This window comes from Leptosomus discolor, chromosome 1 (genome assembly GCF_034619465.1).
Source record: "Leptosomus discolor isolate bLepDis1 chromosome 1, bLepDis1.hap2, whole genome shotgun sequence".
NCBI classification, from domain to species: domain Eukaryota; kingdom Metazoa; phylum Chordata; class Aves; order Leptosomiformes; family Leptosomidae; genus Leptosomus; species Leptosomus discolor.
In genome coordinates this window covers 140718255-140961926 of record NC_141391.1, presented here as the reverse complement: position 1 = coordinate 140961926, position 243672 = coordinate 140718255, and the positions used below count along the sequence as shown (strand labels likewise).

Here is a 243672-nt window from a genome sequence, read left to right as displayed (position 1 = left end):
TTCCCATCCCCACATTCTTTTCTGAAGCTTGAATAAGTCTTTTTTTTCTTATCTTTGGCTTGTGGCTGACCCCCTGAGCAATACTGTGGCAAAAGCCTTCCAGGGTCCAGAGTGCACACTGCCAGCCCTGATGGGTAAGTGGCCACGGCACAAGGACAAAATAAATCCATTCTATTACAAAATAACATTAAAATTCAGTAAGATAATATCAGTGTCTTCTGCACCAAAAGAGCTTTTACAAAATAATATAAATGAGAGGATGAAAATAATGAGAGGCTTTGTAGAGCTCTCTCACAAGCCCTGACACCCGGCATGCTCCTGCCAGGAAGGCAATAAACACCCCATTTTCTGCATGTCACAGTATCACAACTTCTCCGTATAATTACCACTTGAAAGTTAATAGGACTCTGCTCCCGGCGTGATGGCTGTATTTTCTGTAGTCGCTGCATGTCCTGCATCCATGGCCATCACTGGGGACCCAGCTGTGGCAGCACTGTCTTGGAGGACACGTTGTTTGAGACTGCCTCAGAAATCAAGCGATTTCCTTATAGGAAACCCTGTTGCACCAAGACACTGAGGACAATGGGTAGCGCAGAGATAGAGAGGGGGGAGGACACCACCAGTGAAGAGCAGGAAAGGATGGAGCAGATAAGGAAACCAAAGCTACCTGGCCAACATAGAATTGTAGAATAGTTTAGGTTGGAAAAGACCTTTAAGATCACAGAGTCCAATCATAAACCGAACACTACCAAGTCCACCACTAAACCATGCCCCTAAGTGCCACACCTATATGTCTTTTAAATACCTCCAGGGATGGTGATTCAACCACTTCCCTGGGCAGCCTGTTCCAATACTTGACAACCCTTTCAGTGAAGAAATTTTTCCTAACATCCAACCTAAACCTCCCCTGGCGCAACCCCCCACCTTGCTACAACCTCCTTTCAGATAGCTGCAGAGAGCACCTTGGCCTCCTCTTCTCCGAGCTAAACAACCCCAGTTCCCTCAGCTGCTCTTTGTAAGACTTGTGCTATAGACCCTTCACCAGCTTCGTTGCCCTTCTCTGGACATGCTCCAGCACCTCAGCGTCTGTCATGTAGTGAGGGGCCCAAAACTGCACACAGTATTCCAGGTGCGACCTCACCAGTGCCAAGTACAGGGGGACGATCACTTCCCTGCTCCTGCTGGCCACGCTATTTCTGATACAAGCCAGGGTGATAAAGAAAACCAGTGGCAAACCCTCAAGCTCCTGAAACTCAGCCCAGCACCTCTTTGCTGCTCTGTGCACTTAACCACAGGCATTGGCACCTTTTTGGTTCTTCTAAACAGCTAATGTTTTGGTCAATAGGGACAGTGAACACAGAGTAAAGCAGTACACACCGGCCAAGGCAGATTACAGTAGGCCAAATATCGGTCTCTTAATGACACTTTAATTCATCCCTCTCTCAACTGCTGGAAAAATGCATTTTGGCCTAATAATTTGTTTGAATGCCCTTGTGTGTTCAACTAAATTTAACAAAATGCAGTAAAATTGTACTTGAGAAATGCCACCCGAACAATCGTTGCAGCAGTTATCAGATTGAGGATAAGAGGCACCAACAGTCATGCAATGCGGTACCAGGGGAGTGGATTGCTTTAGTGGGGATCCCTGGGTGTCTGCTCCTGGTTAGCCTAGTAAACCAGCTGGAGCCATCAGTGGATGGCTGTCACCCACTGCTTGTTCTCCATGATAATACTGGTTTGGGTTGGGGAGGTTTTAGAGTAAACATGATCTGGACAGAAAGCATTTCAACAGTAATACACTAAATCATTCTTAACCTTTTTAAATATGAGCATTAGACTGAGTATCCAGATCGGTGTGAGTGTCCGTCTGCCACAGCAGACAGCCAAAGCTGCTCTGCTAGAATTGACTCTTGCCAAATCTGACAATTGACTATATGTCAAGTATGAGTGGGATGACGTTAGATGTAGTATGTCAAGCTCTTCATACATGCATCTTGAATCACACGTCTTTTGGTCTTTCCATTAGGGGGGGTCTCAAAGTTGAACAGCAGAAGAAAAGACACCGTTAAGATAACAATGTGTATCAGAAGACGCATCATACACTTTTATATACCCAACACTTCTGTCTTGGCCACATTCCTTTTGATGTTGCACACATGAGTATGACCAAGTGCAAATTAACCATTGATTTGGTTATCTTGAGCAAATGATCAGCTGATGGGGAGAGGATTTTTCAAAAGCATTCTGCTCATCCTACATGCCAGCGAACTTCTCCATCTACCCATAAGAGGTGTGTGGTGCCCTGCCCTGCCTCTTCCCAGCAAGAGCCCCAAACCTGGCCACAGGCCGTGCTTGCAGCCCCAGTCTGCTTCAACTTCTTTTAAAGGAGAGGAGAAGGTGAGGTGCAGAAGGGAAAGCATCCGGACAGACAAATTTCTAGTGAATACACGCTACATGCTGTGAGTAGTAAACAACCGTTTTATGGCTGGTCAGGTGTCTCCACCAGTGCTGTGCCAGATTTGGTCCCCTGCACACTAGTGCATCCTGCCTCTTGCCTTTAAGAGAAGTATCCAACCAACCTCCTCCTCATGAAGCCAGCCTTGGTCTTTAAACCCGGAGGTTTGGGCCTAATCCCAGTTCCTCCATTCTTTGTCCATGGAGACCAAGGCTGGCTGAGAAGCTAATATCAGCACATTGGGAAATTTTTCATTCCCGCATCTTCCCTTTGCCCAGGACTTTGACAATCATTTTATTTGCCAAAGACTTCCTCCTTCATGTACAGAGAGAAATTAAAAAGATGACTGAAAATACCCAGAAATCATCTAGTAAAAAGAGTCAAATTAATTATTTAAAAAAAATTGAATTCCCTTTGTGGCTGGTTTTTCTCCGGCTGCGCTATCAAAAATGAGCTATCAAAGAAAACTATCATTAGTTTTTAATTCAAGATGACTTCAGAGAGAGGCTCCGGCACAGCGGCTGATGGCTGCCTGACAGCCTTCTCATCTCCGCCGGCTGCCAACGGGCACAGCAGTGGTTGCTCAGCCTGATGGTGCGCCTGTTCGCTGGCTGCAGGCACCCAGGGCCGCAGCACCGCTTGCCCACCACAGGTACGCCTGTGCCCGCAGCCCCCGGGGACCAGGGCTCTAGAGTGCACTGGGAGCAGGGCTCAGAGCTGAGACGGCAGTGCCTTGGGGAAAGACTGCTGCAAAATGGTGAGGTATTACCTCTGCATGGTTGTTTAGGGGAGAGGCTGTGATGGGAGGGTCCACAGTACATCCATCTTCACCAGGAGCTCTGAAGCCCTCCTGGCACAAGGTCCTTACACCAGCCCAGCCTTGTGTACAGCTGCTGCTGACAGCAGGATGGTGCCGGCAGTCAAAGGGCACAACTCAAATCTCTCCTGCAACCGGGCGCATCTGAACTCAGCGCCCAGAATTTAGTATTTATTACAAAGGAGCAACTGAGCTTAAACAGCTCAGGTTAGCACCCATGAGACAAGACGTGCACCCACATGCACTAATTAAATGCTTAATTTCTCCCTGGGCCTGGGAGGAGGCAGGGGTCAAACATCAGAGCAAGGCTTTAGGGACACACCAAGCATCTGCCTGGCAAAAATTGTGGGCCAAGGCCTTGAATAGGTGTTTCTCAGACTGAAATGTTTGGTGTTAGTGGTACTTTGGTACTATGTCAAGAGTCAGTCCCTTGGAGTCAATCCTGTCTCTGCCAACTCCAGTCCCAGGGTAACCCTGGGGAGTCCTTGCAGCCCCGGTTCCTGCTGACCACATCACACTGCAGACACCAAAGGAAACTGGGGCTTAAATAGGTAAATGTCTTTTTAGCTGTGGTGTAATCATGATGGCTTGGGGGCAGTGATTTGTTTCTGTCTGGGCAGCGAAAATCAAGTTTACACCCTTTCGGTGGCTTTCCCCAGAGGTCCAAGTGTTTGCATAGAGCCGCTAAAGGAGAAGCGTAAAGCCCTTGTGACCTCCTCCAACTCATGGCTGGGCATCCCCATCTCTTGGCACGATAGCTCCTGTGCTACTCCAACTGTGCTAACAGCTGGGAAACACGTCCTCAGAGTTCAAGAAGCGTCAACTTCAGACTTGGTGCTCTAAAACCTGCCTCAATTAAAAATCCTGAGCTTCATCATGAGCTTAGTGCAGCGTGGTCCTGGGGAGACACCGCTGCTGGGAAGCACTGCTAAAGCCAGGGGGCAGCACCTCAAGCTTTTACATTAGTGCTCAATAATTTTTTGCACTATTCTCTTTGAAGATGCATATCTGTAGCACCGCTAGTATTATTATGCCCTGATAACACATGGGATATTGTTTTTTCACTCCAAGAGCATTTAGAGTGCGGTTTATTTTTCTAGGCTGTTAGCTAAGCTCAGAAACAAGGTCTGTCCAACCCGCCCCTGGCTGATACCCTTCAGGCTGGCACCGCATGGCCCTCTCATAGCATCGCTGCAGAGAAACAACCCAGCCGGACCACTGCTGGCAGACGAGGAGTTATCCCAGTGATCTGGCATTGGCCTGTGCAACCTCATCTTTCAAAATTCAGGAAGGCCTCTTGCAGCCGTGATGGTGTGGAGTCCCACCACCCTTCGGGCATGTCTTGGGCGGCTGGGGCAGCTGGGGGTTGATGAACTGGTGGACCGACTCCATCGAGGGATGGAGGCAGACCCCCCTTCTGCCTGCTAGTTAAGGAAGCACGTGGGGCAGTCTATCCATCTGTCCTCAACCCTTTCTGTTCCCAGGAAGACCTGACGAGTTACAGACAGGCCAGCGTTAGTGTCCCTGCAACAGGATATCTGCAAATTCGTGCTAATTACCGCCTCAGCAAGTTGCTGCCAAAAGCAAGCAATACCCACACATCAACGCCCTGTTACAGATTGAGAACTGCATACACTGGGTGGGGCCACAGCAGCTCCTGCTCCTCTGGGCATGTGCTGGTTTTGGGCTCTCCGATGATGCAGTTGTGTCGACATCACCTTTGCAGAGGTAGCTAGCCTGTCTGGCTGAGCCAGGATGAGTCCAGATTTCAGAGGGAAATCTCCTAAATTCAGGGTGCCCTTCTCAGGTGACCTGCCCCTGCCCTGCTCCCAGCTAGCCCTTGCAATTCCATTTCCAATAAACTAATTACTTGTGTCGCTCATTAAGCAATCTTTTGACTGAGGAAAACAATTTGATGACCAAAGAGGTGAATGAGAAAACCAGGCAAGCCACCTCACATGAAAGCCCAGCAATCCACACCTTCGTCTGGAGAAAAAGGGGACTAACGCAGGCTGAGCACTACAGGAGTGGGTGCCCAGCCCATGGCATGGTGGGGCTGAGACCACATTTTATTTATAAACCTCATGAACCCACTCCTGCCTAATATGCAGCCCAAAAAGCGAGGCTTATGCTAGTGTTTTACCATGGAAATAAGTATTTATGCTACTTGATACTACTTCATCTTACCAGTACGTGGACGCTTGATGGCATTTGTACAGGGATTTATTTGTATTTACAATTGTACAGCACTGAATTGGAGCTGGAAAGTCTTACCCAGTTCTGTGGTGCTTTTAAATTTCAGTGTGTGGTTTCACCACAGAAAACCTACTGCTGCTTTTTACACCAAAGGTCTCCAATTTTGAAGGCAAATTTGTGGAGTAAATGCAAATCAGGAACCGCCAAGTTGAGACCCCTGGAGGCTGTGACATCTGCCTGTCTTTGATAAGAATTTCTGAGAGTGAGAGTAAAGTACTTAGAGTGAAATTAAAAGCTTTGATCTGTTTTTTTGTTTCATTATTATTTCATGTCTCAGGCCTTTACATGTGCCTTTCAATGCTTATTAGCCTGTGACGTTTAGTTACTCCTCCAGCTCTACGTGTGCAGGGCAGGAGTTGGAGGCCAGCTAGCAGGTGACAGCCATTGCAGGGACTCACGTCCTGGCTCCAGGCTGAGCCCAGTTAAAAGACACAGACACACACCCAGAGCAGCACTGCCTCAAAAACAAAGGGGCCCCCCTGGCCCCAGCACATTGGGTAACCCTGGGCAAGGCAGCCCCGAATGCCTAGGTGTCAGGGCAGAGATGATGATAAAAATCACAGAATCATTTGGGTTGGAAAAGACCCTTAAGATCATCAAGTCCAATAGTTAACCTGGCACTGCCAAGCCCACCACTAAACCATGTCCTTAAGCGCCACATCTGCACATTTTTTCAATACCTCCAGGGACAGTGACTCCACCACTTCCCTGAGCAGCCTGTTCCAGTGCTTGACAATCCTTGCGGTAAAGAAATTTTTCCTAATATCCAGTCTAAACCTCCCCTGGCACAAACTGAGGCCATTTCCTCTTGTCCTATGGCTTGTTACATGTCAGACAAGAATGAAACCCACTTAACTACAATCTCCTTTCAAGCAGTTGTAGAAAACAACAAGGCCTCCCCAGAGCCTCCTTTTCTCGAGGCTAAACAACCCCAGTTCCCTCGGTCGTTCATAATAAGAGTGGCTATTTGGGTGAATGAACAAAACCAGGTGTAATGCTTGAGTATGGGAAGGAAACAAGGGGTAAGGATTCGGGTATTCCTGCCGCCTTGCCTATAGCAGTTTCAGGAAGGGAAAGGAAAGAAGCAGGCTGGGTGGATGTTGAACTGTCGGGGAGAAACGCTCTGGCAGTGGCCCCCCGGCGCCTGCCGAAGAGTCCCTGGTCGTGCTTGGGTAGGCAGGCTGGTTGTCGTGATCCCCCAGTCTCTTGCAGGGCCTTTTCCAAAGGCGTGTAGCAAGAGCCAGAAAGGTCTCTAGAAGAGACTAAGGGCTGTGATGGAGGATGGCAGCGTCGGGAAGTCTGTGTGGTAAAAGGCGGTGTGACGTTTCTGGGGAGGGGAAGGTAATGCTGCTTGACCCAATCTCTCCTCAGGTTTGTTTCCTGCGCTCGTGTGTCAGGCTTGCAGAGTCGGTGGCAGCAAGGCCGAGGTGGGGCTCGCTCGTGTGTGAGACAGAGGGGAAGGGATGCCACCTGGTGTGTCCTTGCGTTGTGTCTTGAGTGGTGAGGAGGGACTAGGTTCTGGGCAAGTGGGGCTTGTGGGTACTTTGGGTTTGCTTTTGCAGGTGGCTTCTGTGGTTTGTAAAGGTGAGTTGGAGCTTCATCCTTGCCCTGCACCGGAGGCGCTGAGCAGCGAGGTTCTGAGTTGCGCCTGTGTTTCCCTGGTGGCTCTGGGTAGACGTTGTCCATGAGACTTCCCTTCGCTGGCCGGAGGTGTTTGGAACTGGCCCAGGGCGTCAGAAGGCGCTGGGGGGTTTGTGGTGGGAGATGGGTGCTCTTGGGAGCCTGTGCGGGGGCCGTGGAATCGGAGGGCTCTGGAAGGAGAGGCCGTGGAGAAGGGGCCGGTTGGTGCCCTTGGGGTCCTGTGGCCAGGGCCCGAGGCCATGCTGGTGGCCGGTGTCACTGCGCTCATTTGCATGTGGAAGCCCGCTGGCTGCTTGCAGCGTTTCCCAGGAGCCTTTGCTCCCGGACTGTGGTGTCACAGGGGCCTGGGCCGGCAGGTGCCCTCACTCCTGAGGTGACTGCAGAGGTGGGAGGAGGCGAGAGAGGCAGCTTTCTGGTTCCTGCACCCCTGCAGCTGGAGGAGTACTTTGACGCCTTCCGGGTGTCCTGTGGCTTCGCCAGCGCAGCAGCGTCTGTGACTCCGAGTGGGCTTGGTAGCCATGCTGCGTAAGGAAGGGCAGAGAAACGGCCGTCCCAAGCAAGTGCGGTTCCAGCTCCCGACCAGGGACTGGCGGGAGGAGCGAGAGTGGGAGAGGAGAGAGGCTGCTGCTGCCACCACGCTCTCAGCCCCAGCAGGTCCGTCGAGCGGTTCGCTGTGTGTCGTGGTGGAGCGTGGGCAGATTGGCAAGGACGGCCAGCCGCCCCTCCAGCAGAGTTGGTGGAGGAGAGTGCTCGCCGGTTTGTGGGGGTGGTACAAGCGCTATAGAGAGAAGATAGTCGCTCTGGCAGAGGCAGCCCTCATGGCAAATGTAGCCCCCCTGGCGAAGACAACGCCCCTGGTGAAGACAACCCCTGCGGCAAAGGCAGCCCCCCTGGCAAAGACAACCCCCCCCGTGAAGGCAGCGCCCCTGGCGAAGGGTGCCACCGTGGCACAGGTAGCCCCCATGGTGAAGGCAGCACCGCTGGCAAAGACAACCCCAGTGGCAAAGGCTGCCCCCCCAGCGAAGGCTGCCCCCCTGGTAAAGGAGGCACCAGTGGCCAAGACAACATCCCCAGTCAAGGCAGTCCCCACGGTGAAGGCAGCCCCCCCAGTGAAGACAAGTGCCCTGGAGAAGACGGCCACCCTGGTGAAAACAACCGCCCGCACGAAGGAAGGCCCCCCGGTGAAGGCTGACTCCCCGGTGAAGGCTGACTCCCCGGTGAAGGCAGCCACCCTGGCCAAGACAACACCCCAAGTAAAGGCAGCCCCCCCGGCGAACATGACCACCCTGGTGAAGACGATCACACTGGTGAAGACGACCGGCCCAGCGAAGGCTACCCCCCTGGTGAAGGCTGCCCCCCTGGTAAAGGCAGGCCCCGCGGTGAAGGCTGACCCCCTGGCGAAGGCAGCCACCCTGGCCAAGACAACACCCCAGGTAAAGGCAGCCCCCCCGGCGAAGATGACCACCCTGGTGAAGACAATCACACTGGTGAAGACGACCGGCCCAGCGAAGGCTACCCCCCTGGTGAAGGCTGCCCCCCTGGTAAAAGGCAGGCCTCGCAGTCAAGGCTGACCCCCTGGCAAAGGCAGCCACCCTGGCCAAGACAACACCCCAGGTAAAGGCAGCCCCCCCGGTGAAGACAACCGCCGTGGTGAAGATGACCGCCCCAGCGAAGGCTGCCCCCCTGGCGAAGGCGGCCCCCGCAACAGAGGCAGCCCCCCTGGCGAAGGAAATTCCCTTTGCTGAGCCTGTTCGCTCCAGCTCCGATTCCTTTTCTTTGTGTCTGCGTTAGTAATGTATATAATTTTACCTTTTTTTTAAAAAAAATAGACGAGGGCATCTTATTTGTTAGGTGATACGAATACAGAAACCCTTCTTTGCGTACTGTGAAACCGCTGTATTCGTTGTTAAATAAATTTCTCGGCCAAAAGCGTGGTCAAATAAATGTTTAAAATCAGCACGGTCGGGGGGGAGGTGGCAGCACATCTACCGAGAGCCGAGGTTTTTCAGATGCACCGTTAGGAAGGAGCTGTCAGAACAAGGTGGTGGGAATAGGCCTAGTTTGGTTTTGAAGGGAGTTCTGGCTTCAGAACTCTGCTCTGGCAGTGGCCCCCTGGAGCGTGCCGAAGAGGCCCTGGTCGTGCTTGGGTAGGCAGGCTGGTTGTCGTGATCCCCCAGTCTCTTGCAGGGCCTTTTCCAAAGGCGTGTAGCAAGAGCCAGAAAGGTCTCTAGAAGAGACTAAGGGCTGTGATGGAGGATGGCAGCGTCGGGAAGTCTGTGTGGTAAAAGGCGGTGTGACGTTTCTGGGGAGGGGAAGGTAATGCTGCTTGACCCAATCTCTCCTCAGGTTTGTTTCCTGCGCTCGTGTGTCAGGCTTGCAGAGTCGGTGGCAGCAAGGCCGAGGTGGGGCTCGCTCATGTGTGAGACAGAGGGGAAGGGATGCCACCTGGTGTGACCTTGCGTTGTGTCTTGAGTGGTGAGGAGGGACTAGGTTCTGGGCAACTGGGGCTTGTGGGTACTTTGGGTTTGCTTTTGCAGGTGGCTTCTGTGGTTTGTAAAGGTGAGTTGGAGCTTCATCCTTGCCCTGCACCGGAGGCGCTGAGCAGCGAGGTTCTGAGTTGCGCCTGTGTTTCCCTGGTGGCTCTGGGTAGACGTTGTCCATGGGACTTCCCTTCGCTGGCCGGAGGTGTTTGGAACTGGCCCAGGGCGTCAGAAGGCGCTGGGGCGTTTGTGGTGGGAGGTGGGTGCTCTTGGGAGCCTGTGCGGGAGCCGTGGAAGCGGAGGGCTCTGGAAGGAGAGGCGGTGGAGAAGGGGCCGGTTGGTGCCCTTGGGGTCCTGTGGCCAGGGCCCGAGGCCATGCTGGTGGCCGGTGTCACTGCGCTCATTTGCATGTGGAAGCCCGCTGGCTGCTTGCAGCGTTTCCCAGGAGCCTTTGCTCCCGGACTGTGGTGTCACAGGGGCCTGGGCCGGCAGGTGCCCTCACTCCTGAGGTGACTGCAGAGGTGGGAGGAGGCGAGAGAGGCAGCTTTCTGGTTCCCGCACCCCTGCAGCTGGAGGAGTACTTTGACGCCTTCCGGGTGTCCTGTGGCTTCGCCAGCGCAGCAGCGTCTGTGACTCCGAGTGGGCTTGGTAGCCATGCTGCGTAAGGAAGGGCAGAGAAACGGCCGTCCCAAGCAAGTGCGGTTCCAGCTCCCGACCAGGGACTGGCGGGAGGAGCGAGAGTGGGAGAGGAGAGAGGCTGCTGCTGCCACCACGCTCTCAGCCCCAGCAGGTCCGTCGAGCGGTTCGCTGTGTGTCGTGGTGGAGCGTGGGCAGATTGGCAAGGACGGCCAGCCGCCCCTCCAGCAGAGTTGGTGGAGGAGAGTGCTCGCCGGTTTGTGGGGGTGGTACAAGCGCTATAGAGAGAAGATAGTCGCTCTGGCAGAGGCAGCCCTCATGGCAAATGTAGCCCCCCTGGCGAAGACAACGCCCCTGGTGAAGACAACCCCTGCGGCAAAGGCAGCCCCCCTGGCAAAGACAACCCCCCCCGTGAAGGCAGCGCCCCTGGCGAAGGGTGCCACCGTGGCACAGGTAGCCCCCATGGTGAAGGCAGCACCGCTGGCAAAGACAACCCCAGTGGCAAAGGCTGCCCCCCCAGCGAAGGCTGCCCCCCTGGTAAAGGAGGCACCAGTGGCCAAGACAACATCCCCAGTCAAGGCAGTCCCCACGGTGAAGGCAGCCCCCCCAGTGAAGACAAGTGCCCTGGAGAAGACGGCCACCCTGGTGAAAACAACCACCCCCACGAAGGAAGGCCCCCCGGTGAAGGCTGACTCCCCGGTGAAGGCAGCCACCCTGGCCAAGACAACACCCCAAGTAAAGGCAGCCCCCCCGGCGAACATGACCACCCTGGTGAAGACGATCACACTGGTGAAGATGACCGGCCCAGCGAAGGCTACCCCCCTGGTGAAGGCTGCCCCCCTGGTAAAGGCAGGCCCCGCGGTGAAGGCTGACCCCCTGGCGAAGGCAGCCACCCTGGCCAAGACAACACCCCAGGTAAAGGCAGCCCCCCCGGCGAAGATGACCACCCTGGTGAAGACAATCACACTGGTGAAGACGACCGGCCCAGCGAAGGCTACCCCCCTGGTGAAGGCTGCCCCCCTGGTAAAAGGCAGGCCTCGCAGTCAAGGCTGACCCCCTGGCGAAGGCAGCCACCCTGGCCAAGACAACACCCCAGGTAAAGGCAGCCCCCCCGGTGAAGACAACCGCCGTGGTGAAGATGACCGCCCCAGCGAAGGCTGCCCCCCTGGCGAAGGCGGCCCCCGCAACAGAGGCAGCCCCCCTGGCGAAGGAAATTCCCTTTGCTGAGCCTGTTCGCTCCAGCTCCGATTCCTTTTCTTTGTGTCTGCGTTAGTAATGTATATAATTTTACCTTTTTTTTAAAAAAAATAGACGAGGGCATCTTATTTGTTAGGTGATACGAATACAGAAACCCTTCTTTGCGTACTGTGAAACCGCTGTATTCGTTGTTAAATAAATTTCTCGGCCAAAAGCGTGGTCAAATAAATGTTTAAAATCAGCACGGTCGGGGGGGAGGTGGCAGCACATCTACCGAGAGCCGAGGTTTTTCAGATGCACCGTTAGGAAGGAGCTGTCAGAACAAGGTGGTGGGAATAGGCCTAGTTTGGTTTTGAAGGGAGTTCTGGCTTCAGAACTCTGCTCTGGCAGTGGCCCCCTGGAGCGTGCCGAAGAGTCCCTGGTCGTGCTTGGGTAGGCAGGCTGGTTGTCGTGATCCCCCAGTCTCTTGCAGGGCCTTTTCCAAAGGCGTGTAGCAAGAGCCAGAAAGGTCTCTAGAAGAGACTAAGGGCTGTGATGGAGGATGGCAGCGTCAGGAAGTCTGTGTGGTAAAAGGCGGTGTGACGTTTCTGGGGAGGGGAAGGTAATGCTGCTTGACCCAATCTCTCCTCAGGTTTGTTTCCTGCGCTCGTGTGTCAGGCTTGCAGAGTCGGTGGCAGCAAGGCCGAGGTGGGGCTCGCTCGTGTGTGAGACAGAGGGGAAGGGATGCCACCTGGTGTGACCTTGCGTTGTGTCTTGAGTGGTGAGGAGGGACTAGGTTCTGGGCAACTGGGGCTTGTGGGTACTTTGGGTTTGCTTTTGCAGGTGGCTTCTGTGGTTTGTAAAGGTGAGTTGGAGCTTCATCCTTGCCCTGCACCGGAGGCGCTGAGCAGCGAGGTTCTGAGTTGCGCCTGTGTTTCCCTGGTGGCTCTGGGTAGACGTTGTCCATGGGACTTCCCTTCGCTGGCCGGAGGTGTTTGGAACTGGCCCAGGGCGTCAGAAGGCGCTGGGGCGTTTGTGGTGGGAGGTGGGTGCTCTTGGGAGCCTGTGCGGGAGCCGTGGAAGCGGAGGGCTCTGGAAGGAGAGGCCGTGGAGAAGGGGCCGGTTGGTGCCCTTGGGGTCCTGTGGCCAGGGCCCGAGGCCATGCTGGTGGCCGGTGTCACTGCGCTCATTTGCATGTGGAAGCCCGCTGGCTGCTTGCAGCGTTTCCCAGGAGCCTTTGCTCCCGGACTGTGGTGTCACAGGGGCCTGGGCCGGCAGGTGCCCTCACTCCTGAGGTGACTGCAGAGGTGGGAGGAGGCGAGAGAGGCAGCTTTCTGGTTCCCGCACCCCTGCAGCTGGAGGAGTACTTTGACGCCTTCCGGGTGTCCTGTGGCTTCGCCAGCGCAGCAGCGTCTGTGACTCCGAGTGGGCTTGGTAGCCATGCTGCGTAAGGAAGGGCAGAGAAACGGCCGTCCCAAGCAAGTGCGGTTCCAGCTCCCGACCAGGGACTGGCGGGAGGAGCGAGAGTGGGAGAGGAGAGAGGCTGCTGCTGCCACCACGCTCTCAGCCCCAGCAGGTCCGTCGAGCGGTTCGCTGTGTGTCGTGGTGGAGCGTGGGCAGATTGGCAAGGACGGCCAGCCGCCCCTCCAGCAGAGTTGGTGGAGGAGAGTGCTCGCCGGTTTGTGGGGGTGGTACAAGCGCTATAGAGAGAAGATAGTCGCTCTGGCAGAGGCAGCCCTCATGGCAAATGTAGCCCCCCTGGCGAAGACAACGCCCCTGGTGAAGACAACCCCTGCGGCAAAGGCAGCCCCCCTGGCAAAGACAACCCCCCCCGTGAAGGCAGCGCCCCTGGCGAAGGGTGCCACCGTGGCACAGGTAGCCCCCATGGTGAAGGCAGCACCGCTGGCAAAGACAACCCCAGTGGCAAAGGCTGCCCCCCCAGCGAAGGCTGCCCCCCTGGTAAAGGAGGCACCAGTGGCCAAGACAACATCCCCAGTCAAGGCAGTCCCCACGGTGAAGGCAGCCCCCCCAGTGAAGACAAGTGCCCTGGAGAAGACGGCCACCCTGGTGAAAACAACCGCCCGCACGAAGGAAGGCCCCCCGGTGAAGGCTGACTCCCCGGTGAAGGCTGACTCCCCGGTGAAGGCAGCCACCCTGGCCAAGACAACACCCCAAGTAAAGGCAGCCCCCCCGGCGAACATGACCACCCTGGTGAAGACGATCACACTGGTGAAGACGACCGGCCCAGCGAAGGCTACCCCCCTGGTGAAGGCTGCCCCCCTGGTAAAGGCAGGCCCCGCGGTGAAGGCTGACCCCCTGGCGAAGGCAGCCACCCTGGCCAAGACAACACCCCAGGTAAAGGCAGCCCCCCCGGCGAACATGACCACCCTGGTGAAGACGATCACACTGGTGAAGACGACCGGCCCAGCGAAGGCTACCCCCCTGGTGAAGGCTGCCCCCCTGGTAAAGGCAGGCCCCGCGGTGAAGGCTGACCCCCTGGCGAAGGCAGCCACCCTGGCCAAGACAACACCCCAGGTAAAGGCAGCCCCCCCGGCGAAGATGACCACCCTGGTGAAGACAATCACACTGGTGAAGACGACCGGCCCAGCGAAGGCTACCCCCCTGGTGAAGGCTGCCCCCCTGGTAAAAGGCAGGCCTCGCAGTCAAGGCTGACCCCCTGGCGAAGGCAGCCACCCTGGCCAAGACAACACCCCAGGTAAAGGCAGCCCCCCCGGTGAAGACAACCGCCGTGGTGAAGATGACCGCCCCAGCGAAGGCTGCCCCCCTGGCGAAGGCGGCCCCCGCAACAGAGGCAGCCCCCCTGGCGAAGGAAATTCCCTTTGCTGAGCCTGTTCGCTCCAGCTCCGATTCCTTTTCTTTGTGTCTGCGTTAGTAATGTATATAATTTTACCTTTTTTTTAAAAAAAATAGACGAGGGCATCTTATTTGTTAGGTGATACGAATACAGAAACCCTTCTTTGCGTACTGTGAAACCGCTGTATTCGTTGTTAAATAAATTTCTCGGCCAAAAGCGTGGTCAAATAAATGTTTAAAATCAGCACGGTCGGGGGGGAGGTGGCAGCACATCTACCGAGAGCCGAGGTTTTTCAGATGCACCGTTAGGAAGGAGCTGTCAGAACAAGGTGGTGGGAATAGGCCTAGTTTGGTTTTGAAGGGAGTTCTGGCTTCAGAACTCTGCTCTGGCAGTGGCCCCCTGGAGCGTGCCGAAGAGTCCCTGGTCGTGCTTGGGTAGGCAGGCTGGTTGTCGTGATCCCCCAGTCTCTTGCAGGGCCTTTTCCAAAGGCGTGTAGCAAGAGCCAGAAAGGTCTCTAGAAGAGACTAAGGGCTGTGATGGAGGATGGCAGCGTCAGGAAGTCTGTGTGGTAAAAGGCGGTGTGACGTTTCTGGGGAGGGGAAGGTAATGCTGCTTGACCCAATCTCTCCTCAGGTTTGTTTCCTGCGCTCGTGTGTCAGGCTTGCAGAGTCGGTGGCAGCAAGGCCGAGGTGGGGATCACTCGTGTGTGAGACAGAGGGGAAGGGATGCCACCTGGTGTGACCTTGCGTTGTGTCTTGAGTGGTGAGGAGGGACTAGGTTCTGGGCAACTGGGGCTTGTGGGTACTTTGGGTTTGCTTTTGCAGGTGGCTTCTGTGGTTTGTAAAGGTGAGTTGGAGCTTCATCCTTGCCCTGCAACGGAGGCGCTGAGCAGCGAGGTTCTGAGTTGCGCCTGTGTTTCCCTGGTGGCTCTGGGTAGACGTTGTCCATGGGACTTCCCTTCGCTGGCCGGAGGTGTTTGGAACTGGCCCAGGGCGTCAGAAGGCGCTGGGGGGTTTGTGGTGGGAGATGGGTGCTCTTGGGAGCCTGTGCGGGAGCCGTGGAAGCGGAGGGCTCTGGAAGGAGAGGCCGTGGAGAAGGGGCCGGTTGGTGCCCTTGGGGTCCTGTGGCCAGGGCCCGAGGCCATGCTGGTGGCCGGTGTCACTGCGCTCATTTGCATGTGGAAGCCCGCTGGCTGCTTGCAGCGTTTCCCAGGAGCCTTTGCTCCCGGACTGTGGTGTCACAGGGGCCTGGGCCGGCAGGTGCCCTCACTCCTGAGGTGACTGCAGAGGTGGGAGGAGGCGAGAGAGGCAGCTTTCTGGTTCCCGCACCCCTGCAGCTGGAGGAGTACTTTGACGCCTTCCGGGTGTCCTGTGGCTTCGCCAGCGCAGCAGCGTCTGTGACTCCGAGTGGGCTTGGTAGCCATGCTGCGTAAGGAAGGGCAGAGAAACGGCCGTCCCAAGCAAGTGCGGTTCCAGCTCCCGACCAGGGACTGGCGGGAGGAGCGAGAGTGGGAGAGGAGAGAGGCTGCTGCTGCCACCACGCTCTCAGCCCCAGCAGGTCCGTCGAGCGGTTCGCTGTGTGTCGTGGTGGAGCGTGGGCAGATTGGCAAGGACGGCCAGCCGCCCCTCCAGCAGAGTTGGTGGAGGAGAGTGCTCGCCGGTTTGTGGGGGTGGTACAAGCGCTATAGAGAGAAGATAGTCGCTCTGGCAGAGGCAGCCCTCATGGCAAATGTAGCCCCCCTGGCGAAGACAACGCCCCTGGTGAAGACAACCCCTGCGGCAAAGGCAGCCCCCCTGGCAAAGACAACCCCCCCCGTGAAGGCAGCGCCCCTGGCGAAGGGTGCCACCGTGGCACAGGTAGCCCCCATGGTGAAGGCAGCACCGCTGGCAAAGACAACCCCAGTGGCAAAGGCTGCCCCCCCAGCGAAGGCTGCCCCCCTGGTAAAGGAGGCACCAGTGGCCAAGACAACATCCCCAGTCAAGGCAGTCCCCACGGTGAAGGCAGCCCCCCCAGTGAAGACAAGTGCCCTGGAGAAGACGGCCACCCTGGTGAAAACAACCGCCCGCACGAAGGAAGGCCCCCCGGTGAAGGCTGACTCCCCGGTGAAGGCTGACTCCCCGGTGAAGGCAGCCACCCTGGCCAAGACAACACCCCAAGTAAAGGCAGCCCCCCCGGCGAACATGACCACCCTGGTGAAGACGATCACACTGGTGAAGACGACCGGCCCAGCGAAGGCTACCCCCCTGGTGAAGGCTGCCCCCCTGGTAAAGGCAGGCCCCGCGGTGAAGGCTGACCCCCTGGCGAAGGCAGCCACCCTGGCCAAGACAACACCCCAGGTAAAGGCAGCCCCCCCGGCGAAGATGACCACCCTGGTGAAGACAATCACACTGGTGAAGACGACCGGCCCAGCGAAGGCTACCCCCCTGGTGAAGGCTGCCCCCCTGGTAAAAGGCAGGCCTCGCAGTCAAGGCTGACCCCCTGGCGAAGGCAGCCACCCTGGCCAAGACAACACCCCAGGTAAAGGCAGCCCCCCCGGTGAAGACAACCGCCGTGGTGAAGATGACCGCCCCAGCGAAGGCTGCCCCCCTGGCGAAGGCGGCCCCCGCAACAGAGGCAGCCCCCCTGGCGAAGGAAATTCCCTTTGCTGAGCCTGTTCGCTCCAGCTCCGATTCCTTTTCTTTGTGTCTGCGTTAGTAATGTATATAATTTTACCTTTTTTTTAAAAAAAATAGACGAGGGCATCTTATTTGTTAGGTGATACGAATACAGAAACCCTTCTTTGCGTACTGTGAAACCGCTGTATTCGTTGTTAAATAAATTTCTCGGCCAAAAGCGTGGTCAAATAAATGTTTAAAATCAGCACGGTCGGGGGGGAGGTGGCAGCACATCTACCGAGAGCCGAGGTTTTTCAGATGCACCGTTAGGAAGGAGCTGTCAGAACAAGGTGGTGGGAATAGGCCTAGTTTGGTTTTGAAGGGAGTTCTGGCTTCAGAACTCTGCTCTGGCAGTGGCCCCCTGGAGCGTGCCGAAGAGTCCCTGGTCGTGCTTGGGTAGGCAGGCTGGTTGTCGTGATCCCCCAGTCTCTTGCAGGGCCTTTTCCAAAGGCGTGTAGCAAGAGCCAGAAAGGTCTCTAGAAGAGACTAAGGGCTGTGATGGAGGATGGCAGCGTCGGGAAGTCTGTGTGGTAAAAGGCGGTGTGAGGTTTCTGGGGAGGGGAAGGTAATGCTGCTTGACCCAATCTCTCCTCAGGTTTGTTTCCTGCGCTCGTGTGTCAGGCTTGCAGAGTCGGTGGCAGCAAGGCCGAGGTGGGGCTCGCTCGTGTGTGAGACAGAGGGGAAGGGATGCCACCTGGTGTGACCTTGCGTTGTGTCTTGAGTGGTGAGGAGGGACTAGGTTCTGGGCAACTGGGGCTTGTGGGTACTTTGGGTTTGCTTTTGCAGGTGGCTTCTGTGGTTTGTAAAGGTGAGTTGGAGCTTCATCCTTGCCCTGCACCGGAGGCGCTGAGCAGCGAGGTTCTGAGTTGCGCCTGTGTTTCCCTGGTGGCTCTGGGTAGACGTTGTCCATGGGACTTCCCTTCGCTGGCCGGAGGTGTTTGGAACTGGCCCAGGGCGTCAGAAGGCGCTGGGGCGTTTGTGGTGGGAGATGGGTGCTCTTGGGAGCCTGTGCGGGAGCCGTGGAAGCGGAGGGCTCTGGAAGGAGAGGCCGTGGAGAAGGGGCCGGTTGGTGCCCTTGGGGTCCTGTGGCCAGGGCCCGAGGCCATGCTGGTGGCCGGTGTCACTGCGCTCATTTGCATGTGGAAGCCCGCTGGCTGCTTGCAGCGTTTCCCAGGAGCCTTTGCTCCCGGACTGTGGTGTCACAGGGGCCTGGGCCGGCAGGTGCCCTCACTCCTGAGGTGACTGCAGAGGTGGGAGGAGGCGAGAGAGGCAGCTTTCTGGTTCCCGCACCCCTGCAGCTGGAGGAGTACTTTGACGCCTTCCGGGTGTCCTGTGGCTTCGCCAGCGCAGCAGCGTCTGTGACTCCGAGTGGGCTTGGTAGCCATGCTGCGTAAGGAAGGGCAGAGAAACGGCCGTCCCAAGCAAGTGCGGTTCCAGCTCCCGACCAGGGACTGGCGGGAGGAGCGAGAGTGGGAGAGGAGAGAGGCTGCTGCTGCCACCACGCTCTCAGCCCCAGCAGGTCCGTCGAGCGGTTCGCTGTGTGTCGTGGTGGAGCGTGGGCAGATTGGCAAGGACGGCCAGCCGCCCCTCCAGCAGAGTTGGTGGAGGAGAGTGCTCGCCGGTTTGTGGGGGTGGTACAAGCGCTATAGAGAGAAGATAGTCGCTCTGGCAGAGGCAGCCCTCATGGCAAACGTAGCCCCCCTGGCGAAGACAACGCCCCTGGTGAAGACAACCCCTGCGGCAAAGGCAGCCCCCCTGGCAAAGACAACCCCCCCCGTGAAGGCAGCGCCCCTGGCGAAGGGTGCCACCGTGGCACAGGTAGCCCCCATGGTGAAGGCAGCACCGCTGGCAAAGACAACCCCAGTGGCAAAGGCTGCCCCCCCAGCGAAGGCTGCCCCCCTGGTAAAGGAGGCACCAGTGGCCAAGACAACATCCCCAGTCAAGGCAGTCCCCACGGTGAAGGCAGCCCCCCCAGTGAAGACAAGTGCCCTGGAGAAGACGGCCACCCTGGTGAAAACAACCGCCCGCACGAAGGAAGGCCCCCCGGTGAAGGCTGACTCCCCGGTGAAGGCTGACTCCCCGGTGAAGGCAGCCACCCTGGCCAAGACAACACCCCAAGTAAAGGCAGCCCCCCCGGCGAACATGACCACCCTGGTGAAGACGATCACACTGGTGAAGACGACCGGCCCAGCGAAGGCTACCCCCCTGGTGAAGGCTGCCCCCCTGGTAAAGGCAGGCCCCGCGGTGAAGGCTGACCCCCTGGCGAAGGCAGCCACCCTGGCCAAGACAACACCCCAGGTAAAGGCAGCCCCCCCGGTGAAGACAACCGCCGTGGTGAAGATGACCGCCCCAGCGAAGGCTGCCCCCCTGGCGAAGGCGGCCCCCGCAACAGAGGCAGCCCCCCTGGCGAAGGAAATTCCCTTTGCTGAGCCTGTTCGCTCCAGCTCCGATTCCTTTTCTTTGTGTCTGCGTTAGTAATGTATATAATTTTACCTTTTTTTTAAAAAAAATAGACGAGGGCATCTTATTTGTTAGGTGATACGAATACAGAAACCCTTCTTTGCGTACTGTGAAACCGCTGTATTCGTTGTTAAATAAATTTCTCGGCCAAAAGCGTGGTCAAATAAATGTTTAAAATCAGCACGGTCGGGGGGGAGGTGGCAGCACATCTACCGAGAGCCGAGGTTTTTCAGATGCACCGTTAGGAAGGAGCTGTCAGAACAAGGTGGTGGGAATAGGCCTAGTTTGGTTTTGAAGGGAGTTCTGGCTTCAGAACTCTGCTCTGGCAGTGGCCCCCTGGAGCGTGCCGAAGAGTCCCTGGTCGTGCTTGGGTAGGCAGGCTGGTTGTCGTGATCCCCCAGTCTCTTGCAGGGCCTTTTCCAAAGGCGTGTAGCAAGAGCCAGAAAGGTCTCTAGAAGAGACTAAGGGCTGTGATGGAGGATGGCAGCGTCGGGAAGTCTGTGTGGTAAAAGGCGGTGTGAGGTTTCTGGGGAGGGGAAGGTAATGCTGCTTGACCCAATCTCTCCTCAGGTTTGTTTCCTGCGCTCGTGTGTCAGGCTTGCAGAGTCGGTGGCAGCAAGGCCGAGGTGGGGCTCGCTCATGTGTGAGACAGAGGGGAAGGGATGCCACCTGGTGTGACCTTGCGTTGTGTCTTGAGTGGTGAGGAGGGACTAGGTTCTGGGCAACTGGGGCTTGTGGGTACTTTGGGTTTGCTTTTGCAGGTGGCTTCTGTGGTTTGTAAAGGTGAGTTGGAGCTTCATCCTTGCCCTGCACCGGAGGCGCTGAGCAGCGAGGTTCTGAGTTGCGCCTGTGTTTCCCTGGTGGCTCTGGGTAGACGTTGTCCATGGGACTTCCCTTCGCTGGCCGGAGGTGTTTGGAACTGGCCCAGGGCGTCAGAAGGCGCTGGGGCGTTTGTGGTGGGAGGTGGGTGCTCTTGGGAGCCTGTGCGGGAGCCGTGGAAGCGGAGGGCTCTGGAAGGAGAGGCCGTGGAGAAGGGGCCGGTTGGTGCCCTTGGGGTCCTGTGGCCAGGGCCCGAGGCCATGCTGGTGGCCGGTGTCACTGCGCTCATTTGCATGTGGAAGCCCGCTGGCTGCTTGCCGCGTTTCCCAGGAGCCTTTGCTCCCGGACTGTGGTGTCACAGGGGCCTGGGCCGGCAGGTGCCCTCACTCCTGAGGTGACTGCAGAGGTGGGAGGAGGCGAGAGAGGCAGCTTTCTGGTTCCCGCACCCCTGCAGCTGGAGGAGTACTTTGACGCCTTCCGGGTGTCCTGTGGCTTCGCCAGCGCAGCAGCGTCTGTGTCTCCAAGTGGGCTTGGTAGCCATGCTGCGTAAGGAAGGGCAGAGAAACGGCCGTCCCAAGCAAGTGCGGTTCCAGCTCCCGACCAGGGACTGGCGGGAGGAGCGAGAGTGGGAGAGGAGAGAGGCTGCTGCTGCCACCACGCTCTCAGCCCCAGCAGGTCCGTCGAGCGGTTCGCTGTGTGTCGTGGTGGAGCGTGGGCAGATTGGCAAGGACGGCCAGCCGCCCCTCCAGCAGAGTTGGTGGAGGAGAGTGCTCGCCGGTTTGTGGGGGTGGTACAAGCGCTATAGAGAGAAGATAGTCGCTCTGGCAGAGGCAGCCCTCATGGCAAACGTAGCCCCCCTGGCGAAGACAACGCCCCTGGTGAAGACAACCCCTGCGGCAAAGGCAGCCCCCCTGGCAAAGACAACCCCCCCCGTGAAGGCAGCGCCCCTGGCGAAGGGTGCCACCGTGGCACAGGTAGCCCCCATGGTGAAGGCAGCACCGCTGGCAAAGACAACCCCAGTGGCAAAGGCTGCCCCCCCAGCGAAGGCTGCCCCCCTGGTAAAGGAGGCACCAGTGGCCAAGACAACATCCCCAGTCAAGGCAGTCCCCACGGTGAAGGCAGCCCCCCCAGTGAAGACAAGTGCCCTGGAGAAGACGGCCACCCTGGTGAAAACAACCGCCCGCACGAAGGAAGGCCCCCCGGTGAAGGCTGACTCCCCGGTGAAGGCTGACTCCCCGGTGAAGGCAGCCACCCTGGCCAAGACAACACCCCAAGTAAAGGCAGCCCCCCCGGCGAACATGACCACCCTGGTGAAGACGATCACACTGGTGAAGACGACCGGCCCAGCGAAGGCTACCCCCCTGGTGAAGGCTGCCCCCCTGGTAAAGGCAGGCCCCGCGGTGAAGGCTGACCCCCTGGCGAAGGCAGCCACCCTGGCCAAGACAACACCCCAGGTAAAGGCAGCCCCCCCGGCGAACATGACCACCCTGGTGAAGACGATCACACTGGTGAAGACGACCGGCCCAGCGAAGGCTACCCCCCTGGTGAAGGCTGCCCCCCTGGTAAAAGGCAGGCCTCGCAGTCAAGGCTGACCCCCTGGCGAAGGCAGCCACCCTGGCCAAGACAACACCCCAGGTAAAGGCAGCCCCCCCGGTGAAGACAACCGCCGTGGTGAAGATGACCGCCCCAGCGAAGGCTGCCCCCCTGGCGAAGGCGGCCCCCGCAACAGAGGCAGCCCCCCTGGCGAAGGAAATTCCCTTTGCTGAGCCTGTTCGCTCCAGCTCCGATTCCTTTTCTTTGTGTCTGCGTTAGTAATGTATATAATTTTACCTTTTTTTTAAAAAAAATAGACGAGGGCATCTTATTTGTTAGGTGATACGAATACAGAAACCCTTCTTTGCGTACTGTGAAACCGCTGTATTCGTTGTTAAATAAATTTCTCGGCCAAAAGCGTGGTCAAATAAATGTTTAAAATCAGCACGGTCGGGGGGGAGGTGGCAGCACATCTACCGAGAGCCGAGGTTTTTCAGATGCACCGTTAGGAAGGAGCTGTCAGAACAAGGTGGTGGGAATAGGCCTAGTTTGGTTTTGAAGGGAGTTCTGGCTTCAGAACTCTGCTCTGGCAGTGGCCCCCTGGAGCGTGCCGAAGAGTCCCTGGTCGTGCTTGGGTAGGCAGGCTGGTTGTCGTGATCCCCCAGTCTCTTGCAGGGCCTTTTCCAAAGGCGTGTAGCAAGAGCCAGAAAGGTCTCTAGAAGAGACTAAGGGCTGTGATGGAGGATGGCAGCGTCGGGAAGTCTGTGTGGTAAAAGGCGGTGTGAGGTTTCTGGGGAGGGGAAGGTAATGCTGCTTGACCCAATCTCTCCTCAGGTTTGTTTCCTGCGCTCGTGTGTCAGGCTTGCAGAGTCGGTGGCAGCAAGGCCGAGGTGGGGCTCGCTCATGTGTGAGACAGAGGGGAAGGGATGCCACCTGGTGTGACCTTGCGTTGTGTCTTGAGTGGTGAGGAGGGACTAGGTTCTGGGCAACTGGGGCTTGTGGGTACTTTGGGTTTGCTTTTGCAGGTGGCTTCTGTGGTTTGTAAAGGTGAGTTGGAGCTTCATCCTTGCCCTGCACCGGAGGCGCTGAGCAGCGAGGTTCTGAGTTGCGCCTGTGTTTCCCTGGTGGCTCTGGGTAGACGTTGTCCATGGGACTTCCCTTCGCTGGCCGGAGGTGTTTGGAACTGGCCCAGGGCGTCAGAAGGCGCTGGGGCGTTTGTGGTGGGAGGTGGGTGCTCTTGGGAGCCTGTGCGGGAGCCGTGGAAGCGGAGGGCTCTGGAAGGAGAGGCCGTGGAGAAGGGGCCGGTTGGTGCCCTTGGGGTCCTGTGGCCAGGGCCCGAGGCCATGCTGGTGGCCGGTGTCACTGCGCTCATTTGCATGTGGAAGCCCGCTGGCTGCTTGCCGCGTTTCCCAGGAGCCTTTGCTCCCGGACTGTGGTGTCACAGGGGCCTGGGCCGGCAGGTGCCCTCACTCCTGAGGTGACTGCAGAGGTGGGAGGAGGCGAGAGAGGCAGCTTTCTGGTTCCCGCACCCCTGCATCTGGAGGAGTACTTTGACGCCTTCCGGGTGTCCTGTGGCTTCGCCAGCGCAGCAGCGTCTGTGTCTCCAAGTGGGCTTGGTAGCCATGCTGCGTAAGGAAGGGCAGAGAAACGGCCGTCCCAAGCAAGTGCGGTTCCAGCTCCCGACCAGGGACTGGCGGGAGGAGCGAGAGTGGGAGAGGAGAGAGGCTGCTGCTGCCACCACGCTCTCAGCCCCAGCAGGTCCGTCGAGCGGTTCGCTGTGTGTCGTGGTGGAGCGTGGGCAGATTGGCAAGGACGGCCAGCCGCCCCTCCAGCAGAGTTGGTGGAGGAGAGTGCTCGCCGGTTTGTGGGGGTGGTACAAGCGCTATAGAGAGAAGATAGTCGCTCTGGCAGAGGCAGCCCTCATGGCAAACGTAGCCCCCCTGGCGAAGACAACGCCCCTGGTGAAGACAACCCCTGCGGCAAAGGCAGCCCCCCTGGCAAAGACAACCCCCCCCGTGAAGGCAGCGCCCCTGGCGAAGGGTGCCACCGTGGCACAGGTAGCCCCCATGGTGAAGGCAGCACCGCTGGCAAAGACAACCCCAGTGGCAAAGGCTGCCCCCCCAGCGAAGGCTGCCCCCCTGGTAAAGGAGGCACCAGTGGCCAAGACAACATCCCCAGTCAAGGCAGTCCCCACGGTGAAGGCAGCCCCCCCAGTGAAGACAAGTGCCCTGGAGAAGACGGCCACCCTGGTGAAAACAACCGCCCGCACGAAGGAAGGCCCCCCGGTGAAGGCTGACTCCCCGGTGAAGGCTGACTCCCCGGTGAAGGCAGCCACCCTGGCCAAGACAACACCCCAAGTAAAGGCAGCCCCCCCGGCGAACATGACCACCCTGGTGAAGACGATCACACTGGTGAAGACGACCGGCCCAGCGAAGGCTACCCCCCTGGTGAAGGCTGCCCCCCTGGTAAAGGCAGGCCCCGCGGTGAAGGCTGACCCCCTGGCGAAGGCAGCCACCCTGGCCAAGACAACACCCCAGGTAAAGGCAGCCCCCCCGGCGAACATGACCACCCTGGTGAAGACGATCACATTGGTGAAGACGACCGGCCCAGCGAAGGCTACCCCCCTGGTGAAGGCTGCCCCCCTGGTAAAGGCAGGCCCCGCGGTGAAGGCTGACCCCCTGGCGAAGGCAGCCACCCTGGCCAAGACAACACCCCAGGTAAAGGCAGCCCCCCCGGCGAAGATGACCACCCTGGTGAAGACAATCACACTGGTGAAGACGACCGGCCCAGCGAAGGCTACCCCCCTGGTGAAGGCTGCCCCCCTGGTAAAAGGCAGGCCTCGCAGTCAAGGCTGACCCCCTGGCGAAGGCAGCCACCCTGGCCAAGACAACACCCCAGGTAAAGGCAGCCCCCCCGGTGAAGACAACCGCCGTGGTGAAGATGACCGCCCCAGCGAAGGCTGCCCCCCTGGCGAAGGCGGCCCCCGCAACAGAGGCAGCCCCCCTGGCGAAGGAAATTCCCTTTGCTGAGCCTGTTCGCTCCAGCTCCGATTCCTTTTCTTTGTGTCTGCGTTAGTAATGTATATAATTTTACCTTTTTTTTAAAAAAAATAGACGAGGGCATCTTATTTGTTAGGTGATACGAATACAGAAACCCTTCTTTGCGTACTGTGAAACCGCTGTATTCGTTGTTAAATAAATTTCTCGGCCAAAAGCGTGGTCAAATAAATGTTTAAAATCAGCACGGTCGGGGGGGAGGTGGCAGCACATCTACCGAGAGCCGAGGTTTTTCAGATGCACCGTTAGGAAGGAGCTGTCAGAACAAGGTGGTGGGAATAGGCCTAGTTTGGTTTTGAAGGGAGTTCTGGCTTCAGAACTCTGCTCTGGCAGCGGCCCCCTGGAGCGTGCCGAAGAGTCCCTGGTCGTGCTTGGGTAGGCAGGCTGGTTGTCGTGATCCCCCAGTCTCTTGCAGGGCCTTTTCCAAAGGCGTGTAGCAAGAGCCAGAAAGGTCTCTAGAAGAGACTAAGGGCTGTGATGGAGGATGGCAGCGTCGGGAAGTCTGTGTGGTAAAAGGCGGTGTGAGGTTTCTGGGGAGGGGAAGGTAATGCTGCTTGACCCAATCTCTCCTCAGGTTTGTTTCCTGCGCTCGTGTGTCAGGCTTGCAGAGTCGGTGGCAGCAAGGCCGAGGTGGGGCTCGCTCATGTGTGAGACAGAGGGGAAGGGATGCCACCTGGTGTGACCTTGCGTTGTGTCTTGAGTGGTGAGGAGGGACTAGGTTCTGGGCAACTGGGGCTTGTGGGTACTTTGGGTTTGCTTTTGCAGGTGGCTTCTGTGGTTTGTAAAGGTGAGTTGGAGCTTCATCCTTGCCCTGCACCGGAGGCGCTGAGCAGCGAGGTTCTGAGTTGCGCCTGTGTTTCCCTGGTGGCTCTGGGTAGACGTTGTCCATGGGACTTCCCTTCGCTGGCCGGAGGTGTTTGGAACTGGCCCAGGGCGTCAGAAGGCGCTGGGGCGTTTGTGGTGGGAGGTGGGTGCTCTTGGGAGCCTGTGCGGGAGCCGTGGAAGCGGAGGGCTCTGGAAGGAGAGGCCGTGGAGAAGGGGCCGGTTGGTGCCCTTGGGGTCCTGTGGCCAGGGCCCGAGGCCATGCTGGTGGCCGGTGTCACTGCGCTCATTTGCATGTGGAAGCCCGCTGGCTGCTTGCCGCGTTTCCCAGGAGCCTTTGCTCCCGGACTGTGGTGTCACAGGGGCCTGGGCCGGCAGGTGCCCTCACTCCTGAGGTGACTGCAGAGGTGGGAGGAGGCGAGAGAGGCAGCTTTCTGGTTCCCGCACCCCTGCATCTGGAGGAGTACTTTGACGCCTTCCGGGTGTCCTGTGGCTTCGCCAGCGCAGCAGCGTCTATGTCTCCAAGTGGGCTTGGTAGCCATGCTGCGTAAGGAAGGGCAGAGAAACGGCCGTCCCAAGCAAGTGCGGTTCCAGCTCCCGACCAGGGACTGGCGGGAGGAGCGAGAGTGGGAGAGGAGAGAGGCTGCTGCTGCCACCACGCTCTCAGCCCCAGCAGGTCCGTCGAGCGGTTCGCTGTGTGTCGTGGTGGAGCGTGGGCAGATTGGCAAGGACGGCCAGCCGCCCCTCCAGCAGAGTTGGTGGAGGAGAGTGCTCGCCGGTTTGTGGGGGTGGTACAAGCGCTATAGAGAGAAGATAGTCGCTCTGGCAGAGGCAGCCCTCATGGCAAACGTAGCCCCCCTGGCGAAGACAACGCCCCTGGTGAAGACAACCCCTGCGGCAAAGGCAGCCCCCCTGGCAAAGACAACCCCCCCCGTGAAGGCAGCGCCCCTGGCGAAGGGTGCCACCGTGGCACAGGTAGCCCCCATGGTGAAGGCAGCACCGCTGGCAAAGACAACCCCAGTGGCAAAGGCTGCCCCCCCAGCGAAGGCTGCCCCCCTGGTAAAGGAGGCACCAGTGGCCAAGACAACATCCCCAGTCAAGGCAGTCCCCACGGTGAAGGCAGCCCCCCCAGTGAAGACAAGTGCCCTGGAGAAGACGGCCACCCTGGTGAAAACAACCGCCCGCACGAAGGAAGGCCCCCCGGTGAAGGCTGACTCCCCGGTGAAGGCTGACTCCCCGGTGAAGGCAGCCACCCTGGCCAAGACAACACCCCAAGTAAAGGCAGCCCCCCCGGCGAACATGACCACCCTGGTGAAGACGATCACACTGGTGAAGACGACCGGCCCAGCGAAGGCTACCCCCCTGGTGAAGGCTGCCCCCCTGGTAAAGGCAGGCCCCGCGGTGAAGGCTGACCCCCTGGCGAAGGCAGCCACCCTGGCCAAGACAACACCCCAGGTAAAGGCAGCCCCCCCGGCGAAGATGACCACCCTGGTGAAGACGATCACACTGGTGAAGACGACCGGCCCAGCGAAGGCTACCCCCCTGGTGAAGGCTGCCCCCCTGGTAAAGGCAGGCCCCGCGGTGAAGGCTGACCCCCTGGCGAAGGCAGCCACCCTGGCCAAGACAACACCCCAGGTAAAGGCAGCCCCCCCGGCGAAGATGACCACCCTGGTGAAGACAATCACACTGGTGAAGACGACCGGCCCAGCGAAGGCTACCCCCCTGGTGAAGGCTGCCCCCCTGGTAAAAGGCAGGCCTCGCAGTCAAGGCTGACCCCCTGGCGAAGGCAGCCACCCTGGCCAAGACAACACCCCAGGTAAAGGCAGCCCCCCCGGTGAAGACAACCGCCGTGGTGAAGATGACCGCCCCAGCGAAGGCTGCCCCCCTGGCGAAGGCGGCCCCCGCAACAGAGGCAGCCCCCCTGGCGAAGGAAATTCCCTTTGCTGAGCCTGTTCGCTCCAGCTCCGATTCCTTTTCTTTGTGTCTGCGTTAGTAATGTATATAATTTTACCTTTTTTTTAAAAAAAATAGACGAGGGCATCTTATTTGTTAGGTGATACGAATACAGAAACCCTTCTTTGCGTACTGTGAAACCGCTGTATTCGTTGTTAAATAAATTTCTCGGCCAAAAGCGTGGTCAAATAAATGTTTAAAATCAGCACGGTCGGGGGGGAGGTGGCAGCACATCTACCGAGAGCCGAGGTTTTTCAGATGCACCGTTAGGAAGGAGCTGTCAGAACAAGGTGGTGGGAATAGGCCTAGTTTGGTTTTGAAGGGAGTTCTGGCTTCAGAACTCTGCTCTGGCAGTGGCCCCCTGGAGCGTGCCGAAGAGTCCCTGGTCGTGCTTGGGTAGGCAGGCTGGTTGTCGTGATCCCCCAGTCTCTTGCAGGGCCTTTTCCAAAGGCGTGTAGCAAGAGCCAGAAAGGTCTCTAGAAGAGACTAAGGGCTGTGATGGAGGATGGCAGCGTCGGGAAGTCTGTGTGGTAAAAGGCGGTGTGAGGTTTCTGGGGAGGGGAAGGTAATGCTGCTTGACCCAATCTCTCCTCAGGTTTGTTACCTGCGCTCGTGTGTCAGGCTTGCAGAGTCGGTGGCAGCAAGGCCGAGGTGGGGCTCGCTCATGTGTGAGACAGAGGGGAAGGGATGCCACCTGGTGTGACCTTGCGTTGTGTCTTGAGTGGTGAGGAGGGACTAGGTTCTGGGCAACTGGGGCTTGTGGGTACTTTGGGTTTGCTTTTGCAGGTGGCTTCTGTGGTTTGTAAAGGTGAGTTGGAGCTTCATCCTTGCCCTGCACCGGAGGCGCTGAGCAGCGAGGTTCTGAGTTGCGCCTGTGTTTCCCTGGTGGCTCTGGGTAGACGTTGTCCATGGGACTTCCCTTCGCTGGCCGGAGGTGTTTGGAACTGGCCCAGGGCGTCAGAAGGCGCTGGGGCGTTTGTGGTGGGAGGTGGGTGCTCTTGGGAGCCTGTGCGGGAGCCGTGGAAGCGGAGGGCTCTGGAAGGAGAGGCCGTGGAGAAGGGGCCGGTTGGTGCCCTTGGGGTCCTGTGGCCAGGGCCCGAGGCCATGCTGGTGGCCGGTGTCACTGCGCTCATTTGCATGTGGAAGCCCGCTGGCTGCTTGCAGCGTTTCCCAGGAGCCTTTGCTCCCGGACTGTGGTGTCACAGGGGCCTGGGCCGGCAGGTGCCCTCACTCCTGAGGTGACTGCAGAGGTGGGAGGAGGCGAGAGAGGCAGCTTTCTGGTTCCCGCACCCCTGCAGCTGGAGGAGTACTTTGACGCCTTCCGGGTGTCCTGTGGCTTCGCCAGCGCAGCAGCGTCTGTGTCTCCAAGTGGGCTTGGTAGCCATGCTGCGTAAGGAAGGGCAGAGAAACGGCCGTCCCAAGCAAGTGCGGTTCCAGCTCCCGACCAGGGACTGGCGGGAGGAGCGAGAGTGGGAGAGGAGAGAGGCTGCTGCTGCCACCACGCTCTCAGCCCCAGCAGGTCCGTCGAGCGGTTCGCTGTGTGTCGTGGTGGAGCGTGGGCAGATTGGCAAGGACGGCCAGCCGCCCCTCCAGCAGAGTTGGTGGAGGAGAGTGCTCGCCGGTTTGTGGGGGTGGTACAAGCGCTATAGAGAGAAGATAGTCGCTCTGGCAGAGGCAGCCCTCATGGCAAACGTAGCCCCCCTGGCGAAGACAACGCCCCTGGTGAAGACAACCCCTGCGGCAAAGGCAGCCCCCCTGGCAAAGACAACCCCCCCCGTGAAGGCAGCGCCCCTGGCGAAGGGTGCCACCGTGGCACAGGTAGCCCCCATGGTGAAGGCAGCACCGCTGGCAAAGACAACCCCAGTGGCAAAGGCTGCCCCCCCAGCGAAGGCTGCCCCCCTGGTAAAGGAGGCACCAGTGGCCAAGACAACATCCCCAGTCAAGGCAGTCCCCACGGTGAAGGCAGCCCCCCCAGTGAAGACAAGTGCCCTGGAGAAGACGGCCACCCTGGTGAAAACAACCGCCCGCACGAAGGAAGGCCCCCCGGTGAAGGCTGACTCCCCGGTGAAGGCTGACTCCCCGGTGAAGGCAGCCACCCTGGCCAAGACAACACCCCAAGTAAAGGCAGCCCCCCCGGCGAACATGACCACCCTGGTGAAGACGATCACACTGGTGAAGACGACCGGCCCAGCGAAGGCTACCCCCCTGGTGAAGGCTGCCCCCCTGGTAAAGGCAGGCCCCGCGGTGAAGGCTGACCCCCTGGCGAAGGCAGCCACCCTGGCCAAGACAACACCCCAGGTAAAGGCAGCCCCCCCGGCGAACATGACCACCCTGGTGAAGACGATCACACTAGTGAAGACGACCGGCCCAGCGAAGGCTACCCCCCTGGTGAAGGCTGCCCCCCTGGTAAAGGCAGGCCCCGCGGTGAAGGCTGACCCCCTGGCGAAGGCAGCCACCCTGGCCAAGACAACACCCCAGGTAAAGGCAGCCCCCCCGGCGAAGATGACCACCCTGGTGAAGACAATCACACTGGTGAAGACGACCGGCCCAGCGAAGGCTACCCCCCTGGTGAAGGCTGCCCCCCTGGTAAAAGGCAGGCCTCGCAGTCAAGGCTGACCCCCTGGCGAAGGCAGCCACCCTGGCCAAGACAACACCCCAGGTAAAGGCAGCCCCCCCGGTGAAGACAACCGCCGTGGTGAAGATGACCGCCCCAGCGAAGGCTGCCCCCCTGGCGAAGGCGGCCCCCGCAACAGAGGCAGCCCCCCTGGCGAAGGAAATTCCCTTTGCTGAGCCTGTTCGCTCCAGCTCCGATTCCTTTTCTTTGTGTCTGCGTTAGTAATGTATATAATTTTACCTTTTTTTTAAAAAAAATAGACGAGGGCATCTTATTTGTTAGGTGATACGAATACAGAAACCCTTCTTTGCGTACTGTGAAACCGCTGTATTCGTTGTTAAATAAATTTCTCGGCCAAAAGCGTGGTCAAATAAATGTTTAAAATCAGCACGGTCGGGGGGGAGGTGGCAGCACATCTACCGAGAGCCGAGGTTTTTCAGATGCACCGTTAGGAAGGAGCTGTCAGAACAAGGTGGTGGGAATAGGCCTAGTTTGGTTTTGAAGGGAGTTCTGGCTTCAGAACTCTGCTCTGGCAGTGGCCCCCTGGAGCGTGCCGAAGAGTCCCTGGTCGTGCTTGGGTAGGCAGGCTGGTTGTCGTGATCCCCCAGTCTCTTGCAGGGCCTTTTCCAAAGGCGTGTAGCAAGAGCCAGAAAGGTCTCTAGAAGAGACTAAGGGCTGTGATGGAGGATGGCAGCGTCGGGAAGTCTGTGTGGTAAAAGGCGGTGTGAGGTTTCTGGGGAGGGGAAGGTAATGCTGCTTGACCCAATCTCTCCTCAGGTTTGTTTCCTGCGCTCGTGTGTCAGGCTTGCAGAGTCGGTGGCAGCAAGGCCGAGGTGGGGCTCGCTCATGTGTGAGACAGAGGGGAAGGGATGCCACCTGGTGTGACCTTGCGTTGTGTCTTGAGTGGTGAGGAGGGACTAGGTTCTGGGCAACTGGGGCTTGTGGGTACTTTGGGTTTGCTTTTGCAGGTGGCTTCTGTGGTTTGTAAAGGTGAGTTGGAGCTTCATCCTTGCCCTGCACCGGAGGCGCTGAGCAGCGAGGTTCTGAGTTGCGCCTGTGTTTCCCTGGTGGCTCTGGGTAGACGTTGTCCATGGGACTTCCCTTCGCTGGCCGGAGGTGTTTGGAACTGGCCCAGGGCGTCAGAAGGCGCTGGGGCGTTTGTGGTGGGAGGTGGGTGCTCTTGGGAGCCTGTGCGGGAGCCGTGGAAGCGGAGGGCTCTGGAAGGAGAGGCCGTGGAGAAGGGGCCGGTTGGTGCCCTTGGGGTCCTGTGGCCAGGGCCCGAGGCCATGCTGGTGGCCGGTGTCACTGCGCTCATTTGCATGTGGAAGCCCGCTGGCTGCTTGCCGCGTTTCCCAGGAGCCTTTGCTCCCGGACTGTGGTGTCACAGGGGCCTGGGCCGGCAGGTGCCCTCACTCCTGAGGTGACTGCAGAGGTGGGAGGAGGCGAGAGAGGCAGCTTTCTGGTTCCCGCACCCCTGCAGCTGGAGGAGTACTTTGACGCCTTCCGGGTGTCCTGTGGCTTCGCCAGCGCAGCAGCGTCTGTGACTCCGAGTGGGCTTGGTAGCCATGCTGCGTAAGGAAGGGCAGAGAAACGGCCGTCCCAAGCAAGTGCGGTTCCAGCTCCCGACCAGGGACTGGCGGGAGGAGCGAGAGTGGGAGAGGAGAGAGGCTGCTGCTGCCACCACGCTCTCAGCCCCAGCAGGTCCGTCGAGCGGTTCGCTGTGTGTCGTGGTGGAGCGTGGGCAGATTGGCAAGGACGGCCAGCCGCCCCTCCAGCAGAGTTGGTGGAGGAGAGTGCTCGCCGGTTTGTGGGGGTGGTACAAGCGCTATAGAGAGAAGATAGTCGCTCTGGCAGAGGCAGCCCTCATGGCAAACGTAGCCCCCCTGGCGAAGACAACGCCCCTGGTGAAGACAACCCCTGCGGCAAAGGCAGCCCCCCTGGCAAAGACAACCCCCCCCGTGAAGGCAGCGCCCCTGGCGAAGGGTGCCACCGTGGCACAGGTAGCCCCCATGGTGAAGGCAGCACCGCTGGCAAAGACAACCCCAGTGGCAAAGGCTGCCCCCCCAGCGAAGGCTGCCCCCCTGGTAAAGGAGGCACCAGTGGCCAAGACAACATCCCCAGTCAAGGCAGTCCCCACGGTGAAGGCAGCCCCCCCAGTGAAGACAAGTGCCCTGGAGAAGACGGCCACCCTGGTGAAAACAACCGCCCGCACGAAGGAAGGCCCCCCGGTGAAGGCTGACTCCCCGGTGAAGGCTGACTCCCCGGTGAAGGCAGCCACCCTGGCCAAGACAACACCCCAAGTAAAGGCAGCCCCCCCGGCGAACATGACCACCCTGGTGAAGACGATCACACTGGTGAAGACGACCGGCCCAGCGAAGGCTACCCCCCTGGTGAAGGCTGCCCCCCTGGTAAAGGCAGGCCCCGCGGTGAAGGCTGACCCCCTGGCGAAGGCAGCCACCCTGGCCAAGACAACACCCCAGGTAAAGGCAGCCCCCCCGGCGAACATGACCACCCTGGTGAAGACGATCACACTGGTGAAGACGACCGGCCCAGCGAAGGCTACCCCCCTGGTGAAGGCTGCCCCCCTGGTAAAGGCAGGCCCCGCGGTGAAGGCTGACCCCCTGGCGAAGGCAGCCACCCTGGCCAAGACAACACCCCAGGTAAAGGCAGCCCCCCCGGCGAAGATGACCACCCTGGTGAAGACAATCACACTGGTGAAGACGACCGGCCCAGCGAAGGCTACCCCCCTGGTGAAGGCTGCCCCCCTGGTAAAAGGCAGGCCTCGCAGTCAAGGCTGACCCCCTGGCAAAGGCAGCCACCCTGGCCAAGACAACACCCCAGGTAAAGGCAGCCCCCCCGGTGAAGACAACCGCCGTGGTGAAGATGACCGCCCCAGCGAAGGCTGCCCCCCTGGCGAAGGCGGCCCCCGCAACAGAGGCAGCCCCCCTGGCGAAGGAAATTCCCTTTGCTGAGCCTGTTCGCTCCAGCTCCGATTCCTTTTCTTTGTGTCTGCGTTAGTAATGTATATAATTTTACCTTTTTTTTAAAAAAAATAGACGAGGGCATCTTATTTGTTAGGTGATACGAATACAGAAACCCTTCTTTGCGTACTGTGAAACCGCTGTATTCGTTGTTAAATAAATTTCTCGGCCAAAAGCGTGGTCAAATAAATGTTTAAAATCAGCACGGTCGGGGGGGAGGTGGCAGCACATCTACCGAGAGCCGAGGTTTTTCAGATGCACCGTTAGGAAGGAGCTGTCAGAACAAGGTGGTGGGAATAGGCCTAGTTTGGTTTTGAAGGGAGTTCTGGCTTCAGAACTCTGCTCTGGCAGTGGCCCCCTGGAGCGTGCCGAAGAGTCCCTGGTCGTGCTTGGGTAGGCAGGCTGGTTGTCGTGATCCCCCAGTCTCTTGCAGGGCCTTTTCCAAAGGCGTGTAGCAAGAGCCAGAAAGGTCTCTAGAAGAGACTAAGGGCTGTGATGGAGGATGGCAGCGTCGGGAAGTCTGTGTGGTAAAAGGCGGTGTGAGGTTTCTGGGGAGGGGAAGGTAATGCTGCTTGACCCAATCTCTCCTCAGGTTTGTTACCTGCGCTCGTGTGTCAGGCTTGCAGAGTCGGTGGCAGCAAGGCCGAGGTGGGGCTCGCTCATGTGTGAGACAGAGGGGAAGGGATGCCACCTGGTGTGTCCTTGCGTTGTGTCTTGAGTGGTGAGGAGGGACTAGGTTCTGGGCAACTGGGGCTTGTGGGTACTTTGGGTTTGCTTTTGCAGGTGGCTTCTGTGGTTTGTAAAGGTGAGTTGGAGCTTCATCCTTGCCCTGCACCGGAGGCGCTGAGCAGCGAGGTTCTGAGTTGCGCCTGTGTTTCCCTGGTGGCTCTGGGTAGACGTTGTCCATGGGACTTCCCTTCGCTGGCCGGAGGTGTTTGGAACTGGCCCAGGGCGTCAGAAGGCGCTGGGGGGTTTGTGGTGGGAGATGGGTGCTCTTGGGAGCCTGTGCGGGAGCCGTGGAAGCGGAGGGCTCTGGAAGGAGAGGCCGTGGAGAAGGGGCCGGTTGGTGCCCTTGGGGTCCTGTGGCCAGGGCCCGAGGCCATGCTGGTGGCCGGTGTCACTGCGCTCATTTGCATGTGGAAGCCCGCTGGCTGCTTGCCGCGTTTCCCAGGAGCCTTTGCTCCCGGACTGTGGTGTCACAGGGGCCTGGGCCGGCAGGTGCCCTCACTCCTGAGGTGACTGCAGAGGTGGGAGGAGGCGAGAGAGGCAGCTTTCTGGTTCCCGCACCCCTGCATCTGGAGGAGTACTTTGACGCCTTCCGGGTGTCCTGTGGCTTCGCCAGCGCAGCAGCGTCTGTGTCTCCAAGTGGGCTTGGTAGCCATGCTGCGTAAGGAAGGGCAGAGAAACGGCCGTCCCAAGCAAGTGCGGTTCCAGCTCCCGACCAGGGACTGGCGGGAGGAGCGAGAGTGGGAGAGGAGAGAGGCTGCTGCTGCCACCACGCTCTCAGCCCCAGCAGGTCCGTCGAGCGGTTCGCTGTGTGTCGTGGTGGAGCGTGGGCAGATTGGCAAGGACGGCCAGCCGCCCCTCCAGCAGAGTTGGTGGAGGAGAGTGCTCGCCGGTTTGTGGGGGTGGTACAAGCGCTATAGAGAGAAGATAGTCGCTCTGGCAGAGGCAGCCCTCATGGCAAACGTAGCCCCCCTGGCGAAGACAACGCCCCTGGTGAAGACAACCCCTGCGGCAAAGGCAGCCCCCCTGGCAAAGACAACCCCCCCCGTGAAGGCAGCGCCCCTGGCGAAGGGTGCCACCGTGGCACAGGTAGCCCCCATGGTGAAGGCAGCACCGCTGGCAAAGACAACCCCAGTGGCAAAGGCTGCCCCCCCAGCGAAGGCTGCCCCCCTGGTAAAGGAGGCACCAGTGGCCAAGACAACATCCCCAGTCAAGGCAGTCCCCACGGTGAAGGCAGCCCCCCCAGTGAAGACAAGTGCCCTGGAGAAGACGGCCACCCTGGTGAAAACAACCGCCCCCACGAAGGAAGGCCCCCCGGTGAAGGCTGACTCCCCGGTGAAGGCTGACTCCCCGGTGAAGGCAGCCACCCTGGCCAAGACAACACCCCAAGTAAAGGCAGCCCCCCCGGCGAACATGACCACCCTGGTGAAGACGATCACACTGGTGAAGACGACCGGCCCAGCGAAGGCTACCCCCCTGGTGAAGGCTGCCCCCCTGGTAAAGGCAGGCCCCGCGGTGAAGGCTGACCCCCTGGCGAAGGCAGCCACCCTGGCCAAGACAACACCCCAGGTAAAGGCAGCCCCCCCGGCGAACATGACCACCCTGGTGAAGACGATCACACTGGTGAAGACGACCGGCCCAGCGAAGGCTACCCCCCTGGTGAAGGCTGCCCCCCTGGTAAAAGGCAGGCCTCGCAGTCAAGGCTGACCCCCTGGCAAAGGCAGCCACCCTGGCCAAGACAACACCCCAGGTAAAGGCAGCCCCCCCGGTGAAGACAACCGCCGTGGTGAAGATGACCGCCCCAGCGAAGGCTGCCCCCCTGGCGAAGGCGGCCCCCGCAACAGAGGCAGCCCCCCTGGCGAAGGAAATTCCCTTTGCTGAGCCTGTTCGCTCCAGCTCCGATTCCTTTTCTTTGTGTCTGCGTTAGTAATGTATATAATTTTACCTTTTTTTTAAAAAAAATAGACGAGGGCATCTTATTTGTTAGGTGATACGAATACAGAAACCCTTCTTTGCGTACTGTGAAACCGCTGTATTCGTTGTTAAATAAATTTCTCGGCCAAAAGCGTGGTCAAATATATGTTTAAAATCAGCATGGTCGGGGGGGAGGTGGCAGCACATCTACCGAGAGCCGAGGTTTTTCAGATGCACCGTTAGGAAGGAGCTGTCAGAACAAGGTGGTGGGAATAGGCCTAGTTTGGTTTTGAAGGGAGTTCTGGCTTCAGAACTCTGCTCTGGCAGTGGCCCCCCGGCGCCTGCCGAAGAGTCCCTGGTCGTGCTTGGGTAGGCAGGCTGGTTGTCGTGATCCCCCAGTCTCTTGCAGGGGCTTTTCCAAAGGCGTGTAGCAAGAGCCAGAAAGGTCTCTAGAAGAGACTAAGGGCTGTGATGGAGGATGGCAGCGTCGGGAAGTCTGTGTGGTAAAAGGCGGTGTGAGGTTTCTGGGGAGGGGAAGGTAATGCTGCTTGACCCAATCTCTCCTCAGGTTTGTTTCCTGCGCTCGTGTGTCAGGCTTGCAGAGTCGGTGGCAGCAAGGCCGAGGTGGGGCTCGCTCGTGTGTGAGACAGAGGGGAAGGGATGCCACCTGGTGTGTCCTTGCGTTGTGTCTTGAGTGGTGAGGAGGGAGTAGGTTCTGGGCAACTGGGGCTTGTGGGTACTTTGGGTTTGCTTTTGCAGGTGGCTTCTGTGGTTTGTAAAGGTGAGTTGGAGCTTCATCCTTGCCCTGCACCGGAGGCGCTGAGCAGCGAGGTTCTGAGTTGCGCCTGTGTTTCCCTGGTGGCTCTGGGTAGACGTTGTCCATGGGACTTCCCTTCGCTGGCCGGAGGTGTTTGGAACTGGCCCAGGGCGTCAGAAGGCGCTGGGGCGTTTGTGGTGGGAGGTGGGTGCTCTTGGGAGCCTGTGCGGGAGCCGTGGAAGCGGAGGGCTCTGGAAGGAGAGGCCGTGGAGAAGGGGCCGGTTGGTGCCCTTGGGGTCCTGTGGCCAGGGCCCGAGGCCATGCTGGTGGCCGGTGTCACTGCGCTCATTTGCATGTGGAAGCCCGCTGGCTGCTTGCCGCGTTTCCCAGGAGCCTTTGCTCCCGGACTGTGGTGTCACAGGGGCCTGGGCCGGCAGGTGCCCTCACTCCTGAGGTGACTGCAGAGGTGGGAGGAGGCGAGAGAGGCAGCTTTCTGGTTCCCGCACCCCTGCATCTGGAGGAGTACTTTGACGCCTTCCGGGTGTCCTGTGGCTTCGCCAGCGCAGCAGCGTCTGTGTCTCCAAGTGGGCTTGGTAGCCATGCTGCGTAAGGAAGGGCAGAGAAACGGCCGTCCCAAGCAAGTGCGGTTCCAGCTCCCGACCAGGGACTGGCGGGAGGAGCGAGAGTGGGAGAGGAGAGAGGCTGCTGCTGCCACCACGCTCTCAGCCCCAGCAGGTCCGTCGAGCGGTTCGCTGTGTGTCGTGGTGGAGCGTGGGCAGATTGGCAAGGATGGCCAGCCGCCCCTCCAGCAGAGTTGGTGGAGGAGAGTGCTCGCTGGTTTGTGGGGGTGGTACAAGCGCTATAGAGAGAAGATAGTCGCTCTGGCAGAGGCAGCCCTCATGGCAAATGTAGCCCCCCTGGCGAAGACAACGCCCCTGGTGAAGACAACCCCTGCGGCAAAGGCAGCCCCCCTGGCAAAGACAACCCCCCCCGTGAAGGCAGCGCCCCTGGCGAAGGGTGCCACCGTGGCACAGGTAGCCCCCATGGTGAAGGCAGCACCGCTGGCAAAGACAACCCCAGTGGCAAAGGCTGCCCCCCCAGCGAAGGCTGCCCCCCTGGTAAAGGAGGCACCAGTGGCCAAGACAACATCCCCAGTCAAGGCAGTCCCCACGGTGAAGGCAGCCCCCCCAGTGAAGACAAGTGCCCTGGAGAAGACGGCCACCCTGGTGAAAACAACCGCCCCCACGAAGGAAGGCCCCCCGGTGAAGGCTGACTCCCCGGTGAAGGCAGCCACCCTGGCCAAGACAACACCCCAAGTAAAGGCAGCCCCCCCGGCGAACATGACCACCCTGGTGAAGACGATCACACTGGTGAAGACGACCGGCCCAGCGAAGGCTACCCCCCTGTTGAAGGCTGCCCCCCTGGTAAAGGCAGGCCCCGCGGTGAAGGCTGACCCCCTGGCGAAGGCAGCCACCCTGGCCAAGACAACACCCCAGGTAAAGGCAGCCCCCCCGGCGAAGATGACCACCCTGGTGAAGACAATCACACTGGTGAAGACGACCGGCCCAGCGAAGGCTACCCCCCTGGTGAAGGCTGCCCCCCTGGTAAAAGGCAGGCCTCGCAGTCAAGGCTGACCCCCTGGCAAAGGCAGCCACCCTGGCCAAGACAACACCCCAGGTAAAGGCAGCCCCCCCGGTGAAGACAACCGCCGTGGTGAAGATGACCGCCCCAGCGAAGGCTGCCCCCCTGGCGAAGGCGGCCCCCGCAACAGAGGCAGCCCCCCTGGCGAAGGAAATTCCCTTTGCTGAGCCTGTTCGCTCCAGCTCCGATTCCTTTTCTTTGTGTCTGCGTTAGTAATGTATATAATTTTACCTTTTTTTTAAAAAAAATAGACGAGGGCATCTTATTTGTTAGGTGATACGAATACAGAAACCCTTCTTTGCGTACTGTGAAACCGCTGTATTCGTTGTTAAATAAATTTCTCGGCCAAAAGCGTGGTCAAATAAATGTTTAAAATCAGCACGGTCGGGGGCGAGGTGGCAGCACATCTACCGAGGGCCGAGGTTTTTCAGATGCACCGTTAGGAAGGAGCTGTCAGAACAAGGTGGTGGGAATAGGCCTAGTTTGGTTTTGAAGGGAGTTCTGGCTTCAGAACTCTGCTCTGGCAGTGGCCCCCCGGCGCCTGCCGAAGAGTCCCTGGTCGTGCTTGGGTAGGCAGGCTGGTTGTCGTGATCCCCCAGTCTCTTGCAGGGCCTTTTCCAAAGGCGTGTAGCAAGAGCCAGAAAGGTCTCTAGAAGAGACTAAGGGCTGTGATGGAGGATGGCAGCGTCGGGAAGTCTGTGTGGTAAAAGGCGGTGTGAGGTTTCTGGGGAGGGGAAGGTAATGCTGCTTGACCCAATCTCTCCTCAGGTTTGTTTCCTGCGCTCGTGTGTCAGGCTTGCAGAGTCGGTGGCAGCAAGGCCGAGGTGGGGCTCGCTCGTGTGTGAGACAGAGGGGAAGGGATGCCACCTGGTGTGTCCTTGCGTTGTGTCTTGAGTGGTGAGGAGGGACTAGGTTCTGGGCAACTGGGGCTTGTGGGTACTTTGGGTTTGCTTTTGCAGGTGGCTTCTGTGGTTTGTAAAGGTGAGTTGGAGCTTCATCCTTGCCCTGCACCGGAGGCGCTGAGCAGCGAGGTTCTGAGTTGCGCCTGTGTTTCCCTGGTGGCTCTGGGTAGACGTTGTCCATGGGACTTCCCTTCGCTGGCCGGAGGTGTTTGGAACTGGCCCAGGGCGTCAGAAGGCGCTGGGGGGTTTGTGGTGGGAGATGGGTGCTCTTGGGAGCCTGTGCGGGGGCCGTGGAAGCGGAGGGCTCTGGAAGGAGAGGCCGTGGAGAAGGGGCCGGTTGGTGCCCTTGGGGTCCTGTGGCCAGGAATGTCCCAAGATCAGCATTACATTGAGGTCATGGGTAGCATTCAAAGGCATGTGCGAGCTAGAGCTGTAGAAAAAAAAAAGCAGCAAATAGCGACATAAACTTGCTGGGACCCCTTCCAAAGCGTATTCAAAGCATCAGCTGGGAAGCCATTAAATGGTCCCTTTCTAGCCATGAATTTAAGAGAAGCTAGATAAAACAGAGAAACCATCATCGTTAAAGTACAAACACAGTGATCCAAGCAAAATCTCGCTGGGATGGCTTAAAAGCGCTTAGCAGTGTCACACGGCATAGCACAGAGATTAGCTCCTGAGCTGGTAAGACTCATGCTGATGTTCCCTAATGCAGCTCTTGCTTTGGCGGCTACCGCCCAGCACAGACATGGAGTCCAGCCGTCAGCTGGCAACAGGGACGTGCTGCAGTGGCTGTCACCCATCGGTATGCAGTCCCATGACAAGGAACCTCTCAAGACACAGTGAAGCTGGGTATTTAGTTTCCATGAGCAAGTTTGCAGCTAGAAATGATGCTCTATTGACTTCCTCCACACTCGAAGAATGGGACCCTGGAATGTTGCTGTGGTGATCCAGGTGGCACGCCCAGATGAAGTGAACTACGTGGGTGGGACTTGGTTTATTTTTTTGTAGTCGTGAAGTAATCGAGGAAAATAAGAAGAAGGAAATACATAGTCAGTGGCTTAACATGTATTTCTTTTTTATGATGCAATTTCAAACCATTAGAAAATTTCTGAGTTATGCAAGTGCACTTTAGACAATAACATAATATCCACATCAGAATTTAATTTTTCTCAGTTTGCTGCTTTGTGCAGTTATTTCTAATGCTACCGCTTCTTAATTCTCCTCAGGTTTTTTAACTAAGACAAAGCAATAGTATTGCCATGGCCAAAGCAAAACTGGCTCCAAGAAGCAGATGAAGACAACTGGAAAGTGCTGCTGTGAAGGCACACGAAAGCCCGTCAGGGTGAAGCATGCTCATGTCCACGTCAGACAATGACATGAACCTTTCTCTTTCAGCAGCTACAGCTTAAACAAGAAATCTTGGTTTCAGTAATGTAGGGCACATTGGCAGTGGAACAAAGAGATGCCCTGGATGACGGGGAGATCTTTTTTAAAGGTCTCTTAACTCCTCTCGTACCTTTAGAAGTTGCCTGTGCTTGGCTACCAAGGGAGGAGGGCTCATTGCTGGTGCTGCCCAGCACCTGACGCTCACAGACTTGGAGTTTTTCTCACCCATGTGCAGGGCCACGAAGTCCCTTCCTGGGGCTGCAACCATCTCTCATTCTCCCTTGTGCTGCTGCAGCAGACCTCCCCACTTTGGAAACCGATGAGTGTGTGTAAAGGGTGGGGGAGGAGGGATGTAATTTTTTAAAAGATATTGGGCTACTCATGAAATTATTGTTTCAAGCCTCCTCAAATGGAAAATAATGAACCTAGCATGACTCTGATTTTCAGGGCAATGCCTTAGTCATGATTCTCGCTTGGCACCCTGGGATCTCCTTATATTTCCTTTTGCCTCCCTGAGAGGGAGGTAAGCACACGGGAGTTCAAGAGTGCAATGAGTGAGCCAGACCACCCGCTTGCTGGCCCGGCCCACCTTCCTGGCAGGCGATGGAGAGCCGCAATCACAGGAGCACTTCTGCTCTGCAGTCTAGCCACAACCATAGCAGGAGGCAGGAGTACACATGATCAAAATAGCACCGTTCCCACGCGGAATGGACAAAGCACAAGCACAGAGATGTTTGCAGCAAAGTTTACATCTCAGTAACTGGAAGACTGCTTGTCAACAGCAACAGGACTGCCAGTCAACTCTGTTTTCAGCATGAATATTGAGGGAAAAGGCTACTTATTGCTGCACTTCAAGCCCAAAGATGAAATGCAAAAGTCAATTAAAATTTCTGTGGTAACTGCTTAATGAGCGAGGCTGATAATCAAAGGTTGGGGTGTAACATTTCTGCTGCATTTAAACAGCAGAGAAGTCACCCGCAATCCAGCAGTACAAATGCAAATAACAACTTCAAAGAGCAATGGCATCTTTTTTTTTTTCCTTCTCCCTGGCTAGAATCTCTATTTGCCTGTGTATGCTTTGTAGTACTTTTTTCTATCATGACAATTTAATTTTTTGTTTGCTTTTTTACAGGAGGAAAAAAAAATGTTTTGCTTTAATGATATTCACCATGATGAAAAGTGGCTTACAGCAGCAGAGTCTGGCATTTTCTGTTTGCACCAGTCAGTTGCTAGTGATTGATCTCAGAAGCCAGGCTTCATTTTCTGAGCAAAATAAGCTGCAGTTGGTAAAACCTGATTAAAGTGAGTGGAGTTTTATGTGATGTGGCTGTTGCCACTCATTTCAGTGTAAAGTCTCTCTTTTCAACTACAGAGGACTGGCAGAACACTGAACAAAAAGTATGCATCAGTTTAGAATGCACTCTTCTAAAAGTTTAAGTGTTCCTAATAGGCCATCAAAATGCTAGGAAACCAGCATGTGATGGGTACGTCAGCATGTAGAGTAAACTCCTAATATAGCTGTTGCAGAGTTTGGGCCGTCATCTTACACGGACTACCACAAGAGAAGCTGCTAGTTGGTCTGATGCTACCATTAAATTCATCATGCAAAAGTTGCTGCTAGTGATTATGAACTAAATATAAAAAAGAAATTGAGCGCTCTTGACTTTGCTTCCTGATTTTTGAGCCTTTAGGGCACAGTGGATCCATTGTGGCTTCTCCCTCTAAGAGTTTGAGGCCCCAAAACATCTGAGATTCTGACACAAACAAGCCATGCCAGCGTTCCTCATGCTGCTCGCTGGGAAGGGCTGGCATCACTCTGTTACTTCCTAACAGACAGAAAAGCTCTTTTTCCACTCATTTCTGAGGAAAGAAAGACAGGGAGAGAAGGAAGAGTAGGCAAAATTATACTTGAAGAGGTGCAAATATAAAACTAACAGACTTGGAAACAACATGTTTCGTTCAAATGTCTATTTGCAGAGCAGCTCCTCTGCGAGGTAACTAATGACATGTGGAAAGGTCCTATGCACAGAAAAGTCTGTCATGGTAAAATAAGGAGCTCTGAAGCTGTGAAGTCTGGCATAGCTGTAAAAATAACTTTTGCTTGGGAGGGGAGGCTGGGAACCCCACGGCTCCCGATTAGTTTCAAAGACAATGCCCAGTGCCGCAGCAAGGAACACGGAGGCTACTGTGGCTCCTACAAATCTCCACCAAAACCTTAATTTAAATTACTATCAAAGATTAAAGTCTAGCATAAGCCTACACTCCCTTGCAACCACATTAATTATTAAGGCAACATGCAGAGCTCTGTAATTGGCTCCTGTTTGTTAGCACAGCGCTGAGTTTATAGGTTAGGGTGGTGGCAGAAAGAAGGAGGGTGATGGTGATGATTATGCATGATGTCTGGGTTTGCTGGTTTGGGGCAGAGGTGTCTTCTAAAATTGGAAGCAATGTTAGGAAAAATCAGGGTGCCATCCCTGTAGCAGAGACCAGGAGAGAGGAGGGGGCAGGCTGGCTGTAGGGGAAGCAAGGACCACAGGCTGAAATTAAATGAAGACACTGCTAGGAAGTGAAGACAACACAACCCCCCCCCCTCCCCAACCAAACAAAAAATACCCTTTCCCCCTACCCCTGGCAAAACAAACAAACAAACAAACAACCCTGCTTCTGCTTTGCAGAAGCATTAGCCACTGTGGTAGGTTTTATGCAGCTGTAATGTTGCCTTGCTTTCATTTGGCTCATTTTATTGGGAAGTTCTGTCCCTTCCACTGGCCAGAAACCAGACAACACCTGCGAGGGTCCTATCTCTTGTTCTTTACCACATTTAAAAGTCATTTATAAACAACTTTACAAAATGGGCTGACCGCAACTTTGAAGAGCACCTGAAAGCATGGGTCTGAAACCAAAGCCCACGGGTCTGCCAGCAGATTTGCTGTAACCACCTGCATGTCCTTGGTCTGCAGCAAGTGTCTCTCCCAGTAACGTGCTGTAAGCGAAGACTACTCTGCCTGCAACGTGCACAAAGTGTGTAAGGAGCATGTGCAGACAGCTTGGCTGACCTATAGCAATTTTGTTATCCCGTGTAACTTTTTTCTGTCTCGGAGTCCTAGGCTTCCTCCCCAGCTGACTCAGTTCATCTCAGTTTGGGCCAACTGCAGTGTTTAAATCCTGGTGAAAACTTCAAAAATGCAACCCACAGGAGATGTAAGAGGAAAAGGGACAGATCTGAGGTACCGCCAACATCTCTGTGTACATATCCGGGGAAAAGTGGAATGGGAAATTGTTCCAAGAGGTGGAAAGCCAGGAAAGGGAGTGGACAGGGTGCCTCTGCCTGGGAGACATGATAGTCTCAAGGAAGAGGCCATCTTTCTGGAAGAAGGAAAGCAGAAAGTATTGTAGTAATTCTGGCATCATTTAAACCTGAAAATTGAAGGTGTCCAGTGAGACCTTATAGTGGCCTTCCAGCACTTAAAGGGGACTTACAGGAAAGACGGAGAAGGACTCTTTATCAGGGAGTGTAGTGACAGGACTGGGGTAACAGTTTCAAACTGAAAGAGGGTAGCTTTAGATCAGATATTAGGGAGACATTCCTTACTGTGAGAGTGGTGAGGCACTGGCACAGCTTGCCCAGAGAAGCTGTGGCTGCCCCCTCCCTGGCAGTGTTCAAGGCCAGGCTGGGTGGGGCTTGGAGCAACCTGGTCTGGTGGAAGGTGTCCCTGTCCATGGCGGGGGGAGGGGGTTGGAAAGAGATGATCTTTAAGGTCCCTTCCAACCCAAACCATTCTGTGATCCTGTGAAGACAGTGGTGGAGAAATCGGCACCGGTCACTTACTCGCCTCAGCCAGTCTGGCAGGGGAAGGTATCACAGCAGGGGGCCTTGGGCAGGCCACGCTGCATCCCCTCAGCAGTGGATATCACAATGATGACAACGCCATTAAATTGTCAATCAAGTTTAATGCATCATAAAGAAGTAAAACTACATTGGCATATTTAAGACAAACACTTTTTTTTTTTCTATGCACACTATCCACTGGACAGTCCCCTTTTCAAAATAACTACTTTTAACAGTCCAAGACACTTCTTCAGAAATTCTTCACATAGTCAACCTTCCACACTTTTCCTTTATTTGTCTGAGAAGGAAAAAAAATCATTAAACCTGAAAACATTTACATTGCAAGCCACATTAGAATGCATAATTGGCATACAATAACCAATGTATAACAATTGTGTTTTACTTAGTTCACTTTGTTCATCAATAAAAGAATATAAAAATCTTGTTCAACCGAGTGTTGTGTATTAAAATAGATTTGTATAGTACTGCACAGTTTCTCCCGGAGTTGTGAAAATGGTTGAAGGGACCATGTGCTGCCTAGTGATGGGCGACAGAAAAAGCCAGTCCCTCGTGTGGTTTTTTTTTTATTTAAAAAAAAAAAAAGATATTCGGCACCATGTGATATGCTGATGTGAGAGACTAGCCTTGTGTCGTGCTCTGGTGGCTTCTTGCTTTCCTTAAGTACCTGTTGTGCTAATTAACGGAGAACTCATAAATGACAGAGACGATGGCATCTGGTGTGTGTGTGTGTGACGTTGAGAAAAACCGGGGTGCCCATCACTACCTTCCCGGGCAGGCCGCAGGGTGATGGGGGGGGGGCCTGTGGCCTACAGGAGGGCCAGGCGGACCCTTGCAGTATCAGGAAGACTAGCTAGTGAAACAAGCAGGCGCACTGGGATTTTCTCAGGCTAATGCTAAATGCTTCCCAAATCTGCTAAAAATCCAACAAAATATTAAAAAGGAATCAAGTTTCCAAAAAAAACCCCAATGAACCCTTTAACTTTTCCACGGCCTGTCCCTCGCCCAGAACTCTTGATATTATCCAGTATGAGAAATAACCCCTTGAGGCAGGTGGGTGTTTTTCTGAACCACTTCAGCAGATATTTCTGCAAGCCAAAAATAAAAATAATACTAATTTAAAAAATCACGTTACTTATTTTTGACAATAAAAATGCAGTACAAAAATGTAAAGTTATCTTTTTGGCATATTATCTGTACTGGCAAGAAACAAAACCCAGAATATTTATTTGCTTTCTTTCTTTAAAAAAAAATAATTCAAAATTAAAAAAAAAGAAAATGACCAAAGTAATCTCTCTAAAAAATGAAGCCCAACCTGCCAAAGATATCCACTATTATGGTTTATGCTAAATCTTGCACAAAAACTCCATGAGAAAAATACACCGATAGCAAAATAAGTAAAAAGGACCTGCAAAAAAGTAAGGAGTTTTACAGTCATACTTTTTTAAATACTTCGGAACGCATATACAGAAGCATCAGCATGAAAATACTTCAATATTTTACTAGAAACGCTAACTTCATACAGCTTCTTTATTTAAATATCTGCAATTCTCAACTCTAATAATACTGAAAAAAAGCGATCTTTTGTTTCGAAGGCTCTGTTGAGTGTCCATGACGTCATTCTGGTTAAAATGGCCCCATCTCCAGGTCACCTGAATCAACAGGGCCAACTTTGTTCCTCTGGTAAGAATCCATGTCAAGTCCTAAGTAGTTCAGTTTCTGGTTATCGCACCGATTTCCCTCCCACACATAGCTTTCAGCCCAACTACTTCTCTACTAGCTCACTAACTCTTTGCATTGAAAATTTTCCCCTTAAAGCAGAACTGGAAACCTGTCTGCCCCCCACAAAAAGATATCCTGCTTCCTATCGGCCATACTGTTCCTGTTCATCCTCAGTCATAAATACATTAAGGCCAACATAACAAAAAAAATCTCATAAGCACTGAAAGTCTCGGCAAATATAAAACCGCAGCACAATCTGCTCCATGGGAACCTGCTGCCACAGTGACCTACAAACGGGACTGATTGGTTTGCAAGTTTCTATGCGTATCAAAACTGAGATTCTTCCTTCTTTCCTTGTTTCAGTTTAATCTCTCCTCTGCGCATGTGTATAAAGTTTTTCTTCCCCCCTTCCTTCGCTCTCTCGCAGCCAGGCTCTGTCAGTTGTTACCCTGTGATTGCTGCAAGGCTTTGTGCATGGCAGCGGAGGCAGGGGAGGGTTTGATCCAGGGGACAGTTAGCAGGGAGGAGGTGGTGGTGGTCGTCATGGTAACCTGAATCATCTGCTCGTTTTGTATCAGTCTAATGAGGGTTTTGAGACGTTCCAGTGATGACTGAGTCCCTTTCTGCTGGGCCAACAGGCTGGTTTTTAGCTCTAAGCATTTCTGTCAAATAAAGAGAAAGGGAGAGAGAAGGGAACACTGTGAATACATTCAAATTGGTGTCAAACATCTCTCCAAACATCCTTTTGTGTCTTGAGTGCACGTTCTGCTCAAATGAAGTATATTCTCCTTTGGGAATAGCAGAACCACAGCTTAACGAATGGAGTAATCACCAGTGCTGCATACACTGCAGCAGCTGTCTAAGGTAACAATATTCATCCCTGCCCAAACACATTCAGAGGACATTTCCGACCTCATCCTGTAGACAGCCTGGCACTCCGCACTCCGAAGAGATTACTGGCACAGGATTGTAACAGCTGTATTACTGGAAAGTACCGAAGGTACCAGTGAGATCTCTAAATCTTACCAAAAGGCATTGATAAACACTTGAGGGATAAACCTCACCATGAAGCATTTCACACATGCCACACATTTTAGGGAGTCAGTACTGTGAAGACAAGTTGATCTCTCTGAACATGGTATCAATATCTTTCTGGCAGAAAACTTGATCTAAGACATTACTGTTATACCACCACAGTCACAAGAAAGTCTTTTTCCTAAAGGGTGGACAAAGTGCACCCCACAATCACTTGAAACTTTTCATACAAATCTACATGAAAATGAGCATGAGAGCAGGAGCCAAACAAAGGCATCCCAAATCTCCCTCCTCCAAGAACAGATAAGGAAGAATCAGCAATTCTCCTTTCCCTCCCCAACCACGTGCTCCTGCAGGTAACACCCCATCCTTTACACTGCCAACTGGCCTGCAAGGGACTACGAGACAGACCAAAACCCTCCCATTTTCTTTCCCCCAGTAGGCCCAGGGCTCTGGCAAAACTGGTTACTTGTCTGAAGACTGCTCCTCTTTGGCTATGGTCTAGACTGCCCAGGGTAGGGGGAGGATTCTCTAGTCCTGGGGGAGCAGGAAACGCTCACTTGCAAGTCAAGTTGTTTGAAAAGCAACTGTGTGGAGCTGCTCAGAGGTTGGTTTAGACAGATGAAATCTCAGGCAAAGGATAAATCATGTTCTGCTTTTACCAAATAATACCATTCCACCTGTGGTGTGCATGAGTGTTCTCTTTAATGTAAGTCTCTGTCAAGGCAAACATCAGAAACAAAACTGCTCTCTGCCATGACAACTTTAATTGCTTTTCTCCTTTCAAGTGCACGTATCTCTAATAAATATAATCATTGGCTGATATTACCACAGAATTATAGAATAGTTTGGGTTGGAAGGGACCTTTAGAGGTCATCTGGTCCAACCCCCTGGCAGTAAGGAGGGACACCTTTAGCCAAATCAGGTTGCTGAGAGCCCCGTCCAACCTGACCTTGAATGTTTCCAGGGATGGAGCATCTATTACCTCTCTGGGCAACCTCTGCCAGTGTTTCACCACCCTCATTGTAAAAAATTTCTTCCTTACATCTGGCCTAAATCTACCTTTTTTTAGTTTAAAACCATTACTCCTTGTCCTACTGCAACAGGCCTTGCTAAAACGATTGCCCTCATCTTTCTTACAGACCCCCTTTAAGTTCTGAAAGGCCACAATAAGGTCTCCCCGGAGCCTTCTCTTCTCCAGGCTGAACAGCCCCAACTCTCTCAGCCTGTCCTCACAGGGGAGGTGCTCCAGCCCTCTGACCATTTCTGTGGCCCTTCTCTGGACCCGCTCGAGCAGGTCCATGTCTTTCTTGTGCTTTCTTGTTACCATTTAAATAAGACAATGTTGCCCAATGAAAGAACCTGGATCTGTTTAGGCAGAAATCTTACTGATTTTGACAGCCCTGACATCCACCTAGTAGCTGACTGCATCCCTGGATGTTTTTCTCTTTCTGAACACCTCATCCCACTGCACTCTCCTACCTGCTAAAGATACCCCATACTGCAGAGTCACTTCTTCACATATCTGTGTTTCCATTAGTGCTGATAGTAGCTATACATGCTTATAGGGAATATTCCCCACAGTGATATCTTTAAATAAGTTCTTGGTTTTCCTTCCACTCTATTTTAAATTTTATAAATATTTTAACATGCTTCCTCTGGACAACTGCGGTGGTAAAACAAGTAGTGACCAGTTACTCCTGCAGCTGCCACTGTGATTTTTCCAGGACAAGGATGTTTCAAATATTTATTGAGACTGTCATGCAAGCTAACAGGTACCCCTTAAGACAGGGCCTCAGGTGAGGTAGCCCCAGACACGTTCCTTCAGCATGGAGGATACGAATTATGGCTTTGAACTTAGCCCATTCATTACTGCCAGAGACTGGTCACCATAGCATGGTATGTGTGGGAGACATCTCCAGTCAACACTTAACTTTGAAAGGAGTTCATGGAGAAAACGATTGTGAATCCATTTCCAGTCATGGGGAGGTTGTTACAACATTCAGCCGCTGAGACAAATAAAGATGGTTATTTCTACCTAATGTCAAGAGTTTTGAGCTAATGGACAAGCAACTACCACTGGAGGACACGCTTGCCTTAAAGTCACTGGGCAGATCAGAGCTGTGGGTGTCACTACAAGGAAGGCAGTCATGGCTATTTTGGAGTTTTGTTGTGTGTGCAACAGGAATTCAGGTGATTTCTCCTCCTCAGCCTGCCAAAGCAGCTTGCTTTTACACATAAAGGAAATCTACAGGTTTTTCCTCAGAAACACATTCACACTTGAACATCTGTAGCTTGGGAGCATAAATCATTTTCTAGCCACAAAATATCAGTTTTTCAGGCATAAATTCTTTATAAACATGTCTGCAGGAAACTCTGTGTCCCCAGTCAGGTGTCCTACCTTCACTGCATTGTTGAGAAGTCGATCTTTTTCTTCTAACTGTCTATGCTCACTCTTCAGCTCACTGCTTCTCTTTAACAACTTTCGCTTCTCTTCTTCTTTGACTGTGGAACAATAACATTAAGGATGCAGGAGTTAAGAAAAGGACATAGGGCAAAACTGAGCACTTGGCCACAGAAAGCAGAAGCATGTATTTTGAATATTTCAGGTCTCATTAGTGTTTTGTCAGCAGGTACAAATAAATCCGGAGTTTCTGCATGCATGCATGCATGCCTCTACATCAATGGCTAGCACACAGGACAACCCAAAAGCTATAGTGCACCTCTGAGATGAATTAAAATTAATTCTTGGACCACATGTGGTCCTGCAGGTCTCCAAGAAAGAGGTGAACAGTATTTAAGAATAGGTCAGCCACCTGGAATGGCAATAGTTAGCAACCCTATCTGAAAAGAACAGTCATAACAGTACTAGACCTCTGCAAAGCTCCTTACAAATATGATCTAATGCCCCAAACAGCCCACTGTAAGAGTGCAACGGGGAACTAAAAAAGGGTAACGGTCAATGCCCAAGATATCATAGAACATCTGATGCTAATGATTGTGATACCAAATAATACTGAAACAATTAGGAGCTGATAGTGCTGTAGTATGTGAGACACTAGGCTGGCATTGTGCTATATACCCAATTACATGGCTCTGTCTAGCCTGACTGTGTCTTTCTGCCTCCCAGCCTGATATGATTCTGCCTCAAAATCCCTTTCTCAGATCTGTTCTCAGGAAGGCACCACTTTGATGACAGCAGCCTCCACCGAGTAAAGTTCCTGAGAGATCAATGTCAGCTTCCTTAAAGAGAGAAGATAGCAAAGGAGCAGACTGAGGGGAAGGGGAAAGTGATCTGCTGTTCCCAGTCACAGCTCCTTATGGTCCCTTGCTTAACAATACCATCATACCTGGTAGTATTACAACTCTACTTTAGTATTAGTGCTATGAAGGACTCAAATGTCATTGCCTGTCACGAGCAGAGAATCCCTTGTTGATCCCCCCTGTTAATCCCTACCTGTTTTATGAGTAACATAGGAATGAACAATAGCCAGAGTTCCAGTCCATGGCACATTGTCGTCTTTCTTTAACACCTATAAGGCCAGGAAACAATAAAAAGTTAGGACTCCACAAAGACACATATTAATGTCTTTCTTCCTCCAGCCTCACAGGTCTGCAGGACCAGATCTAGGGTCCTTGTCTCAGAATTTGCAAGCTGAAAAGTAACGAGAGAATAATTTGAGTAGCTGTCTCTGTTGGGGCTTACTCCTTCACACATCGCTATAAACAGCACTACCAAACAGTGCTAAAAGGGGGTTATAAATCCTCTATTTTTTGTTGCTGTGGCCAGAAGACATTCTTCAGCCCCTGACAAGCAGATCTCCATGCTGTCAAGAGTGTTGTCTGCTCAACATGGAAGAAGTTGCTGGTCCATATGGAAACATGACTGTGCGGATCTAATCCTGGGCTGCTCTGATCTCTACAACTGCATAGTAGAACTTCGCCTTGATATTTTCAAAGGAACATAACAGTGATCTCAAAGCTAAACACAAAGAACTCGAAGGCACAAAATCTAAGCCTCCACTCTACAATTTAGTGACACTGTACTGTTTTAGTAATTGTTTTCCTGTTCATGCAATCAGCATTATTCACAGCGACTAGACAAATTAGCATTTCTGACATGACTATGATCAATAGCTGTGTGTAATAAACATGATTTAAAGAAAAGGAAGTGTTCTCCTCACAGCTTTCAGATCCACTGGTGAACAGTGTCTCCTTCTGACACTGCCTCCCTCATCTATAACATTTACATTACTTGTTTGGCAACTCTACATGCTGGTGGCTTTGTTGTAAAGAAGGGAAACAAAGGAAATGAAGAGACATTTTAAAAGGACAGATCTTAGCAGATGTGATTACAGAGAAGCTAAGGCACTCAGTGTATGTTCTAACCCTAGGATGATGAAAATATCAGAAACAAGTGCTGCAAACTGTACTAAAAGCCTCTCAGTATTACTTTAGCTAACGTAGTCCCCTAAGCTGTGACCATAGGTTAGATTAGTTTGGCGGTACACAAATTCAAGGTTTCTCCCATTTTCTTTTCTTGGCATGCTATGCTCCATGTAGCTTACCTTCTGTTGGCACTTTGGACAGACCCAAACCCCCTTAGGGGCAGTTTTGAGGGGTGGGTCCAAGCAGTTGAGGTGATATGCTCTGGGACATGTGCCACAGGGCTGCAAGTTAACACCACGCTTGCAAGCAGTGCAGTGTTCATCATGGTGGATCTCATTCTGCAAGAGAAGAAGGATGGCTTGGGTAAAGTCAATCCATTGAGAACTCTCTATACAGCATTCAAAGCCTCTATTGCGGCAGATAGTCTCAATCAAACACAAAATCTAATTGTCAAAAGGACCCTAGCTCCTGTAGAAGACAGAAATAACAGTGTATGATAGGAACAAATACAAGCAAACAAACAGAAGAGCCAGAAGCAAGTTCCATAAATTGAAACAGGTAGAAAAATAAAAACCAACTAAATAAACACAGGAGGGAGTCGACTAATATAGCCAGCTTGTGACCTAGGAATTGTTTCACTTGTTTTTAATAATGTGCCACTGAACACATGTATCACCATGCACAGCTCTATTCTGAAGCATGGGACAAAGTCAACATGTGGATCACTTGTCCTTCAAGTCCAAAGGAGAAGGAAGCAAACAAGAAAAAAGTTTCTGAGGAAAAAGCACAGTTCCATGTTTTCTGCCCACTGCCTCAAAGAGCAGCTAGGAAAACAGTATGCTTGAGTACAACCTTTTGCTATGTACCCTCTTTTGTGAACTCCTCTAGAGGGCTCCTCTGTCCCTCTGTTCTCCCTGGCACTAATGGTTCTCTGTTCAGACTTGCTCTGACAACCTTTCTCCAACAAGACTGATTAGTCCTTTGTCTGAAGCAATACATAAAATGAACCAAGACTCATCAACAAAGTTACAATGTCATGTAGTAAATTGCTATGCTAATCTGGTGGCAACATTAATTACTCTTTGTATAATTAAGTGCATTTTAATAAAGGAGATACTGATTTTGAAACTCTCGTGGCTTGTGAATTGTTATAAAAACGCCTAAATTTTCCTAGTGCTTTTCCAGGAAGAAGAATAATAATTTTGCACCTTTGTTCACTCCAAAAGCACGTTTTCATTTTTAGGGAAATTAATTATAACATTTCATGATAGTTTTAGTCAGGCTTATATCTTGAATTCTAACTCAGTCCTGTCAAAAAATTGCTCTCCAAAATACTAATCTTTAGAAATTACCTGCTCAAAAAGTCTTAATTTTAACCTCAATGTAAAGAGATTTAATCTATACAAACTAGAATGGTTACTCATTTTGCTCAAAATTTTCATTTAAACCACAAATCTGGACTAGCAATTTTTCAATCAGTGGATTCTACAAAGGGATTAAACTCAAGCCTTGCAGATGAAAGCCCAAGAGTTCATCTCTTTGAAATTCTAACTTAGGGGGTCAAAGATTTAGTTAAGTGGGAAATGTTTCACACAAGCAGTATGAAAGGCAAAGAGAATACTGGAATTTTGTACCTTGATAGAGACTACAATAATCAGAAGCAAGCATTGAATTACACAGTGATGACAAAGACACTGGCAATACACGAATTTTGCTACACATACCTTCCAGAATGGATCCTCATTTGCTAGCATACGAAAGAAGGGCAGAGAACAGGTTAGTGGGAAATACATCGCTGCAGTGAATGCTAGTTCTCAGCTATGGGAGTAATTTTAGTCAAGCTGTGACACAGGAGATCAGGACGTTGCCAAAATTAATGCGGGCAGGAAAGAATGCAACAGCAAGCAGTGGAATTAGCATTTGAGATTCAAAACTTTTACATTGCAGGAATCCCATGTCCAAAGGTCTGATGCTAAAATGTCATAGTATGAGAAGCACGCTCTATTTCAAATTTTCAGAAATTTTCATGCGGAGCTCATCTCCACATGCCAGTAGTCAAAATGTCTTTCTTAAGGACTTCAGCCTTCTGGGTGATGAACAGTTTGGCCCTGAACCAGCAAGGCACTTAAGCAGGCGCTTAACTTGAAGTATGAAATTGATGCCACTGATTTACCGTTAAACACATGCTTAAATGTGCAGCTGATTCATGGCCAAAAATGGTCAGCTGATTCATGGCCAAAATGGTCAGCTGCTTGTGGGAGTGAGGTTTATGCTATCATCAACTCTTTATCATCAAACTACTCCCACCCAAAACGCCAAGATTTTCTGACCTTTTGATGAACCAAGACTGTAGTGATTGCATTCACAGCCTGATAAGAACAAGAACCAACAGAGCTCACTGGAAAGCAGGCCAAGCCTTTCATAAAAATGTTTGTGAAATTCATCACGCTTTGGTCCAAAAATAAAAAGCCAGAAAATTTTAACAGCTTTATGGAAACCACACAGTGGGTTGTAATTTTTGATGCTGATTTGTAAGAGGCTGGTGCCCACTGTCCCAGTGACAAACAGCTGACGGAGAGGCCTGTCTTTGGATTAAAGTGGAGACAACCAAACTCATATTTCTGTCCTTCTGCCCTTCCTCACCTCCCTCTCTGATGACAGTGGGAATATAGCTGCCCCAGTGTGATCCCTCAGTGATAGACCAACCTGGGAATTGCTTCCTGCTGTTACACATTCATTTTATACACTGATGTATGCATGCACGTGAAGATGCAGACACATTCGGAACTCACACACATGTAGAAAGAGGAACACAAGAACGAAGGAACAGTTTCACCTAAGTCAGACCAAAGGCTGTAAAGCCCAGGGTCCTTTGCTAACAGCATTCAGTGCTGCCACTCATATGCAGAGTGCAAGAACAGGTCAAGCAGAGTAAATTTTTGTACGCCAGAAGTATCCTTCCAGATGCTAGCAGTTTATGGGCTTCCCTAACCTGGAGTTTGCATCTTCATTTTTATATTTAACAGCCTTAGATAGGTTGTTTTTTTTTTTCTTCCATAAATTTGTCTACTTTTCACAACAATTGTAGCATCCTTTGGCAATGAGTTCCATAAATAATCACAGACTTACAAAGTCTGTAGATGTCACTTCATATACATGAATACACACAGAGATCCACCACGCTATGACACCACAATTACTCAGGGGATATAAATGTTATTCAGATAAACAGAGGCTTGGTAATTGAAGAGTCTTTTCTACAAATGATACATGTCAGGGCATGTGACCTCATTTCAGGTAAGACATTTTCAGACAAATGAATCCTGATTAATTGACATTTGGCTCAAAATTTACAAGAATTGTTCTCTTCTCCATTTCTGGAAATGACAGTTGTTTCCTGTACTTTATAGGGATTTTTTAAGTTTGTTTATTTCTCTTTTCAGCTTACTTTTACTCTAAAGTTTTTAAACATTTTAGAGTATGTCCACTTCTGCCTTCTAGTTGATGAAAAATTAAACTGAATACAATTTTTTTAGAGGAGTGTTTTATAAGAGAAAGGGCAGTCAGCTCTGTACTGAAAGTGTCAACAACATCACTGCAGTGCCAAGCTGTCTGGGACAGCGTCTGTCTTGAGTTCAGAGCTTGCACAGCATCTAGCACAGTGGTGCCTGGTGCACTTAGCTAACAAAACCTCTACAGAGGTGGGGAGTTCTGCTATAAAGAAGTCCAGCTTAAAATTGTCAGAATACACAGAATCGCAGCACAGATTCTAGATGCTGGAAAAAACAAAGATAGAGGACTCGAAGAGGAATTAACAATTAAGGAGGGAGATTGCTGATTTCGAAGCGGCTCTGAGACAGCTGCATCACTGGAGTTCTGTCACTTGCCTACTTCCTTGCAAATAAAATGGGAAACATGTGGCAGAAAGAAGGTCAGAGATATCAAACCCCAACTTAAATGAAATCCACCGAGGGGCTAACAGCACAGCTTGCTAACATTGCCGTTCTCTTGTTTCCCTCATGTGTTTACATGTGGAAAACAAATGCTAGGATAAGACAAACAATAAATTATAACTTTAATTTTGAGGGTAAAACTAAGTCAGGAATAATGTTCTTTCCACTGGGGCTCACACAAGCATAGGCTCCTGCTAAGAGGCATGTCCTCATAGCTGTTTACCGTGTAATAAACTTGCTTGTCCTCTGAGACTCTATGCATTAGAGGCATATGGTAAGTAGGCCAATTGTCTGCATCTATCACATGAAGTTTTGAAAGAAGAGAGAAGCACCGCTGCATTTCAATTGACGATCCTGTGGCACAGGAATTCAAGGCAGGGCCAGAACGGTGACTCTCAAGCACTAAACATGACACTTGACAGGGATATCAAGCAAACACTGAAAAACTTTCAAAACTTCATGTCTTAATTGAAATTACCCCAGTAAATCTTACTAATACTGAAACAATATTTGGCTTAGAAAAAAGCCCATCTTCCCCTACCTCTAATGCACCACAGGAGAGCATAAATTATAAAGGCAACACAAGGACAAGGACATAATCATATTTGTTTACTGGCTTTCTGTCCTCTTCTGAAATGCAACTCAAGCTTCTTGCTTTCTCTTAAAATGGGCCTTATCTGAAGAACTGACCTGTACTCAGTGTTCTCTGTGTTTCATTTCCCACCGCCCAACTCTTTGCCTCCTCCATATGTTGCATGTCTTCCCTGGAATGGGCTTCTTCACATGTGCTAATCATCATCATCCCAAAATGGCCCCTGAGTTGTTCATTCTCAAGGCTTTTACCATGAAATTTTCAGCATCTGAAGTTTTTATAAATACAAGATTGGCAGGCACCTTCAAGGGCACCAAATCTATATCTATGGCTCCAGCTCTTGGAGTCAAAAAAATTGTGTGGTTTTCAGCCATTGTTTTTAAAGCAAAAGGTACGGTCAATTTCTAGCCCTTGAGGATGGACATCAGTTTCTTAATGCTGATGAAAAAAGGCAAATGAAAAGCCTAGAATAGTAATTATTTTTTAAATCCCAATTTTTCAATATATATTTTTAAGCACTTGGGGTTGGCAACACTGTATTTTTCAATCAGTCCTCTCTCACTGCATGGTGCTTACAATCCTAGAGACTGTGTTTTCCACTGATTGCAGTGACTTTGGATCTGTTTCTACACAGTTAGCCTTTAGCCTTATTCTTCAATTGTTTTTGCAGGAAAACCATCTATTTTCACTGCACACTAAAAAGTGCAGGGACCTTACACAAAGTAATGCCCTGTCGTACCCTAGCAGTAATTCATATGAAATCGTACTAATAAATATTTAACATGTCATTAGAATAGTAGTATGTTCATTTAAAAATATGCTTACCTCGTGTTGAAAGGAACAAGGGGTTATTCAAATAATTTGATGCAAGGCGTTTCCGCTACAAGGGAAAAGAAACCAACCACAGTGTCATTGAAAAGTGCTCTGGTTGTCTCTTGCTGTTTCGTAACACCACCAGCTATCCAGAAGCTGGTTCTGTGACTTACAATATTCATTGCTAACCCCTAAGACAGTCATACAAACAGTTGCATTATTTATCTTTCTAACAATTTCTTCATAGAGCAGTTGGATGCGCATTAGATTTTATTAAAAAGAGAGAAATGCAAATCGCAAATGTTATTGATTGGGTTGCAGGATATGTTGCAGAGGTCAGTAAGAGCAAGGCAACCGCAACAATAACTCCAAGCCTAGCAGATAAGCAATGTCCATAAGGGAAAAACTGTGTAAGAAATTGTTCCTGTGAGATGACATCTTTATTTGCATATATGGAAATAGTGATGGACTTCCCACCTGCAGAAAAACACCACTACCTTCTGTGATGCTTGCCTACAGTTTGTAGCAACATTTCATCTGCAAGAAATGTATTAGGGCCTAAGCAAAGTATTTCTCTTTCAGAAGTTAATGTATATGACCTGTAGGAGCTGGCAGCGATTTCAGTCTGCTGAGGTCACCAAAGGTTTTCAAACTTACAAACACAAACCACTGGAAACCTGACTGAGACATTTAACGAATTTAATGCAGCCCATCGCCAGCTTGTCAGATGGGAAAAGCTGTTGGTCAATAGCAAGCCAGGCTTCATTAACAGTCTATATAACCCTAATTGTTTCCCTGAGCCATCCAATACTTGTACAGCGGGACTGGAAACAGTAACATTTTCCTCCATTAGATGTTGTTAAGACTCTGCTTGGAGGAAAATTAGAGGGGTTTTGCTAATAAATGATTTATTCTGTGGTGAGTAACCTGTTCTCTTATACATGGGTGCCTTGCCAGTCTGTTAATGAATTTTGAGTAGATGTTTCTTCCTTCAAAAAATACCCAGCCTGAAACTTAACCCTTTCCTATGGGGAAAAAAAAAAAAAAGGAAAAAACCCAAGAAAAAAAACTACTGAGAGTGGGAGAAAATAGAATGATATCTGTTTTTTTTCTGTTTAAATAAAAAAAGCTTTGAAAAGAAAAAGCACAACATTCAAGTGAAGACATAAGACCATGATCACATTTTTGTAATCAAGGAAGTTAGCATCACCACTACAGATGCTGAGCCCCTGCCGTTTTGAGGGGCGTTGGCAAATAAAAAGTCTAATTTATATGCAATTTCAATTTAAACAATCATGAATTAAAGATCATTCAGTAGACTAACTGTAAATTAATGTGCACCAAAATGCCTGAAATGCCACAAAATACCTCAACTCACTGATTAGCAAATCAATCTGAGCAGCTAATTGATCAGAGAAAAGCCATCTGCCTCCATTTTACTTGAACGGCATTCCCCATGGTCAGTACTTAATGACAACTCCTAATGAGGACACAGCTGATCAGCCACAGGACTCTTTCACAGACATTTCTTTCTCCATGCCATCTTTCACTTCAGGATATGCTTTTGAGAATAGACATAATGAGAAGTATGAACTAGGGGTGCAGCAGACCTCCTCCATCCCCGCTCCAAGATAATCGAGTTTCTCACAAACACCGATCAGACTGCAGCCATAAGACTCTGTGCCAAGTACTTTAATTAACTCATCAGGACAAAAAGGTCTAAGAGAAGACACTATAAGTGTAATGCTAGCAAGGCTAAGGTTTCTACTGTGTTAAATACTGGACGTATGGCCATCAGTGTTTGTTCTGAAGAGGTCGCTATAGAAAAGTTGAGAAATTCTGAAGAATTCAAGTGCCCAGAACTGCTCTGGAGTATAAAAATCTGCCATACTTCCAAAAGAAGAAAAATCAAGGCACTGAGTAGCTTGACTACAGTGGTGGGTTTCTTCTTAGCCTCATCTGTCTGCTACCAACAAACACAGAAATCTGAAATGTTGGCATACCAAAAATTCTTCATCGCTTGTACCTAAATAAAGAAAAATCACTTTCTTTAGGCTTAAAGAACTCAGAACACAGAGAAATCTTGCTTAAATGGAGAGCTGACTGCAAAACAGTCGCATTCCTGTAGGAAGTTCAAATAGTAACCTCAAACTGTGGTGAAATTTTAATAAGCTGAATAAATGCATTTATGTCAGTTCAGAAACAAGAAAAAAAATTCAGAAAAAGTTAGGTCTATTTGTATGCCACTTTTACACCAGCTTTGCCATCCAATATGGTGTAGGACCAAATTTTGCTACGACTATAAATGTAACAGCGTAAGTGTAACAGACAACAGAGATTATCCAGAGCATTTTATTTTTAATTATGCATTATTATATTTGTTATGCAGGCTTCCACACCCCCTGCGGAGCACACTGATTCTTAAATCAACACATCCCTTTTATGAATGTCACTAATAAAAAAAGCAAAGTTCTCCATTTATTATTTGGCACATAGGAAAAGAGAAATAGCAATGCAAGTTTGAACATAATGCAGCACTTCTGTTCTTCAGTTCTGACCTAAAGGGACTGTCTGTGTGGGGAATTAATTAGGTCCCACATTAATTTAGTCCTTTTGGCCTTTATTAAAACTAAGATGAATTCTAGTTTGAAGCAAGTGATGTTGTGGGGTGAAAACCTGTTGCTTAGCTACTGAGATGAGATCTTTTCTTTTCCACATCAATATCTCTTTACAAGTAAATGTGTGGTTCTGCATTCATATATACTTTTGTAATAAGCAGCACTTAAACCTTTTATTGACATGAAATAGAACTGTGGTAAAAAAAGTGAATGATAAAGTACCTCTGTTTCCAAGAGTCCACTGTAGGCTGGATTTGCTGTGCTTCTTCTCTTTCTTTCCTGACGCTTGCTCTGGATTTCTGTAACCATGGAAAGTAACATGACTTGTGCGTTTCTCATTCATCAGGGAAAAACATAGATCTAACTTGTTAAGCAAGATGCTCTTACCCTCAACCCTTTGGGCTTTGTGTTCAGTTTCAGTTTCTAAAGTATAATTGGGTTGCATCAGCATTGATATTTGCTGCAGTTCAAGGTTTGACATTAATAAGCTTTTCCTTGCAAGATTCAGAACACAGGCTTTTTTTTTTTTCTTCCTCCAAGGTGGACTTCTGCTGCCCTACAAGATTTTTATTATGATTCCTTCAGATACATATTCAGCAAGCATCAACAGAGAGCTTTCAAAATGCTATCAATGTCTGCTATTAACAAAAACGAAGCATTTAAAGCAGTTAAGCCTTGTGATTCGTATCAGATGAAAGCATAGAGATCCTTTAAGATTTAATTTACATTATTTTTCCTCTGCAGAGGTTAGAAAAAACACAGTAGGCATGGCTAGATTCAGTTCTAACTAGGGCGTGATGATTTATCCATCCGAAAATACACAACTTCACAATCCTGAGCATGCAAAATGTTGTGATGAGCCACACATGTAGTTGTGTCACTGAAAACAGCAGCACAAAGATAGGCTCATCGAACTGCAGAACTGCTCAGAAAAGGGTGAAACACAAGAGAACTCCCTTCTGGTAAATGGTAACACCTATTCAAGACAGTACTTGCTGAGGAATGCATTTAGCAACAATTAGCCATGTGCGTACTTCTGTAAACACACACAGAAAGAGTGAGCGGATTCCTCGACCACTGAAATCTGCAGGTTTAACGCTACTTTTATCTGAGCTAGGATTTCATTTCCATCATATGGAAGTTCTTTTTCCAGCTCTTGACGTCAGTTCAGAATGGTGAGACTATTACAAGCATGTATTTTAGAGCCTACTTCTTATTTTGATAATAAAGTAAGAGCAGACATACTTTAGCAAGGAGCATCCATCCTTTAGCATCCAGCATCTGTCCCATGACATGCAGTGTGCACAGCTGGACCAATGCGCTATTCCAAAATGTTTCCTACGTGAATATTGTAAGGCAAAGTTTAGACTCTGCACTGAGATGCCACAGAGGGATTTTATTAGTCGAGATGCCCCCGCGACGGCGATGCCTCTGTTCTGTCTTGCTCTAAGTAAATCTCTCTGAATGAGAGGAACTGGCTTTTCAGCCCAAAGAACCAGGAGCATGCCCAATAGAAACTCAGGATACCATCTGGTTCTGCAGAAGGTCTGGCATCTTTCATCAATGTCTGAGCTGAAGAGGCCTATCTCAGAACACCTCAGCACCAGAAAATGGCCTTCAGGATATTGAGCACTATCTCCCACTTGCAATCCAACAGTAAGACACGGTCCAGCTTTCAGGTTGTTTACGATACATGGGGATTGGATTCATAGCACATAGTTCCAGTTTCCAGGCACCCTTTCCAAATGTTGATCACTTCCCCACAGAATAAAAGGGGCCAAGTACCACTTCAGGTGTTGTTTCAGTAAATGCTATTAGTATTGTCAGTCATGTCTTGGACACGGTATCCCTAGACATGAGGCCAACACTTTGCACGGATTTTGTACTGTCCTGAGTTCCAAGATATTGATTTGAAACTTCTCATTCACAAAAGACTATTGGCTAAGCCGCCACTCTTGGAGTGATGGATATATCAGAAGGAACCTGGATAGACAAGAAAAACTGAAGAGCAACTACTTGCATATTCTGGCTTAGTTTTCCCACTGGCACAGGAACATGCCACCTCTCACGCTCCAAAGGTGTCTTTTAGGGCAATTTAAAGAATACAGGCAGGTCTGTATCCACAGTCTGACATGAGCTAGACATATGCTGCCATGTGACTCGGGGAGCTATACAGAATCTCACTACCAAGAAATGTGTGATCCAAGGCTGCATCAAGACATGTGATAAACACCATGGCTGCAACCACTGCCAGCATCTTGTTAACATCCTCAGTGCTACACAGACTCCAAACAGGAGGATCTCGTATGGGTTACAGTTCTGTCCCACTGTGAAAGTATTTCCTACGAAACGCTCATCTAGCTATGCTGAAATCTCAGTCCTGAAGCTTCCAGACCCTTTGGCATCCTCTAAAGGGAATGGGGCCTCAGCAGCAGAGTAAGTGCTAGACAAGGATCCAGTAGCCTGCCACAGAGCCACCAGAAAAGAGAGAGTTGTTCTTGATGTCAGCATCGGTTCTTGTAAGGGGAATGCTCTCAAGGCCAAAAGGTGACAGAGAAGTAACAACAGAGGAACCATGTGGCTTAATGGTGGCAAAGAAATGGAGGAAGTGGCCCTCCACTGACTCTTTACTTTGGTCTCAACAGTGTGAGCTGGAGCCATGGATCTTGCAGCCAGGCTCAGTAACCCACGCCACGTGGTCAGTGAATCCAGGGCTTGCAGCATCTCGTCACCCTTGTGGCAGCACAGGGAAAAAGCTGGAGTTAGGGCAGCCCAGGCTTAGTCTTTCAGAAGTGGCCACAAGGATACAAGCTCGTGGCTTTTCACTGGTCCAGAAAAAGAAACAAAGAATTAGACACAGCAGAGCTTTCTGTGTCCATAACTGAGCCAAGTGCCTTCACAAGAGGACTGTGATGGATCTGTAGCTCTCTGCCCTTTTGGGTTGCACGCATAAGAGAGAATTTCTTTGATACATGCTCTCACCAAGGCAATTAGAAGTATTTGGTGGAGTGAATCACACATGTGGTAGATACCTGGAATGCAGCTTTGGAAGAGGCATCCCTATGGTACAGAGATAAAAGATGGCTGGGGGGAAAAGTAACAGCAGTGGGAATAGATGAAAATAAAGAGAGAGAGAGGGAGTAATGAACTGAAATTGCTCTAGATGTACTCCACCCTATGCAGCCATCAGGGAGGGAGAGCACAATGTCAGCACTTGACTTATGGAAACTGTGAACAAAAAATATCCGTGCCTGTGATATAAGGAGTTTATACATCTAAGAGTGTATCTGTCAATAATCACACCGTGATAGAACAAAAGCATACACTGGTATACTATTTTTTGTTACTTGTTACTTCTGCTAAAAAGTATTGTGTATGTTTCAAAACAGGGCTTAATAAAGTAAAAATAAATACTTTGTTTTAACTGATTAAAACATTCCAGTAACTTAGACAGAAATATTTCAGGGTTTTTATTTATTTTCGCTACAGTAAAACAAGATGCGCATTTTCAGAATGACCTGAACTAAAGAATTCTTTTAAAGTTTTGCTTTCTATGTACTTTCTTTTTTGGTTTGGGTTTTTTTTTGTTTTTTTTTGTTTTTTTTTTACACAATGGTAATGCTAAAAGGTGTTCTAATAGCTTAGGGAAAGAGATTTAATATGTTACAACCATGCACTGCATCGCAGAATTGGGCTATCTTATTCCTTAGTTTATTAATTTAAAATATATAACCCAAACAGAAAAAAACCCCACCTAACCTGTAATACATTTGACAGAGACAAATAAATTTGAAGACAGTATTATGTTGGAGGTAGAGCTTCAACGAACTGCTGCCTTCATCAATAAACACTCTGTATAGTCATTTATGAGGCCCGTAATGACAATTTATCTTCAGGGAAAGCCATACCTTGCAAAATGTCAGTCAGTGGAAGCAGCTTTGTTAATTTACTGGTAAAGGCCTCAAAAGATCCCTCACACTGCAGAATAGAGCTCTTTTCCCAGTAAGGGGAAAGATGCTCCTCTGGACGTTAGGTGGAAAGGCTGCTAGGCTGGTAGAGAAATCCATATAGGAGTGAATTATAAAATGAAGAAAAGCACTAACACTGTGAATTAATGATACTGAGTGAATAAGCTTTTAATGACCCAATCTTGATACAGTTTAATTCCAAAAATGTGAAATTGAGAAATACATTAGAAGTACTAAAATAAACTGAGCTGTGTAATGACCACTGCTTCCTGATAAATAGCAATGGCTGATAACCGTAAATATGACATAGCACTAAAATAACAACCTTTAGCATGTGAAAGCTATAAGGGTATTTTTGACAGTTATAATCACCAATACTCATGAAGAAATACCCTTTCTATAGTAAATAGCTCTTGGTGGGAGCCATTTATTTAAAGCTAGTAGGAATATAAAAAGTGAATTTGTCTGAAAGAATTGATTCTGCAGGATAAGTATTGTAGCAGTTAGGTTCAAAATGTGTGTCTCTGCACTTACTGTAGAACAAACAGAGCAGAGCAGTACTTGGCATTTTGAACATAAGCATTAAATCCACACAAACAATTTATTAGTTCCAATAAAATCAAAGAGTAAAGAATTATTCAAAATTAAGTTCTCTCTGTTGTAAGCATAATTTGCACTTCAGCATAATTGTAAATGTTGTCCTATTTTCCTTAGACGCAGAAAACAACATCGAGTCATCATTCGCACTTTTTGGATTATAAATCTTCTCCCAAAATTGCTGTGGCTTTTTAATTTCCATTTCAATCCATTACCATTAAGGGATTAAAAAGACTGATGGCTTAAAGTTTCTTCAAACTGCTTTCAAATTCTCAGTCACTGGGACATTAAATAATTTTCTAAAATGCAGATTTGAAGAGGAAAGACACTGAAAAAAGGCAACGAGAGCTACAGAAAACTTCTTGCATATATTGAGGAGACCTTACAATTAAGACACTATTTTCTCTCTAATTCACAATCTCTCTTAAAACCAAGGAACAGAAGCACAGGGAATCTTACTAAAAAGAAAACAAGCTGCAAAATGGTAGATACCTCTTGAGTCAGAAAGGTATCTAAGCATGTGCTTAACTCTAAAGCACATAAAACTTAAACTCAGTGCACTGGAAATTCCTAAGTATTTTGCTGATGATGGTCAATGGGAAACGTGGTAACTGTCAATTATCATTAACATTTTTTGTGATCAAGAATCATTGTCAGCTGACACAGATACCAGATTTTTCTCCTTATACCAGTGGAACCACACCAACTTGTATTAGCTGAGCACGTAACTAAAATACAACAATAGACTTTTTCTTTAAAATGGCTGTATCACCTCTGTCCATTCTGCCAAGAAACCCCCAACTCACCTCACACCACTGGCAGATTTGCTGAACAAATTTGCTCATCTCTGTTTTCAGAAAGATAAAGCTGACGTAAAGAAAGGTACAAATCTGCTAACTCTTGCAAGGTATTTTTGGAAGGTTGGAAAAGTGGAAGTTTGGAAGGTTCACACTAGGTGATACTGCATTTAGTTTATGTGCCGTATTTGTCTGAACTCATATTCAGAAGCCTAGGAAGCCATGCTAGCAACTCTCATACAAAAGCAGGATCGGACTGGAAGTTTGTTTATTTTTTTGGCTACATGGAGGGAAATGGAGGGAAGGAAATCTTTGTAGTAGTTTTCTATTTTGCTTAAAAACTTATAAAACAAATCCCAGATTTTCACCACCATTTTACGCATGATTCTGTGGAACTCTAGAGATGACAGATGGTTAACTTAAAAAATGAAAGTCCATCTCACATGGGAAAAGAGGAGGGGGCACGCTTGCTACGGGAAATCTGGGTAAACATCTTTGAACCTCGTGGATTCTTCAACCAGATCAGTGCTGGTCAGAGCCTTTTCAAGCTTTTTGCTTCACTACCATCCTTCAGTTGTTAACATCCTTTAAAGGACCACGATGACTAAATGAGCCCAAACACGAGCTTATGCCAAGCCTGCTGGTGCTGGCTGCAGAGCCAGTTCTCATGCCCCTTGACCTGTGCAATGGGATGGGAGGCAGAGCGAGGTAAGGTCACCCATTATTTTGAGGCTGAAAAGCACAATTGTGCATAGATAACATTTCACCTGACTTTTCACTGCCCTTTGGAGGACAGAGTCTCCAATTCCTCTTGGCTGCACAGCCGCCAAGATAAAAAATTTCACTCAAAAACTGAACCGTAAAACAACGTACGCCATCTTACCTTCCAAATGTTCTGTTGTAACCAGTCCTAGTGCTACCATGAAGGCAATTTTCTAAGGAAAAAAATAAACAGGGTCAGATTTTCTACTGTAACAATCACAGTAGAAGTAAGTAAATAAACAAACCCAGCACTGACAGAATTCAACCAGTTCAATTTAATATTGCTAGCTGCTTTGTTACTCCACTCTTTAGAGAAGTAATTGTGTATTATTAGTAGTATCTGGACATAGCACTGCTTTTATTGGATATGCACAAGCTGTATGAAGTAAAACAAGATATGATACACTTCCACTGAACTTTACAACACTAAACAAGACATATGAAGCACATTGAAAGTCCCCTTCCCCCCAAAAAAAATTGCAGAAATTTCTCTTTCCAAGTTACAGAAAATATATCATGGTCATGAATTATGAAGAGGTACACTGATCCAATATTTTCCCTCAATGGGAATTTGAACAAACGTCTCCCACTGACACAGGTGAACATATTTTGCAGTGAGGAATCTGATCTAAAATATTACTTAGAACTCTTGTACACTATACAGGCACAAAACACATCTTCATACTAACAAATTTTCAAAACATGCCGATGCAGTAATAGGGCAAGTACTAGATCAGATTCTAAATTTTCTGTCAGTGATTTTTCATTGGGAAATTTTTCTTTGTGGAAAAAGTTTTGCTGAAGCTTTTATTCCATCTTTTTGATGGAAAACTGAAATTCTGCTCTGTTTTTCAAAGCCTAAACTAAACTGAACTCCTTGGTTTTGGGTCACACCTGTGGCACTGTGGGGCCTCGGGGATCCATTCCTCTTTCCGCTGTGCTGAACAATCTTGTCAGATCATGTTACTCAAGTGTAATTTTCACAAGGTGCAATTCCACAGAAGAGACAATCTGACTATGAAACCCAAGCTATCAGGAAATTCAAGCAAGCAGAGCCCACAATCCAATTCTGCTAAAGCATCCAAAGACCATAGGAAGATGCAATTATCATACTCACCCAAAATAAAATGTGTAGGTTTAGGTCAAACTAAAATACAGTGTTTAAGAGGCAGCAGGTCAAAACATTCTGTTTCAATCAAAGAAGTGTCAGGAGAACACGTTTCAACACTTCCAAGTCAAAATTAGTTTGACCTTTTTGTTTTGTGAAAAGCCTTTTCATTGTGAAGTTTTGTGAAAAAAATGTTCATTGCAGTTCAGAATAAAGACAACTAGTACATCACCAGAACACCATTTCCTTTGCAATTCTCACACAGTGAAATTGTGAAAGCAAGCACATCCTCATTTTGTAGATTAAAACATCTAGCTACGGGGTGGGTGCTTCAAAACCTGAGGGTCAGGATTCGACACCTATATCCATATTACACATGCAAAAATACCTCTGTCAATCAGGTGAACTAACAACATCATAAGACAGGAATATTTTCTTTCCTCAATCTCCTAGTATGTAATTCTCCCTGTTCGTTAAAAAATGATGATGTCAAATCTCATCACTGGCAATTTAGATACATTCATGCTATATTTCTGCCTTCCATAACTGTGATAATGACAAGCACATGTGTTCATTTGCATGTCAGACCTTGATTTCAATAACATTCACTTCTTACATGTCTAAAACACCAGCTAGACACAGTGGGGGTTCCACACCTGAAGAGAAAGATGAATATTTGATATGAGATCCACTGTGCAGATCTGAGAGGAAAATTAGTCAATTGAGTAGAATTACAAGCTTCACCTCACCCCCACCAAAAAGTAACTTTGTGGCAGGATACATCTCGGCACTCTGAGCAGAATTAATAACAACAATTAGGTACAGAAACAGAAAGCTGGAACGGTTAACATACGATGGTATGTTCCCAATGGAGCGCAGCACGCCTATATGACCTGAAGATTAAACTGTAGGGGGACCATATATTTTCTGACAGCTAAACTAAAATGACTTGAGTACTGGAACGTTCGCTAAACAATTTCTTCTTTTCATACTAAAATTATTTTAATACTATCTAATTAAATGTAATAACAGCATACTTGCTTTAAGTATGAAAAGCCTTCATAAATGGACTTGATAATTATTTCACTATTAAATACAAGAAGAGTTAGCTTTCATAGGTATTTGAAAGATGGTTTCTTTTTTAAAAATCCCAGTAGAAGCTGTATTCTTTTTAATACACATATTGTATTAACAGCATATTTGTTTTTATGGGTTTTGCTATTTCACATTTATGTAGCTCATTGTATTCAACTCAAAATACTACCTCCACTGCAATGCTTTTCTTTCAAGTACCACTGAGTATATCGTTTCTTCTCTGTGCAGGAATCCACAAAACTGAGGCTTCCGTTTCTCCAGATTTTCAATCCAGGCCTAATACTAGCTTTTGATTTACAATTGCAACATGTCTCTCTTGTCCTTCTTAGATGGAAATAAAAACACTGTTAGCCAAGTAACCTGCATTTATGGCAGTAATTTTTCTTTTAAATTAAATTCTGCTAGAATATCCTAGAAAATGTTGCTATAATTGTAAAATTTTACTACTATAAAATTTTAAAAAAGCAAAAACTTTTGGGCGGAATTCTGTTTCTTTCTGTGCTGAATTCAGGGTCTTTTAAGAAAAAAAAAACCCAAAGCCAACCAACCAAAAAAACCCCAACCCCCCCAGGCACTCGCTCCCGAAAGGAGCAGCTCCCTTGTGTAATTACTTCATTTCTTTGCAGAAGTCATTCTTGTGGGAGAAGGCCCATCACTAGATGGGCAGTTATTGGCCTCCATCCCCAACAGAGCCCTGCTGATGGCAGGGAGCAAGTGACCCACTCCGCCACACCCTCCTCAGCCCCAGGGGGACTGAACCCTCATGGCTCATATCCCAGGAGAGGGCTCTGACCACTGGACTTGGGCACCCTGTGTGGCTGAGACCCTTCACCCTGCTTCTGGGAAAGCCACTCCACAGCCACGCTTCCAGGCATCCTGGCTGCAAGACAGCAGATGGAAGGAGGTTTGCTTTTGTCTAAAGACGTGCTTGGGAAAGGAGAAATCTTCAGCTTATGTAAAAGGCTTACGTATTGCAGAGGCTGTGTCCAGGATTGGCTTCATGGCTTCCCAGCAGAATGACAGAGCCAGGAACAAAAGACAGTAATTATTTTCAGTCTTTTCTGTTCGTTCAGGTACACTCAGTAACTGCAGATGGGATTCCTGGCTACTGGTAAGTCTGGTGACTTCTGGTTTGTTTGTTTTAAATTTTCAGTTTAATTAGTTAAATCCCAGTCTGCCACAACCAACACTTATGTAGAGCCATATTGGAGTTCCTGCCTCAGTTTTGTGCTTTGAAGACAAATAAAGGTGTGGAGAGAAGTGCCTAGAGTTCTTATTTTCTTTTTAAAAATATCATAATATCTTTGTTACTCTTTGCCTTAAATTTAATCATCTCTTTAAAAGCCATGAGTGCTTTTAGAAATGCGCAGTACATCTTTTCATGAAGCAAAACAAAGATTTTTACAAAACCATTTCATTTTGTAATTACATGTCCTATTTATGTCATTACATGTATTTACACTAATTATGCTGTTAGTTCTAATTACCCTAATTACATAAATACATGATAATCAACTAAAGTTTACTTTCAAAGAACAAAAGAAATTAACTCTAGACCTACATATTTACGGCCATGAAACATATCTATGAAAAGAAAAGAATTGTCATACTTAAGGACACTGCTTCAGCATCCTACCCAGAAAATTGTGCTTGCCGAGACCTCCAGTATACACGGTAGGAACAATGTTCTTGGTTACAAAAAAAGTAGTCAGCATATTCTAGTTAGCAATTCAATGAAAAGCTCATTAAATTTATGAATGCTATACCAAAAAGTGTGCCTAGTCCCACAGCCTCTTCCTGCATCTCTCTGGAAGATTTTTGCTCAATATTCTTTCCATGGGGATAAGTTATAAAGAAAAACAGACATTTTTTTCTAGTATTCTGTTTTTAAGCAGGATCTACTAGCCTCTCTGCCCTTTAGGTGCTACACAATAAATAATCTTCCAGAAATACCTCACTAGACAAAACAGGACCCTACAGTCCCACCACTCAGTGGCAATGAAGATTCACATGAGGGTCAGATTTTAAACTTGGGGGGTTTTCTAAGTGTACTGCTGCAGGGCTTCTGTATAAAGCTGTGATATTTTAGGCTAAAAGCCACTATTTATCCTTAACACTGTTTTAACCATATGAACCTCTTAAAACGGTAAAATGACCACCCACATGCCTCAAGTCACATTATAAATTTATATTGTCATAATCCTCTTAAACCTACAGCTCCAAGGATGCTTTTGTGCTACACATTTATTAGACTAGTAAGGTTAAGATTTCACATGAGCTGAGCATTTCTACAATGGAAGTAGATTCAGTTTGTATAACTTCTCAAATTGCCTCAAAAGTACACACAATCTAATGCGAATACATCTAGTGAAAAACCAAAATGCCCGTTAAAGAGATAATCCATTTCTACAAGGATTTTTGATTTATATTTTTAGTTTACATTGCAAATGTAGTTCATGAGAGAGATTTAATCTTACAACCTGCTTCCTACTCTCTTACTCAATTTAAAGGATTTTAATGTATTTCAGACCAGAAAGAATCTGTGTACATGTGGGAAGACATATACACAGCAAATGCAAGAAACTGTATTGTTAAATACAATCTAAAAATTGCAAGATTCATTGCAGAGAAGATGGAAAAGATCAGCTTACAAAAGAAATGTTAATTCAACCTCATACGCAGCCTGTAAACTCAATGTTATATGTTTGATAACATAAAAGAAAGTATCTTAAGCTTGTATACACCTTTCACAAGAAACAGAGCTATACCCATGCAAGATGCCCAGGTTATTATTAGACCTATAATTCTTATATTTTGTGACACTGGAAGGTTTTTTACCCACTACTGGTCTTCCAGGCAGGAGGAGAGGAAGCTGCATCCTGTAGTCTGAGGGGAACAAAGAGAGACTTCAGGGCCTTGGGACAATTACTGAAAGAGTCTGGTGAGCAAGTTATTTTCTCTTCCCTCCTTCCAGTTGCAGGTGATGATATGGGAAGCAACAGAAGGATCCAGTCCATAAATACCTGGCTCCGAGACTGGTGCTACAGGCGGGGGTTTAGGTTCTTTGACAATGGCTGGTTTTATAAGACACCAGGCCTGACGGTAATACGTGGGAAGGGCTTATCTTGTAGAGCGAAAAGGGGTCTAGGGCAACAACTAGCAGGGCTCATACACAGAGCTTTAAACTAGATTCGAAGGGGGATGGGGTTGTAGCTGGGTTTGCACTGGTGGGGCAGCGTTCTAGCATTATTAAAGACCAGAAGGCCTCCCATCCCCCTAGGGTGAAATCAGTGTGCTCCCTCAAATGCCTGTATATCAATACATGCAGCATGAGGAATAAACAGGAGGAGTTAGAAATCTGTGTGTGGTCAAGGGATTATGATCTGGTAGCAATTACAGAGACATGGCGGGACAGCTCACATGACTGGAATGTGGTCATGGATGACTATGTCCTTTTCAGGGAAGACAGGCCAACAAGACGAGGAGGTGGAGTTGCTCTTTACGTGAGAGAGCAACTAGAATGTATCGAGTTCTGGCCAGGGGTGGATGAGGAGCAGGTTGAGAGTTTGTGGGTGAGAACTAAGGGGCAGGCTAGCATGGGAGATACTGTTGTGGGTGTCTATTACAGGCCACCTGATCAGGATGAGGAAGCTGTTGAGGCCTTCTACAGGCAGCTCGCAATCACGGACCCTGTTAATTACCCAGATATTTCCTGGAAGGCCTACACAGCCAGCCATTCACAGTCCAGGAGGTTCCTCCAGTGCATCAATGATAACTTCTTGATGCAAATGGTGGATGAGCCAACTAGGAGAGGAGCACTGCTAGATCTTATACTCACTAACAAGCAGGGTCTGGTTGAAGCGGTGAAGGTTGAGGGCAGCCTTGGCTGCAGTGACCATGAGATGGTGGAGTTGAGGATCTTGTGCAGTAGGAACAGAATACCAAGCAGGATCACAACCCTGGACTCCAGCAGGGCCAACTTTGGCCTTTGCAAGCAACTGCTAGCAGAAATCCCATGGAACAGGGTACTAGAATGTAAAAGGGCCCAAGAGTTGGTTTATATTCAAGGACCACTTTTTCCAAGCTCAAGATCAGAGCATCCCAGCAGGTAAGAAATCAAGAAAGGGAGCCAGGAGACCTGTATGGTTAAACAGGGAAGTGATGGGCAAACTTAAGTGAAAGAAGAGAGTCTATAGATCTTGGTAGGAGGGGATGGCCACTTGGGAGGACTATAAGACTGTTGTCAGAGGATGTAGGTAGGCAACTAGGAAAGCTAAGGCTTCCTTGGAGTTAAGCCTTGCAAGGGAGGTCAAGGACAACAGAAATGGCTTCTTCAAATACACTGCAGACAAAACTAACACTAGAGGCAATGCAGGCCCACTGCTGAATGAGGCAGGTGCCCTGGTGACAGAGGATACAATGAAGGTGGAGCTACTGAATGCCTTCTTTGCCTCTGTTAATACTGCTAGACTGTCCTCAGGAGCCCCAGACCCCTGAGGCCCCAGAGGAAGTCAGGATAAAGGAGAAATTTGACTTGGTTGATGAGGACTGGGTTAGGGATCAATTAAGCAATCTGGACATACACAAATCCATGGGCCTTGATGGGATGCACCTGCAGGTGCTGAGGGAGCTGGCGGAAGTCATTGCTAAAGCAGTCTCCGTCATCTTTGGTAAGTTGTGGGGAACAGGAGAGGTGCCTGAGGACTGGAGGAAAGCAAATGTCTCTCCAGCCTTTAAAAAGGGCAAGAAGGAGGACCCAAGTAAGTACAGACTGGTCAGCCTCACCTCCATCCCTGGAAAAGTGATGGAACAACTTATCCTCGGTGCTGTCTCTAGGTGTATCAAGGATAAGAGGGTCATTAGGAGCAGTCAACACGGCTTTACCAAGGGGAAGTCATGTTTGACCAACCTGATAGCCTTTTATGAAGACATAACCAGGTGGATAGATGATGGTCATGCAGTGGATGTGGTTTATCTTGATTTCAGTAAAGCATTCGACACCATCTCCCACAGCATCCTCGCAGCTAAACTGAGGAAGTGTGGTCTGGACGATTGGGTAGTGAGGTGGATTGTGAATTGGTTGAAGGAAAGAAGCCAGAGAGTTGTGGTCAATGGGAGAGAGTCTAGTTGGAGGCCTGTATCTAGTGGAGTTGCTCAGTGGTTGGTACTGGGACCGATACTATTCAATGTATTCACTAATGACCTGGACGAGGGAACAGAGTGCACTGTCAGCGAGTTTGCTGATGACACAAAACTGGGAGGAGTGGCTGACACAGCAGAAGGCTGTGCTGCCATTCAGAGAGACCTCAACAGACTGGAGAGTTGGGCGGGGAGAAATTTAATGAACTACAACGAGGGCAAGTGTAGAGTCTTGCATCTGGGAAAGAACAACCCCATGTACCAGTATAGGTTGAGGACTGAGCTGTTGGAGAGTAGCGTAGGGGAAAGGGACCTGGGGGTCCAGGTGGACAGCAGGATCACCACGAGCCAGCAATGTGCCCTCGTGGCCAAGAAGGCCAGTGGTGTCCTGGGGTGTATCAGAAGGGGTGTGGTCAGTAGGTCGAGAGAGGTTCTCCTCCCCCTTTACTCTGCCCTGGTGAGACGACATCTGGAATCATGTGTCCAGTTCTGGGCCCCTCAGTTCAAGAAGGACAGGGAACTGCTTGAAAGAGTCCAGCGCAGAGCCACAAAGGTGATTAAGGGGGTGCAACATCTCCCTTATGAGGAAAGGCTGAGGGAGCTGGGTCTCTTTAGCTTGCGGAAGAGGAGACTGAGGGGTGACCTCACTAACGTTTATAAATACATAAAGGGCAAGTGTCGGGAGGATGGAGCCGGGCTCTTGGTGATGGCCAATGACAGGACAAGGGGCAGCGGGTGCAAGCTGGAGCACAGGAGGTTCCACACTAACATAATGAAAAACTTTTTCACTGTGAGGGTGACAGAGCACTGGAACAGGCTGCCCAGAGAGGCTGTGGAGTCTCCTTCTCTGGAGACATTCAAAACCTGCCTGGACGTGTTCCTGTATGATCTAGGTGGTCCTGCTCCGGCAAGGGGGTTGGACTAGATGATCTTTCGAGGTCCCTTCCAACCCCTAATGTTCTGTGATTCTGTGAATGACGGAAACCAAATTTGTCAGAGTACCTCACTGGAGGGGAAATCACCCCGATCGCAGTGATTGGGTAAAGGGATGAGCAGCTGGCAGAACCATAAGCACAAATGCAGTAATTACATATGCATACAGAAAAATGTTTAGAATTGCCTCCCATAACTTAACCATACCATAGCTCACTTATTAAAAAAACCAAACCAAACCATACCAAAACAAAACAAAACAAAACAAAAAAAAAAAAAAAAAGAAAAGAAAAAAAAGATCACCTCTGGATTTTCCTCCTTTTTCTTTTTGGTAGCAGGGGGTCCCTGAGCTGACTCTTCAGGAGGTTTCTTTGTTTCCACTTTACTTTCTGTCTGGGTTTGGACTTGAGGCTGAATAATGATAACCTAAAAGACAATGTACAAATAAAAGAAGAGAATTCACTATGTGAAACTGGATTTTTCTGCCTGAAACCTCTGATTCTTCTTTGAAGGGTTACTTGATACCCCTACAGACAACAAATGCAAGTCACAAGCCAAAAATATAAAAAACTGGATACCTACATTAGGCTTCTAAATCCATACTTAAGTTTCTAAAAATTAATTTTTATTGGTGCATTATAAACCTACTGCAACCTAAGGGAGTCACTTGATCAGTGCCTCTGAAAATTAGGACACTTTCTATTTAGAGGACTTCTGAAGCTGACTCAGCAGCTTAGCTTTAGCACTCATGTTGTTAGTGATTTTAAGGTCTTTCCTGTGATTTTATTCTGCATACAGGTAGAAAAGACAGAATTACTACACATTCAAAACCACAGTCTGATCTCAGTCATGCCAGTGTTATTTCAGAGCAAGTACCTGCGGATGGGATGGAAGACACTCCTCAGTACTACTCATGTAACCGAGATCAGAGTTCAGTCCTCAGCATTTATGTGTTATAAGCAGATGATGTCCAGTTTTGCATAAACAATATAAACTATGTGTTTTAAATTAAAATGAATTCTGGTTTGGAACCTATAGGAACTACTACACAGTTCTCTTATACATGCATGTATGTTAGTATATACAGCTGCTTGTATTTGAATTACCGCATGAAGATTTACACAGTACAGATAACATTATCTCAGAAATTAAAAGGAATGACAGACAATTTCTGACCACAGAACCACACATGTGACTTTATACCCATAATCAAAGCTTCACGAAGGACTATGGAAGACCTTCCTGAGCTCACCTTCTTGATGAAGGTTGTTGGATTCGAACGCTGGGCCTTTTCCATCTATTTCATTGCTAACTTTCAATCAATGTTGTTTAATTGTTAGATACTTTATCTCAACTCAGTCACTCTAGAAGATTCAAGAGCATAAAAAGGGATGGTTTTCTTAAACAGCAGACAGTTTAAGTACGAGAAAAATAAATTTTGCTACAGAAGTGGGGAAGAGATGCCTGCTTTTGTTTACCTCAAAAGCCACCCTACATCCTGTATTCTTTTTTAGCACTGTATGAAAACCTGTGCTGCTGCAGGATCCCAGTAGCAAACTTACAGTTAATGTCTGCTGAGTACATTGGCAGCCTTTATTGAATCTGTTTCTGGTAGAAGAGTGGTGAAGTTCTTGCATTTCAAAGCTGAAAAGCAGTACAAAGAGGAAACAAGTAATTCATAGCTTGATTTTTTTTCCTACTGATTCATCTGCTGATCAGTTTTGAAACCCTGAGCTCTCATTCCATTTGGTCTTTCCCTGAAAATGTAGAAGGGAATGCCTGATTACTTGATATACTCCCCTGGGGTTACTCGATAAAACTAGTATCGCTGTATAATTGAAGAGGGAGCCCACAGGATATTTGAGCCTGCACAGAATTCAGCGATATTATTAGTGAGGATTGGTTTAAGGAAATGGAAGATCATATGGTCCCATTAATGTCAAGCTACATAATGATGCATTTTGTTCACACTAAAGAATATGCTTGTACACAGATAAATGTCTACTAGTGTCCAGGTGTCCCCTTAAGAATTTTCCCATTGCTTTCTGATTATTTTCTTCAAAAGAAACCACTGACACCACTCTGCAGAGGGCTGTGCACTCCCAGGGGAACAGTCTGCTTACATCTGCAATGTAATTCCTGTGTTTGATAACCAAAAAAATAATGCCGTGAAAGGCAGAACTTACCTTGCTGTCAGCACTAATGAGGAGTGGTTGCACTTTAATGCTATCATTGACCACAGAGACAGTCGCGCTGGTGCTGATAGGAGTTGCATTGTTGGGGGAGGTGGAAATGATGGCGTACGCCACACCTGCACTGCTCAGAGGTGACGAAATAGCTGTAGACTCGGTGACACTTTGTGACTGGCTGTTAGGCGTCTGTACATGGCTGACGGTATTGTTGGCAGTTGGGAGGGCAGGGCTGGGGTTTTTGATGCTGACTACAGTTGCCTTCTGGAAGGTAGGAGGCTGCTTGGAAGGTTGGTCTCTGCACGGGGAGATAGGGAGGCTGTCTGGAATCAGAGTCTTTGGCCTAACCTACAAATAGAGAGTTAGATATTAGTAGGCACAGCCTCACACTGTAATGAACAAACACTGCATACATGCACTCTCCCAGTAGAATCTCTAATTGCATTAACCATGGAACAGAAGCATCTAGAAAAACATAATGTGGCAACTCGAAGTAGCCATCCATTCATTTACTTGTAGATATATTCCCAGCGCTCCTTAGTTGGGTCATTTTGGAATCCTTAACTCATTGCAATGCTGAACAAGAAGGGAGAAAAAAGTAATTCCTCACTTTTATTAGCCATACAAATGCTATTCAGGTCATATCCAGTTCTCTGTAGAATGTTTAAGTCAAAGCCTTTGGAAAGAATGGAAACCCCAGACACAATGATTTCCTGTGCTGAAGGACACAACATTCTTGCTATGAACTAAGGAATAGGAACCAAATCATTAAGGGAGTTGTGGGAAAGCACTTACAGGAACAGTAAGTGTATGCATTTATACTTGTGGATCAGTGAATGAAGATCCTCACATTTTTAAGATACGCCATGTCTAAAGGAGAGGAGATCAATCACATAATCAGCTCAACAAAAAAAAAAAAAAAAAAAAAAAAAAAAAAGAGAGGGAAAGAAAAGAAGCGCACAACCATTGAACTTCGTATTTTGTCGCTGTAAGTGAAAAGCTAGTTTGCAGCTGCAGTTGGATGCAGAGGGAATTTCCATGGATGGAGAGGGAAATGGTTTGCCAAGATTTGCAAAGGCTGCAGCTTTACCCAGAGCCATGAATGATAGCTGCAAACAATTGTTTTCAGCTAATGTGATGTGTTTCCAGTGGCGTAATTAACGTCACCCTGTCAACACAGCTCTGCCTTAACAACACGTTAAGTACAGTTCCAGGATTGAAAATAAATAATTTAAACTGCTTCACATGAAGTTAACTTCACTCCCAGCTTATTCGTTAACACGGCCAGATAAAACAGTCGGTTCCCTCTGTGCTTATTTAGTCCTGTCACTTCTCGCACCTTCCATACTGTGAAACAAAATGACAAGTTGTAACAGACAGACACGGGAAACAGCTGCCTGTGTCACTGCACTGTAGTCTACAGGAGCCCTTCCAATGATGCTGACTTCTATCTTGAGCCTAAGTAAGCAATTTAATGAAAACACCGGGATTTACTGATGTGCAGAAAAATCATCTCTCAAGGCTGACCTCATCCTCTATTGCATCAAGGAGGAGCCGTACCCATTTGTCCCCACACTGAATATTAAGCGCAGCAACACAAGTGTCGTGAGCTCTTTGTGTTTTGATAACTCGGCCCTCGATTGCCGATAGGATCCTAACACCTACGACCAGCGCAAATGTGTATTAGAGGCACAGTCCTGCTCGGGAGTGTCTCAACTGTCAGTAACCAAGGGAGATGGAAAGAGAGCCAAAGAAGAGCAAAGAGAAGGGTTTGCCCGAGGTCCTGCAGCAGACTCGTGACAAAGCCAGGAAGCTGCCGTGTTCAGCTCACAACTTTGGGGTAACGCTGGAAGGCCTCATAGGCCCACCGTGAAATGATGCAAAGCTATGCTAAACTGTTATTAACCATATATAAGATACAGTGACAGTAACTGAAAGGGTTTTTACTCTTTTTCATCTATTCAATCACTTTATGTAATGATTATTCTTAAATATTTAGTTAAGATACCAAATACCCTGGCCAAGTTTTTTAAGAGAGGAGTCTATAATTAGCTTCATAGCTATAATTAGTTATTGGTCCTATTTTCAAAAGCAGTGCACAGAGGATTGGTTTAAGCCTATCTTGGCCCAGGCACTCTGCAAAACTAAGGCTTCTAACATGAACAACAGCTCAATGCAATAGGAGGCACGATACTTACAGCAACGTGTTCATGTCTGTATCAGAGTCAGTTATACAAGTAGGTCTTGTAATATCTACTTTTATATTTCCCTAATAACATCCTTTCCTTCCTAACTTATATAAGTCTCTCATATGTAAGCCTTCAACAAATTGCTCATGCTTATGTTCTCAGAGACACATTCACAGAAATAGTATCATTATTCAGAAAAGAAAGTCTGAGAAGCTTGGCAAAATACAGTTAAAATGTATTACCATGGTTAAAAAAATCCAAATTTATTTCTTAGCTGTTTGGCTAACATCTAAATTTTACCACCTCTCCTTAAAACAAAATAATTTTCTTTTAAATTAATATAACATCTGTTACCAACAGAAATACTGTAAACACACAGATAAGCACATATATATATATATATATATATATACACACACAGAGAAAGAGAGAGAGAGAGAATAAGGTGTAGCTCAGATCAAAGATTCAATAGAACAGTCACTGAGATCTTTAGAAAAAATCAAGTCTGACAAAAAATCAACTCAGGAGTTTTTCTAGCCAAAAACTGTCATGTAGTCTACCAGGATCTACTGTATCTGTCACTCTTAATTGCACTTTTATATTTAATCAAAAGCCTAATTAAAACTAAATGCCTACATATATTCCAGTTACATAATTATCTTTTCTACACTATTACATATATATATTGAGTGTTAGATGTAATACCTCAATGAATCCTACACACACCCTTAATACACATTCTGTCAGTTGTGGATGAATGCATATTACTTTGCTATAAAACAAGCTCTTCCTGCACAGACAATTAAACAGACCTAATTTTCCAAAGTAACATATTCTCTATAAAGCGCTGCATACTGAAATATCTGATACGATTTACCAAATCGGTACAGCACAAGAACATATGCCAGGCGTTTTCTGCCACCGTGTGACACAAAGGAGGTATAGCGGTCTTCATAATCAGCCTCTGCAAATTCCCTGGCAAGTTCAGCTGACATTGTGAGAGCACATTTATTTGCAAGTATAGAATAATAAAAAGGGTTGACTACAGAAAAAGTTTCAGGTGCTCCTGAGTTAAAAGTAAAATAAGTTAAAGTGAAAATAATGTTTATTTCTACAGCTCACAGGCATGAACCCAAACCAGAAAGCAAGCATAGAAGCCCCTTGTGCTCTAATACCTATGAATATTGCCCTCTTGAATATAAACACTAAGCATAAGCACTTAATAAACTGCTAAATGAAAGACCTTTAGCAGAGTTTCACATTAAGACCAAACTGCTACAGTAATCTGTATGAAGAAATGGTGTCAGCTGGGAAGAAAAAAAATGAAGGAAAGAACTAGCATAAATTCCTTTTCCTCACAGCAAAACTGTAGCTTAAATTTGGGAGATGAAAGGAGGACAGTGGCACTAGCAGAAGTTTGGAAGTTGACAGTCACTGAAGAACTGGAGAAAAACTAGGGCAGGGCACTGACTGCATTTCACATGCCAGGTATCAAGAAGACATTTTCTACTGAAAGTAGCACAGGTTGGATGGCACCGGCCCCCATTGCAAGAGTCACAGAAATAAAAGGTGCAAAAGTTTAGCAAAGGAGAAGCAAAAGAATAACAGACAGCATGTATGTTACCACGTGAAAACTGTAACTGTTGGCGAGCGCTGCAAATAACGATTCTCCTGTAGCTCAACCTTCTTCTCCCCAAATATCTTTCATTTAACTTCTGACAGCTGTCAAAACAGAATGTGATACTACCAGGGCTCTAAACGCAGGAGAAGAGAAAGCTTCTCCTTGAATATAATGATTTCACAAACCAGTGGTGTTCTTGAGTTTCCTCAATATCCGCAATGACAGAAACATTTGATTTTTAGGTGGCAATATTCAGACACCCCTGGTATTTCTCGAATAGCCTGCAGGTGAGCACACTGTTCAAGAAGATACCCCCAGATGTGAGAATTCACTAGGTGGGGGCTGTCTGCTTTTCAGACATGGAAATAACAGGGAGCCCAATCCTGTGAGACGTGCAGAGTACTCTTTTGTTCAGCAACCTCTAATTTCATATATTTTAAAGAGTTTCAGATCAGGAGGGAACCAGCTCCTGTGACTAATATGGCTTCTTGCATATCCCATGTCATTAAGCTCCATCCAGATGTCTCTATATGAAGCCCAAAGGCTTCCATTACACTGAAACATCATTCCTGCTCTCAAGAGCACAAATTGTTGAATACCGCCGAGGTGAACGAACTGCTGAGCAGTGGAGGTGGGAGAGCTTGATGTGTGTCACCATTGACAAAGGCAACTGTGATCACTAGCAATCTATTTCCTGTGCTACATCCCATCAGGTGAGCCACTCGCATGCTGTAGTAAAGAAAAAGAGTATAAAACAGAAAAACTCTTACAAAATAAGTCCTCAAGATCCAATCCAAACAAGTATGGGGGAAAAGGAGGAGAAGGGAAGGAAAGCACACAATTCCTTCTATGTCTGTGCACAACCCTATGTAGTCCTAAAGGACAGGATTTAATTAGAACAGTTATCTCTGTGCTGATCTGCAGGTGCTATGGGAATTGTTAAGGGCAATTCTGGTAAATGTGTTCTCCTTACAGCCTAGCGAAGAAGGGAAGTTAACAAGAGCGCTCCGATTACAAAACCAAAAGGGATCACCATGATCCTCCAGCTCACAGACTGGCTATAGAATTTCTCCCAGAAACTGAAGACTTCTTAACGATGAATTCATCACAAGCCCAAATAAACTGCTATAATATTTTATTATGCTCATGACTGGCATTTTATTGTGATGTCGAATTTGCCTAACTTCAGCTTCCAGTCCCTGGATCTTGTTATAGCTTTGTCAGCAGCTGAAGGGCCCTCCCCCTCCCCAATATCAGATATCAGCTGGATCGTGCTCAGCATCAATCAGCCCTTCATACTGGCAGGGCCGATCTGTATGAGAGTAAATTTTTCAGCTCAACGCAATATCACATTGCCTTTGAGAGAAAGACCATTATTCACACTTTATTTTCACTTCACCCTTGTACTCAGAGCTTAAAAACAAAAACTCAAAATGGATTTGGCACAATTCATATGTCACAGAGGCAAAGTGCTGGGAGCAGCAGACAGAGCTTTCATTCTTGAAAAGCTTTAGAGGATCACACAGAAAACATTAGCAATGGCTGATAAAATGAGTGCAATATGGGGTAATTACATCCTTCACCAGAATGAACAGATGCACACTGACTTCAGTAAAGCTGTGTCTATTTATGCCAGCTGAGGACTGATTCTCTCCCTCTTCTTTTTTTAATCAATAAAAATTATGCAAAATAAAATGTTCTGTGTAACTTTACAGCAATGACACACCCTAAACCCCAGGTTGCCCAACTGACCTGAATACAAGTGTTTGCAGCTTGGCTGATTTTTGGTTCCTTTCCTTATAAGTTCCTGTTATCTTCAGCCTGGTTTAAGACCACAGTCAAAATAAATAGAGTTTATTTTCTTGCCACAGGGGAAAGATTTAAAACCACACATGACTATGGATCCACATACACTTTCTTCCTTCCCCTCAGAAGCAGTGTGAGCAAGAGGAGTAGGGAAGTGATTGTGCCCCTGTACTCAGCACTGGTGAGACCCCACCTTGAGACCTGTGTCCAGTTTTGGGCGCCACAGTATAGGAAAGATGTTGAGGTCCTGGAGCGGGTCCAGAGTAGGGCGACGAAGCTGGTGAGGGGTCTGGAAAACAGGTCTTATGAGGAGCGCCTGGGCGAACTGGGGTTGTTTAGCCTAGAGAAGAGGAGGCTGAGAGGAGACCTGATTGCCCCCTACAGCTCCCTAAAAGGAAGTTGTAGTGAGGCCGGTGTTGGTCTCTTCTCCCAAGTAACTAGTGACAGGAGAAGCGGGAATGGCCTCATGCTGCGCCAGGGGAGATTTCAATTGGCTATTAGGAACAATTCCTTTACGGAAAGAGTGGTAGACTTTGGGACAGGCTGCCCGGGGAGGTAGTGGGGTCACTGTCCTCGCAGGTTTTCAAAAGACGTATAGATGTGGTGCTTAGGGACATGGTTTAGTGGCGGGCTTGGTAGTGTTAGGATAATGGTTGGACCTGATGCTCTTAAAGGCCTTTTCCAACCAAAATGATTCTACGATTCTATGAAAAAGGCAGTTGCTCTTCAGTGTATCATGAGGAAACCCCTGGCAAAATGCCCCAGTTCACTGAATCCTGTGTTTACATACAACGTAAGCCTCTCCTTAGCATCTACCTGGAATATTAGCCTGGGAAGCCACAGAAGAGTAATACGAAATGCAGGGCAAAACCCATGCAACTTCTCCAGCCCACATTTCCAATCCTGCTGCTCTGGACAGTGAGGACCAGGGAAGAAATCTTAATCTGACTGAAACCAACAGCAAATTCGAACAGACTTCAGCAAGGCCAGAACTGCAACTAGCACCTCGAAACACACTGCAGTCCCTCCTCACTTTACATGCCATGCCACCCAAAAATCACTCTGTGGTATTTTCACACATATTCAAATCACGTGCACTATATCAGACATTTTCCACTGGACTGTATACCTATTGTGCTTTGGTATTTCAATTTGCTAGTCATGGATAGCCAACTTTAGTGTAAAGGTGACACATAGATAATATAACCCTTGTGCAATTTTTAAGAAGATAAAGCTATTTCATTTTGGTTTTCTTCTCCTTCAGTTTTGCTTGACACTACAGAAATGGAAGTTTTGCTGAGAGGGGTGTTTGTATGGGAATCCGCCAGCTCCACTTTTTGTGGATGTTGGCATAAGGCAGTCAGGTGGGAGTTCTTTATTAAAAATGTTATCAGTGTTTTGAACACAAAACTGTATTTTTCACAGGAACTTGAATGACTTTTTCTAATGAAATGTACATTTTCTCCTCAGCTCTACTGCCTGTATTTTCTGGTTTGGCATTGCTGCTATTGAGTTAGTGATTCATTAAGTGGCTCTTTTCCATTTGCAAAGGGGAAAACTACCATTAAACCAGCAAATTAAAATCAATATTATTCCAAAAAATAACAAGTAAGGGTTGAAGTTGACAAGGATTTCTTCTTTTTACCTTCTGCACAATGACTCTGTCCTTGAATATGCAGTTATCTATGTGCCTCTGAGGAAAGAATTTAATCCTTATTGTTTAGGATTACAACAGAAATATAAAAGCTAGTCTGTGATTATACACACCAGTCAATAACTTACTTCCATTTCTACTCTTTTCAGCATTACAAGTCAGCTTGCTTCTCTCACAGATACTCATCTATGATTAACTTACTTCAATTTAAATATAAAGTGTCCATGAAGCCTTTAGGCACAAACGAGTGAACATCTGTCTGCTTTCCTCCTACCCATATACTTTCATAGTTGAGCTCTGGACTAATCCATGCATCTGGGCATTCACTGGACTCAAATGCTGGTGTCACTTTAAAGACCATGAATGTCATTCCTTTGTACTGTGCATCACTTTAAGACCTTTTCCTGCTTCTAGACAACAATAATTATTTAACCTGCCTCAACTCATTTACTAGTCAAAATCAAAAAACTTGAAAGACAAAATAATAGTAAAAACAATGACCAAAATCGTTTCTGTCTGCTGACAGCCTGAGCAAGATGGAAGCACACAAAAAGCTCAGACATCAGGAGAAGAAAATGAAAGTTTTAGGGACAGGAAGTAATGCAGTGAATTCCTCCGAGCCTCTTGAGGTACTGCAGAAGGAGAAAACCTTCCTATCTGCCTATCTTTCAGTCAGAGACCAACCTACTGCAAGTTTGCACAACTGGCACAGAGGCTCAGAGACACAGTTCAGTCCAGATCCAAGACAGACACGGATCTGAAGCCACATCATTTGCATGGATGCAAATGGCACCAGTGGAGAGAGGAGACATTTCTTCTCATCTTCCTGATACTCTACAAAGCAGCATTTGACATGGAGAAACATCAGAGTTTTCACCCGGGAAAAAGGTACCATAAGAGGTGTTAAAATGGCTTGAATCTTTCCTTGGGGTTGTGTGGATATTTTAGGCTCCTATCTCTCACAGCGATCTGACTTCCATGGAGGTCCTTTTCAAAATGTTCACGACACTGATTGGATCTGAAGGGCTTATGCATCAGTAACAGCCAGTTCTGCTTCCCTACCACCCTAGATCAGTTATTAAGAATAAACAACTGACACTGAAACTCAGAAAGGCAGAAGTAACAGAGGGTGGTACTTCAGGAAATTTGCATCTGCACGTAATCCCCCTTGATACACCATACGCATTCATCTTTGCCCATACTGCAGAAGACTGGATTTTTCATCAGTGCCAACCTCTGGCATACCACCATCCACAAGGAACAGTTCTTATTGCATCACCTTAGTCATACCTTCCTCTGCCCTGGCTGCACCATAGCAGTGTAAAATATATAGCATGGAGCACTCCAGATGCTCCAACAAGCCCATGCCTCTCTCAGCAACACAGGCTACCTATCAAACCTATCTACTAGTGCGTAACTGAGATTCCCACAGACTTTTCAATGAGGTACTGTGTTTTCATCCCAATCTTCAAAGCTCTCCTTGTAAAGACTTAGTATGAAAGGCCAAGGTGGCCACATGTTTCTAGCGCAGAGAGTCTCTATAACAAGGCTGATGCTCATATAGGCAGGCGTCTCAACCTTCTTCTCTATGAATTAAGGGCACAAACCTCATCACTTATGCAATAAACATTTTCTACGTTATTCTCCTCTGACAGAAATACATAGTGCCATGCAATTAATAGTAGCATGCCTATTAAAAATAAGCAAACTGATAAAAAGGAACCCTGACCAGAAGTCTCAGCTGCACGCACTTCTTCCCAAAGGGAAAGGAGGAGAGAAGAAATAGCTTACAACAGATGTTAATCTTTGTGCTTAACACATTACCAGAAGGTGCTTCAAATACAGTGACAAGCACAGTATAAAAGCTTATATAGAATAAAAGAGATTAACAACTATATTTATTGAGGACTACATTTTCAGTCAGGCCTCTGCAAACCTTTCTTTGAAAAAGCAATTTTGTTTCGGTTTTCCACATGCATACAGTCAATGAATATTAAATACTGTTGCAAAACCCTTAGCTTGGTTATATACCACGCTGATTAAGTTACCTTGAATTAGATTATCTGTCTTCCCGTCCAGTCGCATTCCAACACACCCCCCTGGAAGCGCTCAGGGTTATATACCAGAAAGGTGCATGACATCCCTTAGGGGATTATAGTCCTTTTCTTCTCTGATACTGTAATAACAACTTTACACAATTCAATTATTCCTTACTAAAACAAACAATAAAGCGCTCTCATCTCTCCATTGCATAATTCTGTGTAACTTTTTACACACATATGTATATCTCCCAGCTGCTTTTCTAGTTTCACAAAAGGCTGACTTGCTTTTAGTAATATTTTCCACTTTCTAATGGCTATGCACAGTGTAAGCACATTACACTTAAAAATAATGTGTTTTTTTTTTCTTTAGACTTACGATGCAAACAGGGAGAGGCTTTGCCAGAGACCAATCTGTTAACACATTTCTTCTACGGTACACAGTGACATCACACAACACGGGTTCTGTCTATATGAGTTGTTTTCCTTTCAAGAAATCTTCCAGAAGTCCTATCACCAGGGAAGCCAGGAGTAGTGGTTGATTTTGGTACACATGTGAAGAAAAGCAGCACCTAACAGTGGAACTGCACTCATGAGAACTAGGACAAGAAACTAAAAATGAGAACTTGCGTTTACATTTTGGGAACATCTAGAAACCACTCTCTGGCTGGGCACCCAGTGATGAACAAGCAGATGGTAAAAAAACAGCCCCTGTCCCAAAGTAGCCCGCAGCCCAGTGACCAAATTCAGACCCTACTGAATTATGTGTATTAAAATCACTACAGAAGATAAGCAGCACTTGAGAGCAGAATTGGATAGAGTTGATTGAAAAACATGCACGTATCATCTAAAGTGGTTGTGCGGACCTGTTTCTTTTCACTAGTAACCTAGGTGGTAGCTCCACCACAGGCATCTGCTACATGACTGCTCTACTCCAATCAGCAGTCTCATGAGCAAAGCCATTCCAAGCCCTGTCTTCAGCCAGGACTGGAAAAATAGGTCAGGGAAATAGCACTATAATCTGATTTAACTGCTATTCAAATCATCACAGTCTCTCCATCAATTCAAAGAAGAAGTAGATTGGGCCCAAACTACTGACAACAAAATGGGAGGGTTATTTTAACATCTTCACTGTCTCATTTAAAATCTTCCATTCAAAGAACAGAAAATAAGATTTCCCACATGCCTTCAGGTGGCTACAGTGACTTAAATTTTTATGTAAACGAGTTCAAAACATACAGACTGTCTGCACTGCAGCTAGAAATTGGAGCCCAAACCTGACACAAGGCCACCCCCTCCTTACAGTTGATGGGTGTCATAAAGCAGAGGAACAGCTCAGTAGTAAGAGAGTGCATCAGCCATGTGTTTGAGTAGAAGACCTCCAGGATTTGGTTCTCAGAGTGCAGTGGAGAGTCTGCAGTTTCAAAACGTCTCACCCAGCTGGAAACCTCAAAGGCCAAAGTAAGAAGAGAAAGACTATCTGGAATTAACTTCCCAAACATCACAGCTCACAGCAGAAACTTTTTTTTATTTGATGAAAGCAAAAATAACTTCATATTCTGTAAAAAAGAGAGAAGAGGGAAAAGGGAAGAGGGAAGAGGGAAGAGAGGAAAGGGAAAGGAAAGGGAAAGGAAAGGGAAAGGAAAGGGAAAGGAAAGGGAAAGGGAAAGGGAAAGGGAAAGGGAAAGGGAAAGGGAAAGGGAAAGGGAAAGGGAAAGGGAAAGGGAAAGGGAAAGGGAAAGGGAAAGGGAAAGGGAAAGGGAAAGGGAAAGGGAAAGGGAAAGGGAAAGGGAAAGGGAAAGGGAAAGGGAAAGGGAAAGGGAAAGGGAAAGGGAAAGGGAAAGGGAAAGGGAAAGGAAAGGAAAGGAAAGGAAAGGAAAGGAAAGGAAAGGAAAGGAAAGGAAAGGAAAGGAAAGGAAAGGAAAGGAAAGGAAAGGAAAGGAAAGGAAAGGAAAGGAAAGGAAAGGAAAGGGAGAAAAGGTCTGCCAAAGAGGCTTGTTTTGGCAAATAATGAATGCCTAAAGAAATCGTCTTTGTATTGTGCAATGAACTTGTAATTAATGTTTGTTTGCTCACCATTTAATAGCAGTTCTGCATTAAGTGATGGGATTTTGCTGCCATTTGTGAATGTGCAGATTTTGAAACTCGATTCCCCATATGGAAGAGCTCCCAGGGGGTCATATCATAAACCCATTCAAATGAACAAAACAAATGACAAGTATCTGTATAAATGAGAAAGCTGTATGTATTATTTCACATAAGTATTGTTAAGTGCCTCAGTTTACTTGTGTGGTACTTTTTGCTTGACTTCATGAGGTAAATCAAAAGAGGCTGTCTAGATGAGGAGACTGAAGGCATGAAAAACATAAAATTCCTTTAGATGTGATGAGGGGCCCCTAAATGGAGGAGTCTCTTGTTTCTTTCCAGTCAGCCTGGCAATGTTGATGCCTCTCATGCCTACATCTAAATCTAATGGGAGTCTGAAATCCCAAAGAAATGATGAGACTGGCCAAAAGGAGAAATGTCAGGTAGCAAGTGGTGCTCTGTCGAGAATGCAGACACTGACGTGGATTAATCCCACTTATCTACACGCACCTGACACAGAAGCGCAATCTGTCTGGCTAGGAGTGAAGCCACTTCTGGAGGGCAACTCAGAGACAAGTAAGCTCCTCACATGGCAGGGATCCCAAAAAGGACCCTCCCTGGCCTTCCACCCCTCCAAAATTGAGGCAGCAGCACACACAGCCAAGATTAAGCCACCTTAGGTGATTGCCACTGCACTTGCACAAACTACACCTAGACTTAGCTGCTTGAGTAAAGAGGCAGGCATGCAGGTGGGCTTATTGAAGCCTTTGCTGGGATGGTTTCATTGCTATTTGGGCTCTACACAATCCACTGTTAAAGCTAGACTTCGAGAGATGAAAGTCGGGGAAGGTGCAATACCTTGCAGAAAAAGATTCAGCTATAGCTAACATGTACAAGTACAGACATTGTACTGCTTTTATTCTTTGTGTGAGATACTATGGGCCCCTTGGTAGAGGAGTGATGAATACTGTTTTGTTTTGAAAAAGCTGTCCCTTTAATTTGCTACTACATGGGCACCCAAAGTAAAGGTTTTAGCAGATGCCAAACTCAGTTGGACCCTGCTTGTTAGTATGCTTGGGAGATGGTGGCAAAGCTGCCTCTCAGAAAATCAGTCCTAGAGAATGGTAGGATTGTGCCACTAACTCAGAGCAAGGTACAGGAGCCATGGCTGTCACCTGGGGGGACAAAAGAAGGTTGCTCTGTAACCAAGTCTGATGTGTAATAGCTGAGAGGACGTGGACTGTGACAGGATTTCATTCAGCGCATTTTCCAGCTCCTCCTGGAAGATACTATACACCCCTTAATTTCCAAAATAATTTTTAATTTGGCACTTGTTTTCTCAGAGCTATGAGGGAGAAGAGGGAAGAGATGTTCTTTACCATAATACGTTTGTGGCATTACATGGCTCTGCTTCCTGGCATTTTTCTATTTCCATCTGAAGTTTCCTGGACCACAGATTCCTATCGACCCTCAAAATTTGCCAGAGAAGACTATGCACTCACCTACAGTTATTACAAAGGAGAGCTTTCACAGTGATACTGTGCTGCAGCTCACTTCCAGTGGCCTCCCAGATCACCTGTATCCAGCTGTACCTGGGGAATGACAGCTTGACATCTCTCTCATTTATAGCTATATGAAATATACATTGAAGGCATTTGACTATATAGTTAGAAGCCAAACTTTCCACTTGTAGATGAAAACTTCATCTCTCTTAAGATATCAAGCAGAGAGCTTTGATGAGTGGAAGGAGTCCCCCACCAGGAAATAATACGGAAATTTTAAACTTCTCCACAGCTTTGAGTGGGAGAAGAACATATAGACCGTGATGAACTGCAAAGGAGGATGCAGCCTGCAAATGGGGCAGGCTCTTGCTGAAGAAGGAGATATTGGCCTGTAAGGCCTCAGAACACAAGACATACTTCTGATAATGTGGTCTTACATATAGCTGCCTAATTCGTTTTTAGTTTCAGCAGAAATGAGATTGCTATGTGGTTATTTCCCATACTATCTGTACGAAATAGAAAATTTAGTGAAGTATAGCTTAGGGCTGCTGAGGAAGTGTTGGTGTTTCATTAGTATTAAGTATGATTGCATAAACAGGTCTGAAATTGAAAGCTGTGCTAGGAAAGGAGTGAAACAAAGTGAAATACAACTGAAAATACTGCCATGAGCTAAACAGCAAGACAGAAAGGATATGTTTTCTTTTCAAAAAGTTGAGGAAATCAGCTTCCTCCACATTTTCCAATTCTTCAAAATTGAATCTAACACTGAATGAAAATTCTTCTACTTAACAAAAGTATAGAACATTGATGCTTCCCTAAGTGCAGCATTTGCAATGCCATCATCATTGCTGAAACATAACCTTAATGATAATTTAAGCCCCTGTTACAGGTCTTTCAGCTGCTCTTGAACTTCATCTATTTTCAGGAGCAATCTGCCCATCTTTGATACCCCAAAATGGCAGAAATCAATGTGATATTATGCTATAAGAACAACTGAAAAGCAAAGTCTTGAACTTGATATGAAAACTATAACCTTCCTTTATGTTCATAACTTTGCCTTCCACAAAATGTAATTTAAAGAGAGAGTTTAAGAACTTTATCTTGGAAATACTCCTTCCTCCAGGCAGATTTATTTCACAGATCTTCTACTAGATTCTGCCACTAAGAAAATATTAGGAAAAAAAAAAGGAACAACAGGAATAGCCAACATTGACTTCAATGCTAGAAAATTGTTCACATATGAGAAATAGACCTCTAAGGGCCATCAGGGAGAAACATATTTATACTTAATTATCATGAATCCAAAAAGCAAACCACAGAACTGCAGCAAAACACTTGTTGAAAATTACATTCAAAAATTTTGAGAAAGAGGGTTGAAATAGGGAATAAAGTGTATGTTAGGGAAACAGCAATGAATAGACAGAAAAGAAAACACATTTTGAAAATATTTTTACAATCTGTGAGCATAACTCTCCTTTCACTCCTATCCAGCCAATCTGGCTTCGGTCTGCGCCTGGGTTAGTTGGGCCAAAACTTCATAATGGGATAGACAAGGATAAGGCAAGTAAGCTAGTAAAAGAATGTGTGAGGCTAAATCTTGAACAGAAAGATTAATACTTCCACTACTTTTTTTAATTACAGAATTGCAAATTTTCACTTCTGTGATTTGTGACTCACCTTACAAAGCATAAATTTACATTTCACCATATGTACTTTGTTCTTCCATAATGAATCCACAAGATTTTTTATAGGTTTTCACTGTGCTAACAGTATGCTCCCAGAAGAAAACTGATCTATCTTTTGTTGTTATTGTTGTTTCACGAGGTGAAGAAAACAACTCTGCTTTTCAATTCACTGAAGGTGAGTCTTTATTCAGCAAAATGAATGTGCTGACCTACCCAGGCCTGGGCAGCAGACAGGAACAGAGTAGAATACATATAAAATTACACAACCCCCCCTTTGGAACTGTGTTTTGTACCTGAGGTAGCACTGCTGGTCCTTGTCCTGCCAACCTCTGCAAGGAGCTGACCTGAGGAACCTTAATGGGCACTGCAGTGATAGTTCCCAAAGTCTGTTGAAAGAAAAACAGTTGAACACAGCTTAAAACACTTGCACAGCTTCCCCAGATAGAATCTGCCCGACCCAACAGTTCCTCTTCCAGCTCTTTGTCTCTTCCCAGCTCATGACAGAAGGGTATAATACACCAGTCCATTTGAAGCGCTCTCTCCTGTGTAAAGAGTCAAAGACTCTTCCTTTGCTTTACCCGTCTCTACAAAGCACTGTTAACTAAAGCCTATTGTCTCCTTAGAGCATTTGGAAATTCTGAGTACAAAGGATACATCTCACTGTTGTGAAGTTTTTTTGGTAAACAAAGGAAATATAAGTGTGCTGCCATGGCTGAAGGCTGCCTAGGCAATAGCTTGTTTTCAAAAGAGATCTGAAGAAAGGTGAAATGCACCACCGTGAAACTTCAAAATATGCATTGGTAAGATGATGCATTTCATGGTAGCCAGGGTCACAAGAGAAGTTCGCTGTATCTTAGTAAATAGTAAATATTGAATTATTAAAATGGAAAGCTACCTATAAATCTACTACAGCACACTGTAACATAACCTTCAACTAAGACGACATGCATTTGGGCCAACACCACAGCTATTACTATTGACGTTTATTTTCTCTACTCAGCCTTCTCTTAGTTGTATAACAATTCAAAGCTTATTTAAAATATTTGAGGTAGCTCCTTCTATAAGCAAATGAATTGCAGTATTCTACATAAAGTTTGCTTTGTAGATAGAGAAATGATACGTGTTAACCCAGCATTATCTTTAACCCTTATGAGTACAGTTAGATACCAAGAGTAAGCAAAATATGGTTTTGTAACACAGAGTCAAGTACATGCAAGTTTCCCCCCTCCCTAAAAATCTGTTTATCCTCAGTCCTTTTCTGATTTTTCATCTATCTGTAGTGATACAGATATCTATAGATGTGCATTTATAAGTTCTGTTATAGATGGTCTGAATGGTGCCCCATTTTCAAGCCTCACCCACAGAGGCTCCTAAAATACTGGATCTGAGATGATAACTTGTACCTTATTTTCTCCATTAAAAAATACAGATGGCTTATAGATTTAAGATTGGGTCATAGGTCTAAAGGACATGACTAACTTTTCCCCTTCACCCTCTTTCATTCCTTCACTCCTCAATACAGTTCATATTTTGGTTAATTGGCCAATATTCTTAAGAAAACGTTTTATAACTTCTGTGTAAGATTTCTTAATCACTGTTGGGATGGCATGGCAATATAGGCGAGCAGTTGACTGTCATTGTAACAGCAAGAGACACTTCGTCACTGATCACAAAAACTTACCAGGCTGCTAGAAACAGGTAATAAGGAAAGAAAAACAGATTCAGCTGAATTTTTCTAAATTTAACTCCCCTCAAAACAAAAGTATCGAATCACAGCCAGTAAGATAAAGTATGCTAATGTTACCCCAATCTGGTAATGAAATTTGTTAACAAAAAAGAAACAATCATGTAATCAACTCAAGGAAAGAAAAACTGTGTCAGGTCCATGCCAACATGTTCTACTCAGACCTCAACAGCAGAGTGGTAAAACAGTCTAACTAGTTTTATTCTAACTACAGTGTTTGTTAAGAATACCATGTATTTCCATGCAGAATATTTTTAATAAACTTGTCCTACAGAGTTTATATTTTTAACTCTGCTACTCCTGTTGGAGACATTTGGGGGTGTGATGTTATATATTCAGCAAAGATTAAAATTTGCATAAGATTTGCCTGAGTTAAATAACAAGGAGAGCTGTACAATTATAAACATGGCAGACAATTTTTCCTGGGTACTCGTGGATTACCAGTGCCCTGGATTATCCATGGAAAAACATACCCCATCAAAATTCTGCCTTGAGCCAAGGGTGGAGTGGTAGAGGGGGAGTGCAGAGAAAGCAGTGCTTCTACCCATGGATGCCAGAACAAGTAAATCACACACTCCTGGAGAAGTAAAGATACTGGCAGCAGAGCAGGAAAAAGAAGGGGGAATTTCCACCGCAGTTATCCCTATAGGGTAACACATGGAATAAAATCAACGGGAAGGATACTATAAACTATCTCAATGAATTACTTCTTCGCCCTATCTACCATATCACAGTGTCACACATTGGGAAGGATGACGTGATGAAGTCCTGCAGTCTGGAGAGAAGGAGAACTTGAGCTGCCACCTGCTATTGTTGCCACTTGTTAGACGTATCACAACTTCCTGCTTTACATTAGCATGAACTAAAATTAATTCAGGCCAGTTATTTTGCTTTTTAAGGTGAATACCAAAATGAACTTTCCACTTGCACCAGAGGAACTTAAAGTTTATCACAAGTATGATCTATATTTTCCCTCCATCCCAACACTGTTTATAAACAGAATGAGATTTCTTTCACAGTGCAGTGAAGCCTGAGTTTTCCCTGGAAACACCAGGAGCACCTCAAGTTCTCCTGGGTTGCACATATATCCTCTACAGAAAGCAAGAAGTTCTTCCTTCTGGGAGGTTATGCTGAAAGTGCAGCTGCACCTCTCATCATTTTTATATATGCTATATCTGACCTTGAGAACACACGTTCCCATATTCCTGTTCCTATAGACACACGTGGATTTGCAAGGATTTTCAAACTGGGCAACAGAATACCATGTATCAAAATACGAAGTGCTGACACTGAAATTGGGAATTGACTACAAAGATAAGAATCAAATTACTCAGAAGTTAGATAAGATACAGTTATCAATTGGTAGGACGCACAAAAACTCCATGTCTGAGCAACAGATCTTTTTTCTTGTACTACTTGAATATCAATCACAAGGAAAAAAAAAAAAAAACAAAACAAAAACAACAACAAAACAACCCTGTCTAGAATGGAATGCCTCTGTCCTGTGAGGAAGGAGCTCATCTCAGCCTCTTGGTGCACTGTTGGGCCAATTCTGCTTTATGTTTCAAAACACTGAACGATTGAGCCAAAAGGAATGGGAATGAGAGAAGAAATGCCATAAAACTACTCTGCACTGTTGTCTTAGCTTCACTTGAAGACAAAGTCAGGATGTATTGTCTGTGGGTATCAGAGAAATGAACTATCATTAGTCCTGTCACCTGCACTCTCAAAAAATTCCTCAGATTTATTTTCCTGAAGTAGTAGTTCTGCAGCAACCTCGAGAGAGCAAAAACAAATTCTTAGGTTACAAAATTTTCAGTGACAAAGATGCAGCCTCCTGTTTACAAGTGGTTTTATAGTAAGGATCTGTTATTTAATATTCAAGGAGACAATCTCAGTATAAAAATCATACGGCCAAGGGAAAATTCAAAACTTTAATCTCACATTAATAATAGCACTACAGTATGTTCAGGCAGAGAGATATCTCAGACTCTGTTTTACTTTTCACTATTTACACTGTTTTGTTATTGTTTCCCAGCTTGGTCAATAAATAGTTCAGGCTGTTGTATCAGCAGAATTCAACGACAGAAACCTCTGTACTTTTCCTGTAACACATTTCATCCTTTATCTCAGGGAACTTCACCTAGGTTGGTATTATTGTCTCCATTTTAGTGATGAAAAAAATTAAGAATTAGAAGTAAAATAATGTGGTCAGGGCTAGACTGCTGTGCAGGTGGAAATGCAAGCCAGACTTCCTACTTCCAGTCTCTCATCCACGTGATTGATCAACATCATCTCATCTGTTGATATAGAGTCACATCTGAGTTGCCTAATTTTTAGGTCAGATTTTAATGACCAGACCAGGATGTCTCCATGATGATGGGCGAAAGAGGTGAAGTATAGAACAGAGGGAATTGCAGTGCAGTCTCTGCAATGAAGGTGATGCAGGTGCTAGAACAGATGGTTGAGCAGTTTGGTTCTGGGTAGATTCTTCAATGAATTTCAGAGCACTGCTTTCTTCCAGTTTAAGTGGTAAATCGAGCAGATAAAACCACTTGCCTGGTGAATGAAAAAGTAAACAGGCTTATCCGATGTTCTAGGCCAAGCAATGAGAACCGGACAAACTCCCCATGGCTGAAGCTATAACAGAACAAATACTGCTCACACTCACCATAATAATTCAGTTCTGGCTGGGTCCTCAGCTCAAGCCCATGGGCTGCAAGAGGTGAGTAATCAAGATACTTCCCCTTCAAAAAGTGAAATAAACTTTTTTCCCTCCTGTTAACAGTGCCACCTATTTTCACTCACAAACTGTCCAGGTTTGCTACAGTGAGCCAGGTTGATCAAAGACTTGTTGCTCACTAATTCCACACTACCATTTTCATCCATGCAGGCCTTTTTTTCCCCCGCTCCTTTCTTTTTTTTCCAATTTGTCCAAAGAGCAAGCTGGTGCACATTCTTATAAACCTTTAATTAACAAGCTGAAAAGACATTTTTCTGGCAATGCCTGACCTTTAAGCACTTTGTATGAATTTATCGATACCAGCAGAAACAATAATTTAAAAGGTTATTTTATGAGTCCTGAATAGTTTATGGCAGCACTTTTGTCAAGATAAATGAGTTTCTTATTTCTACATTTACAGCTCTAAGCATTTTAATAAAAAGGGTCCATAAAAGTCAAAGATAAGTCCAAATCTCTCCTCCATCTAAGTCTACTTGGGCTTTTCTGGTGACCCCCTGAAACACCTACAATGTGGAGGGAGCACTGAAACGTGCAGTGATGAAGGAAAAGGAAGAGTCAAGTTCCAGTTTGCCTCAGAACTGTTTTGGTTTAACTGTACTTGTTTAAGCCAGATTTACTATCTTTATATGGAGAATTTTTTTTCAAATAAACTCAAATTCATCAGGTGTATTTCCTACTGTCTACATCCACCACCACTTACTATCCCAGGCAAGCACCAGGGAGCCCATGACCCCTTGCTAACTCCTACCTCAAGCCCTAGCCCCAGCCCTGGAACAGGAACCTCAGCCACTGCATCACCCACTGTAGGAGTTAATGGCTAATGGATGCATATGGCTGCAACACAAACCACTTCCAAACCCCCGTCTTCAGTGACCTATACAGAGCAGACAGGTATCTGACATGCCAGGGACAACTTTTTGTTTCAGCAATCCACAGATGCCCTCGGACAGGAACCGCAGCAAGCCCACTGTGTAGGTGACTTGCAATCTCAGTTGTTGGTTAAATGTCATCCAGTAGCATGCTCTGAAGGGTCACATTTCAAATTGCAAAAGCAGATGAAAAGATACAAATTAAATAATCTTTTTCACTGGTCAGCTTTCTCACAAAGGAAATAATAATAAGAATTTTAAAAAAAGAAAATCAACTCAAAAGCCCCAAAACAGGAGGACACGGTTGCATTAAAAGACAAAAAAAGCAGTTCCTCTCATGTAAGCAAAAGAAAATGAAGAATTTAGAAGATATTGCCAAGCGCAGTAAAAATGAAAACCACTTCTCGCCCTCAATTCTTCTATTAATACCCAATAGCATTGTAACTATTTGGTGTATTTTCTCCTCCTATGTTTCTGCATTAAATCAACACCATCCCGAGATCAAGGTCTCAAAGATAACTGAGGGATAGAAGTGTGGGGACACTGGCAAGTAGAAAACATAAAAACTGAAACAAAGAAGAACGATATGGACAGAGAATAAGATTTTGAAGGATGGAGGCTAGAGATGCTTTAGAGAATAAAAGGATGCTGAGACAGAAACAAGGATGAGATTTACATTGTTGATGATCAGACTAAGGGCCACACATTCAGTTTCCTACTATTATGTTACGACTTCTTTAGTCAATGCCTGAGTTCTTAAATCTGTGACTTATGCACTTTTGTGATTTTAGTAAACTTCTGCATTTCAGCCCTGAATGAATATCTCTCTCTTTCTTCCTCTCCAGATATGTATCTCTACTTCATTGGAAGATTTTTACATTTTACTCAGTTAAATATATTTGTCAGATCATTGCTATGTTTGCTTTGAATTACAAATTCCCCCCCCCCCCCCCATTTGGATGTACTAACAAATGCTTAAGGACCTGTTCCTACAATTCATTATCCGTACAAACTCATTGTTGAGCTTGGGTACATAAGCAGTTTAGGATTAGATCACGGACGTAAAACTGTTAGGGGACACAACTCTCCTCCCATTCCAGAATTACACCAGTACAAATAAAATCACTGAAAAGAATCAGACTCAATGAGTAACAGAAGGTTAAAAAGCCACATAGTTTCAAAAGCCTTTCACTACAGCATGTTACCAAAATAAATAGTTACCTCAGGAACATATGGGTTTGTTGTATCTTAGCAGAACAGTTCAATTATTTGAGTTCAACTGACACTGCATTGCTGTATTATTTGCAAACTATTTTATACTGACATCAATACCGCAGCACAAATATTGTGTTCCTACAATGTATTATAGAAACACTAATCTTTTTAAAGTACATATGCATCTCTCTAAGATCTAGGTCTTGTTCACATTGCAAATAAGACACCTAAGCTATTAAAAAAATGTTTTTGTCTGTTATGTGTTCAATATTGGCAACAACAGTTTTGCAGAATGGATTTTTAATGTGTTAGTGACAGGGGAACAGATTGCTATGGCAACAGCAAAGATGAAAATTCTTAACCTGAATGGATCGTCACTGAAGTAATTGCAGGGTTTTTTTACCCATTCTACATCCATTTTACAACTTGAATGCTGCATTCAACCTTGAGGTTGCTTTATATAAATGCCAAGCACTATATGCAACCTCCAAGTTCATTTGACTTAAAACTTGATGCACCTTGCCTCAATAATCCAGGATAGTTGCTGTCCTCTAGCTAACCTAAATGTCTGAATGCTATTATTTTTCCATTTAGTCCACCAATAAAAGCAGTGTGTGCTTGAATATAACTTTGAGGCTCCTGCAAGACGTGTACACATCCACATTTTTTCTTTCCTTCTAGACTTAACTTCTATAAATATCTGTGGAAATCATTCTTCATTTTCAAAATATGGTGAAATCACTGTGTATGGTATTTCTAATAATCTGGTGAAATAACGGCATATTTCAGCTGGGATTCCATCCCGAAGAGACTGCACTTCAGACACTATTTTGCGTAAACAGTAATTTAATTGGAATTTCATAGAAATGCTAAGATTTCCTTTCCAGCTTTTAAAAGTGTTTGTTTTCCTCACTTCCTTTCTCTTTACTCAGAATTCATTAATCATGCTCTTGTATGCACATTTATTATCATTATGAAGAAGACAATCAGAAGCATAACAAGTCCTGTTGTGTTTTTTAAAATATCAGTATTTTTGAAACCAACCTTTCTTTGGGCACTAAAAATACCATTTAAACCAACCCTCATCTTCGCCAACTAAAAATGACTCAAACTACGCCAGATGCTTTTGCACTGGAACAGCCTACAGCCTCTCTCACTGCCCATTACAAGGCCCAGTACCAGGGTAGCCACAAACAGCAGAAGGCAAGGTACCACCTTAAATTCCAAACCGGACTTGAAAACCATGGTGTGACCAAACTCTTAATTGCTGCCGAGGTATTCGTACTCATCCCTTTCAACACCACTCACCTGCAAGGAAACCCACAGTGGTATCAAAGCTCATGAGGGTATCAGAGGAGTATATGCAGAGACAAAGCAAACAATTTTCTGCTTTTACCATGGCTCTTAGGCTTTTCAGGGCACCATCCAACTTATCTCTGCTTTTAACATGGCTCTCAGACTTTTCAGGGCACTATCTCTACTTCTTGCCACTTGCACATTTCCATCTGGGTAAACTTAAAAATACAAACTCTGTTTGAACACACTGTGCGTATGTATTTTGGCAAAGGAAATATATGACAAATAAAGTTCATGAGTTTCCCTGGTTCTGAAATCCCACTGGTTACTTACGCAAGAGGATTGACAGCTGTGCCAAATACCCGTTCTTAAACACAGCATCCACCACATTATTTAATGGTTAGTTGTTTTTTTTTAAGGCACCGTTATTTTTATCAAAGGAAACAGTCAGGATTTTTCCACAGTCATTACATCACACCGTAAATTTCTGAAAATTAAAAAAAAAAAAAAAGGAAAAGAAAAAAAGAAGTTTGGCTATGTGAATTGCACTAGCATGCACATACCTGTTCTATGATTTGAAGTTTTATTCAGAAATCTTATTCAATTAATTAAGTCTGCACCTCCTGCACAAATGAGTATAGTCTCACTGAGTTGCAACACCACTGCTCAGCAGTTGTGATCACACCTATAGTGTCATACTCAGCTGACTCATAAAAGATTTGCTGTTTAACTACTAAACTGTTCCAGGTTGATGTTGTTTTTAACGACTAATGTCTTCAAATTACTTATTCTCTGTTCACAGTCTGCAGAAATATTTCTGAGTGAAGGGGAAAACGCTTGCATAGTGTGTCGCACAAAGCCTCTCCCTCAAGTGAGTCCAAGCATGAATGAAAATCTTCAACAGAGCCCCTGCAGCTGCCAAAGTACTGCTGCTTTACCCCAGTTGCACAACATGAGGATTAGGCTATGGAAAGAGAAGGCAGGGGGAGGAAAAACAAAGGAGGAAATTACCATCTTTCCTTAGCGATTTAGGAATGCTCACCTATCAGAATGGCCCATGCAGCCTATTAGCAGCTACTGAAAAATTAAGATTATCTTCCAAATCATTCCACTTTAGCACCCACAGGGCTCAGAGCTGCTTTCGCAGTTCTTGCTCTGAGTTTTTATTATGCATTCCTCAGTCACTATGAAGAACTGGGAAACATGAGGGAAGTGACAGCCTGAGACAATCTAATTGCTTACCACCACACAGTCCCTTTTGTCAGGCCCTGAGCTGAGCTAATTCAGCTTGCTAACCAGGATAAAGAAAGTTTTCTGCTAGTTGAATTAGCTTAGGAAAGTATCCAACAAACACTGTAATAAAGGCAAGGGGAAAAGCAATGTTCCTAGCTGGGGAGGGAGGGAAAAAACACAAAGGCAGGGGAACAGAAAAATGGGATGATGGTTCCAACCTTTTTGGAGAAAGGAAGCTATTAGATCAGTTCAGCCATAATAACTGGATGTTGTTACCAAAAGTAACTTCCTTGAGCATAGAACTTGGGGGAGGAACATGAAGACTTTGCCTTAATTCCATATAAAACGTGTATACGACTTATCTTAAAATTCTACTGTTAATATAACCAGTTAGAAAAAAGGAAGCAATAACTTTCCCAGGAAATGTTAATTTGAATATGCAGAACATTCCATAAGCTTGCTTTGTTATTTTTTAGGCAGACTACTCAGCAATATTGAGCCACTTGCCCGCCAACAAAACCCAGTGGAAAATACTGCTTTAGTACACATGGCAGAATTGCCATTGCTATTGAACTCTTAACTTTGGTATTCCACAGTTCTAGGATTGCAGCGGTGAAAAATCATTGCAGATATTGATATGTAGGTGCTGCCTTCTAATTAAAAGAAAATACTGAAATACCGCAGCACCTTAGTTTTGGAGGGTGATAAACTCTCTCCATAGTATTCACTTACAAATGTAATTGATTCTTTGATGATCCAAATAAAAAAGGTTGATCTTTTATGTTGATTTGTTCAGACAGTAACAGGATTTGGCAAATTTATGCTTATATAAATACATTCATATATACATAAGATACATACATATATATATACTGTATGTCTGTGAATACACAAACACACACTTCAGAACACATAACAATGTATTATACATAATATTTTTCCAGGGTTGTAAATATAGTGAAGTGAGCACCAGTGTTTCCCTGCAATGACAGAGCCAGGAAATTTTAGAGTTAGTAAGTAGAAAATCTCCTCTTCTTCCTGAGATGCTGCATTAATATTAGTGCTAGCAGAACTAGCCTTATAAACACTGAAGTCAGCAAAGGTTCCTTTGTTTCTGAGCCTAGAAATTTTATCTGTTTCTTGAGCGCAGAAATTATAAGAAACCGGAAAAAAAATCAAACCATGACTCTGATCTACTGTCTACCCCATGTGACTTTTTCTGGCTCCTACTTAGGATGTTTCATCGTGTTAGTCCCGGATAAACCTGGATACTGGGACATCTTCCAAGGTTCTAATAGGCTGAGTTTCAGAACAATCCCCAATGTGCCTGTGTCCAACCTAGCTCCAGCTAGAGTTCAAAATCACCTTCTCGCCCCCACCACCCATCCGGCCCCCCACCCCACTTAGCTGCTGTCAAGCCTTAAAGACAGGAAAATCCTCACGTGCTTCAGATTTAACCATTAGAAGGTTTGCTTGTCAGCAAGCCTGGAAACATCACCTTTGAGGTGTCAACAACTCAGTACCTAGAACTGAATCCACAAACACGTGAAGGTATTGAACAGGACAATGTCCAGCTCTTTGGTGCCTTACTGCAGTTCTTAATTAGGCATCCAAGTTTCCCTGTGTAGGGTATTCAAAGAGTGTGATGGGGCACCTTGGGAAGACAGTTGCAAAACAGCACCCTAGGGCAGAAGATAGACACCTAGATGTGTTCAATCAGAGTGTTTTACTGCGTTACTGAGTCTAGGCCTTGGTACTTTGCTCTGAAAGAGGAGACCTGCTTCATTCCCACCAGGATTCATCTCCTTGAGCCCTCTCCTGGAGACTCACCTGTGTTCAACCACTTTCATTCTAAGCACACTCTAAGAAAGCTGTGCTTTCCTGTCTTCCTCCTTCCCATCTTTCCCTTCAACCAGTTTCTCAGGAGTTCAATCACCTACTCCAGAGAAGGAAGAGTTTAGTTCCTATACTCACACATGGCTCTGTAAGCCATTTAACTATCAGACCATACTTGGGAGAAAGACTCTTCTTCCAAGCTTTTCTGCTAAATTAGTCAGAGAAGACTGGGCCAACTTGTTGTTCAACACTGTTAACATGATAGCAATTCTTACAATGGCCTGACGCAAACATTTTGGCCCATAGGGAATATGACTAGTAGGAATAGAGGCGTTTATGGATTTCACCCGGGTCCAGACTTGATAGCTACTGAGCAGAGTTTGAGGATCTAAGTTTTGAACTCCGGACAGCTAGGTGCACTTTAGCACTGAAGGACTTCCAAAGATCTAGTCTAAATCTCTTTTGCTAGAAATAAAAGACACAGGGAGAAAACATGTCCCAGGCTTTCAGCTCGCATACTTTGCAAATTAGACAGCACAACAATTATGTCTTCACAAAGGCAGAACCATGAACCTTTATGAATCTTAACTCAGTTCAATGAAGGTCTGTGCGCGCATCCATACACAGATCATTGCAGAGATCAGGACTTCAACCCAGTCACTGCCAGAGCTAAAAGGGGAAAAATTGTACTATTTTTTATTTTAATTGGACAATGTTATATTAAATCCAATATAATTCCCAGGGAGATAAAAAGAGAACTTTACTACCTGAAATTTCTATTAATTTTTAAGACTGACTAGCTCTTACTCAAACAGGGTTATTTATATCATGTCATTGACCCAAAAACCAAAACATTGGTAAGTGATGCTACTCAGATCTTCAGTTATCTTCTACCTTCAGACAGGAAAGTTCTGATAGTCTACACCCTGATACTGTAAATTGAAAAATCATAAAAATTCGGATGAACAGCTCACAAACATGGAGGGTGGGGTATGTGTTCAATTAAATGTTTCTTTTCAAACAAAATGTAATAATAATAATTATTAATGGCATATTAAGCCTATTGTATTGTTATTAGGAAAATGGTTAGAGCCACGTTCGTGATGTAATCTTGTCAATTAAATCTGCTGGTACAAATCTAGCTTCACTCTGCTTGACTTCAGTGGAGATATTCCAAATTCACACATTTGAAAGTGCTCATAAAACGTGTTGAGTAATAAGACTTATAAACTTAAACTTACTGAAGGACATCATGTGTATCAAGGCATAAGTTGATTCTGATTCTATGTAATAATTTCTAAACTCAGAAACAATTTCTGGACTCAGGCTAGAGGAACCAGTTTGAGCTCATATTCTCCAAGACTTGAGAACAAAGTGTGGACACTTTGGGCCATCATAGTGGTGGTTCAAAGCCGCTTACTCTGGCTTTAAACCTCACATTAAGAACACAGATATAACAGAAACCTGAAGCTTTTTATCTTCTGATACTTATTAGGGAGGTTGGGCTTTTCCAGCAATATTAACAAATGCAGCGTCTAATTTCCCATACAAGAAGAAAAGTTAAAAAGTGATACAAGTCGACAGATTACAGATTATTGGTTTGTATTTTGAAAAGACAAGTGCAGGGGAAAATGAATATAGTAATGTTTCACTCTGAAGAAAACATTGTGAAATCAGCAAATAGGGTGGTGGAATTTTATTAGAGCAAACGCTAATTAATTACCACATACAGTCTTCTAAAATCATACCCTGCAGTATCCCTGCCAAATTTCTACAATATTCTCATTACTAACATGCTAAAATAGCTGTCTTTTAAAAATATTTTAGTATACTGATTCTTTAAAGATAAATGAATATTACATTAAATTAAAAAAGGCTGAGCTGTGTTTTTATTTTACACCAGTTAGAACAGCAAACATTTAAGGTAAGACGCTTAAATCATCATTACCACTTCAGCAAACTACAGGAAACACAATGTTACTTAAATCTTATCAGAGCTGTCATGCACTTTCTGGTGTTACCAGTTCAATCACTGCTAGTTCAGTGATCTTGCATGTAAAATTAAACTTCTCTCCAATCCAGCCAGTCTCATTGTTTGATTCAGTGAGTGATGCTACAATCAAATTGTTTGTAATATCGCAATCCATCACTATACATGCAAATTTGATGACACAGTCACTGAACTGCGGTCTTAATAAAATCAAGCACGAGAAACAGGCTAAACAGAGGTGTACAATAGGGATCTCAGTGAGAAAAAAAACAGTTGTACCCATTAACTAAATGTCTTGTATAAAAGCAGTGGCGACGTGCTTGCTTTCACTGGTCAAATCTCCAGGACAATATTTTGCCAAAGAATCAGAATAATAAAAAAGATTAAGACCCCAGCACAGAAAAGCAGGTAAATACAAACTCAGTTATAAGCACATGATTAATCCTACTGAAGACATGTGAATTATATACATGTTAAACTCAGGGTTATGCTCAAGTGAAGGATAAGCTTGAACCTGTTTTCTGAAATTGATATTGAAGCCTGATTGTAAGATCAACAAAAAGAATTTTGGTTTCTCTTACCTTGCCTGGTACCTGGCTTATTTTAAAAGGGTCTATGATTCAGTTTTCATAATGATAAAAATCCAAGTCCAATGCAAATCTTTCTACTCAGAGGACAAAAACATGACTCAAGACTACAGCACACCTTCTGCACAAGAACTGTCTGCACTGAAGGAACATCAAGCCCAAGAGTGATTTAAAAGCAGGCAAAGTAGAAACAGGCTTATGATAAATAAAAGTTAGTAACTAGTCTTTTCCCACCCATACACACATATATGAGTATCAAAAACACACGATATAGCTGTTAACAGGCATCCGCCAACACTCTGTCCTTGTCATGGATGGAAATTGAAATATATCTGTCTTGCCATTCAGCTATTCTCTAAATTTAGAGATGAACAAATTTGGTTAAATTTGTATCAGATTACTTTCTGACTCACATTATCCTGCAAGTTAGCAATCCTTCACACGTCACAGAAAAAAAGGCCACTGAGTGCAATACACAATCTCTTACCTTTATGAGGCACTATACGCAAAGGATGGAATACAAAAATATATTGTTAAACAACAGGAAACCCATACAAATATTCTGATATAAACAGCAGAACAGTGCTTATGTGTTGAAATATGCATTCAGAGAGCCAAATCTTTAACTAGGGGAAACTCGCATAACTCCTATCATTTTAAGCACAAGTCTCTAGATGCCTAGGCAGTGAGGGTCGGCCCTTCCGTATAGGAATACCTCCACAGATTTTTTTTTTCTCTCTCACATACACAAACACTTTTAATTGCTTATTGTGTAGCAATTTAACTTGAATTTTTATAAAATTGCTGTGATGTGAAAAAAAGATAACTAAACCCTAACATCAATAAGTGCTAATAAATATTAATATAACATAAGCACCACTTTTATTGCAATGTGAAACCAGTTTATTATCCACAGATGAAATCAAATTGCTGCCTTTATTACTGTCAGGAATGACTTCTAAGATATTTCTATTTACTACTTGAGTATTCATCAGCACTCTGTACTTACAGCATCTAGTCTCTCTCTCTCTCTCTCTCCCCACCCCCCCCCTTTATACATAAAATAATTTAAGAGCAGTATTTTCTGATACAGTTTTCCAATTAATTTAAATACAGACACAAATGCACATTATGAGATTAGTAGCAGACCAATTGCCAAATTCTGATACACTTATAACACCAATAGGAAATCTTATCATGCCTGTATTTGCAATATGAACATTGAAAGAAGATAAATACAGAGTTTGCAGTCTGGTATCAAACACTCAAATTCCTGCAGATTACTCAACTACCCCACAAACTCCATGGTTAATGAAGAAAACCCCACCTTTTGATGATAAATAGAACTAAGACGTTTGGCGATATTCCAAAGCCTTTCATTTCCTAAAGTGGTGCCTTTTATTAAAGTAACAGTGCATGTAGAGTAAGTGGATGTTTTTATGCATCCTGTAATTCAGAAAACCTAAGAGATGATTTCCCTACCCTCAAAGTTGATCATCTTTCATTATTACAAACGGCACTGCAAGTTTGAATCACGCAGCCCTCAAATTTTCTATCCATCCCCTCTCATTCTTGCTTCCCCATTTTAAATAGAACTAACTTGAAAATTCTGACATTTTCAAGAACGCTTGCCCAGTAATTTCCATAAGGCACAGACAGCCTCCAATTACAATGAAATAGCTACAGTGTATTACCATTTTTAGCGTATTCTTTGGTTTTCTGGAGTGAATCAAAGCTCTCCATGGGAGCTACTCTGATTAGCGTCAAAACAATAATGTGCTATAAACTCTCAGCATCAGAACAAGGGACTTGGAACTTCGTTTACATGGATGGTATATAAGCATGTATAAAAATGCCACAGAAACTTCCATAAGGGGGCTGCCTATATACTCCTACATCTTAAGACCTTCCTTATTAGGAAGTTAAAATGCCAAGAAAAGGCAAGAAATTCAAGCAAATGCATTTCCCTCCTTTAACCTGGTCTCTTTTGTTTGGTTCTCTATATACAGGCCAATTAATTACTTCTGACTATAAGGACCTAGATATACAAACAGGCTGAGAGCTCTGTCAATCTTCTGCGGCATCAGGAATCATTGAGAAAATGAAAGTAGTTTTAGTTAATCTCCTTCCACTCGTGTTCCTCAGTAGAGACTCTTCCCAGCCACTTGCAGGAGGAAAATGCATTCCATAAACACTGAAGTAGCACACCCATACCTACATCCCACTTCACATGAACCCACAGAGGGGACATTCAGTGACACAAAGGTTGCAGAGGACAGAACCATAGTACAGCCTCCAAAACTGGGACATGCTATTGTTTCCCGGTCATTTAAATTCTTGCAGCGTGGTGTTTGTTCGCCAGTCCCCACAGAAACAAATTTGGAAAGGTTGCTCCTAGATCTTATAACGAAGCGTCACACAGTGTGAGTCCACGTTTGCTTATCCTTTCCTGCTGAATATTCCACTGCCAAATTTTTGGCTATGTAAAGAATACCATGTTGGGCCTAATCAGGTTTTATTCAGTTCCTGAGAGTCTTTATTCAGTCTTTGATACCAGTGGGTGTTTGACCCTATTGTAGACCAAATGAAAATGCAGATTGAGAAAAGCAGAAATCCACACACTTTAGATGTATTGACCATATACGTACGTCTGGGATATTTAAAAGGAAGCCATTTGTAATCAGGAAGCATAAGTGCTTATTCTGAATCTGACATTTAAATATCCCATCAACAGCAACCAGCATTGCAAAATGGTTTAATTAACCTGAAAGGATGTAATTTTATGCTATTTATCAAGAAATACAAATTTTAAAGTGCTTTTACATGGTATGTATCAGAGCAGTAAGGCCAAATCCTGTTCTTATCTACCCATATTTAAATTTGGAGTAAATTCATGTACCTCCCTTAATAAACCTGCAATTAAGATGGTGCAAATACAAGCAGAATCTGTCACACACACTCTACAATCCAGTTCCTAAAATTACCATGCTCTTTACAACACACTAATGGTAGAGTTAAAAGTTAGCAAAGCTGCAATGGCAGAACGGATCACTGGATGGTGTGTGGGGCTGTGAATCCTTGGGGTTCCCCCTCTCCTCGTCTTTTTCTTTATTATTGTTTTTAATTTAATTTGGCTAAGCCACCTGTCCTCTTCTACATTGACAAATATCTCCTGAAGATAAGTTGCCTTAAAGCTATCAAAGGATGATCCAGGAGACTAAATATGTAATATCAAATCCTTTGAGGTCTAAACTGAAAATAACCCAATGTCTTTGTCCTACTCATACTCACAGTGTGGCTGACGTCATTCTGAAAGCCTGAGAGGTGTGGTCCACTGGACAAGATGTAGAACTATGATGGATGAATCTGGGCTCTCTGATGCTGTGTGACCCCAGAAGTCGCTTCATCTCTTTGCACTCTGATTCCTCCACAAATTTTGTCTTGCCTGCTTGCCTTATATGCTCTTTGGCAGATGCTCCCTCTAACAGGTATGCCTTCAGTGTCTGCCATGGAGACTAAACAGGAAGGCTAATCAAGTAGTTAATATGCTAAGACTTTGCTTCAACTCTCTGCTCTGTAAGAGCACCTATGTGTCCCCAGGCAAAACACTTGGGCTCAGATACCACAAGAAGAATTTCCAGTGGGATTTAGGACAGGGAATACTTCAGAGAATCTCAGTCTCTACCTCTGCCTGTTGCAATCTCTGCAAATTTCTTGACGTAAAATTCCATATCTATGCTACTGTTCTTCACAGCAGCTCAAATGAGATTCCAGAGAAGGATTCTGGTCCTCAGGAGCTCTCTGCAGGTTCCTCTGTCTAGCAGGACCATATTTCAGAATTCCTCTGTCTACAATAACTCTGGTTTATGAACCCACAGGCCTGACAGCATGGGCAGTACGACAACCTTCTCATCCTTGGGCCTGCCTGTTCAAAATCTTCCTGACACAGGCTTTCTGTGCAGTTCCCTCCTGTATTGTTATTTCTGATAGAACACTGCTACCACACCAAGTTGCCCTCATAAACTGCCAGAAGCAGATAGCTCAGAGTGCTAATTTGGTCCCGGCAGGAGACCCAGCCCCTGTTTCACATTTGAGGAGACTGTAAAAATATGCACAATTTGGGAAAAGTCAGTAGGAACTGTCACCCACACAGAGCAATTGCTCTGTTCCTCCAGGAGAGACATCCAGAAACCAGGACAGTGACAGATAAAATTAAGCTCGAGCAAGCCCTCAACAAACATCTTGAAATTCATGAGCCATGAGAAAGATATAACTGGTGTGACAGTAAGACCAGAAGCCATGGACTCCAGAAACGCAATGATTTTTTTGGTACGTTACAGACAGCCTGGTACACTTCTGACGCCAACAAGACTGCCAGTCCTCCTGTAGATTGTCAACATGACCATAGTGGTTCTAATTCATAATGCAACGTCTTAATTTTTCCCCTCCCCTAGATCTATGCGGAGCCTCCGGATCTTTCTTTTGTCCTTCCCTGTGCCCACTAGTTATCATTTCTGCCTGCACCTTGGCACACTGAGATGAATGTAGATGCTGAAGAGCAGCAGATCAAGAAATATGAGGCAGATGGGTAAAAAGCCATGGCAAGAGCTAAAAGGGGCCATAGCATGCTCCAAGGATTTGTGGGACAGTTCTTGTTCCCAATGATGCTGTGCACATCAGAATGGACATGTCTGAGGCATTCTCAAAATGACCGAAAAGGCCAGTAGTGTGGCTGCCTAAGGCAACCCTTGGGAGCTTCCTGTGAAGATGCATAAATGGATCCTTTAACTTCTCAGTTTTCCAACAGTAAAATGTGGAATAATAGCACCTTAGTCATAATAACTCCATATTGTGAGGATAAATTAACTATCACTGTGCACTCAGACACTGTGGGAACACGAATCACAGAAAAAGCTATATATAGCCACATGACCAATACAGATAAATATATCTATAAATAAAACCTCTAAGTACTACTGCAATACAAATAATGAATAAAAGCCAAAAAGACTTAGTCATACACGCAGGTGGAGTTCCAATTATGGATGAAGCACTTTTGCAGAGTGGAGCACATCAAGTGGGATGGTGAAGAGAAAGGTAATAAATCATTCTACAAATAAATTATTCTGAAAAATGGCCATCACAGGCAGAGGTATGTTCCTAAACTTTTGGAATACAGTTTTTTCTAGTAAACTGAATGTACAGATAGCGAAGAAGTATATATGAGCATACTGCTACACATATAAAAGCTACTTTTTCCTGAAAAAAATGGATACCCATGTAGCCTGCTCAGTCTAAACAGAGATACAAGCAGTTCTTTGAGCTGTGGAGTTAATGAAGCATTTGTGGAGAACAGTTTACTATCTTGCCAAGAATTTATAGCACTATAAATCCTCTTACTGTATTTTACTTTCAAATAACCTCTCTGTATAGACAAGCCCCAAGATGCAACACCACATGTGTGTAGGGAAGCTTGCCAAACTTTTCTCCAGCTGACCCAGGGAATACTCATGTGAGAAGGAAAGTACGGAGAGGAGCAGGAGGCAGATTTTAAGCTGTTGCTTGTGGAGTCCTGATGGACAAGGAGTCAGTGCCTTGCTAAGCTCTGTTTTCTAAGAGCTGCATAGCGTAATAGGGGACAGAGCATTGCACCAGGGTCACACACAAGAAACAGCTCTTTTATTACAGCAGTATCCAAATGTTCCTGCACCTAATATCTGCTTCTCACTTCAGAAGCCTCTGGGACTTATGGTAGGTGATCAGTGCACACGCGCCACATGACAGGTATATACAAAGCATACTGTTTACGTTGACAAAGCAAGAGCCAGTTCTGGCAGCGCTCTCACTCCAGGGTCATGGGTAGTTTTAAAGCCAACAATGCCGGGCTGCACAGAGATAGCTAAGCTAGCTGCAAACAACCTCTCTCTGGAACTAGAGTAGTGGAGCTGCCTGAGAGGCAAAGGTTACCTTGAGCAGTACCCAGTGTATTGCTTCCAGGCCAACTACCTCTGCAGAGCCGCTCTGCACGGCGTTTCTGTGGAGCAACTTTGTGTGCCTGTATCATGGTGCTTTGTGGCTCAGTACAGATATGCCCTTCCAGTGCTTTTTTCTTCCACCACAGCTCCTGAAAAGCAGCCGAGTGGTCTGACAGCTGTATTCCCCCCTCTTTGCTTGTTCTCCCAATAGCTGGCTAATCTAACTGTCTTTCAAACAGCCAAAAGGCTTTCTGCTTTCCCCAAACTAGGTTCTGGGATGCCTGCTGGCCCTCGGTTTTGCTATTTAGAATGAGGAGGTAGCAGAGGGGTATCTTCTTTACTCGGTACGTTGTTCCAGCACAGCAGATGGGACTTTGTCCTTCAGCAAAGCAACCTCAGATCCTGCTTTCAGTCAGGAAATGGTGGCTAGGAAAGGAAATAGCAAATACCACATAAATACAATTACAACAAAATTATAATTTAAGAGGTTTACATTAAAACCTCTTTATACCAAGAGTACTTCGTAGGTACAGGCATGCTGATATGCTACAACTATCCAGTAGCTCTAGGGCATTCTCTGTACAGAATCGCAATAGCTGTTCTCTGAAGGCAAAGTGCTCCTAGCGTGTATACAGCATATGCCAGCAAAATTCAGCTTATGCCAGCAGAATTCTGCTTTTGCCAACATAACTTGCTCCAGATCAGCCAAACGAAGCTCTAAGCTTCATTTCTCTAAAAGGGAGAAAGAGCTATATTCACGACATCCCTGCACATAGACTTGCATCAATGCAGCTCCATCAGTCATGTCCTCATATACTGGATTGACACTGAAAGGCCGTGAAGGAATAGTGTAGACCTAGCACTAGTTTCTGGAGCTCACAATTTCCAATGCTTACAGATTTCAACCACTGTCAATATTGCAATGTTTCTTGCTTCTAACAAAAGATGTGATAAATATCTAAACAATCCCCCAGTATCTGTCACGCACGTATTTATTTAGATACTTTTTTCAATGCAGATATGGCTTCCATTATAGTCAACAACGTTTCAAAATCACTTTAAAAATCTGCTGGGTAAACAACAGCCTAAAAAGAAAGTGCTGACACACAGCTGCCCAAATGAAAATTCTGTAACAAACTTACATTTAATCTTATCTATATTTGAAAGTTCTGTATTTAGATTATAGTGTTTGATGCCCTATTTTTTCTGCTGAGTTTCATTTAGCATTTCATTCTTCCTGCTAGATACCACTTGAGATGACCATATACACATCCTGATCCCCTTAAATGCTTTCGTGCAGAATTCACTGTTCAGAAACTCATAACATTACATTTCATGCCCTTGCCCTTTCCCTCACTTTGCAGATGCAGAGGAGTAGGCTACACTACACCAGTAATCTCATTTACTACTATCATCTCGCCACCTTAACCCAGTTTGCAGAAGGCTGTCATTATCCTCCATCTCACAAACTTCATACATTTCAGCAGAAAAAACCTACTTTCCTGATCCATAACAATGCCCCCCCCCCAAAAAAAAGAAGAAAAAGTAGATGCTTATTAATAAATATCAACAATGAAATTTCCCTCTGACGCTACAGTGCTAGTAGCTAAGGTGTTACTGCTATTGATTTGTAATCACCACTCTGGGAACAATCAAGAATACTGAGCATGAAACAAGAATAGATTTTTTTTTTCATTGGACCAGAAAAAGAAACCTTGCAAAACAAATTTAATTTGGGTAGAGGAGTCATAATTAACATGCAATCCAGCACTAAGCTTCCTGACAGCTTAGGACCAAAGGTCAGCTTGCATTTTTTTACATTTACAATTCAGTATTTCTAATTGTTTTTATCCATGACTGCCTACTCTCAACAGAAGAAACCACTATAGTCCTCTGCTTTGGAAACATACCATTGCTCAGCTGCTTCTTCTGTAAGTTACCAACATAATCAGAGATACTAAATCACAAAACCACTGCTGTTGAAAACTTGCAATGCGAAGACATTTCTAAAGAAAAACACTGGACGTCTTCCTCTAGGCAAACTCAAATGCCGGACACTACTCCCTTGCTATTCTAATAGCAGCAAGCTTCTGCTTAAAATGAAGCTGTTCTTTGCAAGAAAAGTTGTAATGCCAGGGCAAATACTGTTTCAGGTTTGAAAGAACATAGACTAGAAACATGTGCATGAGCGTCAGCGCTTTGCTCCAGTGGGTTGCAAGACATCGCTGACTGCAGCATGTCTGGGGATGTGGAAAGTGGAACACTTTTGCCCTTTTGAAAAGATAAACGGGAAGCACCATGGATAACTCAAGAGCATGCCAGCTTACCCAGTTAGAAAGTCTTTTCCTCTAACAACAATTGCAGAAGCTACAAGTTTGCAGCCAACTGTTCTAAGCAGCACTGTTCTCCAGCACCTGGTAGCGTTATTTCACTATGCAGGCTAAATACATTAAATGTTATTTCAAGCTTCTTCCTTCACTGTTTTGATTCTTTTCTTCCTATGGCTCCTGAGAGTGACAGTAAAAGATAGTCCTTCACAAAATGATACATCATTGAAATATTGAAACTTTTATCTCTTGTATGATTATCATTTATACAGTTATTTTCCAGGATTCTAAGAAGTATCTCTGCGATAGCTTCAAATATCTTTTCAATGAAGCATAAACAACACCTTCAATAAAAGAAATTACCCAGCACGAATACAGAATGGAGATGCAAAATCGAATTCCCCACACAGCTACTTTAGTGTAACAACTAAAGACGATGTCACTTCCCAGAAAAAGTGACAGCACAATTTGTTTCCCAAAGTGGTCGGATGTGCTTTCTATTTGTTAGGGGATGCAGCAGGTGACCGTCATTCCCTGTCCAGTGTTTGGGAAGGGGCTTCCTTACAAACGTCTTTAGGTACTGTTTGCCTGTTGCCCATATCCATACTATGTTCTTCTTTCCTGATTATTAGGAGATTCATAACCTCAGCTTGTGAAGAGGAATTAAAGTACAAAGAACCAGACTACCACAGCCTCTATGTTCAGAAAGCAGAAAAGAAACATACATTTCCAGTGTTAGCAATAATAGTTTACATCCTCTTCTCCAAAGTTTTAGGAAGGCTTTGGCACTTTCTTCACATTTTAACTTCATCAGCATCATTTCCCTCTCTTTGACACACACCATGACTGGAGCAAAAACTTCTCTTCTGTGGCTGTTAACGGACTGCACAAAACAATGCGTCTGGCAAACAGCACCCCTTCCTCTTTTGCCCTCCTTTCACTAATTCAATCCATTTATTTCATATTTAGATTACTGTGAACATAGGCCTTAAACATACACATACATGCACCTGGAACTGGAAGCAACAACCTGCCAGCTCCCATACAGCTTCTGCTTTTGCTCCCTCTGCCCAAGCGAGGGAAGGAACCGGCACCACACCACGGATACGCGAAATGACGGCATGGCCAGCAGACCCTCCACCCCTGCAGGCAGCATCTAAGCTCACAACGTGGCAACCAACATTCCTCTGCATAGACCTTGGCGTTTTTAAGAACTGCTTCTTAATGAAGTAGCCACAAAGGGTGGGCAACGGGGGGCAAGCAAGAAGAGGCAGCCAACTCTCCTCCGCTCTGCACAGACCTCCTCGACCAGGGCCCACCCCCTGTCCACGCTGGCCGAGGTGGAGGGACCTCCCCGTCCCTCCAAACCCTCCGCACACCCGCAGCCCTGTCCTTCAGCCCAGCTCCCCGCTCCCCTCCCCGCTCCGCACCTGCTCTGCCCCCGGCAGGGCTGGGGAGTCCCTGTACCCCCACGGGGGCAAACACCCACTCCCGCTACGAGGTAGAGGGTCCCCGTAACACCGGAAGGAAGACGCCCTCCCCCTCCCAGAGCAGCGGGGCGAATCTCGTACCCCGCGGGCACTGGGTGGGAGGGGCGGGTCTCCCCCCTACCCCCCCCAGCACCTCCCCCAGCCCTGCCACCACCCGGAGCCCCCACGCCCCGCGCTCCCTCGCAGCCGCCCCCCTCACCCCCGGCAACCGCCCCGCCCCGTAGGGGCGCGGCCTCGTCCGCCGCCCGCGGCGGCGGCGGCGGAGCCCGCCCCGCCCCGCCCCGTCCCTCCCTCCCTCCCGCCTTCCCGGCGTTACCTGGGCGTTGGAGCCGAGCTCGGGCGGCCGGCGGGCGCCGACCAGCTTGGCCGTGGTCTGCAGGTTGATGGGGGCGCTCTGCGGGGGCTCCACGCCCGCGGCGCTGCAGCCCAGCCCGCCGTTGAGGTGCGCCGTCACCATCGCGATGGGAGCCTTGGCCGGCAGGACGGAGATAGCCAGGCTCTGCCCGGGGCTGCCGCTGGGGCTCCCGCCGCCGCCGCCTCCGCCGGGTGCCTTGAGGAGAGCCGGGACGCCGCCGGGCTTGGCGCTGCCGCTGGCGCCGCTGCCCACCAGCACGGCCGCGGGGCAGCTCCGCACCGCCAGCTTCTGCCGGGGGAGAGAGAAGCGGCATCGTCACCCGACGGGTTACAGCCCGACCCCGGCCCCCGCGCTCTGCCCCCCCCCCCCCCTCCCCGGCCGGCCGAGGGACGAGCTCCCGCGGCTGGAGCTCCCCTGCCGAGCTCGGCCCCCGCCAGCACGGTTTTGGGTCTGTTTCCATTTTTTTCCCCTTGGTTTTCTTCCGGGAAGGACAGGCGGACGGGCAGGGGAAAGGCTGGGCTTCCCCTACTCGCTCGGGAACTCGCGGTTTCACTCGGGGTTCTCAGTTTCGTTGTTTTTTTTTCGTTTGGTATCCGTTTATGCCCGGAACTAAAGATCCTGATACAGGTCTAGATAGTACTGCAGCTTCGACTAATAATAAAAGGCTTAAAGAATGTTATTTTCAAGTTTCCATTAGTCTGAAAGTCATAACACGTGCTCGCCTCACCCCAGCGCTCGGCTGCTTCTCGTGTTCTTTCACCCTGACTGACTCGCTGCGGAGTCGGGGTTTTTGTTTTCCCTTTAACTTGCTGTTTTCTCACAAACTTGCACTATCTTTCCAGTGTTTTGGTTTTTGGTTGGGTTTTGTTTTGATTTGTTTTCAAGCTAACTTTTCTCCGTGGTACTTATTTTAACTCGCAGGTCTCTCGTTAACAGTTGTACTTTTAAATTGCTGCAGAGCGGCTGTTCTGTCATCTGCAATAGGAATACCTTGATTTTGATCTTAGAGTATCTCTTACAAGACTGGGATTTGCGATTTCTATAGGCACCGTGAAGTTGCCATACGGTAAATGCCAATGTCTCCGTAAAATGCACATTTTTGAAAAGAAAAAAAAAAAAAACTTTTATGAAGTTGGTGCACTTTCTCTCAGAAGCTGTTCTTGTTAATGCCTTTTAGGCAGGTTAGGTATATGTGGGGAAAAAATATGCTGGTTCAACCCTCTTTTGATACTTTGACGTATTAAACATCTCATTTTTACAAGAGTTGACATCAAAGGTACTTAATCCTGCAAAGACTTCTGCTTGTGTTTAACTTTATTTGCTGACTGGTCCTATTGGCTTCAATTTAATTACATCTAATGTGTAGCCTTTCAGGAAACTTCACCACCTGTCTAGGTCTGCTGCTGTACTATTAAAGTCATTATGAGTTTTATTGTCAACTTCGCTTGTTTAAAATTCAATGTGTATATATATATGTGTGTGTGTGTATATAAAGTCACAGACATGCTTAATTCTTTCCAGAATCAAGGCTGAAAATCTTACTTCTGGGCATGAAGTAGAAGCCTTGTAGTATAAAACTAATTGACTTCTAAGAAAATTCCTTCTTTCTTAACTTTGAACCCATTATGCACTTTAAGGCTGTAAAGCCTTAATTGTCAAATATGTTTGTTCCAGGAACTGTAGTTCTTGTTTTTATATGAAATAGCAAGCATGCACTTTATCAGAGATACCCGCTTCATATTTTAATACCAAGAAACGCCTTTTTTTATGTCAGCATTATTCTAGTAACTGTGACTTCACATAAATTGTTTTAAGCATTGGTCAAGGCCTTTACCTTTCAGTCTTCATTATCCTAACAGTCATCCCAAAGAAGCGTAGGTAATATTTTCCTTAAACTCTGTTGTTGCATGTCATAGATGTTTTGAAGAGGAAAGAACTTTTCTTTCACTATGGAAATACACGTGTCTGTAGTTTAAAAGTACTCCAGTGAAAGTGAAGAAGCTCAGGTGCATTTTATGTAGGTGGAAGAAGTTCCTTATGACAAAATTCTACGAAACTACTATTTCTCTGTTTTGTAGTACAGTTTTCCACTGATGTTTCTTGCAGTGATTCAGTGCCCCAGTGGTATGGTGCTACTGACGCAAAACCAGTGCGGGTAGGGAAGCTCAACACCACCTCTCCTACTCTACTGAAAATCTCCTTGCAGAGCACCTTATTAACCTGTACAGTGATACAAATCTTTTGGATTAAGAGTTCAGCTTTGCAGTTGTATTTTTGGTTTGATTTATGTCATGTGAAAAATGCTAAAAGCTCCCAGGCTGTCAGAAAATGTTGTACTTGGTTACAGCGCTATAAATCCATTACCTAACAAGTTAGTCCAGGAGCGAAATCCTAGTTCTGCTGCAGACAACCAGAGGTTTGCTGCTGACGTCAGTAGTGCCAGGGTTTCTTTTTTTTTTTTTCTTTTTTTGTGAAACTGAGAGCATTCATTATCCCTGATATGTCACTATATTGATGAAGTGTCTTTTATTGTTTGTCCTCAGACATGGTGAACATTTGGATTACTGAATGAAAAACTTCTCACAGAAATACTGAAGTGTTACTGTACTGATTTCATCTTTTCATTTAAAAGAAATAAAATTTCTAGTATGTAATAGTCTAGTGGTATTAGTACAGCTTTACTTTTCTCTTAGGCAGTTCAACTACAGAAAACATCTAAGCAAACAAAACTCCATGATCCCAAAAGTCCTTGGTAGCTCAGTGGAAAAAGCAAGTAAATAAGGAGGAGTAGCTTATGACTTTCCTGACAAAATTCAATAGCAAGTAACTGCTTTTTGTCTTGTTCCAAAGGAAGAAATCATACCAAGTAGTGCAAAAGCAGAAATTCTGTAAACAAACAAACAAAAAAATGCACTAGTCAAACTACCATCCGATTTCCACTGTTCTCCACATAGGCATTAACATTTGTGTGTCTTTGCATGTGATGTGTGTTAGTATTTTCCTAATAAACTGACAAACCTGTCTATTCATGTGTATGTGATGACAAAAAAAAAACTACTGCTAGTTTCAGTCTAAGTTGAGATAAATATTAAATGCTTGTAAATTGAACACTCATCTCCTAGTGGGGCTTTTCTAAGTAAATACAGGGGGAAAATTGTGTCCCTGTGATAGCCTTGCCCATGCCAGCCACCTCCCCAGGGAACAATGCTATGCTAAATTTATTTAAATAACTGCACACTTTAGAAACTAAATGTGGAAGCATATACAAAGGATAGCTTCCAAAAGAGAGTTACAATAAAATTGTCTGTTTGGGGAAAAGCAGCAACAGTATCTCTCCTGTGTCTCCTTTATTAATTTTCTGAAAATATACCTACCAAAACTTAAAAAAGACCACCCTTAATCAGATTATGTTAGTTAGGAGATGAGCTATTATGTGTTTTTAGTTTGTAACAACCATTTTTACTTTATACCTCCGTGAAGACGATGATAAAGGAGTGTTGGCAGAAACAAAGATTATGATATGAGAGATTAAAAAAATCCTCAACAAAACCTACATCTGCCATATTCTATTTCTGCCAGATTAATTAAAAGAATAGTCTTGGTTTTTAAAGAGAAAGAAAATCTGCATTTTGAGAATCAGTCAGCATAACATTCTCTGACACTTTTGGAATGATAAATAAGAAACTGAGCAAGCTTTGGACACTGCAGCTGAAAACATGTGCTGATATAATGGAGGAGCCACAAGAGGGGAAAAAAAAATTGTCTTTAAACGCTGGAAAGCAGGTCGCTGCTTCTCATCCACAGCGTAACCGTCCTCACAATACACCAATTTTGAAGCAGCGCCTTTTCAATAGCAACACAACTTTCATTTTCACTGCAGGATGCCACAGGCAAACTGGAGTTTGAAATATGTATGCCAGTCACATGCAAACACACTACAATATGCTGGAAAGCTGCCGCTTGTTTATGATTTCCCATCTTGTGCGTGGCATGGTCTCAACTATTCAAAGTAGAGCTAATATTTTTTCTATATGCATCAAAATAACTCTGGCCTTTCTATTTATTTGCACATGTAAGCCCTCTCCCCACCCCGTCCTTTCTGTTGAGGTCTGTGCTGTAAAGGTTTGCAGGTGAGAAGGCAACTGTGCAACAGTTTTAGACTCCCTACTAGCGGTTACTCAAACACTACTTCTCCCATTATGTACCACGAATCATTCTGTTTAGGGAATAAAGAAATGGAAAGAGCAAAGGGAGAAAGGGTTTGAAGGCGTCTGTGTTGTTGTGATACGCACAATACCGTACACGTACACACATACACACGTACACACACAGACTCCAGCCAGCATCACTTTCAGTGTAAGGTTTTGGTTCCTTCATTTTTTACTCTGCTGCAGCTTACATCACATTTTCAAATCCTTAACAATCTGATGTCAACTTTACTTCACACATACATCTCAAGTAAGAACATGGTCATATTCTACAACGGAGGAATACTCAGCCACTGGCTGCTCTTTGCCATGACCATGATTTAAAATAGATGCATGACTCTCCACAAACCTTCACGTTTTCCCAGTAAAATACAAGACCTGTTTAAAAAGGACCTAAAATTCACTGTCCATCACATTTATATATTAACACCTACATGCTGTAGATAGAGACTTCAGTCCATTAATCTTTCTAGAACGATGCTTTCCTGACAAAGCAGTTTCGCTGTGAAAAACTGCAATTGTTTTCAGAGCAATATCAGTTCCTTTCCTTAGTGGCCCCATGGCTAAGAAGAAACATTTGGCATAACCCTGAGAGTTTATTTAGCTTGCAGAAGACTGCCAATCCACTTTCAAACCAAAATGATATCTTGTCAATTAATAATTTAACATTCGGCACTAATCTAAGGCCCTGCATGCAAAACAGCTGAACAGACTTCTCCAGCAATGAGGGCCATGACCTCTGTTCATTTACTCAATTGTCACAATAAAATTCTCTCAAACAATGGAATATTTCATATTCAAAGAGTGACAACACACAAATGCATTGCGGACAGGACACCAGCTATGGCACTTTAGTGTAGCGTCTTGGGATTTTGGTACAATCCTATGAATTTCCATGTATTTCTGAGTTGCTACTTACATACACAGCTGATCCTGCCTGACCTGTGCCTTAAGTCATGAACCAACCACCTGCATAACTTTACACATGGAAAGAGAATTGAGCAGGGCTTCGGCTGAGTATGCACATGTACACATACAGGGGCACCCACAGGAGGCTGGTGGATGTTTATGGAGGTGAAGGGCTCCATAGTCTGTATTTTATCCCTGGGCTCCCGTAAAAAATGCTTCCCATTGCATACAACCCTTAGGCACCAGGCTGCCTGTGCCCTTAGACAGAACATTAAAACATGTTTTCATAGCACCAAGGATGAAGACCCTCGCATGGAAAAGTTTTATGCGCTGTTCCTGAAACACTGGATTTCGATGTAACCGTGTGCAAGACGTGCAACCGAGGAAGAGGAGGAGGGTTTTTAAGGAGGGCTGGGGTAGTCCCTCCTGCCAATCTCTCGGTAAATGACCTGTCACTTTGATGCAAGCGCTCTCCCTGCGACGCCCAGGCTGGGGCGGGGGGAAGGGATGGGGAGAAAGGACAGGAGGGAGGAGAAATTGCTCCACAGAAGTATTTGTAATGACCCCTAGGGAGGGATCACCGCGGCGCGGGAGGCTGTGCGGTACCCGGGGGCAGGAAGCCTTCCTCCTCCTCCTCCTCCGGGCCGGCCCTGCGCAGAGCTGAGCGGACACCCCCTCGGCTGCTCCGTGCAGCAAACCCCTGTGTGTCTCCCCCCCCGCCCTCTCCTAAAGGAAACCCCCAAAAGCGCAATTAATAAACGAGGAGGCAGCGACTGCCCGACTAGGTGGAACTCGGGTGTTAGTTTTTGTCAGGAAGATTAAAAAAATAGCTGAAGAAAATCTGGGACTCGATCGAAACAGCCTTTCCAGGGGCGGACTTTCAGCCTAAGGAGGCTGAGTGTGAAACACGGGCAGGGAGGTTTACGTGTGCTGAAGTACAATCTCAGCATTATTTTTTTTTTTTTTTTTAAGGCTTCTTTTGTCTGTTGGTTTCTTTTTCTTTCTCTTTCTCTTTCTTTTTTTCTTTTTTTTTTTTTTTGACAACTTCCTGCCTGCCTGTCATTAGAAGTAAGAATGTATTCCTTTCTCTATCAGATCTCAGTTAATTAGCCATCGCTGCAGCAGGCTCAAGGATTTAAATTCAAAGTGAAACTCATTCTAATCAAAACTGCAGCAAACTGGGGGTTTTGTTTGACTTTAACCTGAAAGTCAGTTATTGTACCACTGATGTACACACCACATTACCAGCTGAGTGCTTTCAGCATCCCTCTATCAGTGTGAAATATTTAATCGGCACAAGGATCCAATCAGCACAGCAGAGGGGAATCTAGTGCGTGCATTAATTTACTTTCAGTTGAAAAGCAGTAAAGCAGGTCAGAAACATATAACCTTCTCCCTTCCCCCCTCCTCTTTCCCTTCCCAAACAAATACACAGCACATCAGAAGAGTTTTGGCCGTGGGGGAGGGAATGAAAGCCACCCTGTATGAATCCAGATTGGAGAGTCAGACAATAAATTAGTCGTTCCTGCCAAAGAATGACAAACACCGCCTGGAACAGAAGAAGGGAACAACCCCTCCCTCTAAACATACCCCCCAAAATCCCCTCACAAATTAATTACATTGGGTAATTGTTTGGGTTTTAATCTTTGACTCTTTTTAAGCTAGAAAGATGGGTGAATGATTACCCCTTCTGTGTAAGATATTAATTAGAAAGAAAGCAAATGCTAGGAAATAATGAAACAGTCTTTCTATTAAGGTGCAATGGCTTTGGATTTTCTGACCAGCCACAGTTTCCAGAAAAGGCTTCCATTAATATTATTGGTACTAAAAATCTGCTTTAGAAGCATTCCCAAGCTCTTCTACACATCAGCAATTTTATATATTGCAGAAGGATACTGCAGCGTACAAATGTTAAACTTTTTCTGCTACCAAATCTACCCTTGTATTTCTCGCTTATTCTCTGAAGACAGTCAAGTTCTTTATCTCCTTGATATCATAACGAGAATATCGACGTGCAATTTTCTTTCACAAGGTATCATTTACAACATGAACGGTATGTGAACAAACTTGTACAATCCTGCAAGCAAAACCATCACAAAGAAATGCAATGACAAGCAACGATGAAAGTTGCACCCAAAAAACCCCAGCCTGGCTCATCAGTCTGATGTGGCCAAAACTCTAAAGCATGGCTGCTTTCCAGGACAGGGCAGCAATGAAGAATTAGTAGATTTATGTAAAGAGATAATTTTCTGAACTGGTAAATACCCTAATAATGGTAACAGTGGGCTTAGAAAAGCACATATTCACTCAAGTGCAATTAGCCTTTAATTTCTGAAACCATTAAACAGCTTGCTGACTGAAAAAAACAACACATTTTCAACTGTATTGCTAACTGGCAATCCGCTCGTCAAAGCTCAGAATTATCTGCTTAGTGACTTGTAAACAGCACTTTTTAACTAACAAGGAGTAGGGGGCAAAGAGGACGATATTTAATGAGAAAAGTCAGATTCGTATTATGGAACATTCTGGAAGTGCCTGTGCATCTTGAATGAGAGGAGGAGGGGGGAGCTAGGTTGTTTTTTTTTTTTTTTCTTTAATAACCTCACAAATAATCCCTCCTCCTTTCTCTCTCTCAAACCATGTCAATGATCAAGGAAACGAGAACAAGGCGCTTGATTCACAGCTGACTCTCTCTTCTTGTTACATCAGATCAAGAAGGAGCAGTCTAACAGGGGGGCCGATTTCTGCAGGGGAAACAAATCTACAAGCTGGCATTTTGTTTCCTACTCCCATTAATTAGCCCACTTTTCTGTCAGAAACAGAGCTTTTAAAACTTGCAGTGGAGTTACACGTGTGCCCACTCGCACATACGCTGCATATATGCATCCAGAAAATCAAATATTATGTATGTGGGATAATCCCCTCCCAAAAAATCCTCATGGAAAGAGTGGTTGGTTTCCTATTTTATTTGACGGATGGATGTCTATCCTTTTCCTTAATCCCAAGAAAAACTGCATAGTAAACTGTTAATAGTAAAATGAGGCCCACGCTAAAGCCCCTGTTAATGACAGCCTTTGGATGGGGTGCATTGTGCTCTAGATCAGGTCTGTAGCGGCAAGACTGCAGCTCAGACTGCACATCTATGAAATGCTTCTTTTAAACCCAAACTTACAACAAAGGAAAACTTTGGCTTTATCTCATTTCGAATAAACCAGAAAGCATACAGGCATCCTCTTGGCAGGTCAGAGGAGGGTTTAAATGGCTACCTGCTGTGCAACATGGGGTCTCCCCTAGCCCCAAAGCTGGAGTCCTACTTGCCAGTAGCAGCTCAAAATTTACATCCTTTTGGTGTTGCCAGCTTAAGTTTCCCGTGATTTGCCATGTCCAGTGCATTCAAGAGGACCACATTCATCTGGCTTATTTAATGTTAAAAATAAAAACAACTCTCCACAAACACACAAAACCCCAAAACCCGAGTGTACACCATATAAACACTAATGTGCTTCTAATTTAAGTTTTGAAAAAACAAAGGCAGAGTGATTAAAGGCCAGGAGCATGCAGCTCAGCATATGGAGCCACAGTAAGTGCCCTAGAACAAGTTGAATGTTTCCATTGTGTGAAAGGCTCATTCATTATAGCTACAAGATGCAGTGCAGACATTTGCATTTTTAGAGGGGCATCTTGTCATTTTTAGATAAATCATGGGATCCAGACCCTTTCTAAATGGCATCAAAGCTCGCATTTCTTGATATCCTGCCTCCCTTTGTTTCAGTACTCTGCCTCACTATTTTCTTTTTCTCCGCATGAATGTCATTAAAGTTTGCATCCTAGTATGTCTCCAGACTAAGATGTGAACTCAGGGGCTTCTGATTTTTGCTTAAAAATGCGCTACTTCCTATGATCAAGCAAAGCAAAAAGAGATGCAACTGCATGCAATCAGAAAAATAAACAATAAATTAGAGTAATTTATTGTATCCAGTTTCAAAGCTGCTGCCTCCTGATTCACATTCCCTTCCCCCATATTCCTCCCACCAGCTCCCCCCCGCCCCAGACCTGATAATCATTTCTTTGATTTCTCCCTCCTTCATCCCAGCTTAAAATCAAATTTGGAAATGCACATCTTCCTTGGTGTGGCAGGAAGAACTGTCAATACAATAAATAAACTAAGCCAAATCCTTTTTTTTTTTTTTCCTTTTTTCCCAGATAACACAGAATCCTCCTGAAATGAACAAATGTAACTGTGAACAGATACAGACTTCCCATGGGATCAAACCATCAGTTCCTCGGTATACATATAAAGAAAAAAGAAGTTAAATGGTTGCATTTCCCCTGAGGGAAGGCAGAGCTTCAGTTGTGAAGTATTCCCATCAGAAATTCTGGATAAGTTGGAAAGAAAAAAAAAAAAATCCCTGCCTCCTCTCCAGAACTTGTATAGACATTTCCCCAGCAATTCTACATATGCACATTTCATCCTGACTTTTAGTAAGCTTTTAGTATTGCTGTGTTACTCTGGAGTGATTACTGTTTTCCAACAGCAGGCATATTTGCATGGTAGTCATGAAACTGCTCAGAGCAACTTTTCAATTTTCCAACACTCCAAAGTATAGCTTTGGTGAAAGCAAAGAAAGCAGAAGGGGAAATAAAAAGCCCAAACGGCATGCCTACATCTAGGCACTTCAGTCCAAATCCAGGCTCTTGTGTCCACACAGATGACTGCCAACTGGCACAGGGGCAGCATTCTCCAGAGGCAAGATCACCCTGTGCTCATGCACCCTGAACCCAGGTGACCCTATTCATTTTTGCAAGGGAATGTTAGTACATGAATGAAACTGAGCTTTAGATTTTGTCACAAAACCTGGAGAGTGCTTAGTTCAGAGGACATAAGAGGAAGGCAACATTTTAAACATTTTTTTTGCAAACCCCTTCAGCTATTAGCACATCCTACTAATGAAAAACCCATATGGCTTGGCAGCACAGTGAGTAGTGTCCTTCCTCCCCAGACTCTGGCTGGACCTGTGTCTACTTCTGGTTAAGCACATCTGAACTGAAATGTAATTGTAATTGTCTTCTAAGATTTAGATAAATCCCTTTGCCTCAGTTTCCCAACTTGATAATTTTCACAATACCTTTGCGAGAAAGACATGTTAACTGGCTAGCATCTATTCAATGCTGTTTGTTTATTAAAGGCAAGTTAAATCATGTGATCTCATTTTAATCCAACAGGATTATGGCTGTCAAATCAAAGACAGTGCACTGTTTATCTAATCTTGCCTGCTGATATTTTCTAATGTCCTCCAAGGGAACCCTTGTGGTGATGAAGATGAGACTTCACAGCTCCAAATATTTTTCTGGGTCATTTTTCTGGGTATGTGTGTGTGGGCCTGGCCACGTATTGAACTAAGCGGAGGGCGCAAAGGTAATAACATGTTTTTTCCTTTCCACAAGTTGCATAAAAAGCAATCTACAGATCCAGAAATGTAGCAAAGCCCAGAGCCAGAGATGACAAACACACAACTGACAACTACACCTCTAAAAAGAAGTGCTACAAGTCTGAAGAAAAAATGGCATTCAAGGAACCTGGAAGGAATGGGAGAGGAGACAAACAGGAGGCCAAATTTGTCACAATAGCGCTCTTGGAGCTCTGCTTGTCAATGGACAGAAAAGGGTTGAAGTGGCAAGCCTCTGAGAGATTTCCCTCCTGCATCGTAAGATAAAACGATTTATTATAAATTATTGAATAAGAATGATGAACAATTGTGCAGGTGCTTTGCAGAAGTAAATTAGAAGGATGAGTTGACAATGGACTTCCATCTCAAGACTTCCTACTTTCTAATACACCTTATACAGAGGATGACAGTCTCAATGCCTTTCTCTGTCCCTTCCCGGGATCTTTGAGCAATCCTGCATCATTCATAGAAACCCCTTTGATCTGATGAAAGCCCTCCAGAGGTAGCAGCTCTGAGTACACCTGTGGAAGGAAGTTACAGGAGCTAAAACTGAGGCCACAGAGACATACTTACATGATGCAGCAAGTCAAAGCTAGAAGTTGAACCTTGGTGTTATAAACCCAAAACTTTAGCCATCAAGAGAGCACCCTCACTCCTCATTTCATTTTTCCTTCAGTTGCACCACTTCATTTGCCATGTGCTCTATCCAAAACTTAAATTTGAATAGCCAAACCACTCTGTTTATCCAGCCTTACGGTTGAATGTGCAGGCAGGGTGGCCTCTGCAGCACTTGAGGCAGCAACAGCAGTGATCGGTTTTTTCTGTCTTTCAAGAAAAAGGCAGATTATCAAACAATGGATTATCAAAAACACAAGGTAATTTTCAAAACCTGGCTGAGTGAATACCACCTAATGAAATATCACCCCAGTAGGGGATACTGGAAATTAGGAACTCCAAGCCCTCTATCATGTGCTCAGACCACTATGCAATGCTTTACTTTTTGGTGGGGGGGACACATATAATGCCCTAGTTCCTTTAGGGACATGGATGGTTTAGAGAGATTAAAAAAAATTACACCCCCCCCCTCCCTAATCCCCCCCCAGTCTGACAAAGAAAGCTGTGTGAGCACTTACATGTGAAAAATCAAAAGCAAACTTTTACAGTTTGAGAATCACAAGTAATACCACTTGACTAGATACAGATAATTGATCAGTCATAATACGAAGGGGATACAGCACGTAATATTTTTCTTTTAATGAGACTTCAGAGAATGCATGAAAAAACTATTTAGAATGACTGAACTGTACAAATATATTAGCAGATGTTGAAAATATTGGGTAAATTTAAGAAACAAGGGAATGATATGCTTTCACTCTAACTTAATGGAAATGCAAATGATAAGATAATGGTTAAAGGGAAAGAAAGGTATACAGCAGCGGTGTTGGGAAAGAATATTAAAAAGAGACAAAGGAGCTGCTAATGAAGGACTGTGTAGATCCTAGGATGAAACTAAGACACTACACAACCATTATTCCAGAGACCAAAGAGAGAGTAACGAGCAATAAATAATGCAGATCATGCCAATGGCAGTAAATAAAATGCAACGTAGAAGACAGAATGAGAAAGAACAGACTGGGCCCACTTCAAAACAACAATAGGAGAGAAACACAATGGCTAAGGAGAAAGCAAGGACACACTACACAGTAACTCTGCCATTTCCTTCACACATAAAGATGGAGAAGATTATATAATGTACAGATAAAATGGAAATTATCTGCAAAATTTAGACACTAGTCTGCAGTTGTGAGTGACTGAACTACTCTAAACTACTCGTATGAACAGCGACAGGAGAAAGAAAGACATTTTGTATGTTGATTTGCTTGCTAATTTGGTAGCAGAAAGCACTTAGATACTTCAGCCATGAGAGCTGTGTAGGGAGCTGCACAGAGTGACACAGATCTGTGTGTATACTTAGAAAGGATTCAAGGGCAAAAAAGAAAGGCGAGAGGAGAATGAGAGAAGTTTTAGCAAACTTCTTCCACAACTTCGTTACATTTAAGGATCAGAATAAACAACATCCTTTTGGCCTTATTTCCCATTGTATGCCATGGAGTACAAAACATCATAGCCACTTAATACAAACTTCACCTCAATCAGTCCCTCAGATCCTTTGCCTGGAACATTTATCACAGCTGATAGCTTTTCTTCTGATAAAAGTCATCTTAGAAAGAAGCTGAACACAAAAATTGACCGGGTGGTCAGTAAAATCAAATGCTCTGGCTCTCCAGTTCTGCAGCACACCCAATTTTTTTTAGATTTCCATTTGGGCTAGACTTTTCTTCTGCAACTCTCCTGCAAGAGTGGAACACTCTTCAGAGCAGAAGGCAAGGATTAGGACACGGCCACAGAGTTCTATGGCAGGTTTGTGCAGCAGTCCCTAGAGATCCAAGTTCAAATACATTAAAGCCATAAGTGGAAAAGGGAAGTCCTTTTTCGAGTTCCTATGTTCCAAAGTCATCTGGGGTGTAACCCCCACCCAGGGATAAGATTGAGCTACATTTGTGTATACTGCAAAGGCAAGAGGTAGAAAAAGAATGGGGCACATAAGGGACAAAATGATGCTTTTCTCATTCCAGTGGATCCAGCTGAGCAGGAGGTGAGGATGTTAACAACACTCAACATGGAAGAAGTAGCTCTCTGCACAGCTTCTCTATCGATACTGTGACTACATCCAGCCCTGCATCACTTTATTCCTGCTTTCTTTTATTCCTTTTTTTTTTTTTTTTTCCCTGAAGAACTAAAGCCCTTAAAAGGAACAGTGGAAAAATAAAATAAAGCCTAATAATGATGGCCTGACCTAGACAGGCTGGAGAGTTGGGTGGGCAGAAATTTAATGAAATACAACAAGGGCGGGTATAGAGACTTGCATCTGGGAAAGAACAACCCCATGTACCAGTATAGGTTGGGGACTGAGCTGTTGGAGAGTAGTGTAGGGGAAAGGGTCCTGGGGGTCCTGGTGGACAGCAGGATGACCATGAGCCAGCAATGTGCCCTCGTGGCCAAGAAGGCCAGTGGTGTCCTGGGGTGTATCATAAGGGGTGTGGTCAGTAGGTCGAGAGAGGTTCTCCTCCCCCTTTACTCTGCCCTGGTGAGACGACATCTGGAATCGTGTGTCCAGTTCTGGGCCCCTCAGTTCAAGAAGGACAGGGAACTGCTTGAAAGAGTCCAGCGCAGAGCCACAAAGGTGGAACACCTCCCTTATGATGAAAGGCTGAGGGAGCTGGGTCTCTTTAGCCTGGAGAAGAGGAGACTGAGGGGTGACCTCATGAATGTTGATAAATACGGAAAGGGTGAGTGTCAGGAGGACGGAGCCAGGCTCTTCTCAGTGATGTCCAGTGACAGGACAAGGGGCAACGGGTGAAAGCTGGAGCATAGGAGGTTCCACATTAACATAAGGAAAAACTTTTTCACTGTGAGGGTGACAGAGCACTGGAACAGGCTGCCCAGAGAGGCTGTGGAGTCTCCTTCTCTGAAGACATTCAAAACCCACCTGGATGCGTTCCTGGTGACCTGCTCTAGATGGTCCTGCTCTGGCAGGGGAGTTGGACTAAATGATCTTTCGAGGTCCCTTCCAACCCCTAACATTCTGTGATTCTGTGATTCTCCAGGAGGTGGGGGGAATATGCCATGTTTTACCAAACATTGAACACCAATATAAATTTGCAGTGTTTCCAAAGGAAGCCGTCTCTTGGTCTCTTGATCCTCCTCCTGTGCCATCCCAACCTATGTAACTGCACCAGCATTCACATAGTCGTGCAATAAACTAGTAGCTTTAGTAATTAAAGCTAACCTGGCAAAGACAAAAATATTCAGGTTTTAATGCAGATCGGTTACCCACCACAGTTCACACCTTAGCTGCAGGAACAACTGGGCCAAGATGGCAGGAGGAGGCAGTGGGGAGGAAGAGTGAAGCAGGAAGGAAAAGCACCCTTCCAGAAGAGTGCTGGCAGGGTGTTTGGGCAGCTATGGGCATAGGCTTGGCAACTTCACAATGAATTGTGAGGAAACTGGGAAATATAAAACAGGGATTAAAGAATAAAAGAAAGAAACAGAACACATGCAAGAGCCCATTAGGGCAATGGACCTTGGCCAAAGGAACCAAGTAAAAAGCCACCATGCCTTTCACCGCTAGGCCAACAAGTGGTAGTAATACCACTTCTAGTAGTAACCTACACTTACTTTCTTCAGTTATATGTTCAGCAGCCTGTATAGAAACAGTCCCCCGATAATATGCAGACTCAGCAGAGAGGCTAAAGACTGCATGGACACAGTGAGTAAATTGCCCTCTCAACCCCCAGAGGATTGTAAGTCTCTGTCAAGTCATTCAGATCTAAAATTTGACCTGTCTTAAAGCATTTATAGCTTGCCAGGGAATACATTCTGTATTCTCAACAGCCATTTCAAAGAAAATAAGTCTATTATAAAAATTGATATTTTGTTATATTTAATAATTCTAATAACAATTTCTACCTACAAACAACCTTTGCCAAAAAAGCTTGCACTGCAAGTTCACACATCAGCTTAATATACACTAATATCCCCAAGTAGACACGTCCACCTACAAGACACTACCCTGAGTCTTACACTGACATGAAAAATAAGAAATAACCCACAAGAATGGGAGCCATCAAAAAAACAAATCAACAAAAATGATTTTTAAAAAAATCAGTCAAATGCAAAGGGAGAGAGCAGACAAGAAACAAGACATTAAGGAAAAGGCATTCAGAACTTAAGATTTTTTTGACAGCATTCTTTCCAGGAACCAAAAGCAAGATATGCTGGAATGCAGTGCTGTGGTAGCCTAAAGGCAGATGCATTTGATTTTTTAACTAAAAGTTTTGTGAAGAAGAAAGTACAGCACCAGAGATGTTTTCTTAATATTAAGGAGGACAAAGTGGCAAGAGACAAAGACTGCTGAATTCAGCAGTGGCTAAATCTATAAATGGGAAAAGCAATCTGTAAATGGAAACTTTTCCAAGCTGGAAAGAAAGTGAAGCTCCTCAGTATTTTAACAGGGATCTTGACTGAATCTCCTGCTATTTATTATATCAGTATCGTCCACTAACATCACTGCACTTAAGGGCTTACCAGCATTTCTATTCTAAAACTCAACATTACAGAAGTTTATTAGTTGATTGCTTATCTGAGGAGGGTGTGGATGAATGAAAGACGGCACATATGTTGAAACAGGGCACATATGTTCTCAGCAGAGAGATCCGTGTTGAGGTTTTTTTAACTGCACTGTAAGACATATGAGCAATTTCCTAAGAGAGTTTGCTGGGTAACATACAGTCTGTGAGTATAATAGGACTTGCAGTGCCACCCATGCATAAGCTGCAGAAAAAAAGGGCAAGTCCAGTCCAGAATGGCTGGAATACAGGGGGAAATAAAACCAGGCTTTTGATCCTGGCAGACATGGCTTCAATGCAGCCAGTGCAGTCTCTATGTTGTTCCAAGAGCAACTCTAGGTCAGAGGAAAACAGAAACCAACCCAACTGTTTTGCACTCGCCCACATATATGTCCAGACTAGCCTTTCTGCCAGCATAAAGGGGAGATGAGGTGCCTACTTTCAGAGCAAGACAGCTATTGGGCCAAGGAGATAAAAACAGGGCCCCAGATTTTGTGATACTTACTCATCTTCCAAAATTTATGCCTCTGCAGTTCCCTCCTCGCTGAATGTAGTAACTGCAGATTTAAAACTGGCACACCTCCAACTCAGAGTGCTGCTGGACTACAGTCAGAAGAAACTTCTACTTTAGTTTATGTGCTCACTGAGCTTTATTCTTCTCTCCTACAGCAGACTAACACCTATCAACTTCAGCAGAATTAGTCTTGGTTCAAATCGGCGTAAGAGCAGAAAGAAATCCAATTGAATGTATTTAAATGATCCTGCTACTTTCTCTCTGGTCACTAGTTTCATAAAAGGTAATTACAAGCAAGGCGAGGCACTCTCCACTGTCAGTTGTGAGAACTAGCTCAAACATGGAGCAAAGCATGAGGCTCCTCAGTCACCTCCTGGAAATCATACAGACCCCACTGTGAGTTGATAGACCCACAGTCTATCTGATAACATCCTACTAGTGCCTTTACATGGAAAGAGAGAAGCACCTCAGAGGAAAATCACCCCACCTGATAGGTGAACTCTTCTCTGAGGAGGTCTGTCTCTCTCCACTAACATGGCATGTAGGCTTCTAATTTAATCATCCCTATTAGTTGATGAAGGTTGGAGAATTCAAGCCCAGAAAACTAGACAATGCAACATTTGGTCATGCAAATGCAGGAGATGTGTTTGTATAAAATTGGGATATCTCGGTGGGGAGTGAGCTGCAGGAATTTTTTCCCAAAGTACAAATCAGACTCACCTTGCCTTAGTCCAGGCCTTTACCTTGAACATCTCCTGATGTTCAGAGAAAACTCCTGAGTAGCTGAGATTAGCATTTAGTTTGGCTTCAAACATGTTAAGAATTGGTCTAAATGACAAAGCAGGAGAATTTGTGTATTGATCTCAGGGACAGGCAATTTAGGTATAGACTCCTCCAGTCCAGATGTTCAGGACCCAGACTGAAGCAGTCATGATGGTGCATAACTTGCCATTTGACAAAATATCCTGCCGTCTCTGAACTGGATCTGCTGTAACCATGCAGCTGCAGCAATAAACTCCCACACACATAGACGGGCTGCTGACTAGCCATCATTCCCCAAGGCGGGGGCAACAATACCTGTGAAGCTTGGTAGCCTCACCTTTCCCCTTTCCAAGAGTGCTAGTTAGCTGTTCCTGCTTTTAAATTGAAGGCAAAATGCAAAACAGCTCCTAAGACATGTTCCCCTTGGTACAATGGCAACATGAACATGTCTTTTTGGCACAGCCTTGTGAGAAGTCCTTCTACCTTCGAAAGTTCTGGATTTCCTTGAGAGGCTGCAACGTAATATGAGAACAATTTTGGTTAAGAAGTAGGCTGATATTGTTAAGGTTGCTCATGCTGAGCAATGAAGCTTGAGCGTGACCTTATCAACAAGGATTTTTACAACTATGAAGGAGACAGAGGATAATGATCTGGACAAACTCAGTGTCCTAGCAAAGAGCACAAGAACAAGCAAACGTTGGCTCATGGCAACAAAAATCTGCCCTTGCATCATCGTGACTAAACTATAATTAGATACCTCTGGGTTTTTTTAATCATTTGTGATTCTTTTTAAGGGCTGGCAATATGAGACTACATTTCTTACACTTTCACACAGAAATATTGTTAAAGTTACTTTTAAACCCTTTTCATGCTGAAGTAAAAAAAAAAAATCTCACAATACCTCGTTTCTTTCAACAACTAATAGGAGAGGTGCTGTAGGCTTTGGGCCTGGTACAGTAAACCAAGGTAAGTAACTTTTTGGACAATTACTCTGCATTTCATTATATTAAAATATCAAGAGGTGTGTGTCTGCTGGACCACAAGCAACCATGGAAAATACATTGTTTATGAAAAAGACAAGCCCTTCAAGGGCAATAACAAATTTCTCACAGCCATCTGCAGGAATGGGAATGCATTTAACCATTGCCTGCCACCATGCCTGACTTCCAACACAGGAGACAACAGGAAGCTACAAGAGCATTTTTATTTTCCTAGGCTTCTCACTCCTAGCACGTGGGCAAGAGTGAATGAGGGCTGCACACCTTCATTAGCACCTTGAGGAACTGTTGTCCCCAAAAAGCAGTCACATTTACCTTGGAGATTGGCCTAAGCACTCCAAAACTGGTTCTATTTTTCTTGGGACAAGCTCCAATGAAAGAACATTTGCAATGGCTGCTAGAGGAAGGTTGTCAGATCTGTAGGACATTTTTTATTCCCTAATTGTCCATCAGTGCCTCAAGCCACAGTGTGTGAGTCCGGTTCCAGCCTAAAACTGCTTAACTAGACATGCACAGTAATGCAGGTATACCAGAAAAGCTGTTGAAGGAACACAAGTCATTGGTGCAGGTACACACCAAAACTCCTTTAGGCCACCATTGGTTTCCATCTCACAGGCTACCACATCCTGCTCGTTATCACAGAGTGGTCTGGACATGACTATATGCACAGCTATGTTTTCAGGCAACTTTAGGATTATTTAACTAACTGATCACATAGCACCAACCAGAAAATCTAACTCAGGAATTCTTACATGAAGCTTACAATTTCTTCCCAGAAGCCATTCTGAAACCAAAGTTAAACCTCAATTTAAGGATTTCAAGTAATAGCATCTACTGCTTTACTGGGTTAATGACTTTCACTCTTAAAAATCCTCATTTTATTTCCAGCTTTAGCTTCTAGCCACTTGTGCCTTTTTCCCAGCTACAGAGCTTCTTTCCCAGAAGACTGGGATGATGATTCTGTTTTTCTGCATGAGGACACCCATACCCACCGAGGGCTCTGAAGCTGGGGTAGAAGATAAGGGAGCACTTCTGACTGCTTCGACTTACGTCTGAGGCCAAAACAGCTTGTTGTATTCCTGGGAAATGCAATGCTTGCTCTGCTGACCCCGGAACCCAGCTCAATACTAGGACAAAAAATTAACAGGGCCAGAGGATCCACCAGCAAGTTATATTTTACCTTCAAAATTTTGTGCACTGAAGCCAAATTCTCTTGATTCAGGTCAGGAGATTTTCCCAGGAGACAGCTGCCTCACATAAAGTTAACCCATTATATTAACTAATGGTGTGCAAATAAACCCCATTTCAGTTACACTAAATCTATATTCAGTGAACAGTTAGTCGTAATAAAGCACTGAGACAGGGAAGCTCGCCTGTGGCACTATGTTAAACTTTCGGTAGGATGCATTACTCTTCGGTAAAATAGCTTTGCAAACTCTTTTATCACTAGTTTTGCTTTTAAACCTATACTGTAATAATTATAACTAGGAGCAAATTAAAAGAATACAAGCACATCAACCAGGTACCTGTAATATGCACAGTCCGCCAACTTTGAAGGTTTAGCACTACACTTACAGACCTGTGATGAAACTAAATGAATTCCCATCCAAGCAAAGACACAGTAGTAGTAGTAGTAGTACAGCTGAAGGGAAGAAAACTCAACACATTGCCATTCATAGATTCTCACACTACAGAGCAGGATCCAGTTCACCTAGTCTGACATCTCATATAGCACCACCATAGCATTCAACCAATTAGAGACTAATAACTTATTTTCAAGTAAAGCTTGACCTTCCAGAGAAGACATCTTGCCTTGATATGAGGCTCTCATGAAATAGCAAATCCTCTACCTCCTTTGGTCATCCCTTCAAACAGTTAAATCTCCCCCCTCCCCGCCTGCCCCTTAAAGACTTCAGCCTGGTTTCTGACTCGGGAGTTTTACCTGCAGTGGTTGCTAGGTTAGCTAGGGCTACTGGGCCTCTTGTATGGCCAGAATTTCTAATGGTTGCCTTGTTGCTCTAGGATTTCTGTATTTTAATCAGACTTATGGAGCCAAAACAGGCTGAGTGTGCAGGAGCATGTGGTATTCCTGTGCAATGCAGCATGCAGTCCAGCCTTTCGCCTGGTTCTCATCCATTTGCATTCTGGCAACATCTCTCTTTTGAGTCCCCAAATACCCCCAGCCCAACAAAAAACAAATACCAGCTTCTGTGAAGCTACAGCAGAGAGAAAATGGTAGCTAAAAAAAAAAAAAAAAAAAAAAAAAGTAAAAGGCCAACTTCAAAGTTGTTGAATTTGGTGCTTGGGCTTTGAAAAACCTGTCATTTGGGAGGAAGGGTGGGAGGCTGCGCTTTCCCCCTCCTTTTCATTAAACAGCGCTTCAGAACTTGGGAGAGCTACTGCTCTCATTATGCACTCCTCCTTCTGGAAATAAATACTTGTGTGGGTTGTCACATTAGTCAGTAGATAGATGTCAAAAACAAATTACAGTCTGGCATGGAGCCAAACATTGTGTGTGCGTGTTATAACGGAGGATCTGCTATTAAGAAGGTGGTTGGTTCTGCATGTCAGAGGGTGGAGCCTTTTCCAGGAGCAGAAGTCTTATAATGAGGGACTTTCTAAAGAAGGAACAGAGAATCACGATCTTGTTTCATTCCTTTCCCCACAAGGAGATATTACACAAACTCCCCATATGGCTCATCACTACACAGACAAATCCTACTCTTTCAATGCTTCTTCCAGCTCTTGAAGTCAAAAACAAGCTAAAGCAGTCCCATAGCTCACTTCAGCCTTTAAATAAACTGAGGCTCTCCAGAGGGATGGGAATCAAAAACTTACTTGTCCTTTCAAGGTCCAGAGAATCTCTCTCCCCCTGCCTCCCCACCCTTTCTCTCTCTCTCTGTCTCTCATTTTACAGGTTTAAATCAGTCCTGGTGTCAGTTATGATGCCCCAATCAAATTCTTCTTCAAAAATTACACAATTTAAAAAACACACCCAGGGTCCAACCCTCACTCTGAACCACTAGTTTTTTCAATCTGAGAGATCATCATCCTGGATTATTACCAAACTGGTCCTCTGTGAATAAGATGAGCCATACTGCACATTCCTGGCCCTCATGTTTTGCCTGTGTGTAGATTTGAGCCAGGGAAGGTATTCAACAAATAGTCAAAATCCTGCACTAACCTTGATAAACAGAGGACTGCTTTTGAGAACCTAAAGGAGAGTAGACTAAGTTCCATAATTAGATTATCTGATGAGAACATTTCAATGAATTAATGGAGTTATTTCAGTTATTCCTGGAACAGTTTTAAGATCAGCTGTTGTTATGACATGCCTTACCACTGCTGTGCTACCGTAACTCTGGAACTATAGTGGAAACTGGAGTGCAGGGTCTACAAATGCATCATTCTTCACCAGAGATGAGAAAGAAACTCACAGCCTTCCTTCAAGTTCAGCGGATACTATGTCTCTAATCTTAAAATACCGTTACATTGGCCATGTCTCCAATCTTAAGATGCCTTTACACACTACACATGATTTTTTGGAGGACACCACGAGTAACATCACTTTCAAATATTTCTGAACCAGGTCACTAGTAGTGAATGTAAATGAATGAAATTTTCAAAGAACCTAAAAACTTCATATAATTTAATTTAAATCCAGAATATTGACAAAACTCACATATTCAAATATTGTAACTCAAACTAATCACAGAAACAATTTAAAAATATGAGACTTTTAAAAAGCAATAAATTATAAGGTCTTTTTTCCCCCGCTCTAATAATTCATTCTATAGGAGTGGTGCTGTCAAACTTGCAGAAATAATAACTAAAAATGCAATTATTTATACAAATTAAAGTGGAGAATTTATAGAATCACATGATTCCAACAGCTATGGCTTTAAAAATAAAGTATTATGTGACAGACAATATCCCTGCAAGAGTTGGCAGTGCTTCATTTATATGCTGTATACTCAAACTGCAAAATTAAACTAAATTTTCCAGCAGTATTTTACTTTATGCTGCTGTTCAAAACTTGTAGTTCAGTCCTTACTCATTCTTGGTGAGTCACAAGCTTTTCAAGCTTTCAGATTTCACCCTTCTAACATTTGCATACCAAAATGGATCAGGACTTCAATTACTGTAAGCAGTGACAGGGCACAAATGTTTCTCTGAATCATCAGTAACCACATGCATATTTGAAGGATTATGCACAAGGGTTAAGGACCAGGTATGGTTTATAAATGTGAATATTCAGGTGAATTAAGTAAACTGAAGCCAATTTTGCACCGCCTAAGGATCAATACTCATATGCTGCTCATGGTTTTAGAGACTATGAATGGCAATGTCAGCTTATGACATCTCAGCAAGGCCACCATGTCCTGGATTCACATAGAGGGGATCTTGTCTAAGTCCTAAGTGCTTTTGTGACTCTGGGCCCAAGTTTTCTTACAGTGCTTAATACATAGAATTGCATTATGTTATTACTAATAATTGTACTGTTATGAAATACTAATATTATGTGATTAAAACAAAACCCTCAGTTTGAATCACTTGCTACAAGACACCCATACAGCATTGCAATGTTTGTCTTACCAGCCACTCAGAGGAACACAGAGGTATGTTTACTTGTGGGTTTTTTGTTTGTTTGTTTGTCTGAACAAAACTGCAACAAAAAAAGAAAATATGGGCAGTAATGACCTTTTGTTTACAGAGATATAATATTGCCAGATTTTATGCTTTACAGGGTTTTGCTAACTGCAGCAAAGCTCAGAAAGAATACAAAACCGTTTTTAAAACTCCTCTCCATAAAAACAACAACAAAGCCCCTAGCTAACATCCATGACAGGGAACTTCGAACCACCAGGTAAGAAAGTATTTGGTTTGTTCTTTTATTTTTCAACTATCAGAAATACTAACTCCTACAGCCCATTGCTAGCATATGTATACACGCACGTAATAAGTACCCTTGACTGCATCCGTGTAGGTCTTTCTGTCTTAATGATTGGCCTTTAATTAAATATCTTAAGTCACTGGGCTGTCTCACAATATACTTTGCATATAAATGCAAATCACATACGAAATACAAGCACTGTCTTTCAGAAAGCTGCACAAGTCACTGTACAGTCTCCTGGTTTTTTGGTGTTTTTCTTGTTTTACAAGAGCAGTTAATTATGACTGCTTACAGTGCACTCGTAACGATCTTCAAGCTCTCCTTTTTCTCCTCACTATATCCATTTCAAAGGCTCTAGACTAAATTAATCCAATATGCTTAAATTATCTGAGTATACTGATGACTTTTAGCACTCAGTGTTGTTCTTTCAGAGGACTAGACCTGCAGGAGTCTATTTCTGGGTGTCATTACTTGCAGCCACTGCAGACAACAGCTGGGACTGAAGTGCTCCAACATCAAATAAGATTTGGGGATCTGGAATACAATCAATCAGATTACACCTCTCACAATGGCATATTTGAAAAGGTATCTGAATGCTGGAATCACAGTGAAGAAGTGAATGCCTTAGTATATCTGGTTTAATAATATTTTGGGTTCTACATTTTCCCTCTCATCCTTGTATGCATCAAAAATAACATCAGCTCCTGAACTATAAAATCAGGGAAAGTCCCTGTGCTTCTTTTGTTGTGGACCCTCCAAACACTGTTCTAAAGGGAACAGATTCAATGCTCAATAGTCAGTCTCAGTGCATAAGACCCAGGTTTTATCAGAAATGCTGAATCAGTTAATAAATAGCACATGGTGCTTTTGGTTTGGGTGACAGGTTCTCAACACTTTTTACAAAAAGCTGGATAAATATACATAAATTAAAGCAGACTGGATATTTTAGATAGTCCAGTCTTTGCTGTGGATTGGATCTGTGGATCTATCTCTTATAAAATGAGATTGCTCGTATGGCTTCCAACTGTGGTCCTAATTCTGAAAACTTGGCAGGGAAGGCCAGGCATCAGGAGGAGCATCTCACATGACTAAATATGTCAAATGAGGACATAAAGTAGAATTGGAAAATAATAAGCTCAGCGAGACCAACGTAGAGGTGTGTCTATCTTTGAGGCCTTATCCATTTAATAGGAGATTTGGCTATATGGTTATCTTTCAAAGCACAGAGCCATGGCTTTGCTCAAGGGAGCTATGTTTTAACAGATATTCCAGAGAATCCTGATATAGCCTTGTGTCATGCCTGTGCACACTGAAGTGCTTTTTTCATTTGATTGCCTCCTTCTTTCACTAAGGCCATCTTGGCCTGTATCAACAATCTGAGCATGATGAGGTGTTGTTTTTAGCTTTTTTTTCATCTTTTAACAAACCATTCAGATTCTAACTTTCTAAATTTTGTATTACCTAATGGGTACTTTATCTTGTTCTTAAAGTTGAGTACTAGGAGAAAAACTACAGATCCCACTTTGTGAATATCTGAATAAAAAAGGTTCCTCCATGTTAAAAAAAAAAAGGTTAAGGTGTAAGACAAATTTAAAAGAAGCAGATCAAGAAAAACTTGCAGACCATTTCTATTCCAAATGTAAGTTTTGTGAGGAGGAAAGAGAAACAATGTATTAATAGTATACAACAGTAAGCCATCTACAGTATCTGCTTTTCACTTTTCCAACTCTTGTTCCATGCCCTTCTCCTCCCTATTCTTCCTAGGGAACCTTGAATCCCTCTCCCTTCCTCCAAGTCCCACAACTTTAACTCTAAAGTTCTCCGTATTTCCTAACTGATGGGTTTTTTCTTTCTGAATTAGAAAAACAATTAAAGGGAAGGTTCTGTTGTAACCAGTTCCTTTCTCTATATGATAGCCAAACAGAAATGAAGCAGATTACAGAGAAGCAAGTCCTGACATTCTGCACCCTGAGTAGTGTTCTGATCCTACCATTGTAAAAGGTTACTGTTAGAACCAGAAGAGCTTCAGAGGTCAATAAGGTACTGAAATAGCTTCATATCATGACCAAAGGCAAGGAATACCTTTTATACAAGGAATTACTAGATTTATGATTCTTTGGTTTTACGTGGAGCTGACACAGGAGATTATGATAGAGGTCTGCTAAATCTTGAGTAGCTTGGAGAAAGCAAGTGGAGATTCATTGTTTATGTCTCATCCAGGAAGAACAATAGGCCATCAAATGAAACCCATGAAAGCCAGGGTCAAAATGGAAGAGCCTTTTGAAAGGACACTGTTGGTGCAGGAAGCTCATACAGGGTCAGGAGAAAACTAGACACGTTCACAGTAAAGAATGCCACTGAGGGTGTCTAGATACACGGAAACTATGTTTGGCTCAGGAAACCTGAGACAAAATAGTCAATGGCTGGGGAGTCCTTGACAGCTCTTCTATTTGTCCCTACACATTCGCTTCTGGATGCTAATGCAGACAGGATGCTGACCTGGATGGGCATCCAGTCTGACTCAGTGCAACCATTATTATGTTCTTATAATAGTAATCAAATTTTTTAACTTGATTTTGTGGATGATATGTAATTGAGAACAACTCAACTTGATTTGTAGAAAGTAGGATAGCTTTGAAGTTATAATGTTTAAGAACATCATTTTTTTCTAAATGTAAACCTGATTTTGAATCAGTGAGAGCTACTAAGTATGGGACTTCATGGTCCCAATTACTCTGAATCATTTACTAAGGATTAAAATGTGAGTATTTAAAGGATATATGAGGAGGAGGAGGAGTTCCATCCTTGCTCATGATGAAAAAGAGAAATCAAAATTATTTTAGGAGTCAATGGAATAACAGCTGCAATTTTCAGAAAGGTGTATTTCTGATTACAGTCAATCAGAAAAAAAAAAAATCAACGAATAATTTTTTTTTTTTTAAGGAAGAGCTTTGTTTTCTAACTAATTTAATTCCTTTTGAAAAATCTTTCCCTTTACTCAGATGCTGAGTTATCTATATTTTATCTCACTGGTTACTGTTTTCAGCCTAATCTCAGTGAGCAGAACTGAAAAACAAACAAAAAACAACCAGCAAAAGAGTCTGGAGGAGAGTGAACCATTCTCCAAGTGTGTGTTACCTAACTGAGAGTGTGAAAGTAACTGTAAGCTGGCAAAAGTTTTGAAGCCATTCCTGCATCTTCTGCAAGCTGACTGAGGTCACTCTTTTATCTCCTACTAGATGGGTATTTCTTCTATTTCTGATAGAAACTGAAGTCAAAAACATAGTGGGCTGTCCATACAGTCTTTGAGCAGAAATAAACTGAATGTCCTTTCAGTAGTGTACGGCTAGCAGGTGTCAAATCTCTTCCTCATCTAAATTGGGGTTAAGTGACATAGTGGAGGTGGGGGGGACTGTTCAAACTACACAGTAAATGCTAACATTTCCTGCACAAGTTCTACCATTTAATACTCCATTTTTTCCTCATTTTTTTCCTGGTGAGTGCAAGCAACATTCAACTTTGATCAAATGCCAACAAGATTGCCAAGAAGCCAACAGCCCCCACTGCTTCTGCACACGAAATTTAAACAAATTAAATCAAGCTTAGTGAAGACTGAAATGTTTGACTTGTGCTGAATTGTAAGGTTGTAATCAATTAAAGCACTGGCTATGTCTTATATCCTGCCATAGGACCCTGCGCTGCTTCTGGTGAAGTTGGAATTTCATCAATAACTGCAATCGGAGAGAAACCTTCACCAGCTACATCTGCTTTTTTTCTCCCACAGAGTGATACATGCGATCGTTCAAAGGCCATTAGACAGGGCTCTGCTGTTCTGCACCAGGGTGGCTAAAATTATAACACTTCAGAGTCACTTTTTACTCCATTAAAAAGCTAATAAATATGTTTGCATTTGATTTGGACTACTACTAAAATGTATAGTGAGTTATACATGAAACAGCAAATGTATTTTATCCCTACAGTGTTGGCTAGTAGTTAAATACTCTCAATGTCCTGTGTTTTTATATAATGGAATTATTAACAGGCATGCTAAGAAGTGACAAGTTAGCATCATCTGCTGTGCTCATCTCACATAGCCATACACAACACATTGATTTTCTCTTGACACACTTCTGAAAGAAACATCATATATACCTGTGAGGTAAAACGACTTTGAGAAAGTGAAGGAAGAGAAATTCAAGGAAAAGTGTTAAAAAGTCTGCATTACAATTCTTGTAACATCTCTATTGGAAACAAAAGACTTGTTACACATGTAACTTTTCCAGTTAGCCATGGAAATTTAAATTTACATATTAAAGCTCCTAAACAAGACAAAATGCTCTGACAGACATAAAATAATGAAATCAAGGAGATAAATACACACACACATATATATATGAGAACATACATATGTAGGTATATATATATTTATGTAGGCGTATATATATGTATGTGTGGGTATATATACATATATGCATGTATATGCTAAAATGAACCATTTGACTGATACGTACTAGGATAGGGATTGCTTTTTTATACTTTTAGTACTTTTTATTCTTTTATATTACAAGCAAATTGTACAATGGAGCCTGACATGTTAAGTATTATTTCAGTAATTAGGTAATATAACTACACCAGCTTCTCGATAAATGTCTCCCCACATTGTCTTCGGCTGATTTTCTGATATTAATTTCTTATTCAAGCACCTTAAATATTATTCATATGAAAAGATAATGAAAGAAACAAAAAACTTGGTCTTCAAATACAGAGATTTTTTTTCCTAGTTTAATCTTCTAGAAATAAAAAGTTTGGATCTGTGGAGTAAACCTGTGAGACTCATGAAAGAAATGTTTCATATTTCTATAGTATCTTTCCTCCCCAGAGGATCACAAAAAACCAGAGGATGGACAAACTTGACTTTTCTCTTTGTTAAACTACCACTATTCTAAAGGGCCCAACTTATGTGTTATTTCTGACTCAGATTTTATACAGGGTTTTGAAAATGGGCTGCGTATTTGTATTTTAAGAACATTCCAATCCAGAAAAACAACAGGCATAAAAATAGGCAATGCAATATGTCATTCTACTTCTCAATCTTCCTTTGGATACTACCGACAGTGTAAACGTAACAGAAGTGATTGATTTTAAAGAATGACAGGGTCTATCTCTGTCCTTTTAAATCTCTCCTTGGCCATACATCCATATAAACCTAGTGAGGAGGGGCAGGGGAAAGCGGCCTCCAAACATCAAACATCACACCAAGAAAAATGCATAGTCCGTATACGACAGCATTACAAAAGAAGACGCAGTGCCATAATGGCAGTGACACACAAAACAAGCCTGCTAGTGCTCCTCCACTCTTTCCCTTTCCCCTTCAGTATTCATCCATTATTTTAAGCCTAACCCCATGAAAAAGCAGAAGCTTGTTTCATAGCCCACACTGAACCTTTCCTGAGCCACGAATCCAACGATATAACCAGTTTCAAACAGCATTCACAGAGAGACATTTGTAGCTGGAGCTATGCACACAGCCAACTCCTTGCTAAGTGGTACTAAACATTCTGTTCTCCTCCAAGTCTGTATTTTTAGAAAGAACAGCACGTTTTATGGGAAATGTGTAGTAAGTTGAAAATCATCTTCAGACTTTTAGTTAAAATGTACCAAGAAAAAAAAAAAAATCTTACCACACTAAATATAGTTAAAGATTACTTTTACAGTTTTAGTTCTACTGAAAGAACCTCCACTGTTTTTCCTTCAATGGAATGAATTGATTGGGCATTTTCTCCAGGGAGACCTAGAGTAGCAATGGCTGTTTCTTCCATTCTTTTCAAGCACTACATAGAAATGCCATCCAGGAACTTTCCTAAAGCTTTATGAGAAAAAAAATCACACCGCTGTGCTAGAGGTACAAAAAGAGAAGTTGGTAATCAATACATTGATTAACAGGTTTCTTGTGGATATTTTTTTTTTTTTTAAGCGTAGACTCAAATCTATTCCTTCCACTCTGGAGACCAACAAGTTTTTCTTTGTGCGTTATTCACGTTTATTCAAAGACCTTGTTTCAGAAACATGTGCATCTAGTCAAACACAGTCTTTTTTGCAAATCATGCAATATAAATACTTCACTCTTCTGCCTTATTTAGACAAAAAGTAATGTAACTTCTAATTTTCTCTTCTCATGCAGAATATCATTCTGCTCCACTCTCCAGGATGCAGATTGTACTCATACTATTTTAGATTTTACCATACAACCTCCCACTGGAGAAGCATGCACTAAAACTGAAAATTGCTTCACATTTTAAGTGTGCTGTGTCCCTGTAATGATACTATCAGAGATTATTTTAACACACTCATTTTATACCTTTTAGCATCTCTTTGACACCAAGCAATCCAAAAAATACATGAGTTAGGGACAATACTAAATCAGTGGCAACTGATGCAAATCGAAGAATGAAAAAAAATATGCCTGCTGACTCTGGATCAAGATTCATTCATGCAAGCAAAGCAACGGTAGATTGATTATTTTTTGGCCTCTTGGCACATTTACAGTTAAATTGCTTCATTTGAAATTGAATCAATATTTCTAATTATGTCAATTACAGTATTTAAAATATAATGATCTACAGTGGAAGTGCAACAAGGATATAACCTCGTAAAGAATTCTGAATATATTCCAGTATAGTTTTCAGATCAAGATATATTCTTTATGCAAATAAAGAAATAGAAAGAAACACAGAAAATTTTTGGTCCCAGGGACCTTAGGCAGTCATCTCTGCACTCCTGCTCTGAGGCAGGCTCAAATGCACTCAAGTATATCTAGACATTCCCCCACTGATGTTTGTTTAACCTAGGCACTGAAAGATTGATTCTACAGTTGCATTTAAATGACTTATGCTTTTTAATGCTCGTTAAAATGATTCTGCCACCTTTGTCACCTCAACTTCTGAACTGATATTCCTAGTTTCCCCATGTTATAGAAAAGACAGTTTTTTGAAGTGATCTTGTGCAGGAGCCTTTTTTAATGGCTGTAACTTCAGAAGGCCTTGATTTCTAGACGCTAAAATACACAGAAGCATTTGCTGTGCATGACGGTGCAGGAGACTGCCTATGTAGAGCTCTGGTGCACATCATGAGATTGCTGTGTCATGGAGTGCCTTGGTGTATGCAGAGCCTGCCCTGTGCTGACAACATTTTTTCATGCATCTTCAGGCTGCAGAAAAGAAATGGCTGATACTTGTTGATGGCTCCACCTCAAGTGGTTTCACTTAAGGTGATGGAGTGGCCAAGGCCTGAGAAAATCAGCCTTAGCCAGGCAGTACCTGCAGGGGATTGACTGAAGGGGTTGGTTCCAGGGTTGTCTAGAGCCTTCCCAGAGAAAAAGAAAGGCAGTGTAAAAGATAGAGCTTGGCATACTAGCCTGAGAAACGCATGTAGCATGAGCATATTAAGGAGCAAAGTCATGCTGCCAAAACCAGAGAAACTGTAGGTGCAGATGAAGAAAAAAAAACCATCAGAGAACAAGCCATACACAGGCATGGGGATCCCTGATTTGCTAAGTAACATCCACGAGCAGAAAAAGAACTGAACCAGGGAAAAACATTGTAAGTATTCATTATTTTGCTAAAACCTGTATATTTCTAGTGCTAGTAAAAAGGTGAATGCTTTTGTGATCCTTACAAAAATCAATGTTTACTGCTTTATACAATGACAAATTCCCTAAGAGAAAAATCGTAAACAAGGTGTTCAATACCCACAACTCTCCTGGAGACATGGATAGGAAATATATGCACTCAGCACTGAAGAAAATTAAGACATTCTTGTCTAATGGTAATGGCATTTACCAATCAGCTGGGAAAAAAAAAAAAGGGTATTCATCTATATCTGCTAAAAACTTTCCTCTGCCCAGCCCAGTGCTTTTCAATGCTGCAGCATTTTGAGCACTGTTTACAAGGATGGACTGAGCATGTAAATGCACCTCCATAATTCCAGAGCTGGGAGATTCTGTTTCCCTTACAGTTGTGGAAGAGAGCAGTTACACGCTGTATTTAGTGGCACACCCTACACCCTACTCACTAATGCCTCGTACTCTGTGTCCACATGGCTAGAATTCAAAATGAAGATCGATCCAAGGGACTGATCCCTCAGATAGCCTGATGGTGAAACACTTGGCTTGACATAATTATTTTCCCACCATATAGATTAATCTGAGCACTTAAATTCTGCCTGCGAGTTCCTAACTAACATTACTTGACTGCAGCATTTCTAATTAGAAGTATTACCATTTCTAATCTTCTGAAGCTCTGCCTGCTGTGTCTGCATCCGAGTCATCACATTACAAGGTCCTCTATTGTCTTGCTGCATTCTTCTCAGGCCTTCAAATGTTAATAAACTAGAATAATGAAAAAGGAGGATAACAGTAGGTCTGAGTAGGATGATAGTACATTTTAATTTTAAATTTGGGGCTTTCTAGTAATGGGGGACAACTGAAAGCTAATGTGGGCTTAACATAGGCAGACATCAGAAAATACTGAGATTTCCTGATCACGCCAAAAAGAACCTGAGCTGAAGTAAGCAGAGGAGGAAATAAAAGCGGAGATCACTGACAAATTTGGATTAAACATAGGCACTAGAGCGCCACAAAAATAAGTATGACATATGCCAGAAGAAAGAAGTCAAGGTGCAAAGATAATTCACCCAGGCATAACCAGCCAGAGCTTCCTGCGGTAAATAACATCTCTGGAAGAAGTGGTATCACATGGGCCAGAGCCAGAAGGCCTCAGACAAGCAGCAGCCGGGACAGCTATGGCCATTCAGTCAGGGCTTCAGACTCCTTGTCCTTGAGCTCCCTGCTCTTTGCCAGACTTTGAAGTGATCTGCGTACCACGCAGGAGACACACATACCACCTTTTAGGTACTCCCAAACCCAACAGACAATGAAGCGATGCGGAACAGAACGCATAATGTAATTTTAGAAATTGTGACGATAAAGCCTTATGGTATCAATCCAACTATGAAAATGCAGTAAGGGAAAGGCAATATGATTCTGGTACAAATCAATACACTATAACTGCAGGGGGAATATTAATGTTATTACACAGTTAATCCATGGCTGAATTTATCTTAATGGATTGTTAATGTTCTTCCTAAAACAAACAGACCAGGTCATTTTGCTCCTTTTTACCTTGGCAAGTTCCTTTCATTACATCTCAACATTCCTTCGAAATAAACCACGCCATGACTAGTTTTTAAATCTATAAAGCTAAAAACCTCTATGGTGTGGAAAAGAAGCAGCAGAAAATCATAGTTCACGTGAGTAAAGTACAGCCTGCCAAGAGAAAAAAGAGTTTAATTTGTCGATGCTGGGTTGTGGATTTGGAGTGCCAAAATTATTAAGGTCAGAACACTGCACTGAGTAGCAGGTGTAACAGTTTCTCAGCATACATCCATGAACCTGACTGTACACAGCACTGATCAAAGTCAGCTTTGACAGGACATGTAACAATGAGATCGCCCTTCAAAGAGGAAAAGAAGAGATCTTGTGGAAAGAAACTGGCCAAATCCTTTATCATCAACAAGAGAGAAATGCCTGATCCCTTTGATAACAGGCCTGCTTTAACATGGAAGGAACTATCAGCTCATGTGGTGACTCTGCATTGCAGTGGGCTGGTAGGAACAATGCTGCCACTTCCACCCTCCACCTGTAGCACTGGAGGTGAACCAATCACCTCTGGGGACAGAGAACACTGGATCAAAACATACCTTTTCCACTTTCCTGACCCTGCCTCAGTCCCTGCTGAAACGATTGCTAATACTGGAACTGCACATTCAATCACTGAAGCAGCTTTATACATGTCAAGCCTGGGGCCTCATCCCTAGCCTAACCATGGATCCTAGCGAGTGGCTGGTTTTGTGAACCGCTCATCTTGTAATCAACAATCCAAGATAGAAAGCTCAGTCCAGAAGACTATAAAACTGATCTCTGGTGATATCAGGAGGAGGAAAAACTGGGGAAAAATATCAGAGTCTGTGTAATTTCATTTGTTCTTATACATCCTGTAATATGTAATTACTGAATGATACACAGGAGGGATAAGGTAAGGTTGTTTTGGCTTGGTTTAATTGCACATCTCTATAACTAAGTAAAGCTTTAGGTATTCTTTGAGTTGACCTTGGATTTCCCGATTTTACTGGGTTTGTTTTCTAAGAGCAACATCCTGTAGTGATTTTTACTTTAAGATTACTTGCACATGCTTTCAAGGTTTAAACCACTTTACTATTCCCATCTGTAAAGGAATAACAGAGGGAGAAAATTTACACTTCAAAAATCTTGATAAAAAATAGTGAATATGTTCAAATCCCATCTTTCTTATTTTCTAAGCAATAATAATAATAAAATCTACTGGTGTCCCTTCTGTCCCATATCTCATTTCTTTCCTCTGCCTGTGAGATCTAACATTATCACAGACATATAATATAACATATTCCAGCTCATGCAAACAAAAGCAGGACAAAGAAGGCAAAGAAAAAAGTAAACAGCAGTTTTGAATCATTCTTCACAAATAACACTAACAAATCATCTTCCAAATGAGCTTGATTTTCACCGGCACTTTGATTGCCTATTATGCCAGGTGGATTTTTGTTTGTTGCCTACCAATTGTTATTTCGGAGTCACATGGATGCCACTATTCAACATTTACACTGTATTGTCTTCCCCTGATACATTCCTCTTCCTCCCTTTCTTTCCCACTTCATATCACTCTTTGTTCTGCCTATGCTGAGGGCCCAAGCATACAGAAACCCAGTGGGACATGACTGGAGGCAATAAGGACGGCAGTAAAGCAGCAGGGCTCTGTGTAGTAAAGTCTGTTGCAAAGTCTATTGCTTACCCAGGTGCTACTTAGATTGGTTCAGAAAATTCCTCTCTCTCATCCTAAAGAAACCTCTCCGAAGGCTGAACCACCTGGCTCACAGACAGCTCCTGAAACCTACACGTGGCAGCTTTGGACTGAATTCTCAGGGACTTTGCTGTGTTAATGAAAAGAGGCTTGAAGTGCAATGTAACACTCCTTTATAAGGGTTTAAGTCCTCTTTAAGCACAGACAGAGGGGCGTAAAGGAGCCCTTTGTATAACAAACATTTTTTTCTAAGTGCCCAGTTTAACTAACAATGCTTGTAATACCCCTACATGGTCTTAAAACCTTAATGCAAAGCAACAGAGCTTTTCCAATTTGTGCACTGCTAAAATTTTTCCATGCATGTGTTAAGATCAGGACAATAAATTTAAGCATGGCAATAATATGATTGGCTTTCTCAGACCTTCTGAGCCTTTTGTTACCTCTCCCAGGCCCCCCAGGTCATGCTGAAAACCATTGATCTAGTTATAACCTTTTCCACGGGGAAGCAGAAGCACTGGTCACAATAAAGCACCAGTAATAAACCGAGTCCTGATGAAGCCAATTTCTTCCCAGGATCCGAAAGAATTTCTCGAACACTGATGAACTGTATCACATCTCATCCTTTACAAAATACCCAGATATTACTATGATTATTACTTCTGTAAAGCAGACAGAGAATTAGGTTTAGGACTATCAAAGGAGACAATCCATAGGATGAGGTGTATCTCCTAGACACTCCTAAATACGTCCTGAACAGCTACCGAGATAAGCAGACCTAAAGACACCTGGCACTGTGTAGCCATACGTTTATTTTCCAACCTAGTAGAAAGAGCTGGTGACAGGGGCAGGAACTGAGCCAAGACTCTGCTGAGAAGTTAATTTAGAAGAAATACACTATAGAAGAAATACACTATATTTGGAAAACCCATATCCAGTGAAAGACATTACTGAACTCAGGACACTTTGCAAGACTGTTTCACTCATCCACTCTGGTTTGGGAATTACAAAACTCTTTAAATATGTGGTGGGGTAAATTCTGCCGATACATCTTAACTAAAGCAAAGGTTCAGAAGAAATTAACTTAAATTCACTCTAACCTCTTCTCTGGCTATTTTACAGTTATTTACATTTTGTCCAGAAAGGATCTTTGAGCATCTGTGCTTTCCCTGCCTTAAAATGTTAAGACTAATGAGTGAAAGCTGATTTTTCTACTGTTATGTCAAGTCAGAGCTGACTTTGGACTCTAGTTGGAAATACAAGTGTGTGAATTACAACAGTCTCATTCTCATTCACATGCATAACAACACAGCTCCTATTAACATCACTGGAAACACAAATGAGCTTGGAAAAGAAGTGTGTTTTCTTCAGCCAGTATAAGGTCATGTAAATCTATTGCCTTTAACAGTTATAAGCAAAACAACACCAGTGGAGGATCTTTTACTTTAGATGTTCAAAATTACGGCTGGAATAATACTTGCACTGCCATTTTACAAAAGTAAAACTTCTTACATAATTTTAAAGATGTTTTTCCTACTTGCTCCTTGCTGCCTAAAAAGTGTAGCTACATTGCCCTGAATGCCTTTCAGAGCCTCCATGGCTACACTCACTTCTTCATGTTCGTAATGAAAGATATAGCAGAACATACAGCCTTCTTTGTCTCCCATCATCAGATTTTCAAAACTTACACACTTTAATTTCTGCTAGTTAAATTGGAATATCTAATAAAAACTGCGTTAGCAACCATAAAACCAGCATGCAGTGGGAGGGGGAGGAGAGAAGGCTAGCTTGTTGGCAGCTGGCACTTTTATTATGAGGCATTTAAAAAGCCTGACAACTAATGCACTTTACTAAGACACTGTGAACTACATGCCTTCAGAAGAAATTATAATAGCTAATGAGGTTTGGGTTTGCTTGTACATTATATTCCCTGCTTTTCAGGGAGATGGATGCAACATTCTAGATACCTTCTCTGTGCAATATGAACTCAGATGGTAGCTGACAGGGATAGATTTGGAAGTAAGATTTATCTCAAAGTATGTTTCCATGTTTACTCACTCAGCATCGTTTTTCATATCCACCTTTAACCATTATTCCTCCATGGCAGTAGAAGTCAGGTTCTTAATTATGTGAAATTTTTCATTGTAATGAAAGGAAACATAAAGATCCTTGTGAACATACTCACATTTATAACTTATTTACAATGTGTTTTCAGAGTTCCAATAATTCATGGTGCTAAAGGTGGAAGACTCCACACACTAGCTGCAGTATTAATGCTTTGAAAAATTATTAGCCAAACTAGGAATTTTATTAGTCAGCTTTTCATGTGAGATTTCACTATACCAATGCTTACTTCATGTTCTGACAATTTTTCTAACTAGCCTAAGATATTATTGTATTAGACGATGATTTACTCATTCTATTAAGCCCTGACACTAAATACATTTTATGCTAAATTAGTTCTTTCTTAAAAATAAAGACTTTCTTCTTGCTAGGGAAAAAAGAAAAAAGAACCCTGTTCCAATTAAGACACAAAAGTAAACCTCTGCAAGATCTGAAAGATAATAAACTTATTAATTGTTCACCCTTTTCATGAAAGAAATACTTTACCTTCATGGAAAAAAAATTGTGATGACAAGCCGCTTTTGAAGGCAAACTCATAACAGGATCTATGTATCTGTAGGGCCAAAAAGCATAATGTTGCAGCAAAGTCTCGGTACCTCTTTTGGTTTTTTGTTTCTAATATAAAAAGGAGCAACACTTAACTGTTAGTTGCACTGTCAGGAAGGCCATAGGAAATTAAAGTCATGTTCTTGACTCTTGTGGTCTCCAGTGAGTGGCATTTGGAGAGAACTCTTAGCTCAATTAGTCAAGATTCTTACCTCTAGGCAAGCCCATCAGGACCATATTGCAACGGCCTCAAGGCTGCACTGCAAAGACTGTGGAGTTTTGTCCATAGTAAGCCTCGTTCAAGTACCACAATAAACTAAGAGCCTAACATACTGAAAGTGGGGTAGAGCTCAGCTATAGTATCAATGACAGGTATGATTTTGTACACATTCTCAAAGGACAAGGGCTTTAACAAATACGGATCTAACAAAAACACTATTTCAGATCACTCAGCTCTTTTTTAAATTAAAAATTCCTGACTGCTATTGAGAACTTCCAACGGTCTGAATGACTGCACTCATAAATGTTGATCATCCCCTTGGAGCCAGGTCTAGTTGTGATAAAACTAAATACGTGCCCCCTCATGAAATGGGTAAAGATCACAGTTACTTGTAAATTGTTTTCCTAAGCAATAGAAATAAGTGATTACTTCTATTGCACTAATTATATCATTTTCATGAGCAAAGTATTACTGGCTTCTACTTCAGGCCACTGGCATGTAGATTCACATTTTTTCTTATCAAAGAAAACACAGATTGATACCTCTCTCAATCTAGAAACAACAGAGAGAATGCCATGAAATGTCTGGCAAGTTATTCATCTTCCTATCATATTCAGGTTTGGAAAGGAGGCTTTCATAGTCCACTGTATAATTTCTACTTTTGAGTGATGGCTACCCAACAGTAGATGTCTGACCCTGCTCTTCCATGGTTGCTGATCTAAAACATTCCTGCCAGACTGCTTGTATAATGAGATTTTGTTTGAACACTGAATTTCTGAAGACCTAAGGACTCACTTCACCTTCACGACATTTTGGCATGAGCACCTCAAAAATCAAGCATAAGAAACACAAAATCCCTTGTACTTATTCGTTGCATCCTCAGACAGGACAGACACATCTGTAGCCATGACAAACTAAGGGTACAAGATCTGATTCATACAAAGTCAGACATACTATCAGAGAACAGGATCACATTATCACCATTTAAGGATATTTGGTGCTTTCCAGGGCACCTTGCTAGGTCCTCAACTTGAATAAATCAGTGCAGTTCTGTTGATACACCAATTTACACCTGCCAGTGCTCTGTTTACCGTCTTTTGACCAAGCATCTCATAGAAACGTCTCACCTAAAATTCTTGCCTCTGATTCTGGTTTATTCTCACAACCATGAAAGTTTTGTAATGCATTCTGATTGGATAAACTGATACTTTCAGTAATTTATGATGAATCTAAGGTCTGGTCTACACACACAGAAATTGCACCGATTTAACTAAATCGGTTCCTAAATCAATTTAGTTAAATTGGAGCAGCTCCCAAGCGAGGACACATAAATTGGTTTAAGAATGGGTAATATCATGTTAGCTTAATTCAGTTTTAAGAATGTCCGCACAAGGGGGTTGCAATGATTTTATTAAATTGATTTAGAAACCAATTTATTTCAACCAGTACTATTTGTGTGTAGGCCAGGCTACAGACACAAGTGCAAACTGCGAAATGCAACATTAATTGTCAGTATGATTGCTCCCAGGAACTAAAGAAGGAATCAGTTAGAGTAAAGTTTTAACTTAATTTGTTAATGAACACAGAATAAAGCTAACAAACAAGGTTTTGTTTATATGATACTTTTCCTCAAGGCAGCTGATATTCCATTAGTAATTAAAAGCCACACATTGTTACATTACAGCCATAGTGTGAAAAGGTTAAAATGTAAATATATTTCAACATCTTGGGGCTATTGTAATTATCGCTAATTTTTACTTATATTGCAACACAGATTAAAAAAACCCTTCACTTTCCATTTGTAACCTTTTTTTTTTTTCCCCTTAATTTTAGGTTTTGGATAAACTAATGCCTGAAGAATTTAACCCTTATTTATTTCAACAGACATGCTAAGAAATTAGTCTTTTGTTTTATACATAAAACCTACAGATTTGTTAATGGTGCAGTGATAAAAGACTGAGATGATTCGCCTTCCATCCTAATTGTCTACAACCAGCAAAAGGCATCTGAGTAGTGGTTGAAGATGTACATAAACTGAACAATATTCAAACGCTTTCAGTGCTATCTCCAAGGCAAAAGGCAGAACTTAGTTTCCTGACACGAGGGCAGCTCCCTTAGTAACAGTGACCTGAGTTTGAAGAGAGGTCAAACACCTTTTGATCTGGAGGATATCAGAAAATAGCCAGATTAGAAATTCCTTCTATTCTCTTTTGGTAGCAGGGATGTAATCATGATGTCATCTAAGAGAAAGAAGACATTTCTGTGAAACGCTGCCTCACGTTCCACAGGCCTTAAAATCATTTCACACTAGGCAACTGGAAGTGAGTGCAGAAAAACTAATTTTGTACCTCTTTCTCCATAATATACAGGAAGCCACTGAACAGTGATGATCACAGGCCATTGAAGTGTAAATGCCACTTGAATAACCTGGACAGATGGGTCTTTTCATGGAGAGATTAGACTATGGCTACATGTCCTGGGGAGAGAGGCAGACAAGACTTCTGTGCATGTATGGTAGCACATGCAATATCTTAACACCTCTTACGTTCACAGATATAAGCAGATCTTGTCCTTGCTCAGAATGCTTGCATCTCTTGCGGGTACTTTTTTTGATCACTGCATTTAGAAAATGCAAGGATTTCTTGACAAGCTCTAGGAAGGTCTTAGAGATGAATAGCTGTTCACATCAGTCATGATATTCCCCCTCTCCTTTCCACCAGTCTCTCCCCAGCCCCCTCACACACACCGTATCTTTCACAAGATTCCTTCCAGTGCAAGACAGGTCCCAGGGCCATTACCCTCCATCCTGCACACCTCCCAGCTCTAATCCTAGTAGCTGCAGACTTCGTCCCTGGCATGTGTCTCAAATGCTTGTCTCAGTGCCTTTCAAGGATCTGTTCAGAATCTGATTAATTACTTAATGTTTACAAAGCACTTTGAAGATGAAAGGAACTGCAATATCCATGGTAAGTGCCATGATTATTTACTCTTCTGTCTTCCCTCTCTTTGTCCTAGTAGAGAAAAATTGGTGACCACCTAGATTTTGATCTATGAATAAAAAATTGCATTTGGCCTGTGGAATTCAGCAGCACGTGACACACATGCTTTGTGTATTGTCAAACCAAGAAGGCTCACATTTAATTGCTGTCATCACATTCTCATGCGGTGGCTGAGACTGTTTCTAGATAGGCAAAATATTTCAGTGCCATGTATTTAACAACTAAATATCGCTGCTATTTTTAAAACTATTGTTTTCTCACTTAACTGAAGACAAGAATTGATTCCCAGCTCTTGTGAGGCTAGTCAAGGAGGACCCGTAGGGTTCCTACCAGCACACATAAGCAAGCCTTGGTCCAAGCAGCCTTCAAAGCAACTGGAACAATCTGAAAATCTTGGGGATGAGTCAGGGAGATACAACACAGATATGATATCACCAAGAGCATGGAAGACGCAAAATTATGTGAAAGACAAAGGAAGAACTTTCAAGCGGATCTTAAAAGAGCTCTCCGTTCTCTGTGAACACTTTGTCCCAGGATGGGCAGCTGAAAGTATTCAAAAGACTCCTACCCAAAGGCGCAGCATCCTCATCAAAAAAAAGACACTGTAGTTAGTTTATGCTACATTCTTGTTCCCAAGCAGACCAGCCTGCAATCCATACCTGAAACACCAAAGTCACAGAAACTTCTAGGTGATTGCCACGATGACTTTAACATATTTGAGAATTACACTAAGTTTCCATTTCTTTTCACAGCATTTAGTATACAGAATATGTAATTTGCTTCAAATAAAAAATATCCTTTCTCCAAATTTCAACCTTAATCCAAGGTTTTCCAAACATAGGATTAAAGAGAGATATTGTCCCTTGCAAAATGAACACTTTCCTTGAGGCAATAAATAAGAACTTCCTTAAACCAACTCAGCTTTGAGCTTCCTAGGTAGTCTGGCACAGCCACTGGCTCTCTTGGCTGTGATTGCAAATCTCTTGATAACTACTGAATTAGTGGAAAAATGTCAACTTTGATTTAAAAAAAAAAAAAGAAAACAATAACAAATGGATCCTAACTACACTGCAGACAAACACAGGTGCCAGCATTAGCAATAAGCGAAAGAAATAATGTTTTCATATTATAAGGTGCTGACTGCTACACAGCTTAACTGTAAGCATAAGATGTGATTAGCTGCAAACAGGTTGGACTGCTCTTGCTGAGTTCAATTATAAGAAAGAGCTGATGGGTACACAAAGAAGTTTGGTATGGTTGCACATGCAATGCACATTCAACTTGCCTGGTGCCAAAAGCCTTACCCATTTGAGGCATAAATCACATCCTTTACACCACACTTAGACCCAGGGGTGTGGAAACACACTACAGACAGTCCTTGACTGCCTCCAAGATATTTCACAATTAAAGTTCAGCAAGAGTTTCAGTCTGTAGTACTCCAGAATAACCTCTTCTGAATCAGATGGAAAGCCATGTTCCAAATGAATTTTTAAAGATACCAGCTAAAACTCCCTGCTGGAAGAGAGGTGATGTTTTGCACCATTAAATGCACTTGTCTTTTAAGAAGTTCCATTCAACATCAATCAAATTCAGAGTTCCGTCTGCATGAAGGCAAGGAGGATGCAGGCATTTAAAGGGCTTTTTTGTTAGATTATGACTGAAGTTCAGTTCCTTAACAACAAGCGCTTGTGGATTTGTTGTTTAGAGTTGCATCTGTCTTTGGTAATTGGGAGCAGAAGTCCATCTGCCAGAATCTGTTTGGTAAATCTCTTTGCAGGCTGCCATTTTGTGAGCAAGGATGTATACATCCCCCTGAGTGACCCCTCCTTAAAACCATTTGTATAACCTGCCAGCTGTTCCTTTCTCTGACTCTTCCTCCAATTATTCTTTAGAAGAGAGTGAAAAGAGGGAGAAAACCCCATACACACTTACATGTATACATAGGCATGCACAGCCGTGAGAAGGATGAGGGGGACAAGAAGGCATCCTCTTGATAATGCAGACTGGCATTGTTCTGGTGAAGAAATGGCCAGGCAGCAAATCATACCTGCCACTGCAGGGGGCAGTCTGCTGCAGCAGCAATGCATCCTGCAGTCTGGCTTTTTTCCCTTATGCTTCCCCTTCGCTTCATTCCTTCTACAGCTGCCCAGCTTGAAAATCCATCCTTTGGGTAAAAGGAGGATAAAATGCATGAAGGGAAGTAAAAGACGCAAATGTCAGTGAACAACCTTCCCAGAATGAACTGGTGCAAAATTCCACTCTTAATTACATTAATATTAAAGGACTCCCTGGAAGATGCTATAAGAACAATTCTTTCTGAACACTTCAGTAGATGAGCATGGCTTTCCTTTTCCCACTTCAGAGTACTCTTTATTAACTATTAAAATGTTTTAATTGTTTCTAATGTTTCTTCTAAGAGGAATTTCTAGTAGTGGAGGAAAAATGTTTGGTTGGGTTTTTCATGAGTAATTCTCAATGGAAATTCTCATAATCAGAAATCTGACCTTACATTTAAAGAGCTTCAAGGGGAAAAAAAAGCATAATTAATTAGTCACATTATTTTTCCTCCAGCATATTTTAAAAATTAGCAACTGGAGAATGAAGGAGATGTGGCCTGATGCTGCAGTCCTTTCACAGGATAGTTGTCACACTAATGCCTCTGGGAATGCACATAGGGACAGCAGGATCAGGCCCCTAAGCATAAGCCAGGCTAAGTAAGACCTGCAGATAGGCACAGATCAAGCCTCCTGCTGAAGCATCCTGAGTACTCTCATTCCCCATTAAAGCCAACAGGAACAAAAGAGACTGTACAGGCACTTTAGCGGGTACCTGATTTAAAATTATCAGTGTTTTATGGCACGTGGACTTACCTTAGCAACTGGCAGCCCTTCTAAGAACGCAAGGCGCTGATTCTCCATCCCCATACACACCAGTTCTACGCCTGTACAGTTCTATTGATATTAATTGTGTGTCATAGCAGCTTACTCCACCGTAACAGAGCTGAGAAGCAGGTCTTGAATATCTAATTCACAAGCAACTGTACTTCAAGTATCTCTTTATTTGCATTTCTACCCTGAGGCATCATTTATCATGAGAACTATTCAGTACACAGAATTTTAGAGTTTTATGTTCCTGACATTTCACCATTCCAGTAACTACCTCTCCCAAAACAGAGAAAAACAGCATTTCGTGATAGGAACCGTGTTTGAGATTTTGATCTGAGCCTCAAGATTTAGTTGTGTTGTCTGCTCACACATATGGAAACACCTTCTATATTTCAAAAAACATCAGTTTGAGATCTCCGATTATAATTTCATTCTCACTATTACAGAGATAGAATAATAGAATAGCAACTTTATGGCTGTCTAGCTCATGCAATCAGAGAATAATGATTCAAATTTAGGCCAAAACTCTATCTTAATTAATGGTCTGGTGGGCAGTTCTCTAACTGGAAATCCAGATTAAGTGCTATCAATTTTCTGAAGCCTAAGGTACACCCTTCTGCATCACTTCTACATGTAAACTGAGGATGATGCAACCTTCTTTCCCCCATCTTTTGTTGGCTTCATCTGAATCTTGAGGTCAGGAATTCTTTCAGTCTGGGCATGGTCCAACAATTCCAGTTTTAGCAGTCAAACATTTTATTGCCCTTGCTTTATCTGTCCTCACCCAGGACTATCATTCCCTCAGTAGAGTTTTTGAATACAAGGTACATAGGTGTTCCTCTTGATTGTTTCAATGCAAAGTTCAAGTTTAGATCAAACCCAATTTTCATCATTAGTTGAAGCAAAACTTTTGGACTTTATATCCAAGAGGCTGAGGTGAGTTCACACAGTCCTAACCATTTCATAGAGGGCAGTACTTCCAGCTCTGGCTTGGTGAGAGACCGCTCCAAAGCGGTAACATCACTGCAACCTGTCTTACTACCAACTGCCTTTCTATAGCTTGTGGATTTGAGATCTTATGTGGGGCATCTAGAGGCTTCTCTGGTGAAACTGATATTATTTCTAACCCAGACACCCAACAGTATAGGTATTCTTTTTATCCTGAAAACTGTTCAAAAAGTTTTCAACATTTCTATTACCAATGAAGATTTTCTAGTTTTGGACCAGCTTATAAAATTAAACAATTCAGTAAAAAAATTTAATGCGCATAAATTATTTTAAAAACCAAACAACAAAACAAACCCAATGCACAAAAAAACCTGCAATATTAAACAAAATACCCTGTATGAGGATATTAAAATGAAGATTAATCTAAAGTAACCATTTCAGGGTCTCTATTCCAAATATCTACTATCAAGAAAAGACAACTGACAACAACAGCAATCAAGTGTTGTAAGTATCTACTTTTCCTTTCTCTCTCTGGTGAACCAGCTTTATGTTTTCTTTCTTCACACTAGTAGCTTTACTCAGGATTTTGAATAAACACAGATTTGTTGTCTGAGATTCATATCTGGCCATTTATCAAAATGTAAAGAATTGTTGCAGACTTTTAAAAAAATCTATTCACTCCGAGCAACAGGAAGACAAGTCTTCTGATGATGTTAATCAGTGTAATTCCACTCACTCAAAAAGAATTACATAATTTACACCAGCTCAGGATGTGTTTCACCATTTTAAATTAGGATCTTGGTTTATTTAATGTCTTATTGCAGAGCTCTGAGACTCCAAAGCCACTCTGTCCTTACTTTTATCCATTTACAGATAAGCATGTTTCCTTAAAACAGCTTCGACTGCCACAGTTAAAATCTTAAAACCTGCTTAGGTCTAAAGTTATTACTTCCTGCTGGGAATGTCTGAAAGGAGTTGGAATATTAATCTCTTTAAATAGGTCTCCTGGGAATATATCAGTGTTTTTCCTCGATAGGAAGCTTTCTGTGGAATTTGATAATCCCTGGCATTTTCAGCATTTCACACAAAACATCATTCTTAAGGAGTGCCTTATTATACACTAGCTTTAAAATGTTTGGAAAGAACTGAGAGTCAGTGCTACCTTTACTCTGAAGACAAATTGTTTTTTCTTCATTCTTGAACAGCAATAAAAGCAGGATTTCTAAAAGAGCTGTTTAAAGGAAGGCTACCAATATGAAGTCTTCTGTTTGTTGGCTGTGTGCACTCAGCTTTTTCAAAAAACAACTATAGTTTCTAGCTTCCCTTCTCACAGATTGTTTTGTGTATTTGGTCCACGCTGTCTGTTCTTGGTTGCCACCTGCACCATACCACAGCTCCTCCCAAACACACAGCTGTCCATCCGACTGCTGGGAACATAAAATCTCTTCTGTCCTGCAAAGTCATAGTTCTAAGAATTCACAAGTCAGAAAAGGGTCTGCGGTTCAAAGATTTCAAGGTCAGCAGGGTTTGTTTAGTCTTATCTTCTACCTTCTGAGAAGGCATCAAGTCCCATTGAGGAACTCCTGTATCTGTTCAATAACTTCTGATTGGCTTGCAGCTCTAATTCCCAAACAATTGGCCTAAACTCATGATCCACTGGTTGCACCAGCAATCCACAGCTGCTCTGGAAATCATGCTCTTGAAATGTGTTTTCAGCTTGAATACAACTAGAAGTCAATTCAGGAGTTGACTAGAAGAATTCAAGAATGCACCAATATCTGCTGAAGCCCCAAAATGTTCAGGGCTCATCATGGTAGGTGGTCAATAATGTATGGGGAACACTGAGAAGCAGCATGATTTTTAGAAAGACATTCAGTCTCAGAGACAGCGTTCAGAAATGTAAATGCCTTGTTCTGTAATCACAGCTGAAAGAGAAAGAAGTCTTTGCTCACTGAAGAGCACAATCTGAAGTTTTGCTTGAGACTGCTCAGGTTTGCTGAGCTGCCTAATGGCACATTCTGCATAGAGGTTCTCACATACTGCCAGACATTGTCCTGTTTCCCAGCTGTCATCATTTAAAACTAGCTGCACCCGAATAGTGAACTGTTTGTTATCACTTTCAGCAATCCATGTATTTCAGGCTAATCACAAAACTCACCATTCTCACTTTATGCAAATTAAGACAGTAAATGTATTTCATTGTGTTCTAATTGTATGATAAGTTCACATTTTTAATGCTTTTTTTTTCCATATTCACTTTCATTTCCTTTTAGCCAATCTAATTTATTAATTAATCAGCTGTCTTGAAATATAATCCAGCTACAGTGTATTTCATTTAATGCAATTAAAAACCCTGAATGTTTTCTGGAGGGAATGTTTCTCAAATGGAATAGGTCTTCCCTCTGGGAATTGCTGAACAATTTAGAGCAATGTAATCCAGAGAAGACTGGTCTCACTGATGAGTAATTTTGTTTGTCGATACTTTTTCCCATGCAGAAGCTCTTTTCTGGGCAAGACAAAGGACAACATTCTGAAATCTTTCCTCAATTATTGAGTAAATCTTTCACTGAACTTGTTTCCCACAGTCCTTGGTACTGTTGTATCCTTCTCAATTTACACTCAAACAAATTCTCAAGGAGTTCAAAGGGATTTCAGCTAAATAAGGAAACAGTGAAATTCATCCTGTGCAGATGGCCAGCACCCAATCCAATCTACTATGTCGGTCTACTTTCAGCCCTCAAATCATATTTTAAATTGGAACTGAGTGGTGGATTTGAGTCCTGTATTAAAGACACATGAAACAAATATCTTTAAGTTGCCTTAACACAGGGCCCATGATCAAATGAAACTTTAAAAAAAACTATGTATGTTTATCCAGACAAAACTATAGACTGTTGAAAGACTCATCAGTACAGTAGAACGTTGTGATATCACAATTACTTACAATGCTGAGATTATGTCACAAACAGAGGGCTAGGGCTCAGTTGTATAATAATAAACATCAGGATTAAATTGTGAGGTACATAAGGGAAAGAAGGGAAGGAGAAAAGGGAACGATATACTAGTCATGTACTACGTATATATTTGTTCTGTCTGTTACTTGCCTATCATGAGTCACCAGGCAGCAATTGAACTTCAGATGAAATTGTCTCCAAAGAGCACAACTTTGTAGCCACCAGCATATACACAAACTGCAGCAAGCAGAAGGCCCAACCTTGCTTTTACTAAAGTGGGGCAATTTTTTATCCAAGATCAAGAATGAACAATAAAAATAAACCTCTAGTACCAACTTGCAGAAATCTGCAGCTGTTCAATTTGCTGCTCCGAATCAGGGCTTACACAGTCTCTACTTATGCTGGAAACAAATAGTTGGCAGGGTCACATGTCTTTTCTTGTTAGCCAGTAGCTGCAGTGCTGCAACGGTAGATCTTTTAATTCCCAAGCATCATTAAGTCACAGAATGGCTGCTTTTCAAATTGCATTAAATTGTTTAACAGGTATTACCTGCTCTAGGAAAGGAAGACATATTCTAGATTATCATGGGTATGGTTAGCACATTAGTTTTGCAGCCACCTAGTTTTCAAGTTACCATTTTCTCTATATTAGCTTGATTATCATCTTAAAAAGAAATCTAAGCTGTGCCATTGCAGTCAAACTCAAAAAATGTCCAACATGCAGAAGATTCACTTAGAACTGCTGAATGCCAGGGTGGGGTGGGGCAGGGGGAGAAAAAGTCTGGCCCACCTTGGCCTGGACACATGAAATAATTATTTATAAATTACGCTTGCAAGCTTTCTGTCTTTCTATTTTATTCCTGCAGTCATCCCTAAGTTCCACTTAAATTTTAGCTGTCACCTCTAATACCTGCCTTTGCAAACATAATTCATTTAATTAGCAAATGATCTACTGGCTTTTTACCTTTTTTCCCCTCAAGGCTTATTAAACATTTGCCAGAAGCATCTTCACAGAAAACACACCACATGGATGATAGTTACTTGAAGATCTCAGATCCACATTCCTTATTTCATAACCCACCTGGGCAAGCGAAGCCAGGCAAAGCAAGTACCTCGCAGAAGTATAAACTTCATTTAGCCCCTTTGCCAACAGACTAGGATGGGATTCACGCTCTGGACTCTTGTGTGTGCTCAGTGGAACATGCAAAACTTTACAGCATGGTACCTCCATTGTGAACATACTAGTTTAATTGGCATAAGGAGATAAAGTTAAGTAGTTCACAGTTTTAACTAGCAGCATACCTTTAAACCCTCCACCACCTAAAGCACAAATTTCAATCCAAAGAGGATGTAGAGGGCTGTCCCAGTAGATATTGGGCCTGAATGTAAGATGCTTGTCTAAACCAGGCACAATTTGGCTGTAGTCACTGCCCAGCATGCATGGTTACGTGAAGGACTGTCCCCAGATCAGTAAGGCCACAGTCTTACAAAGAGCTTCACAAAGCAACCCCAAAGACCAGACTCACTGCCACTGGGAACAGCAAACTTGGAAGCTCAGGCCCAGACACAGCCTCTGGACCAATGTGCCTCCACACTACCAGACCCGCCTGTACAGGGCCTTGTATGAAACAGCTTTGGGTCATCTGCAAAGCAGGACTCCCTACGTGGGACATATCATGTGCAGGAGACCACCTAAGTGCAAGGTCAAAGCAGTTGCATTGATTGCAGCAGCCACCTTGTGCTTGTTCCAGCAGGTCCAGCCACATGAGGAACTGTTCATGCAGGTGGCTGGCTAGCTGTCTGCCATCAACAGACTGCACAAAGGCTGCTGTAAGGCTGAAGGAATCTCAGTGCCTCTTGCAAAGCCCTAGATTTCAGATGGGAGCAGCCACACTCATACTGCAAAACCTGACAAAGAATTTGTTCCCATCACTCTCATCCCTCAACTGATCCTTCCCTCAAAACAGCAAGGTGGAGAACTTTTCACATCAGCTCACTTTTTTGGATCTTGGAATAGGAGATGGAAAGTCTGCTGCTACTCCTCTTCAAATAACAAACCAGAACTAAACCTAGGAACTAGGTCTAGTGACAGCTGCCAAGTTTAACATAATGCCGATTCCAAGGAATATCAATGTCACTGTCCTCTCAAAAGCCAGCTGCCCTTTATTTTTACTGTCATTTCTCATAGATTGTGAGCACACTGCAAAAAAACCTACAGACTTAATGGCTTAGTGTTAAAAGCCTATAGATGGTATATGGCAACACAGACTACCTGTAATTACATTCAAAGTCAGATCATAGGTTGTTTTAGCAAAGGGACCTCATTTACTGTGCTAAACTCACCCCAATCTTTCCTGTGTAGCTGAAGACTGGGATGCTACAGATGCATGGAAAGTGAGGTCAGGAGTTGACCACCTAGAGCTGAAGACCTTACTTGCACGAGAAAGCAATTAAATAAGCAATGCTGTAGCAAAGTTGAAAACCCAGAAGGCATTAAAGGCAAACAGAACCATTTTAATAGTTTTTCCTATGCTTGCCTGTACATGGCAGCTGCTTTTTAAATTTAATCATCTTAGAGCAGACTATTACTTCATACATGGTAATAGTGGCATTCACCTGCAGAGAGCTGCTAGTTTGAATGCACTGCTGAGGGACCCTCTGTTTCATGACAAAATATGAATGCAAGGGGAAAAAATGTCAGCATTGTGCAAACAAGAACCTTTGTCTGTTCCACACTCCAGAAATACCCATTCAAATGAGAAGGATGAGAAGGTTCTAAAAAAAAAAAAAAAAAAAAGTTCCATTGAAGAGAAAGATATAAATTATATCTGAACTCTGGGTTTTAAGCATGGGATAAGATCAACATCCCATTCTTTGTAAAGAACAACCTTTGCTGTCCCTTAGAAACCAAACAGTTCTGGGAGAGCAAAAACTGGAAAATGACACTGGCTGTGGTGCTGTACATGACTTGTTTGGATGCTAAATAGTGCTGAGCACCTGGAATGCCACTGAATTCAATTGAAATGAGAGCGCTCAGCACTCCATGGGAACCAGGCTTTTTTTCTTTTTTAAATGAGAGCGCAGTTCCCAAGAGACAATGAAGCTTTCTGCTAAGGAGGTATGCATTTTAATAGAGTTGGCAATGTAGTAAGTGAAAAGGAAAAAGAGGAGAACACACTACATGTGTGTCTGAGTTGCATAACGCTATCCCAGGCAAAACACAGCAGGCCATATTAGTTTCTAAGATAAGCTTGCAGAAGGCAATGTGGTTAATGAGAGCTCTGTCTGGCCCCTGGGCACAGCTGTCCTCTGTGACAGAGCTCAAGCTCTTGAAAAAGCACCGGTTCCTTCTGCTAGCTCATACAAACATTTCTGCTGGAAAGAGAATCAAGTTGGAACTCTTGTAGACAGAGTACTGAGGTGACCAAATCCCACCACATTAAAAGGGAGGCAAGCGCTGCAACAACAGCTGTTCCTAACAGCTTTGTTACAAATTTATGAAGTGGAAGTCCTGACACAGAAACCCAAGATGAAGTCAACTCCCTTACTCTGTCAAGTGCATATTTTTCTCATTATTCAACACTTAACAGGGATGACAGCCAAGATTAAATAGTCACTCATCTTCTGTGCCATTATAGCTCCTGCATGATTGCTTCAAATTAAATCTAACAGTCAATGAAATAGTCAATATTTAATTTACTCATTGCAGGTGGCGATTTAGCTCCAGTTACGATATCATTTAATGACAGAAATATTGGTATTTATCACTTTTTATGAGTCTTCAGAAGATACGGGGTTCCTTCATTAGGTAAAATGTCCATGCAGCTTTAAGTCATATGTCACTCTTAGAGAGAGCGCGGATTTTGAACACTAAGGGTGTGCTCCTTTTCCCTGCTTCTCTGTGTGCTCACTAGCAGTGAAGAGGCATAGAGGTGCTGTCTGAGTCTCCAGAGACCTAGTAAGCTAATCGTGACAGCACCTACGCTTCTGTTCTAAGAGCACCCACCAACTAGCTAGTGGGACAGAACATTTGGATTTAGAAGAACTTGTTATACCAACGACAGTCCAGGGCAATCAGGGTTAATTCCTACTTTTTTGACCTTGCTGGCTTACTTACATAAAAGCCATTACACAAGTAGGGGGAGTCCAACCAGAAACATTTTGATGACATTCATTACTGACCTTTTGAGCACTTAAGAGTTCATCAATTGAAGACAGATCATTTTTGCCCTGTTTCTAGAGGAGAAAACAAGCAGCAATGTTATTGCTGCCTTTTAATGAACATGCTACAATTTTTTGCTTTTTGTCAGCACTATTTTAGATGAACCAAAATATGCACTTCAGCTCCCTGATGAGACAGACTTTACACTGAAACCCCTTCCCCCTGAAAAACGGGGCTTCTTCACATATTATCTGTTACTGCGATATAGGAAACCTCATCATATCTGCCATGGACAGTTTAGCTCTTGCTTAAAGGTCAGAAATTAGAAAGAAAAGGCACAGCTAGGCTGAGCATTCAACTTTCTCTCAACCCCTCTCTCGCTGATAGGGGACTGAGGGCCAAGTCTTTCTTAATCCCCACATACCTCAAAGGAATATTTGCTTGTATAAAGACCCGTATTCAAGAGACTCCCTGGGGGGTGAGTGAGGAGGTATTTGCAAGAGAGGGGGAGGCTAGGGAGCACCAGCTGAAAGCTGGTACAGAGCATCAGCAGACAAGCACAAAGGCTTCAGCCCTTCTCTCCTCCTGAAAAACTACAGAAGCTCATCTGTGCTTTGGGACCAAGGCAGCTTTGTAGGAGGATGCCTGAGGATGGCCTCTACCACCCCCTAGTCCCCTGCGAATTTCTGCCCGCAGAAAAATGCAGCTGAGTTTTTCCAACATTGCCTTGAACAGGGTCCCTTCTGCACAAGGAATACCGGCAGCACATTATTTCCCCCCGCACACAGGCTCAGCTGCAGGAACTCACACACGAGGGGGCTCTGCACATCCCTCGCTCCTTGCTCCCCACTGGCTTGAAGTGAGAAATCCTGAGCTCCCAGCAGCCACTCGTAGGCAAAGCTTCACAAACCAAGATGCTAGTGCATAAAAAAGTGTCCCTTCTATCTGCCTGCAAAGCAAGAAACAGCTCAGCCCTAAGACAACATTACAACCTGTGCAATTACATAGTCAACAAAGAAAGTTTCAGGAAATATGCTTTTGTTTCCTGTAAGTGATTTAGTTAAAAAGCTGCTTTGGGATTAATTTGGGTAACAATCTGCTTTGCTAATCATGTGTTTGCATATACTTGTTTTGAATTCCATGTGTTGTGTATGTCATTACAGAGCGCACAGCTATCATACTTTGCTTTCTGGTAATGTGTAAAGATCTGGTTGAAAACTAGGCACACTTCACAAAAACATCTCTGAAATTTTGTCCCTATTTTCCATCACATACTCTTCCATCGGTTGGTCCTGTCATAAACACTTGTATCAAATAAAAAAGTTTTCTGGTTTTCATTTAGAAATTTCTCTCTTTAAATTTTTGAACCAGACCAAAAGTATTTCTAATCTTTATTAAATTGACATAATGGAATAATGAGCTTGATACTACAAAGATTTTTATGCTTCACAACGCCAGGAAATTCTAATAGTTTTTATGGTGCATTGAATTTCCAGGTCTAAACAGACTGATGGGGCGGGGGGGCAGTGCAGCAGAAGAAGAGAGTAAAAGATTTTTGTAGCCATATGCTCATTCTCATAAAGCTGTACAGTCAATTAATGAGTTGAATAATTTCATATTTGAGCTATTTGAAAATAAAATTGTCCCCATAGCCAAAGAACCTTATTTCTGCTTAGAGATCCATTTTTATTTAGCTGATCCATTTACCTGATCCATAGAGATCCATTTTATTTTAACTTTGAATGTAAGTCCCTACAAATTGTGGGTGCGTTGTTTACATTTATGCGAGCGTTAATGATCCCATGCGAAAACTACAATGCTAACAATGGAAAGCCAGATTGTATCTTTGCCCCAAGCACCGTGGATAACTCTGTCTCCTCAGCATCAGCATCGGAAGAGAATCAAATCTCTGCCTCCCCTTTGCTCCAAGGGATAGTAATTTGCTGCTGATCTACGGCAGCAGTAAATTACAGTGCACCAACCTCACTCAGCAGCGCTCGTTGATACCCTCGGGTGACCGAGCAAAACCCTCTCCCACTCCTCCATCCATCTGATTGTGGGCATGGGAAGAGGCAGGAGGAGGTGCAGCACACCTGCGTGGCTGGATAGAAGCACTGCTCCAGGGATTTGTAGGTCAACTGATGATTTAGCAAGGGTTTCCTCTACATTTACCACGCATGCATTTGCAGTCTTACCTTGTGTTGGCCTACGGGTTGTTTTGAGTGTTTACATTCACTGTATCTCAGGCCCAGTTCTGTCACCTCAAACTCCTCCAAGATGCCTCCATGCTTTCCAAATAGTCCTGCTGGCACAGAAATGCCTCAGCAAATCCATGAATGGCACATAGAAGTGTAGGAGGCGGAAAAATAGTTGGGCAAGAGAGTGCTTTAAGGATAGCGTACTACAGTTTATCTCTTCCAAGCGTCTCACCACAAGTAACAGGAAAAGCCTCACTGTGAGGAAAAGCACAGGTGTCCAGGCAGAAATGGTGTGCCCTTGGTAGGGAAAAGCATGAGGCCTGGGAAAGCAGCAGCAATAACCTGCTCACCCAGTGTGCGGCTCTGTATCTTGTCTGTGTCAATCATGCACAGGCTTACTTCGGCTGCCCTCAACCCCCTCAATTTGCTTCACTCCCACTCTGCCAGCCGCCACTCCCGTCTCACCACAACAGCTTGGGGCTTGTTTGAAGAGCCCAAAAGCACTAAAAATGTACTGAATGTCTGCTAGGGCTCCGCAGGCTGCAAACCTAATGACCAACCATTCAGAAACCCCTCACTAAGGGTCTAAGACAGATTTTCAAAAGTGCTTCACATATTGGGCACTGAGCTGCTTAGAAAATCCAACTATCATCTTTCAGCAAAAGTTTTGCATATTGAGTGCTTTGGAAAATCTGGCTGTAAATCCACAGTCCACTCCTTTTGCTTCATTAATTGGCTGTGGGTTTTAACTTCTTCATCTCACTTTCTCCCCTCAAGTATAATACTATAATGAAGGCAGCTGATATGGGTTCATGTTTCTGAGCACAGCTAGATATGTTGCCTGTGGTGATTCACACTCAGAAATACATTCTGGGTTATCCAGTGGGCCCCTGGCCTTCAATATAAATATGCTGCCAAAACTATTTCAAGTCCAAGTAGGCAAAAGATTACTTGAATTTTAAATAAAGACATTGCTAAGGACCATTACAGAGACATTAGATAAAGACCACCTCTGGCTCAGGAAGTCCGTGAGCCACAAATTGTGTGAGGCTGAATGTTCGCCTGCCCGGCTCTAATACCCTTCCCTTGTTTCTGTTATAGGCCAGTCTACTATCAGAGATGGGATAGTAGGCTAAATGGACCTTTGATTTGACCTTGTAAGTCACTCTTAAATTCTTATGGATATTTTTGTTTTTACGAAGCCAGCATCAGTAAGAAGTGAGAATTGAAAAATTTTGACCTCAATACTGACTATTTCAAGTTACCATTGCCAGAATTAAAAAAACCCACCCAATTTGGCAGGCACATGATGAACTCTGACACTAGGTTGCCATTTGACTGGCACAAGAAAGAATGCCTAATCTTTACTCTCCAATATTTCCTAGCATTTCCAGAGCCAGAATGATTGCAGATACTACAAAGAGTACTCTGGAAATTACATCTTAAAAGGAGTTTATTTCTCCAAACATCACAGGCAAAAATAGCAAGCTGGATCCAGTAAATTGCTGTAACTGTGACTGCAATTCAGAAATAAAAAGCTTCAGCTTATGTCCTCTCACTAACTTATTTCTACTTCAGGAAAGCTTGCAGAAAAGACAACATAGATAATTCTAACTTCTTTCAGGGATTTCATAAACTTTTCTTCCCTCCAAAAGAATCTGACCCCAACACTACTTTCAAAGAAATAGTAACCTGAGCTGTGAAGGTACAAGCTAGTATGAAGCTGGAGATCAAACTTTAAAAGTTATTTAGGTGCTTGCGCTCTCTGTGATTTCAATGAGAGTTAAAAGCTATCATGTGCCTAAAAACCTGGGACTACAATCTTGCAATGGTATACGAATATATATTCACCACTGTGAGATCAGTGATAAAACCGTAAGGGCTGCCAGCCACATAAGCCTCAAAGAGTCTCAGCATTCTAAATTAGGGCATCAGTCTGGGTTTGAAGCCTGGGTTAAATCACAAGCAGTAAAATATGTGTTTCATCTCATCCTAATCCCCCTCTGTCAACATCCCAAAATCACAAAACATAGTGGGACAATTAGGAGTGCCTCTCCAAAAGACTCCTAGAATTTCAATAACAGGATCTCTGTGCTCCCATGATGCAGACATGTCCAAAGCAAATGTACTTTTCTACTCTTTCACTTCAACAAGTAACAGACCTTACATTAGAACAAAAATACAAAACCAAATGAAAAAACGAGAAGGGCTTGTTAACAACTGTAAACTATAGGAGGAAAAATCATGGGGGAAATGTCTGAAATGAAGCCAATGCTTTGGGTGCGTACTGCAAGAATCCCAGAAGCTTCAATGCCAAGTCACTAAAGCAGCCAATTGCGAGGTTATGCTGTTCCTCTTTATAGCAGGGCAACTCTGCCACAGAATGAGGTGGTAGTCAGAGACATGGGGGAGCTACCCCACTGCTGAGAAACATGAGCCAAAAATTCTCCAAATGAATTTCAGGTGATCAATGAACCATGGCGGAATCCGTTCTATTTCTAGTCCTGCCAAAAACTCAGATTAGAGACGCTCACTTCTGGAACTGACCCTGAAAACCCAGAGAGAAGCAAAAGCTGATTCCACTGTCACCTGCCCCAATCTCTCACACATGCCATTATATCACATCAGGCTCCCCAGTAATCCTGCATCTCATACCAATAGGACACAGGATAATAATTGCACAGGAGTGTCTCCAAAAGTAAACCAGTAAATTCAGACAGAAAGAGTGACTAAACTCAGTGTGATTAACCAACACAATAAATTCTAATGACCAAGTAGCTTGGACCAATATTTACCAGCACATGCTGGTGAGTTGATCAGAATACAGAACTCTTTGTGCATAAAAGAGATAGTCTGTTATCACGCTGCAGCTTGTCTTTCACACCACATGCACCACTTACTACACAACTGAAGCACAGCTTAGCAATTTTATTCAGCTGGTCTGCCACAAAAACTCAATTTAAAAACTGCATTATTGTAACTTGTGGATATGGATCCCATTAACTAGCTCCTTGTCACTTCATATAAGCACCATTTCTTCACATTTAAGGTACAATTTTAGTAGGAGCTTCTCTTTTCTTTTTTTTTTTTTTTTCCCCTTCTCTCTCCTGTGTTATCTCAATCTGACTAAACTTTTTCTATCTGTTTCCCTGTACTTTTGCCATCCCTCTGGCATTTTAACACAGGAGGTAAATTTTTAGAAGCCTGTTTGTTCACTGGAGAGGCATATCCTTGCTTAATATGAAGGGAAGCGGGTAGGAATCGTACCATGGAAGGTGTTCAAAGACACTTTGTTGCTCTCCAAGATTCTTCACTACTCAACAACACAGCATGAATGCTAAATATAAAACTAAAAAGCTGTAATTTTAAGGTTCTTAGTTCCCGGAAGACCATTTCATACCATCAGAACACGAGACATGAACCTCCTTTAGCATCAGGTAGCCTCTCCAATAAGCCAGGTGTTTATACTTCACTGGTCACCACACCATCCTGTAACCTCGGCTCCTCCATCTCCTCATCTATCCAGTCTCTTTTGCAGGAGCTCCATGCTCACTGCATTGTCAAAGCTCTGCCAGCCCTTCCCTTCCAAACTCCCTCTCTTTTCTCGTTTTTTTTTTTAATCTGCGACTTCTCTTTCTAATGATTTAAAACCAGACTGCTCTGAGCTGAAAACACAGGAAGCATTATCAATGCTGTAATTTTTTCACCCACCAAATATTAACTTATTTTGCGCTTTGAAAAAGGCACTTCAGCACAGTTCCAGCTCATACACACATTCAGAAAGGCAGAGTCTGGCCATTTTTATAGTCTTTATACTGTGCCCTTTTCAATTTCCAGCTGGGACAGTGGCCTGAAGGCTGCTTGAACTTGCATCACAAGGCTGAAAGCCAGGGAGAAGCAGAGTGCCAAAGTGACCTACATTTCTCTCACAATTCCTTAGCTTGACAGAAAATCAGCCAGACCTGAAGTACGATCTCAAAATCCTTTGGCTTCATTCTGTGTTCTCAGAGAACCACAGTGCTGAGTGGGGAATAATAAATAAGCAAGGTGCTCTGATAAGAGATAACCTAGCAGGTAGGTTGCACAGGCTGGAGGGTTTCTGTGAAGGGCAAGACTTAGTGCCAAATGGGACTTAGTCCCTAACAGGATGCTGTTGGCATTTTTACAGGATCTGTAGCAAACTAAAAATAATGGAGTAACACAAGTATTTCTTTGTATTATAAGATTACATTTTTCAAAACAAATGCTGTTAGCTGAAAGCTGTGTGGGTATGGGGAATGCCTCATTCATCCTAATACACTGTCTAGGATAACAAGGCCAATAAGAAGTCAATTTTAAGTCAATAATATTCACTCTTCCTACTGTTTGCTTCTATTCCACTCAGCTTAAGCACTGACAGATCAGTTTCCAGTTATAGACAGGCTGTCATAATGCTGCTGGACACTGGAACATGCCACTAAAGCCATGTGAAGAAATGTCAATCCTGGCAGTTAGTGACATTTCAGTTCCAGATTAGTAAGACTGAGATGTAAGAAAAAGGGCAAACAAAGCCTTAACTCTTCACACTTGTTCACTTTGAAAGAATTTGAGTAATATCTACCCATAATGTATAAGTCATGCCCATTTTTGAGGATTTATACAGCTCAAGAAGGAAATCAAATATTGCTGACCTGAACTCTCTCCCCTAGCACTTGGTCTGCACGCGTAAAATTATGGTTGTCAATGGGGGCCACTCCTAATTTAAATAAAACTGAAACCAGAATCATGCCTTATGTTGTGATCCTAAAACACTCTATGGTCGAAGAGGTCACATATGGTGTGTGGCAAACCACAAAGAAGACAAAGCCAATTCCTAATTGTTAAAGTTCATTAAATCACACTAGTATGGATTTCTGATTGCTGATGCTACTGGAGATCTCCTGAAGGATCTGCACTGAGCTTTGACAAATGACTTTGAGATCTTAAAGTCTTTAGAAATTACAGTTCTTCACAGGAATGCAGCTGGTTTTTTATCTGCCACAGCATCACAGCTAACACACCAACAGACTTACCATATTTGTAACTCATTGAAGTCAACAACCTCAAAGTTGCCAATGTGACTACCTGTGCGCCTTAAGCAAAACACCTACTGTATGTTAGAGCAACACATCTAAGTTATTTAAGGCAAAAAAATGAAAAAAGAGCACTAATAACTATGATACACTGTTCTAGGGAACCCCTTCCTTTTCGTATCTTTGATATCTCACAAATATAAATTAGAGCTTTCGATACTTGGGATCCCTCTTTAAAAACAGTAATAAACTGAACGATGCAGCCAAGGCCATACGTGACTTCTTGCTGAAGATGATAGGAAGGCCGTCACTAGGAATCAGATAATGCCCACAGTGAAAAAGCCACAAGGCTGCAAGGAAGAACCCAAGAGTCCTGGTTCCCACCCCTGTACTCTACTCATTAGATGGCATTTTCCATAAGGATTTGTGAACAGAGGATTTAAAGCATCCAGGCTGCAGGTCAATAGGCCCATACCCTGATTAGAGTGGAAGGTAAAATCAGTTAACAGGAAAACATTACACAATTGAAACTCACAGCAAAGTAGTTCTCTCTCAACCTGGTCATTGTAATTCCTTGACATTCAAAAGACAACTTTTATATGGGATGACTAAGGGAAAATAATACTCTCTGGAATAGAATTTGTAAAGTCTATCTAGGTTATCTAGCCCAATATAGTCTTTAAGCAAATCAAATGGGCTTCTAAGTGATCCTCATATCCTGGAATACCACATCTCACATTGCTTGCAAAATTCCTTAAATGCTACAAAAAAATCCTGTAGCAGTTGACCATCATGATGAAGTATCAAGGACTTCAGTGTATTTGCTCACGTTCTTCCACTACCAGTTGTTTGGAATAAACTGCAGACCAAACAGTGACAATTGTTAGCAATACATGTACATAGTTTTTTTACCCCATACAATTCCTCTGCCAAGTGTCTCCTGTTGGGGAAAAAAAAATAAAAATATTCTTTCTTGAACTTCATTTGCTCATTTAATTACCATCAGTATGTGGCATTAAGTATCTTCTCAAAAGGAAAAAAAAGACATTGTAGCACTTTTAAAAAGAAACTTTCAGTATCCCATGCTCTAAAAGACAATATTTGAGCATAAATCCTCCTTTTTGCAAAGCAAGAACAGCTTTGATCTCTTTGCTGCAGTTAATTGATACATTTTGGCATGTCAGAGCACGAGGGGGGGGGGGCGGGGGGAAGACAAACAGCCTGAAATTCTAACAAAGGCCTAAGAAACCTTTTCTCCTTCTACATCCTGTACTTATTCTTTCCACGCTGGTCCCAAAAACAAAAGCCCAATTTTCAAGGCAGAGGACACCTAGGGGGACTTTAGAGGCAAAGTATTTATCTTCTTAAAGTCCTCTTTCACACCATTATACCAACGTGTAATGTTAATCAAGCCATACAAAACCCCCTCCAAATCTCTTCCCCTCATTAAGCACTACAACAACAAACCATTGGTGTGTTCTGCTGATCTTTAAGAACATACACAAAAGGGCTGAATCTTGATAGAAAGTTTGTTGAGAGTTTTACATCTTCCCCATGTAAAAATTGCAAGGCTGGAGCCTCAGTTATCACTGAACGTCCCAGTTTGGAAGCAAATGATATTCAGGCTTGGGCTGCTAGAGGGAACATGCAGCAGTAATTACGCTAAAGAACTGTTACTAAGGCAGATATATTGCTCTGCCGTTGTATCTATTTAGCAGTTCTACCCCATCCTGTCTCTTAAGACACTTTAGAAAGGGAAAGCTCTCTGTTTTAATCAGCTTAATGCAGTGGGCAGTTAAGACGATGCATAAAAATGTTGCTTTAAAAAAAAAAAAAAAAAAAAAGAGTTACAGATTCTTTTCACTTAGCTTTTAATTAAAGGAAGGAGAGGTGAGTTCTTAGTGGGAATGAAGCAAGGCTGTGGGGACGTGCTCAGGACCCAGAGTGCAGCACTTAGATGTCTTCCATGCACCAAGCCTGAGGATGGACTGTGACCACTGGGGTGCTGCTGCACTGGCCTGATTTACTACGGCTTCTGCTTCAAGTGGTCGTCAAAGCAAGTTCAGGCACGGTTCATCATTATTATTTCATCAATTAAATGCACTATGCTCAGCTGGCAGCCAGTGAAGTAGGCTGTCACAGATGCATCCAAATCCAGGTCAAAGGGGGTCTTTGTTCTTCCAAAAAAAAAAAAAAAAATCCACTGTGGAATGAGATGTTCCATACTAATCAAAAGAGAAATGGTGGAAAAAACAAAACCTTAAGATGTAGCAGAAGTTGACCAAGGGGAAAAAATAGCATACTTTTGTCTCTCTTGTTATTCACAGGATTCACTTTATCTTCTTGGGTTCAAAGAAACTTCCATTAGGCAAAAATTCAATACTCGGCACTACTTCAGCAAAATGCCCTTGCTGCAAAAGGCTCGGAAAAAATCCCAGGCATTTGAGGAATTTTTTTCTTCCCCAGAAATCTTATTGTTTTGTTTTGAATGCAGAAGACAAATGAATGATACTGCCCAGTCACTGGAATGCCCTCTAAACCTTGCTGCAATCCAAAGCCTCTAATACAGGCGTGCTGACAGAGGTGCAGTGACCTCAGCAGAACCAAACCACACAGGTTTTCTTCTCTGAAACAGCCATCCACAAAATTCCTTTAAAAGCCATGTCACCACAACTGAAAAGCTACTCGGGCATTGCTGCTATTTTTAAAGCACACCTTTCCTTTGCTCCAGAATCTATTTTTGTATAGCCTCGATCTTGCAGATATATTGAGTGGTCAACACTGCTGGCCTTTGAAATCTAGTGGCTTTGGAGCTGTTTAAAGTTAGCGTAATGTCTGTTTTTACAGACTGATGGCAATTATTTCAGCCATCAGATGGATCACAGAGACTTTTCAAAGGAGTTCCGTATATTTTGTACCTCAGTTCTGTTAGCTCGTATCATGGATAGTCTCATTTCTTCCAAGTCATTATGTGCGTGGCTTTATACAACATTGATTGTAGGGGTGGGTGACAAATATGTTTTCTTTTCAGAGGTTATCAGCTGACAAATAACTACCATTAATCTTGGCTCTCCATCTAAGACATAAGGATTTAGCCCCATCTCCTTCAGAAATTTATATTGGAAAGCAGTTCGGAAAAGGAATGGGTGTATCCTTCCTTGAACAGCAGCCAATGAACTAAGACGCCATGCAGGAGGAGGAGAGCGTAGCCAGCATCATTAAACTAAGAGCCCAACCCACATGCCTGACAGGACTTCATTTGATCATGAGCAGTAGCTTAATCTTCACTGCAATATCAGAAAGGCAGGCCAAAGAGGCCCTGCTCTGCATTGTTGAGGAGTCCAGGTATTATTTTTTTTTCAAGTGGTAAGATAATCAATACTGAAAATGACAATAATCAATAACGGTTCCAAACCTAATTACAAGCCATTCTCCACTCACACTAAATTGTCAGTATCATTAATAAAAGCATAAGTGCTCTGATCTTGCTCCCCTTTCAATCAATAGATTTCAATGGGTGCAACTAGAGTTCCTGGTCATAACATGTTGTTGTTCATCCTTTATTCCTCTTCTTTTGTTTAAAAGATGCTATTCACTGCCTTGCTTCTGCTAGCTACAGAAAAGGTCTGGCCGCAAAAAATTGTGATACACTAGGCATCTCCCCTGTTTAAAAAGAAAATAGAGTGTGCAATAACTTGGGTGGAAGTGACACAGCAGACTTTTCTATGTGTGCATCTCAAAGCATTTGCACATTAACTATCACATTAAAGCAGAGTTCAACTATCCTCAACAACAGATGAGGACACTGAGGCTAGAGACATACAATGATTTGCCCACAGTTAGAGATGAAAAACCGGAAGTTGGACACAGTGTTGGACTGCACAGTGTTTTGCTTGTGGTATTCTTTCAACCACTAGAGCCTTTTAGGTACATAAAACAGACACTTATCTTCACATTTTCTGGAGCTTAAGCCAAAGATAAACATGAGCTTTGCTCTCAAGACTTGAGCACAGCCCCTTTGGTAAGAGTGTAAGGAAATTAGCATCTTCTATTACTCTGGCTTCTAACAGAATAAGAGGTTATTCAAAAACACCTAAAGAACAGAACAGAACAGAACAGAATATTTTCAGTTAGAAGGGACCTACAATGATCATATAGTCCAACTACCTGACCATTTCTGGGCTGACCAAAAGTTAAAGCATTTTATTAAGGGCATTGTCCAAATGAAAGCCATCCCTGTGCCATCAGTGCCTTGGTCCTGCCGGGGCATCGAGGGGCTGGGGAGCTGTACTTGTGCCCACAAAAGTGGTCCTGCACACTGGATTTAGGAGACCTCAACTGAGACCAAGCCCCACATCAGAGGCAATGTACAAACTCACCACCAGGCAGCCCATTGCTCCAAGGAATTCCATATCAAGACAGACAAGAAAAGCCAGGCTGCTCAGAGGAAACAATGCACAGGCAGGACTTGAGGCCAAACTATAACTCAGGAGCAGAGCTCTAGAAGCAGTGAAATTAGAGCCCTGCCTTTTTTGGGTGTTTTTTTTTGTTTGGTTGGTTTGTTGGTTGGTTGGTGGGGCTTTTTTGGGCTTTTGTTTTTTGTTTGTGGGTTTTTTGGTTGGTTTTTTTGGTGGTTTTTTTTTTTTTTTTTTTTACACACAGGAGTTTCAGCCCATAACTCTGATTCCTCACCAACTGTCCACAAACATCCCCCATCAAATGGCTTGTTAAGCTTTACCCACTGGTACAATTTACACATCTCTCTCCTTGCTTTCCACTCAAAGAAGTAACTGCTTCAGAAATAAGATGCACTTCCTTTTGCACTTACACAGTTCTATGCCATTGAAAACCTACTATGGATATTGCGTACTAAGAAAGGTGCTGTAATAAATCAAGATATAGACTGCAATCACTGGGCTGACCATGCACAGATGTCAGAAATAACCAAAAAGCTTGATACAAAGGTAGCAGTAAACAAAGAAATACAGATCTTCAGGGAATGTTGGGAGTTGTGGTCTCTGAAAAGCAGAAGTGATACTTCTACATACAGTTTCATAGAATCATACAGTCCAACGGTAAACCTAGCAGTGCCAACTCCATGACTAAACTATGTCCCTAAATACCACATCTACGCATCTTTTAAACACCTCCAGGGATGGTGACTCAACCATTTCCATGGGCAGCCTGTTCCAATGCTTGACAACCTTTTCAGTAAAGAAATTCTTTCTATTGTCCAATCTAACCCTCCCTGGTGCAACTTGAGGCCATTTCCTCTTGTCTTATCACTTGTTACTTGAGAGAAGAGACCAACACCCACCTTGCTACAACCTCCCTTCAGGTAGTTATAGAGAGCGGTAAGGTCTCCCCTCAGCCCCAGTTCCCTCAGCCACTCCTCAAAGGACTTGTTCTCCAGACCCTTCACCAGCTTCGTTGCCCTTCTCTGGACATGCTCCAGCACCTCAGTGTCTTTCTTGTAGCAAGAGGCCCAAAACTGAACACGTATTCAAGGTGCGACCTCACTAGTGCCAGTCCTGCCATCCTTCCTTTCTGAAGCCAGGATGCTACTTGCCTTCTTGGTCACCTGGGCACACTGCTGGCTCATATTCAGTTGGCTGTCAATTAACACCCCCAGCTTGCTTTGAGCTCAGGAGAGAACACCCCACTTGTCCTTGTGGCTTGTGACACCGTACAGATGCGATCACTCTCCTCTAGTGACCAACTACAGAAATGACCCCTGAAAGTATAGTCCATAGTTTCCTAACTGATCCCAGCTTTTCTTGACCTCTGATGAGAAGCTACAACTCTTGCTATCTCAGGTGACACCACCACTCTCCACTTCAGCTCAGCATCCTGGCATCCATTTTAGTTCCCACAGTTCTGACCACAATGGGAGCGGAGCAATACCAATAAATATTTTCAAAAACTATCTGAGCATCGCTCCTTGGATTTCAGCACCATCTTGAATCCTGCTCCAGGAGAAACATGCACTTAAGAGAAGCACATCTGTCAGGCAATGCATTGTCTAGCAGCACTCCTGTCTCAAGCTCTCCCCAGCTCTGCAACCTCCTGCCCCAGTCAGCTGACCAGCAAAGCATAAATCTGACTGATGTGCTGCATCTGACACAGATGTTCCTGGAGCAGGACACTGGCCACTGTACACTGCTGCACTTGAGTGAGGTGTTCAGTCTCCCTGCAGGGGGAAGGGAAATGAGAGGCAAAGTCTTTTGAGACCCTTCTCTAAGCAACAGACATGACAGGTCTGAATGTAAGATGTGAGCCAAAAACCTCTGGAATCAACAGGATTGTCTTCCCCAAGCCTTGAGTCTTGCCTGTCCAGTGCAGCACCTGTTTTAAACAGCTACTAATGGATTCAGGAAAGGTATTAATGAACATTGTGCTCAGGACAAGTTTGCTTAACACATTCTGTTTCAACTAAGCTTACCCAGCTAAAGCTTGCTGTAGTACAACAGCAAGGAGTACTGACAACAAACTCCTCAGTGGAGAGAGGGCATGATAAAAAGTCACACAGCACAATCACCAGTCACGGTTTTCATGACAAGCTATTACTTCTTAACAAAAACCTCCAGAATACCTAAGATTTTACTGGAGTTTCAGTATTGGCATTTTCACAACTGCAAAGAACACGGTTCATTTTTCTTAATTTTAAATTAATTTTATTATTTATGTGAAAGTATATTATCACACTTGTCTAGAAGTCAGTTCATTATAAAAGTACCTCACTGCATTATTTCAGATCCTAATAACACTGTGTGCTAATTTTTATTATAAATTAAGGTAACTTAGACTGCAAGATCTTGGGACTGGGTCTATCCTTTTTGTTCTGCATTTCTGTAAACAGCAGGAGAAAGGATCTTGAGCTGTGACTGACATTTGTAGGAATTGCTGCAATACTTATGAAGTAACAACAAGAAAGTACTGATTCTGTGTTCCTATCATTTGTGTTAAAATGCCACAGATGATGCTATAGCATGTCTCTTGTACATTTTAGCATGTTATATGACAGAAAATCAAGTCACTCTTACTCTGTCCTGAAGTGATAGCAGAAACACAAATATAAAAACAAGCAAAGGGCAAAAGCCCTCCTGTGTTTTGAAACAAACCAGATCAATCAAAACTAGTGCTACAAACAGTAAATTGTAGTAATCACAATCATACGATTAAGGCCAGACACTGCTTGAATGCAGCATTAAGAACATCCATGTGCCTAAATGTTGCAATTCATATTAAAACATGCTTGATACCCTTCCAAACTTTAATCTTTTAAATTTCTGCATATGCATAATAGCTATTTCTGTGATAATTACAACAACCCTGCAATGTATTACTGATTTTGAAATATGCACAAGATTACAGCATATATTAACTTGAACTGCAAAATACTAACATAATTAATTGGCATGAACGCCGAACTTCATAACATTTAATAGACATCCACAACCTTTAGCATTAGTTAAGTAGCCACACATAGGCACTCAAGATAGTAAAGGACTATAAGATATGTATCTTGTCAGTGTTTCATTTCAGTTTACCCTAGAAAAAGAAATATCTGCTGGTTCAGAGTTCAACTGCTCCATGTTTTTTAAATTTCACAACAAACTGTGCAAATAATAGTCTCAAATCAGAATATTCTGTCTTTTGTCAAATCGTTCAAAATCCTCACGTATTCTTTTTTAACAAAAATGAATTGTCTAGTGCCCATTAATTTTGCAGAAGTAAAACAAAATTGAAACTCAATTAAAAAAAAAAAAGCTATTCCAAATCTTTTAAAAGAAGCATATGTATAATATATATGGAAACTGCAGCACTGCATATTAAACACACGAGAACTGGAATTAAAATACACATTAAACATTCAACAAAATGGTTTCAAAGAAGCAACTCTTGTCTCCTGGGTGAGGACACTCAGGTAACTACATTTAGTTAGACTTTTGTAGGCTTCCTGGGCAAATAATGGGCTCTAATCTCAGTTATTCACGATGAAAAGAAGGTGAAGTCATAAAATGGCATTAAAGGCACATTACCTGCCAATACAGCCTGCTCCAAATGTGATTATTACTTGTAGAACATCAGCTTTAACAAGAAACCCATTTGAAATCACTAGATTTTTTTCATTAGTGTTTGTTCTGCCATAAGTCAGTTACTCGTGATTCCTGCATCCCTCTTGTTCTTAATAGCATCAGAGAGGCCGCTATCACAGAGGGGACATGGGTAGTACAGTACCTGGCAAATAGCTCTGGTGCTCCATTGGGCTCTAGTAATGCATGGGGAGAGCTTTCCAGCTCATGGCCAGAAAGCTTTCCTGAAGTTGGGTCAAATTAAAGACTAATTCAAAAGTGCCTGTTATTTACCAGAGAGGTCTCTTAGATATCAGATAAAAAGGCACTTTTTTTTTTTTTTTTAAATAACTCAAGAATATTCAGTTATTCATATATTTATATAAATATATATTTTTAGTATTGTTGTTGGTATTTACATGTTTCCAGGCATACATCTAAATTCTTTTTCCAGGGAGCTCTCTCTACACAATCATTACTGGTCAGGACTGGAAGCTGGAGCTTCAGCAAGACAGATCTCTGGTTAGACCTCACTTGGCTGGGTTTATGAGGACTTCTTACATGCAACAAATACATGAAAGCTACAAGTCTTGTACGGGCTGCCAAGCAAGGAGCTAGATGAGGCAAAAACTATACACAATAATAGAGGCTTACCTGCTGCGTTTTTATTTTGGGTGTAAGATTGACACAGATTAAAGGGCCTCAGTTTTATAAACAATTGAGTATCTATCTTTTCAAGATTAGGCACAGAAGCTGGTTTCTGAAATCTGGCTTGGGCTGCAGTAAGGGCCTACTATCCAGCCAATGTGTGGCCCCCAGGGTCCCCCAGCCTGTCTCCCCCCTACACTACATGCACCCCTCCCTCTCTTGCCCAGCACTGCAGTCAGCGAGTCTTACAGCCAGTAGACATGAATGCTGCACAACTGCAAAAGCTGAGGTTCCTCAAACTCACTGCTTCTGCAGATCATGTAGATCATCCTCACACCGTGCTGTTGGCAGAAGCTGAATGCAATAACATAGCTATTAAAATATTTCATCCACTGAAACATATTTCTTCCCATGCCTTTCCAAAATCCCAAGGGCCAGTAGATGCTGTTATATGGTAAATGTTCCCCATGTACGGCATTTTTTTTTACAACCATGCACACAAAAAAGCCCTTAGAAGAGGGGCATTCATGTGCTGACATACCTGGCCGTAACAGTGACCACATAAGGACAACTACGCATGAACAAAATATTAAAAGTTCTGAAAGCCAACAAAGATCCCAAAGCACAAGGAGAACTCTGACCAGCCGATGCCTAGGGGGAGTGGGACTTGGTTCAGGTGTACTGAATGACATCTGTGGGGGCAATGGCACCCAAGTGCCGACCCTGCCAGCAAATTCTGGAAGCTTCCTTCTATTCACTTAACAGCAGAAGAAGTGTCCTAAGTCCTACCAACCCAACTGTGGTGTGGGATCCCAAGAATTCCCAAAATAGAAGTCAGTCTGCATGGTTGCATTTTAGAAAAAGACACAGAGTTTGGGATGGCTGCTGTTACTCTTCTGATACATAATCATCTTAGCCAAAACAGAAAGACAAAACACAAAATGATATGACAGCATGGCTCTTACTTGCTCCCCTTTGCAGCTGGTACCATTTAAAGAAGGTGGTTGCAGGCTGTGAGCCTTTTTTCTATTAGTAAATAAAAGCATCATTTATTGGGACTCGATTATCCCACATCAGGACTGGATTATTTTGATGAAACAAGACTTACGCAGAAAAAGATTCCTAGTGACTACAATCACTCTGAAGTCTCAGTGCTGTCTTAGAGCAGATGAAACTCTGGAAGAAGTTTAAAGGACTTCACTTACCATCCTCAAACTGAGCTAGAGCACTTTCTCCTCATACATGTTACGTACACGCAAATGGAGAGGGACAGTCTATGAGAAAGCTGTAGGAAAGCAAGCGCGAGTGCACCACTCAATAATGACACCAGGGTTACTGTCACTTTAACAAGCTTCTACTATAGTGCTATTATCATTCAAAAGCTCCTTATCACGCCAAGTACAAATATTATGACTAGCTGAACATCTAGAGTAATCATTGCCGTAACTGTGTACGTATATTTGTATTTAATATTGAGGGCTGTTGCTGTCACCAGGCTATAAAAACCAAACTGGCATTAACATCAGTGCTGAGGATTTGCATAACGCTGACAAGGATAAAGACTGGCACATTGCTTGATGTGCGCTATGCAGGCAGCTTCTCGTTGCAGCGCAGAGCAAATGGCTGACCAACACCGGCCAAGATTAGAGGGTTTCTCAGCAGATGCCAGCTTGACAGCTGACTGAATAAAAAGGGGCATAGCAAACAAGCATCATTCAAAACAGAGGGAGCCCCATCCACAAAGCTAGAAATGATCTTGTGTCTGCCTAACTCGACAATGATTAAACAGAATCTGAGTTGAAACTCCAACATGTCTGGCAAATAGGAGCCTTCTATGGGGCTCTTTCAGAGGGGAGGCATGCTAGTGCAGCAACTCTTTTGAGGATGGGCTGCTACCAGATCACATCTACTAAAGCTTCCAGGGAGAATCTGGGATAATACACACAGTCACCAGCCAGATGCTCTAAGACGAAGTGTAAGTACTTATTTTCCAAAAAAGATCTACCAATTGGGTTTTGGTAGATTTTCAGAGCATGAAAGCTTCCAAGCTGTGCCTTAGCCATGGACCACTGACACCAGTTAGCCCTGTGTGACATTACCCTGGCACTCAAGACAAGGGGTGCTGTGCCCACCTGTGCCACAAAGCTTCACCTTCCAGAGTGGCCAGTAGTTCCCACTGACAAGAGTGGGGGAAATTCTTGAAAATTCCTGAAAATCTCTCAGTGCCTCAGTGTTGTAAAACAGTAACATCTTACTACCTGGGAGACTGCAAAGTTCAGATGCTGGAGAAAAGGAGAAGAGATTCAGTGACTTCAGTGACCTCCCACTCTTACAATTACTTCTTTAATGAAAGCAGTGCAAAACTATCCTGAACATGCAAGGGTCTTGTATCAATGTTCAAATGTTAAAGTATTGGAAAGACTTGTGTCAAATTTATGTTCAAGTTAAATTCACTGACTTATGTCAGAGGCAAACTTGGCTGCCGTCATTAACTAAGCTCTGGTCACAAATGAGGTGGATTTTTGCAGTTTCAATTTCCTACAGAACAAAACAAGTGGAACGTTCTGTGAATTAATGTATAGTAGGATCACAAAAAAACTATACCCACACAGAAATCATGGACACATGATCACCTGCACAAAACCTACCATTGCTGACAGCAGCACATTATTACAGATTCCATTTTGAGGAACTCGCTCCCCAGAAAGAAAAGTGTAGACAGTAAAACAGTCAGACTGAAACAGAAGAGGAAGGAGCGTATGCACTGCGGCACTGGGTGTCTATAACAGAATACAGGCTCTGTGTCACAGAAACATACACTTGTTTTGGCTGGATCGTTTCTATTTTGCTTTTCACTAGCACTGAATTCATCAATATGAACGTACACATTCGAGAGCCCTCAACAGTGGCACCAATTAATTTTTTTTAAGTGATGTTAAATCCTAAATCAGATTTTGCAAATTGCTACTTGGATCACTTTTGCTGGTACAAAACAAACTGAATGATTCATAACAATGGCACTAATCAAAATCTGAAAAGCCAAGTGACCCCTTGCTCTTGCTTGATAACTCGGAAACAGTGCGAGAGAGGGCAGGAGGCTGCAAGATTAAAGAGGTTCAGGAGGAAATTGAAGCCAGTGATGCTTTGTGTTGCTACGTTGTGCTAGGAAAGCAAGCCAGAAGATTTGCTGTCCTAGAAAAGGAGAGGAAATTTGCAAAAGTTTTCAGTGCGCAGCTTCCAGAAAGCAACTGCTCAGGTGTAATATATAAAAACACAGCTATATTTTGCAAATGTTTTCATACACTCAAGTCTTTGGGTATACACTTGGATGTTTGCAGTGCTAAAACACAACTGTGTCATTTCTAATGACTTTGGGTTCATAATCCTGAGCAGAGCAGTAACTAGCTCTAGAAAATAATCACCAGTGTAATATTCTCTATCTGTGAACAGCAGCAAATGTCTGATCCAAGAGGTAACTTCAGACCCTTCTAGATTTTTATTCTTTCACAAACAGACAGATAAACCTACACTGGATATAGACCTCACTCAATTTTCTAATACAGCTGCACACAGACATCGTAACACACCTAGCTGCATAAGCTTATGTCTATGTTCATTCAGTCTGTGATATTACCCAATGTGACCTAGCATAGGACACTGGGTTCAAAAAACACTAGAAAGTAGAAGAGAAAGAAAAATGGCGCTTTTAAATACTAGGCACTGTTCCATTCCATGTTAGAAGGGCACTTTAAATCAGTATTTCCTAACTATGATAGTAATTGAAATTTAACAGGGCAAGTATTATATAGTGAACACCTCTAAGTATGTTTTATATAAAGATTAGATCTAATAAGACACTTGTCGTATATTCCACAACTGCCAAATGATTTTTAAAAACAGATTTATTGAGGGTGACCAGCTGTATAAAAGACTGTGTGACCTGTAACACTGTAGTTAAAGAAACATTATCAGCTTCAAAACACAGTGAAATTACTTTATCTATTATCGCTACAAATGGTGACTAACTCTGTTACAACTGAACCACACTAGCAAAGAAAAAACCATTCCTTCTATTTTTTTAAGTAAGCTTCATTGTACATTTGACAGCAGTTTGTGTCTAGATGGGTTCAGAGTTTTGTTTTTGATTAGTTGTCTCATGCAGTAGCTATCTGGGGTTGCTGTGCTCATATCCATTTACTTCCTCTTGGCAAAAGACTGTTAGAAGCATCACTGGGGATGCAGAATAAAGCTTTTATATTTTAAAATTATGCATTTTAAAATAACTCAGTTGGGGCCTCTATTTTTAAGGACGTTCTGTAAGTCAGCTTCAAAGACTTAAATGTTTGCATTGACTCTAGGCTTTATGCTCACTCTAAGATTACATGCATATATATGTAAAAATACATGTATGTATATGTATACACAAAATTAATATACCTAATCAGGCTATGAAATCCAAATCCAACTTCAGAGTTTGATTTTTAAGATACCTTCCTGAGAGGCAGAGGAACTGTCATTTGGCCAGGTAACTAAGAAAAGATGCAGTTGTAAAGTTGGTCTCTGAGCTGATTTGGTTTCTCCAGGCTTCCACCAGCTTTCTGCAATGAGTACAGCAGGTCACGACAGGCCCTTAATGCAACATTCTGATCAGTGCAAGAATCCAAGTAATGTTTTTTTAAAACACAGTTTTAAATAGCTTGGTATAAAGCTGTCTCTAATTTCGTTTTTAGGCATGTCTCTAATTATTTTTTTTTTTCATTAATGAAAATTCATGCTCTTATGATTCAGAGCTTTCAAAGAAACAGTTGCTAGGGTTGATCACTACAAATGTACACTGTCAGCATGATACCACTATCACCTTTTCTTAAATTAGTATCAGGTAGTTTACTCCATCTCAAGCATATATCCTGAGACAATCAGTTTAATGGCCTACGCAGGTGCACTGCCAAAATCAAGACAGATAGAGCAAGACAGCCAGAAGGTTACCTTATGTCTTTCCTAATGCCTCATTTTAAGTTACCTTTAATTCTGCAAATCAAATTTTTCCATATTTGAAGCTCCTCATAACAAGATTTATATAACCTACTTTTTCTCTTCTTCATTTAAACTTCCTCTTTCAGCTGACCAATAAATATGCCACCTTCTACAATTCCTGTAAAGGAAGTTTTCTATGTGCTGCTGTCATGACGTTATAGTTTACATACAAATGCTCCAAGGAAACCATGCATTCACAGATGGCTTTTGACTCATTATGTCAACCAGCTAACTAGAAGCCTGTAAGACTCAAGCTAGAGAAAAGTATTCCATTTGCACTGGGAACATGCAGGAAAGCTCACATACTATTTAAAGAGATACCATGCAGTTCCTGTTTGCTACAGCTGCAAAGCCACATGAGCATAATTATTTCAGTGAACTCTCTTCTGCTGACTAGGTAGATACCACAAAGACAGTGAGTGCAGCTGTTAGAAATAAGGTCCAGATCCATAAACATTTCTATAAGCTTTTGATTTCAAGGGGCTATTAGCTGCAATATGCCTCTGTGGATCTGCAAACAAGACAGATCTCTCCCCATCTCTGCAACAAAGTCATCACATCACTTAGCCTCATCCTTTACCTCACCTACCTGTGAACAGAGGAAAGGGGGACAAGCATTATCTGCAATAAGGGCTTGGGGAGTTTGGTATGAATTTGTGCTTACTAATTGTTTAGAGAGCCGAGGAAGAGAGGCAAGTGTAAAAGCACAGGCTTTTTATTAAAGGAAGTTGGAAGACAAAAAGTGGGACAACTTCTGTAATCTTGAAGGAAGGCTCCCAACTAAGAAATGGCACACAGAGGGAAGCAGCAATTGCAGGAGGGAGCACTGTGGCACAGCTGCCATCAGGCTTGCAACTAGTCATCCTCCTTCCTTCATTCCTGCCTTCTTCACGCTGCCCCCCTGCCCCCCCCCCCCCCCCGTTTCTTATGTACTCCTCAAATTTATTTCATTTCACATTTTGTGTACTTCTCCCAACCTTTGTGATTGTTTTCTTCTCGAACAAGCCCAGAGCTGGCACCTTGCTCCTGCTGCCACTCGCTGCAAGCTCTAGGCTCAGTCCTGCTAGGTTCTGAGCTCTGCTGTGAAATGCTCCACAGCCAGAGGAGTCAGCAAGCACCGTGGGTGCTCAGAGCTTTGCAGAAGGGCAAGATCTCACCATCAGAGAAAAAACTCAGCAAATAAATCTCTCCTACCATTTCTTGACAACACAGGTTAGCTGATACTTCCTTACTCGCTGTACAGTTACCCTGATTTTACACCGCAAGCTAACAACAGACCTGGAGAACTGTACAAAGTACAAGTCAGCCAGAATGATCCACAGTACATCACAATACAGGAAAATCCTTCAATGCTCAATGATATCAGAGCAGTGACAAGGGATAGGTGATCTGCTAAATGAAACACCCAGAAATACAGCCTTATCGTAGAGGACGTAAACACCTCATCTCTCGAATGATAAGACAGAGTCTACATTTTATTTTTTCTAATTAAAATTTGACTCATAACTTCACCCAGCTGGAAATACTCACATATTTCTAAAAGAGTTGATAGGCTTGAAGTGACTGGTCATGCAGTATTAGCAACCAAGGCCTTCCTTACAGAGCTAGCTGTCCAGAAATCTTCAAATGTTTTTTTCATGGGCAATTCCAGCTGTTTAACTTCTGGCTTTTGCTACTATACTAATAAGTAAGTAACTGTGCCACATATTTAAATGATCCCTTTTGCTGTAACCTATCATGTCTGCCAACTGATAAAAGTACTTTGTAGAGTCTGTAAATCTCTGTTTTGAAACAACAAGTAAAACACGTGTACAATAACACAAGATGTATGTTTAAGAGAAACCTGGAAACATTTGGCTTGTACAAATTCGTATTTCTAGCTTATCTGTCCCCAAACAGCTCACAGACAGTGCACAGGTCTGTATTAATACATACCATAATGCACTTTACTCTGGATGACTGATAATGGGATTACTGCTCATATACCAAAAGCAAGACATCCAAAATTGTATCAGTTCATTCCTAAGGAACAGAATGATTGTCAGAGCCTAATATGTTTATTATCATAAGGCTGAGCCAGGAGGGTTAGCTCTATATAGTTCCTGGAAATTAGAGAATATGACTATGTCACAGGATTCAGAGTCAGTGTTCGATAGAGCAACCATCTACAAAAAAGGACACCCAGTCTGAAAAGTGATTCTCTTTGGAGCAGTACCTGTAACTCACAGGAATGTTTCAGGACCTTGTAACTAACAAAGCAGTGAATACGAGGTGGTTTATAGACACATAAACTGTAGCTCCTGAATGTTCATTCTCCTCCTTGCTTGCTACTCAGTCTGAAAATGGCAATTTGGTTTCCGTGTTTCTCTGCACATGTGGGCCTGAGCGAGCCAGCTGAAGAGGACATTTCCTCCCTGTCGGATACAGTCCCCCAAAGAATTTTACTCTATCTAATGCAACCCAAGGAAGCATTTTTTTTGCTACTAATCCTGACAACACCAGCCATCCCTACTGTGTTTTACAGAGACCAAGACCTGAACAGACAGTGAAGCTAGATTCCTCTCTCACTGCAGGCATCTGATCCAAAGTCTTCTGCAAAGGAGAGACCTTTGTGGTATTGAATAGGGTTTGGATCAGACTTTGGCTGATAGGCAGTAGCAGGAATGATGGGCTGGGCTGTAACTGTTTCCATGGAGAACAAGAGCCCTTCTCTAGGGCTGTCAAGCATCAGTATGAGAAGATGCATCACTAAGATTTATTTTCCCAGTTCAAACTTCACTTTTAAAAGAGTATTGGTATTTGCAAAGCCACAAATTACAGTATCTACAGTGGAGACTTCATCAACAAACAACGACAATACGAAGATATCACCAGAAGGAAAGCTAAGAACCACCACAAGGGTAAAGCACCCTCTTATTTCAATACCATACCACAGAAAAACATCTGTCAAACAGTATTGCAGTCTGAAGTAATCAGTGCAACTAATTATCACTAATTGTAATATAGTTTCTGTCTTGCTGCTAATACATTTAGACTTGCTAATCAAATCAAACTATTCCACCTTGCCGTGCTGCTTTCAAATAAACATTTCAGCAAGGATAAAAAATGAAGCTTTGTTCTCATTTTTTTGTTATGGCTGTCTGGAGAGGCTGGTGAATTTTTTCATTTATTTCACACTGCGACAAAAGTAGTAGAAAATGCCATCAGGAAGACTATTTGGCACTCTGAATGTTTTTGTTTAAGAGCCAGAGCAGGTGAGCAGACGCGCACGCAGTACTGCACTGCCTCTCAGCCTAACACAGCCACTGCTGCTGTTGCCCACAAAGAAGGGGAACAGCTCAAATCACTCCCAGCAGAAGCGCAGATGAGCAGAACCTTTGGAGGATGTCCACACATCCACTCTGCTAAGGAGATACTGAGAAACACCTGATTTCAGTAGTAGAGGGTGCTAATTGAAAGACAAGGCAGTGCAGTGGATAAACTGCTAAACTAGACACAGAAACCCTGGATTCAGTTTCCAGCTCCGCTGCAAACTTTTCAACACAACCTTGGCTGCCTTGCTAAATACCTCTGTGCCTCAGTTGCCTGTCTGTGGAAGTGGAATTATAATGTGTCTTTGTCTAAACTGAAAGCTCTTCAGATCGACAATGTTCCTCACTGCATTTCTGTGCCTGGGTTAACACAAAGAGACCCCTAACAGGCTTCTGGAAGCTCATTTAATAAAAATAATTAAAATGTGTTTTCCAGAAACGAAATTACATTTGCAAATATATGATTTTCCTTCACCCTGAAAAAAATTAATGGAACTTCTTCCTTTAAAAATTGTACCGTTCTATACATTTTTAATAGATGACCATCCTACTGGGGACTTTAAGGTGTACCAGAGATCTGCACATTCTGGAAAGGAGTTTCAGGCAGGTAAAAAGGCAGTTCCAGAGTACTGATGCTATTGGACTGAAGTGAATATTCCACCCACAGTTCAGCCCAATATATAGCACAAATTGCCACAGACACACACTTAACACTGAAATAAGTCAGAGCTTATCCCCCAAAGTACTGAAACAGCCCTTGGAAATATTTAAGGTTCCTGAAACCCTTCCATTTTTTTTGAGGACTTTCTCCCAACCTAAACCAAATGATTTCCATGTATGGAGCCAACAGCTTTCTAAGAGAAAACCAACAGCCAACTTTTTGTATTGTGTCACAACAAAAACACATGTCCTCAAAATGCTGTCACCAGTAAATGTGCAGTCACTTAACTCCTGCTTCAAAATGTTTGCCACTATTTTCACAAATGCAAATGCCGAAAAGACCATAGTTATTGTAACAGTGGAACTGTATTTGAATATTTAGCAGTGCCTTAAAAATAACCAAATTAACTCACAGCTACCATTAGTTGCCAATTTAGCACAAACGTTTGACATTCCTAACAAAGAAGAAAGAAAACAACTAAATATTTTATACTGAAGAGTGCCTCAGATTTTAATTAATTTTTAGGCTTTGAACTTTGCAAACAGCTACTTGTAACAGAGTTTACAAAGGCCATTTAAAATTGTGATGTTGATCTAGAAATCAATGTGCTTTCACAAAAGGCAACTCATTAGGAGTAAACATTCATAACTGCCAAGTTTTCCACATACAAGACAAAGCACCTGGAGGCTACTGAAGCAAACAATAATCAGGGGGATTTAAAATTGTGGCAAGATGATGAAAATTAGCAGATTATAGACATAAAAAAATCTGACCTGCTTAAGAAGACTTGAGTATTCCTAAAAATCACAGCCTGTACCTGTTCTCCCCTACATTCATTTAAAACAGTTGTTTTGGAACGTGAAATCTCTGAGGAAGCCCAACTCTGTGCTGTGAGAGGCAGTGACACTCCACTAAATGCAAGAGTCATGGCACACCACAGAGCAGAAATTGTGTGGCAAGCCACAGACCAGTTCTGTAAGGCGCTCCCTAAGAGGAACCACATATCCTCTCCTCCCTGCGGTTCAACAGGAGGGTGAGGCACACATCATCTTCCCAATGTTTGACAAGAACAAGATAAAACTTGGGGCAGTGGACAGATGTGACTATGACTATGCTGAAGTTTGGGGGGCCTAAATTCCAACACCCAGGCTAAGTATCCATTTGAAGAAATGCAGGGTGTATCTAAAAGGCTTTCTAAATGGCAATGTTAGTGTCAGTTTGAGTGTATAGCTCAACCTACCAACTATACTTACCTTCTGGTTCCAGCTAGGAAGCAGAAAAAACAATTTCTCATGCTGTCACCAAACAGAATATGCTTGGAAAGAAACTGAAGCTCGGAGAGGTACTGGGACACATGGCCAGTGCCTACCGGAAACATTCATCCCAGAACTACAGAAACAAAGACAAAACTTCACCAGGATCTCCATTTGGCCATGAAGTCCTTGCCTCCACCCCACCAAAATCAAATGAAGCCTGTGAAGCAAGCCAGAGACCAATATTACACCTCAGCAAATCACATAACTTCCAGACAACGTATGCTTTTTCTGTATCCTAACACCACCTAACTATATGCATGGTCAAGATTCAAGAAATTCAGTAGGAAAGCCTTTCAGCAACATAATCACAGGAAAAAAAAAATAATCAAACTTTCTCTGGTGAAGGATCATGTGCTATGTCAGAAATTAATCTAACCTAAGGCGTCTTAAGGAACTGGAGCTATTCTGGCTTTGAGAATGAACCAATTTGCGATGAGAGTTCACAGATGAGTGAGTACAAGGAAACTGTGTGGGAAGGAACAAGGGCTTGCACAGTACACATCTGTGAGCTCTATCAGATTTCCAGCTAAAACTCTACCATCAACAAACACCCCATGGATTTTGCGTGACTTGTTGAAGGTCTATGCAACTCTAAATTACCACGCTGATTGCACCAATGTACACATGAAAATCTCTATTTCTGGGAGACAGAATATAGATAATATTCCTCATTTGAATTTTTTTGTGATTATTCATGTAAAAATTGAAGTGTAATTTAATATCAGTTACTAACACAGTTATTAATGGTCTTCAGTTAACTGCTACAGAACACTATGTGAAATAAAGCAACTAAACGGAAAGATTTTATACGACAGGTTCATGGGTTTATTCCACTCTGTGGCACGCTGCAAACCTATCAGTAAAATACCAGGCATGTCACATGTTTTCTGGTTGTAACAAAGTTACCATTACACCACATGTGACATTGTTGATCTGTGTGCCGTGTACTGCAAAATAATACAGCGCAGCTCTGCTTTAGTAAAGAATAGTTTGGGCCAAGTGGCGACAATAATCCTGCACAAAGCTCTTGCTAGCCAATAGCCTGAGGGAAAAAAATACCTTTTTTTTTTTTTTGTAAGGTTAGTTTCGGCTGAATTGGCTCCCTAAGCTGGCTCATCACATCACTGCAGATGTATCATGCCAGGGCAAGGAGAAAGGTGGCCACATCCACATTTAAAATAGCATGCAGAAATGTGAACACTTCCGATAACTGTGCCGTTGGTGCAGAAAAACGAAGCCTTGCCACTGATGTCAGTGACAGCAAGAATTGTAATTCTTGTGAAAACAGGACTCCTTTTTGGGCTTCTAAAACAAATGAGTCTGCAGTATGATCAAAACATTTCTCCTAGCCTCATTGGCCCTTGCCCGATGCATAAGTATACAAAGAGCTCTTGACAATATATTAACCTGAATTAGTCCACCAGGTTTTCAGACCTCTCCTCATACCTTATTTGACAGAAACGAACCAGTGAACAGCACTGTGGATATACCTTCTGAAGGTAAGAAGAGCTTTGTTTTGTATTTTAAAGAGAGAACATTCTCAGTTTCTCTGGGATTTCTGTGTTGTACATCATTGAATTTAGATATTTAGTTATCTTTGAATTCACATACTTATATGACCATGGCAAAACTACAGTTACATCATTTATATTTATAAATGTATATACACTGCAATTGGTCTACTTAGCATTCTGATACTCAGCAATCTTGAAGGTATTTATTCTGAAAGTATACTATGGTGATTATCTGAAACAAGAGCAATCTGCTGCTTCCATTTTAAAAACGGGAAAGGAGGCTTGGGTGCTTTAAGGGACCAGCTAAATTACACACAGGAAGGAACCACCAAAACAAGGAACTGATCTTATGTCTCCAGTGACCTGAGGCAACAAGCCAGCCACTAGAATATTCTTTCCAAGTCACGTCAAATCTGGGGCCTTTCTATAGCTCCTTGTTCCACCCTTTCTTTGTCACTGTCACAATTAAATTAAGCTTTTACCTAGCTACCAAGTGGTCAACTGCTTTGCTGCCCTTACTCAGAGTTAGTTGCTAGATGGAGGACAAAGATAGTAAACTCCCTGAAGAATAGACTTTCAGACCTGTATCTGCAGCACGTTACAACTTAACTTTGGCTGGCTCATCACTCTGCATCTAAATAATAACACCAAACTAAAGTCCTACAGGTTCCAGAAAACTTCTGTTTCATTCGTGAGGTTTTTAGAGTGGTCTCCTCTGAGAAGCATAGCTAGCCTGGAGCTCTGCAGGGGAATAAAGCAGGGTGCTTGGCCCAGTCAATATGAGGGGTTTCCTATAGCTGCTCTTACCCTCATAGCTATTAACTAAACCGTAGAGGGGAAATCAAAAAGCTGTTCCATTTAAAAATATTACTACCCTGTGCAAATTCCAATTCAAAATGCAAAATACAGTTTTAGCTGCACAATCTGGTGGTAGCAGCATAGACAGAACAAAAGCCAATCTCTACTCCCATTAAACAGAGCAGGGACATGGCCAGCAACTCCTGGAGCAGGTGTCCTGGCTGAAGCCTTGTCCTACAAGATTCTCAGCCCCTCCTAGGAACAGGTAAATGCCACTTCTCTCTAAAGTAGAAATGTTGTTCACTAGTGCTGAAAAGGGTGTGAAGATTCTTTTTATGACTGGCTAAGTAGGAAAGAACACCGATCTACTTATAACAAGGGCACCTTTTCAGCTCAAAGAGTCCACCATTCCCATTGGATGGCAGATGAAACTCTTAGATAAGACTGAGCTTTAAAAAAAAAAAAAAAAAAAAAAAAAAAAAAAAGCAGCAGCATTTATATCTACAATATTTTACTAAAACCATTTTAAAGCTCCCTTTCTGAGGAAGTGATGCTTACAAAATTACAACAACTTTGTGTGTTACTTTTAACCTGTTGTGCAATTTCAGCAAAACTGGACAGAAGGGTAGACATCGGAAGATATCAAGTTACCAGCAAGCTTTCCAAAAACATAAGGTTCAGTATTTGGCTTAACTGAAGGTCAGGCACCATAGACCACCCCTCAACAGGCACCAGAGAATTAATATTTGAGAACACCTTTGTACGTCCCTGTCTCTGCAAAACCTTGAATCAGAGTTTGCCTCTTCCTTAAGCACCAAGATAAGGCACAAAACCATCAAAAACCTAGTTTCCAAAGTGTGTATGCTCACAGAACAGTATTTTTAAGAAAGAAAAGATGCCGTGGGACCATTAGGCCTAAATAAACACAGCTATGAATTCACAGCAAGTTGAGACCCACACCATTTCGGTAGCGTGACTTAACTGAGCCATGTTTCTGAAGTGTTTTGAAAGTCGGCAATATTACAGAAGGCTTCCTGCAGTGTCTGTTCAAGAAGCAAAACAACACTTATTATAATTCCATTTCCACACATGCATAACTTGGCCTTGGAAACATGTGTTTGTAGAATTAATTCTGACTCCAGGTTCCCAAATAGATGAAACCTTTCTGCTTTCCTTTGCTTTGCAGCACCAGTGTTTTACCCTCATCTGAATCTTTTCACTGCTTGACCTCTGGCTTTAGCACTTCGGGTTTTCTTAATCTGAACCAAACCCTTTCAGATGTTTGGGGATTTCCAAGGGTGAATGTAAATACTTTTTCCCCATTTTAAACCCATATTGTCTCAGCTGTCAAGGACAGCAAGACTGATCTGTAGCCCGCTGAAGGCAGCGAGAACTAGTCTGATTGGTAAAGAAGTGGAACTGAATCCAGGCTATATGCCAGTGACCTTTCAATTGACTTTGAAATGGCTTTGGATCTGGCCCAGTCTCTACTGGTGACAGCAACACTGACTAAGTCTGGAGAGGAAAGAAGAACATGTTAAAGGTAATTGGGAAAAAAGTCCCTTCTGAACATGTTCCTTAGGCAGTTCCTACGAATTCAGTGAACTTTAATGAGCATCAGTCCCCGTGTCTATTGTCCCTTCCCAATCAGAAAATCCCAGGCGCTGCTGGACTGAGGTGACACTGGAGACAGGAACTTCACTGACTAAGGGCTTGGAGACAGGGACCAGAGGTGTTGCTGTGATCAGTCCCTTCTGGGGCAACATACACATGGAATTGTAGTTACAGATAGGTTTCAACAAAAGCTCTCACTGTAGAAGCACTTAGTCTGCTTCAGCTGAAGTCAACAGTAAAACTCCTATTGACTTCAGCAAGAGATAGTATAGGCCATTGTCAAGAGCTTTTGAAAATCCAATACTGCGTCATTAAGCTACACAGCAAAAAGCAGATCTGTTGAGCAAGAAAAGTCTAGCTGTATACACTGATGCTTCTCAGAGCAGAGCTGCACTTAACTGTGCCTTATACCATAAGGAATACACCAAAGAGCATACGGGAGAGGCAACGCAGCTACAGATGTAGAACTGCATTTAAAACCCGACTCTGTATTCCTTACAAGCTTCTGACTGTAATCCTGTAATGTTAGCTTTACACATGCACAGCATTTCCTCCCCCTGCTGTGGTTAGTGTAGTTTCAGTTTGAAAATTACATTTTGTTACATCATCTATAGATTCTTTATACTTGGAAGCACCCCATCTGCAAAGTGATTCACATGATACTGCACAGATATAAAATTCCAGAACGATCCAACACAATGTTTACTTCTAAGTACTAGCCAGTCCAATAAAGCCAGAAAAAAAAAAGAAGAAAGAAAAAAAAAAAGCAAGAGCCTGATGCACATCTTCCTTCAGCTCTTTCTGAGTGTGAAAATACATGGGCAGCTTTTCTAACCACCAGCGAGTTCCAGCAGACAATCTGAGACCCGGGTTAAGATGAGTTACTCCAAAGAAGTTTGAAATAATTATCCAACACCTGAAAGCTGTGATCAACAACGTAAAACAATCACTGCCTCTTTACACTTCTACATACACACAGATTTTTTTGTGAAATAAACACACCCAGCTTTAGCATGAAAATCCAAACTATACACCTTTGCAACTCAATGGGTTGGACTTGATGGTCTCAGAGGTCCATTCCAACCTTATGATTTTATGATTCTATGCGCTTATGTGCATCTCTGCATCAGAATACAGCAGTTACCACAGAAAATGAAAGAAAGCACCTGAGGAAAGACAAAAAAGAAATTAACTGAGTGCACTTATCTGATAGTTCTGTTAAAATCTCACCTTTACTCATACTGAGCCAAGTCCTCCACTAGCATAAATGTACTGATTTCAGAAAATTTTAAACCAGTAGAAAACACGACCCATCCCCCAGATATCCCTGTACGTTCAAATGTCCTATTTGCAGAAACAAGACTACAGGATGGCAAAGAGCAAATCTCAAGTACCCCTGTAAGTACTGTGGTCAGTCTAAAAGCAATTTCAACATTACAGCACTCGCAACAACTTCTACAGAGTTACTCCTGGCATACATCAGAATCAGACCCTCTGTCAAGCTCTCTGCCTCAAAAATTCAAAAAAGAACAAGTCACAGAGTTTAACTCAGTCTGCCTTTAAACAGGAAGTACCAATGTCTGGATAGCCAATGATGAAAAAAAAATAAAAATCAAAGCAACTATGCACCATCAACCTTCACCCACATGGCTCTTCTATGAGTTTTACAATGCAGTGGTTATTAGCCACAGCACGTCACATGTTGAAACAATTACTGTAGGGGAGACAGCTTTAACTGGTAGTTCTCCTGTACTAATTAATTTTTAACTAAGAATTTATATAATTCCTTACATTTTCATAGTTCTTTATGCTTTGAGAAGGCTAGAGAAATACTAGCCAATTAGTCCATAATCTCAAACTGCTGCACTGAAGCATCCTTTCATTAATCTTCATCAGTTTCAGCTGTGTGAAAGGAAACTTTGGGTCCAGTAAAATACAGGCAACCCTTTTCTTCCAGAATCTGATCAAAAGAAAAATTTCCTTTCAAATCTGCCCACATGCATTATTGCCTCTTAGTAGCCTCCCTGTTTGAGCTTTCCAAACACCAAAAAAATAACCTAAGTGTTTATCTGCTGGCTCAGTTCATTAAAGTAAAATTAACAGCATCTTGTCCCTTCACATCATCCTCTTCTGTTCTCCTCTTCCTCCCATGGGAGAAAACAAATAACTTCTGTCTCTATCTGTAAAAAACAGATTATAATGTGCATTGGTCAGGCTATGGTGACTCAAAAAACCAAAGCTCCACCAATTCTCCTCCCCCTGGATGGCAGCTGGGACCCCTGCACATTGAAAGCAGCAGCGTGAGGTGTGGAAGCCTTCTCCTCACCTCCAGTGAAAATGTCGGCAGAGCCTGCTAATACTGCAGAATCCCACAAACACAGCTTTTTAAAACACACTCCCACTTTTTCTAACATTAGGATTGTTAAGATGAAACAAATACTTTTACATTCTGAATCTCCAAAGTTAGCAGGCTCTGGCACTTCAGATAAGACAGTAAAATAATATCTTAATATCCTGTGCTCCTCACAGCATTTTTTCTGGGAACTTTGGGGAGAGAAAGGCAAAGCAAGAGGGATAAGCCTGTGCCTTTCAGGGTTAAACTGACCAATACAGAGGAGATATAGAAGTTTTATGTCAAAATTCTTGACAGAAGGTGCTGTCTTTTCCTGTTACCATCAATATCCTTTTTTGTCAGGCTGACCTTTCTGTATATGTTGCACCAAGATTACATCACACTTGCTTTCTTTTCACTTCTCCCTCTCCTTTTCTGTGCCATCCAAACTCAGAAAAGTATAGGTGTATAGACTGGACTTCACTGTTGTCTCTTATTGGCAGAAAGAAAAAAATAAGGATTAAAATACTGCATGTTGTTTCTTTTCTTTATGACAGTGTTTAACACCCTACCCGAGATTATTAATAGCAGTTTCACAAGCTCACTCGTTCACTTTCAAGCATGCATCTGTACAAACCATGCCATCTTCTGGTGCTTCCTGGCAGCAAAAAAGAAATACCAGTGTCAGAACTTAAACTGTCATCTCCATCTCTCACTGTGTAGGGACCCCTCTCTTTACTACCCTGTATCTGAGTGCAACACTGCACACTGCAAAAATGTTTCATGACTTTTCCAGGTACCAAAAATCACAATGAAAAATGAAGTGTCAGAAACATTCTGATTTACTGTGAGAATATCAACGCTGTCCTACAAACTAATTCAGCAACCTCTGTTTTGAAAAAAACTCCGCAATCAAGTTATCATAAGAGACACTCCTATAAGAACCAGAACAGAAAATAATTTTGAAATCAGTTTCTTGATATGAAAAAAGCACTGTGCATCAGGATATTTATGACAGCTGGAACTGACTCCCCACATGTGGTAAATAGAGATCGGCTAACATGTAGAGTTACCCTTTCATCCCTTAACATTTTTTTCTGTATCCTGCAGATATAGTTCCAAACATTATAGTTCACAAACAAGTGTCTGCTATGTGTTTTCTTCCCCTGCAGCCAGCCAAGGCTCCTCAACACCTTTGCATGTCACAGATTCCCCTGCATATTAAGAGACTGGTTGTTTGCTTCCACTTTCTCTATTGGAACGTTGTTCCAGAACCTCATTCTTCTTGTCACTTCTTTGAGGCTAACACAAAACCTAACCTTCATTTCTATTGTAGTTGCACTGAGAGGACCACTGTATAATTTACCTTTACACACCATGTATCTCACGAGTTTTAAATAAACATTTGTTACACACTGAGCACACCACTATGCACTAATCCCCTAGCATATGCAGCTCTCCATTTAATTGTGTCATGTAGTCATGTGTTTCTATGCAGACTCATTACTGTGGAGGAGGAGTGTCACGCCATTGAAAAACATCCTGACAGCATCCTGACGACTGTGTGTCAGGCAAGAATCATATATGGTCAACTATACCTGTGGTATCTGAGCACCTGCTGGGAAAAAAGAGTGGTCAGTTACATTATGGCACAACCCTCATACCATTAGGTCAGTGTGAGACCTAACCCAACCTATACAGTCCCCAGTCTCGTAAGAGGAAGCACCATTGGCATTTTGATCCCTTACCAGTCTGCTTACACCACTCCCAGTAGCAGTGAAGGTCTGCAGTGGTAAAGCTTTGGGTGAAAGAATGCTACTTTTTAAAAAAAGGAATATTGGAAGATTACTCATTTGTTCCCTTGTTTTATAACAGCCAGTATTATTTTACATTGAAGGATGCCACTAGTATGCTTTCTTCCAATTATGTTTGCTTATTCTTCTATAGCAAGCAAAATGTTAAAAGTAAAATAAGTTACAACTGTGTTTATGAATCACATCATTGATTTTTCTGGGGCTCATGTACTGGATAATACTACAAACATTAGGAATCTGAAAAGAGAGGCAATAATTCCTACTGAAAAAGTGCATTGGTGAGATTTTCTTCAAGAAATATAAGGGGTTCCAAAGTGTCCCTCTAATGTCATATCCAAGCAAGGTAACAAAATCGACACTAACACTATCTGTTTACACAAATAAATTGATTGCAGACTGCAACCCAAAATACTGCTGTGCCATGGAAGAGACTTTCTCCTTGAGGGACACTTTTCCCAGCCATAGTGAGGTATAGGTTTTACATGTGAAATTAAAAAATAAAAGCTTTAAGTAGGATTCCAGAATTCCACTAGACCTGAAATGGCCCAGAGCTCAGGGACGTAAAACATTTCTAGCCCTCAAAATAGTGTGGGAAAAGATAATAGGAGTTGGTTCTTCATTCCTTTTCCCTCCAGCATGCAGAACACAGAGAAATACAGTTGATACACCCATGCTCACGAGGTCAATTATCTCCCTCCCTCTTCTCTGTTCACGGCCTGTGATACCATTATAAAGACAGAATGGCTGGAGTTGAGTAGTGCCATGTTAAGTGTCAGAAGAACCCAGCAGCAAGGAATTGGGTAAATCCACATTAATTACCACTTCAAAATCAAAAGCTCACTTCTCAAGCAGATCACCCAGTGATCTGCTCAAGTAGATCTTGTACTTTGGTTCGCATTACAAAGTCATCTTGGAGTAGACCAAGTGGAAACTTTTTAGGGCAAACTCAATAGAAGAGTTACACTTCTGGAGTACACATAACATGTTCTATGCAGTAACAGACAGTTGGTCCCTGAGACCAGACTAGGGCTAGCCTGAACCCTCAGGATGTGTACAGTATTCTCACCACCAACAACTCCTCAGCACCAACTCTTCTGCTCTCCTGATCTCCTTCCATCGCACTGCACTACTTGCTGATGCGGGCACAGCCACCATCTTCCTACAAACTCCAAGAGACTAAAGAAAAGGATTTCTTATCACAAGAAAGTATGTTTTTGTGTTTCAACCTAAAAATCCTTCAGGTTGAAGGAGCTAAGCCCATGCAGTAAAGATAGTAAGCCAGCTGGAGCCAAGATAACTAGTCTAGCAGAAGTTCAGTTTTCACTGCACGATTACTTGCACTACTCAGAGAGCTTTATAAACATCCACATTAGAAACAGATAATCTTAAGTCATGGCAAGTGATAGCATCAGACGTCAACATCTCTCGGACAATGCTGATGTTTTTTCTTACTTGCCCAATGAAAGCGGAGGTAGGTTTACCTACCTAAACAAAGAGGGGCTCTCTCATGAATTTTGCTAGATCAGCTTTATATTACCTCTTGGTACACAGGTTAAGGGAAGAAAACAGACACATCCATTCTGAGAATTAAGAATAAGTTCAAATCAAATGATCTAGCTTGAAATTACTACACTGAGCAGAGACATTGTAACTCTAACTAGAGGGTTATTCAAACACTGTAATATGAACATCTGAATATAGAAAGGCTAATAATGACACTCCAGTAGAGAAAAATCAATCACACTTCTAGTTATAGCTGGTAATTAAAAGAAGATGGAGTATGTTAGCCTTAAGAAATAAAAATGTACAGCATTTTGACAATTCCAACCACTACCGGTTTGAGTCACATTAGAACTCAGCTCCCCTCACATTTCCTTAGGCACACATTCAGCAAAAGTTTGTTCCATGCAAGAATGGATCAACTTCATGCAAATAAACAGAGTAAGACTGAAAAGTGTACATAGGAGTATCATTCCTCCTCTTAACTCCCCATCTAGCATCAAACTTTCAGAACAGAATTGCTGCTTATCATCATTAGTTAATTAGTCTTAAAATGTTATCTTCTGCTTCTTCTGAGAAAGGAGGCAATGTGGGAAGAGGAACCTGCTCAGATCTAGGCCAGCTACAGATATGCATAGACTCACACCCTGCCTGCTAGCATTACCTCTACAGAAGGTCCTCAGCCTCCCCTTTGCCAGGAACTGGGAAAGACAATCATCTTCCCCTCTCATACTTTTACCTATCCCTCTTCATCTCCCATCCCAATACTAGGGCCTCCCTGTTGTGTTCAAAACAAACCCATAAGCTTAAACTTTACTCTCTTTCTTCCAGATATCATCTCTTACTCCCGTTTCTCATGCTTTTTGAGTGTTTTGATCTCCATACAGTCTGTAAACCTCTTCTGACAGCTGGAGGGGATTTTTTTCTCCTTAAAATATGAAGGATGCTTATGCCAAAGACCTTGAGTTTGGCAGAATCTGGCCCTTGAAACATAAATCTCTGTGTCTACTCCTTCTAAGCCATTTCCACTAAAAAATACATTTTGTATGTTCTTAGTCTAGACAGTAGACAGTTGTCTCAGAATAACATTGGATAGGCTTCTAAAGCAACCAAACTAATTTTTTTTTAAGACTGATTCATTCCATATTCAGCATATCAAACCAAATTCCCACAGAAGTCCAGTACTCCATTAATGATAATTTCAAGCCTTTCTAAGTTGAAAATAGTGCAATGACTTTGGAGGAATTGTTCCTACCTAATGGATCCTTAACCTGGGAAGGTAAAATTCCTTCAGTTCATCATAACCGAACAGACTGTAAGAGCTCTGAGCTCAGTCATGTCAAGAATTTGCATTTTAATAAACCTCAGGTCATGTACGTGTCCAACCTGGTGAGAACTACGCATTTTAGAAACTTCACGTATTTACATGATAGGTTGCAACAGCCCAGCTGACGGAATACATAAGTATCTGATGATCAAAAGATTTTTTCCAAGTGAATCATTAAGTAAATATGTAGTAATTTTCAGCTAGTTATTACTCAGATTTTGTCCCAGAATAACATTTTTAAAGCTATTTGTTAAAGAAAGACCTGCAAGTGACACCAAAATCTGAGGGTTTAACCACAGTCTTTAGAGAAAGACCATCAGCAAACTAACAGTGGCTTCAGTTGAAACTAGCCTGATGAAAAAGTAAGAATCTTACGGATCAAGTCAAACACTGCATCAGTGGTTGGCCAATTTAGGACCTTTTTTTTATAAAGAGTAGTTTGGGGATGGTGGGGAAGTTATGTCCACCTGGCCCAGATGCTCAGGAAGCATCAACAGTCACAGCTCAACTGAACCCAATGAAACTACAAAAATCTTAATCTGACCGATGGCATACCTTTTCCTTCTTTTTTTTTTTTTCAAATGGTGAAGCAAAATGGAAGACTATCAGAAATCATAATTATGGACAAAGCTTTTGCTTGCCGCTGTGCCCAGCTAACACTAGTAGAACTACAAGTTGCCATACAGTAGAAAGATGTTCAGGAAATACATTAGTGGATTTCAGTCCAGATTTCAGAATGCTGGATCATCTTACAAAATCCATCATTATCATTTGACAGCACTCAGTTTAATAGGTGGCAATTTCAAAAAGCAACCAGGGACTGAACTGCAAAAAAACCCAACAACTCAACTTTACAAAATTATAAATATTATTTTCTATAAAACTGCCAACATCTTTATAGGATAGCTAGTCTGTAACAATGGATGTAATGGACCACCTCAGCCAGCCTAAGACAGGAAAATTCCAGCTTACTTGCTCAATATTTGTAACATATTTGGCAAAGACACTCAAAGATGAATTTTGGGGAACGTTTATTCTGCCAGTGTGTATGGCAAAACATCAGCAACTATTGCCTTCAATTTATTACTCACTGTTTGCATTACCTTATGGTCTGGGAGTCTTGGAACAGAATCTCATTAAGCCAAACACTAAATGCACACAGGACAAAGACAGACCTGAATCCAAACAGCTTACAGTTCAGCACTTTTAGGAGAATGACTTTAATTAAGGAAAAAAAAGAGAAATAACCAACTATAGCCAAAATTTTTCAACCAAGAGGCCTTACATCCAGAGCTTAAAACAAGGTTTAGTCTCATAAATAAAAATGGTATATCTAAATGTGCCAGAAATATGAGTTCATATTGAAGGCCTCATAAGCTCTCTGACTTCAAAACTCATGAATGCAAACAAACTCAGACTCACAGCCAAGAATACAGACTGGCGCTCAAACTCTATTCTTAAAACAGGTCTTCAGCCTTTTCCTCCACCTACCGAAGGCATATATTAAAGCTAAGTGTTGGCCTAGATTTCAACCTAAGTTCCATCAGTTTTATGAATTTACACCCAAGTCTCAACATCACTGCATAGGAGCTTCTGATGACTTCCCTCTTTACTCATCAGTGCTAGTCCTCTGTGTGTGTATGTTTACACATACATGTAGGGGGGTAGAAAGGATGAATCTCCAATGTCGAAAAAATCAGCTGAATGCTGCACTCCCACACTGAGTTTGGCATATGAAAATCAGAGGCTTTTCACAACCCTCAGTTATATTATTCATGCAGAATGCACTCAGCTTTCTATTGTTCCTGCTCTCATTGTTTATAAATGAGGCTTTGCTTCATCTGGGGATGGAAGTACCTTTAAGTTTCCCTTAGTAAAAGTACTTCTTTAATGAAGTGCAGTGCTAGCGCTCAGAGGGTTAAAGAAGTTTCTGGAAATGTTTGTGCTTCTGGAAAAAACTATTTTCTTTCTTTATTGAAAGGAAAATGAACAAGTGGAGCTGGTTGAATTGTTTTGATACACAGGTTCCGAATTGCTTCCTAAATGTTATGGAAAATAGTTAAGTTCTTCATTTTGTTCTCTGTTAGTGCAACATTTGCAAAGGAAATTTCTAAATATGTTAAGACTCTTGCTTTTACACCTCACTTAAATATTCCCAGCATTACCATACTAAAAAAAAAAAAAATTACCCCGAGATACGGTCTTCAAATGTTGTACATGGTGTAAATACTATTTCTCATGACAGGACATGAATTGTACCAGAAACTGCAGGTCCCTTCTGCTATGGCCAATACAGCTGCAGAAAAACATATAACCCTTTGTCTAGCAATGTTGTGAATTTCATGATTTAGCTTGTTTGACAGTTCAGGCTGTCATCATTAATCCTGGTGATTGTGCAAGATTCTGATGCATTCCCCCAGCTTAGAGTTTTTTTCAATCTAATTTAAGTTAATAAACAGTGGACTGAATTGAAAAAGAAAAAAGTAAGTTAATCACATGGAAACTTAATCGCTTTTGGCTTCAGAGGACATCCTTCTGTTTTGAGTCTAACATCACAGTATTTTAAAGGTAGGTGGGACTGTGTCTTTTACTCCTCCGTTTGTGGTACACTTTCTGTTTATAAAGTTCAAAGGACTTCTTTTATGATCCTACTAAGGCTGTGATATTGCAGATCCAAAGGGGACAACAGACAGAATGTCACCTGACATGCTGAAAACAGAAAACTGGAGTCAAATTCATCCATCCATGCATCCGTATTTTGGAGCAAAAGGAAACTTCTGTTTTGAACAGTTTGCCAATTAATGAAAATACATTTACATTTTACTAATGTTAAGCAAAGAAACAATTCAATCTCCTTCAAAAATCATCTCCTGTCTACTTGCAAATATCAGTGGACTTTATGAAACTGATGGGTTTTGTCTTTTTAATATCAACCCCTAACATATTAGCTCTTAACAGAAGTTTAATGAAACCATCCCCAAGAGCAGTATCTCTAAGCCAACAATCTCCATCTTCTGTGGGTTCTCCTAACACTGTGGACTGCCTTCATCCACCCTCTCCTCTTTTCACCTGCTTTTCTCCCTCTGGCCAGATTCTGATTTTCATCACACCTGTGCAAATTCTGGGTAACTCCAGGGAAATATATTTCTGGATTTACACCTGTCTAGCCAACAGAAAATTAAATTGAGCTGAATAGTATTTTTCCCTTTAATTTATGAGAAAAAAAATAATGAAGTCTAGATCCTATTGCTCATACACATCTTCTGCATTCCTCAACAGACTCTATGGAAAAAAGCTACTCGCAGACTTTTTCACTCAAAACAGACAAGCAGAACTTGGTCTGCAATTAGCAATGGAGAGAACAAACAATATTTCTTTCAACAAAGATAAGCACTAAAGGTCATTTGAAGGAGTGACAGTAGTGCAGTATTTCAATTGGTTTTAAAACAACAGGGCTTTTAATATATATTTGCAGTTTAATTGCCAGGTTTTGTCCAAGAAGAAAGAAAAAAGATTGCAAATGTTCCTGTCACTGCTGTATTCCAATTAGTTTTAGAGGAGCGAAAGACAATAGATTAAAACAACCCCATGTAACAGTGGAGAGTAAATAACCTACAAATCTGGAAACTCGTCTGTGTGTGCAACGAGGACTAGAACTGGAACACACATAAGAAAAAAAGTGCCTTGAAAGAAGCTTGGGTTGTTTTTAATTTAAATCCATGCCTATTCAAAACAGTCATATCTGAATTTCTAAGAGCAAGCAAAATCACTATGCATTTACCATACTAAATGTCTTTTTCATCAACTAACAAAACAGAACAGATACAAATGAACCAATCAGGGATTTCGAGTGAGCTATCAGTGTTAGAAAAGCTACTCTGCACATTCCAGTTGAGTCACCACAGAGAAGAAAAAAAAAAAAAAGGAAAAAAAAAAAAAGGGCGAAATAAATTACTGTGTGCAACTCCATCTGCAAACTGCTTCTCCCGCACTGGTATGTAATAAAATGTGTTGCTAAGATACAAGCTGCTAAAGAAGTTCATTAAAGGACACTTTAAACAAAGCTGCCAGACTCTTTTCCCTTTAAAGACTGCTTATTTGGTTCTGTCCCTTGTGTTTATAATTAGATCCTCTATATGAGAGATTGTGCTCCATTCAAGCCCACTCAGCAAAGCATGTTAATAAAATAGCGTAAATAAGGCACTGGCTTAGGTTGTATATATTTATGGGCTACGGAGCTGTTGACAGAAATACATTTGGATTCTGCTTGTATTTTTAAAAGCAAAATAAAGCTTTTCCAAGTAGCTTCTCCCCAGGCTGGAGACCAGAAATGTCAGCTTCTGCACCCAGCACTCTAACCTAACTCTCAGAAAATACTTTCAGGCAAAGAAAACTGGCTTCTTGCCTAAAGTTTGAGTTTCTGAGATGCCTCTCATATAAGCTTTTATGTGCAAGCCTTTGTTATCTACATTGAAATAAAGGCCAAGATTGTTTATATCTCTCACCTGGCAATCTTAATTTTTTCAATCTGCATATGAGTTCCTAGATGTGTGTTAACAATTTGCAGAATTTCCTTGATCTTAATATGTTAATGGCACAAATAAGTCTAATTTATCACATTTTCTTGCCAGGAAAGATATGTTATCAAAAAGGTCTTTATCTGACCTTATATAAAATACTTCTAATCTCCACAATAACATTTTCATGGTAGGTGTATTTTGGCTTTTGTTTTGGTTGAAGGGAAAAGAATGGGCAAAGCATACTTTGCATTCACTCATTGTGGTGAAATCATATCTAAAGAAATAATTTCAGCATTTATCTGTTCAGCACTTAATAACACATGAGATGCATAAATCACAGATGAGAGTTAGTATCAGTGATTATATAGGAAATGTTACTTGTCACTTTGTAACCTGCATCTCATATTAAATTCTGTATCACAGTCCCCAGTATGTATATATTTTTAATTACATTTTCAGGCTCATTTACATGCGCATATTGGCTTTCTGCCTGAATGATATCAAAGAGAAAGACCTTATGCTCACACCCAGCCACACATACACACAAGCACATTTATGCACAGAAACACTCAAGTCTGTACATTTCTGAGAATGGAAGCTTCTCTCATCTTTCTCATTCTTAGAAAAGCTTTGGTTCACCAATAAATCTTAAGGTAATCTTAGCTGATTCAAAGCGCTTTAGAAAAATGGAAAATTACAGAAAATGCAGGTTAATCTCTGCTGCATGTCAAAAGTATCAATGATTCTTACTTGACTCATGTTAATCAAAATGTTATATACATTTTCACTTTCTGAACCTTGTAAGATTTGTCATCAATAGCCAAGTTTGTGCAGAAAGGCTATTCCACTCCTTCTAAGAGGTAAACTACATCACAAAGCACCAACATCATCAAGCTGAATCAATGTGGAAAGGAAAATGACCTATACACTATATAGATTTCACTTCTGTTTCGAGACCGATTGTATGCTTCTTCTGATTAAATGCAAGCCATCAGACAAACTTTCAGGTGAACACACTGTGCTTGCCACAGCCTCAATGCCCTGGCTCTTATGATTAAAATCCAACTCTGAAAACAAGATTGCCTCTCAAAACCTCAAATTAACACCACCTATCATATCTACAGACTCCCCAGCTGCTTATTGTTTTGATTTTACTGCAGTCGCATTTAGGGCCAGTTCTCTGGTTAACTTTCATTCAGCCAAAGGGGCATTCTGTAGTTTAAACTCGGGCATATCTTTAACTCCTCCATGAGTTAAAAAAAGAAAACACATCCTCCTATTTTTTCACTGTCTCTGTATATTAACCAGAAGAGTCTGCCTGTACATGTGCAAAAAAGCCCTGTGGTACATATTAGATTTCAATAGATGCTTACTATTGGCAGTTGCAGGTTGTAGCTAGAACTAAGCCGCATCAGCAATTTCATATGACACTCTGGAAATTGCTACTACATAACAATAAGTAGCTGATTCAAAATGGGGAGGGGAGGGGGGGAGTGGTAGAAAGCATGTTTAAGGAAGTATATTTTGGCTCAAGAAGAACATTTCCAAGTAAAAAAGTAGTACCACCTTAAGTTAAAAAAAAAAAAATCTACATACATCTATATATATGCATATAAGGGAAGTGTGTTTAAGGTGATTCAAAAACAAGGATTGGACAGACCAAATATGAGTCTGTTAGGTTGAAATAACTGTCTACTTTAATGGCAGAAAGAGAAATTTGCATTTCAATTAGTCCAATTCTTTTTTTGTTCTTCTTTGTTCTTATCTTAAACTTGCAGCCCATTTTCATACTTCCCTTACCTCCAACTACTCTGCGTGTACAAATTGCCCTCTTTGACATCGTGGCCACAAATACACCATTTACCACGGCCTTGTCTTATTGATTTCCAAACTTCTACCCTTTAACTCTATTGATTAGAAATTGTGTTGATGCTTCAGATTTTGTTTTGGGGGGCGGCAGGGAGAGGGAGGTAGCATTTTATAATTGAGTACAAAAATACTGCATATTTTATCTTTGATCACAGAGAGAAAGGCATAGAGGGAAAAGTTAAAAGTAACTCTGTATTAACGTGCCTTTATACGCCTTCATGCTTTCAACTTGAAAATCAAATCTGGAATGAGATGAAAAGGGATTTTCTTTACTTGAACATACCAGAAGTGTTTAGAGTGATGCAGTATCCCATTGAAAATGTGATTTCAAATCACCATTCAAAACCCCTCCTCTAGCATCATGCTATGGAAAGGAGACATTTAGAGAGATTCCCTTTTCCCTCCACAAGAATGAGCCTGCGGAACAGATCCTGAAACAAGGCAAACTGATATAAACATCTGACTTGATACACTGTTCTGGATGAGCCGTACACATGGCATGAACCAGTGGAGAATTTGTTCCATTAAACCAGCAGTCTAGACAAAGGTACTTCTGCAGAAGCATCGCTTTTAACTGTCCAAGCATCTACTAAAAAATTAAAACAAATTCTAACACCAAGATGTAGAGTTCCTATGTAGAACTAAAGTTTCTTTGAAAGGGTCTCCCTACCAAAGTAACATGTAGACCTGAACAGATACTTGTTTGCTGCAAGTATTAATTAGATATTTTACAATGTGTAACAGGTAGCAAGTACCATTAGTGTAAAACCAGAAGTGAAATAAAAAGGTATTGCTGGCATAATTCCTTTTTCTGAATAGACAAAGGCATTGTAAGGAAAAAAATTGCTAAATCACAGGGATAATCATCATAGCCAGCTCTTCTAATGAGGCATCATGGGATTACTGGAGTTATTATAAGAGTCATCTTATTGAAGAAATTCAAAGTTAATTGAAATCAATTGTACTGTTCTGACAGCAGGTGTTTTAAGTGGCTACGATATCAAAGTGAACTCTTTAAAATGGTTAGAATGAATGTAACGTTCACTTTTCAACTCTTAGCCCTGCCAAGTGATACACTGTACAAGTACAGAAAAGTGTGCAGTCAAAGAAAAATGCTGGAATGAAACAGGATTTCACATGCCAGTCAAGCAGCTACCAAACAAAAGGTGGCTCTAACCCCCTCCAGTATACATTTTCATTACAGATGTGCAATTTCCATGAATCTTATAAGGGCAACCTAACGGAAGGCAGAAAGCCACAAATATACATATTCCCATTGTGTTTCACCTCTGTGAAAATGTCTTTTATTACCCTTTTTCCCCAATATGAAAAGGGAATCTCAATATGGTATTACTGAAAGCACAAACAGAATTCTAGGATTGCCATTATGCAAACTACATTTCCAAGTTTCTCCTCCAAGGGGCTGCAGACAAATTCTTCCTCACTTTTGTCACTTTTTCTACAGACGGCAAAGCAACCAGTAGATTACTAGCTGACTCCAGCAATAAAATAATAATAATAATAATAAAATAATAAAAATAGAACAGAAGCTTTCTGAGTTACAATCCAGAACTAATCTTTACTTTGATCTAGTAAGTTCATTTGACTCTGCAGTTTCCCAGCAAAGTCAGCGGGACCTCAATGTGCGGAAGAACTGCAAAGTCAAGCCCGTATTTAATACCTGTTGTCTTTGTGTTTAAGGACTCAACGCAGTGATTGAAAAGTTTAATATTTTGACTGGGACCTCATCAATCCTGCCTCCCTCAACTTCTGCAAGTCACAGAGAGAGGCAACTCTTGCCTCAAACTGGACTGCTGTGGGCACCTTGGGACAGAGTTCGGTATTAGGGTCAGCTTGATTTGGAAACATCTATCAGGTTTTACCTCACTTTTCACTGTAGCTTATAACCTTTATTTTACTTGAACAATTTTGAAAGCCATATGAAATACTGAGCTTTGGCAAATGTCAATAATTTCCCCTTCAACATGTGTAAGCAATGATGCTATTCCCAGGCACAGCACAGCACGAATTCCAACAAACCAAAAAACCCCTTCCTCCTTTTCCCCAAAACAAAGATACGGCATCAGTAAAACCAGACATCTTGAGCTAAATCACTTCCAACAACTTGCATAAGAACTGTACTTAAATTTTAAGAAGTCTAACACTTTCCACAAACAGGCTTTGTCGGTGATCACCACAGGCAAAATACAGTCAGCGATTTAATTTCAGATATACTACCCAAAAATACAAACCAGCAATAACACAGGCTGGAAGAGTCTGCCTGAAACTAATGTTGATTTTCTGCATAGATAGTAAATTACGGTAAAGAAATGAGGCAGTGCACAAGTGAATGGCATATACATAATGTCTTTCAGGAAGACGTATTTTTATTACTGTGCTCCAGGACAGGCTGTCTGAATTCAGAGTCCATTGCAGTTGAAAATACAGTAGCCCACACATGCTCATTGTTAATTTTTAAGACCTGTGTTACCCTCTAATACTTACGTCATTTACAAGTAACTTCCAACTGGAGGTTAAAGGTTTGTTTCTTTCTTTATCTTGATCTATTCATTAATAAGTGACAACTTTCTAAAATTAAAAGACCCTTAATGACTCTTTAAGGACATAAAGAACACAAGAAACACCTGCAGCAGAGCACCTCTGGTGTGCTTTTAAGGCCAATGCTGGCTCTTATGATAGCTCTTTTATTTACATATAAATGCTTGTTGCTTGACAATTTAGATAAAAATGTTACCGCTGCTCTGCATGTGCTGTAGATTGAAGGTGTAAAACCACTGGACCAACTAATGGAGTCTTCACACATCATATCTTGTTAAAGAAGAGGTAACCCACTCTCAAATGCTATTACAATTTATCAAAACTATAGTATACAGAAGGTACACTTCTAACAAAAGTCTAACTTTTGTCTTTCTGAGTTAGATGCCAAATTAAGTATTGATGGAAGCTGCACCATTTCAATAATGAAGATGATGGCTCTACGGTACTCATTTGAAAACACTGAGAAAATATTAAAACTACATTTAGTTCCATATTTCTCTAAACAACCAACATAAAAGAAACATCAACGACCAGTCAGGGATCCCTAATTAGGATGCAACTTAAAATCCAACCGTGCATAAAAGTCTACTTTATACAATTACATCACGCAGAAAAGTTGATTTTGTCATTCAATTCTTTCTCTCTTTATTCATAACTTTCAGAAAAAAAAAAAAGAAATATTGCCACAAATGCCAATTGATTTTGTCATTCAATTCTTTCTGTCTTTATTTGTAACTTAAAAAAAAAAAAAAAAAAAGAAGTACTGCCACAAATGCCAATGGCTACAATAGAAAGCTGATGAATAGGCCTACTGAAAGATAACACTCACTCCTGCTATATTTCTAACAGATGTGGACGATGTGATCATCCATTCATTTTACTATCTGTTTCATCACCCACATGTGCAGTTTAATTGAAATGCAATTTTAGCATCTTTTGTATTCAGTGCATGCACAATCAAAGGTATACATTATTGAATTATGAATTAGTTGTGCCTAAACAAATCTTAGGGGGGGCAAAGAGGGAAGGAATGTAAATACATACGTAAAAATAACCTCCCTACTTACACTGCCTGCTGAAGTTCATATCAGTGTTTTGTTATAGCCACAAAAGTGAGAGCTTGAAACCACTAAAGAGCTACAACGTTAGCCTTTCTATTGTCTTAGTAGGCACCTTCTTCATGCCCTCAAGGACCGATAGTTCATTTATAACCCATTACCTAAGGAGCCACTACTAATCATAGCAAGTCTGCAAAGTTACACAACGGTTTTGTAACTTGCATAAAGGCTAAGACCTCCAAACTCATTTCACTTGTGACTCAAAAAAGATTTCAGTTTAGACCTCCAGAGGCGGCAGTCTGGAGCAAGACGACACCACATCACCAGCTGGTCTCTTATTTATAAGCTCTTGTTGCACAGGATGTTTAAATTAGTAAAAGAAATCTAGTGGTTTGCCTAAAAATACTAGGTTTCCTGCTAGGCCAAATTTGCTGTTTACAGAATTTTAGTATTTTATGTTTAATTGCTTCCTAGTTTATAGATTTATTTATAAGATTAGGAGAAAGGCAAGCCATAAAATATGCCATGACTGTTTATTAGTTCGTTTGGATTATACATAAATATGTTGCACAAGCTTAGAGAAAATCTTTTTCACCAAGCTGAATCAGAACATTCAAACTGTATTTTCAAATGTGTCTCTCTGCCTTATCTAAATTCCAACATGACACATAATAAATAGCTTCTCATTTACTATCATCATAAAAATTTAAACAGCCTTGAAATAGTTGCTACAATACAGGGGAAAATGATCAAATGTATGTTCTAAATACCCACTTAGAACAGTAAAACTATTTCCATATTGAAGAAAGAACACATAAAGATGCATTGTTGCAGTAAAGGCTGTTACCTTGTTTAAAAAAAAAAATCTTCTACTCAGTATAGTAGTATTAGAGTCAACAACTTGCTGTTTTACACTGCAAAAAAGGACTAACAGCCCTTAGCTATCATGTAGTGTCAGATTTGCTTTAAAAAAGAAAGTATCTGATTTGATTCTATACAGTGATTAAACATCTTTGTGCTCTGCTGAGTAGGGTATTCTATCCCCTCCCCCCTCCAAAAATGGCATCAAAGCAATCAAAATGGTAATGTTCAGCATGAATGGGGCCCCATCCCCCACCTTCAAACTCTGCAGACTTTTCTCCATGTTAGAAGAAACCAACACCCCTTCCTCACAAAATGGAAGCTTCCACTACCAAATTGAGAGTGCTGACAAATTCTGATTACAATAAACTGGGAGGAAAAGGGTGGCATATAATCACCATCACCTATGGGCACAGATTATACATGCACGGATCACTTTTCAACTTTAACCACAACTCCAGCAAAACAAAACCAAACCAAACCAAAAACAAAACAACAACAACAAAACAAAAAAAAAACCACCACAAGAAGGGGGGAAAAAGGGGGGGTGGAATCGCACACGTGCCCCCTTTCCCTCTCCTCTCAGCCCCGGAGGTCCCCCGCCGGGAGGGAGGGAGGGAGGGAGGGGGCGGCGGCCGTGGGGCTGGCAGCCCGGCGCCCCGCGGGCGCTGTCCCCGGCCCCCGGTGCTGACACGGCTGCTGCATTCCGGAGGAACCGCGTCCTCTCCCGCCGCCGGCGGGGCCGGGAGCCGAGGGGACGGCGAGGAGAGCTCAACACGGCCGCGCCGCTCCCACCCCCCCACCACCCCCCCCCGCCCTGCACCGGGGGGACGTGAAGGGGAGGGGGATGGGGTGGGCATGAGGGCCAGGGGGTGGAGAGGGAAAGTTCCCCCTGGGGGGTGCTCAAGCCAGCAGATTTCCTGCTGGCTTTGTCAACTGCCCTTCCTGCACTGGAAGTCTTGAAAGTTGGGGACAGGGAGCCCGGGGGGGGGGGGGGGGGGGGGCGGGGGGGGGGATGTGTTGCGGAGAGTTGGGTGAGGGCGAGTGCGAGTGTGCGGGCGGGAGTGCGGCGCCCGGCGGCGGCCGCTGTCCGCGGTGCTGAAACACCGCCGCCCCCCGCCGCGCCCGGCAACTTTCCTCCCGGGGGGCGGGGAGCGGGTCACGGGCGGAGCGGCGGGCCGGGGGTCACCCGGTACAAAAAGAGAGATGAGAAAGGTTTGGGGAGGGCATGGGGGGAGGAGGGGGGGAGGAGGGGGGGAGGGGGAGGGAGGAAGGAAGGAATGTTTCTGGTTTGTTTTGTTCCCCTCCTCCGGTCTTTTTGGGTTTGCTGCCCCCCCCCACCCCCCCCCCCCCCCCCCCCCTTTCCCCGGCAGCTGAAACAGGTTAATCTGTTTTTATTCGTATTTTTGGAAGGGGGAAAAAAGTGAAAGTGCCTAAGTGAACTCGAATCAAAAGCCAACACGTCAGATCAGACCAAGGGAAGAGAAAGGCAAGTGGGGAGGGGGGGGGGGGGGGGGGGGGGGGGGAGAAAAAAAAAGAAGAAGAAAAGAAATAAAGTGATCAATAAAAATCAGTTTTGTAATCAAACCCAGAAATGGCTCCGAACTGGGCTCCAGCCTCCTCCCTCCCAACTCTTGCTCTGCACATTACACGGAAGTGCACAAAGTAGCCCAAGACAGGAGAATTTTCCATATTCCTAAAACATGTCGACCAACTCAAAATGGACGCCTCATTTTTTTTTTTTTTTACGTTTTAACTACTGCTTATCTTTTTACTACTAGTACTAAAATCATTCTTTCCCCCAGCAAGACATCCGAGAATCCGACCTCATTTTGAAAACATGCATTTTCTTACTTTACGCTTAGGAAAATGGATGTTATATTCTCTGCTGTCGGTATTTTTCAGCTAACGCAGACACTTTTCGGATGTTTAGATAGTGCATTGTAAAAACAAGAAGAAAAACCAAACACAACTGAATCGATCCGTTCCTTACTTGTTTCTCATTAAGAGCTGCTATTCTTGATTGCCTTTCATGGATTTGTTTCTTAAGATCCCCGTTCTGCAAAAACGGCAATAAGACGCATATTAAAGACAAAGTGTAAACTAACCCCTGTAATGAACAAACTTGCGATCTAGAAATTGTTCAAAGGCAAAACCGTTCCACCAAAGCCGTACGAAAGCATGCACACACAAAACACCCTCCTTAGAAAGAAAGCTCAGTGCAGACTACAAAATGAGATCTCTTACTGATAAAGTTTCTCATCCTGCTGTCCCAGCACAACTGCGCTTATTACAGCAGGGATAAAATACTGAAGAAGAGAAAAAAAAGGATCTGCATTTACCTGTGGATCTTGCTTCATCTGTGCAACTAGTTTCTATAAAAAAAAAAAAAAATCACCCCCAAAAAAGGAGGAATTAGAAACTGTTTCAAGTTTAATGGATTTTTTTAAATGTATGTATGTGTGTGGACGGGGGAGGGAGGGGGGTAAGGAACAAAGAGGCAAGTAAACACTGCGAGTCAGTTTCAAGCAAAGCTCATAAATATTCAAGTCTCGTCCTAATCTCTCCAACACACACACACACACACACACTCGCACACACTCGCTCACACTCACGCACACGCACACACTCACACTCGCACAAGCACCGACCGCAACGTTAACTCCGCGTCTCCACACCACACACCACACACACACACACAAAAACTCAGCCAAACAAGCCGCAAAACTACTTTGGCGAAGTGCTCGCCATTGCCGCGGGGGGCCGGGGGGGCCCGGGAGGGGCTCCCCCGCCGCGGCCCCGGCCCCCCCCGCCGCCCCGGCCCCGGCCCCGGCCCCGCTCCCCCCCTCCCTGATCGATAGACCCTGCGACAAGAAGCAAAGGCTACTTGATAAGCATGCAACACTGGCTCCCTTCCGATCCTCCTCTCCCTCTGAAAGGCACCGGGGATAGACGAGCATTTTTTATTTGCTTATTATTTTATTTTTTTTTTTTACCTGATGACACTGGATTTCCACTTTTAACGCCTCTTGTAAGCTGTGTAGCTCCATCCCTGCAACTTGCCAGGCACTTTCCTGCCACTTTCAGATCCGAATGAAGTTTTTTTTGTTTGTTTGTTTGGTTTGGTTTTTGGTTTGGTTTTGTTTGGCTTGCCTTTTTTTTTTTTTTTTTTTTTTTTTCTCCCTTTCTTTTCTTTTTCTTTTTTTTTTTTTTTTTTGCGTTTTTTTTTTGTTTTTTCTCTCTCTCGCTTTTTGCAACCGACCCGCCAGCCAGCCAGGCAGCCACCCCTCCCTCCACGGAAAAAAAAAAAAAAAGTAATCAAAAAAAAAGGGAAGAAAGAAAAGCTAGGAAAAAAATAATTCAAAAAAAAAGGAAAACCGGCAGTAACAATAATAGTAATATTAAAAAAAAAGCGACAACAACAATCGAAAGAAACAACTACTCAGTCTGCAAAGCAAGTTCTTTGCCTCTTTGCTGGGGACACAGACTCATCACTCACTTTCCGCCAAAGTAGGGGGGCCCCTCCCCCCGCGCCCCCGCCCGCGCGCCCCCCGCCCCCCCCCCCCCACCGCCCCCGCTCCGCCCCGCAGCCGTTCCACCGCCTCCCGCCGCCCCGCCACCCCCACCAATGGGGACGGCAAAGGCTGAAAACGGGAGGGACTATATTTCCTCGGAGTGCGCGCCTTGATTTCACTTTGCCTGGGGAAAAAGTTGTGCCTCGGCTGTCAATGCTAATTCGGCGGTGCCCGGATGGAGCGGGGGGGGGGGGGCGGGGGGGAGGGAAGGGAAGGGAGGGGAGGAGCGGGGGGAGTGAAGGCTTGCGGCCCGCGCATGCGCCTTCCCCCCGTCGCCGCCGCCGCGGTAAGGCGAGAGAACAACAAAGTGCCGGTGGGCGCGCGCGCGCGCGAGCGCGCGCTCCCCGGCGCGAGGGCCCGCGGGGAGAGGGGCGGAGCGAGGGCGGAGGCGCGGGGCGGGTGGAGCGTCCTCCCTCCCATCCCCTCAGGGCTGGCGTCGCCGGCGGGGCAGGGTGTCTCGGTGGCGGGGCAGCGCGCCCTTTCCTTCCCGCCCCGCGAGTGTCCGCTAGGGGCTGCCCTGGGGCGGGGGAAGGGCACCCCTCCGCCCCGTACAGCTTGGCCAGCGACCGGTCCCAGCGGCTGAGGAAGGCGAAGTTTCTTCCAGTCCTACCCCCCTTCCCCCCCGCCATCTTCTCCGCGCACTCTGCTTCTGCCCCGTCCTACTCCCCTTCTCCTGTTGCTGGGTCCCTTCTGCCCTTCCCCGGCTCCTTCCGGCATGGGATTAGCCGGCAGCCGGGGAAGCCGTTCCTCACCCCGTCCCACCGCAGGCCGGTGGCGCCTCCCGCTGTGAGGGAGCCCTGCCCGCCCCCTGGGCTGCTGCGCCGCGCTGTCCCGCCGAGAGGACCCCAGTCCCCCAAAACCTTCCCCCGGCAGCCCAGGGGAGCTCGGGCTGTGCGTACAATAACCGGCACCCACAGCAGGTGCTGGCTTCGAGACCGAGTGGGGTTTCACCCACTCCAGCGCACGGCTTCAGGCAGCCTGGCCTCGCGGACTGGTGCTCTCCCCTTGGCGAGCGCGTCGAGCTTAAGTTGTTGCCTGCTCCTCGCCAGAAGAAGCTACTGTACCCCTGGGTTGTGCGAGCCACCTGAGCCACCTTAAAAAAGCAAAGTATTTTTAGGGGAGAGAAAGTTTTCTGGCGGGTGAGCTGTTTTCAGGTCTGCAACTAACTGACAGCACAAGCACCCAAACAGCGAGTTGCAGCAGCTAAAGGGGAGTAGGATGGGAAGCGTGAGATGCTCGGTCACACGACCCGCTCAAACAAACTTGCTGCCAAGGGTTGGCAACAATGAACCATGGCCTCACTTTAGTTACTAAATGACAGCAGCAAGACTTTAAACCGGCACAGAAGGGTTGGCTTAAGCGGGTACTCCAACCAAGTCAAGCCACAGTTTTTTGGCTCTCAGTAATAGATATGTGCCACCAGGTCACCCTGCGCCACAGATGTCCTAGAGCAGGTGTGAACAGAAACACCTCACCTTTATGTTTACATCACTTTTGTTCCACAAACATGTGACCTGGCTTCAGGTCCTACGGACAGACACTACCTGATCCAGCATCAAGCCTGCTGTCAATTTTTTAAAATACATTTAAACCAGAAACACAAATTTATATGAAGTCAATGTTTTGCCATGTAGCTGCAGTATTTTCAATGCAGTAATAGGAGATCTACTGTCATCTTGATGAATGGCTGGAGTGGGGTTGGAAGACAAAAATAATATTCAGAATAATTCTACTGATGACAGTCAAAATTTAGGGCACGTTTTAACAAGCAGTTAGCTGATGGAGTGCTAGGGACAAGAACCTTGATGCTTACATACTCCCGTTCCTGCAATGACTGAACGCTGATACTTTATTCCAACTGCACTAAAACATTAAGTTGAATCACACCCTAAATTATTAGTCGATATTTAAAACATCACTGTGCTCCAGATGTGCTTGGATGCCAATTTTAATGACTAATTAAATTAATCTCAAAACTAATTAAAGACACCAATATACACCAAAACCAGCTTACATCAACTATACCATAATTAAAACTGGTTTGAGATATAAGATGCTGGGAGTCCGAAACCGTGTATCCAGTTTTCATTAAACTTCTCAAATGTTTTCTGTCCAAACATAACATGATTTCTTACATTAAAATCATATGAAGACTCATAGTGAAGTGTTCTCAACCTGCCAAAATTAGGCATAAAGACTATGTTGAAACTTTCTATTAACCTTACAATTAAAGAAATAATAATTAAAGAGCCTTATTCAAGTTAGCAACATTTGTTGTGGTACCAGACTATGTTTACAGCATTTGTTTAGTGTCTGCACATGGATTGAACAGGTAAAATCAAGAAGCTACTTTCACTCTTTTTCTCATGATTGTGTCTATGTCAGACTGTTTTCCATAGGGTACTTGCTGTCTGCATTGAAAATATCAGAGGGGGTGTTCAATTCTCGATCAATAAAATGGCTTAGCTGTGCAGCGTGGTGGGGGTGTGTGTTCAAACCTAAGCTCTACTCGCGTCTGTAAAGGCAAATAGGTCAATGCTACAGACACTAATGAATATGAAAATGTTTCAATGTAGAATCAGTGCAACTTCTGGTGCATTCTGTACAAGGTATTTTGTAGTGCTAGACCAAACAGAAGTAGGGCTTTGCAAGGTAAGTAAATTCCTGATAAGACCTGAGTTGTGAAGTAAAGTGCATGAGTAGGCTAGGCTTCTAAGCAGTTATTCAGAAATTTAAAGTGGCTCTAAACAGCCTAATGAAACAATTGAACTAACTTTTGCAAAAGGGAAGCCTGAAGGATTTTGTAAATTGGGATTGTTACCTTTGTAACCTCTGGTTATATCAATGCAAAACTTCTGTGAGTTCAGAATCAGGCCATCAACTAAAACTGACTAAACTAGTCAAGTATGATTTCTTTATATATTAGTTGTTAATTCATTGGCATTATGCTGGTTGATTTGTTTCAATGCACATTTCATTGGTAGAGCAAAGAGGCTTTTTTTCAGCATTATAAAATAGTCACTTGTTCATCAGAATAAAAATAGCAATTACTGTTAGCCTAACTTCTTGCAAAGAAGTGTACAGGTTCATGAAGTGTACAGTTTTATGACATTACCTGCAAGGAGTGAGGCTTATTGTATGTCCTTCCCACATGAGTGAGATGCCAACAGGAAAAGTTTAGAAATTTGTTTCGACCTGCCCGCCATTCAAAAATGGATTTATACATCTACAATGCTATGATGGGTCACAGATTTTAATAGAAATATAAATTATAAATTATAAAACATAATGAAGTACATTTCATTTGTTGATACTGCTTATATTGTTTTCTAGGCAAGTTGTGTAAAATACATTAATCTGTCAAATACATTTAAGCAATAACATTATGCAGTCACCTATAAAAATGTTAACAGCTTTATGCAATTTACTTGGAGATTATAATGGCAAAAGTCATCCTGCTTGCTGCAGGGACACCAGAGCTCAGTGATCTTCCCTTCCATCTATTCTTCTGCATAAGTGACACTTGCAGTTTAGCTGGAAAATGCAGAGAATGGGAGACCAAGCAGAATGGCTGGTAGTGTTGCAGAGGGATCTGCTTAAAGCACAGAAATTTGTGGTCGGTGCTAACAGAAAAAAAAGTCATGTCACATGAAGTGTGACATATCATGTGATTAAACACATGTTTCATTAACCCCTGGAAAGATTATCCTTGCTCTTAGAAGTTGTGGAACTTCAAAAGTCACCCAGAAGAAACTGTACCCCTCCTTTCTCCTCACAGTGGAGATTGTGTTCAGAGCCTGGATGGGGACTTTTACATACAAAAATACTCTGCAGTCCTGGAGAAAAGGTGTGTGTTCTGCAGCAAAATATAAATGTAACCTCTCTGTCGCCAAAAGTTTTGTTGGTTTCTGTATGACATTGGATGAATAAGGGCCAAGAGTGTTTCGCAAACACTTCCACTCATGAAAAGCTTTATGCACGTGAATCGATTTGGTAGTACTTGGTAATAAAGTTGCTTATGTGCACGAGCGTTTCTAAATCAGACCCTTTTTCTGCAAAAAGTTATTGCAGAAATGTATTTGATGGATTGACCTACCCTATAGGATTACATAAAAATGCACAGTACAGTATCAATAGAAGACCAATAAATAACACTTTTTGTGACAGTGCTTCCTGCTTACAGAGACTCAGGACCAATCATTGTATCAAGAACATACGACACCCAAAACTTCCTTCTTCCAATGCATTAAATTACAGGTAGCCAGGAATCCAATGCCTGGGAGTCAAATCTTACACTTCAAATCCCCACAAGAGGTGATGATGTTCTGCCATTATCAGATACTATTACTGATTTGGGAGAAGACTTGCAAAGCTACAAAGGAGAACAAGGCACTTAATTGCTATTGGTGATGCCACATTTCTACTACATTTAACTTGGAAAATCCACGTCCCCACATAGCCTTGTGTGATACGCCCTCTCTCTTTCCTACAAAGAGTCCTACAAAGACATGGAAGAATCAAGTCCTGGACAGTGATTTGTAAAGGCAATCGATGACTTTATTGCAAATTCCATGCACTTCAAATTCCTCTTCCCAAGCTGGCAAGGAAAAGTGTCTGAAGATAAGAAGATCACGGGCAGCTGAACAAGAAGGGAGCAGCTGCTCAACACAGGCTGCCCTGGGAAAGTACTTGAAGTGAATGGCAACGTAGCATGCAGGTTCATCTTTGTACAAGCCATAATCAACTTTCCTGCAAGAGCAAGGGCTCATTCTGCAAGTGGGAATAGCCAGTGGCTATAAAACTTAGGAACCAGCTAGGTAAGAAAAGAGAAGAGCAGAGCTTGAAGCCACATTGAGAGGCTTAAGGTTAGCTGATCTATCCAAGATGTGTAGTTTGCCCTGTATTTTCTGGATAGATCCATCCTGCAGTACATTTCTTCCACTTTTAAGACCATCTCTCCAGCTTAACAGAGAAGACACTTCAGAAAACTAGAATTATTTTGTAGAAGTAGCTTTTTCCTCTTCCCAAAGTCAGCTAACTGGAGACTAGAGACAATGGCTATCTCGGTGAGATTGAGAGATGTAGTCAGCTCTTGTCTTTGGTGGAAAAACCTTTGGGAGAGGCAAAATGAATCAGGAAATTGATGAATTTCCTGTGATGATCAGAGGGAAGGGATATGAAGAACAGTGAAATGCCAATATCTAAGATACACAGGAGGCTGCAACATTCATTAAACCTGAATGAGAGTCAAAACCATTAGGTTGTTGCAAAAAAGGCCGAGATGCGTAAATGGGAGTGAAGTAATAAGATATGAGAAATGATCCTTCTGCCCTACTCAGCACTGGCAAAGCCTCTGATGGACAACAATGTCCAGTTCTGAGTACCACACTTCAAGGAACATGTGGCTGAACTGATGAGAAAGCAGCACACACTAGTAAGAGCAATCAGAAATTTGGAGAACACTTGATCTACAAGGAAAGAGTTAGTTAAAGACTTGGAGTTACTTCAGCAAGAGGACTGAGGAGCGACATACTAATTGTCTTTGGACATATAAAAAGAGGAAGGAAATAACTGGTTTTTCTCATCCAGAGGAAGAGAACAGGAAGGGTTAGATTTACATTGCAGTGAGGAAGAATCAGACTAAACATTACCGGAAACATATCTAAAGGCAAAAGTAGGTAATGCTGGTACACATTCCCTTTGGAGATGCTGGAATCACTGGTATTGGAGATCTCTAACAAAAGGTTAAACAAACAGCCTCCAGAAAGGACAGGAGTATTGTTTGATAGTCTCTTGGGGAATGGAAGAGGCAAGATGACCTCTCAAGACCTTTTCTGGACCAGTATTCTATTATCCCTCTGATAATACAGCTGATGCATCATATTAGGATACCCTAAATTGCATCTACTACCAGCCCTCCCTCTTCCTCACAGGTTTCCTCCTGTTGATGCTCAGCTGTCCTGTCTTATGTTTCACTCTCTTAACTGGCCACATACAACTCTTGTTCCCAGTTACCCAATTACAATAGATATTAGCTTACACTTTGCAACCTATTGCTTCTGTTGTTAAAGCACCATAACCATCAAACTTCCCAGTGATTTCTTGAATAGCAAAAGGAGAAAAAAGTTATTCCCTGTGACCGTATTCCAGTTAAGAGGATTTTTAGACTTCCAGTCACCTTCATGAAGGGGGAGGTGGTAAAAGAAAGAGCAGACACTTCTTCTTTGTGTAATAATTCCAAGTGTAAAACAAATACTTCTAGTATCAAGAGAAGTCTAAAATACTTCTGAGTATCAAGATTTTTCTTAACATGTTTATCTTCTTGCTTTGCTTTTTCCACATCCACAGAAAGGATTTATACATACTGACTTTTCAGAAATACTCTTAAATATCAGTCAGGACAAGCACAAGGTCCTTCCTAACTTGAAGGCTTTAGAGGCTAGTAGATATAAACACACTTTCCTGGCTTTCTTAGCGAGCAAAGGGTCACATCAAAAACAGTAGAAGCTACAGTATCAATATAACAGAAGACAGGATGTTGTTCTAGGGTATAGTCATAATCTAAAAGCAGATACGCAGCAATTTTAGAGTGCAAGCAGAGACTACAATACTCACTTTGGCGTGTCTCTAAAAGTTACTTCTACAAAACTGGCATCCACAAGGGAGCACCTTGAGGCCTTTCCACAGTCTTTGTCCTATCATTATAAGTGCAAATTTCCTTCTCCTTGCTCTAGCAAGGCATTTGGGATTTGGCTCGCGGGATTTTTCTGTCATGATACATTCAGTCATATCAGCTGCATCCCAGTTCTGGAACACAGATTTCCTCAACACAGAAGGCTTGAGGTCTTAGAAGACCAGATTTGTAAAGGTGTCTACACCTCTGACTCAGACCCCAAGCAGCTTTAGAAGTCTGTCTCATCCTGCAAAGCACCAATTTTTTTGAATTCAGATGGTGTTAGGTGCCCATACACCTTTAAAATCTGGCTTCTCTCTTGAGGCAGGTTTGCAATTAAGTGGTTTCCTTTCCATTATCAGCTCTAAGCATTTCTCTAGTTATAACACTATCCCTTGTTCTCCCATTGTGTTATAAGCGCTTTCCGGTTCTGCCTTTCATCCTGTCCTTCCATCTCTCTCTTATATTTCCCCCGATTTTCCCAACTATCTCATTTTAGCCTTCTATCTGGATCACAGGATCAGACCTACCAAGCAGACTGCGAATCTCAAGATAGGACAAAATTCTATTCTATGTGCAGACAGCTCTTACTGACTTCGATGGAAAATGTCTGATTACATCTGCAGAAAAGATTTGGCCCTTTAAATGCAAAATGCCAACAGTATTTTTATGCAGTTGACAAACTAGCACTGGGTTACATGACAGTATAAATTTTCAACTGGGCTTTTGCTTTCATTTCAGTCCTTGGAAATTCCCTCCCTGTGCTGTCATACCCACAGGTAAAAGAGCTTCTGAAAAACAGAGACATTCCAACACACACACGCACACAAATTATTAAAATAAGACTTTTGGCACATTTGCAAGTCTCAGAAGCACTGGCCCCATGATTTTTTTATGAAAAACAGCCGCATTGGTAAGTGTAACATAGAACTTCAGGTAAAAGGGATAAACAATACATTTCTCTCTCTTGTCAGGAATAAACATGAAGAATTGACTTAACTTCTGTCACTCATCCCCCCAAAATCACGAGCTAGGCACACAATCTTTATCTAGGGGCAAAAAGGTAAAGTCAGCTCCATTCTTTACCCAATTTCTTTCTATTCTAAATAGCAAACTTAGCTTTTGTGTGCTGCTTCTCATACACCACAATGTCTACAAGTGCCTGGTAAAGTAAATGAGCTGCTTTTTGGCAGCATGGTTCCCCATAGGGGATTTTTGTATTCATTGTCCTTGGGAAGAGTTAAAACAAACAGTTTTGTTTGGGGATTCTTTTTTGTTTTGTTTTGAAATAGCAACATTTTGAATCTCTCTAAATAGAATTTTACATCCATGTAAATGACTGTACAAAGAGTAACACTGTGAAAACCCAAGCTCTAGTACTGTCCCCATATTATAGAGCAGCCTGTGTGGAAAGGTAGCTAAGCTCTGCATAGTCCTGGACAGTTGGGAAAAGCTGGACAAGAAAATGTTCTTTCTGGAAAAGACAAGGAATGTAAAGGAATTGTACAGTGCGACCAGTACAGAAAGAGTATCTAGCATCTTACCCAGAGGAGGAGATGTTCTGGGGCTGAACTGCCGAAGCAAGTTCTGAGAGTGTAACACACCCTTGATTTACACCTGTGGTGTCAGTGCAAAGTATAATCGCAGCCTGTGAGATTTAAATCAATGCGGTGTGATTTTTAAAAGCTTTCATACCGGGCCAGCATCATGAACTTTGAAGTGAAGGGTAAAATTCAAATGAGGTATAATAATGCTGAGCACTTCTGAAAATCCCTCCCATGACCTTGAGGCTCAAGGAATACTTTAAAATTTGATCAGCAAATTCTGGGTGTTTATGTTCTCTTGTTGGAAATGGTACTATCCAGAGAATCAAGTCACTTTGAAACACGTTAGGTTACACAACTGAAAACAAAGAGTAGCCAAATTCACCACCTTTCTTTTTTTTAAAAAAAAGAAAAAACATTTAGCTAGAAGCATAAGAACTGGAGCATATAGCTAGTAAAGCGTAACATTGTGTCAAAGTGTACAAGGTGCAGAAAAGAAACATCCTCGAGTGACTTAGTCACTCGGACTTATGATGCTCCACACGCTCAGGATGTGTGCATTCATTCTTGAGCCCCTTTGAGTCACTGAGATTGGGCTCCCCATCTCCTTTGAGAAAATACTCCTATCTCTTCTGAATATCGCCTACTCCCAGGCATTTCACATGAATGAAGAATTCAACAGGATATTCAAATTCATCGCAAGTTCTCTCCTCGCTTTTAGTCGATCTGTCTCCTTGCTCAGGAATGAGCAGTCCATACCTTCCAGCACCACTCCGGAGCGTGCCTTGACCTCCTTTTCAGGCAGGAGGTAATGAGCCAACTGTTTCTACAAAATGCTTTCTGAACAGGTTCAGCTCCCAGTAGCACATGGGAAAACTTGGGCAGCTTGATACATAAACCTGGCTGAAAATCACAGCAATACAAAAAACATCTCGCACTAAGTCTGAGGTTTCCCAGGCTGCCAAAGAGATTTAGAAGCCTCTTTCCAACAAGTGTTACAAATGTAAATATTTTGGGAAGTTTGGAAAATCCTTTATTTAAGCTTTCTAGTAGGGAAAGACAGGAGAGAATAACTATCAGTCCAAGCCTACTCACACTTCATCCGTACTGTTATGGTAGAGGTACCTGTGCCACTAACATCTTCATTCTACCAAACAAGTCATTTGTCAAGGGAGAAATTTTGTGTTTGTCCTAATACCCTAGAAACCAGGCCTGGCTCTGGCAGAGGCCACAAACTTTCTGGTCTCTGCCGTCTTCTCATGGTCAGCGTAGAAAAAGCACCTGTCACCTTGGCTTCATCCTAATTGACTGGTTGCCTGATGCCACATTTTGCTCTTACACAAAGTGTCTGCAAACGTATTTCCAAGCTTTTGTTCCCCCATGCGCTGGCAGCAACTTAACCCAACGATACTTTTACTTCAGATGAAAATATCAAATTCATTTCTGTGGCAGAACACAACAGGGCTTTGTAGTGCAACGAACAGATAGTGAGCCAGCAGGAAGCAAGAGGAGTATTACAATGAAGCCTTCACCTCTCGTTGGCTCTGCGCAAAAGTCCCCAGCAGTACTGAGAAACATTTTTACGGGACAGTCAAATTTCTGCTGAATAGGATGAAAAGATGAAGAAGCCCATTTCACTGTATTCAGCAGGCTCCTGCACACAGAAGCCCTGCTTAACATATCTGCTGAACAGAGCCCTAGGGCAGAAAATACACTGAACTCCCATAGTGGAGTACCGGTAATGGCTTTTTAAAACTATATCAATTTGTATCATTTGCAAAGCACGAATATTTAATCTGGTTTTAATTACAGAAACCTCCTAGATATTGTGTTTCTTTTTTCTCTTCCTCCCCACCCCCTTTTTCAATTTTGTTGTTGCTGCCGTTGTCCTGCACTTCCAGCCTCGCTCTGTTTTGCAAGGCTGATCCAGTCACCAGAATCCTTTTATCACTCTGCTTTGAAAAAAGAATTGAATTTCTTTTGTACATTGGGGTGAATTTGTAAATAACACTCGTTCAACAAATTTTGCTCCAAGGATCACTCTGGGAATATATTCAGATCAATATCATCCCTGTTAATATCACTTGAAAGTAACACTGAACAGCACCACAGCGAGGCTATGGGAATATCATCTTCAAAATAGGGGGTCTGAGAAAGCCAAATGAGAAGCACTGAGCAACAGGATATTGCACATGCAGTCCATGCACTCATTCTCTGGAGCAAGGGATGCTAATTATCTCCTAGTGTTGCAGCAGCAGACACATAGGCTCCCCAGTATGACAACTGTGCTAGGAGCTGTACATGCTGAAGTTAAAAATATGAAATGAAATGAAATGAAACAAAATAAAATAAAGTTAAAAATACTTATGACAGAAAGTCCCTGTGTTCAATGCAATTATTGGTTGTTGTGTCTTACCTAACGTAATCGTGGGGAACAGCTCCAAAGAATATTAAAATGTACATTCTGCATTCTCAGGGTTTTTTTCTCCTCTTTAAATAAACATACTGAGGTTCTTTAAATAGTCCTCTCTGCACTAAGCATAAGTGCAACAAAAGATGTGCAAAGGCTGCAAAACACAACAGCACCAGAAAAAATAGATTAAACCCTTGAGTCAATGAGTCTTTCTCTCCTGACCACCAATGTTCTGGTAGGGTATTAAAGCACTCTCACCTCACTCATAAGCTCTCCTCCAAAAGCTGGTAAAACAAAAGGCTTTTCAGTGTTTTCTAAAAGTCACCAGGGCTGTCAAAATAAAGAAGAGGTTAAATACACTAGGCATATACACCTTGCTTCTTCTCCTTTCCCAGTTGAACACAGAAAGACTTTAAGTGCCTCTGCAGGTCTCAGGTATAATGGTGTCTCACATGGGAAGATATTGTCCCCCAGGCATGGCCACTCTACATAGATAAGAACAAAGATTGAATTACACACAGCCTGAAAGTTGATGCAAATCTCGGAGATGCAGTTCTTCCAAGTTGAGCAAAAAAGGCCGCTGGTACTTCCTATGTATTTTCCACGCTAAATTCCCAGCCTGTATGCTTTCCCTGTCTTTTTCTGGGCTAAATGTCAGCCTCCCTGTCCTCGTCCCAGTTAAACACTAGGTGAGTTGTATAAGGATGCCAAGCAACTCATACTACTGTGTTCTGTAATGCCTGTCTTACTCTGTTTATATCTCTGCAGAAACCTTTTTTTACAGTTTTGCCCATTCTTTCAGGACTAGCATTTGACTTGCTTTTTTAAATGCCCTTTGTTCTGGACTTAAATCCCCTTCTAGTCCTTTTATTTACTGGGAAAAACTTGCAAACATATCCCAGGCATAAGACAAAACCAGAATCAGAAAGAGAGCAAAAGGAAACCCAAATTTACTTCGAGAACATCTCATGATTTTTTTATTCAGTCTCATGATTAACTAGGAACAGGCTGACTCATGACGTTTGAGTGCCCTGGCTCAGCAATACTGTTTTCGCTGTCAGAACGTCTGTCTACGTCCTCTGGTCCCTGCGCTCCTTCATCTCACCCTCGGCTGATTTGCATTGCTAGGGAAATGCATGATTACAAAAGTTGAAGGAGAGTAATGAAAAATAGTTTGGATCTAAAGAACATGACTTGGAGAGGTCTCTCCTGTAATGGCTGGCTTCTGTTCCTAAAGGTTTCCCTTCAAATTCCCAGTCGTAAATCTACACTGTAAAAAGGCATCACGAAAACAAATGTGATCTTACTAAAAGGGCTGGCCCAGCGAATTTCTGTCCACGCTTTCCCTCAGTGACGAACCCCTTTAGGACTACTTTGGAGCAACCAAGTTAAACAATCAGACAAGTTTTGCTGGGATCCAGGTTTTCCCTCGCTTGATTCCACAGCGCTGGAATTGAGCCTGTTGGTTTCTACTCTTCCCTTCCCTTTCTCAGCTTGTGTTGATTTGTTACAATGTCAGTGATACAATGCTTTGTGTTAATCTTTTTTTCTTAATTATCTTTATGTTAGGCTCTGAAACACATGACTTACCTTGCTGAATACATTCCACACTCATCTGCTCTGAAGCGATAGGAAAACACAAAATATACTTGCCACTAACAATATTTTTGTATCTACCTGATGTAAAACATCCTCAGTTACTGGTTCAAATGTTATACATAAAATACTAACAGGAATCCAGCAGTAATCAAAAGCAGAATAGCAACCAGAGATCTAGCTTCAGGTCTGGGCATCTGTTCTATGATATGAAACACCATCAGTTTTGAAATGCGATTCTGCAGCTCACATGAATAAACCTTGACACACGAGATTAGAACCACTGAAATCAATGAATTCCTTTATTCAGCCTTAACGCGCATTGACTTCAATGAGGCTTGCCTAAGGACATACAGGGTTTGTTCCAGCGGTCCAGCTTGCTTGAGTGCGAACTCAAGACTGGGTTTACAGCTTGCCTTTCATGCAAACAGTAGACCTGATCCTTCTTAAACCTGGGAGATCTTTATTTTCATCAAAGCCAGATCTGGGCTCAGTACACCAACAAGGCAGTAAAATTAGCTTTTTAGCTATGTAATGTCAAAAATTATTAATAAAGTGATAGCAGAACAAGAGAAAAGTTCAGCGAGAACAGGATAAAAGGAGTAATGTTTTCATTAACGGCACGTTGAAAAGGAAAAATTTATATTTGTGCCCAGTCTTGAACACCTTAGAAACATCATGTTCTCACTGAGCTCAGGAGGAATTCAAGCTCAGTGACAAATATGGGATGGATGTCTTGACAAGATGCAGCTACATGTAACAAAGATCTGCAGAAAAAAACATATGTCGCAAAGGTGTTAAACAGGAGGCCACAAAAGAAACTGTTTAAACTAAGTTCACCTAACCCTTGCAGTATAGAAGGTTGCAGTGGAGAAAGTCAATTTCTACTCAACTCTGCGCTCATCTTTGGGAAATCAAAGAATTACAGAAATGAGTCCACTCTAATCAACAAATGATTTAGAAAACGTATCCTTCTTCCTTCTTACCTTATACGTAATCTGAAGGCACCTGAAATCTGAACACAGAATCATAGAATGGTTTGCGTTGGAAGGGTCCTTTAAAGGTCATCTAGTCCAACCCTCCTGCAACGAGCAGGGACATCTTCAACATTTTCTAGCAAATGTGGAAAAATGTTCTTAATCTGGCTCTAATCTGTAGTTCCTATACCAGAGCTGAAGATCCCCTCGAGCTTGTCCTATAGAGAGAGTATATCTAATGCTAGCCTCAAGATGGGCTGAAAAATACGCTATAAAGGTTCACCATTCATGCTAACATCCTGGCAGAGCATTGTCACTACTAGATGACTAGACTGGGACTCATACTACAGCTCAGCCCCAGGTATCTGAGCAAACCCACCATTACCACCACACGTGCACACAAAACGCACCAGAGCTTGGAGGTCAAACAGAAAATAGGAAGCTCAGGTATTTCTCCACTGGAACAGGTGGAAAAGTGAGGATGGAGGAATGGAGAGAACCTGCCACCAGCCCTTCACTTCTCAGTGGATGGGACCAGGAGGTGTTTGGAAAAGGAAGGAGGTAGTAACATGCTGTCAGAAGAAATCAGTACTTGTTCTTAGAAACAAAGGAGATCTGGGAAGAAAATAGGACCCCAATGGGCCCACCTGAGACCTAGTGCCTCCTTACTACCTCTTTCTCTTGGCTGGGCTTGAATTCACAAATCTGGCTTAAAACTCTATTTGTTTTACTATGTGTAATAAGACTATAACAACTATCTAAGACCTACTTGGTTGATATAAAAATACCACGTTGATATCGATATCAATTTTATTTTCATAACAACAATGCTGGTTGTTAATGTATTTTAGCAACCCTCAGCAAGGTTGAAGCCCAGATTTCAGAGACAAAAGTGAAGGTATAATGGAGTAAAACAGCTTAGAGCGTTACCTTTGTTGCAATTCAAAAGTGAACAGAAAACACTAATGTGAAAACTACAGATCTAAAACCATTCCCTCCAGAATGGTTATACACTATCAGCAGCACAGGCAAATACTTTTTTTTACTATATACATATAAAGATCTTCAAAATAAAAAGATTATGGCAAGGTATCCTAGGACACCAAGGACAAAATACTGTGATGAAATCTACAGCTAAACAAGAATGATTTGCTCTGCCAAACCAGCCAGAGAAGTTAATCTAATTTACCATTTAAAATAAATTTCAATCTGACGTACATTGACATTATATTTGTCTTTTATCACACAGACAATTGTGTGTATTGCCATCACATTTATCTCTTATCACAGAGACAATTGATGCACAGTGGATACACGGTATATATCTATATACGTCTACACACATACACACACACATACATGAATACCTATACACTTACATGTATGTACACACACACCATGATTAAATGTAAGGTCTACTACTAAGTTTTGCTTTAGTCATTCAAATCTGGCTTTCTAAACACATGCACACACTGCAGCACACAACTGTGTGAGTTGAATCAGCTCCCCGAGGAGCAGAGGCTTGGCGAGCAGCTTCTTTAGTTCATTATCATCACCGCTTCCAATCTCTTGTTAAGAGAGAAGCTCTATCACCAGGATCCTTTAGGAACCTGAGACCAACATCTCTTCATTTAAACTGGCATCACTTTGCTGAAGTCAAAGGTATAACTGAAAGGGCAATGTTTATAGGAAGACCACTTAAACCCAGAAATTTTTAACGTGTTGTTTTGGGTTTTTTTGAAAGCCTGGATAAGATTTCAGTTTCCACCAGATCTCTGTTAGCACTAACCACTCTTACGCCAACAGGTTCGATATTAATTAAACAAACTTCTTTCTCTCTAGTGTAAAAACATAGGGACTAAAAATAAACCTGTTACAAAATATGCATTTTGTTTATACATATTTACACAGACCTCAGGTCTGAATATATGCAGTACCAGAAGGATAAAGCCATCTGATGCAGAAGATCAGTAAAGCAATCTGTAAGCTCTACAGGGGCCAGAAAAGAAACATTTGTATGGTGGCAAACAACATTATGCAAGACATGAATGTGCTTTAGTTTGTGATGAAGAAATAATTGCATAAGTTGTGTATCTGGAGTGACTGGCAACGGTCTCGTTCATCCCTGCACACAAAAGAACAAAGTATTACCTCTCCTCTATATATTTATTAAGATTTCAGGGCTATGTCCTTCCTACTGCAGAATTTAACTGTTTGGGCGTGTGGGTTTTTTTCTTTTTTTCCCCGAGTGTGTCTCTGGAGTTTGATTTTGGAGGCAGCAAGTTCCCCTTCGTTTTCCATGGTCTGCCTCTCGCAGCCCTATCCCTCTTGCTTGCTCAACGCACATGATGTGTCAGCAAAGTGGATACGTTTGTTTTTCCCCCCTCCCTCACTGAGGAGGAATGTGGTGGGGGAGGAAGAAGGGTGGAAAAGCCTTTCTCCTCTTCCCGCCCCCCCCCCCCCCCCCCATAGAGCCTGCTGGGAAATGTAGTCCGGCTGTAGCTGCCTTGGAACAAAAGAGAGCGGGGGCTGTGCGGGGAGGTTCTTATTGCTGCGGCCCCTTCCCGCAGCCCCCGCCCAGGGCAAGTTGCCGAAGGCACCGTGGCCGAGAGGGGAAGAAGAGAGGAGGCCGCAGGAGATCTCGCTCCCGCAGAGCATCTTGGCTTCATTGTTCTTGGGGTTTGGCCAACTTCGTGGAAAAGCCTCGTTTGCACAAGCGAACTGCTGGGGGATGCTGGAACTGGGACAGGGAGGTGACATGCCACCCCGCTCGGTGTGTTAGGGCTCGAGCACCGGGACTTGCTGCTCCCGGCCCCAGCGCTGCCAAATGGGGAAACTTTCGCCTTGTTTTCGGTTTGTACGTAAGAGGCATTTAATTTAAATGGCAGAAGGGAAAATTCTCCCTTGCATTTAATTTCATTTTTATGCCCTCAACTTCACATCTCGCCAGGACGACACAACATTCTTCTCAGCTTGTAACACATCAATTTAAATGTTTCTAAATGGAAAATTAAGGGGGTATTCTTTCACCATTATTATTGGCATTTTTAACCTACACCCAGTTGCACGATTACCCCATACACTACTGCTACCACTCATCATCTCGTTATTTCTGTATTTATTTTCTAGCTAGGAAAACAAAACAAAACAGAAAACCAAAACAACAATGAAAAGAAGACTAAAGTAATTTCTTCCTTTCAGCCTCCGGGGCAAGTAACTGTGGGGGCAGAAAATGCAAATTCTTGGAAGCCCTCCGGGATTTCTTTCTTTTTTTTGAGGGAAATCAGGTGCTCAGCCTGGTGCTTTTAAAGGGGAGGGACATTGGCTCTCCATAACGCAAAGGCTTTTGCTAATATGTAGCCAGGAGTTTTCCTAGTAATTCTTTCCCAGCGATTGCGGCACACGCAAGGCAATAGCCGAGATCTCTTTATCTCGCTCTCTCTTGTGCCTTTGTAATTAAGTTTCAGCCCCCTCCTCCGTTAACCTTGGATCCATACTTTCTGCCAATGACTCTCTGCTCCTTCCCTCCAGTACATCAGCTGTTACTTTTCATTTCATGGCTCACTGATGAAACTCTGGAGCTCTTTTTCTCTTTACATGTCCAACCTGTTTTCTTCCCCAGATGCTTTTGACTTTTCTCAAGGTCTCGTCTTTTATCACATTAAAGCCGCTGGGTGCATGTGTTTTAGTGGGGCGAGGAGGAGGAAGGACAGCCAGCCGGGGATGCCAGATCCACCAGGCGGCAAAGAAAGGGGAGGAGGAGGGATGCTTCCACCTCCTCCCCTTGCCTTGCTGTGGGAGAGGAAGGGGCGCACGGTCGTGGCTCCTCAGGACGAGGGTTTTTTTCCTAACCCAGGGCTGGCAAAGTGCCCCCAAGTTCAGCCCTCCTTTTACGCACCCACACCGCAGCCCTGGGCTTGTTCAGGACTGCTGCAACTCGAAGAAAACAGAGAGAAGAAAGCTCCACCTCCTCCAGGTCCACAGGAATAGTTTTACAACCTCCCCCTCCATCCTCCGGTCTCAGCTGGAGGGGTGTGGGTGGGTCGGGTACAACATTGCACCGCCCCCAAGATCTCTGCTGTTTGTAATGTCCGAGGGTACCGCTCCGGCCATAAAGGTGGAAGCAGCAGTGGGCTTGCTTGGGTTTCGTGGTCGTGGAGGGGTTTTGTCATGTTTTTTGTTTTCTGGTGGTTTTTTTTTGTTTGTGTGGGGTTTTTTTTTGGTTTTGGTTTTTTTTGGGTTTTGTTTTTTTTTTTTTTTTTTTTGCCTTTTAATAACCGAAGCAGCAACCGGCAGAGACTACATGAAAGGAATGATCAGCAGGCACTCATCGTCACCGTGTCAGGTGGGGGAAGGGAGACACATCCGACTGATTTACTGACTGGCTGGGGAAAACAGGCTTTGACTGGGGAAAGGGTCTGTTTGGGGGGAAGGGAGAGAGAGAAAGGGTGAAGGAAGGAGCATCTGCTGAGATGAGTAGGCAGCCCTGGAAAAGTAACTCTGCCCTGCGTTTCCTGAACAGGGGCTGCACAGGCATCCCCGAAGCAGCTCTGCCTCTTGGTCACTGCTTGAGGGAACCAGGAACCCATGCCACCATAGAGGTCTTGGATCTCCATCTTGGAAGAAACCATGAGGTCTCCCATCAACTTTGTCCATCAGGCAGAGCTCTGCCACCACCAGCCTCACTCAGAGCTTCCGGTAGACAGGGTGGGTGTGTGGGTATCACCTCCTGTTCCCATTTCAGGACTGCCCTAATTTTTACGTGAATTACAATCTCGTAGTCAAAATGAGATTAAGATTACTCAATTGCTCCCCCCCGCTGCCCCTTTAAAACCGCTGCTGCTGCCATTTTTAATGCATACTTGGATACTTTTTCTGTTGTGAACCAGTGTCCCCAGTCTTCATTCTCTTTCCCAGCCAGCTTCAGTGGCACAGTGTCACTTAGAGATGCAAGCCAAAGCCACGGCCTGTCTGTAGAGTACAGGGACAGGGCAGTGACCATGCTGGCCCCAACCTTTGGCCTTAGTCAGAAGCAGCACTGATTGTGCAACTGGGAAATCATCTCCCTATGGGGCAAAAGAGACGTTGAGTGGGGGAACAGAGCAGGAATTGTGGGTCATTACAGTGGGACTGTAGGAGAGGGTGGGTCACAAATTGATAGGGAAATGGACTTTGGTATTTCTACCAACCCTAGTTTGCTGAGAGACTTTAGATGTCTTCTTCAAGGGGACACTTCCACATTGAAGTCTAAAGCATCCTTAATGCTTCCTGAGACATCCCAGACTCAGACAGGGATAGGATTTAAGAAGTACCTCTCTCCTCAGCACTTCTTGTTAACCTTAAGCAGACTCTGCTTTGCTTGCTGACTTTGGTGGATTTTATTCAGAGGCTCTCTAGCACTTCCAGTCCATGCTGCATTTTTAACCCAGCATCGCACCTATAAGGCTGCAAGTTCCACTCTGTAGCTGGGCCCATAGAAGTGAGATGCGGCAGCACTTCACATCAAAGAGCCACCTCTGCCATAGAGGTGGCTGCTGCACCACAGCAGCACCTTAGCTGGGGGTGCCACGCTCTGCTTTCTTTCCTGCTTCTGTTCACATGCTCCTGTCACCCACCACCACCTTCCCTGCAGCAGCAGTACTTACAGTTATGTGGTTAGCCAGTTCAGAGAGCTGATCCAGCCAACCACTACCCTTTCAGCAAAATAAACTGCTTTTCAAAGCAGATTTCTCCCTGCCACCACCGCCCCCCCCCCCCCCCACACCCCTTCTCATCCCTTTAATGTGCCTAACATTAACACTAGCCATGGAAAAGCGGTCATCTGGGGAGTCACCAACTACAGGAAGAAATTACCAGTTACATTGAAGATGACAGTTCCCTTGCTAGTGTTAAATGTGCATAGAGTAGCACATTTCCACATACAAAGGTGCTGCTAAGTGTAATGTCTATTAGCAGCCTACAGTACTTCATTATACCTTATTCTAATTCTGTACCACCCTTAAGATACAGCTGTACTTTGGTGACAAAAATAAGAATTTCTGAACACAGTGTTCAGTACACACGGCTACAGCATTCCAAATGGTGACGGCAAGTGCAACCTTTTAGCAGAAATAAATAAGAAAAACAGACTTCTCATTATTATAACTTAGTTAAGAAAAAACTAACAAGCTTGAAACCACTTGTCAAGCGGGGCCAACAAAGTGTCTCTGACATTTTTAAAATGGGCAGAAAACCATCTTTCAATTAGTAGACCAGCCCTCTGCATGCTGTGGAAATAAGTGTGTATATGATAGATCTATTAATAGGTAGCTGTCATGGTGATGGGTGCCCAGAATAACTTGTATACCCCCTCTGCCCCTCTCTCTGCTTTCCTCTTGTTCTCCCACTTATTTAGCTTATATGTCCCCCCAACCTCTCCTCATCAAGCTTGGTGGAGGCCCTGGACACCTCATCTGGCCCTATTTGCACAACTGGATCCTAAAGGGTCACATACTGGCAGCAAGCCTAGACTACCAAAATAAATTGGGCACAGGCTGTCTGTACAGACATAAATCATTCTGGCACACTACCCAAAAAAAGTCATAGAGCTGCTCCACTAGATGAGCGCACAGTGGATGCAAAAAATCAGAGGAGACCAGGTCAGGCTGACCAGCCCAGCCTCTTCCTGGTGTTAAGGCAAGAGAAGGAACATGTGCTGTAGAAATAGGGGTGGGGAAACAGAAGAGAAAAGCAAGGAAACTCTGGCAGTCCAAAGGAAATGTCTTCCCTGTGCAAAGACAAACTTCAGTGTAATCTTTGCATTTTCCTACAAAATCACTCAACTCCTACTTCTCTCTCTTTCTTTCTTAAGGACATCAGTATTTTTCAGTCATAAAAGAGTCTTTGTAATGCACTCATTTTGTGAGGCCTTTTGTTACCTCCATATAATTCTCCCAGACAATTATTATCACAGCCATTGTTACACAATCCAGTTAAAGTAGTTCTGTGCCTCCGTCTCTTTCTCCTGCTACAAAATGAAATGTTTGAATGAAGAGTTACATTCCTCAAGAAAATGAACTCTCCAAAAGGAAGGTAATGGAAAGTACATATTAATTAACAATTCTAAATTGTGGGATGGTATTTATATTGCATTGAGAGATTAGGAATGGACAAAAAAGTTTAGCTCGTTTTCTCTGGCACAGGCCATCTTATTAAAAAAAAAGATGAAAGAAAAAACCCAACCCAAGCCAGGAACACACAAGCCTTTTCTCCTATTTAGCTTCTCTGCAGAAATGAGTAAGCGTACGCATTTCCTGTCAGTTGATGACTCCCTAGAGGATGCTGCATCACTGACCACCGACAAGTGAGAAAATTTCAAATCCTCTCCTAGAAGTATCATATTATCCTACCAAGGACATTGTACTTTCCTTTCTGCATCACTGGAATAGGCAGGAGAATTACTAAAGCTTCACTGCGTCTAGGTTTGAGGCAACACTGTCCCTTGTGGTTAGACTCGTAGGGGCAGAATGTATGTGCTTCCTCTGTGTTTGGATACCACTCCACACAAAGAGCCGGGGACTGGCTCCAGGAACAGCACAGCACAAGCAGATGCATGCACAAGCCTTTTCAAATCACATTAATTATATATACCTGCCAGTTTCACTCCACGTTTTCCAGGTGTCCCAGAAAGTCGGCTGCACCACTGCTGGCAAAACATCTTCCTGCGAGAGGACCAGTCCCTCCGAGGAACATGTGAAGGACATTTCAGGCTCTAGTCCAAAAGAGACTGTTGTTACTACTACAATTGTTAACTTCCAGAAGTTTAAACCAGATGAGTGCTTGAAAGCCTTGTCCACACCACAGAGCATTTTTTCATACTGCTCTGCCAGTATAATCACATTGCTTGTGCTCCCTCAAGCAGATACAGCATCCTGCCAAGACAAAGAGTAGCTGCAACCACACCAGTAGTTTTGTCAGGACTGTGGTGTCAGCACACACCACACCACCCCCCCACCCCCACCCCCAGCATGTAAAGCAGTGTAAAAAACATGAATAGATTTATATTCAATTAGCAAATTGAAAAACTTCCAGATGATGAGATGATGTCTTCAGAATCCAATGTTGCCAGTTTAGGCCATTTTAGGGTCTCAGTTTCAGCTGCCATGAGCTCTTACTAGCCATCTCAACCCATAAAAAGTTGTTATTAAGGCTGTCTCAGTTTGGGACACACCTTCAGATGTTTCTTTTTATTCAAGTTTGCCTTTTTTCACCAAGTTCTAAGCAAGCAACTATGTTAAAATAAAACTCTAGCAAGAAAAGACTTTAAAAGTTTTAATGTCTTCCACAATGAAACATTCTTAGCCGGAAAATTTTTCAAAAATTGAGGAAACTCATGTGCCAAAACCTCCCCATTTTTTCAATTACACCAATTATTCTGAACGAAGATTCTGTATCAAGTTTACATTCCCATACTGTGTGACAATGCTGTAGCTATAACATGGACAGAAGCCATCTTCTCTATGTTTGCAAACCAGGTAACTATTTGTGGCTGAACACTAAAAACTGACATGATTTCAACCTGGCTTCAACTCTAAAGCCATGTCTGAGCAGCGGTAAGCAGATACTGCTTTCTGTTACACCAGGCAAGTTCTGTGATGTGATTCTGGATTCAATCCAGCAGGAAAGCAAGACTCTGGTTTGTTTGAATGCCATAGTGACAGTCTGTCTGAGGATGATCCTGATGAACGTGTCTGCTATAGACATCAGTCTAAATATAGACAGGCTCCATGTGACTGTATAGCAGGTGTCAATTTGCTATTTAAACCCTGCTCTCCCTTTGACTTGCAAAGAAGCAATAAATGATCAGAAGCAGAGGGATATTCCATGATCCTACCCATTTGATCATATGCAAAGTTAAACCTCCTTGCAAAAGTTACTAAAAATCAGTAACAGTAGTTGAATGGCATGGAGAATGCATATCTGGAGACCAGAGTGGAAATACGATTTTGATTGTGTCATCTTAATCTTAAAAGTATATTTGCCCCTCAAATAAAAGGAGAACAGGATCATGTGCTACCTTGTCCACCCGGCATTTGCATGGACCAGCTGACAGCTACTGCCACTTAAAAAGGGAGTTGCCTTCCTCCTGTGGCATGATTCAAGTAGAGCAGAGACAGTGGAGATTGTGCATCGTAGTATTAGGGCAGAAGTGAAAGTAGGGGGAGGAAGTTTCCATTTTTTCCTGTTATTATTGCCAAGATACATTGCAGCACATTGACTTGAATTAAAAATAAGTCTAGGAGTAAATGAGCAGTAGGTTAAATACTGAAGAAAAGTGACTCTCAAGCTGATGCAATACCGTAGAATATACCAGTGATTTTTAATCTATATGCCTTCTAACCTGAATTCCCAAAACCAAGGTCTTTTACTAGAAACAGCAAGCAAAATATATACTTAAGGCAAATAGTAAAAGCCTGCTATTGATGATCTTGATTTATTTTTTTTCCTGCTAGGAAATACTGCCCCGAAGAAATGCCCTCTGAAGAAGACATCCTATCTACAGTTTTAGAAAGAAACACATTGCTTTGCTTTATAGAAGCATATGTTGCACTGCTTTATATTTTGTTTAAATATATTAATCTCACAGGGGCGCTAGTCTGGCAGAATTTTCTAGAGTGATGGATTCCAAATCAGACTTCGCAAGAGGAGTGGAAGACAGGATGGTATGGGAAGCCCTGTATCCCTTGTATTTCTGTGGTGAGAGCTGTGACCACTTATTTGAGACACCATGAGTAATAGTAGCAACATAATCACAGAGTTGAAGATTTAGTTGCCCCTTACAAGAGACCAGTGTATCCACAGTGCCTGGGAAGATGGGTGTGCAGCTCCGAAATGGTGCCTGCCCTGGCTTTCTCATAGTGGGTACAGGCTGCTGAGCCAAGGAAACATACCTGAGAACAACACCCACCTGCCCAAATATCTCTATGGACAGTCTGTTCCCTTTGTATGAAAAAAGCAAATAATCATGTTAGCTTCACGGAGTAACCGAAAGGGTTTCATCAGTGATGTGCGATTCCCCATGACAGTGTTGAAAAAGAAAAAGGGCCTTCTGCTTGCTGTTTGCTCCCCACAGTAGTAAAAACAGTGTGATGATGTCATGGAAGTTATTTTAGGTTTACATCCAACAGGAATCCAGTCAGAACCTGTCCCATTGTATCAGATAACCTAATAAGCTACAGACAGTGCTTACATTTGTACTGCTTATTCTTTATAATTTTTTTTATTACATTTCTAGCCAATAAAATAGTTCCTCCATTGAAGAAATTGCCCAAAACAGTTTTCACCAATTAGTCCATCTTAAAATTATTTTCCAGCACTGATATAAGTCACTGTTTTCATTCAGATAAAGTATTTTCACTACTTCTGTATAGTATTATAACCTTAACAGTTTTACTTGTATTCTAATGCATCATAACTGAGACTTGTTCAGTTGCACGAATACCAAAACAAGAAACACTTCTTTATGTACTTCTCAGCTTTATTTCAAAGAATTCATCTGTTTTCTTTGAAATAGCCTAGAACTGCAAATTTTAACAGTGGACCAGCTTTGACTTGTTATTGGACATACCTTAAATATTACTATGTGCTAGCAGAAAATGTATATTCTTTTTCCCTAAATGAAATTTTGCCTGGTGAGACTCTTCTTCGAACTACAGAAGTTATGTCACTAGTGGGAACCAACACCACCAGACTTATAGCTTACCTAGACATGGAAGTTCAATCACTTTAATTTAAAAAACAAATTATGGAAAAATACTCAAACAACTAAGTGAAAATATCTTAAGATGTTACCAGAGCAATAAAGATGATAAACTCATTTTACTTTGCATTTTAAACAGGAAAATACACATGGTCAGTTATCACATCTCAACTGACAAATGGTAACTTTCTAAAACACTTGAATTCAATGGTTGAGGACCATCTGACCACATCTGATTTTTTTTTTAATATGATAAATGAAAAGAAAAATCAGGTTAAAACTCACTTTGTGTTCCCCCAAATGCACATTTTTTATTCATAAAACCATGTCCCCAGAAAGAAAAACTCAGCCCTCACAGAATTGAAAACTGTATTTCGGGTGCCAAATTAAATATTTAGCTCAACCCAAAACATCTTGTTTTCCTGGCCTATTCATCTTCAAAAAACATGCTTAACAGCATTTTTAAAATGAAGCATTATTTCTAAACACAAGATAGTAACTTTGGTAGCTAAAAGATCCAGATTTTCCTACTTTTTCAGCTAAATCCCCACTTTTCAATGAGTAAACTCTGTGTTTGAAAATTTTGCTAGTTCTACTGCTGAGAGATCTTCTAAAAAATACCATTTTTCTATGCAAACACTTTACCTCATTTATAATAAAAGGAACACTGGCCAGAACTGTCAGTCAAACTTAAAAGGGCCATTTGTGATAATATTAGAGAGACCACATGGGAAGGTTTTGTCATTCTGGTAACAAAGGCCTTGAAGCATGACTTTGCCTTAAGAATGGGTACTTTTAGGATTGAATTTGGGATACACAATCTCTTAGATGCATTTATCGGAAATGATTTGTTTCAATAGAATAATCTTGATTTCCATTTCTGTAACTAAACAGAAATTATAAGGCCTGCCAACAATTTTTGCTACTTGCTTGTCTACTTTCTCAAAGGTATTTTTGTAGGGCTTTCAGTAGAGAGAAGCAAAGGAAGATTTAAAAGCATTGATGCTGAACACACTAGTTATTATTCCTAAATTGCTTACACAGTTATTTAAGTGCTAAATTCCAACTGTCAACACAGAAATTGCCTAAACAGATTTACATAGCCTCCCTCCTTAGTGTTTACAAACTTGACTTGCTTCATAACCTCCATACCTGGTTGGGTTTTTTTTTTTCCTGGGACAGTTTTCAGTCAGAGCATAGGGAAGTGGCAGAAAAAAGAAGTTGGAAGGGAGATTAGAAAAATTGCAAAAGACCCATTATCTAGGCTGTATGTCTTACAGGCTGCTCTTCCCCCGATGCTGTGGTAAACCTAGGAATAAGCAGGCCACAGTCAGCAGCAGCAGCGGGGAGAGAACATTTCCCACACCCTGGAGATGACAAGCCCTTTCCCAGGTGCTCGCAGGTCTGCAATGGGGGATTCCTAAAGCACCTCTCCAAAGAAGCAGTCTACAAGCCCCCAGGTAACATCCTCCATGGAAAAAATGGGAAATGGTCTTATGCCATCTCAGGGGGATATGCAGCATGCCTGGGGACTCCTCAAAAAACTCAACAAGAAGGTTCAAGAGCATTGTAAATACAACAAAACCACCAGAGAGAAGAGAGTTCAGACAGCATCAACGAGAGTGAAGGGCCTGATCCAACTCTCACACACTCCGCTGCCAAAACTCCTGTGGACACCAACAGGAGCAACACTGGACTCAAAGAAGAGTGACTCAGAGCACACCACTTTATGAAAACATTTCCTCTATCAGCAGTTTCACAGCCCATTTGCTTTGCCTTTTGGGGTGGGTTTTTTCCCCATCCTCTTTCATGTAATTTTTGGAGTTTTTTCCCTGCTTCAGCTGAATTGTACGAAGAGCTGAGGTTGCATTTTTTTCTTGCTTGCAAAACAGTTTAAAATATTGCAGGGCAGGAACCAATCGGAGCAAAGGAGTTACAACAACCAGTCAAATGAGAGAGATTCACATGTTTTCCATCTCATTAAAGAAACAGCAAATACCTGTGCTCTGGCTCTCTATTAAAGGTACCAGAGCACCAGGCTCTCACAAGGAGCTACACAAATGAAATACCGAGCTACTTGCAAGGAAAAACAATCATCCTCAATGCCTTGGGTAGCCATCATGGTCCCTGGAACAGCCACAACAATTCCGCTTTGGTGTGATCCTAGTTGTTCTTGCCTCTCCATCTTACCTCTTCATTTTGTGTGGGAAGATGTACTTAGCTGGACTGCACCTCTGACAGCCCTCCTACTCCAAGGAAGTTTACGCAGAGGTGGCAGCACTGCCACCTTTCAATCTCCCTGCAGAGCTGAGAAACGACACACCATCTGAGGTGCTCTGCCCTTCCGGTTAGCCCTCACACTGCTGTCATCCACTTAAGAATACAGGCAACCGGCAATTACCCTATTCCTTGATTTTACAAATACAGAATAAGTTATTCACCCCCATGTGCTGCTGCAAAACATGTAGTGAAGTTGTATGAGAATTCTCAAGACAACTTTTGGTCATAAAACATCAGTATCAAAACCAAAACTTTCCACAGCCAATTGTGAGTTGCAATGAAGGGAAAGACTTCTCATCTCCACAAGGAAATCCTGGGAGGACTCTGGCAAAGTCAATGGCCTGGCAGACACCTCATGAGTGAAGGAGGAGCAGCAGAGCCAGGCTGAACTCCAGCCTTCATCTTCCCAGGGATCACTAGTGAGATGTTGTAGGGAAGTATTATTCGGCCACCTTGCCTTTGCTCTCCCCTCCTGCTTCCAGTTTTCCAACTCCCCTCAGCTATGAGGGGAGAGGAGGTTTTTTCCCTCAGGCACACTGAGAGCTCAAACACCATAAAAGTGAAAAGCAATAGATAAGACCAGAAAAGCCAAAAGTCTGACAGGAGAAGAAAAAAAAAAAAAAGTCTGAGTAAATGGGGAGGGGGAAGTGGAAAAATCTTTTGGAGACAGAGCTGGTTAGGAGAGGACTCAGAGTTGTGACTGAGGGTGTATAGGCTGCTCATAACCTCCTAATGTTCCTGGTGTGCTCAAGGAAAATTAGACACAGTTACAACATTATGTAGTGGTACTTTTGGTGTATAAAGTTACTTATTTGCACAGTTTCACTGATGGGGGAACACAACATAAGTCTTCAAATACATTATGAAAGTGTAGAG

At 43.7% G+C, this 243672-nt stretch overlaps 1 protein-coding gene and 1 non-coding gene across 3 annotated transcripts; both read right to left on the bottom strand.

Annotated features, from left to right (window-relative positions):
* Nucleotides 1-46500: 46500 nt before the first annotated feature.
* PHF21B (PHD finger protein 21B) lies at nt 46501-216050 on the bottom strand. Of its 2 annotated transcripts, XM_086466169.1 has the most exons (15): nt 215997-216050; nt 215343-215375; nt 214994-215059; nt 114254-114580; nt 90926-91018; nt 76049-76399; nt 74166-74288; nt 65709-65760; nt 59686-59762; nt 56858-56912; nt 53212-53234; nt 51667-51825; nt 50556-50631; nt 49500-49603; nt 46501-46725 (listed from the first exon to the last, which is right to left on the bottom strand). In XM_086466169.1, the coding sequence occupies exons 1-15, from the start codon at nt 216048-216050 to the stop codon at nt 46501-46503; spliced, it is 1818 nt and encodes a 605-aa protein (XP_086322295.1). The 2 variants fall into 2 exon arrangements, with proteins under 2 accessions (XP_086322295.1, XP_086322304.1); XM_086466178.1 differs by lacking the exon at nt 114254-114580.
* LOC147416303 (small nucleolar RNA U3) lies at nt 177766-177939 on the bottom strand. The gene has a single exon (XR_015184233.1). It is a non-coding gene; the product is annotated as a small nucleolar RNA U3 (small nucleolar RNA).
* Nucleotides 216051-243672: the final 27622 nt, after the last annotated feature.

Coding starts and splice junctions, on each gene's coding strand:
- PHF21B (XM_086466169.1), bottom strand. CDS start 216,050: ATGGAGCTACACAGCTTACAAGAGGCGTTAAAAGTGGAAATCCAGTGT. Junction 53,235..56,857: donor CTTGTTCCTTTCAACACGAG/GTAAGCATATTT, acceptor TTCGTATGCTAG/CAAATGAGGATCCATTCTGG. Junction 50,632..51,666: donor GTCCAAAGTGCCAACAGAAG/GTAAGCTACATG, acceptor CTGGCCTTATAG/GTGTTAAAGAAAGACGACAA.